Below are 288358 nucleotides of genomic sequence, written 5' to 3'. Positions count from 1 at the left end.
CCTAGCGATAGGTGGCTCTAACTGTAGTGCTAATCACTCACCAGCAGAAAGCCCTCATCGCACTGCTAATCAATAACTACCATCTTAGGCACTTAACATCACTAATCGCCAGTTAACAGCTATCATGCTAAATGTCAACTATCTTAAATGCAGACATGAAAACAAGACACATTGATGTCTTTCCCCATTACAAACATCATAACACAATCTAAACTTATATAAACACATTACTGTCTGAGCATATAAGATATTCAATTGTGTTACATCACAATTTATTATATTGAAATTAGCCATGTGATTAAGATGGGCACGGTCTGACCAATCACAAGTCAGTAGGAGCTGCTTTGTTCTCGTGTTTGGAGAAAGCGGAAGAGCGATTGTCAGCCTGACATTGATGTGTCTCTGAGAACTGAACACATTTTTATAACTTATAACAAAATGTGTTTATACAGTAACCTGCTCACATGAGTCACATTACAGCAGGGGTGTCAAACTCATTTTAGCTCAGGGGCCGCATGGAGGAAAATCTATTTCCACGTGGGCGGGACTGTCAGGTTTGTCACTGACAGTTTAGTTATGTTTTGAGTTTTTCCTCTTTGTCTTTATTTCCTGTCGGCGCTCTTATTTTGGTTATTTCCTACTTGTCTCCCTGAGTGCTGTGTCCCCTCAGCTGTGGCTGATTGGCACCTGGCCACACCTGGTGTCAATCAGCCAGCTGCTATTTAAACCTGCCTTCTCCTCCAGTCACTGCTGGATTATAGTCGTTCCTACCTGTCGTGTCGATGTCAGTGTAGCTGTATGCAGTAGCGGTAAGCTATATTCTGTAGCTGTTTGTAGCTTACTGTCTTTTTGTTCCTAGTCCCTGTTTGCTGGATCCCTGTTCCCTGTTTCCAGTTTGTCCTCCTAGTTCCTGGTTTGTGTTTTTTGTCTTTATTTCATGGACATTAAATTATGTTTTCCCGCTCAATGCCTGCCGCCATCTCTGCATCTTGGGGTTCGTCACCTACAACTCCTGACAGAATAATCCAGCCTAAAACAAAACCCGCAGAGATTTCTTTGGCAGAGAGACTTAACAAAGCTTTATCGCTGATGGCCGAATCAAAAAAAAGCTTTGCCTCTTTTTGTGATCCCTCCCACCCATCCCTGTCCTGTGTTGGCTTCTCGTGGGACGTCTTGGATCCGTCCCTTGAGGGGGGGGACTATGAGTAGCTGTGCAGCTGGGGAGGCACAGCTACTCCTCACCCCAGTGGGTATGCAACAGACGGCGCCATCCTCTCCGGTGGACCAGCAGACGCCACCATGCAGTCCGGTGGACCGGCAGACGCCACCATCATCTCCGGTGGGTCTGCAACCAATGGCGCCATCATCTCCGGTGGGTCTGCAACAGACGGCGCCATCCTCTCCGGTGGGCCAGCAGACACCACCATGCAGTCCGGTGGGCCAGCAGACGCCACTATCATCTCCGGTGGGTCTGCAACCAACGGCGCCATCATCTCCGGTGGGTCTGCAACCAACGGCGCCATCATCTCCGGTGGGTCTGCAACCAACGGCGCCATCATCTTCGGTGGGTCTGCAACAGAGGGCGCCACCACCCTCCTCCCCGGTGGGCCAGCAGAGGGCGCCACCACCCTCCTCCCCGGTGGGCCAGCAGAGGGCGCCACCACCCTCCTCCCCGGTGGGCCAGCAGAGGGCGCCACCACCCTCCTCCCCGGTGGGCCAGCAGAGGGCGCCACCACCCTTTCGTCGACCACGGATGTGGTCGTTCCATGGGCGACCGCCTCGCCAATTGCGGTGGCGTTCAACTCGCCGTCGCCACCTGACTCTTCCCCGCTGGTTGCGGGAACACTTGGCCTGGCGGCCCACCGCCTTGTCCTCCCTCCGCCCTCCCGTGACTTTGGACTGTTTTTTTGGGGGGGGGGGGTTCCCTAGAACGTCTGGTATCCGTTGTGGGAAGGGGGGGGCTACTGTTAAGTTTGTCACTGACAGTTTAGTTATGTTTTGAGTTTTTCCTCTTTGTCTTTATTTCCTGTCGGCGCTCTTATTTTGGTTATTTCCTACTTGTCTCCCTGAGTGCTGTGTCCCCTCAGCTGTGGCTGATTGGCACCTGGCCACACCTGGTGTCAATCAGCCAGCTGCTATTTAAACCTGCCTTCTCCTCCAGTCACTGCTGGATTATTGTCATTTCTACTTGTCGTTGTCAGTGTAGCTGGATGCGGTAGCGGTAAGCTATATTCTGTAGCTGTTTGTAGTCTGCTGTCTTTTTGTTCCTCGTCTTCCAGTTCTTGTTTCCCTGGCATCCGGTTTCCTGTTCCTAGTTCCTGGTTTGTGTTTTTTCCTTTATTTTATAAACATTAAATCTTGTTTTTCCACACAATGCCTTCCGCCTTCTCTGCATCTTGGGGTTCGGCACCTACAAACTCTGACAGGGACGGGTATAATCATGGCATGATAACTTAAAAATACGACTACGACAACTTCAGATTGTTTTCTTTATTTTACTTTGGCCAAAAATAGAACAAACACATTCTGAAAATGTAAATATCACAAATAATCATCTTGACAAAACACTTCAAGTTAGTTAAACATTTAGAGGAAAAAAATTGGCATTTTCAAAAACACCTTAAAAAACACAATGAATTTAGACTTAATCTCAGTGTTTCTATTAAACTTTAAGTCACAACCAATCTAGGATTGAACAAAAAACTAAATAAAGCATGAATAAAAACTATTCTATGTATCAACTACCTCATTTGTCATTTCCACATATTAATCCTGTGCTAACTCAACAAACCATACAAACTGAGGTAGAAACTATTCAAAAGTGTTGAGTTACTTCCTGTCTTCTAGACATAATGTGTATTGATAGAAAAATAAAAGCTGTGCAATGTGTGAACAATTTCAACAAAGCACAAATAAAAAGTTCAAAGACTGACAGTATTGCAGTAAATCACACACTGTTCACTTTCTTTACATTTGCACAGAAGACAATCATTTTCACAGAACTATATCAGTGTGCAGTGTCTCATGCTGCATTTTAATTATGTCAGCTTTGATACATGTCAACTTTGCAGTGAAAAAGGGTGTAGTGCAGGTTTCTGAGCGTGCACAAACTTGACACATGAGGCCCCAGATCCCTGGACTGAAGAAGGAGTAACCAAGCATTTGAAGCATCATCTATCTTACTGTTCAGGAAGGTTTCAGATACAGAGAAGACATGGGGTCATGAGTGGATAAGCTTATGCTCCAAATCATCCAAGTTTGTATGAATACCTCAGATATTTGTGAAAGAAGCAGTGAGGAGGTCCTGGGTAGGGTGGATGTCACCACATATGAGCAACATACCACAAACTAAACAACTAACTGGTTATTTTCCCTTGTGTGTTCTTGTGTGTTTTACTGCGTCTGTATTATGTGTGAACCTTTTACAGCACACTGAACAACTAAATGGTTTTTCACCTGTGTGTGTTCTCATGTGTTCAGTCAAACGTTTCTTAATAGAAAAGTTTTCACCACAAATTGAACAGTTAAATGGTTTTTCACCTGTGTGTGTTCTCATGTGTTTAGTCACATGTTGATTTTGAGAAAAGCTTTTGTCACAAACTGAACAATTAAATGGTTTTTCACCTGTGTGTGTTCTCATGTGTTGAGTCAAATGGCAATTTTTATAAAAGCTTTTGCCACAAACTGAACACTTCAATCTTGTTTCTCCTGTGTGTGTTCTCATGTGTTGAGTCAAGTGGACATTTTTAGAAAAGCCTTTGCCACAAACTGAACAATTAAATGGTTTTTCACCTGTGTGTGTTTTCATGTGTTGATTTAATTGCCTCTTTAAAATAAAACTTTCAGCACAAATTGAACAGCTCAAACATGTTTTACCTCTCTTCTTTGTAGAGCATTCAGAGTGTTTGTTGTCAGTGTGAGTCCTCATATCACCTTCACAGTCTTTATCTCTGCTCAAAGGTTCTTCAACCTCGTCTTCAGCCTCACTATCTGATAGTGGAGCTAAGAGGTTGTCTACTTGTGGTTTCTCTTCATCATCTTCAGTCTTCACAGAGAGAATACTCAGTGGAAACTTGGTGTCATCAGCTTCCTCTCGTCCTAGAAGACACTCTCCCTCCTGAGTGATGCAGAGTTCCTCCTCTTCCTTTTTAATGCAGGGTGGTTGTGGAGTCTCCTGCTTCAAAGTGGAGCTCCCCCCTAACTGAGGGGAAACTTCTTCTGGATTACCGATCAGCTGCTGGACGTCTGCAAGACACAAACAACAAAAACACAATTTCTTCTATGTACTGTATGTGTGTGTAGTAGGGTTGTACAGTATACTGCTACTAATAAAGCATCCTGGTACTAATCAATTGAAATCGGTACTATACCACCTTTGAAAAGTACCGGTACCGTTCTTTCATCTGAATGAAATGATGGTGACTACAGAGCCGAGGCGCATGATGTTGAGTGTGTCAAAACGCACACACAAAGTGCATACAAGCAATAACATGGTGGAGAGGAGGAAAGGCAACAAAGGACAATTCTACTGGTTAATAAAGAGGGTGCGTGAAGTGCAATATGGAGGTATTTGGGCTTCTAAACTAACAATAAAGGTGACACTTTAAACAGGGAGCCGCCGCTCTGCAAGGGTTGCTTTACACCTTTCCTGTTCGTGGGCTCCCAGACCGTGGTCGAGGAGCGCAGGGGAGACGTTCCCTCCAGGGCCCATGTTGTGTCGGGGGTAACACTGGGTCCATAAAGCTCCGCTCTTTGGTCGGAAGGACGAGGCCGTCGATTAGTTACAACTTGTTCACTTTATTTATTATTTCCACAGGGCACAACCGGACATCCACCATGCTATTAACACTCCTGCACATGCTACCACTACCTCTCCTTACTCGCCCACTCACTGACTCAGCCCACATACTGCCACTCTTAAAGGTGCACACACACACACATACACTACTCTCACAACAGCTGCTTTAAAACACGCCTCACCAGATGTGGTGATTAGTATTACCACCTTTGCTTCAGACTTAGGTCAACATTTAAATAATAAGCATTCAGATCTGCACAAGGAGTTTAAATAGTGACAGGTATAATGTAGTTGTTACACCTGTCCTGCTGCTCTCTCTTTACTCGCCCGCTCACTCACTGACGTCCCTCAGACAACACGTTGACATTCTCACAAACACACATACTACTCTCATAAGTTAACCAGCTCCCCTGCTGTGCACATGTACAAAAGCCAAAACCAGTGAAGTTGGCACGTTGTGTAAATGGTAAATAAAAAGAGAATACAATGATTTACAAATCCTTTTCAACTTATATTCTATTGAATAGACTGCAAAGACAAGATATTTCATGTCCGAACTGAGAAACTATTTTTTCTGTGCAAATAATCATAAAATCAGAATTTAATGGCAGCAACACATTGCAAAAAAGTTGTCACAGGGGCATTTTTACCAGTGTGTTGCATGGCCTTTCCTTTTAACAACACTGAGTAAAGGTTTGGGAACTGAAGAGACACATTTTTGAAGCTTTTCAGGTGGAATTCTATCCCGTTCTTGCTTGATATACAGCTTAAGTTGTTCAACAGTCCGGGGGTCTACGTTGTGGTATTTTAGGCTTCATAATGCGCCACACATTTTCAATGGGAGACAGGTCTGGACCACAGGCAGGCCAGTCTAGTAACCACACTCTTTTACTACAAAGCCACACTGTTACAACACATGGCTTGGCATTGTCTTGCTGAAATAAGCAGGGGCGTCCATGATAACGTTGCTTGGAAGGCAAAAAATGTTGCTCCAAAACCTCTATGTACCTTTCAGCATTAATGGTGCCTTCACAGATGTGTAAGTTACCCATGCCTTGGGCACTAATACACCCCCATACCATCACACATGCTGGCTATTCAACTTTGCGCCAAGAACAATCCGGATGGTTCTTTTCCTCTTTGTTCGACGTCCACAGTTTCCAAAACCAATTTGAAATGTGGACTCGTCAGACCACAGAACACTTTTACACTTTGCATCAGTCCATCCTAGATGAGCTCGGGCCCAGCGAAGCTGGCGGCGTTTCTGGGTGTTGTTGACAAATGGCTTTTGCTGTGCATAGTAGAGTTTTAACTTACACTTACACACTGTGCTTACAACTGTAGTGACTGACAGTGGTTTTCTGAAGTGTTCCTGAGCCCATGTGGTGATATCTTGTACACACTAATGTCAGTTTTTGATGCAGTACCGCCTGAAGGATCCAAGGTCACGGGCATTCAATGTCACGTGCAGTGATTTCTCCAGATTCTCTGAAACTTTTGATGATATTATAGACCTTAGATGGTGACATCCCTAAATTCTCTGCAATAGCTGGTTGAGCAATGTTGTTCTTAAACTGTTCAACAATTTGCTCACATATTTGTTCTCAAAGTGGTGACCCTCCCCCCATCCTTGTTTGTGAACAACTGAGCATTTCATGGAAGCTGCTTTTACACCCAATCATGGCACCCACCTGTTCCCAATTAGCCTGTTCAACTGTGGGATTTTTTTGCCACTTGTGCCAACTTTTTTGAAACATGTTGCAGGCATCAAATTCTAAATGAGCTAATATTTGCAAAAAATAACAAAGTTTTCCAGTTTGAAGGTTAAATATATTGTCTTTGCAGTCTATTCAATTGAATATAGATTGAAAGGGATTTGCAAATCATTGTATTCTGTTTTTATTTACCATTTACACAACGTGCCAACTTCACTGCTTTTGGGGTTTGTAGATACGTAGACGCGCACACAGCTGCTTGGCTTGATGCCAAATATTAGCACAGTTAAAACTGCCCAATTAGCAGTCAACTAATGCAAGTGAAATGACTACATTTTGTAACAAATTCCTACCATTTGTGTTTTGTCTTTAATAAATGTGTTTTACCTGCTACATGGCTTATCTGTGTACATGTATTCATAGTTTTGTTTTTAGTACTTAATTAATAATTGTATTTTTATTAAAGCACAGACCAGGAGTGGCAAACATAAATTAAGAATAACTTTATATAATGTCAGTAAAACTTTGTTCTATTCTAATCTATAATTGATTATAGCAGACTATATGTAATATGGAAAATTGTAAATTGTTCTTTGAGTGCAACAGGAGAAGCCCAATGTGTTTAATGCCTTTTAATTTATATTTTAACCTTGTAAAATTGTTCTTTGACTGTGAGTGTTTAATGTAGTGTAAGATGTTCTGTTAAAATAAAGCCAATATTGACATTTTTCGTAGTTCCTTTTATTTGTAAAAGTATCTATACATTTAGTAGCGGTACTAAATGATTGGTATGGGGACAACCCTAGTGTGTAGTGTTTCATGGCCATTCATTTAGTGCCTTGCCAGAATGATGGATCAATGTTTACATGACTTGTCATAGACTCAGAAAAGTTCAGCTAGAATCACAGAAAGTAGAAAACATCTGCTTCCATGGACATTTGGATTATTACAAACTAACAGTGGGGAAAAAAGTCAATATTGAAATACATCGTAAAACTAAAAAAGATAATATCTATCTCAAATAAGTCTGTAGTTAAGAAGTAGAGAACTTTTTTAGATATTAAATGCAAGAAATGTGATCCACTTTCTGAACAACTGCAATGATCATTTTATTTACTTTGTTTTTGACACAGTTTGTCCAATAAATATTAACTGTCATCAAGTATACATTTATACATACTTGCCAACCTTGAGACCTCCAAATTCGGGAGGTGGGGGGTGGGTGCGGGGGGCGTGGCTGGGGCGGGGGCCTGGTTAAGAGGGGAGGAGTATATTTACAGCTAGAATTCACCAAGTATTTCATATATATATATATATATATATATATATATATATATATATATATATATATATATATATATATATATATATATATATAAGAAATAATTGACTTTCAGTGAATTCTAGCTATATATATATATATATATATATATATATATATATATATATATATATATATATATATATATAAATATAAAGGAAATACTTGAATTTCAGTGTTCATTTATTTACACATAACACTCATCTACTCATTGTTGAGTTACGGGTTGAATTGTCCATCCTTGTTCTACTCTCTGTCACTATCTTTCTAACCATGCTGAACACCCTCTCTGATGATGCATTGCTGTGTGGCACGCACAAAAGTGCTTTCATCAAATGCACTAGATGGCAGTATTTTCCTGTTTAAGAGTGTCACAACATTGCTGTTTACAGCAGGCGGACTGCTTTACTGTAGACGTTCTTTATATTGTGGGAAAGCGGACTCAGGTCCGCATGGAGCTGGAGGGGGCGTGGCCTCCAGCTACGCCTGAATTTCGGGAGATTTTCGGGAGAAAATTTGTCCCGGGAGGTTTTCGGGAGAGGCGCTGAATTTCGGGAGTCTCCCGGAAAATCCGGGAGGGTTGGCAAGTATGCATTTATACAACATTAATTTTAAGTATTTTTTTTAATTTTTCAGTGACTTTGTAAAAATGGAAGTAAAACTCCATGTCACAATCAGTGTTGGGTTAGTTACTGAAAATCAGTAACTAGTTACAGTTACTAGTCACTTTACTTCAAAAGTAACTCAGTTACAAATTGACAACACTATTTTAAATAGCTGCAACATAACATACATAAGTAACAAACAGCATATTAACAACATAGCTGTAAACCAAGGAAGTACTTTAACTTTAACTTTACATAAACAAAGCCTTCCTTTTCTCTCAAGGAATTCTGAAATAAAATCATGTCCGAAGCCCAGAACACTTTACGCATTTCCCCAGTTTTAGTTTAGAGATAAAGAAAGACTGACCTGGCCCACTAGCATCCCTGTTTTTGTTTGTGAACTTTATAGTCTATACATTTAGAGTGATGTGATAATCAAACACTCTAGATGTCTAGAATAGAATAGAATAGAAAGTACTTTATTGATCCCTATGGGAAATTCAGCATGAAGCAGAATGAAAGAGTATATAAGAAAATTGACAGAGTGTGTGTACTATAATTCATAATAACATTGATTTTGATTCAATATTATGTTTTGAGCAATGAAAGTTTGAACGAAAAAGAACAGCTTTGTTCCATTAGTCAACATTGCAACTTTTTCTAAATTACATTTCACCTTTAAGCTTTTTTATTTCACTTTTGTTATGTTTTTGTTTATTTTAATAGCATTTTTAGAATGTGCCGTGGGCCTTTAAAACATTAGCTGTGGGCCGCAAATGGCCTCCAGGGCACACTTTTGACACCCCTGCTATAGATAATAAAAAATTAAATCTGATAAATCTATGGATAAAAAGCAGAGCCTGGCGACGCATGCGCGTTTATCATAACTCACTCTCTCTCTCTGTCTCTGCCCCCTCCCACACCAATGCTGCTGCGCGCACCCCCTCCCCCCACACCCAGACACACTCACAGCGCGCCTTCTCTTTGTGACGCAAGAGATTCAGAAGGACGACACTGCAGCGCTCCAATAAAACACACTCAGATCTTCTGTTTCTAGCAGATACTACATAAAAAATAACGTAAAATATTGCAGTAACGCATCATGTTGTAACGGCAACTGAGTTACTGAATATAAAAAATAACGCGTTAAGACTACTAGTTACCGCTGAAACTAACGGCATTACTATGTAACGCGTTAGTCCCAACACTGGTCAAAACATTACAATAGACTATTGTATCGTGACTCAAGTACCGTGATACATAGTTTATCATGAAGTCCTTTCCAATACCTCGTCTAGGGCTGGACAATTATGGCAAAACATAATAATCACAATTATTTTGAGGGATTTTGGAATCACTATAAATAACCAAATTATTTATTAATTTGAAAACGTAAAAACAGTATCACCAAAATAAAATTTTAAATGTAATCCAAAAGAACAACCAGATATACATTAGTAACAAATAAATAACACGTAAAATAAAAATCATAGTAACAATAAATGAAGCGATATATAGCAATATAAAAAACTAATCTAATTCAGGTTTTCTGTTTAAATTTTTCTTAATTCCGTTTCTTGAATATTCGTGTCACACCCTGGTGAAAGTTATATTTTCGAATTTGGGGCTTTGATTAATTTCAGGCACATTTTTAACATAAACTATCTGTTATTAAAACATATCATACCATACCACCACCAAAGGAGTTCAATACAACTTTTTTTAGAAAAACAAGAAAAGAACTAGAAATAAATAAACATATTTAAAGAAGCTTAGATGTTTGTAACTTAGACTTAAGACTTATTTTTATTGTCATTCAAATTTGAACTTTACAGTATAACAAAAACGCTACCAGCTATCTTATTTTACCATTAGTGTTTGAACAAAGCATACATTTTTTATTTTCTTGTTCTTTATTACCTCCAATCCTCTGTGTCGAGTTACTGAATTACATACGTGAGTCCAGCTGTACTTTATAATGTGGATCCTTTTATTAGCTCCTTCACAACCGGTATCTCGCTCTCTAGGTCACTCCCACACTGTCTCCCGCTCCGTCGCACCCCGTGACGTCATAGCCTGTCGACTCTGTAGTTCTCCCATAATACAATCACACCACATCTCCCCTTTCTAGAATCAATGGGTAGACTGCCATTGATTCAACAGACCTTGAGGATTATTCTGCCTCGTGGTTGGAAGGTCTGCTCCTATATGAGCCTGTACCAGACAATCAAACACACACACATATTTTACCCTTAGAACAATCCACTTCAACATCAATACTCAAACATCCATCCTATACTAATCCTGTACTGTCCTCACCCTAAGCCCTGCAACTGACTTGAACATTTACAGTACAATAAAACATATCCAAAACGCTCCAATTACACTTTTCTGTCTTTTCCCACATACAGTAACATTCTTTTTTTTCATTAGAGTCTCTGTAATGTCTCTAGGAAACAAAATTATAGGTCCAACCTAGTTGGTCTCACCACAGCCCTCCCAGACCTGGTTCTAGGAGTAGGAGTAGATGGAGGTTCTGGAACACACTGCTGCGATGGTTCTGCTGAAGGTTGCTCCGGAACGCCCCCCAGGAATGGCTCTGCTGCACCATGGCCACTCTGCTCCGGCAAGGATCCCATAGGGATGAGATGACGACGGTTCCGTCTGATGGTCCCATGGGGCCCTTCCACCAGATACGATCGTGGAGTGGTGTGACGTCCGATGATAGCTCCGGCTTTCTTTTGGTCCTTGATCCACACGTCCTGTCCCGGATTCAGTCTGTCAAGGTTCATTGCACGATGCCGCAGGTTGTAGCGTTGTGCATCTTTTGTCCTCTTCTCCCCTTCTCTCCGCATAACAGCTTCACTATCAGGAAGAGCAGGATTTAGCAAAGCAGGAAGGATAGGCACTGTTGTGCGGAGCCTCCTCCCCATGAGAAGCTGCGCTGGACTATACCCATTGTCGAGAGGGGTAGCCCTGTAAGCGAGCAAAGCAAGATAGGGGTCATCTGCTTTCTTTAGGAGACCTTTCACCGTCTGTACTGCACGTTCGGCTTCGGCGTTACCTTGAGGATATCTTGGGCTACTGGTAACGTGCCGGAATCCGTAAGAATGTGCAAACTCGGCGAAGCCTGCTCCAGAGAACTGGGGCCCTCCATCCGAAACGAGAAGATCCGGGATTCCGTGACGTGCATATATCGATTTTAGGTGGTGGATTACATCATTTGACCTTGTGGAGGTCAGCAAAGCAATCTCCACGTACCTTGACATGTAGTCCACTACCAGCAGGTAGGTCTTGGTACCGAGCATGAATAAATCAGCTCCTAACTTCTCCCATGGTCGGCCTGGGTATGGTGACGGCATCAGCGGCTCCCTGTGGTTCTGTCTCTCCTTACAGCATGTTCGGCAGTTGAGAACCAATTCATTCAGCTGCTGGCTCAGCCCGGGCCACCATACTGACTGCCGTGCCCGCTGTCTACACTTCACCACGCCTTGGTGTCCTTCATGCAATTTGGCGAGAACATCATTTCTCATTGTAGAAGGGATGACGAGCCTGTGTCCCTTCAGCAAGACACCATCTTGAACTGTAAGGAACGCCTGCTCTGCCCTGTACAGCCTGAGTGCTGGTTCTTTGGAACCGTGTGCTGGCCAGCCTTCAGCACACAGCTGCATCACCTGTGCACACACACTGTCTCTCTGCAGCTGCTCTCTCAGCTCCTCCAGGTAGTCAGCGCTTGCAGGTAGGTTCTCCAGTACCATGTCCACATAGATGTTGGTTTCTTCAAACAGCTCTTTGTCCGCTGCTGTCTCCTCTCTCTTAACAGGAGCTCGTGACAGCGTATCAGCTGTCCACAGGAACTTCCCTGGCACATGAGAAATAGAATAAGAATAACGCATCAGACGCATTCTGAAGCGTTGGATCCGTGGAGGTAGAGCATCCAGTGCTTGAGACCCCAGAAGACTCAGGAGAGGCTTGTGATCCGTCTCCATCTGGAAATGTTTCCCGATGAGGAAGTTGCGGAACCTCTCACAGGCCCAGGTCAGCCCCAAAGCTTCCTTCTCTACTTGGGCGTATCTCTGCTCTGTTGGCGTGAGAGACCGCGACATGTAGGCTACTGGCCTCCACTCTTCGTCCCACTTTTGTAGCAGTACGCCTCCCAACCCGTACGATGACGCGTCTGCTGAGACTTTGCACTCTCTGTTGGGATCGTACATGGCTAGCACTGGTGTAGACGTGAGTGCATCCTTTAGATCCTGGAAGGCCCTTGCCTGGTCGACGCCCCACACCCAGCAGTTCTTTTTCGACAGGAGATCTCGCAGAGGCTTGTCTCTCTCGGCCAGCTGCGGCACAAACTTCCCAAGTTGATTTATCATTCCAAGAAAACTTCTCAACTCAGTCACAGTTGTTGGCTCCTGCATCTTCCTCACAGCTTCTGTTTTGCTTGGGTCTGGGCTGATGCCACTGGTGGAGAGCACGTGGCCTAGAAAGGTCACCTCTGACTTTGACAGATCGCACTTATCGACATTCAGAGTGATGCCTGCCTTTTGGATCTTTTCTAGCGTGGCATGCAGGCGAGCATCATGCTCCTTTTGTGTTCGGCCCCACACCAGCACGTCGTCCATGTGGCAAACAACGCCCTCAAGCCCTTCTGTGACCTCCGTCACCATCCGGTTCTGAAAATGTTCGGGGGCGGATGCTATGCCAAACGGTAGCCGTCTGAAGTAATAGCGCCCGAAGGGTGTAATGAAAGTTGTCAGTTTTGATGAATCTGCAGTTAGAGGAATTTGCCAAAACCCCATGTTTGCATCCAGCTTACTAAAAATTTTGGCTCCAGCCAGCATTCCCAGTGTTTCCTCCACTGATGGCAGGATGAACTTTTCCCTACACACTGACTCGTTGAGTTTGGTGAGATCGACACATATACGTACAGCACCTGTCTTTTTGGGCACCACCACTATGCCAGCGCACCAGTCTGTTGGCTCCTCAATTCTACTTATCACCCCGAGTTGTTCCATGCGGGACAGTTCCTGCTTGACTTTGTCCATTAAAGGCAATGGAATCCTCCTTGGTGTCTTAAGTGAGAATGGTTCCGCCCCTGGACTCAGCTTGATGGCATATGGCTGCCGTACTTGTCCGAGCCCGGTGCATAATTTTGGGTAGTGCTCCTTTAATGTCTCCATAGTAACGCTGTCTAGGCGTGCTACAAGCCCCAGCCTACAGCTCACAGATCTTCCCAGCAGGGCAGTATGCACATGACGAGCGATGTACACATCCTCCCTCTCTGACTTTTCCCCTCTCCTCAGCAGCAAACTGGCGACGCCCACCACGTCGAGGGGATTTCTTCCTGGTCCCAGGAGTGGCTTTGTTGCCTTTCTGAGACTAGGTGGATCATTTCTGCATGTGTTTAGGAACACTGAGTGAGGCAAGACTGTCACATCAGCACCTGTGTCTATTTTGAATGTCACACTGCTCTCATGGATGCCAATTTTGACCATCCAAGGATCCTCATCCTCCGTGACACTGCCGAGGAAGATTTCCTCCTCATCCTCTTCAACTTCATGCACTGATTTGGACTTGCACACACGCTTGTAATGTCCCCTCCTCCCACATGCATGGCATCTCACTTCATTAGCAGGACAGTCACTTTTTGGATGGGATGGAGAGCTGCCACAATTTTGACACGATGACTGTGCGCCCTTGTCCTTGCTGTACTGAGTACTGTGTGGCTTGTACTTTGGGCTATCAGCATATTGAGGTTTATTTTTAGCAGACTTGAAGTTGCTCTTGAACACTCTATCAACAGACTTTGCATCACTTGCCTCTGATCTGGTGGTGTCCCCTCGGAGAGTAGACTGCTGCCTTTTCACCTCCTCGCTCTGTCGTGCCATTCTTATGGCTTTATCCAAGGTTAGATCCGCGTCCAACTGCATGCGTTCAGACAGCCCCTTGTCTTGCAATCCGACGACAAGTCTGTCTCTGATCAGTTCATTGTGTAGCATCCCGTAGCTACAATGCTCCGCCAGCGCATATAGTGCAGTGACAAACGAATCCACACTCTCCCCTTCTTTCTGCTTGCGCATGTTAAACTTAGCACGCTCGTAGATAACATTTTTCTTCACAACAAAGAAGCCTTGTAATCCCTCGCGCACTCCCTGGTATGTACGTCTTTGAGCGGCCGTCAGATTTAACCCACGGAGAATATCATCCGCCTCGTCCCCCATGCAATAAATCAATGTGTTCACTTGATTGTCCTCGGAGCTTGCATTTAGGTTACTTGCCAGGCGAAATCTTTCGAATCTCCTGATCCATTTGTCCCACTCTTGTGGATTGGAAAAGTCAAAGGACTCCGGTGGCTGGATGTTGAACGTAGCGCACGGTCCCACGGCAACCACCGGCGCGTTGGGTGGCCGTGCAGGCGCTGCAGCGGCTCCGTCCTCCTCGCTCATGTTGTCCTTACTTCTTTATCCCTTGACGCGTACAAACTATATTTCCACTTGGCTCACACTCCACATTAACTACAGGACTTCTGACACCATGTCGAGTTACTGAATTACATACGTGAGTCCAGCTGTACTTTATAATGTGGATCCTTTTATTAGCTCCTTCACAACCGGTATCTCGCTCTCTAGGTCACTCCCACACTGTCTCCCGCTCCGTCGCACCCCGTGACGTCATAGCCTGTCGACTCTGTAGTTCTCCCATAATACAATCACACCACACTCTGCACGTTGATGTAGACATGTGGTCCAGTCTTCTCTTCACATCTCTTACTCTTCCCCAACATCTCTTCTTTCACATCATTCTTTTCTTTACACAAGCGCTTGTTTTGCTCTTCCACTTTCTTCATTTGACTTTTGCATTCTTTCATCTCCTCTGATGTGAACTCCACTGCCTTCTTCAAGCTAACAATCATGGCGGTCCTTTGTTTACATTCTTCAACAAGGTCGGCTCATTTACACTTTAAGGGCTTGAAATAGCTTTCAAATGACAAAACTTCAAGTCACTCACCTTCATCTTTCGTCTTTATCTCCGTTGGTGATTTGCTGGAAGTTGATTCTCTTTCATGTTCTCTTTTAGCGGACGTCGCCATCTTAGCATAGCAGTAGTCGTCCATCTTCTATCACGTCTTCAATCTTCACTTCACATATCGCTCCAAACTCAATGCACGTTTCGTGGCTTTGGAAAATACCAATTGAGATATTTGTTGCTATATTTGCTGTGAATCATATGACTTTAAGATCGTGAATTCGAAGAATCTCCGAACAACCATAGCATGCGGTCTTCCTTTTTTTTTTTTTTTTTTTGCTTGGCTTCAAGTACATTTGCGCATGCGCTAGAATTCAGCAACTTCCGTTTCCTACTCCATAGCAGTTTTTCAAAATAAAGGCATTTTTATCTTGTTTTAAAACAACGGTTAGCAAAAGTATCTAACATCAAATAATGGACAACTACTGTTTGAAAATAAATAAATATATATATACAAGCACATGCACAGACTTTTTCCATACTTGTTCAAACCAGAAAAAGGGCAAACATCAAGGAAAAAATCATACATTTTAAATGCTACAAGAAACACAGAAATATGTTTCAACATACTTAGTTGTTTTAGTTAAAAAGCTTTAGAAAGTCAAATGATTACTCTGAATAAAGAAGAAAAGCACTAAGAGTGTAGATCTCCACCAGGACCAATCCTATTGTTCACGTGCTACTAAATTGTGTGCCATCTCATGTGTATCGTGTGCTGGTATGACAATAAACTTCCATGAATCCTGTCAAACACCAGACAGTTAGTAATATGGTTTCACATAAAAATGTTGGTGAAACTGCTCATTTCTACCTAGCGATAGGTGGCTCTAACTGTAGTGCTAATCACTCACCAGCAGAAAGCCCTCATCACACTGCTAATCAATAACTACCATCTTAGGCACTTAACATCACTAATCGCCAGTTAACAGCTATCATGCTAAATGTCAACTATCTTAAATGCAAACATGAAAACAAGACACATTAACGTCTTTCCCCATTACAAACATCATAACACAATCTAAACTTATATAAACACATTACTGTCTGAGCATATAAGATATTCAATTGTGTTACATCACAATTTATTATATTGAAATTAGCCATGTGATTAAGATGGGCACGGTCTGACCAATCACAAGTCAGTAGGAGCTGCTTTGTTCTCGTGTTTGGAGAAAGAGGAAGAGTGATTGTCAGCCTGACATTGATGTGTCTCTGAGAACTGAACACATTTTTATAACTTATAACAAAATGTGTTTATACAGTAACCTGCTCACATGAGTCACATTACAGCAGGGGTGTCACACTCATTTTAGCTCAGGGGCCGCATGGAGGAAAATCTATTTCCACGTGGGCGGGACGGATAAAATCATGGCATGATAACTTAAAAATACGACTACGACAACTTCAGATTGTTTTCTTTATTTTACTTTGGCCAAAAACAGAACAAACACATTCTGAAAATGTACATATCACAAATAATCATCTTGACAAAACACTTCAAGTTAGTTAAGCATTTAGAGGGAAAAAAATGGCGCATTTTTAAAAACACCTTAAAAAACACAATGAATTTAGACTTAATCTCAGTGTTTCTATTAAACTTTAAGTCACAACCCATCTAGGATTGAACAAAAAACTAAATAAAGCATGAATAAAAACTATTCTATGTATCAACTACCTCATTTTTCATTTCCACATATTAATCCTGTGCTAACTCAACAAACCATACAAACTGAGGTAGAAACTATTCAAGAGTGTTGAGTTACTTCCTGTCTTCTAGACATAATGTGTATTGATAGAAAAATAAAAGCTGTGCAATGTGTGAACAATTTCAACAAAGCACAAATAAAAAGTTCAAAGACTGACAGTATTGCAGTAAATCACACACTGTTCACTTTCTTTACATTTGCACAGAAGACAATCATTTTCACAGAACTATATCAGTGTGCAGTGTCTCATGCTGCATTTTAATTATGTCAGTTTTGATACATGTCAACTTTGCAGTGAAAAAGGGTGTAGTGCAGGTTTTTGAGCGTGCACAAACTTGACACATGAGGCCCCAGGTCCCTGGACTGAAGAAGGAGTAACCAAGCACTTGAAGCATCATCTATCTTACTGTTCAGGAAGGTTTCAGATACAGAGAAGACATGGGTTCATTAGTGGATAAGATTATGCTCCAAATCATCCAAGTTTGTATGAATACCTCAGATATTTGTGAAAGAAGCAGTGAGGAGGTCCTGGGTAGGGTGGATGTCACCACATATGAGCAACATACCACAAACTAAACAGCTATTTGGTTATTTTCCCTTGTGTGTTCTTGTGTGTTTTACTGCGTCTGCTTTATGTGTGAACCTTTTACAGCACACTGAACAACTAAATGGTTTTTCACCTGTGTGTGTTCTCATGTGTTCAGTCAAACGGTTCTTGATAGAAAAGTTTTCACCACAAATTGAACAGTTAAATGGTTTTTCACCTGTGTGTGTTCTTGTGTGTTCTACTGCGTCTGCATTATGTGTGAACCTTTTACAGCACACTGAACAACTAAATGGTTTTTCACCTGTGTGTGTTCTCATGTGTTCAGTCAAACGGTTCTTGATAGAAAAGTTTTCACCACAAATTGAACAGTTAAATGGTTTTTCACCTGTGTGTGTTCTCATGTGTTTAGTCAATATGCTCTTACTAGAAAAGCTTTTGTCACAAACTGAACAAATAAATGTTTTTTCACCTGTGTGTGTTCTCATGTGTTGAGTCAAAGAGCCACTTTGAGAAAAGCTTTTGTCACAAACTGAACAATTAAATGGTTTTTCACCAGTGTGTGTTCTCAAGTGTTGAGTCAAATGGTTATTTTTATAAAAGCTTTTGCCACAAGCTGAACATTTCCATTTTTTTTCTCCTGTGTGTGTTCTCATGTGTTGAGTCAAGCGGATCTTTGTAGAAAAGCTTTTGCCACAAACTGAACAATTAAATGGTTTTTCACCTGTGTGTGTTTTCATGTGTTGATTTAATTGGCCCTTTAAAATAAAACGTTCAGCACAAATTGAGCAGCTCAAACATATTTTACTTATTTTCTTTGTAGAGCATTCAGAGTGTTTGTTGTCAGTGTGAGTCCTCATATCACCTTCACAGTCTTTATCTCTGCTCAAAGGTTCTTCAACCTCGTCTTCAGCCTCACTATCTGATAGTGGAACTAAGAGGTTGTCTACTTGTGGTTTCTCTTCATCATCTTCAGTCTTCACAGAGAGAATACTCAGTGGAAACTTGGTGCAATCAGCTTCCTCTCGTCCTAGAAGACACTCTCCCTCCTGAGTGATGCAGAGTTCCTCCTCTTCCTTTTTAATGCAGGGTGGTTGTGGAGTCTCCTGCTTCAAAGTGGAGCTCCCCCCTAACTGAGGGGAAACTTCTTCTGGATTACCGATCAGCTGCTGGACGTCTGCAAGACACAAACAACAAAATCACACTTTCTTCTATGTACTGTATGTGTGTGTAGTAGGGTTGTACAGTATACTGCTACTAATAAAGTATCCTGGTACTAATCAATTGAAATCAGTACTATACCACCTTTGAAAAGTACCGGTACCGTTCTTTCATCTGAATGAAATGATGGTGACTACAGAGCCGAGGCGCATGATGTTGAGTGTGTCAAAACGCACACACAAAGTGCATACAAGCAATAACATGGTGGAGAGGAAGAAAGGCAACAAAGGACAATTCTACTGGTTAATAAAGAGGGTGCGTGAAGTGCAATATGGAGGTATTTGGGCTTCTAAACTAACAATAAAGGTGACACTTTAAACAGGGAGTCGCCGCTCTGCAAGGGTTGCTTTACACCTTTCCTGTTTGTGGGCTCCCAGACCGTGGTCGAGGAGCGCAGGGGAGACGTTCCCTCCAGGGCCCATGTTTTGTCGGGGGTAACACTGGGTCCATAAAGCTCCGCTCTTTGGTCGGAAGGACGAGGCCGTCGATTAGTTACAACTTGGTCACCAGGGCTGCAACAACTAATCGATTAAAATCGATTACAATAATAGTTGGCAATTAATTTAGTCATGGATTCGTTGGATCTATGCTATGCGCATGCGCTGCGGCTACGTCTCATGAGGTGGCAGTAAGTCAGCCAATGATGTGTCATGTGACGCTCACGTGACCACGCAGTCTCCTTTAAAGTTAAAGTACCAATGATTCTCACACACACACACACACACTAGGTGTGGCAAAATTATTCTCTGCATTTGACCCATCACCCTTGATAACCCCCCTTTGGAGGTGAGGGGAGCAGTGAGCAGCAGCGGCCGCGCACGGGAATTATTTTTGGTGATTTTAACCCCCAATTCCAACCCTTGACATACCTGCCAACTTTTGAAATCAGAAAAACCTAGTAGCCAGGGTCCAGGGACGCAAAATGATTATTAGCATTCAGACAGGTTAAAATGTTGCTAAAACCATCACTGTTTGGGCGACGAAAAACGTTGAAAGTTTTCCACTTGTATCGCTAGCAACGGCATTAGACTTGTGTTTTTTTGTCCCAACGTGGTCTTTTACATCGCTAATTCCTCCGTGTCCGATCGAAAAATCTTGTCTGCACAAAGTGCAATTCGCGTAGTTTTCACCCTTTTTGGAACGGATCATTATTCCCGGATAGGCTTTTGAATATTCTTCACGGAATGACTGCAGTTTTCTTTTCGGTTTAAGACTCGTTTGCGATTTTTCTCCGGCTGATTCCATGATCGTTCGCTCGTTTGGAAACAATGGCAACTGTATGGCGTCACATTAGTGCTAAAAATCTGAGCGCATAAAAACTGTTATCGCGCGCTGATTCTCCACTTCGTGCGCGACACCATTTTGCGCGCGCGTGGGGCCTTTCTGCGCGCGCAGTGCCTTTTAGCGCGCGCGCGATGCCTTTCTGCGCGCGCGCGACGCCTTTCTGCGCGCGCGCGACGCCTTTCTGCGCGCGCGCGACGCCTTTCTGCGCGCGCGCGACGCCTTTCTGCGCGCGCGCGACGCCTTTCTGCGCGCTCTCTGTGTACTCCTGGCATCTCTCCTCGCGCTGTCATGTTTCTTTTTGGCACTTTGGGGGCGGGTATGCTTAGACAGCCCCTTCTTTCTGATTGGCTGTGAGCATTTTTCATATGACCAATCATTCTCCAGCGTAGCAACGTTGTAGCCATCTTACTTCGGACATCTAGCCTCAATCATTACATTGATGTCAATGGTACATGTACTAATTACATTACCATAACTTATTATTTCCACAGGGCACAACCGGACATCCACCATGCTATTAACACTCCTGCACATGCTACCACTACCTCTCTTTACTCGCCCACTCAGCCCACATACTGCCACTCTTAAAGGTGCACACACACATACACTACTCTCACAACAGCTGCTTTAAAACACGCCTCGCCAAATGTGCTGATTAGTATTACCACCTTTGCTTCAGACTTAGGTCAACGTTTAAATAATAAGCATTCAGATCTGCACAAGGAGTTTAAATAGTGACAGGTATAATGTAGTTGTTACACCTGTCCTGCTCGCTCACTCACTGACGTCACTCAGACAACACGTTGACATTCTCACAAACACACATACTACCTTCATAAGTTAACCAGCTCCCCTGCTGTGCACATGTAGATACGTAGAACTTGATGCCAAATATTAGCGCAGTTAAAACTGCCCAATTAGCAGTCAACTAATGCAAGTGAAATGACTACATTTTGTAACAAATTCCTACCATTTGTGTTTTGTCTTTAATAAATGTGTTTTACCTGCTACATGGCTTATCTGTGTACATTTATCCTTTGTTTGGTTTTTAGTACTTAATTAATAATTGTATTTTTCTTAAAGCACAGACCAGGAGTCAATCAATCAATGTTTACTTATATAGCCCTAAATCACGAGTGTCTCAAAGGGCTGCACAAGCCACACTGACATCCTGTGGCAACCATAAATCATGAATAATTTAATATAATGTCAGTAAAACTTTATGTTCTAATCTAATCCTTGACTATAGCAGTCTATATGTAATATGGAAAATTGCAACAAGAGAAGTTTAATGCGTTTTAATTTATATTTCAACCTTGTAAAATTGTTCTTTGACTTTCAGTGTTTAATGTAGTGTTGTTGCGTTTGTAACGCGAAAGCAAGACAACTTGAAGTATCTTTTGACACACAAAAAACGTGTTTGCGGTTTACTTGATCAAAGACAAGAATGAGTGACTCCTGTAAATCTCCTGACCGTCACTTAAAGGGGCCGCTCCGAATTACTAACTCTTAACTGCATATATGAATGCTAAACAAGAACAACATTGTTATGTGCACAATCGAACAATGACAGTGAATAATGATGACAAAGTCATGTAAACACTTGTGGTGAATTATGTCCTTAAAGGGGAACATTATCACAATTTCAGAATGGTTAAAACCATTAAAAATCAGTTCCCAGTGGCTTATTATATTTTTCGAAGTTTTTTTCAAAATTTTACCCATCACACAATATCCCTAAAAAAAGCTTCAAAGTGCCTGATTTTAACCATCGTTATATACACCCGTCCATTTTCCTGTGACGTCACATAGTGATGCCAACACAAACAAACATGGCGGAAAGAACAGCAAGCTATAGCGACATTAGCTCGGATTCAGACTCGGATTTCAGCGGCTTAAGCGATTCAACAGATTATTCATGTATTGAAATGGATGGTTGTAGTGTGGAGGCAGGTAGCGAAAACGTAATTGAAGAAGAAACTGAAGCTATGGAGCCATATCGGTTTGAACCGTATGCAAGCGAAAACGACGAAAACGACACGAGAGCCAGCGACACGGGAGAAAGCGAGGACGAATTCGGCGATCGCCTTCTAACCAACGATTGGTATGTGTTTGTTTGGCATTAAAGGAAACTAACAACTATGAACTAGGTTTACAGCATATGAAATACATTTGGCAACAACATGCACTTTGAGAGTGCAGACAGCCCAATTTTCATCAATTAATATAGTCTGTAGACATACCCTCATCCGCGCTCTTTTCCTGAAAGCTGATCTGTCCAGTTTTGGAGTTGATGTCAGCAGGCCAGGGAAGCTAGGGTCGATATTCTTCTCTTGATCATCTTCGGTGGCATAAGGGACGGTGTGAGCCAAGACATCCAGGGGGTTTAGCTCGCTCGTCTGCGGGAACAAACTGCCGCCATTGCTTGCCGCGCTACCGAGGTCCTTTGTCCCTGAATTGCTCACACACTCCGGCAGATTCAATGGGGGTCTTGCGGCAGATTTCTTTGACTTTATGGTTGGAAATGCATCTGCTTTGAGTGTCGCAGGATATCCACACATTCTTGCCATCTCTGTCGTAGCATAGCTTTCGTCGGTAAAGTGTGCGGAACAAAGGTCCAATTTCTTGCCACTTTCGCATCTTTGGGCCACTGGTGCAACTTGAATCCGTCCCTGTTCGTGTTGTTACACCCTCCGACAACACACCGACGAGGCATGATGTCTCCAAGGTACGGAAAACAGTCAAAAAAAACCGGAAAATAACAGAGCTGATTTGACTCGGTGTTTGAGAAAATGGCGGATTGCTTCCCGATGTGACGTCATCGCTCCGAGAGCGAATATTAGAAAGGCGTTTAATTCGCCAAAATTCACCCATTTAGAGTTCGGAAATCGGTTAAAAAAAATATATGGTCTTTTTTCTGCAACATCAAGGTATATATTGACGCTTACATAGGTCTGGTGATAATGTTCCACTTTAAAGCAACCGCTACAGTGTAAGATTTTCTGTTTAAAATAAAGCCAATATTGACATTTTTCGTAGTTCCTTTTATTTGTAAAAGTATCTATACATTTAGTACCGGTACTAAATTATTGGTATGGGGACAACCCTAGTGTGTAGTGTTTCATGGCCATTCATTTAGTGCCTTGCCAGAATGATGGATCAATGTTTACATGACTTGTCATAGACTCAGAAAAGGTCAGCTAGAATCACAGGAAGTAGAAAACATCTGCTTCCATGGACATTAGGATACTAAAAGATAATATCTATTTCAAAGAAGTCTGTAGATAAGAAGTAGAGGACGTTTTTTTTATATTAAATGCAAGAAATTTGATCCACTTTCTGTACAATTGCAATGATCATTTTATTTACTTTGTTTTCCACACAATTTGTGCAATAAATTATAACTGGCATCTAGTGTACAACATTTATTTTAAGCCGTTTTGTTTTTACATTTTTCAGTGACTTTGTAAAAATGTCAGTAAAACTCCATGTCACAATATTACAATAGACTATTGTATCGTGACTCAAGTACCGTGATACATAGTTTATCATGAAGTCCTTTCCAATACCTCGTCTAGGGCTGGACAATTATGGCAAAACATAATAATCACAATTATTTTGGGTGATTTTGGAATCACGATAAATAACACAATTATTTATTAATTTGAAAACGTAAAATCAGTACTACCAAAACTATATTTTAAATACAACTGTTTTTTCCCAGCCCTTGATTAGCAGTCTATTTTCTCTCTTTGTAGCGTTTGATGGACGCTACATGGGTTGAAAAATAACTAAGTTAACGCCACGCTACTGGGAACTGTAGTTAAGCTACATAGCGTCGCTACTTGTTGTGCACTACTGCCCATCACTCATTCTAACTCCTAAATAAACGCTAGCAAAAGTCAGCTAACAATGCAGGTAATGGGGATGCACTCTATTTCACCTATTAAAAAACTAAGCAACTTTTTATATACACACTGTAAGTATATATGTACTGTAATAACAGGCACATTCATAATAACATGTAATATTTACGTCTTTTCATCATTTGTTATCATTTTGAGCAAACGGTGGCGCATTATTTACACAGACGCATCACAACGTTCGCTATTTCCTTCAACACCACCACCAACTGTTACTAATAAAGGCAGACTTCATGAGTGCCATCAAAGAAGACTTTGGGACAAATTATGATCCAGAACCTTGTATTTTTGAGCCTGAATATAAGGAGGATGAGCTACAAGTTTTAGAAGCTGTGTGATAAGCCATACTTGCCAACCCTCCCGGATTTTCCGGGAGACTCCCGAAATTCAGCGCCTCTCCCGAAAACCTCCCGCCCGGGACAAATTTCCCCCCGAAAATCTCATGAAATTCAGGCGGACTCAGGTCCATGAAGACCTGAGTCGGCTAACCCACAATATAAACAGCATACCTGCCTAATCACGTTATAACTGTAGAATGATGGAGGGCGAGTTCTTGGTTTCTTATGTGGATTTAGTGTTAGGCAGTTTCATTAACGTCCTCCCAGTGCGGCAACAACACACAACAAAAGCAGTCACGTTTTTCTATACCGTAAAGCAGTTCATCTGCCGTAAACAGCAATGTTGTGACACTCTTAAACAGGACAATACTGCCATCTAGTGCATTTGATAAAAGCACTTTTGTGCGTGCCACACAGCAATGCATCATCAGAGAGGGTGTTCAGCATGGTTCAAAAAATAGTGACAGAGAATAGAACAAGGATGGACAATTCAACCCTTAACTCAACAATGAGTAGATGAGTGTTATGTGTGTGTATATGTGTAAATAAATGAACACTGAAATTCAAGTATTTGTTTTATATATATATATATATATATATATATATATATATATATATATATATATATATATAATAAAAAATAAAATTATATATATATATATATATATATATATATATATATGAAATACTTGACTTGGTGAATTCTAGCTGTAAATATACTCCTCCCCTTTTAGCCACGCCCCAACCACGCCCCGTCCCACCCCGTAATATAAAAATCAAGATAAATAATAGACCATGTATATGTACATACATTAGTTATTACACTTTACCCCGCGCCCCTCCCCCTCGCGTCGCTGCTGCTCAGCCTTGCCCTGCACTGACTTTCTTTCTGTCTCCTCTACTCTCATAACTTGATGTGTTGAGATAATGTGTGTGTTTGTTTTCATGTGGCTTGAGTCAACATTAGCCGTTAGCTTGGAGAATGAATGGAGAGCGGATGCCAATGGCATGAAACATATCCCCGCGACGGGAGGAGAATCACCCGCGGCATTGGGGCAAGCAGAGCAGAGAGCGAGAGCGTTGTCGTTCACTGAGTGATTCATGTCGTTAATCCGAGGTGAACGAATCGTTCGCTCAGTCCCTCCCCCCGCCCCCATGATGAGTAGCTGGCCGCGTCGTTCGCCAACGTCGAGGGTTCAGTGAGTCACAGAATGCGCCAGTTCCACTCATACCGGCATGGTCGCGGCGGATCTCAACTGAACTGAGAAAGGAACGAATCACTTCATGAAGTGATTCGGTTCAGTACGTTCACTCAAAAGATTCGTTCGTTCGAACGAATCGTTCGCGAACGACACAACATTAACCCCCCTCCCCCCACCTCCCGAAATCGGAGGTCTCAAGGTTGGCAAGTATGGTGATAAGCAGATCAAGCAATTAGCACTATTGCTAGGTGCTAAACAAAAAGTACAAAGTATATACCATCCAATCTCTTTTAATATGACTTTTTATTTAAATGAAGGCCGTTTTTCCGGTGCAGGATACTACTGCGGTAACTTCTGACAAACATTTCCGCCATTTTTGATCGAGGTAAAAATGCTAACAGGTTCTTTGTTTACATTGTTCAACAAAGTCGGCTAATTTCTATTTTTAGGGCTTGGAATTCAAATAGCTTTCAAATGAGGGAACGCAACACACTCACCTTCATCTTCGCTTTTCAGATTGTTCTCCGTTGGTGGCGCTGATTCTCTTTCATCTTCTCTTTTAGCGGACGTCGCCATCTTAGCATAGCAGTAGTCGTCCATCTTCTATCACGTCTTCAATCTTCACTTCAGACAACACGCCGTCGCTCCACACTCAAAGTCCGTTTGGTGGGCTTAAGAAAAGGTGAATAGTTGAGGTATTTGATGCTATTTTTGAATCTATAAGATCGTAAATGTGAAACTTCTCCGGAAAGCCACGCCGCTTAGTCCGCCATCTTGGACTTCCCGCTTTACCACTGTTCCATGTGTTTGCGCATGCGCCAGAAGTGTGCAACTTCCGATCCACAACTGCACTTTAAAAAATAAAATACCTTTTAAATAACTAGCGGCCCTTTTCATCTTTTCTTACATTTCTGGCTCATAATTGAAGTGCTCCTTATCGCGAAAACATTTTTGATATCAAAATATTTTGGAGATAGAAATTAAACAAAAATCGACAATGTTGTATTCTGTCTTTTAGTGGGTTCAAGCAAACGGCAAGTTGTTTGACAAAGTAAGTCTTGTGAAAGTGTGAAACTCACACTACCCCAGTATACATTTTCAACATTATAGCATTTCAGCCTTTTGACGTTTTTTCCTCTTGACTTTTATCAGTAATATCCTCATTGAAGGATGACTTGTACTCGACCTCGGACCAACTGCACTCAGTGAGGAAACAAACACGCTCACATAAATATTGCTCTTATTGCAAGCATAGACAGCAGAACACTTCTATTTTCACTTTTGTACACTGACTTTAGTTATCTGCTGCACTGACAAGATGCCTGCTCGGTGCGTGTTGGCGACTGGAGCCAAACTGCTGTGTCAAAACTGGCGTGTGACGTCACCATTGACCTCTTTGTCTTACACACACCCGGGAACATGAAAACAAAATAATGGGCTCTGTTGGCCACTTACTTAATAAACATACAGGACAAAGTGCGTCCTGATTCTTTGATTCTATTTTAAACTTGATGTGTGCCGATGATAAGAAAGTTTGTCGCTGCATTACTGACTAATAACCTCAGTTTGATCTGAAGTTCCATCGAGGTTTGTTTTGAAGCGAAAGTGGGCGCAGAGCACATCCCTCTACCACTGATGTGTGACGTCATCGCTGCCTGTGCAATGCGCACTGCCTTCCTGCGCCGATCAAAACCAACACTGTGATTAATCATCATTCATTTACGGTAACACATTAACATTGACAGCCTTGGTTGAAACCCATACTTTATTTTTTTTAACTCAGCAAATCATTGACCTGTAAATTATGGCCCATTATTATGGAAATTGAATTGTCTCACATCACCTTTTATAAATCAATATGATATTTATACATATGCATTGTATATATTAATAAATATACAAATGTGATATATAAATAAATAATTTGTATAAATAAACACGTATTTGTAAATATATTTTTGAGATTTGAAAATATATACAAATAAAATAAATATAAAAAAGTGACATACAAATAAATCGAGAATTTATATAAATACACGTGTATTTGTAAATATATTTTTGAGATGTGAATATAAATATGCTTGATTTCGTATTTGTATTTGTATTGAATTTGCATATGTGGATCACTTTTTTGCTTTTGTGTAGATGAGACATTTCTACCACAAACCAGATGCACAAATACATGTGACCTACACACTCCCCTACACAACCAGCAGAGGGCACTGCAGCCAGAGCCACACATTGCACTGATAAGAGATGGCATTCATTTTGCATTTCATTTATTTATTCATTTCAGGCAATGACACAAAAAAGCACAAAGTTGACAACACATAATAATATAAATTAATATAGTGCAAAAGGTAATGTATAGTATGTAATGCATGATTGTCCAGTTTTTCCTGAAAGGGAGCGGGAAGAAGATAATGTATTTAATCCCACTCCCAGTTCTCCATTTAGTGATTATTCACAATAAAATAAGCAGCTAGCACGGTCTTTGAGATTAACTGGATGAATGAACATTAGATAATACAATGCTAACGTTAGCGAGCTCAGGCCCGTTGTGCATTTTCTCTTTAAGATGTGGATTGTTTTTGGGCAGAAATCTCTGGGCATTTTGCATATAATGCATATAATGAATGCTCTGTGACCCAGACCGCTCTGGCTGCAGTGCCCTCTGCTGGTTGTTCAGGGGAGTATGTAGGTCACATGGTTTGTGGTAGAAATGTCTCACCTACACAAAAGGAAAAAGGTGATCCACGTATGCAAATTCAATACAAATACAAATACAAAATCAAGCATATATATATTCAAATCTCAAAAATATATTTACAAATACACGTTTATTTATACAAATTCTTGATTTATTTGTATGTCACATTTTTACATTTATACATTTTATTTGTATATATTTTAAAATCTCAAAAATATATTTACAAATACATGTTTATTTATACAAATTATTTATTTATACATCACATTTGTATTTGTATATTTATTAATATATGCATGTGTATTAATATCATATTGATATATGACTTACACTCATACTTGCCAACCTTGAGACCTTTTTCATATGCATCCATGTTTATGGATGTATGTCATACTTGCCAACCCTCCCGGATTTTCCGGGAGACTCCCGAAATTCAGCGCCTCTCCCGAAAACCTCCCGGGACAAATTTTCTCCCGAAAAACTCCCGAAATTCAGGCGGACCTGAGTGACGTGTTGACAACACACAACAACAGCAGTCACGTTTTTGTATAACGTAAAGCAGTTCGTCTGCCGTAAACAGCAATGTTGTGACACTTTTAAACAGGACAATACTGCCATCTACTGTACATGCATATGTGACCCACCCATAATGTGTCACATTTTTGTGTTGATTTATTTATTTTATTTTGTGGTTTGAATTCGTTTTTGGAGCTGTCATTACACATTTATCAGTATTCACATTGGTCAGTAGGGGGCAGTAGGGCGTTTCTTCCCAATTGAATGCTATCACCTGCAGACCGGAAGTGTCTTGTCATTCTGATGAGAACGACCAGTCTGTGAACAATTGAAACGTCCTGTGTGCTTTTTCCTCCTGTATAACAGGTTAGTTTTGGTGAATCAACTCATATAATATCCATGTGATCTTTATAAGTTTAAGTACACATTCTGATGGTGGAGCCTAACTCTAAAGTGTTTGTGAGTTGTAGTTTGTAAATGAACACTGAAATTCAAGTATTTATTTTATTTATAAATATATATATATATATATATATATATATATATATATATATATATATATATATATATATATATATATAGCTAGAATTCACTGAAAGTCAAGTATTTCTTATATATATATATCTTAACCACGCCCCCAACCACGCCCCCCGCCCCACCCCCGACCACGCCCCCGCCCCCACCTCCCGAAATCGGAGGTCTCAAGGTTGGCAAGTATGTTATATTGTCTTTATATTCCAGCCAGTTAATCCATTTTGGAGGGAATTGAGCGGATAGTTATGATGTGTTCAAGAGTCTTACGGCCTGAGGGAAGAAGCTGCTACAGAACCTGGAGGTTCTGCTTCGTAGGCTGCGTAACCTCTTTCTATAGTCCAGCAGTGAAAACAGTCCTTGGTGGGGGTGGGAGGAGTCTTTTCAGATTTTCTGAGCCCTGGTCAGGCAGAGGCTTTTTGCGATCTCCTGGATAGGAGGAAGAGGAGTCCTGATGATCTTTTCCGCCGTCCTCACCACTCTCTGGAGAGACTTCCAGTCTGAGGCATTGCAGGCTCCAGTCCAGACAGAGATGCTGTTGGTCAGCAGGCTCTCTATAGTGCCTCTGTAGAATGTGCTCTTTTCATCCGACGCAAAAAGTGCATGCGCTGCTGAGCTCTTTTTACAAGAGCTCCGGTGTGTAGGGACCAGGTCATATTGTCAGTTATCTGCACCCCCTGGAACTTGGTGCTGCTTACCATTTCCACCGCTGTGCCGTTGATGAAGAGTGGAGCGTGGCTGGACTGGTGCTTCCTGAAGTCAACGATGATCTCCTTGGTCTTGTCGACGTTCAGGACCAGGTTGTTGGTTCTGCACCAGTCAACCAGATGTTTCACCTCCTCCCTGTAGTCCATGTCGTTGTTGTCACGGATGAGGCCCACTACTGTCGTGTACTTCACAATGTGGTTAGTAGTGGACCTGGCGCAGCAGTCATGAGTCATCAAGGTGAACAGCAGTGGACTCAGGACGCAGCCCTGGGGGGAGCCGGTGCTCAGGGAGATGGCACTGGAGGTGTTGTTGCCCACTCTCACAGATTGGGGTCTGTCTGTGAGGAAGTCAAACAGCCAGTTGCATAGGGGGATACTGAATCCAAGGAGGGCCAGTTTGCTCACCAAGTGCTGCGGGATGATGGTGTTGACTGCTGAGCTGAAGTCCAGAAACAACATCCGCACGTGTGTGTCCTTTCCTTCCAGATGTTCTAAGCTCAGGTGGAGTGCAGAGGAGATGGCGTCCTCTGTGGAGTGGTTAGGGCGATAAGCAAACTGGTATGGGTCAAATGTGGGGGGAAGTCTGGAGACAATATATTCCTTTACCAGCCTCTCGAAGCACTTCATTATGATGGGGGTAAGCGCCACGGGGGGATAATCATTGAGGGAGGAGATTGTGGGGTTTTTAGGCACCGGAATGATTGTGGCCGTCTTAAAACGTGATGGTACCACAGCCTGGGTCAGCGAGATGTTGAAGATGTCTGTGAGAACCCCAGCCAGCTGGTCTGCACATCCCTTAAGCACCTTGCCCGGAATGTCATCAGGTCCCGGTGCTTTCCGGGGATTCACTCTCCTCAGGGTTTTCCGGACATCCGCTGTGTCCAGGTTGAGCGGCTGCTCATCAAACAATTCGTCCATTTTGTTCGCCAAAGACCGCACGTTCCCCATGAGGAATAGATTGCAGGCTTAAATTTCCTTCTGCGCTCCTTCATCTTTATGCCGGCACGGCGTCCCCTGCGCTTTTTCCGTAGTTCCACGGGAAGGTCCGGCCGCGTTCCCCATAGCGCAAACAGCTCCTCGCGTGTGTAAACAAAAGGTCTGCTGCTCCGTTGATCAAAGCCAAACACAAAACGGCCCGAAAAGAAAAAGAAAAGTAACGAAAACACACAAAAGCGCCCAAGAACCATAATTAGTGGTTTATGGAAGGTAAGAGATTAAAAAAAAGGCAAGAAAAGTTAAGAATAATACCAAAAATAAAGTAAAATGAAAGGAATTCAAAGGAGCTACTGTGATGTGCTGCCACTCTTCCAGGCGCACTCAAAGAATTACAGATTACAAAGATGATGCTGTTGTCACAGGGATGGGGGGCACCTTTATAGTCTGTGATGACCTGTATGTCCTGCCACATTCGTCTAGTGCAGGGGTGCTCACACTTTTTCTGCAGGCGAGCTACTTTTCAATTGATCAAGTCGTGGGGATCTACCTCATTCATATATATAATTTAGATTTACTTATTTATGAAATATATGTTTTTGTTAACAAGTTAAAGGTGTTTAATGATAATGCAAGCATGTTTAACACATATAGTTACCGGTAATATTGTTAAAAAATTAAAGGTGTTTAATGATAATACAAGTATGTTTGATAAATATAGTTAATATTGTTAACAAGTTAAAGGTGTTTAATGATAATACAAGCATGTTTAACACATAGTTAATATTGTTAAAAAATTAAAGGTGTTTAATGATAATACAAGAATGTTTAATACATATAGTTAATATTGTTAACAACTTAAAGGTGTTTAAAGATAATACAAGCATGTTTAACACATATAGTTAATATTGTTAACAAGTTAAAGGTGTTTAAAGATAGTACAAGCATGTTTAACACATATAGTTAATATTGTTACAAGTTAAAGGTGTTTAAAGATAATACAAGCATGTTTAACACATATAGATTCCTTTCTTTCATGAAGACAAGAATATAAGTTGGTGTATTACCTGATTCTGATGACTTGCATTGATTGGAATCAGACTGTAGGTGCTGATAATGTCCGCATTTTCGAATGGAGGAGAAAAAAAGTCCTCCTTTCTGTCCAATACCACATGAAAGTGGTTGGTTTTTGGCATCTTATTTGTCCAGCTTCCGTACTCCTTTGTATACACTTTACAAGAAATACATTGTCGGCAAACTCCGTAGCTTGCTAGCTTGTGCACGCCAGCTTTCAGAGACTCTTATTTTGGTAGCGCAGGCAGGATGAAGCAGAGCTTTTATTGTGCAACTGTGCAGTCGGTCTTTGGAGTTTTGACGACAGGTACGGCGCCAGAGTCTGTTGAAATAAAGTGTTTCTCGCCTTCCAGTCGGTAATTTTAATGAGCTGGCAGCAGTCAGCGTCATCTCAGAAGACCCTCGGGTGCCGTGAATGTCAATCAAGTGACGAAAGTGATGTCATAGTGAAGATTTATGATCGCTCAATGACTATTTTTTTAATGCCTGGCTGGTGATCGACTGACACACCCTCCGAGATCGACCGGTAGCTCGCGATCGACGTAATGAGCACCCCTGGTCTAGTGTTTGTGGGGTTCTCGAAGAAGTCCTGCACTTTCTGACTGTGAGCACGCTTTGCAACCTTAATGGCACGGTTCAGGTTAGCTCTGGCTGTTTTTAATGCTACCATGTCGCCAGACTTAAACGCCTTGTTCCGAGCCTTCAGCATTGCACGTACCTCACTGTTCATCCAGGGTTTCTCGTTGGCCCGTGTGGGGATGTTCTTGATCACACTAACATCCTCCATGCACTTCTGAATGTATGCGGACACAGACTCTGCATACTTCTCCACACATGTGTTATGATTATCGGTGGCGGCTGCCATGAATATGTCCCAGTCTGTGGTTTTGAAGCAGTCTTGTAATGCTTCCATTGCTCCCTCTGGCCAGGTCCTCACCTGCTTCACTGTAGCTTGCTTCCTGATCAGCAGGGGCTTGTATGCAGGAATTAGCATCACAGATAGATAGGAGCCGAGGTGGGGGCGTGGTGCAGCTTTATATGCCTGTTTAATATTGCTGGGCACCATGTCCAACGTGCTTCCACCCCTGGTTGCAAAATTCACATATTGATGGAAATGAGGGAACACAGTTTTCATGTTAGTCCCCTGCCACGATGAAAACTCCCTCTGGATGTGTAGATTGCAGTTCATTACAAAGCATTCAAAGCTTCTTTGGTGTTAGCACTGGGGGGAATGTACACTGCTGTGAAGATCATAGCACTGAATTTCCGGGGTAAATAAAATGGCCTGCATTTTATAGTTAATATTTTTACATCGGGAGAGCAGTGACATGAGACTATCTTCCCATTGTTGCACCAGTTGTTATTGATGTATATACAAACACCACCGCCTCGAGATTAACCAGTGAGAGTTCTGCTCCTGTCCAACCGAAACAGTTAGCCCCTCGATGCTAACTTCCTCGTCTGAACGGATGGTTTCAGCCACGTTTCTGTGAGAAACATGGCGCAGCAGTCTCTCATCTCGCATATAAATCCAGCTTCAGGTAGTCCAGTTTATTCTCCAGGGAGCGGACATTTGAAAGCAGGATGGAAGGAAGTGGCGTTCTGTGAGGATTAGCCTTTAGCTTTGTTGTTAGCCCCGCTCGACTATATATATATATATATATATATATATATAAGATATATGTATAAGATATATATAAGTTGATGTGAGACAATTCGACTTCCATACATTATCAGTGTTACTCCCTCTGAGGTCTTAATCAAGGCTCAAGTCGTTCGTTTTTCTCACAGACATTTATTTCAGCCACGTCTTCTTTACGTTACCAACGATGCCAAATATAATGCCGTCAGAAGTAATAAAATAAGCAAACAGAACTTACAATTAGTCTGACATCCAAAAAAGAAAACACATAGATGTCACAAACATATCAGAAGTAATCATACCTCGTTGGCCTCATAAACTCCAAGGGAATAAAGTTGATTTTCAATCCGAGACTCCATTAACGTCTTCCACATCAAACACTTGTCGTCTCATGCTGCTTCCTTAATTCCCTCACATATTAATTGTCCCCCCAACAACGTGACCAAATTATATTCCCCACTCAATTGACATGGGTTTGTAACAAAAATAAAGTTAACATAAACTTGCATGAATTAACCCAAGGAAATACCTTTTTAATCACATTATGTGTACAATATGAACTTATCTTTATGCATTGTATTTATTTATTCTCACCAACTATGACATTATATATCAAATATACATGTTGCTTCTGTCAGCAGCTACACTGACATTGATGTGTCTCTGACAACTGAACACATGTTTATAACTTATAACAAAATGTGTTTATACAGTAACCTGCTCACATGAGTCAGATCACAGCAGGGGTGTCAAACTCATTTTTAGCTCAGGGGCCGCATGGAGGAAAATCTATTTCCACGTGGGCGGGACGGGTAAAATCATGGCATGATAACTTAAAGGCCCACTGAAAGCCACTACTACCGACCACGCAGTCTGATAGTTTATATATCAATGGTGAAATCTTAACATTGCAACACATGCCAATACGGCCGGGTTAACTTATAAAGTGCAATTTTAAATTTCCTGCGAAACTTCCGGTTGAAAACGTCTAGGTATGATGACGTATGCGCGTGACGTCGATGGTTGAAACGGAAGTATTGGGACGTCATTGTATCCAATACAAAAAGCTCAGTTTTCATCGCAAAATTCCACAGTATTCTGGACATCTGTGTTGGTGAATCTTTTGCAATTTGTTTAATGAACAATGGAGACTGCAAAGAAGAAAGCTGTAGATGCGATCGGTGTATTAGCGTCTGGCTACAGCAACACAACCAGGAAGACTTTAGCAGACGCGCTATTCGACGCTAGCCGCCGACCGCATCGATGATCGGGTGAAGTCCTTCGTCGCTCCGTCGATACGCAGGTGAGCTTCGGTGTTGATGAGCAGATGAGGGTTGGCGTAGGTGGAGAGCTAATGTTTTTATCATAGCTCTGTCGAGGCCCGTAGCTAAGTTCGATTCAATGGCGTCGTTAGCAACAGCATTGTTAAGCTTCGCCAGGCTGGAAAGCATTAACTGTGAAGTTACAGATCCATGGTTTAATAGTATTGTTGATTTTCTGTCTATCCTTCCAGTCAGGGGTTTATTTATTTTGTTTCTATCCGCAGTTAAGCACGATGCTATCACGTTAGCTCCGTAGCTAAAGTGCTTCACCGGTGTATTGTTGTGGGGATAAAAGTCACTGTGAATGTCCATTTCGCGTTCTCGACTCTCATTTTCAAGAGGATATAGTATCCGAGCTGGTTTAAAATACAAATCCGTGATCCACAATAGAAAAAGAAGAGAGTGTGGAATCCAATGAGCCCTTGTACCTGTCAGGAGTTGTAGGACGCGAACCCCAAGATGCAGAGAAGGCGGAAGGCGTTATACGGGAAAACATGATTTAATGTTCGAAATAAAGTAAAAACACAAACTAGGAACAGGCAAAATGGAAACAGGAACCAGAAAACAGAAAAACTGGAAATAGCAAACGGCTAACAGGATCTGGCTAACAGGAAAACAAGAAGCTAGGAGAAACCAACCGTAAATAGCTATAAGGAACAGCTTACCGCTATGACGACAGCGACAAGGACAGGTAGACACTACAATGACAATCAGGTAGTGATGACAATGATCCAGCAATGACTGGAGGAGAAGGCAGGTTTAAATAGTAGCTGGCTGATTGACACCAGGAGTGGCCAGGTGCCAATCAGCCACAGCTGAGGGGAAGCAGCATTCAGGGAGACACTCAGGAAATGAAGACAAAATAAAAGCGCTGACAGGAAACTAAGACAAACACAGAGAAAAAACTAAAACACAGTCAAACTGTCAGGGACAAGCCTGACAGTACCTAAGTTACGGTCAGAGCGAAAAAAGATCCGTCCTTCACTGCACTCTAATCCTTCACTCTCACGTTCCCCATTGACGAATCTTTCATCCTGGCTCAAATTAATGGGGTAATCGTCGCTTTCTCGGTCCCAATCGCTCTCGCTGCTGGTGTAAACAATGGGGAAATGTGGGGAGACTTTCAACTTGTGACATCACGCTACTTCCGCTACAGGCAAGGCTTTTTTTATCAGCGACCAAAAGTTGTGAACTTTATCGTCGTTGTTCTCTCCTAAATCCTTTCAGCAAAAATATGGCAATATCGCGAAATGATCAAGTATGACACATAGAATGGATCTGCTATCCCCGTTTAAATTAAAAAACATTCATTTCAGTAGGCCTTTAAAAATACAACTATGACGAAGTCAAAGAGTAAAAGTTGGCAGTTTGTTATGCAAACAGTTTCCCGGCATCACTTATGCGTCAACGTCAGTTTTGATACATGTCAACTTTGCAGTGAAAAAGGGTGTAGTGCAGGTTTTTGAGCATGCACAAACTTGACACATGAGGCCCCAGGTCCCTGGACTGAAGAAGGAGTAACCAAGCACTTGAAGCATCATCTATCTTACTGTTCAGGAAGGTTTCAGATACAGAGAAGACATGGGGTCATGAGTGGATAAGATTATGCTCCAAATAATCCAAGTTTGTATGAATACCTCAGATATTTGTGAAAGAAGCAGTGAGGAGGTCCTGGGTAGGGTGGATGTCGCCACATATGAGCAACATACCACAAACTAAACAACTAATTGGTTATTTTCCCTTGTGTGTTCTTATGTGGTTTACTGCGTCTGTATTACGTGTGAACCTTTTACAGCACACTGAACAACTAAATGGTTTTTCACCTCTGTGTGTTCTCATGTGTAGACACAATGAGCTATTATTAGGAAAGCTTTTCCCACAAACTGAACAATTAAATGGTCTTAGTCCAGTGTGTGTTCTCATGTGTTGAGTCAAATTCCTCTTAACAGAAAAGCCTTTGCCACAAATTGAACAATTAAATGGTTTTTCACCTGTGTGCGTTCTCATGTGTTCGGTCAACCTCTTCTTAACAGAAAATGTTGTGCCACAAACTGAACACCTAAATGGTTTTTCACCAGTGTGCGTTCTCATGTGTTCAGCCAACCTCTTCTTAACAGAAAATGTTGTGCCACAAACTGAACACTTACATGGTTTTTCACCTGTGTGTGTTCTCATGTGTTCAGTCAAACCACAATTTTGAGAAAAGCTTTTGCCACAAACTGAACAAATGAATGGTTTTTCACCTGTGTGTGTTCTCATGTGTTGAGTCAAACCACAATTTCGAGAAAAGCTTCTGCCACAAATTGAACAACTGAATGGTTTTTCACCTGTGTGTGTTCTCATGTGTCGAGTCAAACGGCTCTTAAAATAATAGTTTTTACCACAAATTGAACAGTTAAAGTTTTTTTCTCCTGTGTGTATTCTATTGTGTTGAGTCAAATGGCTATTTTGAGAAAAGCTTTTGCCACAAACTGAACAATTAAATGGTTTTTCACCTGTGTGTGTTCTCATGTGTCGAGTCAAACGGCTCTCTTTAGTAAAACTTTCAGCACAAACTGAGCAGCTCAAATATGTTTTACCTCTTTTCTTTGAAGAGCATTCAGAGTGTTTGTTGTCAGTGTGAGTCCTCATATCACCTTCACAGTCTGTGTCGCTGCTCAAAGGTTGTTCAACCTCGTCTCCATCCTCACTATCTGATAGTGGAGCTAAGAGGTTGTCTACTTGTGGTTTCTCTTCATCATCTTCAGTCTTCACAAAGAGAATATTCAGTGGAAACTTGGTGTAATCAGCTTCCTCTCGTCCTAGAAGACACTCTCCCTCCTGAGTGATGCAGAGTTCCTCCTCTTCCTTTTTAATGCAGGGTGGTTGTGGAGTCTCCTGCTTCAAAGTGGAGCTCCCCCCTGACTGAGAGGAAACTTCTTCTGGATTACCGATCAGCTGCTGGACGTCTGCAAGACACAAACAACAAAAACACACTTTCTTCTATGTACTGTATGTGTGTGTAGTAGGGTTGTACAGTATACTGCTACTAATAAAGTATTGTGGTACTAATCAATTGAAATCGGTACTATAGCACCTTTGAAAAGTACCGGTATTGTTCTTTCATCTGAAGCGGTCGGAATGAGTTTCCTCCGCCGGGTGGCGGGTCTCTCCCTTAGAGATGGGGTGAGAAGCTCTGTCATTCGTGAGGAGCTCAAAGTAAAGCCACATGGAGAGGAACCAGATGAGGTGGTTCGGGCATCTGGTCAGGATGCCACCCAAACGCCTCCCTGGGGAGGTGTTTAGGGCACGTCCGACCGGTAGGAGGCCACGGGGAAGACCCAGGACACGTTGGGAAGACTACGTCTCCCGGCTGACCCTGGGAACGCCTCGGGATCCCCCGGGAGGAGCTGGACGAAGTGGCTGGGGAGAGGGAAGTCTGGGCTTCCCTGCTTAGGCTGCTGTCCCCGCGACCTGACCACGGATAAGCAGAAGAAGATGGATGGATGGGACGGCGTGGCTCGGTTGGTAGAGCGGCTGTGCCAGCAACTTGAGGGTTACCGGTTGGGTCCCCAGCTTCCGCCATCCGAGTCACTGCCGTTGTGTCCTTGGGCAAGACACTTTACCCACCTGCTCCCAGTGCCACCCACACTGGTTTAAATGTAACTTAGTTATTGGGTTTCACGATGTAAAGCGCTTTGAGTCACTAGAGAAAAACGCTATATAAATATAATTCACTTCACTTCCGCCATCTGAGTCCCGTCCGTTGTGTCCCTGAGCAAGACCTTGCTCCTGATGGGTCATGGTTGGGGCCTAGCATGGCAGCTCCAGCCATCAGAGTGTGAATGTGGAAATAGTGTCAAAGCGCTTTGAGTACCGTATTTTCCGCACTATAAGGCGCACCTAAAAACCACAAATTTTCTCAAAAGCTGACAGTGCGCCTTATAACCCGGTGCGCTTTATATATGGATAAATATTAAGATTCATTTTCATAAAGTTTCGGTCTCGCAACTTCGGTAAACAGCCGCCATCTTTTTTCCCCGTAGAAGAAGCGCGCGGTGCATGCTGGGATATGTGACGTTTCATTTCCATTTGTGTGTTTATGTAAAGACCCCAAAATGGCTCCTATTAAGTGTGTTGTCTGTCTAATTATAAATAATGCAGACGAGGCGTGTTAACTGAGTTCTCAACGTTTACTCACAGCGTGCTCATAACCACATTCTAACTGCCAGCATACAACAACGCTTCTCAGGGCTACCGCGCATGCTCGTCACTATCGTTGCATGCTGGGTAGTGTAGTTGTTATATTTGCTAGCTCATAACAGCACATTAAGAGACACGCTTACGCGCTTAATTCAATACTCGCCGTCATTCCGGGTGGATTGACAAAAGACCTCCAGCCGCTAGATATTGGTGTCAACAGGGCATTCGAAGCTAGACTGCTAACTGCGTGGGAACAGTGGATGACAGAAGGCGAACACACGTGACGTTCACCAAGACAGGGAGACAGCGCCAGACGACATTTTGGATCCCACATTCGCCCAACTTTTCAATTCGGACAACGAAGGAGAATAATTCGAGGGATTTATGAATGAAGAATAACTTCAGAAAGTGAGCGTTATGTTTATTTTGTGTGTTGTGACATTAACGTTCGAGCAACATTATGTTGCTATTGCTCTGCACTATTTTGAATTTTACTATGTTTGTGATTGCACATTTGCGTACATTTTGGGAGTGAACAGAGTTGTTAGAACGCTGGTTTTTAATATATTATTAAAGTTTGACTGACCTATCTGACTGTTTTTTTGACATTCCTTTAGCGCAGTTAGATGCGGCTTACAACACGGGGCGGCTTATTGGTGGACAAAGTTTTGAAATATGCCGTTCATTGAAGGCGCGGCTTTTAACCCAGGGCGCCTTATGGTGCGGAAAATACGGTACCTTGAAGTATAACCCATTTACCATTTAATATATATACACATATTATATTTATATATACTGGCCGGCGACAGCCTGACGCCAGATGAAGTCAACAAAAATAATACTTCATCAATTAGTTGAAGTTTAAAACTACAGGGTGTATTAAATGTTTACTTTCTACAATATTCTAACAAGGCGCATAACAAGAATGCAAATGATTTAAATTTTCTTTGGTAACTTTGGACTTCCCATTCTAAAGTTGACAGTAATTAAATGATTCTTGTTCTTTATTACCTCCAATCCTCTGCACGTTGATGTAGACATGTGGTCCAGTCTTCTCTTCACATCTCTTACTCTTCCCCAACATCTCTTCTTTCACATCATTCTTTTCTTTACACAAGCGCTTGTTTTGCTCTTCCACTTTCTTCATTTGACTTTTGCATTCTTTCATCTCCTCTGATGTGAACTCCACTGCCTTCTTCAAGCTAACAATCATGGCGGCTCTTTCTTTACATTCTTCAACAAGGTCGGCTCATTTACACTTTAAGGGCTTGAAATAGTTTTCAAACGACAAAACTTCAAGTCACTCACCTTCATCTTTCGTCTTTATCTCCGTTGGTGATTTGCTGGAAGTTGATTCTCTTTCATGTTCTCTTTTAGCGGACGTCGCCATCTTAGCATAGCAGTAGTCGTCCATCTTCTATCACGTCTTCAATCTTCACTTCACATATCGCTCCAAACTCAATGCACGTTTCGTGGCTTTGGAAAATGCGAATTGAGATATTTGTTGCTATATTTGCTGTGAATCATATGACTTTAAGATCGGGAATTCGAAGAAACTCCGAACAACCATAGCATGCGGTCTTCCTCTTTCTGCTTGGCTTCAAGTACATTTGCGCGTGCGCTAGAAGTCAGCAACTTCCGTTTCCTACTCCACAAAAGTTGATTTTCAAAATAAAGGCAATTTAATCTTGTTTTAAAACAATGGTTGGCAAAAGCATCCAACATCAAATAATGGACAACTACTGTTTGAAAATAAAAAATATATATATACAAGCACGTGCACAGACTTTTTCCATGGCTGTTGTTCAAACCAGAAAAAGGGCAAACATCGAGGAAAAAAATCATACATTTTAAATACTACAAGAAACAGAAATATTTTTTCAACATACTTAATTGTTTTAGTTAAAAACCTTTAGAAAGTCAAGTGATTACTCTGAATAAAGAAGAAAAGCACTAAGAGTGTAGATCTCCACCAGGACCAATCCTATTGTTCACGTGCTACTAAATTGTGTGCCATCTCATGTGTATCGTGTGCTGGTATGACAATAAACTTCCATGAATCCTGTCAAACACCAGACAGTTAGTAATATGGTTTCACATAAAAATGTTGGTGAAACTGCTCATTTCTACCTAGCGATAGGTGGCTCTAACTGTAGTGCTAATCACTCACCAGCAGAAAGCCCTCATCACACTGCTAATCAATAACTACCATCTTAGGCACTTAACATCACTAATCGCCAGTTAACAGCTATCATGCTAAATGTCAACTATCTTAAATGCAGACATGAAAACAAGACACATTGACGTCTTTCCCCATTACAAACATCATAACACAATCTAAACTTATATAAACACATTACTGTCTGAGCATATAAGATATTCAATTATGTTACATCACAATTTATTATATTGAAATTAGCCATGTGATTAAGATGGGCACGGTCTGACCAATCACAAGTCAGTAGGAGCTGCTTTGTTCTCGTGTTTGGAGAAAGCGGAAGAGCGATTGTCAGCCTGACATTGATGTGTCTCTGAGAACTGAACACATTTTTATAACTTATAACAAAATGTGTTTATACAGTAACCTGCTCACATGAGTCAGATTACAGCAGGGGTGTCAACATATTTGCCAACCTTGAGACCTCCGATTTCGGGAGGTGGGGGCGTGGTCGGGGGTGGGGGCATGGTTAAGATACATATAAGAAATATTTGACTTTCAGTGAGTTCTAGCAATATATATATATTTTATTACATATATTTATATATATATATATATATATATATATATATATATATATATATGTATATATATATATATATATATATATATATATATATATATATATATATAAATAAAAGAAATACTTGAATTTCAGTGTTCATTTATTTACACATACACACACACATAACACTCATCTACTCATTGTTGAGTTAAGGGTTGAATTGTCCATCCTTGTTCTATTCTCTGTCACTATTTCAGAACACACACATTATACAAATATACATTATAAAATCAATAAGAAAACGGGAGCTCTAATTTGGGAGTCTGAATTAGGATCAGAAGTTCCTATATAAACATTGCGCACTCACGTCGCCTTTTTGTATTGATTACTGCAGCTGTGCACTGGATTCATTCACAAATACAAACTACAACTCACAAACACTTTAGAGTTAGGCTCCACCATCAGAATGTGTACTTAAACTTATAAAGATCACATGGATATTATATGAGTTGATTCACCAAAACTAACCTGTTATACAGGAGGAAAAAGCACACAGGACGTTTCAATTGTTCACAGACTGGTCGTTCTCATCAGAATGACAAGACACTTCCGGTCTGCAGGTGATAGCATTCAATTGGGAAGAAACGCCCTACTGCCCCCTACTGACCAATGTGAATACTGATAAATGTGTAATGACAGCTCCAAAAACGAATTCAAACCACAAAATAAAATAAATAAATCAACACAAAAATGTGACACATTATGGGTGGATCACATATGCATGTACAGTAGATGGCAGTATTGTCCTGTTTAAAAGTGTCACAACATTGCTGTTTACTGCAGACAAACTGCTTTACGGTAGGTAGACGAAAACTGCTGTTGTTGTGTGTTGTTACCGCGCTGGGAGGACGTTAATGAAACTGCCTAACAATAAACCCACATAAGAAACCAAGAACTCGCCCTCCATCATTAGCTGATTATATTATGGGAAAGCGGACGTGTGAACAGGCTGTCAACGCGTCACTCAGGTCCGCATGGAGCTGGAGGGGGCGTGGCCTCCAGCTCCGCCTGAATTTCGGGAGATTTTCGGGAGAAAATTTGTCCCGGGAGGTTTTCGGGAGAGGCGCTGAATTTCGGGAGTCTCCCGGAAAATCTGGGAGGGTTGGCAAGTATGCTTTAAGGCACGCCCCCAATATTGTTTGTCCGGCTGGAAATTTTGGATATTACAACGTGCCGTAGTTTTGAAGCAATGCATGATGGGAATCCGGATGTTGTGTGTCAGTGTATTGTAATAATCCCAGGAATGTAGGTTCATACGACTTCTTTGTTTGTCTTGTCTTTATTGCACAAGATGTAATTCAACCACACAACAGCTCCAATGTGTGTCTATCCCTTTTTCCCGGCAAAACTCGAACACCCACTTCCTATTAACAACGTCACTTCCCTATCTCTCCCGGAAGTCCCGCCCCCCAGCCACAGTCATTGGCTAATACCCTGTAGCCAGCCGCTACAGTACTAACGTGCAGGCTGGAATAAACACATGCTGAGAAATAGCTCCGTGCCTGCCTACTTTATGGGTTATAGATAAACCTAGACATATATAATAGTCTCCTTTTCAGGTGAGAGATGATGCTAAAAGCAGTGCCTTAAAGGCACGCCTCCAATATAGTTTTCGGACAGGAAATCGGGAGATTTTCGGGAGAAAGGTTGTCCTGGGAGATTTTCGGGAGAGGCACTGAAATTCGGGAGTCTCCCGGAAAATTCGGGAGGGTTGGAAAGTATGGGTGTCAAAACTCATTTTAGCTCAGGGGCCGCATGGAGGAAAATCTATTTCCACGTGGGCGGGACGGGTAAAATCATGGCATGATAACTTAAAAATATGACTATAAGAACATCAGATTGTTTCCTTTATTTTACTTTGGCCAAAAATAGAACAAGCACATTCTGAAAATGTACATATCACAAATAATCCTCTTGACAAAACACTTCAAGTTAAAAATTCTGAGGAAAAAAAATGGTGCATTTTCAAAAGCACCTTGAAGAACAAAATGAACTTAGACTTAATCTCAGTATTTCTACAAAGCAATTAAAACTTTAAGTCACAGCCCATCTAGGATTGAACAAAAAACAAAATAAAGCATGAATAAAAACTATTCTATGCATCAACTACCTCATTTGTCATTTCCACATATTAACTCAACAAACCATACAAACTGAGGTAGAAACTATTCAAGAGTGTTGAGTTACTTCCTGTCTTCTAGACATAATGTGTATTGATAGAAAAATAAAAGCTGTGCAATGTGTGAACAATTTCAACAAAGCACAAATAAAAAGTTAAAGGGGAACATTATCACAATTTCAGAAGGGTTAAAACCATTAAAAATCAGTTCCCAGTGGCTTATTTTATTTTTCCAAGTTTTTTTCAAAATTTTACCCATCACGCAATATCCCTAAAAAAAGCTTCAAAGTGCCTGATTTTAACCATCGTTATATACACCCGTCCATTTTCCTGTGACGTCACATAGTGATGCCAACACAAACAAACATGGCGGATAGAACAGCAAGCTATAGCGACATTAGCTCGGATTGAGACTGGGATTTCAGCGGCTTAAGCGAAATTGAAGAAGAAACTGAAGCTATTGAGCCATATCGGTTTGAACCGTATGCAAGCGAAACCGACGAAAACGACACGACAGCCAGCGACACGGGAGAAAGCGAGGACGAATTCGGCGATCGCCTTCTAACCAACGATTGGTATGTGTTTGTTTTTAAGTGGTGTAATGTTTTTAAGCTAAATTATTGGTAAACACAGTTTATGTATAATAATTTACGTAAAACCGCGAGTAATGAATATAGTTTTCATCAATTAATATATTCTGTAGACATACCCTCATCCGCTCTCTTTTCCTGAAAGCTGACCCGTCCAGTTTTGGAGTTGATGTCAGCAGGCCAGGGAAGCTAGGGTCGATATTCTTCTCTTGATCATCTTCGGTGGCATAAGGGACGGTGTGAGCCAAGACATCCAGGGGGTTTAGCTCGCTCGTCTGCGGGAACAAACTGCCGCCATTTCTTGCCATGCTACCGAGGTCCTTTGTCCCTGAATTACTCACACACTCCGGCAGATTCAATGGGGGTCTGGCGGCAGATTTCTTTGACTTTATCGTTGGAAATGCATCTGCTTTGAGTGTCGCAGGATATCCACACATTCTTGCCATCTCTGTCGTAGCATAGCTTTCGTCGGTAAAGTGTGCGGAACAAACGTCCAATTTCTTGCCACTTTGGCATCTTTGGGCCACTGGTGCAACTTGAATCCGTCCCTGTTGGTGTTGTTACACCCTCCGACAACACACCGACGAGGCATGATGTCTCCAAGGCATACTTGCCAACCTTGAGACCTCCGATTTCGGGAGGTGGGGGTGGGGGTTGGGGGCGTGGTCGGGGCGTGGTTGGGGGCGTGGTTAAGAGGGGAGGAGTATATTGACAGCTAGAATTCACCAAGTCAAGTATTTCATACATATATATATATATATATATATATATATATATATATATATATATATACAGGTAAAATCCAGTAAATTAGAATATTTTGAAAAACTTGATTTATTTCAGTAATTGCATTCAAAAGGTGTAACTTGTACATTATATTTATTCATTGCACACAGACTGATGCATTCAAATGTTTATTTCATTTAATTTTGATGATTTGAAGTGGCAACAAATGAAAATCCAAAATTCCGTGTGTCACAAAATTAGAATATTACTTAAGGCTAATACAAAAAAGGGATTTTTAAAAATGTTGGCCAACTGAAAAGTATGAAAATGAAAAATATGAGCATGTACAATACTCAATACTTGGTTGGAGCTCCTTTTGCCTCAATTACTGCGTTAATGCGGCGTGGCATGGAGTCGATGAGTTTCTGGCACTGCTCAGGTGTTATGATAGTGGCCTTCAACTCTTCTGCGTTTTTGGGTCTGGCATTCTGCATCTTCCTTTTCACAATACCCCACAGATTTTCTATGGGGCTAAGGTCAGGGGAGTTGGCGGGCCAATTTAGAACAGAAATACCATAGTCCGTAAACCAGGCACGGGTAGATTTTGCGCTGTGTGCAGGCGCCAAGTCCTGTTGGAACTTGAAATCTCCATCTCCATAGAGCAGGTCAGCAGCAGGAAGCATGAAGTGCTCTAAAACTTGCTGGTAGACGGCTGCGTTGACCCTGGATCTCAGGAAACAGAGTGGACCGACACCAGCAGATGACATGGCACCCCAAACCATCACTGATGGTGGAAACTTTACACTAGACTTCAGGCAACGTGGATCCTGTGCCTCTCCTGTCTTCCTCCAGACTCTGGGACCTCGATTTCCAAAGGAAATGCAAAATTTGCATGGTTGGGTGATGGTTTGGGGTGCCATGTCATCTGCTGGTGTCGGTCCACTCTGTTTCCTGAGATCCAGGGTCAACGCAGCCGTCTACCAGCAAGTTTTAGAGCACTTCATGCTTCCTGCTGCTGACCTGCTCTATGGAGATGGAGATTTCAAGTTCCAACAGGACTTGGCGCCTGCACACAGCGCAAAATCTACCCGTGCCTGGTTTACGGACCATGGTATTTCTGTTCTAAATTGGCCCGCCAACTCCCCTGACCTTAGCCCCATAGAAAATCTGTGGGGTATTGTGAAAAGGAAGATGCAGAATGCCAGACCCCAAAACGCAGAAGAGTTGAAGGCCACTATCAGAGCAACCTGGGCTCTCATAACACCTGAGCAGTGCCAGAAACTCATCGACTCCATGCCACGCCGCATTAACGCAGTAATTGAGGCAAAAGGAGCTCCAACCAAGTATTGAGTATTGTACATGCTCATATTTTTCATTTTCATACTTTTCAGTTGGCCAACATTTCTAAAAATCCCTTTTTTGTATTAGCCTTACACAATATTCTAATTTTGTGACACTAGGAATTTTAGATTTTCATTTGTTGCCACTTCAAATCATCAAATCTAAATGAAATAAACATTTGAATGCATCAGTCTGTGTGCAATGAATAAATATAATGTACAAGTTACACCTTTTGAATGCAATTACTGAAATAAATCAAGTTTTTCAAAATATTCTAATTTACTGGCTTTTACCTGTATATATATATATATATATATATATATATATATATATATATATATATATATATATATATATATATATATATATATATATATATATATATATCTACATCCTGAAAATTTGCAACCAAAACTGTGTTTAGATCATTGATACTTCAAACTTGCATAAATATAACATGAATATAACATAACTTGGCTTCTGAGAGCTTCAAAATGTAATACATAAAATGCTAAAGTTTTTGATAAACAAACAATTATTTTAATAATTAAATATGGTCATTTTAAATGAATTCTTATGATAATTTAAAATTAATTATTTCAAATATGTTTATTTTAATGTACCGGTATAATTCTATGGCTTGATGTAATAAGGAGTCAGAAAAAATAAAAATAAAAATACAATTAATGTTGATGTTTTTAGCAAAATATAGTAAACATTTATTTAGTTGTTTTTTTTAAATTAATAAATATATTTATTTTTAGGTAAGATAAACACAATACAATGTATCTTTAATCTGGATGATTTAGTTCTTGTCACCCTGTTGTCCTCCCGTCGTGAAAAAAGGCTGTCCTCACTCAGGTCCGCATGGAGCTGGAGGGGGCGTGGCCTCCAGCTCCGGCTGAAAATCGGGAGATTTTCGGGAGAATATTTGTCCCGGGAGGTTTTCGGGTGAGGCGCTGAATTTCGGGAGTCTCCCGGAAAAATCGGGAGGGTTGGCAAGTATGCTCCAAGGTACGGAAAACAGTCGAAAAAACGGAAAATAACAGAGCTGATTTGACTCGGTGTTTGTAATGTGTTTGAGAAAATGGTGGATTGCTTCCCGATGTGACGTCACCGAGAGCGAATAATAGAAAGGCGTTTAATTCGCCAAAATTCACCCATTTAGAGTTCGGAAATCGGTTAAAAAAATGTATGGTCTTTTTTCTGCAACATCAAGGTATATATTGACGCTTACATAGGTCTGGTGATAATGTTCCCCTTTAAAGACTGACAGTATTGCAGTACCGTATTTTCCGCACCATAAGGCGCCCTGGGTTATAAGCCGCGCCTTCAATGAACGGCATATTTCAAAACTTTGTCCACCTATAAGCCGCCCCGTGTTGTAAGCCGCATCTAACTGCGCTAAAGGAATGTCAAAAAAACAGTCAGATAGGTCAGTCAAACTTTAATAATATATTAAAAACCAGCGTGATGTGGGCGCGCATGGAGTCGTATATCAACATGGACGGAGCTGCGTGAAAAAAGCCACCCGGCCTCTTCGCGTAAACTTAAACTTACCTTAACCACTCGCTCATCTTTTCTTCATCCATCCCTTCGAGTTAGCTTTTATGATGACGCCGGCTGGAAAGGTCTCTTTTGGCAAGGTCTTCCTTTTGAATATCACCATGGGTGGAAGTTTCTGGCCATTAGCATGGCAAGCTAGAACCACAGTGAAGGATGACTTCTCATTCCCTGTGGTGCGAATATTCACCGTACGTGCTCCTGTTGTATCCACAGTGCGGTTCACAGGAATATCAAAAGTCAGTGGAACCTCGTCCGTCCATGTTGATAATGTTCTCTGGCCGGATCTTTTTTTCAGCTATCTTGTTTTTACAATATGCACGGAAAGTAGCCAGCTTTTCTTGAAAGTCTTTAGGCAGTTGCTGTGAAATAGTAATCCGTGTGCGGATGGAGAGATTGCGTCTTTTCATGAACCGGATCCCTGTCGTTTAGTAGGAGCCATTTTGTGGTCTTTACAGATGTAAACACACAAAGGAAATGAAACGTACGGTGATATCCGCGCGCTTTTTCTTCTTCTATGCGGGCGGGTGGTTGCTTACAGTAGAAGAAGAAGCGCTTCCTGTTCTATGGGGGCGGGTGCTTACCTTGGCGGTTGCTTGCGTAGAAGAAGAAGCGCTTCCTGTTCTACCGGGAAAAAAGATGGCGGCTGTTTACCGAAGTTGCGAGACCGAAACTTTATGAAAATGAATCTTAATATTTATCCATATATAAAGCGCACCGGGTTAAAAGCCGCACTGTCAGCTTTTGAGTAAATTTGTGGTTTTTAGGTGCGGCTAATAGTGCGGAAAATACGGTACAGCCGAAACGATTTGTTGGAGATTGGATTGCGGTCTGAGCAGGCTATTTCGGTGGATTTTGCGAGCCGACACAACATCCTGGAAGAGCTAGCAAGTTCTCGGTAAGGCGGAGGCGAAGACGCCGAAGGGGCGGCTTGTTAGCCAGACTAAAGCGGAACCCAAACAGACCAGCGATACCAAGTCTATTCCTGGCTAATGCGAGATCGCTCGCTCCTCATGGTGAAGAGGATAAGATGGACGAGGTGAGGCTGCGTGTAGCACAAAACCCTGTGATGGATAGCTGCGCTCTATTGTTTACGGAAACCTGGCTAACGTCCTCAATCCCAGACGTTAGCATGGAGCTAACCGGTCACACAACACACAGGCATGACAGAAACACAGAGGCTAACAGCAAGCGGCGTGGGGGTGGATTGTTAACCTACCTAAACAACAACTGGACTTCAGATTCCAAGGTAGTAAACAGTCACTGTTCCCAAGATCTGGAATATATTACAGTTAAATGCCGACCCTTCCATCTAGCCAGGGAGCACTCTGCTGTCTTGATCACTAACGTGTATATAGCTCCCGATGCTAATGCTATCATGGTGCTAGCTCTACTGCACAATACAATCAGTGCACAACAGAACCAATATCCCGACGCAGTCCACATCAAAGTGGGGGATTTCAATCATGCTGACCTGAAAAAGGTGCTCCCTAAACTTTACTAGCACGTGAATTGTGCTACAAGGGGAGCTAACACACTGGACAAAGTCTATTCCAACATAAAAAAATGATATAGAGCCAAACAACTACCTCAACTAGGCAAGTCTGACCACATGTCACTGCTCCTGTTACCAGGTTACACACTGTCGGAGGCAGATATTTACATATATCCGAATTTAAGTGTTACTTCTTTTCATTTCATTTTCATATTACAAAACAGCTAGTGTTTTTCTTCCAATTGTGGTCTTTTGGTTGTCTGCAAAACTGTGTGCTTAACCTTGAATGAGGAATGTTAGAAAGAGAGATAATGGACATTTGTTTTGGCTAGAGAGACATGACTGCCAGGGACTTAAGAGGGGGGAGGGTTTTTCGGGGGGCAGACCATCTTGGCGGCGCGATAGAGTGTTCTATGCTGGACTGGTCTCAATGTATATATATATGCAAAGCTTTGCAAATATATTACAAAATACCTATTCTGTCTCTGGTGGTTTTTCTACTCAGCTTTAAGTGTCGTAAAGAGCTTGGGAGCGACTTGTGACTTGAATTCCCTGGGAGGAACAACTGGTCCAAAACGCAACAACACCAATAAGGAGAAGTGCTCATACCACAACCCTAACTGTCAAAACCTGGCCGGAGGGAGCCATGGAACAGCTGCAGGACTGCTTTGAAACAACAGACTGGTCAGTTTTTGAAAACTCAGACTTGGAGCAGTACACAGCAGCGGTCCCGGGGTACATCAAACACTGCATAGACACTGTCACAGTGGACAAGTGCATCCGGGTCTACCCCAACAGGAAGCTCCGGATGACAAAAGAAGTACAGGGCCTACTCAAAGAGAGAGACAGTGCCTTCAAAGCGCAGGACAAGGCACTCTACAGTGCTGCCAGAGCCAATCTGAAGAGAGGTATCGGAGAGGCAAAAGCCGAGCACAGGAGGAGAATGGAAGACCACCTTCAGAGCAACAACACCAAGGAGGTATGGAAAAGAATACAACACATGACCAACGTCAGACCCAGTAACCCCTCGGCTGACGGCGACGCCTCTCGAACAGGGGAACTTAACAGCTTCTTTGCCCGATTCGAGAGAAAGACACCTTCGGCCGTCACAACACCCCCACCTAACACCCACAGCAGCCGTACCCTTATACTGGAGGAGCATGAGGTGAGGCGCACGCTGAGGGCGGTGAACCCGAGCAAGGCTACAGGCCCAGATGGGGTCCCGGGGCAGGTACTGTGCAGACAAGCTGGCTGGGGTATTTACGAAGATCTTCACTCAGTCCCTCTCTCAGGCCATCATCCCATCATGCCTAAAGACCTCCACAATAATCCCGATGCCGAAGAAGAACTCCATCAGCTGCCTGAATGACTACCGTCCAGTTGCACTTACACCTATAGCCATGAAGTGATTGGAGAAGCTGGTACGGACGCATATCATCCCAGCCCCCCCTCCCGAGCTCGACCCATACTAGTTTGCCTCTCTGGGTCACTTGGAGACGGGGGGAGCTACGTGCGACTGCTTTTTGTGGATTACAGTTCGGCATTTAACATTATAATACCTGACAGACTGGTATCCAAACTGTCAGACCTGGATCTATCAAACTCCATCTGCATGTGGATTAAAGACTTCTTATCCAACCGCCCCCAGAGGGTGCAATGCCGCCACATGTCATCGAGCCTATAGCTTAGCACCGGCTCTCCACAAGGCTGCGTATTGAGCCCCCTACTCTACTCCCTCTACACGTATAACTGCACACCTGCCCACTCCAGCAACTCCGTCATCAAATTTGCGGATGACACCATCGTAGTGGGGCTCATCTCGGGGGGAGACGAGGCTGCATATCGGGACGAGGTGGAGAAGCTGTCGCAGTGGTGCACAGTAAACAACCTGGCCCCGAACCCCTCCAAGACCAAGGAGCTGGTCATAGACTCCAGGAGGAAAAAAACAGACATCCTGCAGCTGGTCATCAGCGGTGACTGCGTGAGGAGGGCCTCAGACTTCCGCTTCCTGGGAGTCCACCTGGACGACCACCTAACCTGGAGCACCAACACCACGGCTACCATCAAGAAGGCACACCAGAGACTGCACTTCCTGAGAATACTCAGGAACAACCACCTCTCACTGGCAAGGCATTAGTGAGGTTATAAAGCTTTTGCCTGTTAAAGAAAGGAGACTGATCCAATGCAGCAGAGACATTCAATGCGTGCCACGCTGTCACGGCCCAGACGCACACCAGTGCGCAATCATCTGCACCTCCAAGCGCGCTCGCGCGTGCGTCACTCAGACTGCTGCAGGCAGCTGCGTTCCATCTTCAATCAACACACCCGGCACTGATGAGAGGGACGACTACTTAAACAACCGCCGCCAGAGATCCTCCTCCTGCCTCCCGACCACGCTTCCGCCCCTGGACAAACCCTGCCTGCCTCGCCCTTGTCTTGACAGCACCGCTCCTCTCAACACGCACCTCCAACACTTACGGTTAAACCCTCCAGTTAAATTCCACACATAGTCTGACACCCATTTCCTGTTTGGTTACATACACATCTAATATATATATATATATATATATACATATACTATATATATATATATATATATATATATATATATATATTGATATATATAATATAATATAGTATAATATATAGTATAATATCATATAATATATTGGATAATATATTGTATGAATTATACATATATTTATATATATATATTATTATTATTATATATATATATTTATATAGAGATATATATATAATTCCCTTTTGAATAAATACGCCCCAGGCTAAACGCTCTCCCTGTCTCAGTGCCGTCTCCTTCTACCCGGTATCATCACACACAAATTAATATCTCTTGGCCACGTATTAGTGGCTAAGAGATATCAATGCTTGATAATATTATTTATCATTATTATAATATTATTGTCATTTCCATTAAGAAAGTGTTGACTATTGTTGCCAATGCCCTCAGATCAGGAGTGCGTTCCTCACACTTTGTGTGCGCAGTTGCAGCAAGCAGAACGAGGCTTTTAAGAAGTTAAAAAAATGTTTTAGAAAGACTAGGCCTATATTTTCGTTAGGTAAAAAAAATGTTCTGAATTTATTTCAATGAATATTAACTTGTTAACGTTATAATGCTCAACCTTTATTGATTGATCTGCAGCCATGACAAAATATCAGACAATCTCCATTGTCAACGACAGGCAGGAAAATAAAGATAAACACATAGCCTATGTTGTAGGCATAGGCTCATACGTTTTTAAGTTGAAATAAAAAAATAAATAAAAAATGTGCCTCATAAGCCTTAGGCTGTCAATCACGCGCACAAACTTAAATTATACAATAACATATGTATGTCATCTCTATTTAAACAAAAATAAATTAAATAAATAATACCTGCAACTTATTGGCCAAGGCAAATAGCTGAAGGGGGGAAATCAAACCCATCAGACTGCACTTTATCATCAATCTTGAATTATAATGAAAATAGACGGTCGCGACAAACAAAGCAGGCTAAATATCCTTACATTGTCGCCAATCGGAGATGCGCTTCACTTGAAAGCGAGGCCAAATAATTATTCACACATAGTAGTATATCTCCAATAGAAAAAAACCGTTGCCATCTTTTTTCTTCTTCTTCTGTTGTGTTGTGTGGTGGTGTGCTGCAGGTGCCTGCTGATAAATAATTGCCTGTTTCAAAGAGTGCTGCTCGTTTTTCGTATGTGGGTAACAACATTTAACTATGTATATATATTTCCGAATTGGTTCAACCGCAACCCGCCCGCATCTATTTAAAATCTAATTTTTTTAAATTTCACCCGCCCGACCCGCGGATTATCGGCAAATCTTCTTTCTTATCTTTTTTACTATTTATATTACTAAATTATTGTGTATGCACTTTGGGGGATCTGCTCCAATTGTGTTGTTCTTTGAACCGGTTCACTGTAATAATGACAATAAAACTCTATTCTACTCTATTCTATTTTAAGTGGGGTTATTGATTGGGTCAAGGGGGAGGAGTCACAGCCCCGCTTTACCGTGTACCTCTTGCTTGGTATACTTGCTCGCCCCCGTATAAACTATTTGCTTGTCTAACAGAATTGCTACTGCGACATCCATTGGACACAATTAGAACAGCAGTTTATTTCATTTAAAAATGCAGCTGAATTTTACACTTCGCAAACTCATCTCAATCCATCCCGGGGGTTAATTGTTCATATGTCTCTGATTTGCACATCAATCAGCCTGAGGAGTAAAAGTTGGCAGTTTGTTATGCAAACAGTTACCCAGCATCACTTATGCGTCAACGTCAGTTTTGATACATGTCAACTTTGCAGTGAAAACGGGTGTAGTGCAGGTTTCTGAGCGTGCACAAACTTGACACATGAGGCCCCAGGTCCCTGGACTGAAGAAGGAGTAACCAAGCACTTGAAGCATCATCTATCTTACTGTTCAGGAAGGTTTCAGATACAGAGAAGACATGGGGTCATGAGTAGATAAGATTATGCTCCAAATAATCCAAGTTTGGATGAATACCTCAGATATTTGTGAAAGAAGCAGTGAGGAGGTCCTGGGTAGGGTGGATGTCACCACATATGAGCAACATACCACAAACTAAACAGCTAATTGGTTATTTTCCCTTGTGTGTTCTTATGTGTTTTACTGCGTCTATATTATGTGTGAACCTTTTACAGCACACTGAACAACTAAATGTTTTTTCTCCAGCGTGTGTTCTCATGTGTCGCCACAAAGAGTTGTTATGAGAAAAGCTTGTACCACAAACTGAGCAGTTAAATGGTTTTAGTCCAGTGTGTGTTCTCATGTGTTGAGTCAATATTCTCTTAACAGAAAAGCTTTTGCAACAAACTGAACAATTAAATGTTTTTTCTCCTGTGTGTGATCTCATGTGTTCAGTCAAATGGCTATTTCGAGAAAAGTTTTTGCCACAAACTGAACAAATACATGGTTTTTCTCCTGTGTGTGTTCTCACGTGTCGAGTCAAACAGCTATTTTGAGAAAAGCTTGTGCCACAAACTGAACATTTAAATGTTTTTTCTCCTGTGTGTGTTCTCATGTGCCGAGTCAAATGGCTATTATGAGAAAATCTTTTGCCACAAATTGAACAATTAAATGGTTTTTCACCTGTGTGTGTTCTCATGTGTTGAGTCAATTGGCTATTTTTAGTAAAATTTTTAGCACAAATTGAGCAGCTCAAACATGTTTTACCTCTCTTCTTTGTAGAGCATTCAGAGTGTTTGTTGTCAGTGTGAGTCCTCATATCACCTTCACAGTCTTTATCGCTGCTCAAAGGTTCTTCAACCTCGTCTTCAGCCTCACTATCTGATAGTGGAGCTAAGAGGTTGTCTACTTGTGGTTTCTCTTCATCATCTTCAGTCTTCACAAAGAGAATATTCAGTGGAAACTTGGTGTAATCAGCTTCCTCTCGTCCTAGAAGATACTCTCCCTCCTGAGTGATGCAGAGTTCCTCCTCTTCCTTTTTAATGCAGGGTGGTTGTGGAGTCTCCTGCTTCAAAGTGGAGCTCCCCCCTAACTGAGGGGAAACTTCTTCTGCATTACCGATCAGCTGCTGGACGTCTGCAAGAGACAAACAACAAAAACACACTTTCTTTTATGTACTGTATGTGTGTGTAGTAGGGTTGTACAGTATACTGCTACTAATAAAGTATAGTGGTACTAATCAATTGAAATCGGTACTATAGCACCTTTGAAAAGTACCGTTATCGTTCTTTCATCTGAATGCTGCTGTGAGGCGGTGACTACCTCCAGGGCCCATGTTTTGTCGGGAGTAACACTGGGTCCATAAAGCTCCGCTCTTTGGTCGGAAGGACGAGGCCGTCGATTAGTTACAACTTGCTCACTTTATTTATTATTTCCACAGGGCACAACCGGACATCCACCATGCTATTAACACTCCTGCACATGCTACCACTACCTCTCCTTACTCGCCCACTCACTTACTCAGCCCACATACTGCCACTCTTAAAAGGTGCACACACACATACACTACTCTCACAACAGCTGCTTTAAAACACGCCTCACCAAATGTGGTGATTAGTATTACCACCTTTGCTTCAGACTTAGGTCAACATTTAAATAATAAGCATTCAGATCTGCACAAGGAGTTTAAATAGTGACAGGTATAATGTAGTTGTTACACCTGTCCTGCTGCTCTCTCTTTACTCGCCCGCTCACTCACTGACGTCACTCAGACAACACGTTGACATTCTCACAAACACACATACTACTCTCATAAGTTAACCAGCTCCCCTGCTGTGCACATGTACAAAACCCAAAACCAGTGAAGTTGTCACGTTGTGTAAATGGTAAATAAAAAGAGAATACAATGATTTGCAAATCCTTTTCAACTTATATTCAATTGAATAGACTGCAAAGACAAAATATTTCATGTCCGAACTGAGAAACTATTTTGTTTTGCAAATAATCATTAAATCAGAATTTAATGGCAGCAACGCATTGCAAACAAGTTGGTACGGGGGCATTTTTACCACTGTGTTACATGGCCTTTCCTTTTAACAACACTCAGTGTTTCATGGCCATTCATTTAGTGCCTTGCCAGAATGATGGATCAATGTTTACATGACTTGTCATAGACTCAGAAAAGTTCAGCTGGAATCACAGAAAGTAGAAAACATCTGCTTCCATGGACATTAGGATACTACAAACTAACAGTGAGGAAAAAGTCAATATTGAAATACATCGCAAAACTAAAAAAGATAATATCTATCTGAAAGAAGTCTGTAGTTAAGAAGTAGAGAACTTTTTTAGATATTAAATGCAAGAAATTGGATCCACTTTCTAAACTGCAATGATCATTTTATTTACTTTGTTTTTGACACAATTTGTCCAATAAATAGTAACTATCAACAAGTATACATTTATACAACATTCATTTTAAGCAGTTTTTTGAATTTTTCAGTGACTTTGTAAAAATGTCAGTAAAACTCCATGTCACAATATTACAATAGACTATTGTATCGTGACTCAAGTACCGTGATACATAGTTTATCATGAAGTCCTTTCCAATACCTCGTCTAGGGCTGGACAATTATGGCAAAACATAATTTAATATTTCGAGGGATTTTGGAATCACGATAAATAACTACTGGTAAATTATTTATTACTTTGAAAATGTAAAAATAGTATCACCAAAACTCAATTTTAAACATACTCTAAAAGAACAACCAGATATACATTAGTAACAAATAAATAACACATAAATTAAGAATCATAGTAACAATAAATGAAAATGACTATAGCAATATGATAAACTAATCTAATTCAGGTTTTCTGTTTACATTTTTCTGAATTCCTTTTCTTGAATATTCGTGTCACACCCTGGTGAAAGTTGTCTTTTCGAATAAAGCTTTGATCAATTTCAGGCACATTTTTAACATAAACTATCTGTTATTAAAACATATCATACCATACCACCACCAAAGGAATTCAATACAACTTTTTTAGAAAACAAGAAGAACTAGAAATAAATACAAATATTTAAAGGGGCTCAGATGTTTGTAACTTGCTCTCAGTTACATTTTTCAAACCAAAAATATGACAAAAACACTACCAGCTATCTTATTTTACCATTAGTGTTTGAACAAAGCATACATTTTTTTATTTTCTTGTTCTTTATTACCTCCAATCCTCTGCACGTTGATGTAGACATGTGGTCCAGTCTTCTCTTCACATCTCTTACTCTTCCCCAACATCTCTTCTTTCACATCATTCTTTTCTTTACACAAGCGCTTGTTTTGCTCTTCCACTTTCTTCATTTGACTTTTGCATTCTTTCATCTCCTCTGATGTGAACTCCACTGCCTTCTTCAAGCTAACAATCATGGCGGCTCTTTCTTTACATTCTTCAACAAGGTCGGCACTTTTAGACTTTAAGGGCTTGAAATTCAAATAGTTTTCAAATGACAAAACTTAAAGTCACTCACCTTCATCTTTCGTCTTTATCTCCGTTGGTGATTTGCTGGAAGTTGATTCTCTTTCATGTTCTCTTTTAGCGGACGTCGCCATCTTAGCATAGCAGTAGTCGTCCATCTTCTATCACGTCTTCAATCTTCACTTCACATATCGCTCCAAACTCAATGCACGTTTCGTGGCTTTGGAAAATACCAATTGAGATATTTGTTGCTATATTTGCTGTGAATCATATGACTTTAAGATCGTGAATTCGAAGAATCTCCGAACAACCATAGCATGCGGTCTTCCTCTTTTTTGCTTCCCTTCAAGTACATTTGCGCATGCGCTAGAAGCCCGCCACTTCCGTTTCCTACTCCACAGCAGTGGTTTTTCAAAATAAAGGCACTTTAATCTTGTTTTAAAACAATTGTTAGCAAAAGTATCTAACATCAAATAATGGACAACTACTGTTTGAAAATAAAATATATATATATATATACAAGCACGTGCACAGACTTTTTCCATACTTGTTGTTCAAACCAGGAAAAGGACAAACATCAATCCTACATTTTAAAAACTACAAGAAACAAATTAATATGTTTCAACATACTTAGTTGTTTTAGTTAAAAACCTTTAGAAAGTCAAATGATTACTCTGAATAAAGAAGAAAAGCACTAAGAGTGTAGATCTCCACCAGGACCAATCCTATTGTTCACGTGCTACTAAATTGTGTGCCATCTCATGTGTATCGTGTGCTGGTATGACAATAAACTTCCATGAATCCTGTCAAACACCAGACAGTTAGTAATATGGTTTCACATAAAAATGTTGGTGAAACTGCTCATTTCTACCTAGCGATAGGTGGCTCTAACTGTAGTGCTAATCACTCACCAGCAGAAAGCCCTCATCGCACTGCTAATCAATAACTACCATCTTAGGCACTTAACATCACTAATCGCCAGTTAACAGCTATCATGCTAAATGTCAACTATCTTAAATGCAGACATGAAAACAAGACACATTAACGGCTTTCCCCATTACAAACATCATAACCCAATCTAAACTTATATAAACACATTACTGTCTGAGCATATAAGATATTCAATTGTGTTACATCACAATTTATTATATTGAAATTAGCCATGTGATTAAGATGGGCACGGTCTGACCAATCACAAGTCAGTAGGAGCTGCTTTGTTCTCGTGTTTGGAGAAAGCGGAAGAGCGATTGTCAGCCTGACATTGATGTGTCTCTGAGAACTGAACACATTTTTATAACTTATAACAAAATGTGTTTATACAGTAACCTGCTCACATGAGTCACATTACAGCAGGGGTGTCAAACTCATTTTAGCTCAGGGGCCGCATGGAGGAAAATCTATTTCCACGTGGGCGGGACGGGTAAAATCATGGCATGATAACTTAAAAATATGACTATGACAACTTCAGAGTACTGTCTTTATTTTACTTTGGCCAAAAATAGAACGAGCACATTCTGAAAATTTACATATCATAAATAATCCTCTTGACAAAATACTTCAAGTTAGTTAAACATTTAGAGGGGAAAAAATGGCGCATTTTCAAAAACACCTTAAAAAACACAATGAATTTAGACTTAATCTCAGTGTTTCTATTTAACTTTAAGTTCCAACCCATCTAGGATTGAACAAAAAACAAAATAAAGCATGAATACCGCAATTTCCGGACTATAAGGCGCACCTGACTATAAGCCGCACCAGCTAAATTTAGGGGAAAATTCAGATTGCTCCATATATAAGCCGCACCCGACTATAAGCCGCAGGCGTTTTGATGTGTAATTACCGTAGTATATAGGGGTTCCTGCTACCACGGAGGGGATTGTTGGGACAGAGATGACTGTTTGGGAATGCAAAGCGTCTCATTTATTAACAATAAATCTTTCAATCATTCAATCAAACTTTCACATCTTTGACATGGCGAACAGCATTCGTGCAGAGTACAAATAATACAACGGTGCAAAGTAATACAAAGTGCTCGCCTGTAACACGGCAGTAAAAGTGCAGTCCCGCAGCCGTTTACGTTATCAAAATAACCAGCCTACTACCGGTATATGAAAAGTCAGTCTTTAATCATTGTGTCATCGTCTTCCTCCTACGTACTAAAACCACCGAAATCCTCTTCGTCTGTGTCGGAGAAGAACAGGTCCAAAATGGCGTCGTCAGCCACTCCCTCTCCTTTGTTCTCGCTCTCAAAACCTTCCTCTTCGTCAGTGGAATCAACGGCTCCGGCTTCGTCAGCCGTTACGCCGTCCTCTTCATCATTACGACGCAGCAGTCCAGCTTTTCGAAAGCCGTTGATGATCGTGGATGTTTTCACACTTTTCCATGCCGTCAGGATCCACTGGCAGACTTGAGCAAAAGTTGCTTTTCGCATGCGACCAGTTTTGGTGAATGATTTCCAGAGGTGTGGACTCGAGTCACATGACTTGGACTCGAGTCAGACTCGAGTCATGAATTTGATGACTTTAGACTCGACTTGACAAAATGTAAAGAGACTTGCAACTCGACTTAGACTTTAACATCAATGACTTGTGACTTCACTTGGACTTGAGCCTTTTGACTTGACATGACTTGCTACTTTCCCCAAAATCCAAATCTTAAAAAGTTATTTGGGAGCGCTCCGTATTTTTCATTTTCTTCGTCTGTGTCTCTCAGCGTGTTGTTCCTGTCAGCTGGTGTGCTGTCAGTACAACAGCCAATCAAATTAGATATACGTTATTTTCATCACGCAGCATTCATCCAATCAAATTGCAGTACAACCACTGAACAAGAGTTGTCAAACAACGTGCCAGTGAGAAACAATTATGTTAAAGTTGGTTTCGTTCGGGTATAAAAACTACGACTTGGTCAACAAAAAACGAATTGCCGTATGCAAATCACGCAGTTCGAATATTACAGACGGAGACGCAACAACTTCCAACTTCGTTCGACATTTGAAGTTGCACAAAGAAGGGTAAGTTTTGAATGTAAGATAACGTTTATTGGCTATGTAACGTGACTTTTATTTGCTGTGTAGTTAAATCAGTGAGGCTGCAAACTCACTGCTAACGTTATAGCCATAGACATCTTATAAGTAGACGCAGCATGGAGCGCTACTGCCTACTGGCGCAGACGAGGCGCGGGGCCGCCATCTTGGAGTGGTGATCCGCTCCACTCAGTGCAATTCATTTGGCAGGAGCAATGAACTGTCAGCGCATTTAATTCATCTTACCTCACTGAATACCACTGATTTTCACCCCCCTTTTTTGTCATACGTGTAGCTATGATAAAGGACACATGTTTTATTATTCATAGTTTGCTTAACAGTCATAGAATATTCTTATATGCTATAAGTGACCAGACGTCCCAGATCAAAACTGGGAATATAATCCCAGAGAAGGGGGAAAAAAACGGTAAACTATTTTTAAGTTGAAGAAACAATATGATTAGGTTATATATACATGCGTATATCCTACATAAACAATGTATGAATACATGAGATATCTATATATCTTAGGGACCTATAGACTGTATCTCTGTTGCTTCAGTAGCAGAGAGTTTATTCTGTCTTGACACTTTGTATTGATATTTTCTATTACATTCTTCCCTTAAATGATAATGTTTGCAGTGATTGTTTTATATGTATTATTTTATGTAAGTCGCTTTGGATAAAAGCGTCTGCCAAATACTTAAACATATATAAACACCTGAAAGTCCTCATATCAGCTAAAACCACCAATCTGTTTCACTGGATTCAGAATAAAAGCAAATTGTGTCTTACCCAACAATGTTAGTATTTGAATATTGTTACTTGAAGACTTATTCCTGGTTACAATTATACTGTTAAGAAAGTATTGTCTTATACTTTGCCTAAAATGAGAATACATCATAATCAGTGGCAGCTGGTGAATTTTGTTTTAGGTGGGGCTGAAAGTTTGTAAAGCAAACCCCTGTAGGGGCGTCATCCTCCCCCAGAAGATTTCTTTGTGATTTTCACATACAAATATTGAAGATCTTTGATCCTTCTCAACTCTGTGGTAATATTATTTTCATAAGATACAACCAATAGTACGTTAATGTTAAATCTTACTTGTGAAAAGTAATCCCCCGATTCCTATTTTCAACAGTCCGCTCATTTGAGCAGGAAAACGCTGAACACCATCTTTGTTTTCTACCTGTCAACTGTCAGTTTAGGCTGCTCGCCGGCTCCTCATCACCACTTCAAGATGGCGGCCAAATTGCTCACGTCACAGCAACCAATGCTGCGTCTACTTATAAGATGTCTATGGTTATAACGTCATTGCAAACACGGCAATCTGTTGCGTCCACTGCAGTTTGCTACCTTATTCATACTTTTTGTCAAGTGATTTTTTTTTTAAGCAGGGTTGCATGAGGTACCTACACATAACGTTACGTTAGACAATGTATCACACACAGTAACGTAACGTTAGTCAATGCATCACACACAGTAACGTAACGTTAGTCAATGTATCACACACAGTAACGTAACGTTAGTCAATGTATCACACACAGTAACGCAACGTTAGTCAATGCATCACACACAGTAACGTAACGTTAGTCAATGTATCACACACAGTAACGTAACGTTAGTCAATGTATCACACACAGTAAGGTAACGTTAGTCAATGTATCACACACAGTAACATTACGTTAGTCAATGTATCACACACAGTAACGTAACGTTAGACGGTGGTCAGCAGCACCGCGTATTTTAGCCACCTACAAAAAGACAAACATAGTCAAATAAAGGTCAGTTAAAATGTATACTATATTAAGAATATGTGTACATATTGCATAGGGTCCTGACATCTAAAAAGTACAACTCTGTTCATTGTTATGTTCATATATTTGTTATGTTTTTCATGTGTACGCACACATAAACACACATACAGTATGAGATGAGATCAATGAGACAAGGTAAGAACAGGATAGAAACTGCTGTGGAACTAGTTACAATGCAATATGCCATGGAAATACAATGTTAACACTTTTGTGCAAATAACTTGTTTTTTTCAAATGTGTTTATTCTGTAAAGGAATGAGTTACATGTTTAAAATGACTGGTTAATAGTGCTATTTTGAAGTGCAATGTCAGCACTATCTTTTTCCCTGCAATTTCAAATGCACTTGTTTTAATAAATAAATACAGCGTTTTAAAAGCATACACAATCTGTGTAAATATATTAGTCTGTGGTTAAACGACTTGAAAGGACTCGAAACTCAAAATGCAGGACTTGGGACTTGACTTGAGACTTTCCAGTCTTGACTTTGGACTTGACTCCGACTTGCCCTGTCTTGACTCGGGACTTGATTCGGACTTGAGGGCAAAGACTTGAGACTTACTTGTGACTTGCAAAGCAATGATGATTTCTCACCGTTAGTCATCCATGCCTCCCACTGAACTCGTAGTGCCACTTTAAAAGCACGATTCACACTGATGTCCAGTGGCTGCAAATGCTTTGTTGTGCCCCCAGGAATCACAGCTGGAATAGCGTTTGTGCTCTTGATGGCTGCTTTCACAGAATCTGTTATATGGGCCCTCATGCTGTCCAAAACGAGCAGTGCTTTTTTTTTTGCGAAAAAATCCCCCAGGTCGCTTGCCATAGCACTCATTCAGCCATTCCTTCATAACGCTTTCCATCATCCACCCTTTCTGGTTGACTTTTACGGAGATGTCTTTCGGGAATTTTTCATTTGGCATAGTAATCCGTTTAAAAATCACCATCGGTGGAAGCTTTAGTCCGGATGCTGTGCAGCCCAGAACACAAGTGAAATGTGTTCTCTCATGGCCAGTTGTTCTCAGTGTGATGGACGATTCACCTTTTTTGTTAACAGTCCTTGTGAGAGGCAAGTCAAAGGACAGAGGCACTTCATCCATGTTTATTATCTCGTCCGGTCCGATGGAATATTCGTCTATCTTTCTTTGTGTGAATTCGCGGAAGTTTGTTATTTTCTCCTTGTGGTCGGGAGGGAGTTGCTGACTCAGAGTCGTCCGTGCCCTAATGGACAGTCCTTTTCGTCTCATAAATCTGAGACACCATGATGGTCCACCTCTAAAATCTTCAATATTCATTTCTTTGGCGGTTGTTTGGGCTTTCAGTCGGATCTGCACGGTGGAAACACCCCGGCCGTCTGCTCTCTGTGTTCACCCAGTCCCCAAGAAAGTTTTCAAGTTCCGGCCATCTGCTTTTATTACCTCTGAAGGATTGTTTTGTCTTTTTACATTGAATCAGTTCTTCATGCTGCCGTCTCCAACGTCTCACCATTGATTCATTGATGTCAAGGGTACGTGCAGCAGCTCTATTTCCTTCTTTGACAGCCAGATCGATTGCCTTTAACTTAAAAGCAGCATCATATGCACTTCTCCGTATGTTTTCCATATTGAGGGTGTTTGCATGAACACTTCATTCGCGCAACTGACGCTCTCCTACTCTTTGTTTTGCTCTCGTTACCTGGCGCCAGATGTCTGCCTCGGTCTCGCGCATCCTCGGTAGTGCGCGCCCCTGGTTACCGTAAGCCGCACCGTTGTATAAGCCGCAGGGACCAGAACGAGGGAAAAAAGTAGCGGCTTATAGTCCGGAAATTACGGTAAAAACTATTCTATGTATCAACTACCTCATTTGTCATTTCCACATATTAATCCTGTGCTAACTCAACAAACCATACAAACTGAGGTAGAAACTATTCAAGAGTGTTGAGTTACTTCCTGTCTTCTAGACATAATGTGTATTGATAGAAAAATAAAAGCTGTGCAATGTGTGAACAATTTCAACAAAGCACAAATAAAAAGTTCAAAGACTGACAGTATTGCAGTAAATCACACACTGTTCGCTTTCTTTACATTTGCACAGAAGACAATCATTTTCACAGAACTATATCAGTGTGCAGTGTCTCATGCTGCATTTTAAGTGGGGTTACTGATTGCTTATTTTACTCCTGTTTTACGTTGGGTGGAGGGGGAGGAGTCACAGCCCCGCTTTACTGTGTACCTCTTGCTTGGTATACTTGCTATGCAATTTGCTTGCCTAACAGAATTGGTTTTGCGACATCCAGCGGACACATTTAGAACTCATCTCACGGGCCGGATTGAACCTGTTAGGGAGGTGGGGGTTGGGTTGTGGGTGTTGGGGGTTAATTGTTCATATGTCTCTGATTTGCACATCAATCAGTCTGAGGAGTAAAAGTTGGCTCTTAGTTATGTAAACAGTTACCAAGCATCCCAAAGTCAGTTTTGATACATGTCAACTTTGCAGTGAAAAAGGGTGTAGTGCAGGTTTTTGAGCGTGCACAAACTTGACACATGAGGCCCCAGGTCCCTGGACTGAAGAAGGAGTAACCAAGCACTTGAAGCATCATCTATCTTACTGTTCAGGAAGGTTTCAGATACAGAGAAGACATGGGGTCATGAGTAGATAAGATTATGCTTCAACTAATCCAAGTTTGTAAGAATACCTCAGATATTTGTGAAAGAAGCAGTGAGGAGGTCCTGGGTAGGGTGGATGTCACCACATATGAGCAACATACCACAAACTAAACAGCTAATTGGTTATTTTCCCTTGTGTGTTCTTATGTGTTTTACTGTGTCTGCATTATGTGGGAACCATTTACAGCACACTGAACAACTAAATGGTTTTTCTCCAGTGTGTGTTCTCGTGTCGACACAAAAAACTGTTTTGATGAAAGTTTTTACCACAAACTGAACAATTAAATTGTCTTAGTCCAGTGTGTGTTCTCATGTGTCGAGTCAATATTCTCTTAACAGAAAAGCTTTTGCCACAAACGGAACACTTACATGGTTTTTCATCTCTATGTTTTCATGTGTTTAATAAAACTGCACTTAACAGAAAAGCTTTTGCTACAAACTGAACCACTAAATGGTTTTTCACCAGTGTGTGTTCTCATGTGTTGAGTCAAATGTCTCTTAACAGAACAGCTTTTACCACAAACTGAACAATTAAATGGTTTTTCACCTGTGTGTGTTCTCATGTGTTGAGTCAAATTGCTATTTTTAGAAAAGCTGTTGGCACAGACTGAACAATTAAATGGTTTTTCACCTGTGTGTGTTCTCATGTGTTGAGTCAAAGAGCTATTTTGAGAAAAGCTGTTGCCACAAACTGAACACTTAAATGGTTTTTCACCTGTGTGTGTTCTCCTGTGTTCAGTCAAACCATAATTTCGAGTAAAGCTTTTGCCACAAACTGAACAACTGAATGGTTTTTCACCTGTGTGTGTTCTCATGTGTTGAGTCAAACGGCTCTTTTTAGTAAAACTTTCAGCACAAACTGAGCAGCTCAAACATGTTTTACCTCTCTTCTTTGTAGAGCATTCAGAGTGTTTGTTGTCAGTGTGAGTCCTCATATCACCTTCACAGTCTGTGTCGCTGCTCAAAGTTACTTCAACCTCGTCTTCAGCCTCACTATCTGATAGTGGAGCTAAGAGGTCGTCTACTTGTGGTTTCTCTTCATCATCTTCAGTCTTCACAGAGAGAATACTCAGTGGAAACTTGGTGTAATCAGCTTCCTCTCGTCCTAGAAGACACTCTCCCTCCTGAGTGATGCAGAGTTCCTCCTCTTCCTTTTTAATGCAGGGTGGTTGTGGAGTCTCCTGCTTCAAAGTGGAGCTCCCCCCTAATTGAGGGGAAACTTCTTCTGATTCACCGATCAGCTGCTGGACGTCTGCAAGACACAAACAACAAAAACACACTTTCTTCTATGTACTGTATGTGTGTGTAGTAGGGTTGTACAGTATACTGCTACTAATAAAGTATTGTGGTACTAATCAATTGAAATCGGTACTACTCGGCCGTCGATTAGTTACAACTTGGTCACTTTAATTATTATTTCCACAGGGCACAACCAGACATCCACCATGCTATTAACACTCCTGATCATTCTAGCTCTCTCTCTCCTAACTTGCCCACTCACGTCACTCAGCCCACATACTGCCACTCTTAAAGGTGCACACACACATACACTACTCTCACAACAGCTGCTTTAAAACACGCCTCACAAATGTGGTGATTGGTATTACCACCTTTGCTTCAGACTTAGGTCAACATTTAAATAATAAGCATTCAGATCTGCACAAGGAGTTTAAATAGTGACAGGTATAATGTAGTTGTTACACCTGTCCTGCTGCTCTCTCTTTACTCGCCCGCTCACTCACTGACGTCACTCAGACAACACGTTGACATTCTCACAAACACACATACTACTCTCATAAGTTAACCAGCTCCCCTGCTGTGCACATGTACAAAACCCAAAACCTATGAAGTTGTCACGTTGTGTAAATGGTAAATAAAAAGAGAATACAATGATTTGCAAATCCTTTTCAACTTATATTCAATTGAATAGACTGCAAAGACAAAATATTTCATGTCCGAACTGAGAAACTATTTTGTTTTGCAAATAATCATTACCGTATTTTCCGCACTATAAGGCGCACCGGATTATTAGCCGCACCTTCTATGAATTACATATTTCATAATTTTGTCCACCAATAAGCCGCCCCGGACTATAAGCCGCGCCTACGCTGCGCTAAAGTGAATGTCAAAAAAACAGTCAGATAGTTCAGTCAAACTTTAATAATATATTGAAAACCAGCGTTCTAACAACTCTGTCCCAAAATGTACGCAAATGTGCAATCACAAACATAGTAAAATTCAAAATGGTGTAGAGCAATAGCAACATACCGGTAATGTTGCTCGAACGTTAATGTCACAACACACAACACACAAAATAAACATAGCGCTCACTTTCTGAAGTTATTCTTCATTCGTACCGGTAAATCCTTCGAATTCTTCGTCTTCGGTGTCCGAATTGAAAAGTTGCGCAAGTGTGGGTTCCAAAATGGCCGGCTCCGTCTCTTCGAAGTCATCGGAGTCAGTGTCGCTGTTGTTGTGCAGCAGTTCTGTGAATCCTGCCTTCCGGAAAGCTCGGACCACAGTTGTGACAGAAATATCTGCCCAGGCATTTACAATCCACTGGCAAATGTTGGCGTATGTCGTCCGGCGTTGTCTGCCCGTCTTAGTGAAGGTGTGTTCGCCTTCGGTCATCCATTTTTCCCACGCAGTTCGCAGTCGTGATTTGAATGCCCTGTTGACACCAATATCCAGCGGTTGGAGTTCTTTGGTTAATCCACCCGGAATGACGGCGAGTGTTGTATTTGTGTGCTTCACTTGTTTTTTGACACCATCTGTGATGTGGGCGCGCATAGAGTCGTATATCAACATGGACGGAGCAGCGTGAAAAAAGCCACCCGGCCTCTTCGCGTAAACTTCCCTTAACCACTCGCTCATCTTTTCTTCATCCATCCATCCCTTCGAGTTAGCTTTTATGATGACGCCGGCTGGAAAGGTCTCTTTTGGCAAGGTCTTCCTTTTGAATATCACCATGGGAGGAAGTTTCTGGCCATTAGCATGGCAAGCTAGAACCACAGTGAAGGACGACTTCTCATTCCCAGTGGTGCGAATATTCACCGTACGTGCTCCCGTTGTATCAACAGTGCGGTTCACAGGAATATCAAAAGTCAGTGGAACCTCGTCCATGTTGATAATGTTCTCTGGCCGGATCTTTTTTTCCGCTATCTTCTTTTTACAATATGCACGGAAAGTAGCCAGCTTTTCTTTAAAGTCGTTAGGCAGTTGCTGTGAAACAGTGGTCCGTGTGCGGATGGAGAGATTGCGTCTTTTCATAAACCGAAAACACCAAGAAGCACCACCTTTAAAATCATCCAGGTGAAGTTCGCTTGCTAGCGCTGTTGCCTTCATTCGAATAGTGATGGTGCTGACACTTCTGCTTGCTGCTCTCTGCTCAACAACCCACTGTTCGAGTTCGTCCTCCAACTGTTGCCATCGTGCTTTGTTCCCTCGGAAGCTCTGTTTTGTCTTCTTTACCTGGCGCAGGTCATCTTCTTGCTTCCTCCACCTACGCACCATTGATTCATTTATGTTATATTCTCTTGCTGCTGCTCTATTTCCGTGTTCTTCGGCATGACTTATTGCCTTAAGTTTAAATTCTGCGTTATAAGCGTGTCGTTTAGTAGGAGCCATTTTGTAGTCTGGTCTTTACAGATGTAGACAAACAAAGGAAATGAAACGAAATATCCGCGCGCTTCTTTTTCTTCCGGGGGCGGGCGGTAGCGCTTCCTGTTCTATGGGGCCGGGTGCTTACCTTGGCGGTTGCTTGCGTAGAAGAAGAAGCACTTCCTGTTCTACCGGGAAAAAAGATGGCGGCTGTTTACCGAAGTTGCGAGATCGAAACTTTATGAAAATGAATCGTAATAAAGCGCACCGGGTTATAAGGCGCACTGTTAGCTTTTGAGAAAATTTGTGGTTTTTAGGTGCGCCTTATAGTGCGGAAAATACGGTAACTCAGAATTTAATGGCAGCAACGCATTGCAAACAAGTTGGTACGGGGGCATCTTTACCACTGTGTTACATGGCCTTTCCTTTTAACAACACTCAGTGTTTCATGGCCATTCATTTAGTGCCTTGCCAGAATGATGGATCAATGTTTACATGACTTGTCATAGACTCAGAAAAGTTCAGCTAGAATCACAGAAAGTAGAAAACATCTGCTTCCATGGACATTAGGATACTACAAACTAACAGTGAGGAAAAAGTCAATATTGAAATACATCGCAAAACTAAAAAAGATAATATATAACTCAAATAAGTCTGTAGTTAAGAAGTAGAGAACTTTTTTAGATATTAAATGCAAGAAATGTGATCCACTTTCTGTACAATTGCAATGATCATTTTATTTACTTTGTTTTTGACACAATTTGTCCAATAAATAATAACTATCAACAAGTATACATTTATACAACATTCATTTTAAGCAGTTTTTTGAATATTTCAGTGACTTTGTAAAAATGTCAGTAAAACTCCATGTCACAATATTACAATAGACTATTGTATCGTGACTCAAGTACCGTGATACATAGTTTATCATGAAGTCCTTTCCAATACCTCGTCTAGGGCTGGACAATTATGGCAAAACATAATTTAATATTTCGAGGGATTTTGGAATCACAATAAATAACTACTGGTAAATTATTTATTACTTTGAAAATGTAAAAATAGTATCACCAAAACTCAATTTTAAACATACTCTAAAAGAACAACCAGATATACATTAGTAACAAATTAATAACACATAAATTAAAAATCATAGTAACAATAAATGAAAATGACTATAGCAATATGATAAACTAATCTAATTCGGGTTTTCTGTTTAAATTTTTCTGAATTCCTTTTCTTGAATATTCGTGTCACACCTTGGTGAAAATTGTCTTTTTGAATTTGGGGCTTTGTTTAATTTCAGGCACATTTTTAACATAAACTATCTGTTATTAAAACATATCATACCATACCACCACCAAAGGAATTCAGTACCGTATTTTCCGCACTATTAGCCGCACCTAAAAACCACAAATTTACTCAAAAGCTGACAGTGCGGCTTATAACCCGGTGCGCTTTATATATGGATTAATATTAAGATTCATTTTCATAAAGTTTCGGTCTCGCAACTACGGTAAACAGCCGCCATCTTTTTTCCCCGTAGAAGAGGAAGTGCTTCTTCTTCTACGCAAGCAACCGCCAAGGTAAGCACCCGCCCCCAGAGAAGAGGAAGCGCTTCTTCTTCTACTGTAAGCAACCACCCGCCCGCGTAGAAGAAGAAGAAGCGCGCGGATATTACGTTTAATTTCCTTTGTGTGTTTACATCTGTAAAGACCACAAAATGGCTCCTACTAAGCGACAGGTTTCCGGTTCATGAAAAGACGCAATCTCTCCATCCGCACACGGACTACTATTTCACAGCAACTGCCTAAAGACTTTCAAGAAAAGCTGGCTACTTTCCGTGCATATTGTAAAAACAAGATAGCTGAAAAAAAGATCCGACCAGAGAACATTATCAACATGGACGAGGTTCCACTGACTTTTGATATTCCTGTGAACCGCACTGTGGATACAACGGGAGCACGTACGGTGAATATTCACACCACAGGGGATGAGAAGTCATCCTTCACTGTGGTTCTAGCTTGCCATGCTAATGGCCAGAAACTTCCACCCATGGTGATATTCAAAAGGAAGACCTTGCCAAAAGAGACCTTTCCAGCCGGCGTCATCATAAAAGCTAACTCGAAGGGATGGATGGATGAAGAAAAGATGAGCGAGTGGTTAAGGTAAGTTTACGCGAAGAGGCCGGGTGGCTTTTTTCACGCAGCTCCGTCCATGTTGATATATGACTCCATGCGCGCCCACATCACGCTGGTTTTTAATATATTATTAAAGTTTGACTGACCTATCTGACTGTTTTTTTGACATTCCTTTAGCGCAGTTAGATGCGGCTTACAACACGGGGCGGCTTATAGGTGGACAAAGTTTTGAAATATGCCGTTCATTGAAGGCGCGGCTTATAACCCAGGGCGCCTTATGGTGCGGAAAATACGGTACAACTTTTTTTTAGAAAAACACGAATACAAAAATTTGAAATAAATACAAATATTTAAAGAGGCTCAGATGTTTGTAACTTAGACTTAGACTTATTTTTATTGTCATTCAAATGTGAACTTTACAGTATAACAAAAACACTACCGGCTATCTTATTTTACCATTAGTGTTTGAACAAAGCATACATTTTTTATTTTCTTGTTCTTTATTACCTCCATTCCTCTGCACGTTGATGTAGACATGTGGTCCAGTCTTCTCTTCACATCTCTTACTCTTCCCCAACATCTCTTCTTTCACATCATTCTTTTTATCGTTTTTGGTTGACTTTTGCATTCTTTCATCTCCTCTGATGTGAACTCCACTGCCTTCTTCAAGCTAACAATCATGGCGGCTCTTTCTTTACATTCTTCAACAAGGTCGGCTCATTTACACTTTAAGGGCTTGAAATAGCTTTCAAATGACAAAACTTCAAGTCACTCACCTTCATCTTTCGTCTTTATCTCCGTTGGTGATTTGCTGGAAGTTGATTCTCTTTCATGTTCTCTTTTAGCGGACGTCGCCATCTTAGCATAGCAGTAGTCGTCCATCTTCTATCACGTCTTCAATCTTCACTTCACATATCGCTCCAAACTCAATGCACGTTTCGTGGCTTTGGAAAATACCAATTGAGATATTTGTTGCTATATTTGCTGTGAATCATATGACTTTAAGATCGTGAATTCGAAGAATCTCCGAACAACCATAGCATGCGGTCTTCCTCTTTTTGCTTGGCTTCAAGTACATTTGCGCATGCGCTAGAAGCCCGCCACTTCCGTTTCCTACTCCACAGCAGTGGTTTTTTTCAAAATAAACGCATTTTAATCTTGTTTTAAAACTGGTTGGCAAAAGTATCTAACATCAAATAATGGACAACTACTGTTTGAAAATAAAATATATATATACAAGCACGTGCACAGACTTTTTCCATGGCTGTTGTTCAAACCAGAAAAAGGGCAAACATTGAAGAAAAAAAAATCATACATTTTAAACACTACAAGAAATACAGAAATATTTTTTCAATCCACTCAGTTGTTTTAGTTAAAAACCTTTAGAAAGTCAAATGATGACTCTGAATAAAGAAGAAAAGCACTAAGAGTGTAGATCTCCACCAGGACCAATCCTATTGTTCACGTGCTACTAAATTGTGTGCCATCTCATGTGTATCGTGTGCTGGTATGACAATAAACTTCCATGAATCCTGTCAAACACCAGACAGTTAGTAATATGGTTTCACATAAAAATGTTGGTGAAACTGCTCATTTCTACCTAGCGATAGGTGGCTCTAACTGTAGTGCTAATCACTCACCAGCAGAAAGCCCTCATCACACTGCTAATCAATAACTACCATCTTAGGCACTTAACATCACTAATCGCCAGTTAACAGCTATCATGCTAAATGTCAACTATCTTAAATGCAAACATGAAAACAAGACACATTAACGTCTTTCCCCATTACAAACATTATAACCCAATCTAAACTTTTATAAACACATTACTGTCTGAGCATATAAGATATTCAATTGTGTTACATCACAATTTATTATATTGAAATTAGCCATGTGATTAAGATGGGCACGGTCTGACCAATCACAAGTCAGTAGGAGCTGCTTTGTTCTCGTGTTTGGAGAAAGCGGAAGAGCGATTGTCAGCCTGACATTGATGTGTCTCTGAGAACTGAATACATTTTTATAACTTATAACAAAATGTGTTTATACAGTAACCTGCTCACATGAGTCACATTACAGCAGGGGTGTCAAACTCATTTTAGCTCAGGGGCCACATGGAGGAAAATCTATTTCCACGTGGACGGGACGGGTAAAATCATGGCATGATAACTTAAAAATATGACTATGACAACTTCAGAGTACTTTCTTTATTTTACTTTGGCCAAAAATAGAACGAGCACATTCTGAAAATTTACATATCACAAATAATCCTCTTGACAAAACACTTTTATTATAGTTATGGTAGTTAAAAATGTAGAGGGGAAAAATGGCGCATTTTCAAAAACACCTTAAAAAACACAATGAATTTAGACTTAATCTCAGTGTTTCTATTAAACTTTAAGTTCCAACCCATCTAGGATTGAACAAAAAACAAAATAAAGCATGAATACCGTAATTTCCGGACTATAAGGCGCACCTGACTATAAGCCGCACCAGCTAAATTTAGGGGAAAATACAGATTGCTCCATATATAAGCTGCAGGCGTTTTGATGTGTAATTACCGTAGTATATAGGGGTTCCTGCTACCACGGAGGGGATTGTCGGGACAGAGATGACTGTTTGGGAACGCAAAGCGTCTCATTTATTAACAATAAATCTTTCAATCATTCAATCAAACTTTCACATCTTTGACATGGCGAACAGCATTCGTGCAGAGTACAAATAATACAACGGTGCAAAGTAATACAAAGTGCTCGCCTGTAACACGGCAGTAAAAGTGCAGTCCCGCGGCCGTTTACGTTATCAAAATAACCAGCCTACTACCGGTATATGAAAAGTCAGTCTTTAAACATTGTGTCATCGTCTTCCTCCTGCGTACTAAAACCACCGAAATCCTCTTCGTCTGTGTCGGAGAAGAACAGGTCCAAAATGTCGTCGTCAGCCACTCTCTCTCCTTTGTTCTCGCTCTCAAAACCTTCCTCTTCGTCAGTGGAATCAACGGCTCCGGCTTCGTCAGCCGTTACGCCGTCCTCTTCATCATCACGACGCAGCAGTCCAGCTTTTTGAAAGCCGTTGATGATCGTGGATGTTTTCACACTTTTCCATGCCGTCAGGATCCACTGGCAGACTTGAGCAAAAGTTGCTTTTCGCATGCGACCAGTTTTGGTGAATGATTTCTCACCGTTAGTCGTCCATGCCTCCCACTGAACTCGTAGTGCCACTTTAAAAGCACGATTCACAGTGATGTCCAGTGGCTGCAAATGCTTCGTTGTGCCCCCAGGAATCACAGCTGGAATAGAGTTTGTGCTCTTGATGGCTGCTCTCACAGAATCTGTTATATGGGCCCTCATGCTGTCCAAAATGAGCAGTGCTTTTTTTTTGCGAAAAAATCCCCCAGGTCGCTTGCCATAGCACTCATTCAGCCATTCCTTCATAACGCTTTCCATCATCCACCCTTTCTGGTTGACTTTTACGGAGATGTCTTTCGGGAATTTTTCATTTGGCATAGTAATCCGTTTAAAAATCACCATCGGTGGAAGCTTTAGTCCGGATGCTGTGCAGCCCAGAACACAAGTGAAATGTGTTCTCTCATGGCCAGTTGTTCTCAGTGTGATGGACGATTCACCTTTTTTGTTAACAGTCCTTGTGAGAGGCAAGTCAAAGGACAGAGGCACTTCATCCATGTTCATTATCTCGTCCGGTCCGATGGAATATTCGTCTATCTTTCTTTGTGTGAATTCGCGGAAGTTTGTTATTTTCTCCTTGTGGTCGGGAGGGAGTTGCTGACTCAGAGTCGTCCGTGCCCTAATGGACAGTCCTTTTCGTCTCATAAATCTGAGACACCATGATGGTCCACCTCTAAAATCTTCAATATTCATTTCTTTGGCGGTTGTTTGGGCTTTCAGTCGGATCTGCACGGTGGAAACACCCCGGCCGTCTGCTCTCTGTGTGTTCACCCAGTCCTCAAGAAAGTTTTCAAGTTCCAGCCATCTGCTTTTATTACCTCTGAAGAATTTTTCTGTCTTTTTGCATTGAATCAGTTCTTCATGCTGCCGTCTCCAACGTCTCACCATTGATTCATTGATGTCAAGGGTACGTGCAGCAGCTCTATTTCCTTCTTTGACAGCCAGACCGATTACCTTTAACTTAAAAGCAGCATCATATGCACTTCTCCGTTTGTTTTCCATATTGAGGGTGTTTGCATGAACACTTCCTTCGCGCAAACTGTCGCTGACGCTCTCCTACTCTTTGTTTTGCTCTCGTTACCTGGCGCCAGATGTCTGCCTCGGTCTCGCGCATCCTCGGTAGTGCGCGCCCCTGGTTACCGTAAGCCGCACCGTTGTATAAGCCGCAGGGACCAGAACGAGGGAAAAAAGTAGCGGCTTATAGTCCGAAAATTACGGTAAAAACTATTCTATGTATCAACTACCTCATTTGTCATTTCCACATATTAATCCTGTGCTAACTCAACAAACCATACAAACTGAGGTAGAAACTATTCAAGAGTGTTGAGTTACTTCCTGTCTTCTAGACATAATGTGTATTGATAGAAAAATAAAAGCTGTGCAATGTGTGAACAATTTCAACAAAGCACAAATAAAAAGTTCAAAGACTGACAGTATTGCAGTAAATCACACACTGTTCACTTTCTTTACATTTGCACAGAAGACAATCATTTTCACAGAACTATATCAGTGTGCAGTGTCTCATGCTGCATTTTAAGTGGGGTTACTGATTGCTTATTTTACTCCTGTTTTACGTTGGGTGGAGGGGGAGGAGTCACAGCCCCGCTTTACTGTGTACCTCTTGCTTGGTATACTTGCTATGCAATTTGCTTGCCTAACAGAATTGGTTTTGCGACATCCAGCGGACACATTTAGAACTCATCTCACGGGCCGGATTGAACCTGTTAGGGAGGTGGGGGTTGGGTTGTGGGTGTTGGGGGTTAATTGTTCATATGTCTCTGATTTGCACATCAATCAGTCTGAGGAGTAAAAGTTGGCTCTTAGTTATGTAAACAGTTACCAAGCATCCCAAAGTCAGTTTTGATACATGTCAACTTTGCAGTGAAAAAGGGTGTAGTGCAGGTTTTTGAGCGTGCACAAACTTGACACATGAGGCCCCAGGTCCCTGGACTGAAGAAGGAGTAACCAAGCACTTGAAGCATCATCTATCTTACTGTTCAGGAAGGTTTCAGATACAGAGAAGACATGGGGTCATGAGTAGATAAGATTATTAATTATTATTTTATTATTGATTATTAACCTACTCAGTGGCCTAGTGGTTAGAGTGTCCGTCCTGAGATCGGTAGGTTGGGAGTTCAAATCCCGGCCGAGTCATACCAAAGACTATAAAAATGGGACCCATTACCTCCCTGCTTGGCACTCAGCATCAAGGGTTGGAATTGGGGGTTAAATCACCAAAATGATTCCCGGGCGCAGCCACCGCTGCTGCCCACTGCTCCCCTCACCTCCCAGGGGGTGATCAAGGGTGATGGGTCAAATGCAGAGAATAATTTCGCCACACCTAGTGTGTGTGTGTGACAATCATTGGTACTTTAACTTTTTAACTTTATGCTTCAAATAATCCAAGTTTGTATGAATACCTCAGATATTTGTGAAAGAAGCAGTGAGGAGGTCCTGGGTAGGGTGGATGTCACCACATATGAGCAACATACCACAAACTAAACAGCTAATTGGTTATTTTCCCTTGTGTGTTCTTATGTGTTTTACTGTGTCTGCATTATGTGGGAACCTTTTACAGCACACTGAACAACTAAATGGTTTTTCTCCAGTGTGTGTTCTCGTGTCGACACAAAAAACTGTTTTGATGAAAGTTTTTACCACAAACTGAACAATTAAATTGTCTTAGTCCAGTGTGTGTTCTCATGTGTCAAGTCAATATTCTCTTAACAGAAAAGCTTTTGCCACAAACTGAACACTTACATGGTTTTTAATCTCGGTGTGTACTCATGTGTTTAATCAAACTGCACTTAACAGAAAAGCCTTTGCTACAAACTGAACAACTAAATGGTTTTTCACCAGTGTGTGTTCTCATGTGTTGAGTCAAATGTCTCTTAACAGAACAGCTTTTACCACAAACTGAACAATTAAATGGTTTTTCACCTGTGTGTGTTCTCATGTGTTGAGTCAAATTGCTATTTAGAGAAAAGCTGTTGCCACAAACTGAACACTTAAATGTTTTTTCACCTGTGTGTGTTCTCATGTGTTGAGTCAAATTGCTATTTTGAGAAAAGCTGTTGCCACAAACTGAACAATTAAATGTTTTTTCACCTGTGTGTGTTCTCATGTGTTGAGTCAAATTGCTATTTTTAGAAAAGCTGTTGCCACAGACTGAACAATTAAATGGTTTTTCACCTGTGTGTGTTCTCATGTGTTGAGTCAAAGAGCTATTTTGAGAAAAGCTGTTGCCACAAACTGAACACTTAAATGGTTTTTCACCTGTGTGTGTTCTTATGTGTTCAGTCAAATGGCTCTTTTTAGTAAAACGTTGACCACAAACTGAGCAGCTCAAACATGTTTTACCTCTCTTCTTTGTAGAGCATTCAGAGTGTTTGTTGTCAGTGTGAGTCCTCATATCACCTTCACAGTCTGTGTCGCTGCTCAAAGGTTCTTCAACCTCGTCTTCAGCCTCACTATCTGATAGTGGAGCTAAGAGGTTGTCTACTTGTGGTTTCTCTTCATCATCTTCAGTCTTCACAAAGAGAATATTCAGTGGAAACTTGGTGTAATCAGCTTCCTCTCGTCCTAGAAGACACTCTCCCTCCTGAGTGATGCAGAGTTCCTCCTCTTCCTTTTTAATGCAGGGTGGTTGTGGAGTCTCCTGCTTCAAAGTGGAGCTCCCCCCTAACTGAGGGGAAACTTCTTCTGGATTACCGATCAGCTGCTGGACGTCTGCAAGACACAAACAACAAAAACACACTTTCTTCTATGTACTGTATGTGTGTGTAGTAGGGTTGTACAGTATACTGCTACTAATAAAGTATTGTGGTACTAATCAATTGAAATCGGTACTACTCGGCCGTCGATTAGTTACAACTTGGTCACTTTAATTATTATTTCCACAGGGCACAACCAGACATCCACCAGTGTTTCCCCAAAATTAATTTATTTGTGGCGGCCCGCCACGAAAGAATTACGTCCGCCACAAATGGATTTTTCGGCTTTTGACTCGCTCGACCGCTCATAAAAGCAATGGGACTGTCTGTGAATGTTGCTTGTAGTTACAACTCCGGTGCAGTAGGTGGCAGTAGCCTACTATGCATTGTAACTCCGCCAATAGCACTTAATTCACCTGGTGGGCCAGAAGAAGAAGAAGAAGAAGAAGAAGAAGAAGAAGACGAAGAAGACGAAGACGGACGGACGGGATCAAAATACGAGGGTAATATAGGTTATAGGTAGATAGGTTATAGCTGCATCGCTCGTGGCTCGTCATATATTTAACGTTAATCCGCGATTTCACCGAGCGTTTCACTGACGGTGAGCAGCCTGACGCTGCTTCATTAACACCGCCGCTGTTTGACTCGGGTCGGGGGCAGACGCACGTAATAACAATCACCTGTTTTCATACCGACGAGCTAACGTGTCCAGGTTATAACCCTGTTGTCAATAAACACACGTGGAGACGGTGCTTCAGATACTACATTAATACTCAAGCTAAAATGTCCACTGTCCACTGCAGCATGTGAATGCAATGAAAAGAATACAATCTGAGCCAACCAGCTGTTAAAATGTTGTCCAGGTTAATGTTTTGGCCATTAAAAGCCCTTCATTTCAAGATTTCAACTGTGATCGGGCTTTAAACAGGTGGCTGACCTGTTCAGATGGGAATAACTGCTACTGGTCAAATAATGTGAAATAGCATTTAATTTTACATGTATGCAATGCCATTTAAATGTAATTATAGATAATAATAATAATAATAATAAATACTGTGTAGTGTTGTAAATAGTCAACGGGAAGGATTTTAGTAAGATATAAGCCATGAGCACTACACAGCCAGAAAAAAACCTAGGCAGGACAAGTAAAAATATTGGGGCAAGTAGATTTGAGAAGTCGGGCAAGTAGAAAAAAACCTTAACGTTGAACCCTGCATGTGTTGAGCTGCTGCCGCTTAAGGTAAGACGGCACTGTACATAGAGCGCTTCTGCTCGTTAGTAATAAATCCTAATGTTGGATGTTCACGACCTGTTCAGCAGCAGCAGGAGGAGGAGGACGTTGACTGACTGTGGCAGGACACCTCTGCCTCTGTTTCACTTCATGTTGCTGGTAAATAATATGGTTGTAGTAGTAGGCTAAAGTTAAATTATTTAGTATTCACTAATTAAAGGGGCAGAGCTTTAAAAGACATTTTAGCTTTTATACTTTATAAGATATATTTTTTGTAAGAACCACAATTAATAAATATTTCGCCCCCCCCCCCCCCCACCACCACAAATAGATGCCTGTCCTGTGGGAAACACTGATTATCATTAAACACCTTTAACTTGTTAACAAAAACATATATTTCATAAATAAGTAAATATAAATGATATATATGAATGAGGTAGATCCCCACGACTTGATCAATTGAAAAGTAGCTCGCCTGCAGAAAAACTGTGAGCACCCCTGGTATACAGGTTTTGACCGAGGACAGCAGCATGGACATATCATATGCTATGAGTGCATTAATGTCACTCTATATTGTTTTTGCTGTCCAGTACCCAAAGGAACTGAGAAAAACTCTTATTTTCATTGAAAGATTTGTGTTGGGGATCAAGGACCACAGTGTTGTACCCATTACAGTGAAGAGACTATACAACTGTGTCGGAAGTGGGGAGTAGTGAGTAGATGTGTTGCAGCATGGGATTTCATGCTCTATGTTCTTGTTAATGGTCAAATTCCTGCTGCTGCCCTTTGTTTGTACATATTGATAAAAAAAATAATCCCTTATTTAATACATATTTTGGACCAATACATTTTGTTTGATTTTGGCATAGTGACGTCTCTAGATTTCCATTATTGTTACAATACGTAACATTTTGGGTACTTATTACATAACACTGAAAAGTATTTCAACATTATTTTAATCAATGTGAAAACTTTGTGGGATTCCCTCACTTTCTCATGATTCTGTTCCACTGTCACAATTAGTACATACAGTATGTACACTGATTCTTTTCATTGGACCATGCATTATTTTATTGTTTGTACAATAAGGCGCAGTAAATGCAGTAAGTTCACCTTGGATTGATTGAACTAAAACTATTTTGTGTCTCTTTCTGCCATGTCACCATTGCTGGAGATTTATTTACACAAATTCACCTACTGAGGACAGCCTGATGTGTCTGGCCTGTCATGTTGCTGATTCCACTGGACCTATGCTGACTTTTGACCTGTTCTCCCCTGGGACCTACACAGCCTCTCCTGTTTTGTTGGACTATCTTTAAATAAATGTTTTTCTCATTAAAATGTTTTGAATGTTTGTTCAATGTCAACATGATAAATGACCACAATATAATATGAACTAAACTGATCTGTAGAATACAATATGGTTCTTTATAGAACCCTCAGAAGACAAGACGGTTATCGGTGAAAACCTTTGAAAAGGGATGTTTTTAGAACCCCCTGTGTCAGGTCTAGATGAAACCCTTGAAACATGAAAGAGTTCTTAGTGGAACTCCCTGTGTGGGTTCTAGATGAAACCCTTGAAATACGAAAGGGTTCTTAGTGGAACTCCCTGCGTGGGTTCTAGATGAAACCCTTGAAATACAAAAGGGTTCTTAGTGGAACTCCCTGTGTGGGTTCTAGATGAAACCCTTGAAACATGAAAGGGTTCTTAGTGGAACTCCCTGCATGGGTTCTAGATGAAACCCTTGACAAACAAAAGGGTTCTTAGTGGAACTCCCTGTGTGGGTTCTAGATGAAACCCTTGAAATATGAAAGGGTTCTTAGTGGAACTCCCTGCGTGGGTTCTAGATGAAACCCTTGAAATACGAAAGGGTTATTAGTGGAACTCCCTGTGTGGGTTCTAGATGAAACCATTGAAACATGAAAGGGTTCTTAGTGGAACTCCCTGTGTGGGTTCTAGATGAAGCCCCTTGAAACATGAAATGGTTCTTAGTGGAACTCTCTGCATGGGTTCTAGATGAAACCCTTGACAAACAAAAGGGTTCTTAGTGGAACTCCCTGCGTGGGTTCTAGATGAAACCCTTGACAAACAAAAGGGTTCTTAGTGGAACTACCTGTGTGGGTTCTAGAAGAAACCCTTGAAACATGAAAGGGTTCTTAGTGGAACTCCCTGCATGGGTTCTAGATGAAACCCTTGACAAACGAAAGGGTTCTTAGTGGAACTCCCTGTGTGGGTTCTAGATGAAACCCTTGAAACATGAAAGGGTTCTTAGTGGAACTCCTTGCATGGGTTTTGGATGAAACCCTTGACAAACGAAAGGGTTCTTAGAGGAACTCCCAGCATGGGTTCTAGATGAAACCCTTGACAAACGAAAGGGTTCTTAGTGGAACTCCCTGTGTGGGTTCTAGATGAAACCCTTGAAACATGAAAGGGTTCTTCGTGGAACTCCCTGTGTGGGTTCTAGATGAAACCCTTGAAACATGAAAGGGTTCTTAGTGGAACTCCCAGCATGGGTTCTAGATGAAACCCTTGACAAACGAAAGGGTTCTTAGTGGAACTCCCTGTGTGGGTTCTAGATGAAACCCTTGACAAACGAAAGGGTTCTTAGTGGAACTCCCTGTGTGGGTTCTAGATGAAACCCTTGAAACATGAACGGGTTCTTAGTGGAACTCCCTGCATGGGTTCTAGATGAAACCCTTGACAAACGAAAGGGTTCTTAGTGGAACTCCCTGTGTGGGTTCTAGATGAAACCCTTGAAATACGAAAGGGTTCTTAGTGGAACTCCCTGCGTGGGTTCTAGATGAAACCCTTGAAATACAAAAGGGTTCTTTGTGGAACTCCCTGGGTGGGTTCTAGATGAAACCCTTGAAACATGAAAGGGTTCTTAGTGAAACTCCCTGCATGGGTTCTAGATGAAACCCTTGACAAACAAAAGGGTTCTTAGTGGAACTCCCTGCGTGGGTTCTAGATGAAACCCTTGAAATACGAAAGGGTTCTTAGTGGAACTCCCTGTGTGGGTTCTAGATGAAACCCTTGAAATACGAAAGGGTTCTTAGTGGAACTCCCTGTGTGGGTTCTAGATGAAACCCTTGAAATACAAAAGGGTTATTAGTGGAACTCCCTGTGTGGGTTCTAGATTAAACCATTGAAACATGAAAGGGTTCTTAGTGGAACTCCCTGTGTGGGTTCTAGATGAAACCCTTGAAACATGAAATGGTTCTTAGTGGAACTCTCTGCATGGGTTCTAGATGAAACCCTTGAAAAACGAAAGGGTTCTTAGTGGAACTCCCTGCGTGGGTTCTAGATGAAACCCTTGAAATACAAAAGGGTTCTTAGTGGAACTCCCTGTGTGGGTTCTAGATGAAACACTTGAAACATGAAAGGGTTCTTAGTGGAACTCCCTGTGTGGGTTCTAGATGAAACCCTTGAAACATGAAAGGGTTCTTAGTGGAACTCCCTGTGTGGGTTCTAGATGAAACCCTTGAAACATGAAAGGGTTCTTAGTGGAACTCCCTGCATGGGTTCTAGATTAAACCCTTGACAAACAAAAGGGTTCTTAGTGGAACTCCCTGCATGGGTTCTAGATGAAACCCTTGACAAACGAAAGGGTTCTTAGTGGAACTCCCTGTGTGGGTTCTAGATGAAACCCTTGAAATACGAAAGGGTTCTTAGTGGAACTCCCTGCGTGGGTTCTAGATGACACCCTTGAAATACAAAAGGGTTCTTAGTGGAACTCCCTGTGTGGGTTCTAGATGAAACTCTTGAAATACGAAAGGGTTCTTAGTGGAACTCCCTGTGTGGGTTCTAGATGAAACCCTTGAAATACAAAAGGGTTATTAGTGGAACTCCCTGTGTGGGTTCTAGATGAAACCATTGAAACATGAAAGGGTTCTTAGTGGAACTCCCTGTGTGGGTTCTAGATGAAACCCTTGAAACATGAAATGGTTCTTAGTGGAACTCTCTGCATGGGTTCTAGATGAAACCCTTGACAAACGAAAGGGTTCTTAGTGGAACTCCCTGCGTGGGTTCTAGATGAAACCCTTGACAAACAAAAGGGTTCTTAGTGGAACTACCTGTGTGGGTTCTAGAAGAAACCCTTGAAACATGAAAGGGTTCTTAGTGGAACTCCCTGTGTGGGTTCTAGATGAAACCCTTGAAACATGAAAGGGTTCTTAGTGGAACTCCCTGCATGGGTTCTAGATGAAACCCTTGACAAACAAAAGGGTTCTTAGTGGAACTCCCTGTGTGGGTTCTAGATGAAACCCTTGAAACATGAAAGGGTTCTTAGTGGAACTCCTTGCATGGGTTTCAGATGAAACCCTTGACAAACGAAAGGGTTCTTAGTGGAGCTCCCTGTGTTGGTTCTAGATGAAACCCTTGAAATACGAAAGGGTTCTTAGTGAAACTCCCTGCGTGGGTTCTAGATGAAACCCTTGAAATACAAAAGGGTTCTTAGTGGAACTCCCTGTGTGGGTTCTAGATGAAACCCTTGAAACATGAAAGGGTTCTTAGTGGAACTCCCTGCATGGGTTCTAGATGAAACCCTTGACAAACAAAAGGGTTCTTAGTGGAACTCCCTGCGTGGGTTCTAGATGAAACCCTTGAAATACGAAAGGGTTCTTAGTGGAACTCCCTGTGTGGGTTCTAGATGAAACCCTTGAAATACGAAAGGGTTCTTAGTGGAACTCCCTGTGTGGGTTCTAGATGAAACCCTTGAAATACAAAAGGGTTATTAGTGGAACTCCCTGTGTGGGTTCTAGATTAAACCTTTGAAACATGAAAGGGTTCTTAGTGGAACTCCCTGTGTGGGTTCTAGATGAAACCCTTGAAACATGAAATGGTTCTTAGTGGAACTCTCTGCATGGGTTCTAGATGAAACCCTTGAAAAACGAAAGGGTTCTTAGTGGAACTCCCTGCGTGGGTTCTAGATGAAACCCTTGAAATACAAAAGGGTTCTTAGTGGAACTCCCTGTGTGGGTTCTAGATGAAACACTTGAAACATGAAAGGGTTCTTAGTGGAACTCCCTGTGTGGGTTCTAGATGAAACCCTTGAAACATGAAAGGGTTCTTAGTGGAACTCCCTGTGTGGGTTCTAGATGAAACCCTTGAAACATGAAAGGGTTCTTAGTGGAACTCCCTGCATGGGTTTTAGATGAAACCCTTGACAAACGAAAGGGTTCTTAGTGGAACTGCCTGTGTGGGTTCTAGATGAAACCCTTGAAATACGAAAGGGTTCTTAGTGGAACTCCCTGTGTGGGTTCTAGATTAAACCCTTGAAATACGAAAGGGTTCTTAGTGGAACTCCCTGCGTGGGTTCTAGATGAAACCCTTGAAATACAAAAGGGTTCTTAGTGGAACTCCCTGTGTGGGTTCTAGATGAAACCCTTGAAACATGAAAGGGTTATTAGTGGAACTCCCTGCATGGGTTCTAGATGAAACCCTTGACAAACGAAAGGGTTCTTAGTGGAACTCCCTGTGTGGGTTCTAGATGAAACCCTTGAAATACGAAAGGGTTCTTAGTGGAACTCCCTGCGTGGGTTCTAGATGAAACCCTTGAAATACAAAAGGGTTCTTAGTGGAACTCCCTGTGTGGGTTCTAGATGAAACCCTTGAAATACGAAAGGGTTCTTAGTGGAACTCCCTGTGTGGGTTCTAGATGAAACCCTTGACAAACGAAAGGGTTCTTAGTGGAACTCCCTGTGTGGGTTCTAGATGAAACCCTTGAAACATGAAAGGGTTCTTAGTGGAACTCCCTGCATGGGTTTTAGATGAAACCCTTGACAAACGAAAGGGTTCTTAGTGGAACTCCCTGTGTGGGTTCTAGATGAAACCCTTGAAATACGAAAGGGTTCTTAGTGGAACTCCCTGCGTGGGTTCTAGATGAAACCCTTGAAATACAAAAGGGTTCTTAGTGGAACTCCCTGTGTGGGTTCTAGATGAAACCCTTGAAACATGAAAGGGTTCTTAGTGGAACTCCTTGCATGGGTTCTAGATGAAACCCTTGACAAACGAAAGGGTTATTAGTGGAACTCCCTGTGTGGGTTCTAGATGAAACCATTGAAACATGAAAGGGTTCTTAGTGGAACTCCCTGTGTGGGTTCTAGATGAAACCCTTGAAACATGAAATGGTTCTTAGTGGAACTCTCTGCATGGGTTCTAGATGAAACCCTTGACAAACGAAAGGGTTCTTAGTGGAACTCCCTGCGTGGGTTCTAGATGAAACCCTTGACAAACAAAAGGGTTCTTAGTGGAACTACCTGTGTGGGTTCTAGAAGAAACCCTTGAAACATGAAAGGGTTCTTAGTGGAACTCCCTGTGTGGGTTCTAGATGAAACCCTTGAAACATGAAAGGGTTCTTAGTGGAACTCCCTGCATGGGTTCTAGATGAAACCCTTGACAAACAAAAGGGTTCTTAGTGGAACTCCCTGTGTGGGTTCTAGATGAAACCCTTGAAACATGAAAGGGTTCTTAGTGGAACTCCTTGCATGGGTTTCAGATGAAACCCTTGACAAACGAAAGGGTTCTTAGTGGAGCTCCCTGTGTTGGTTCTAGATGAAACCCTTGAAATACGAAAGGGTTCTTAGTGAAACTCCCTGCGTGGGTTCTAGATGAAACCCTTGAAATACAAAAGGGTTCTTAGTGGAACTCCCTGTGTGGGTTCTAGATGAAACCCTTGAAACATGAAAGGGTTCTTAGTGGAACTCCCTGCATGGGTTCTAGATGAAACCCTTGACAAACAAAAGGGTTCTTAGTGGAACTCCCTGCGTGGGTTCTAGATGAAACCCTTGAAATACGAAAGGGTTCTTAGTGGAACTCCCTGTGTGGGTTCTAGATGAAACCCTTGAAATACGAAAGGGTTCTTAGTGGAACTCCCTGTGTGGGTTCTAGATGAAACCCTTGAAATACAAAAGGGTTATTAGTGGAACTCCCTGTGTGGGTTCTAGATTAAACCTTTGAAACATGAAAGGGTTCTTAGTGGAACTCCCTGTGTGGGTTCTAGATGAAACCCTTGAAACATGAAATGGTTCTTAGTGGAACTCTCTGCATGGGTTCTAGATGAAACCCTTGAAAAACGAAAGGGTTCTTAGTGGAACTCCCTGCGTGGGTTCTAGATGAAACCCTTGAAATACAAAAGGGTTCTTAGTGGAACTCCCTGTGTGGGTTCTAGATGAAACACTTGAAACATGAAAGGGTTCTTAGTGGAACTCCCTGTGTGGGTTCTAGATGAAACCCTTGAAACATGAAAGGGTTCTTAGTGGAACTCCCTGTGTGGGTTCTAGATGAAACCCTTGAAACATGAAAGGGTTCTTAGTGGAACTCCCTGCATGGGTTTTAGATGAAACCCTTGACAAACGAAAGGGTTCTTAGTGGAACTGCCTGTGTGGGTTCTAGATGAAACCCTTGAAATACGAAAGGGTTCTTAGTGGAACTCCCTGTGTGGGTTCTAGATTAAACCCTTGAAATACGAAAGGGTTCTTAGTGGAACTCCCTGCGTGGGTTCTAGATGAAACCCTTGAAATACAAAAGGGTTCTTAGTGGAACTCCCTGTGTGGGTTCTAGATGAAACCCTTGAAACATGAAAGGGTTATTAGTGGAACTCCCTGCATGGGTTCTAGATGAAACCCTTGACAAACGAAAGGGTTCTTAGTGGAACTCCCTGTGTGGGTTCTAGATGAAACCCTTGAAATACGAAAGGGTTCTTAGTGGAACTCCCTGCGTGGGTTCTAGATGAAACCCTTGAAATACAAAAGGGTTCTTAGTGGAACTCCCTGTGTGGGTTCTAGATGAAACCCTTGAAATACGAAAGGGTTCTTAGTGGAACTCCCTGTGTGGGTTCTAGATGAAACCCTTGACAAACGAAAGGGTTCTTAGTGGAACTCCCTGTGTGGGTTCTAGATGAAACCCTTGAAACATGAAAGGGTTCTTAGTGGAACTCCCTGCATGGGTTTTAGATGAAACCCTTGACAAACGAAAGGGTTCTTAGTGGAACTCCCTGTGTGGGTTCTAGATGAAACCCTTGAAATACGAAAGGGTTCTTAGTGGAACTCCCTGTGTGGGTTCTAGATGAAACCCTTGACAAACGAAAGGGTTCTTAGTGGAACTCCCTGTGTGGGTTCTAGATGAAACCCTTGAAACATGAAAGGGTTCTTAGTGGAACTCCTTGCATGGGTTCTAGATGAAACCCTTGACAAACGAAAGGGTTCTTAGTGGAACTCCCTGTGTGGGTTCTAGATGAAACCCTTGAAATACAAAAGGGTTCTTAGTGGAACTCCCTGTGTGGGTTCTAGAAGAAACCATTGAAACATGAAAGGGTTCTTAGTGGAACTCCCTGTGTGGGTTCTAGATGAAACCCTTGAAACATGAAATGGTTCTTAGTGGAACTCTCTGCATGGGTTCTAGATGAAACCCTTGATAAACGAAAGGGTTCTTAGTGGAACTCGCTGAGTGGGTTCTAGATGAAACCCTTGAAATAGAAAAGGGTTCTTAGTGGAACTCCCTGTGTGGGTTCTAGATGAAACCCTTGAAACATGAAAGGGTTCTTAGTGGAACTCCCTGCATGGGTTCTAGATGAAACCCTTGACAAACGAAAGGGTTCTTAGTGGAACTCCCTGTGTGGGTTCTAGATGAAACCCTTGAAATACGAAAGGGTTCTTAGTGGAACTCCCTGCGTGGGTTCTAGATGAAACCCTTGAAATACAAAAGGGTTCTTAGTGGAACTCCCTGTGTGGGTTCTAGATGAAACCCTTGAAATACGAAAGGGTTCTTAGTGGAACTCCCTGTGTGGGTTCTAGATGAAACCCTTGAAACATGAATGGGTTCTTAGTGGAACTCCCTGCATGGGTTTTAGATGAAACCCTTGACAAACGAAAGGGTTCTTAGTGGAACTCCCTGTGTGGGTTCTAGATGAAACCCTTGAAATACAAAAGGGTTCTTAGTGGAACTCCCTGCGTGGGTTCTAGATGAAACCCTTGAAATACAAAAGGGTTCTTAGTGGAACTCCCTGGGTGGGTTCTAGATGAAACCCTTGAAACATGAAAGGGTTCTTAGTGGAACCTTACACACACAGTTCTAGGTATAACCCTTCATGTTGGGTTCTAGGTAGAACCCTCCAAAAGGGTTCCAGGTGGAACCTTTATAAAAAGGTTCTACCTGGAGCCAAAAAGGCTTCTCCTATGAGGACGAGCAAAAGAACCTTATATGGTTCTACTTAGCACTTGTATTTCTAAGAGTGTGAGTGATAAGCAGATCAAGCAATTAGCACTATTGCTAAGTGCTAAACAAAAAATACAAAGTATATTCCATCCAATCTCGATTAATATGACTTTTTATTTAGGTTAAGGCAGTTTTCCGGTGCAGGATACTACTGCGGTAACTTCTGACAAACATTTCCGCCATTTTTAATCGAGGTAAAAATGCTAACAGGTTCTTTGTTTACATTGTTCAACAAAGTCGGCTAATTTCTATTTTTAGGGCTTGGAATTCAAACAGCTTTCAAATGAGGGAACGCAACACACTCACCTTCATCTTCGCTTTTCAGATTGTTCTCCGTTGGTGGCGCTGATTCTCTTTCATCTTCTCTTTTAGCGGACGTCGCCATCTTAGCATAGCAGTAGTCGTCCATCTTCTATCACGTCTTCAATCTTCACTTCACATAACACGCCGTCGCTCCACACTCAAAGTCCGTTTGGTGGGCTTAAGAAAAGGCGAATAGTTGAGGTATTTGATGCTATTTTTGAATCTATAAGATCGTAAATGTGAAACTTCTCCGCTTAGTCCGCCATCTTGGACTTCCCGCTTTACCACTGTTCCATGTGTTTGCGCATGCGCCAGAAGTGTGCAACTTCCGATCCACAACTGCACTTTAAAAAATAAAATACCTTTTAAATAACTAGCGGCCCTTTTCATCTTTTCTTGCATTTCTGGCTCATAATTGAAGTGCTCCTTATCGCAAAAACATTTTTGGTATCAAAATACTTTGGAGATAGAAATTAAACAAAAATCGACAATGTTGTATTCTGTCTTTTAGTGGGTTCAAGCAAACGGCAAGTTGTTTGACAAAGTAAGTCTTGTGAAAGTGTGAAACTAATACAATAATCAACCAGAGCTTACAATTAGTCTGACATGCAAAAAAGAAAACACATAGATTTCACAAACATATCAGAAGTAATCATACCTCGTTGGCCTCATAAACTCCAAGGGAATAAAGTTTATTTTCAATCCGAGACTCCATTAACGTCTTCCACATCAAACACTTGTCGTCTCATGCTGCTTCCTTAATTCCCTCACATATTAATTGTCCCCCCAACAACGTGACCAAACCGGAAACAAAACATATATTCCCCACTCAATTGACATGGGTTTGTAACAAAAATAAAGTCAACATAAACTTGCATGAATTAACCCAAGGAATCACATTTTTAATCACATTATGTGTACAATATGAACTTATCTTTATGCATTGTATTTATTTATTCTCACCAACTATGACATTATATATCAAATATACATGTTGCTTCTGTCAGCAGCTACACTGACATTGATGTGTCTCTGACAACTGAACACATTTTTATAACTTATAACAAAATGTGTTTATACAGTAACCTGCTCACATGAGTCACATTACAGCAGGGGTGTCAAACTCATTTTAGCTCAGGGGCCGCATGGAGGAAAATCTATTTCCACGTGGGCGGGACGGGTAAAATCATGGCATGATAACTTAAAAATACGACTATGACAACTTCAGATTGTTTTCTTTATTTTACTTCGGCCCAAAATAGAACAAGCACATTCTGAAAAAGTACATATCACAAATAATCCTATGGACAAAACACTTCAAGTTAGTTGAACAATTAGAGGTAAAACATGGTGCATTTTCAAAAACACCTTGAAGAACAAAATGAATTTAGACTTAATCTCAGTGTTTCTATTAAACTTTAAGTCACAACTCATCTAGGATTGAACAAAAAAACTTAATAAAGCATGAATAAAAACTATTCTATGTATCAACTACCTCCTTTGTCATTTCCACATTTTAAGTGGGGTTGCTGATTGGTTATTTTACTCCTGTTTTACATTGGGTGGAGGGGGAGGAGTCACAGCCCCGTTTTACCGTGTACCTCTTGCTTGGTATACTTGCTCGCCCCCATATAAACTATTTGCTTGCCTAACAGAATTGCTATTGCGACATCCAGTGGACACAATTAGAACAGCAGTTTCTTTCATTAAAAATGCAGCTGAATTTTACTCTTCGCACACTCATCTCGCGGGCCGGATTGAACCTGTTATGCCCGAATGTCGAGGGAGGCGGGGGTTGGGTTGTGGGTGTTGGGGGTTAATTGTTCATATGTCTCTGATTTGCACATCAATCAGTCTGAGGAGTAAAAGTTGGCACTTTGTTATGCAAACAGTTACCCAGCATCACTTATACATCAACGTCAGTTTTGATACATCTCAACTTTGCAGTGAAAAAGGGTGTAGTGCAGGTTTTTGAGCGTGCACAAACTTGACACATGAGGCCCCAGGTCCCTGGACTGAAGAAGGAGTAACCAAGCACTTGAAGCATCATCTATCTTACTGTTCAGGAAGGTTTCAGATACAGAGAAGACATGGGGTCATGAGTAGATAAGATTATGCTTCAACTAATCCAAGTTTGTATGAATACCTCAGATATTTGTGAAAGAAGCAGTGAGGAGGTCCTGGGTAGGGTGGATGTCGCCACATATGAGCAACATACCACAAACTAAACAGCTAATTGGTTATTTTCCCTTGTGTGTTTTACTGCGGCTGCTTTATGTCTGAACTTTTTACAGCACACTGAACAACTAAATGGTTTTTCTCCTGTGTGTGTTCTCATGTGTTTAGTCAAATCGCTCTTATCAGAAAAGCTTTTGCCACAAACTGAACAACTAAATGTTTTTTCTCTTGTGTGTGTTCTCATGTGCTTAGTCAAAGAGGAACTGTGAGAAAAGCGTTTGCCACAAACTGAACAATTAAATGGTTTTTCACCTGTGTGTGTTCTCATGTGTTCAGTCAAACCACGATTTCGAAAAAAGCTTTTGCCACAAACTGAGCAACTGAATGTTTTTTCTCCTGTGTGTGTTCTCATGTGTTTAGTCAAATTGCTCTTAATAGAAAAGCTTTTGCCACAAAATGAACACTTCAATGTTTTTTCACCTGTGTGTGTTCTCATGTGGTAAGTCAAATCGATATTTCGAGAAAAGCTTTTGCCACATACTGAACAACTAAATGGTTTTTCACCTGTGTGTGTTCTCATGTGTTGAGTCAAATTGCTCTTACCAGAAAAGCTTCTGCCACAAACTGAACACTTAAATGGTTTTTCACCTGTGTGTGTTCTCATGTGTTGAGTCAACTTGCTCTTACCAGAAAAGCTTTTGCCACAAACTGAACAATTAAAAGGTTTTTCTCCTGTGTGTGTTCTCATGTGATAAAATAATTGGCTGTTTTTAGTAAAACTTTCAGCACAAACCGAGCAGCTCAAACATGTTTTACCTCTCTTCTTTGTAGAGCATTCAGAGTGTTTGTTGTCAGTGTGAGTCCTCATATCACCTTCACAGTCTTTATCGGTGCTCAAAGGTTCTTCAACCTCGTCTTCAGCCTTACTATCTGATAGTGGAGCTAAGAGGTTGTCTACTTGTGGTTTCTCTTCATCATCTTCAGTCTTCACAGAGAGAATACTCAGTGGAAACTTGGTGTCATCAGCTTCGTCTCGTCCTAGAAGACACTCTCCCTCCTGAGTGATGCAGAGTTCCTCCTCTTCCTTTTTAATGCAGGGTGGTTGTGGAGTCTCCTGCTTCAAAGTGGAGCTCCCCCCTAACTGAGGGGAAACTTCTTCTGGATTATCGATCATCTGATGGACGTCTGCAAGACACAAACAACAAAAACACACTTTCTTTTATGTACTGTATGTGTGTGTAGTAGGGTTGTACAGTATACTGCTACTAATAAAGTATAGTGGTACTAATCAATTGAAATCGGTACTATAGCACCTTTGAAAAGTACCGTAATCGTTCTTTCATCTGAATGCTGCTGTGAGGCGGTGACTACCTCCAGGGCCCATGTTTTGTCGGGGGTAACACTGGGTCCATAAAGCTCCGCTCTTTGGTCGGAAGGACGAGGCCGTCGATTAGTTACAACTTGCTCACTTTATTTATTATTTCCACAGGGCACAACCGGACATCCACCATGCTATTAACACTCCTGCACATGCTACCACTACCTCTCCTTACTCGCCCACTCACTCACTCAGCCCACATACTGCCACTCTTAAAGGTGCACACACACATACACTACTCTCACAACAGCTGCTTTAAAACACGCCTCGCCAAATGTGGTGATTAGTATTACCACCTTTGCTTCAGACTTAGGTCAACATTTAAATAATAAGCATTCAGATCTGCACAAGGAGTTTAAATAGTGACAGGTATAATGTAGTTGTTACACCTGTCCTGCTGCTCTCTCTTTACTCGCCCGCTCACTCACTGACGTCACTCAGACAACACGTTGACATTCTCACAAACACACATACTACTCTCATAAGTTAACCAGCTCCCCTGCTGTGCACATGTACAAAACCCAAAAGCAGTGAAGTTGTCACGTTGTGTAAATGGTAAATAAAAAGAGAATACAATGATTTGCAAATCCTTTTCAACTTATATTCAATTGAATAGACTGCAAAGACAAAATATTTAATGCCCGAACTGAGAAACTATTTTGTCTTGCAAATAATCAATAACTCAGAATTTAATGGCAGCAACGCATTGCAAACAAGTTGGTACGGGGGCATTTTTACCACTGTGTTACATGGCCTTTCCTTTTAACAACACTCAGTGTTTCATGGCCATTCATTTAGTGCCTTGCCAGAATGATGGATCAATGTTTACATGACTTGTCATAGACTCAGAAAAGTTCAGCTAGAATCACAGAAAGTAGAAAACATCTGCTTCCATGGACATTAGGATACTACAAACTAACAGTGAGGAAAAAGTCAATATTGAAATACATCGCAAAACTAAAAAAGATAATATCTATCTGAAAGAAGTCTGTAGTTAAGAAGTAGAGAACTTTTTTAGATATTAAATGCAAGAAATTGGATCCACTTTCTGTACAATTGCAATGATCATTTTATTTACTTTGTTTTTGACACAATTTGTCCAATAAATAATAACTATCAACAAGTATACATTTATACAACATTCATTTTAAGCAGTTTTTTGAATTTTTCAGTGACTTTGTAAAAATGTCAGTAAAACTCCATGTCACAATATTACAATAGACTATTGTATCGTGACTCAAGTACCGTGATACATAGTTTATCATGAAGTCCTTTCCAATACCTCGTCTAGGGCTGGACAATTATGGCAAAACATAATTTAATATTTCGAGGGATTTTGGAATCACGATAAATAACTACTGGTAAATTATTTATTACTTTGAAAATGTAAAAATAGTATCACCAAAACTCAATTTTAAACATACTCTAAAAGAACAACCAGATATACATTAGTAACAAATTAATAACACATAAATTAAAAATCATAGTAACAATAAATGAAAATGACTATAGCAATATGATAAACTAATCTAATTCGGGTTTTCTGTTTAAATTTTTCTGAATTCCTTTTCTTGAATATTCGTGTCACACCCTGGTGAAAGTTGTCTTTTCGAATTTGGGGCTTTGTTTAATTTCAGGCACATTTTTAACATAAACTATCTGTTATTAAAACATATCATACCATACCACCACCAAAGGAATTCAGTACCGTATTTTCCGCACTATTAGCCGCACCTAAAAACCACAAATTTACTCAAAAGCTGACAGTGCGGCTTATAACCCGGTGCGCTTTATATATGGATTAATATTAAGATTCATTTTCATAAAGTTTCGGTCTCGCAACTACGGTAAACAGCCGCCATCTTTTTTCCCCGTAGAAGAGGAAGTGCTTCTTCTTCTACGCAAGCAACCGCCAAGGTAAGCACCCGCCCCCAGAGAAGAGGAAGCGCTTCTTCTTCTACTGTAAGCAACCACCCGCCCGCGTAGAAGAAGAAGAAGCGCGCGGATATTACGTTTAATTTCCTTTGTGTGTTTACATCTGTAAAGACCACAAAATGGCTCCTACTAAGCGACAGGTTTCCGGTTCATGAAAAGACGCAATCTCTCCATCCGCACACGGACTACTATTTCACAGCAACTGCCTAAAGACTTTCAAGAAAAGCTGGCTACTTTCCGTGCATATTGTAAAAACAAGATAGCTGAAAAAAAAGATCCGGCCAGAGAACATTATCAACATGGACGAGGTTCCACTGACTTTTGATATTCCTGTGAACCGCACTGTGGATACAACGGGAGCACGTACGGTGAATATTCGCACCACAGGGAATGAGAAGTCATCCTTCACTGTGGTTCTAGCTTGCCATGCTAATGGCCAGAAACTTCCACCCATGGTGATATTCAAAAGGAAGACCTTGCCAAAAGAGACCTTTCCAGCCGGCGTCATCATAAAAGCTAACTCGAAGGGATGGATGGATGAAGAAAAGATGAGCGAGTGGTTAAGGGAAGTTTACGCGAAGAGGCCGGGTGGCTTTTTTCACGCAGCTCTGTCCATGTTGATATACGACTCCATGCGCGCCCACATCACGCTGGTTTTTAATATATTATTAAAGTTTGACTGACCTATCTGACTGTTTTTTTGACATTCCTTTAGCGCAGTTAGATGCGGCTTACAACACGGGGCCGGCTTATAGGTGGACAAAGTTTTGAAATATGCCGTTCATTGAAGGCGCGGCTTATAACCCAGGGCGCCTTATGGTGCGGAAAATACGGTACAACTTTTTTTTAGAAAAACACGAATACAAAAATTTGAAATAAATACAAATATTTAAAGAGGCTCAGATGTTTGTAACTTAGACTTAGACTTATTTTTATTGTCATTCAAATGTGAACTTTACAGTACAACAAAAACACTACCAGCTATCTTATTTTACCATTAGTGTTTGAACAAAGCATACATTTATTATTTTCTTGTTCTTTATTACCTCCAATCCTCTGCACGTTGATGTAGACATGTGGTCCAGTCTTCTCTTCACATCTCTTACTCTTCCCCAACATCTCTTCTTTCACATCATTCTTTTCTTTACACAAGCGCTTGTTTTGCTCTTCCACTTTCTTCATTTGACTTTTGCATTCTTTCATCTCCTCTGATGTGAACTCCACTGCCTTCTTCAAGCTAACAATCATGGCGGCTCTTTCTTTACATTCTTCAACAAGGTCGGCTCATTTACACTTTAAGGGCTTGAAATAGTTTTCAAATGACAAAACTTCAAGTCACTCACCTTCATCTTTCGTCTTTATCTCCGTTGGTGATTTGCTGGAAGTTGATTCTCTTTCATGTTCTCTTTTAGCGGACGTCGCCATCTTAGCATAGCAGTAGTCGTCCATCTTCTATCACGTCTTCAATCTTCACTTCACATATCGCTCCAAACTCAATGCACGTTTCGTGGCTTTGGAAAATACCAATTGAGATATTTGTTGCTATATTTGCTGTGAATCATATGACTTTAAGATCGTGAATTCGAAGAATCTCCGAACAACCATAGCATGCGGTCTTCCTCTTTTTGCTTGGCTTCAAGTACATTTGCGCATGCGCTAGAAGCCCGCCACTTCCGTTTCCTACTCCACAGCAGTGGTTTTTTTCAAAATAAACGCATTTTAATCTTGTTTTAAAACTGGTTGGCAAAAGTATCTAACATTAAATAATGGACAACTACTGTTTGAAAATAAAATATATATATATACAAGCATGGCTGTTGTTCAAACCAGAAAAAGGGCAAACATTGAAGAAAAAAAAATCATACATTTTAAACACTACAAGAAATACAGAAATATTTTTTCAATCCACTTAGTTGTTTTAGTTAAAAACCTTTAGAAAGTCAAATGATGACTCTGAATAAAGAAGAAAAGCACTAAGAGTGTAGATCTCCACCAGGACCAATCCTATTGTTCACGTGCTACTAAATTGTGTGCCATCTCATGTGTATCGTGTGCTGGTATGACAATAAACTTCCATGAATCCTGTCAAACACCAGACAGTTAGTAATATGGTTTCACATAAAAATGTTGGTGAAACTGCTCATTTCTACCTAGCGATAGGTGGCTCTAACTGTAGTGCTAATCACTCACCAGCAGAAAGCCCTCATCACACTGCTAATCAATAACTACCATCTTAGGCACTTAACATCACTAATCGCCAGTTAACAGCTATCATACTAAATGTCAACTATCTTAAATGCTGACATGAAAACAAGACACATTAACGTCTTTCCCCATTACAAACATCATAACACAATCTAAACTTATATAAACACATTACTGTCTGAGCATATAAGATATTCAATTGTGTTACATCACAATTTATTATATTGAAATTAGCCATGTGATTAAGATGGGCACGGTCTGACCAATCACAAGTCAGTAGGAGCTGCTTTGTTCTCGTGTTTGGAGAAAGCGGAAGAGCGATTGTCAGCCTGACATTGATGTGTCTCTGAGAACTGAACACATTTTTATAACTTATAACAAAATGTGTTTATACAGTAACCTGCTCACATGAGTCACATTACAGCAGGGGTGTCAAACTCATTTTAGCTCAGGGGCCGCATGGAGGAAAATCTATTTCCACGTGGGCGGGACGGGTAAAATCATGGCATGATAACTTAAAAATATGACTATGACAACTTCAGAGTACTTTCTTTATTTTACTTTGGCCAAAAATAGAACGAGCACATTCTGAAAATTTACATATCACAAATAATCCTCTTGACAAAACACTTTTATTATAGTTATGGTAGTTAAAAATGTAGAGGGAAAAAATGGCGCATTTTCAAAAACACCTTAAAAAACACAATGAATTTAGACTTAATCTCAGTGTTTCTATTAAACTTTAAGTTCCAACCCATCTAGGATTGAACAAAAAACAAAATAAAGCATGAATACCGTAATTTCCGGACTATAAGCCGCACCTGACTATAAGCCGCACCAGCTAAATTTAGGGGAAAATACAGATTGCTCCATATATAAGCTGCAGGCGTTTTGATGTGTAATTACCGTAGTATATAGGGGTTCCTGCTACCACGGAGGGGATTGTCGGGACAGAGATGACTGTTTGGGAACGCAAAGCGTCTCATTTATTAACAATAAATCTTTCAATCATTCAATCAAACTTTCACATCTTTGACATGGCGAACAGCATTCGTGCAGAGTACAAATAATACAACGGTGCAAAGTAATACAAAGTGCTCGCCTGTAACACGGCAGTAAAAGTGCAGTCCCGCAGCCGTTTACGTTATCAAAATAACCAGCCTACTACCGGTATATGAAAAGTCAGTCTTTAATCATTGTGTCATCGTCTTCCTCCTGCGTACTAAAACCACCGAAATCCTCTTCGTCTGTGTCGGAGAAGAACAGGTCCAAAATGGCGTCGTCAGCCACTCCCTCTCCTTTGTTCTCGCTCTCAAAACCTTCCTCTTCGTCAGTGGAATCAACGGCTCCGGCTTCGTCAGCCGTTACGCCGTCCTCTTCATCATCACGACGCAGCAGTCCAGCTTTTCGAAAGCCGTTGATGATCGTGGATGTTTTCACACTTTTCCATGCCGTCAGGATCCACTGGCAGACTTGAGCAAAAGTTGCTTTTCGCATGCGACCAGTTTTGGTGAATGATTTCCAGAGGTGTGGACTCGAGTCACATGACTTGGACTCGAGTCAGACTCGAGTCATGAATTTGATGACTTTAGACTCGACTTGACAAAATGTAAAGAGACTTGCAACTCGACTTAGACTTTAACATCAATGACTTGTGACTTCACTTGGACTTGAGCCTTTTGACTTGACATGACTTGCCACTTTCCCCAAAATCCAAATCTTAAAAAGTTATTTGGGAGCGCTCCGTATTTTTCATTTTCTTCGTCTGTGTCTCTCAGCGTGTTGTTCCTGTCAGCTGGTGTGCTGTCAGTACAACAGCCAATCAAATTAGATATACGTTATTTTCATCACGCAGCATTCATCCAATCAAATTGCAGGACAACCACTGAACAAGAGTTGTCAAACAACGTGCCAGTGATAAACAATTATGCCAAAAGTTGGTTTCGTTCGGGTATAAAAACTACGACTTGGTCAACAAAAAACGAATTGCCGTATGCAAATCACGCAGTTCGAATATTACAGACGGAGACGCAACAACTTCCAACTTCGTTCGACATTAGAAGTTGCACAAAGAAGGGTAAGTTTTGAATGTAAGATAACGTTTATTGGCTAAGTAACGTGACTTTTATTTGCTGTGTAGTTAAATCAGTGAGGCTGCAAACTCACTGCTAACGTTATAACCATAGACATCTTATAAGTAGACGCAGCATGGAGCGCTACTGCCTACTGGCGCAGACGAGGCGCGGGGCCGCCATCTTGGAGTGGTGATCCGCTCCACTCAGTGCAATTCATTTGGCAGGAGCAATGAACTGTCAGCGCATTTAATTCATCTTACCTCACTGAATACCACTGATTTTCACCCCCCTTTTTTGTCATACGTGTAGCTATGATAAAGGACACATGTTTTATTATTCATAGTTTGCTTAACAGTCATAGAATATTCTTATATGCTATAAGTGACCAGACGTCCCAGATCAAAACTGGGAATATAATCCCAGAGAAGGGGGAAAAAAACGGTAAACTATTTTTAAGTTGAAGAAACAATATGATTAGGTTATATATACATGCGTATATCCTACATAAACAATGTATGAATACATGAGATATCTATATATCTTAGGGACCTATAGACTATCTCTGTTGCTTCAGTAGCAGAGAGTTTATTCTGTCTTGACACTTTGTATTGATATTTTCTATTACATTCTTCCCTTAAATGATAATGTTTGCAGTGATTGTTTTATATGTATTATTTTATGTAAGTCGCTTTGGATAAAAGCGTCTGCCAAATACTTAAACATATATAAACACCTGAAAGTCCTCATATCAGCTAAAACCACCAATCTGTTTCACTGGATTCAGAATAAAAGCAAATTGTGTCTTACCCAACAATGTTAGTATTTGAATATTGTTACTTGAAGACTTATTCCTGGTTACAATTATACTGTTAAGAAAGTATTGTCTTATACTTTGCCTAAAATGAGAATACATCATAATCAGTGGCAGCTGGTGAATTTTGTTTTAGGTGGGGCTGAAAGTTTGTAAAGCAAACCCCTGTAGGGGCGTCATCCTCCCCCAGAAGATTTCTTTGTGATTTTCACATACAAATATTGAAGATCTTTGATCCTTCTCAACTCTGTGGTAATATTATTTTCATAAGATACAACCAATAGTACGTTAATGTTAAATCTTACTTGTGAAAAGTAATCCCCCGATTCCTATTTTCAACAGTCCGCTCATTTGAGCAGGAAAACGCTGAACACCATCTTTGTTTTCTACCTGTCAACTGTCAGTTTAGGCTGCTCGCCGGCTCCTCATCACCACTTCAAGATGGCGGCCAAATTGCTCACGTCACAGCAACCAATGCTGCGTCTACTTATAAGATGTCTATGGTTATAACGTCATTGCAAACACGGCAATCTGTTGCGTCCACTGCAGTTTGCTACCTTATTCATACTTTTTGTCAAGTGATTTTTTTTTTAAGCAGGGTTGCATGAGGTACCTACACATAACGTTACGTTAGACAATGTATCACACACAGTAACGTAACGTTAGTCAATGCATCACACACAGTAACGTAACGTTAGTCAATGTATCACACACAGTAACGTAACGTTAGTCAATGTATCACACACAGTAACATTACGTTAGTCAATGTATCACACACAGTAACGTAACGTTAGACGGTGGTCAGCAGCACCGCGTATTTTAGCCACCTACAAAAAGACAAACATAGTCAAATAAAGGTCAGTTAAAATCTATACTATATTAAGAATATGTGTACATATTGCATAGGGTCCTGACATCTAAAAAGTACAACTCTGTTCATTGTTATGTTCATATATTTGTTATGTTTTTCATGTGTACGCACACATAAACACACATACAGTATGAGATGAGATCAATGAGACAAGGTAAGAACAGGATAGAAACTGCTGTGGAACTAGTTACAATGCAATATGCCTTGGAAATACAATGTTAACACTTTTGTGCAAATAACTTGTTTTTTTCAAATGTGTTTATTCTGTAAAGGAATGAGTTACATGTTTAAAATGACTGGTTAATAGTGCTATTTTGAAGTGCAATGTCAGCACTATCTTTTTCCCTGCAATTTCAAATGCACTTGTTTTAATAAATAAATACAGCGTTTTAAAAGCATACACAATCTGTGTAAATATATTAGTCTGTGGTTAAACGACTTGAAAGGACTCGAAACTCAAAATGCAGGACTTGGGACTTGACTTGAGACTTTCCAGTCTTGACTTTGGACTTGACTCCGACTTGCCCTGTCTTGACTCGGGACTTGATTCGGACTTGAGGGCAAAGACTTGAGACTTACTTGTGACTTGCAAAGCAATGACTTGGTCCCACCTCTGATGATTTCTCACCGTTAGTCATCCATGCCTCCCACTGAACTCGTAGTGCCACTTTAAAAGCACGATTCACACTGATGTCCAGTGGCTGCAAATGCTTCGTTGTGCCCCCAGGAATCACAGCTGGAATAGAGTTTGTGCTCTTGATGGCTGCTTTCACAGAATCTGTTATATGGGCCCTCATGCTGTCCAAAACGAGCAGTGCTTTTTTTTTGCGAAAAAATCCCCCAGGTCGCTTGCCATAGCACTCATTCAGCCATTCCTTCATAACGCTTTCCATCATCCACCCTTTCTGGTTGACTTTTACGCAGATGTCTTTCGGGAATTTTTCATTTGGCATAGTAATCCGTATATAAATCACCAACGGTGGAAGCTTTAGTCCGGATGCTGTGCAGCCCAGAACCCAAGTGAAATGTGTTCTCTCATGGCCAGTTGTTCTCAGTGTGATGGACGATTCACCTTTTTTGTTAACAGTCCTTGTGAGAGGCAAGTCAAAGGACAGAGGCACTTCATCCATGTTTATTATCTCGTCCGGTCCGATGGAATATTCGTCTATCTTTCTTTGTGTGAATTCGCGGAAGTTTGTTATTTTCTCCTTGTGGTCGGGAGGGAGTTGCTGACTCAGAGTCGTCCGTGCCCTAATGGACAGTCCTTTTCGTCTCATAAATCTGAGACACCATGATGGTCCACCTCTAAAATCTTCAATATTCATTTCTTTGGCGGTTGTTTGGGCTTTCAGTCGGATCTGCACGGTGGAAACACCCCGGCCGTCTGCTCTCTGTGTGTTCACCCAGTCCCCAAGAAAGTTTTCAAGTTCCGGCCATCTGCTTTTATTACCTCTGAAGGATTGTTTTGTCTTTTTACATTGAATCAGTTCTTCATGCTGCCGTCTCCAACGTCTCACCATTGATTCATTGATGTCAAGGGTACGTGCAGCAGCTCTATTTCCTTCTTTGACAGCCAGATTGATTGCCTTTAACTTAAAAGCAGCATCATATGCACTTCTCCGTATGTTTTCCATATTGAGGGTGTTTGCATGAACACTTCATTCGCGCAACTGACGCTCTCCTACTCTTTGTTTTGCTCTCGTTACCTGGCGCCAGATGTCTGCCTCGGTCTCGCGCATCCTCGGTAGTGCGCGCCCCTGGTTACCGTAAGCCGCACCGTTGTATAAGCCGCAGGGACCAGAACGAGGGGAAAAAGTAGCGGCTTATAGTCCGGAAATTACGGTAAAAACTATTCTATGTATCAACTACCTCATTTGTCATTTCCACATATTAATCCTGTGCTAACTCAACAAACCATACAAACTGAGGTAGAAACTATTCAAGAGTGTTGAGTTACTTCCTGTCTTCTAGACATAATGTGTATTGATAGAAAAATAAAAGCTGTGCAATGTGTGAACAATTTCAACAAAGCACAAATAAAAAGTTCAAAGACTGACAGTATTGCAGTAAATCACACACTGTTCACTTTCTTTACATTTGCACAGAAGACAATCATTTTCACAGAACTATATCAGTGTGCAGTGTCTCATGCTGCATTTTAAGTGGGGTTACTGATTGCTTATTTTACTCCTGTTTTACGTTGGGTGGAGGGGGAGGAGTCACAGCCCCGCTTTACCGTGTATCTCTTGCTTGGTATACTTGCTATGCAATTTGATTGCCTAACAGAATTGGTTTTGCGACATCCAGCGGACACATTTAGAACTCATCTCACGGGCCGGATTGAACCTGTTAGGGAGGTGGGGGTTGGGTTGTGGGTGTTGGGGGTTAATTGTTCATATGTCTCTGATTTGCACATCAATCAGTCTGAGGAGTAAAAGTTGGCTCTTAGTTATGTAAACAGTTACCAAGCATCCCAAAGTCAGTTTTGATACATCTCAACTTTGCAGTGAAAAAGGGTGTAGTGCAGGTTTTTGAGCGTGCACAAACTTGACACATGAGGCCCCAGGTCCCTGGACTGAAGAAGGACTAACCAAGCACTTGAAGCATCGTCTATCTTACTGTTCAGGAAAGTTTCAGATACAGAGAAGACATGGGGTCATGAGTGGATAAGATTATGCTCCAAATAATCCAAGTTTGTAAGAATACCTCAGATATTTGTGAAAGAAGCAGTGAGGAGGTCCTGGGTAGGGTGGATGTCACCACATATGAGCAACATACCACAAACTAAACAGCTAATTGGTTATTTTCCCTTGTGTGTTCTTATGTGTTTTACTGTGTCTGCATTATGTGGGAACCATTTACAGCACACTGAACAACTAAATGGTTTTTCTCCAGTGTGTGTTCTCGTGTCGACACAAAAAACTGTTTTGATGAAAGTTTTTACCACAAACTGAACAATTAAATTGTCATAGTCCAGTGTGTGTTCTCATGTGTCAAGTCAATATTCTCTTAACAGAAAAGCTTTTGCCACAAACTGAACACTTACATGGTTTTTAATCTCGGTGTGTACTCATGTGTTTAATCAAACTGCACTTAACAGAAAAGCCTTTGCTACAAACTGAACAACTAAATGGTTTTTCACCAGTGTGTGTTCTCATGTGTTGAGTCAAATGTCTCTTAACAGAACAGCTTTTACCACAAACTGAACAATTAAATGGTTTTTCACCTGTGTGTGTTCTCATGTGTTGAGTCAAATTGCTATTTAGAGAAAAGCTGTTGCCACAAACTGAACACTTAAATGTTTTTTCACCTGTGTGTGTTCTCATGTGTTGAGTCAAATTGCTGTTTTGAGAAAAGCTGTTGCCACAAACTGAACAATTAAATGTTTTTTCACCTGTGTGTGTTCTCATGTGTTGAGTCAAATTGCTATTTTTAGAAAAGCTGTTGCCACAGACTGAACAATTAAATGGTTTTTCACCTGTGTGTGTTCTCATGTGTTGAGTCAAAGAGCTATTTTGAGAAAAGCTGTTGCCACAAACTGAACACTTAAATGGTTTTTCACCTGTGTGTGTTCTTATGTGTTCAGTCAAATGGCTCTTTTTAGTAAAACGTTGACCACAAACTGAGCAGCTCAAACATGTTTTACCTCTCTTCTTTGTAGAGCATTCAGAGTGTTTGTTGTCAGTGTGAGTCCTCATATCACCTTCACAGTCTGTGTCGCTGCTCAAAGGTTCTTCAACCTCGTCTTCAGCCTCACTATCTGATAGTGGAGCTAAGAGGTTGTCTACTTGTGGTTTCTCTTCATCATCTTCAGTCTTCACAGAGAGAATACTCAGTGGAAACTTGATGTAATCAGCTTCCTCTCGTCCTAGAAGACACTCTCCCTCCTGAGTGATGCAGAGTTCCTCCTCTTCCTTTTTAATGCAGGGTGGTTGTGGAGTCTCCTGCTTCAAAGTGGAGCTCCCCCCTAACTGAGGGGAAACTTCTTCTGGATTACCGATCAGCTGCTGGACGTCTGCAAGACACAAACAACAAAAACACACTTTCTTCTATGTACTGTATGTGTGTGTAGTAGGGTTGTACAGTATACTGCTACTAATAAAGTATCCTGGTACTAATCAATTGAAATCGGTACTACTCGGCCGTCGATTAGTTACAACTTGGTCACTTTAATTATTATTTCCACAGGGCACAACCAGACATCCACCAGTGTTTCCCACACATTAATTTATTTGTGGCGGCCCGCCACGAAAGAATTACGTCCGCCACAAATGGATTTTTCGGCTTTTGACTCGCTCGACCGCTCATAAAAGCAATGGGACTCTGTCTGTGAATGTTGCTTGTAGTTACAACTCCGGTGCAGTAGGTGGCGGTAGCCTACTATGCATTGTAACTCCGCCAATAGCACTTAATTCACCTGGTGGGCCAGAAGAAGAAGAAGAAGAAGAAGAAGAAGACGAAGACGAAGACGAAGAAGACGGACGGTCGGGATCAAAATACGAGGGTAATATAGGTTATAGGTAGATAGGTTATAGCTGCATCGCTCGTGGCTCGTCATATATTTAACGTTAATCCGCGATTTCACCGAGCGTTTCACTGACGGTGAGCAGCCTGACGCTGCTTCATTAACACCGCCGCTGTTTGACTCGGGCCGGGGGCAGACGCACGTAATAACAATCACCTGTTTTCATACCGACGAGCTAACGTGTCCAGGTTATAACCCTGTTGTCAATAAACACACGTGGAGACGGTGCTTCAGATACTACATTAATACTGAAGCTAAATTGTCCACTGTCCACTGCAGCATGTGAATGCAATGAAAAGAATAAAATCTGAGCCAACCAGCTGTTAAAATGTTGTCCAGGTTAATGTTTTGGCCATTAAAGGCCCTTCATTTCAAGATTTCAACTGTGATCGGGCTTTAAACATATGGCTGACCTGTTCAGATGGCTGTAGCTGCTACTGGTCAAATAATGTGAAATAGCATTTAATTTTACATGTATGCAATGCCATTTAAATGTAATTATAGATAATAATAATAATAATAATAAATACTGTGTAGTGTTGTAAATAGTCAACGGGAAGGATTTTAGTAAGATATTATCCATGAGCACTACACAGCCCAAAAAAAACCTAGGCAGGACAAGTAAAAATATTGGGGCAAGTAGATTTGAGTAGTCAGGCAAGTAGAAAAAAACCTTAACGTTGAACCCTGCATGTGTTGAGCTGCCGCCGCTTAAGGTTAGACGGCACTGTACATAGAGCGCTTCTGCTCGTTAGTAATAAATTCTAATGTTGGATGTTCACGACCTGTTCAGCAGCAGCAGGAGGAGGAGGAGGAGGACGTTGACTGACTGTGGCAGGACACCTCTGCCTCTGTTTCACTTCATGTTGCTGGTAAATAATATGGTTGTTGTAGTAGGCTAAAGTTAAATTAATTAGTATTCACTAATTAAAGGGGCAGAGCTTTAAGAGACATTTTAGCTTTTATATTTTATAAGATATATTTTTTGTAAGAACCACAATTAATAAATATTTCGCCACCCCCCCCCCACCACCACAAATAGATGCCTGTCCTGTGGGAAACACTGATTATCATTAAACACCTTTAACTTGTTAACAAAAACATATATTTCATAAATAAGTAAATATAAATTATATATATGAATGAGGTAGATCCCCACGACTTGATCAATTGAAAAGTAGCTCGCCTGCAGAAAAACTGTGAGCACCCCTGGTATACAGGTTTTGACCGAGGACAGCAGCATGGACATATCATATGCTATGAGTGCATTAATGTCACTGTATATTGTTTTTGCTGTCCAGTACCCAAAGGAACTGAGAAAAACTCTTATTTTCATTGAAAGATTTGTGTTGGGGATCAAGGACCACAGTGTTGTACCCATTTCAGTGAAGAGACTATACAACTGTGTCGGAAGTGGGGAGTAGTGAGTAGATGTGTTGCAGCATGGGATTTCATGCTCTATGTTCTTGTTAATGGTCAAATTCCTGCTGCTGCCCTTTGTTTGTACATATTGATAAAAAAAAAAATCCCTTAGTTAATACATATTTTGGACCAATGCATTTTGTTTGATTTTGGCATAGTGACGTCTCTAGATTTCCATTATTGTTACAATACGTAACATTTTGAGTACTTATTACATAACACTGAAAAGTATTTCAACATTATTTAAATCAATGTGAAAACTTTGTGGGATTCCCTCACTTTCTCATGATTCTGTTCCACTGTCACAATTAGTACATACAGTATGTACACTAAGGCTGCAGCTAACGATTATTTTTCTATCGATTAATCTATAGATTATTTTTTCGATTAATCGGTTAATCTATAGATTATTTTTTTCGATTAATCTATAGATTATTTTTCCTTTTACCGATTATTTTTTTATTTAAAATGAAGATGAAAAAATAAATGTAGGCCAGTTTTTTCAAAAGGCATGGCTTTTATCTACAAAAAAAAAAAGTATGGCCACTCAGTCAACATTGACAACAACATGACAAAATATTCTGTAACAATGTAAACATTTAAAACTTTTAACATTTAACCAAATTAAAAGTAGCTTATTTGCTTTTTAATGTGCAAATATAAAAGTAAACATCCAGTGCAAATCTTAATATTCTGCAATAGTATAAGCATTTCAAAAGTAAAAGTATTGCTTATTTTGCCTTAAAATGTGCAAAAATAAAGATAAACATCCAATTCAAAAAAGTGCAAAACGGAAATATTCTGTAACAACAGTGTAAACATTTCAACAAAAGTAAAACTTTTGCTTATTTTGCTTAATAACACAACAATGATAGTATGATTAAAGTGAAAGTTAATTGTTGGTTTGTACATAGTATATGTAACTGTTAATGTTGTAAAAGGTATTTGCACAACTAATTAACGTTAGCGTTAAAGAGGAGCGCGTCTTTGTAAACACTGAACAGGCACGCCAAACGCTCCTCTCAGAGCGAAACGGTGCTTTAGTTTATGAATTTACAACGCAGATACAAAAGACACATTCATGTTTTTGTGTAATGATGACAACGTATACTCACGCGGACGATTGACTAGTTGATGGTGATGGCAAGAACGCTGTCGCGTGTTTTCTTTTCAAATGTTCGTTCATAGCCGTTGTGCTGCTATGATAGGCCATTTCCGCTCGACACAGTGTGCATACAACAACATTATTAGCAGAGGTGGGTAGAGTAGCCAGAAATTGTACTCAAGTAAGAGTACTGTTACTTTAGAGATTTATTACTCAAGTAAAAGTAAGGAGTAGTCACCCAAATATTTACTTGAGTAAAAGTAAAAAGTATGTTGTGAAAAAACTACTCAAGTACTGAGTAACTGATGAGTAACATACACACACATATCATATATATATATATATATATATATATATATATATATATATATATATATATATATATATACGATGAGGTGGCGACTTGTCCAGGGTGTACCCCGCCTTCCGCCCGATTGTAGCTGAGATAGGCTCCAGCGCCCCCCGCGACCCCAAAAGGGAATAAGCTGTAGAAAATGGATGGATGGATATATATATATACACACACACATATATATATACACACACACACACACACACACACACACACACACACACATATATATATATATATATATATACACACACATATACACACACATATATATATATACACACATATACATATATATATATATACATACATTGATATACACAGTATAATTTATATTTATTTATTTTGCCGTTTTTGTTTACATGTTAAAGGTGTTTTAATAATTATACATGCATGTTTAACATATAGATTCCTTTCTTTCATGAAGACAAGAATATAAGTTGGTGTATTACCTGATTCTGATGACTTGCATTGATTGTAATCAGACAGTAGTGATGATAACGTCCACGTTTTCAAATGGAGGAGAAAAAAAGTTCCTCCTTTCTGTCTAATACCACATGAAAGTGGTTGCTTTTTGGCATCTTATTTGTCCACCTTCCATATTCGTTTTTATACACTTTACAAGAAATACATTGGCGGCAAACTCCGTAGCTTGCTAGCTTGTTTGCGCTGGCTTTCGGAGACTCTTATTTTGAAAGCGCAGGCGCGATGGAGCGGGACTTTTATTGTGAAGACAGGAACTGTGCAGTCAGTCTTTAGGCTTTTGACGGGTGTACGGTTGAAATAAAAAAGGGTCTTTTTACCTTCTCACTTTTGATTGATTGATTGATTGATTGGAACTTTTATTAGTAGATTTTACAGTACAGTGCATATTCCTTACAATTGACCACTAAATGGTAACACCCGAACACTTGTTTCAACTTGTTTAAGTCCGGTCATGTGACCCCTGGCTCTGTTTGATTGGTCCAACGTCACCAGTGACTGCATCTGATTGGTGGAACGAAGTGAAACGTCACCAGTAAGGCAGGCACTTTGAAGGTCTGTCTGACAGACCAAAACAAACAAAGCGTGCATTAACAGATCGATAAAAATTAGTAGCGAGTAGCGAGCTGAATGTAGATAAAAGTAGCGGAGTAAAAGTAGCGTTTCTTCTTAGGCCGTTTATTGAAATACTCCCACACTTTTGACGACTTTTGGCGTGCTTTTTCCCCCCTCGCTCGCACCGCTCGCATCGTCTGCTTTGCGCTCCGCCATGACGGTAGTGTGACGTAAATATGCGACGCGTCGACGCACAAAAACGCCGTCGACGTATTTACGTAACTGATTACGTCGACGCGTCGTTTCAGCCCTAATGTACACTGATTCTTCTCATTGGACCATGCATTATTTTATTGTTTGTAGATAGCTTACAATAAGGCGCAGTAAATGCAGTAAGTGCACCTTGGATTGATTGAACTAAAACTATTTTGTGTCTCTTTCTGCCATGTCACCATTGCTGGAGATTTATTTACACTAATTCACCTACTGAGGACAGCCTGATGTGTCTGGCCTGTCATGTTGCTGATTCCACTGGACCTATGCTGACTTTTGACCTGTTCTCCCCTGGGACCTACACAGCCTCTCCTGTTTTGTTGGACTATCTTTAAATAAATGTTTTTCTCATTAAAATGTTTTGAATGTTTGTTCAATGTCAACATGATAAATGACCACAATATAATATGAACTAAACTGATCTGTAGAATACAATATGGTTCTTTATAGAACCCTCAGAAGACAAGACGGTTATCGGTGAAAACCTTTGAAATGGGATGTTTTTAGAACCCCCTGTGTCAGGTCTGGATGAAACCCTTGAAACATGAAAGAGTTCTTAGTGGAACTCCCTGTGTGGGTTCTAGATGAAACCCTTGAAATACGAAAGGGTTCTTAGTGGATCTCCCTGCGTGGGTTCTAGATGAAACCCTTGAAATACAAAAGGGTTCTTAGTGGAACTCCCTGTGTGGGTTCTAGATGAAACCCTTGAAACATGAAAGGGTTCTTAGTGGAACTCCCAGCATGGGTTCTAGATGAAACCCTTGACAAACGAAAGGGTTCTTAGTGGAACTCCCTGTGTGGGTTCTAGATGAAACCCTTGAAACATGAAAGGGTTCTTCGTGGAACTCCCTGTGTGGGTTCTAGATGAAACCCTTGAAACATGAAAGGGTTCTTAGTGGAACTCCCAGCATGGGTTCTAGATGAAACCCTTGACAAACGAAAGGGTTCTTAGAGGAACTCCCTGTGTGGGTTCTAGATGAAACCCTTGAAACATGAAAGGGTTCTTAGTGGAACTCCCAGCATGGGTTTTAGATGAAACCCTTGACAAACGAAAGGGTTCTTAGTGGAACTCCCTGTGTGGGTTCTAGATTAAACCCTTGAAATACGAAAGGGTTCTTAGTGGAACTCCCTGCGTGGGTTCTAGATGAAACCCTTGAAATACAAAAGGGTTCTTAGTGGAACTCCCTGTGTGGGTTCTAGATGAAACCCTTGAAACATGAAAGGGTTCTTAGTGGAACTCCCTGCATGGGTTCTAGATGAAACCCTTGACAAACAAAAGGGTTCTTAGTGGAACTCCCTGTGTGGGTTCTAGATGAAACCCTTGAAACATGAAAGGGTTCTTAGTGGAACTCCCTGCATGGGTTCTAGATGAAACCCTTGACAAACGAAAGGGTTCTTAGTGGAACTCCCTGCGTGGGTTCTAGATGAAACCCTTGAAATACAAAAGGGTTCTTAGTGGAACTCCCTGTGTGGGTTCTAGATGAAACCCTTGAAACATGAAAGGGTTCTTAGTGGAACTCCCTGCATGGGTTTTAGATGAAACCCTTGACAAACGAAAGGGTTCTTAGTGGAACTCCCTGTGTGAGTTCTAGATGAAACCCTTGAAACATGAAAGGGTTCTTAGTGGAACTCCCTGCATGGGTTCTAGATGAAACCCTTGACAAACAAAAGGGTTCTTAGTGGAACTCCCTGCATGGGTTCTAGATGAAACCCTTGACAAACGAAAGGGTTCTTAGTGGAACTCCCTGTGTGGGTTCTAGATGAAACCCTTGAAATACGAAAGGGTTCTTAGTGGAACTCCCTGTGTGGGTTCTAGATGACACCCTTGAAATACAAAAGGGTTCTTAGTGGAACTCCCTGTGTGGGTTCTAGATGAAACTCTTGAAATACGAAAGGGTTCTTAGTGGAACTCCCTGTGTGGGTTCTAGATGAAACCCTTGAAATACAAAAGGGTTATTAGTGGAACTCCCTGTGTGGGTTCTAGATGAAACCATTGAAACATGAAAGGGTTCTTAGTGGAACTCCCTGTGTGGGTTCTAGATGAAACCCTTGAAACATGAAATGGTTCTTAGTGGAACTCTCTGCATGGGTTCTAGATGAAACCCTTGACAAACGAAAGGGTTCTTAGTGGAACTCCCTGCGTGGGTTCTAGATGAAACCCTTGACAAACAAAAGGGTTCTTAGTGGAACTACCTGTGTGGGTTCTAGAAGAAACCCTTGAAACATGAAAGGGTTCATAGTGGAACTCCCTGTGTGGGTTCTAGATGAAACCCTTGAAACATGAAAGGGTTCTTAGTGAAACTCCCTGCATGGGTTCTAGATGAAACCCTTGACAAACAAAAGGGTTCTTAGTAGAACTCCCTGTGTGGGTTCTAGATGAAACCCTTGAAACATGAAAGGGTTCGTAGTGGAACTCCCTGCATGGGTTCTAGATGAAACCCTTGACAAACGAAAGGGTTCTTAGTGGAACTCCCTGTGTGGGTTCTAGATGAAACCCTTGAAATACGAAAGGGTTCTTAGTGTAACTCCCTGCGTGGGTTCTAGATGAAACCATTGAAACATGAAAGGGTTCTTAGTGGAACTCCCTGTGTGGGTTCTAGATGAAACCATTGAAACATGAAAGGGTTCTTAGTGGAACTCCCTGTGTGGGTTCTAGATGAAACCCTTGAAATACAAAAGGGTTATTAGTGGAACTCCCTGTGTGGGTTCTAGATGAAACCATTGAAACATGAAAGGGTTCTTAGTGGAACTCCCTGTGTGGGTTCTAGATGAAACCCTTGAAACATGAAATGGTTCTTAGTGGAACTCTCTGCATGGGTTCTAGATATAACCCTTGACAAACGAAAGGGTTCTTAGTGGAACTCGCTGCGTGGGTTCTAGATGAAACCCTTGAAATAGAAAAGGGTTCTTAGTGGAACTCCCTGTGTGGGTTCTAGATGAAACCCTTGAAACATGAAAGGGTTCTTAGTGGAACTCCCTGCATGGGTTTTAGATGAAACCCTTGACAAACGAAAGGGTTCTTAGTGGAACTGCCTGTGTGGGTTCTAGATGAAACCCTTGAAATACGAAAGGGTTCTTAGTGGAACTCCCTGCGTGGGTTCTAGATGAAACCCTTGAAATACAAAAGGGTTCTTAGTGGAACTCCCTGTGTGGGTTCTAGATGAAACCCTTGAAACATGAAAGGGTTCTTAGTGGAACTCCCTGCATGGGTTCTAGATGAAACCCTTGACAAACGAAAGGGTTCTTAGTGGAACTCCCTGTGTGGGTTCTAGATGAAACCCTTGAAATACGAAAGGGTTCTTAGTGGAACTCCCTGCGTGGGTTCTAGATGAAACCCTTGAAATACAAAAGGGTTCTTAGTGGAACTCCCTGTGTGGGTTCTAGATGAAACCCTTGAAATACGAAAGGGTTCTTAGTGGAACTCCCTGCGTGGGTTCTAGATGAAACCCTTGAAACATGAAAGGGTTCTTAGTGGAACTCCCTGCATGGGTTCTAGATGAAACCCTTGACAAACGAAAGGGTTCTTAGTGGAACTCCCTGTGTGGGTTCTAGATGAAACCATTGAAATACGAAAGGGTTCTTAGTGGAACTCCCTGCGTGGGTTCTAGATGAAACCCTTGAAATACAAAAGGGTTCTTAGTGGAACTCCCTCTGTGGGTTCTAGATGAAACCCTTGAAACATGAAAGGGTTCTTAGTGGAACTCCCTGCGTGGGTTCTTTGTAGAACCTCTCATGGGGGGTTCTGGGTGGAACCTTACACACACAGTTCTAGGTATAACCCTTCATGTTGGGTTCTAGGTAGAACCCTCCAAAAGGGTTCCAGGTGGAACCTTTATAAAAAGGTTCTACCTGGAGCCAAAAAGGGTTCTCCTATGAGGACGAGCAAAAGAACCTTATATGGTTCTACTTAGCACTTGTATTTCTAAGAGTGTGAGTGATAAGCAGATCAAGCAATTAGCACTATTGCTAAGTGCTAAACAAAAAATACAAAGTATATTCCATCCAATCTCGATTAATATCACTTTTTATTTAAGTTAAGGCAGTTTTCCGGTGCAGGATACTACTGCGGTAACTTCTGACAAACATTTCCGCCATTTTTGATCGAGGTAAAAATGCTAACAGGTTCTTTGTTTACATTGTTCAACAAAGTCGGCTAATTTCTATTTGTAGGGCTTGGAATTCAAATAGCTTTTAAATGAGGGAACGCAACACACTCACCTTCATCTTCGCTTGTCAGATTGTTCTCCGTTGGTGGCGCTGATTCTCTTTCATCTTCTCTTTTAGCGGACGTCGCCATCTTAGCATAGCAGTAGTCGTCCATCTTCTATCACGTCTTCAATCTTCACTTCACATAACACGCCGTCGCTCCACACTCAAAGTCCGTTTGGTGGGCTTAAGAAAAGGCGAATAGTTGAGGTATTTGATGCTATTTTTGAATCTATAAGATCGTAAATGTGAAACTTCTCCGCTTAGTCCGCCATCTTGGACTTCCCGCTTTACCACTGTTCCATGTGTTTGCGCATGCGCCAGAAGTGTGCAACTTCCGATCGACAACTGCACTTTAAAAAATAAAATACCTTTTAAATAACTAGCGGCCCTTTTCATCTTTTCTTGCATTTCTGGCTCATAATTGAAGTGCTCCTTGTCGCGAAAACATTTTTGGTATCAAAATGCTTTGGAGATAGAAATTAAACAAAAATCGACAATGTTGTATTCTGTCTTTTAGTGGGTTCAAGCACACGGCAAGTTGTTCGACAAAGTAAGTCTTGTGAAAGTGTGAAACTAATACAATAATCAACCAGAGCTTACAATTAGTCTGACATGCAAAAAAGAAAAAACACATAGATTTCACAAACATATCAGAAGTAATCATACCTCGTTGGCCTCATAAACTCCAAGGGAATAAAGTTTATTTTCAATCCGAGACTCCATTAACGTCTTCCACATCAAACACTTGTCGTCTCATGCTGCTTCCTTAATTCCCTCACATATTAATTGTCCCCCCAACAAGGTGACCAAACCGGAAACAAAACATATATTCCCCACTCAATTGACATGGGTTTGTAACACAAATAAAGTCAACATAAACTTGCATGAATTAACCCAAGGAAATACCTTTTTAACCACATTATGTGTACAATATGAACTTATCTTTATGCATTGTATTTATTTATTCTCACCAACTATGACATTATATATCAAATATACATGTTGCTTCTGTCAGCAGCTACACTGACATTGATGTGTCTCTGACAACTGAACACATTTTTATAACTTATAACAAAATGTGTTTATACAGTAACCTGCTCACATGAGTCACATTACAGCAGGGGTGTCAAACTCATTTTAGCTCAGGGGCCGCATGGAGGAAAATCTATTTCCACATGTACCGGATGGGTAAAATCATGGAATGATAACTTAAAAATACGACTACGACAACTTCAGATTGTTTTCTTTATTTTACTTCGGCCCAAAATAGAACAAGCACATTCTGAAAAAGTACATATCACAAATAATCCTCTGGACAAAACACTTCAAGTTAGTTAAACATTTAGAGGTAAAACATGGTGCATTTTCAAAAACACCTTGAAGAACAAAATGAATTTAGACTTAATCTCAGTGTTTCTATTAAACTTTAAGTCACAACTCATCTAGGATTGAACAAAAAAACTTAATAAAGCATGAATAAAAACTATTCTATGTATCAACTACCTCCTTTGTCATTTCCACATTTTAAGTGGGGTTGCTGATTGGTTATTTTACTCCTGTTTTACATTGGGTGGAGGGGGAGGAGTCACAGCCCCGTTTTACCGTGTACCTCTTGCTTGGTATACTTGCTCGCCCTCATATAAACTATTTGCTTGCCTAACAGAATTGCTATTGCGACATCCAGTGGACACAATTAGAACAGCAGTTTCTTTCATTAAAAATGCAGCTGAATTTTACTCTTCGCACACTCATCTCGCGGGCCGGATTGAACCTGTTATGCCCGAATGTCGAGGGAGGTGGGGGTTGGGTTGTGGGTGTCGGGGGTTAATTGTTCATATGTCTCTGATTTGCACATCAATCAGTCTGAGGAGTAAAAGTTGGCACTTTGTTATGCAAACAGTTACCCAGCATCACTTATGCATCAACGTCAGTTTTGATACATGTCAACTTTGCAGTGAAAAAGGGTGTAGTGCAGGTTTTTGAGCGTGCACAAACTTGACACATGAGGCCCCAGGTCCCTGGACTGAAGAAGGAGTAACCAAGCACTTGAAGCATCATCTATCTTACTGTTCAGGAAGGTTTCAGTTACAGAGAAGACATGGGGTCATGAGTAGATAAGATTATGCTTCAACTAATCCAAGTTTGTATGAATACCTCAGATATTTGTGAAAGAAGCAGTGAGGAGGTCCTGGGTAGGGTGGATGTCACCACATATGAGCAACATACCACAAACTAAACAGCTAATTGGTTATTTTCCCTTGTGTGTTTTACTGCGGCTGCTTTATGTCTGAACTTTTTACAGCACACTGAACAACTAAATGTTTTTTCTCCTGTGTGTGTTCTCATGTGTTTAGTCAAATCGCTCTTATCAGAAAAGCTTTTGCCACAAACTGAACAACTAAATGTTTTTTCTCCTGTGTGTGTTCTCATGTGTTGAGTCAAAGAGGTACTGTGAGAAAAGCGTTTGCCACAAACTGAACAATTAAATGGTTTTTCACCTGTGTGTTCTCATGTGTTTAGTCAAACCAGGATTTCGAAAAAAGCTTTTGCCACAAACTGAGCAACTGAATGTTTTTTCTCCTGTGTGTGTTCTCATGTGTTTAGTCAAATTGCTCGTAACAGAAAAGCTTTTGCCACAAAATGAACACTCCAATGTTTTTTCACCTGTGTGTGTTCTCATGTGGTAAGTCAAATCGATATTTCGAGAAAAGCTTTTGCCACATACTGAACAACTAAATGGTTTTTCACCTGTGTGTGTTCTCATGTGTTGAGTCAAATTGCTCTTACAAGAAAAGCTTCTGCCACAAACTGAACACTTAAATGGTTTTTCACCTGTGTGTGATCTCATGTGTTGAGTCAAGTTGCTCTTACCAGAAAAGCTTTTGCCACAAACTGAACAATTAAATGGTTTTTCACCTGTGTGTGTTCTCATGTGTTGAGTCAAGTTGCTCTTACCAGAAAAGCTGTTGCCACAAACTGAACAAATAAATGGTTTTTCACCTGTGTGTGTTCTCATGTGTCGAGTCAAATTGCCCTTTATAGTAAAACTTTCAGCACAAATTGAACAGCTCAAGCATGTTTTACCTCTCTTCTTTGTAGAGCATTCAGAGTGTTTGTTGTCAGTGTGAGTCCTCATATCACCTTCACAGTCTGTATCGCTGCTCAAAGGTTCTTCAACCTCGTCTTCAGCCTCACTATCTGATAGTGGAGCTAAGAGGTTGTCTACTTGTGGTTTCTCTTCATCATCTTCAGTCTTCACAAAGATAACATTCAGTGGAAACTTGGTGTAATCAGCTTCCTCTCGTCCTAGAAGACACTCTCCCTCCTGAGTGATGCAGAGTTCCTCCTCTTCCTTTTTAATGCAGGGTGGTTGTGGAGTCTCCTGCTTCAAAGTGGAGCTCCCCCCTAACTGAGGGGGAACTTCTTCTGGATTACCGATCAGCTGCTGGACGTCTGCAAGACACAAACAACACAAACACTCTTTTTTTCTATGTACTGTATGTGTGTGTAGTAGGGTTGTACAGTATACTGCTACTAATAAAGTATTGTGGTACTAATCAATTGAAATCTGTACTATAGCACTTTTGAAAAGTACTGGTACCGTTCTTTCATCTGAATTCCGTTGTGCGGCGGTGACATGTTTTGCTGGGAGTAACACTGGGTCCATAAAGCTCCGCTCTTTGGTCGGAAGGACGAGGCTGTCGATTAGTTACAACTTGCTCACTTTATTAATTATTTCCACAGGGCACAACCGGACATCCACCATGCTATTAACACTCCTGCACATGCTACCACTACCTCTCCTTACTCGCCCACTCACTTACTCAGCCCACATACTGCCACTCTTAAAGGTGCACACACACATACACTACTCTCACAACAGCTGCTTTAAAACACGCCTCACCAAATGTGGTGATTAGTATTACCACCTTTGCCTCAGACTTAGGTCAACATTTAAATAATAAGCATTCAGATTTGCACAAGGAGTGTTAAAGGGGAACATTATCACCAGACCTATGTAAGCGTCAATATATACCTTGATGTTGCAGAAAAAAGACCATATATTTTTTTAACCGATTTCCGAACTCTAAATGGGTGAATTTTGGCGAATTAAACACCTTTCTAATATTCGCTCTCGGAGCGATGACGTCACAATGTGGCGTTACATCAGGAAGCAATCCACCATTTTCTCAAACACTGAGTCACTGAGTTTTTAATGTAGTGTAAGATGTTCCGTTGAAATAAAGCCAATAGTGAAATTTTTTTGTACCGTATTTTCCGCACCATTAGCCGCACCTAAAAACCACAAATTTACTCAAAAGCTGACAGTGCGGCTTTTAACCCGGTGCGCTTTATATATGGATAAATATTAAGATTCATTTTCATAAAGTTTCGATCTCGCAACTTAGGTAAACAGCCGCCATCTTTTTTCCCGGTAGAACAGGAAGCGCTTCTTCTTCTACGCAAGCAACCGCCCGCCCCCGGAAGAAGAAGAAGCGCGCGGATTTTCGTTTCATTTCCTTTGTGTGTTTACATCTGTAAAGACCAGACTACAAAATGGCTCCTACTAAGCGACACGCGTATAACGCAGAATTTAAACTTAAGGCAATAAGTCATGCCGAAGAACACGGAAATAGAGCAGCAGCAAGAGAATATAACATAAATGAATCAATGGTGCGTAGGTGGAGGAAGCAAGAAGATGACCTGCGCCAGGTAAAGAAGACAAAACAGAGTTTCCGAGGGAACAAAGCAAGATGGCAACTGTTGGAGGACAAACTCGAACAGTGGGTTGTTGAGCAGAGAGCAGCAAGCAGAAGTGTCAGCACCATCACTATTCGAATGAGGGCAACAACGCTAGCAAGCGAACTTCACCTGGATGATTTTAAAGGTGGTGCTTCTTGGTGTTTCCGGTTCATGAAAAGACGCAATCTCTCCATCCGCACACGGACCACTATTTCACAGCAACTGCCTAAAGACTTTCAAGAAAAGCTGGCTACTTTCCGTGCATATTGTAAAAACAAGATAGCTGAAAAAAAGATCCGGCCAGAGAACATTATCAACATGGACGAGGTTCCACTGACTTTTGATATTCCTGTGAACCGCACTGTTGATATAACGGGAGCACGTACGGTGAATATTCGCACCACAGGGAAAGAGAAGTCGTCCTTCACTGTGGTTCTAGCTTGCCATGCTAATGGCCAGAAACTTCCTCCCATGGTGATATTCAAAAGGAAGACCTTGCCAAAAGAGACCTTTCCAGCCGGCGTCATCATAAAAGCTAACTCGAAGGGATGGATGGATGAAGAAAAGATGAGCGAGTGGTTAAGGGAAGTTTACGCGAAGAGGCCGGGTGGCTTTTTTCACGCAGCTCCGTCCATGTTGATATACGACTCTATGCGCGCCCACATCACAGATGGTGTCAAAAAACAAGTGAAGCACACAAATAGAACACTCGCCGTCATTCCGGGTGGATTAACCAAAGAACTCCAACCGCTGGATATTGGTGTCAACAGGGCATTCAAATCACGACTGCGAACGGCGTGGGAACAATGGATGACAGAAGGCGAACACACCTTCACTAAGACAGGCAGACAGCGCCGGACGACATACGCCAACATTTGCCAGTGGATCGTAAATGCCTGGGCAGATATTTCGGTCACAACTGTGGTCCGAGCTTTCCGGAAGGCAGGATTCACAGAACTACTGGACAACAACAGCGACACTGACTCCGATGACTTCGACGAGACGGAACCGGCCATTTTGGATCCCACATTTGCCCAACTTTTCAATTCGGACACCGAAGACGAAGAATTCGAAGGATTTACGAATGAAGAATAACTTCAGAAAGTGAGCGCTATGTTTATTTTGTGTGTTGTGACATTAACGTTCGAGCAACATTATGTTGCTATTGCTCTACACTATTTTGAATTTTACTATGTTTGTGATTGCACATTTGCGTACATTTTGGGACAGAGTTGTTAGAACGCTGGTTTTCAATATATTATTAAAGTTTGACTGACCTATCTGACTGTTTTTTTGACATTCCCTTTAGCGCAGCGTAGGCGCGGCTTATAGTCCGGGGCGGCTTATTGGTGGACAAAGTTATGAAATATGCCATTCATTGAAGGTGCGGCTAATAATCCGGTGCGCCTTATAGTGCGGAAAATACGGTAGTTCCTTTTATTTGGAAAAGTATCTATACATTTAGTACCGGTACTAAATTATTGGTATGGGGACAACCCTAGTGTGTAGTGTTTCATGGCCATTCATTTAGTGCCTTGCCAGAATGATGGATCAATGTTTACATGACTTGTCATAGACTCAGAAAAGTTCAGCTAGAATCACAGAAAGTAGAAAACATCTGCTTCCATGGACATTAGGATACTACAAACTAACAGTGGGGAAAAAGTCAATATTGAAATACATCGCAAAACTAAAAAAGATAATATCTATCTGAAAGAAGTCTGTAGTTAAGAAGTAAAGAACTTTTTTAGATACTAAATGCAATGATCATTTTATTTACTTAGTTTTTTTACCCAATTTGTCCAATAAATAATAACTGTCATTAAGCATACATTTAAAAAGAAAAAATGTTTGTAAGTTTTCGGTGACTTTGTAAAAATGTCAGTAAAACTCCATGTCACAATATTACAATAGACTATTGTATCGTTGAGTTGAGTTGAGGTGAGTTTGAGTTTATTTCGAACATGCAAGTATACAACATGATACATCACAATCTCCAGTTTCTCTTTTCAACATGTTCGAAAAGGAGTAGGAAGAAGCAGAGCTTATTTAATCCTACCCCTTTTCTTTTACATAACAGTTGCTAAAACTTTTGTTCACTTCCTGTTCTCAATTTATTCACAATATACTCCATAAGTAATCACAATAAAATAAGTAAATAAATAATAATTGGTGAAGTAAGTTACATTTCATATGTTGAGATAAGTAAGATTATTTTGTGAGTGAAAGTATGAAAGAATGGATGAGTTAAATAAATTCAGAATGTTTATCATGGTTCTTCTTCTTTGTACTTTGTAAACACTTTAAGTTTGAAGAGTTTCTTGAAGTGGATCATATTAGTACATTGTTTGATTGCTTTGCTTAATCCATTCCATAATTTAATTCCACATACTGATACACTGAAGGTCTTAAGTGTTGTACGTCCATACAAATGTTTTAAATTACATTTCTCCCTAATGACTCAAGTACCGTGATACATAGTTTATCATGAAGTCCTTTCTAATACCTCGTCTAGGGCTGGACAATTATGGCAAAACATAATAATCACAATTATTTTGGAATCACGATAAATAACACCACTTTTTATTATTTTGAAAACGTAAAAACAGTATCACCAAAACTCAATTTTAAATATAATCTAAAAGAACAACCAGATATACATTAGTAACAAATAAATAAGACGTAAAATAACAAACATAGTAACAATAAATGAAAATTATTATAGCAAAATGAAAAACTAATCTAATTCAGGTTTTCTGTTTACATTTTTATGAATTCCTTTTCTTGAATATTCCTGTCACACCCTGGTGAAAGTTGTCTTTTTGAATTTGGGGCTTTGTTTAATTTCAGGCACATTTTTAACATAAACTATCTGTTATTAAAACATATCATACCATACCACCACCAAAGGAATTCAATACAGCTTTTTTAGAAAAACAAGAAGATAAGAACTGTAAATAAATACAAATATTTAAAGAGGCTCACATGTTTGTAACTTAGACTTAGACTTATTGTCATTCAAATTTGAACTTTACAGTATGACAAAAACACTACCAGCTATCTTATTTTACCATTAGTGTTTGAACAAAGCATACATTTTTTATTGTCTTGTTCTTTATTACCTCCAATCCTCTGCACGTTGATGTAGACATGTGGTCCAGTCTTCTCTTCACATCTCTTACTCTTCCCCAACATCTCTTCTTTCACATCATTCTTTTTATCGTTTTTGGTTGACTTTTGCATTCTTTCATCTCCTCTGATGTGAACTCCACTGCCTTCTTCAAGCTAACAATCATGGCGGCTCTTTCTTTACATTCTTCAACAAGGTCGGCTCATTTAGACTTTGAGGGCTTGAAATGGTTTTCAAATGACAAAACTTCAAGTCACTCACCTTCATCTTTCGTCTTTATCTCCGTTGGTGATTTGCTGGAAGTTGATTCTCTTTCATGTTCTCTTTTAGCGGACGTCGCCATCTTAGCATAGCAGTAGTCGTCCATCTTCTATCACGTCTTCAATCTTCACTTCACATATCGCTCCAAACTCAATGCACGTTTCGTGGCTTTGGAAAATGCGAATTGAGATATTTGTTGCTATATTTGCTGTGAATCATATGACTTTAAGATCGTGAATTCGAAGAATCTCCGAACAACCATAGCATGCGGTCTTCCTCTTTTTGCTTGGCTTCAAGTACATGTGCGCATGCGCTAGAAGTCAGCAACTTCCGTTTCCTATTCCATAGCAGTTATTTTTCAAAATAAAGGCTTTTTTTAAATCTTGTTTTAAAACAACGGTTAGCAAAAGTATCCAACATAAAATAATGGACAACTACTGTTTGAAAATAAAAAATATATATATACAAGCATGTGCACAGACTTTTTCCATGGCTGTTGTTCAAACCAGAAAAAGGGCAAACATCGAGGAAAAAAACCCTACATTTTAAATACTACAAGAAACCCAGAAATATTTTTTAACCCACTTAGTTGTTTTAGTTAAAAACCTTTAGAAAGTCAAATGATTACTCTGAATAAAGAAGAAAAGCACTAAGAGTGTAGATCTCCACCAGGACCAATCCTATTGTTCACGTGCTACTAAATTGTGTGCCATCTCATGTGTATCGTGTGCTGGTATGACAATAAACTTCCATGAATCCTGTCAAACACCAGACAGTTAGTAATATGGTTTCACATAAAAATGTTGGTGAAACTGCTCATTTCTACCTAGCGATAGGTGGCTCTAACTGTAGTGCTAATCACTCACCAGCAGAAAGCCCTCATCACACTGCTAATCAATAACTACCATCTTAGGCACTTAACATCACTAATCGCCAGTTAACAGCTATCATGCTAAATGTCAACTATCTTAAATGCAGACATGAAGACTGTACAGATGTTAAGTACAATATCAGATAGCGTCCAGAGGGGGCGCCATTGAGTGTGTTGTGGGGATTAACGGTGTGGATGAAGAAGCACGAGCATACTTGCCAACCTTGAGACCTCTGATTTCGGGAGGTGGGGGGCGTGGTTGGGGGCGTGGTTAAAAGGGGATGCGTATATTGACAGCTAGAATTCACCAAGTCAAGCATTCCATACATACATACATACATACATACATACATACATACATACATACATACATACATACATATATATATATATATATATATACATATACATATACATGTGTGTGTGTATATATATATATATATATACATATATATATATATATACATATATATATATATATATACATATATATATATACATATATATATATATATATATATATATATATATATATATATATATATATATATATATATATATATATACATATATATATACGTATATATATATATATATATATATATATATATATATATATATATATATATATACCGTATTTTCCGCACTATTAGCCGCACCTAAAAACCACAAATTTACTCAAAAGCTGACAGTGCGGCTTATAACCCGGTGCGCTTTATATATGGATTAATATTACGATTCATTTTCATAAAGTTTCGATCTCGCAACTTCGGTAAACAGCCGCCATCTTTTTTCCCGGTAGAACAGGAAGTGCTTCTTCTTCTACGCAAGCAACCGCCAAGGTAAGCACCCGCCCCCATAGAACAGGAAGCGCTTCTTCTTCTACTGTAAGCAACCACCCGCCCGCGTAGAAGAAGAAGGAGCGCGCGGATATTACGTTTCATTTCCTTTGTGTGTTTACATCTGTAAAGACCACAAAATGGCTCCTACTAAGCGTCAGGGATCCGGTTCATGAAAAGACGCAATCTCTCCATCCGCACACGGATTACTATTTCACAGCAACTGATATTCCTGTGAACCGCACTGTGGATACAACGGGAGCACGTACGGTGAATATTCGCACCACAGGGAATGAGAAGTCATCCTTCACTGTGGTTCTAGCTTGCCATGCTAATGGCCAGAAACTTCCACCCATGGTGATATTCAAAAGGAAGACCTTGCCAAAAGAGACCTTTCCAGCCGGCGTCATCATAAAAGCTAACTCGAAGGGATGGATGAAGAAAAGATGAGCGAGTGGTTAAGGTAAGTTTAAGTTTACGCGAAGAGGCCGGGTGGCTTTTTTCACGCAGCTCTGTCCATGTTGATATACGTATGTTTGTGATTGCACATTTGCGTACATTTTGGGAGTGAACAGAGTTGTTAGAACGCTGGTTTTTAATATATTATTAAAGTTTGACTGACCTATCTGACTGTTTTTTTGACATTCCTTTAGCGCAGTTAGATGCGGCTTACAACACCGGGCGGCTTATAGGTGGACAAAGTTTTGAAATATGCCGTTCATTGAAGGCGCGGCTTTTAACCCAGGGCGCCTTATGGTGCGGAAAATACGGTATATATATACACACATCCTGAAAATATGCAAACAAAACTGTGTTTAGATAATTGATACTTCAAACTTGCATAAATAAATATTAAGGAATATAACATAACTTGGCTTCTGAGAGCTTCAAAATGTCCATCCATCCATCTTCTTCCGCTTATCCGAGGTTGGGTCGCGGGGGAAGCAGCTTAAGCAGGGAAGCCCAGACTTCCCTCTCCCCAGCCACTTCGTCCAGCTCCTCCCGGGGGATCCCGAGGCGTTCCCAGGCCAGCCGGGAGAGATAGTCTTCCCAGCGTGTCCTGGGTCTTCCCCGTGGCCTCCTACCGGTCGGACGTGCCCGAAACACCTTCCTAGGGAGGCGTTCAGGTGGCATTCTGACCAGATGCCCGAACCACCTGATCTGGCTCCTCTCGATGTGGAGGAGCAGCGGCTTTACTTTGAGCTCCCCCCGGATGACAGAGCTTCTCACCCTATCTCTAAGGGAGAGCCCCGCCACTCGGCGGAGGAAACTCATTTCGGCCGCTTGTACCCGTGATCTTGTCCTTTCGGTCATGACCCAAAGCTCATGACCATAGGTGAGGATGGGAACGTAGATCGACCGGTAAATCGAGAGCTTTGCCTTCCGGCTCAGCTCCTTCTTCACCACAACGGATCGATACAGCGTCCGCATTACTGAAGACGCCGCACCGATCCGCCTGTCGATCTCACGATCCACTCTTCCCCCACTCGTGAACAAGACTCCGAGGTACTTGAACTCCTCCACTTGGGGCAAGATCTCCTCCCCAACCCGGAAATGGCACTCCACCCTTTTCCGGGAGAGAACCATGGACTCGGACTTGGAGGTGCTGATTCTCATCCCAGTCGCTTCACACTCGGCTGCGAACCGATCCAGCGAGAGCTGAAGATCCTGGCCAGATGAAGCCATCAGGACCACATCATCTGCAAAAAGCAGAGACCTAATCCTGCAGCCACCAAACCAGATCCCCTCAACGCCCTGACTGCGCCTAGCAATTCTGTCCATAAAGGTTATGAACAGAATCGGTGACAAAGGGCAGCCTTGGCGGAGTCCAACCCTCACTGGAAACGTGTCCGACTTACTGCCGGCAATGCGGACCAAGCTCTGGCACTGATTATATAGGGAGCGAACTGCCACAATAAGACAGTCCGATACCCCATACTCTCTGAGCACTCCCCACAGGACTTCCCGGGGTACACGGTCGAATGCCTTCTCCAAGTCCACAAAGCACATGTAGACTGGTTGGGCAAACTCCCATGCACCCTCAAGGACCCTGCCGAGAGTATAGAGCTGGTCCACAGTTCCACGACCAGGACGAAAACCACACTGTTCCTCCTGAATCCGAGGTTCGACTATCCGGCGTAGCCTCGTCTCCAGTACACCTGAATAGACCTTACCGGGAAGGCTGAGGAGTGTGATCCCACGATAGTTGGAACACACCCTCCGGTTCCCCTTCTTAAAGAGAGGAACCACCACCCCGGTCTGCCAATCCAGAGGTACCGCCCCCGATGTCCACGCGATGTTGCAGAGTCTTGTCAACCAAGACAGCCCCACAACATCCAGAGCCTTAAGGAACTCCGGGCGGATCTCATCCACCCCCGGGGCCTTGCCACCGAGGAGCTTTTTAACTACCTCGGCAACCTCAGCCCCAGAAATAGGAGAGCCCACCACAGATTCCCCAGGCCCTGCTTCCTCATAGGAAGACGTGCTGGTAGGATTGAGGAGGTCTTCGAAGTATTCCCTCCACCGATCCACAACATCCGCAGTCGAGGTCAGCAGAGCACCATCCCCACCATACACGGTGTTGACACTGCACTGCTTCCCCTTCCTGAGGCGGCGGATGGTGGTCCAGAATTGCTTCGAAGCCTGCCGGAAGTCTTTTTCCATGGCCTCCCCGAACTCCTCCCATGTCCGAGTTTTTGCCTCCGCGACCGCTGAAGCCGCACACCGCTTGGCCTGTCGGTACCTGTCTGCTGCCTCAGGAGCTTCAAAATGTAATGAATAAAATGCTAAAGTTGTTGATAAACAAGCAATTATTTTAATAATTAGATATGGTCATTCTAAATGAATTACTATGATCATTTAAAATTAATTATTTCAAACATGTTTATTTTAATGTATAATTCTATGGCTGGATGTAATAAGGAGTCAGAAAAAATACAAATAAAAATACAATTAATTTTGATGTTTTTAGCAAAATATAGTAAAATTGTTTTTGTTTTTTTGTTTTTTTTAATTAATAAATATATTTAATTGTAGGTAAGATAAACATAATAATACAATTTATCTCTAGTCTGGATGATTTAGTTCTTGTCACCCTGTTGTCCTCCCGTCGAGGCTGTCCTCACTCAGGTCAGCATGGAGCTGGAGGGGGCGTGGCCTCAGGCTCCGGCTGAAAATCGGGAGATTTTCGGGAGAATACTTGTCGCGGGAGGTTTTCGGGAGAGGCGCTGAATTTCGGGAGTTTCCCGGAAAATTCGGGAGGGTTGGCAAGTATGAGCACGAGTAAAGTAAGCTGTGTGAAGTTTACATGAAGTCTCTGGAGTCTGCTTTCACGCATATAAACACTACACAACATGGTGTCAGAAGTAAGCGAACCTACAGTGGGTAAAAAGTAGGTGTAGTTGAGAGAAGTGAGGCCGAAATAGTCCAGCCGAGGTCGTCAGTGTTTACCTGGCCGGCGACAGGCTAAACTACGCTAGGCTACGGCATACTTGCCAACCTTGAGACCTCCGATTTCGGGAGGTGGGGTGTGGGGGCGTGGTCGGGGGTGGGGCGGGGCGTAGTTAAGAGGGGAGGAGTGTATTGACAGCTAGAATTCACCAAGTCAAGTATTTCATATATATATATATATATATATATATATATATATATACATATATATATATATATATATATCAGGACTTGAGCCTTTTGAATTGACATGACTTGACATGACTTTGGGTTTCCCCAAAACCCAAAGATGAAAAAGTTATTCGGGAGCGCTCCGTATTTTTCATTGTGTACTTGTCTATCAGCGTTGCGTGTGTCAGCTGGTGTGGTCTCAGTACAACAGCCAATCAAATTAGATCTACTTTGTTTTCATCACACAACATTCATCCAATCAAATTGCAGGACAACCAACGAAGAAGACATGTCCAAACCACACGCCAGTGAACAAAAAAATGATACCTAAAATAATTTTGTTTGGGTATAAAAATTACGAGGTGGTCAACACAAAACGGTTTGCAGTATGCAACACATGCGGTTCGAAAATTACTGATGGAGAGGCAACAACTTCCAACTTCGTCCGGCATTTGAAGTTGCACAAAGAACGGTAAGTTTTGAATGTAAGATAACGTTTATTGGCTAAGTAACGTGACTTTTATTTGCTGTGTAGTTAAATCAGTGAGGCTGTAAACTCACTGCTAACGTTATAACGTTATTGCAAACACGGGAATCTGTTGCAGTTCACTACCTTATTCATACTTTTTGATTTTTTTTTAAGCAGGGTTACGTTAGTCAATATATCACACGTAACGTTAGACGGCGGTCAGCAGCACCGCATATTTTAGCCACCTAAAAAAAGACAAAAATAGTCAAATAAAGGTCAGTTAAAATGTATACTATATTATGAATATGTGTACCGTTTTAGCTAGCTTTCTGACATACTGTTGGTTGTTTACCTCAGTGGTCCCCAACCACCGGGCCGCGGCCGGGTACTGGTCCGTGGATCGATTGGTATCGGGCCGCACAAGAAATAATTGTTTTCTTTTTTTAATTAAATCAACATAAAAAACACAAGATACACTTACAAGTAGTGCACCAACCCAAAACAACTCTCTCCCCCCTTTTGTTCTGGGCATTGAACATGAAGACTCTTCCTTCACTGTTCCGAGTGGCCATGAGAGTCTTGGCAGTGCCTGCCTCCAGTGCTCCAGTGGAGCGAGTTTTCAGCCATGGTGGCATCATACTACGCCCCCATCGTGCACAAATGACTGACAGACTCTTGGCTAATTTGGTCTTTTGCAGATGCAATGCAGCATAGGGCCCTGACATATAAAAAGTACAACTTTTTTGTTATGTTCACGTATATGTCATGTTTTTTCAATGTTAACACTTTTGTACAAATAAGTACATTTGCACTTTATTTTTCAATGTGTTTGTTCTGTAAAGGAATGAGTTAATGTTTAAAATGACTGGTTAATAGTGCTATTATAAAGTGCAATGTCAGCACAATTTTCTTTCCTGCAATTTAAAATGCACTTGTTTTAATAAATAAATACAGCGTTTGAAAAGCATACACAATCTGTGTTAATATATTAGTCTGTGGTTAAAAGGACTTGAAAGGACTCGAAACTCAAAATGCAGGACTTAGGACTTGACTTGAGACTTTCCAGTCTTGACTTTGGACTTGACTCGGGGCTTGCCTGTCTTGACTCGGGACTTGACTCGGACTTGAGGGCAAAGACTTGAGACTTACTTGTGACTTGCAAAACAATGACTTGGTCCCACCTCTGATATATATATATATATATATATATATATATATCCTGAAAATATGGAAACAAAACTGTGTTTAGATAATTGATACTTCAAACTTGCATAAATAAATATTAAGGAATATAACATAACTTGGCTTCTGAGAGTTTCAAAATGTAATGAATAAAATGCTAAAGTTGTTGATAAACAAGCAATTATTTAAATATTTAAATATGGTCATTTTAAATGAATTATTATGATAATTTAAAATCAATTATTTCAAATATGTTTATTTTAATGTACAATTCTATGGCTGGATGTAATAAGGAGTCACAAAAAAATACAAATAAAAATACAATTAATTTGGATGTTTTTAGCAAAATATAGTAAAAATGTATTTAGTTTTGTTTGTTTTTTTAAGTTAATAAATATATTTATTTTTAGGTAAAATAAACATAATACAATGTATCTCTAGTCTGGATGATTTAGTTCTTGTCACCCTGTTGTCCTCCCTTCATGAAAAAAGGCTGTCCTCACTCAGGTCCGCATGGAGCTGGAGGGGGCGTGGCCTCCAGCTCCGGCCGAAAATCGGGAGATTTTTGGGAGAATATTTGTCCCGGGAGTCTCCCGGAAAATTCGGGAGGGTTGGCAAGTATGGGCTACGGTGAGCACGGAGAGCAGCGGATCAGCATCGGAGCCCCCGGATAAGGACGGGAGATGACAGATCAAATATTCTCCATCGCGCCTCCTGGCAGCTTCAACTTCGAGGAGCCCAGCTCGTGGCCGCAATGATTGAGACGGTTCGAGAGGTTCAGGATGGCGTCAGGGTTGAGCGGAAAAGAGGACGGCTATCAGGTCGACTCCCTACTGTATGTGATGGCTGAAAAGAGTGACGACATTCTCACTACGTTACCACTAAGCGACCCACAGAAGACAGTCTATGCAGAGGTGACAAAAGCCTTTGATGAACATCTTGTGGGTAAGCACAATGTCATTTATGAACGTGCGAAGGTTAAAGGGGAACATTATCAGCAGACCTATGTAAGCGTCAATATATACCTTGATGTTGCAGAAAAAAGACCATATATTTTTTTAACCGATTTCCGAACTCTAAATGGGTGAATTTTGGCGAATTAAACACCTTTCTAGTATTCGCTCTCGGAGTGATGACGTCACATCGGGAAGCAATCCGCCATTTTCTCAAACACATTACAAACACCGAATCAAATCAGCTCTGTTATTTTCCTTTTTTTCGACTGTTTTCCGTACCTTGGAGACATCATGCCTCGTCGGTGTGTTGTCGGAGGGTGTAACAACACGAACAGGGACGGATTCAAGTTGCACCAGTGGCCCAAAGATGCCAAAGTGGCAAGAAATTGGACGTTTGTCCCGCACACTTTACCGACGAAAGCTATGCTACGACAGAGATGGCAAGAATGTGTGGATATCCTGCGACACTCAAAGCAGATGCATTTCCAACCATAAAGTCAAAGAAATCTGCCGCCAGACCCCCATTGAATCTGCCGGAGTGTGTGAACAATTCAGGGACAAAGGAACCTCGGTAGCATGGCAAGCAATGGCAGCAGTTTGTTCCCGCAGAGGAGTGAGCTAAACCCCCTGGATGTCTTGGCTCACACCGTCCCTTATACCACCAAAGGTGATCAAGAGAAGAATATCGACTTAGCTTCCCTGGCCTGCTGACATCAACTCCAAAACTGGAGAGATCAGCTTTCAGGAAAAGAGCACGGATGAGGGTATGTCTACAGAATATATTAATTGATGAAAATTGGGCTGTCTGCACTCTCAAAGTGCATGTTGTTGCCAAATGTATTTCATATGCTGTAAACCTAGTTCATAGTTGTTAGTTTCCTTTAATGCCAAACAAACACATACCAATCGTTGGTTAGAAGGCGATCGCCGAATTCGTCCTCGCTTTCTCCCGTGTCGCTGGCTGTCGTGTCGTTTTCGTCGGTTTCGCTTGCATACGGTTCAAACCGATATGGCTCAATAGCTTCAGTTTCTTCTTCAATTTCGTTTTCGCTACCTGCCTCCACACTACAACCATCCGTTTCAATACATGCGTAATCTGTTGAATCGCTTAAGCCGCTGAAATCCGAGTCTGAATCCGAGCTAATGTCGCTATAGCTTGCTGTTCTTTCCGCCATGTTTGTTTGTGTTGGCATCACTATGTGACGTCACAGGAAAATGGACGGGTGTATATAACGATGGTTAAAATCAGGCACTTTGAAGCTTTTTTTAGGGATATTGCGTGGTGGGTAAAATTTTGAAAAAAACTTCGAAAAATATAATAAGCCACTGGGAACTGATTTTTAATGGTTTTAACAATTCTGAAATTGTGATAATGTTCCCCTTTAATGACCACGCCCCTACCAGCACGACCATGGGAAAAAGTGTCGGCTGATATCTTTCAGTGGAAGAATGGACATTATATCGTGGTGGTGGACTACTACTCTCGATACATTGAAGTAGCAAACCTCCCGACCCTGACAACATCTACAACTGTGGAGCGACTCGAGGTCATCTTTGCAAGTTTTGGAGTGCCTGAAATCTTGGTGACTGACAACGGGCCACAGTTTGCTTCCAGACTTTGCCACTTTTGCCCAGGACTATGGTTTCAACCACACGACCAGCGGCCCTCGCTATCCCCAGAGCAATGGGGAAGCAGAGAGAGCTGTCTGCATGGTCAAACAGCTGCTCAACTAAAGTCCAGACCCTCATAAAGCTCTTTTGGCTTACAGAGCTACACCACTGGCTCACGGGTTGAGTCCAGCGCAGCTGCTGATGGGGAGGAGGATAAGATCAACAGTTTCTACCGCTCCACAAGCATTGAAACCAGCCTGGCCAAACCTCAGGCCTTTCAGGGAAAAAGACAAATAACTAAAAGTGAAGCAGAGAGACTCATTCAACCTGTGACACAAGACAAAAGTCTTACCAGATCTGGTTCCAGGACAGAGAGTGTGGATTAAAACAGCGCAGACCCCAGCTACTGTCCGGGGACCGGCTTAAACACCAAGGTCGTACAATGTGGAAACAGACCAAGGGAGCTTAAGACGAAACAGGGCTCACCTGACAGTGCTCCCTGAGAGAGGTCTGTCCTGCCCTGATGAGACAGAGACTGTCCAAAGGCAGACAGATTCAGGTGAAACAGTGACCAGGTCGGGAAGAGTTTCCCGCCCTCCAGATAGACTGGATTTATGAACATTCTAATTGACCAGAGAGTTTTCCCCGGTCTTTGGAAAGAATGGTGTAGACCAGGAATCGGCAACCTTTACCAGTCAAAGAGCCATTTTGACCAGTTTCACAAATTAAAGAAAACAATGGGAGCCACAAAAATCTTTTGAAATTTAAAATGAAATAACACTGCATACAAAGTTTTTATTTTGCTTTGTGCTGTGCATAAACCAAGGGACTAAGACACGCGGCCCACACCCTATTATAAAAATTGAATGTTAGTGCGGCACGCGGATTTTATATGAATGGCGCTCGACAGTGTCATACTTATCAACCCACCCGATTTTCCTGGCAGTCTGCAAATTTCAGGGCAACTGTTCTCTCGAGCGTGCCGTGATGGTACGGCATTTGGCGCCTACTACAACCAGCGTGCCGGCCCAGCCACACGTTGTATGAGGCTTCTACTTGCCCACGTAAGTGACAGCAATGCATACCGTATTTTCCGCACTATTAGCCGCACCTAAAAACCACAAATTTACTCAAAAGCTGACAGTGCGGCTTATAACCCGGTGCGCTTTATATATGGATTAATATTAAGATTCATTTTCATAAAGTTTCGGTCTCGCAACTACGGTAAACAGCCGCCATCTTTTTTCCCCGTAGAAGAGGAAGTGCTTCTTCTTCTACGCAAACAACCGCCAAGGTAAGCACCCGCCCCCATAGAACAGGAAGCGCTTCTTCTTCTACTGTAAGCAACCACCCGCCCCGGTAGAAGAAGAAGAAGCGCGCGGATATTACGTTTCATTTCCTTTGTGTGTTTACATCTGTAAAGACCACAAAATGGCTCCTACTAAGCGACAGTTTTCCGGTTCATGAAAAGACGCAATCTCTCCATCTGCACACGGACTACTATTTCACAGCAACTGCCTAAAGACTTTCAAGAAAAGCTGGCTACTTTCCGTGCATATTGTAAAAACAAGATAGCTGAAAAAAAGATCCGGCCAGAGAACATTATCAACATGGACGAGGTTCCACTGACTTTTGATATTCCTGTGAACCGCACTGTGGATACAACGGGAGCACGTACGGTGAATATTCGCACCACAGGGAATGAGAAGTCATCCTTCACTGTGGTTCTAGCTTGCCATGCTAATGGCCAGAAACTTCCACCCATGGTGATATTCAAAAGGAAGACCTTGCCAAAAGAGACCTTTCCAGCCGGCGTCATCATAAAAGCTAACTCGAAGGGATGGATGAAGAAAAGATGAGCGAGTGGTTAAGGGAAGTTTACGCGAAGAGGCCGGGTGGCTTTTTTCACGCAGCTCCGTCCATGTTGATATACGACTCCATGCGCGCCCACATCACGCTGGTTTTTAATATATTATTAAAGTTTGACTGACCTATCCGACTGTTTTTTTGACATTCCTTTAGCGCAGTTAGATGCGGCTTATAACACGGGGCGGCTTATAGGTAGACAAAGTTTTGAAATATGCCGTTCATTGAAGGCGCGGCTTTTAACCCAGGGCGGCTTATGGTGCGGAAAATACGGTACTTGGTCAACAACCACACAGGTTACACTGACGGTGGCGGTATAAAAAACTTTAACACTCTTACTAATAATGCGCCACACTGTGAACCCACTCCAAACAAGAATGACAAACACATTTCGGGAGAACATCTGCACCGTAACACAACATAAACACAACAGAACAAATACCCAGAATCCCATGCAGCCCTAACTCTTCCGGGCTACATTATACACCCCCGCTACCAAACCCCGCCCACCTCAAACACGCACAGGGGGTGGGTGGGGGGGTCGATGTGTGAGGGAGCAGGGTTGGGGTGGGGCCGGCGTTTGGTGGTAGCAGGGGTATATAATGTAGCCCGGAAGAGTCAGGGCTGCATGGGATTATGGGTATTTGTTCTGTTGTGTTTATGTTGTGTTAAGGTGCAGATGTTCTCCCGAAATGTGTTTGTCATTCTTGTTTGGTTCAAAGTGTGGCGCATTATTAGTAAGAGTGTTAAAGTTGTTTTATATGGCCACCGTCAGTGTAACATGTGTGGCTGTTGACCAAGTATGCCTTGCTGTTACTTATGTGTGCAAGCAGAAGACGTATATAACAAGAGGCTGAAAAGGCACGATGTTAATACAGATTGTAGGGGACGTTAAATTCTGTACCATCATGACATGCCCTTATTATTATTATTGTAAGGGTGAAAATTGGAAAATTTTAATCCCGGGAGTTTTCTGCGAGAGGCACTGAAATCCGGAAGTCTCCCGGGAAAATCGGGGGTGTCGGTAAGTATGCAGCTGAGCCGCATCAGAGTGATCAAAGAGCCGCATGCGGCTCCGGAGCCGCGGGTTGCCGACCCCTGGTGTAGACCTAACAGTTTGTTGTTCCTAAAAACATGTGTGTTATGTTGGGTACTAATGTTATTGAATGTGAGTTGAACATGCTCAGTTATTAATACCTGGTGATTAAGATAGAAGTAACTATCATTTTGGAATTATTTTATTTTTAAACAGTTCAATCTTTAAAATAAAGAAAAGAGGTATACCGTATTTTCCGCACTATAAGGCGCACCTAAAAACCACAAATTTTCTCAAAAGCTGACAGTGCGCCTTATAACCCGGTGCGCTTTATATATGGATTAATATTACGATTCATTTTCATAAAGTTTCGATCTCGCAACTACGGTAAACAGCCGCCATCTTTTTTCCCGGTAGAACAGGAAGCGCTTCTTCTTCTACGCAAGCAACCGCCAAGGTAAGCACCCGCCCCCATAGAACAGGAAGCGCTTCTTCTTCTACTGTAAGCAACCACCCGCCCGCGTAGAAGAAGAAAAAGCGCGCGGCTATTTCCGTACCGGTACGTTTCATTTCCTTTGTGTGTTTACATCTGTAAAGACCACAAAATGGCTCCTACTAAGCGTCAGGGATCCAGTTCATGAAAAGACGCAATCTCTCCATCCGCACACGGATTACTATTTCACAGCAACTGATATTCCTGTGAACCGCACTGTGGATACAACGGGAGCACGTACGGTGAATATTCGCACCACAGGGAATGAGAAGTCATCCTTCACTGTGGTTCTAGCTTGCCATGCTAATGGCCAGAAACTTCCACCCATGGTGATATTCAAAAGGAAGACCTTGCCAAAAGAGACCTTTCCAGCCGGCGTCATCATAATTTATTTGTTTTACTTTGGCCCAAAATAGAACAAGCACATTCTGAAAATGTACAAATCACAATTAATCATCTTGACAAAACACTTCAAGTTAGTTAAAAATTCAGAGGGAAAAAAATGGTGCATTTTCAAAAACACCTTGAAGAACAAAATGAATTTAGACTTAATCTCAGTGTTTCTATTAAACTTTAAGTCACAACCCATCTAGGATTGAACAAAAAACAAGATAAAGCATGAATTGTCAGGACTTGGACTATGGCGTGGTTTGTTCTCCCGTGGTGCAAATGAACATTTGGACCAGACATGGCGTGAAGGTGAAGACATATTTAATTTTAACACTCAAAAAAAGAAACAAACAGAAGGCGCTCACAGTGGAGGTACAAAACTTGGCTATAAACACAAAACTTGCACAAAGGCAGAAACTATGAACAATGAAACAAAAACACTAACTGTGGCATTAATAAACAAAAACTTACTTGGACAGGGCATGAAGTGCGCAGAGGTAAACAAAGTGTGAAGCAGAGAGTCAGGGGTATGATGTCGCCAGGGAGACTTCCTGGCAACAATGGGTTTAAATAATAGTGACATGATTAAAGACAGGTGCGTGAGTCGTGAGGGCAGGTGAAAACTAATGGGTTGCTATGGTGACAAACAAGAGTGCACAATGAGTCCGAATGCGGAACAGGTGAAACTAATGGGTAACCATGGAAACAAGACAAGGGAGTGAAAAGCCAGAAAATAAAGAGCCCAATAACTAAACAAAACAAAACATGATTACACAGACATGACATGAATAAAAACTATTCTATGTATCAACTACCTCATTTGTCATTTCCACATATTAATCCTGTGCTAACTCAACAAACCATACAAACTGAGGTAGAAACTATTCAAGAGTGTTGAGTTTAAGGCTGAAACGACGCGTCGACATAGTCGACGTCATCGGTTATGTAAATACGTCGACGCCGTTTTTGTGCGTCGGCGCGTCGCATATTTACGTCACACTACTTTACTGTCATGGCGGAGCGCAAAGCAGACGATGCGAGCGAGGGGAAAAAAGCACGCCAAAAGTCGTCAAAAGTGTGGGAGTATTTCAATAAACGGCCTAATAATGTTGTTGTATGCACACTGTGTCGAGCGGAAATGGCCTATCATAGCAGCACAACGGCTATGAAGGAACATTTGAAAAGAAAACCCCCGACAGCGTTCTTGCCATCACCATCAACAAGTCAATCGTCCGCGTGCGTATACGTTGTCATCATTACACAAAAACATGAATGTGTCATTTGTATCTGCGTTGTAAATTCATAAACTAAAGCACCGTTTCGCTCTGAGAGGCGCGTTTGGCGTGCCTGTTCAGTGTTTACAAAGACGCGCTCCTCTTTAACGCTGTGGAGAGGCGGCGGCGAGCGAGCGGCGAGGCGGGGCGGGGCGTGCCGGGAGCGACGCCGCAATCGTGCCCAGGTGCGCGATCCGCGCAGTTGGAAGAGAAAAGACTTTGTGTAAAATTAAAAGATTGTAAACCTGGCAAAGCCGTCTGGCGTTCAGTCTGTCGGTCCTGAAAGAACCCCACGGCACAAGACGTGTCACAAACGCTAACGTTAATTAGTTGTGCAAATACCTTTTACAACATTAACAGTTACATATACTATGTACAAACCAACAATTAACTTTCACTTTAATCATACTATCATTGTTGTGTTATTAAGCAAAATAAGCAATACTTTTACTTTTGTTGAAATGTTTACACTGTACACTTTTTTGTATTGGATGTTTAGCTTTATTTTTGCACATTTTAGCAAATAAGCAATACTTTTACTTTTGTTGAAATGTTTACACTGTTACAGAATATTTCCGTTTTGCACTTTTTTGTATTGGATGTTTATCTTTATTTTTGCACATTTTAAAGCAAAATAAGCAATACTTTTACTTTTGAAATGCTTATACTATTCCAGAATATTAAGATTTGCACTGGATGTTTACTTTTATATTTGCACATTAAAAAGCAAATAAGCTACTTTTAATTTTGTTAAATGTTAAAAGTTTTAAATGTTTACATTGTTACAGAATATTTTGTCATGTTGTTGTCAATGTTGACTGAGTGGCCATACTTTTTTTTTTTGTAAATAAAAGCCATGCCTTTTGAAAAAACTGGCCTACATTTATTTTTTCCTCTTCATTAAAAAAAAAAAAAAAAAATCGGTAAAAGGAAAAATAATCTATAGATTAATCGAAAAAATAATCTATAGATTAACCGATTAATCGAAAAAAATAATCTATAGATTAATCGATAGAAAAATAATCGTTAGCTGCAGCCCTAGTTGAGTTACTTCCTGTCATCTAGACATAATGTGTATTGATAGAAAAATAAAAGCTGTGCAATGTGTGAACAATTTCAACAAAGCACAAATAAAAAGTTCAAAGACTGACAGTATTGCAGTAAATCACACACTGTTCACTTTCTTTACATTTGCACAGAAGACAATCATTTTCACAGAACTATATCTGTGCAGTGTCTCATGCTGCATTTTAAGTGGGGTTACTGATTGCTTATTTTACTCCTGTTTTATGTTGGGTGGAGGGGGAGGAGTCACAGCCCCGCTTTACCGTGTACCTCTTGCTTGGTATACTTGCTATGCTATTTGCTTGCCTAACAGAATTGCTATTGCGACATCCAGTGGACACATTTAGAACCGCAGTTTCTTTAATTAGAAATGCAGCTGAATTTTATACTTCACAAACTCATCTCATTTCTAACAGGATTGAACCTGTTATGCCTGAATGTCGAGGGAGGTGGGGGTTGGGTTGTGGGTGTTGTGGGTTAATTATTCATATGTCTCTGATTTGCACATCAATCAGTCATCACTTGTGCGTCAACATCAGTTTTGATACATGTCAACTTTGCAGTGAAAAAGGGTGTAGTGCAGGTTTTTGAGCGTGCACAAACTTGACACATGAGGCCCCAGGTCCCTGGACTGAAGAAGGAGTAACCAAGCACTTGAAGCATCATCTATCTTACTGTTCAGGAAGGTTTCACATACAGAGAAGACATGGGGTCATGAGTGGATAAGATTATGCTCCAAATAATCCAAGTTAGTATGAATACCTCAGATATTTGTGAAAGAAGCAGTGAGGAGGTCCTGGGTAGGGTGGATGTCACCACATATGAGCAACATACCACAAACTAAACAACTAATTGGTTATTTTCCCGTGTGTGTTCTTGTGTGTTTAACTGCGTCTTCATTGAGTGTGAACCTTTTACAGCACACTGAACAACTAAATGGTTTTTCACCTGTGTGTGTTCTCATGTGTTCAGTAAAATTTCTCTTAACAGAAAATTTTGTGCCACAAACTGAACACACCACATGTGTTCTCATGTGGGGAGTCAAAGAGTTATTGCAAAAAAAGCTTTCCCCACAAACTGAACAATTAAATGGTTTTTCACCTGTGTGTGTTCTCATGTGTTTAGTCAACAAACTATTTTGAGAAAAGCTTTGGCAGCAAACTGAACAACTTAATGATTTTTTTAACCTGTGTGTGTTCTCATGTGTTTAGTCAAATATCTCTTAAAAGAAAAGCTTTTGCCACAAACTGAACAATTAAATGGTTTTTCACCTGTGTGTGTTCTGATGTGGTGACTCAAAGAGTATTTGTGAGAAAAGCTTTCGCCACAAACTGAACAATTGAATGGTTTTTCACCTGTGTGTGTTCTCATGTGTTGAGTCAAAGTGCTCTGTAAAGAATAATTTTTACCACAAATCGAACAGTTAAATGGTTTTTCACCTGTGTGTGTTCTCATGTGCTGAGTCAAAGCGGTATTTTGAGAAAAGCTATCGCCACAAACTGAACAACTAAATGGTTTTTCACCTGTGTGTGTTCTCATGTGTCGAGTCAAATGGCTATTTTGAGGAAAGTTTTTGCCACAAACTGAACAATTAAATGGTTTTTCACCCGTGTGTGTTCTCGTGTGTTGAGTCAACAAGCCATTTCGAGAAAAGCTTTTGCCACAAACTGAACAACTAAATGTTTTTTCTCCTATGTGTCTTCTCATGTGTTTAATCAAATTATTCTTAACAGAAAATATTTTGCCACAAACTGAACAGTTAAATGTTTTTTCTCCTGTGTGTGTTCTCATGTGTCCAGTCAAACGGCTATTTTGAGAAAAGCTTTTGCCACAAACTGAACATTTAAATGGTTTTTCGCCTGTGTGTGTTGTCATGTGTTTAGTCAAATTGCTATTTTGAGAAAAAATGTTGCCACAAACTGAACACTTAAATGGTTTTTCACCTGTGTGTGTTCTCATGTGTCGAGTCAAAATGCTATTTTGAGAAAAACCTTTGCTACAAACTGAACACTTAAATGGTTTTTCTCCTGTGTGTGTTCTCATGTGCCGAGTCAATTGGCTCTTTTTAGTAAAACTTTCAGGACAAACTGAGCAGCTCAAACATGTTTTACCTCTCTTCTTTGTAGAGCATTCAGAGTGTTTGTTGTCAGTGTGAGTCCTCATATCACCTTCACAGTCTTTATCGCTGCTCAAAGGTTCTTCAACCTCGTCTTCAGCCTCACTATCTGATAGTGGAGCTAAGAGGTTGTCTGCTTGTGGTTTCTCTTCATCATCTTCAGTCTTCACAGAGAGAATACTCAGTGGAAACTTGGTGTAATCAGCTTCCTCTCGTCCTAGAAGACACTCTCCCTCCTGAGTGATGCAGAGTTCCTCCTCTTCCTTTTTAATGCAGGGTGGTTGTGGAGTCTCCTGCTTCAAAGTGGAGCTCCCCCCTAACTGAGGGGAAACTTCTTCTGGATTACCGATCAGCTGCTGGACGTCTGCAAGACACAAACAACAAAAACACACTTTCTTCTATGTACTGTATGTGTGTGTAGTAGGGTTGTACAGTATACTGCTACTAATAAAGTATCGTGGTACTAATCCATTGAAATCGGTACTATAGCACCTTTGAAAAGTACCGGTACCGTTCTTTCATCTGAATGCCGCTGTGCGGCGGTGACTACAGAGCCGAGGCGCATGATGTTGAGTGTGTCAAAACGCACACACAAAGTGCATACAAGCAATAACATGGTGGAGAGGAAGAAAGGCAACAATGTTTTGTCGGGGGTAACACTGGGTCCATAAAGCTCCGCTCTTTGGTCGGAAGGACGAGGCCGTCGATTAGTTACAACTTGGTCACTTTATTTATTATTTCCACAGGGCACAACCGGACATCCACCATGCTATTAACACTCCTGCACATGATACCACTACCTCTCCTTACTCGCCCACTCACTTCACTCAGCCCACATACTGCCACTCTTAAAGGGGAACATTATCACAATTTCAGAAGGGTTAAAACCATTAAAAATCAGTTCCCAGTGGCTTATTTTATTTTTCGAAGTTTTTTTCAAAATTTTACCCATCACGCAATATCCCTAAAAAAAGCTTCAAAGTGCCTGATTTTAACCATCGTTATATACACCCGTCCATTTTCCTGTGACGTCACATAGTGATGCCGACACAAACAAACATGGCGGAAAGAACAGCAAGCTATAGCGACATTAGCTCGGATTCAGACTCGGATTTCAGCGGCTTAAGCGATTCAACAGATTACGCATGTATTGAAACGGATGGTTGTAGTGTGGAGGCAGGTAGCGAAAACCAAATTGAAGAAGAAACTGAAGCTATTGAGCCATATCGGTTTGAACCGTATGCAAGCGAAACCGACAAAAACGACACGACAGCCAGCGACACGGGAGAAAGCGAGGACAAATTCGGCGATCGCCTTCTAACCAACGATTGGTATGTGTTTGTTTGGCATTAAAGGAAACTAACAACTATGAACTAGGTTTACAGCATATGGAATACATTTGGCAACAACATGCACTTTGAGAGTGCAGACAGCCCAATTTTCATCAATTAATATATTCTGTAGACATACCCTCATGTCAGCAGGCCAGGGAAGCTAGGGTCGATATTCTTCTCTTGATCATCTTCGGGACGGTGTGAGCCAAGACATCCAGGGGGTTTAGCTCGCTCGTCTGCGGGAACAAACTGCCGCCATTGCTTGCCGTGCTACCGAGGTCCTTTGTCCCTGAATTGCTCACACACTCCGGCAGATTCAATGGGGGTCTGGCAACAGATTTCTTTGACTTTATGGTTGGAAATGCATCTGCTTTGAGTGTCGCAGGATATCCACACATTCTTGCCATCTCTGTCGTAGCATAGCTTTCGTCGGTAAAGTGTGCGGAACAAACGTCCAATTTCTTGCCACTTTGGCATCTTTGGGCCACTGGTGCAACTTGAATCCGTCCCTGTTGGTGTTGTTACACCCTCCGACAACACACCGACGAGGCATGATGTCTCCAAGGTACGGAAAACAGTCGAAAAAACGGAAAATAACAGAGCTGATTTGACTCGGTGTTTGAGAAAATGGCGGATTGCTTCCCGATGTGACGTCACGTTGTGACGTCATCGCTCCGAGAGCGAATATTAGAAAGGCGTTTATTCGCCAAAATTCACCCATTTAGAGTTCGGAAATCGGTTAAAAAAATATATGGTCTTTTTTCTGCAACATCAAGGTATATATTGACACTTACATAGGTCTGGTGATAATGTTCCCCTTTAACACAGATACAAATGTATGTACGACGGATTTTGCCCTCCAAAATTGTCTCTTTCTTTATGATGAAATAACATTAGAGGAACTACTGCGGCGTGTAAATGGGATAAAACAAACAACATGTTTACTTGACCCACTTCCTGAGAAACTTATCAAGGAGCTGTTTGTAATATTAGGGCCATCAGTGCTAAATATTACAAACCCCACTTCCATAGGAGTTGGGAAATTGTGTTAGATGTAAATTTAAACGGAATACAATGATTTGTAAATCCTTTTCAACCCATATTCAGTTGAATATGCTACAAAGACAACATATTTGATGTTATAAATAAATGATAAATGGGTTGTACTTGTATAGCGCTTTTCTACCTTCAAGGTACTCAAAGCGCTTTGACAGTATTTCCACATTTACCCATTCACACACACATTCACACACTGATGGAGGGAGCTGCCATGCAAGGCGCTAACCAGCAGCCATCAGGAGCAAGGGTGAAGTGTCTTCCCCAAGGACACAACGGGCGTGACTAGGATGGTAGAAGGTGGGGATTGAACCCCAGTAACCAGCAACCCTCCGATTGCTGGCACGGCCACTCTACCAACTTCGCCACGCCGTACCCTTCAAACTCATAAACTTTATTTTGTTTTGCAAATAATAATTAACATAGAATTTCATGGCTGCAACACGTGCCAAAGTAGTTGGGAAAGGGCATGTTCACCACTGTGTTACATGGCCTTTCCTTTTAACAACACTCAGTAAACGTTTGGGAACTGAGGAGACACATTTTTGAAGCTTCTCAGGTGGAATTCTTTCCCATTCTTGCTTGATGTACAGCTTAAGTTGTTCAACAGTCCGGGGGTCTACATTGTGGTATTTTAGGCTTCATAATGCGCCACACATTTTCAATGGGAGACCGGTCTGGACTACAGGCAGGCCAGTCTAGTACCCGCACTCTTTTTCTATGAAGCCACGTTGATGTAACACGTGGCTTGGCATTGTCTTGCTGAAATAAGCAGGGGCGTCCATGGTAACGTTGCTTGGAAGGCAACATATGTTGCTCCAAAACCTGTATGTACCTTTCAGCATTAATGGCGCCTTCACAGATGTGTAAGTTACCCATGTCTTGGGCACTAATACACCCCCATACCATCACACATGCTGGCTTTTCAACTTTGCGCCTATAACAATCCGGATGGTTCTTTTCCTCTTTGGTCCGGAGGACACGACGTCCACAGTTTCCAAAAACAATTTGAAATGTGGACTCGTCAGACCACAGAACACTTTTCCACTTTGTATCAGTCCATCTTAGATGAGCTCGGGCCCAGCGAAGCCGACCGCGTTTCTGGGTGTTGTTGATAAACGGTTTTCGCCTTGCATAGGAGAGTTTTAACTTGCACTTACAGATGTAGCGACCAACTGTAGTTACTGACAGTGGGTTTCTGAAGTGTTCCTGAGCCCATGTGGTGATATCCTTTACACACTGATGTCGCTTGTTGATGCAGTACAGCCTGAGGGATCGAAGGTCACGGGCTTAGCTGCTTACGTGCAGTGATTTCTCCAGATTCTCTGAACTCTTTGATGATATTACGGACCGTAGATGGTGAAATTCCTAAATTCCTTGCAATAGCTGGTTGAGAAAGGTTTTTCTTAAACTGTTCAACAATTTGCTCACGCACTTGTTGACAAAGTGGTGACCCTCGCCCCATCCTTGTTTGTGAATGACTGAGCATTTCATGGAATCTACTTTTATACCCAATCATGGCACCCACCTGTTCCCAATTTGCCTGTTCACCTGTGGGATGTTCCAAATAAGTGTTTGATGAGCATTCCTCAACTTTATCAGTATTTATTGCCACCTTTCCCAACTTCTTTGTCACGTGTTGCTGGCATCAAATTCTAAAGTTAATGATTATTTGCAACAACAAAAAAAAGTTTATGAGTTTGAACATCAAATATGTTGTCTTTGTAGTGCATTCAACTGAATATGGGTTGGAAATGATTTGCAAATCATTGTATTCCGTTTATATTTACATCTAACACAATTTCCTAACTCATATGGAAACGGGGTTTATATAAACTTATCACTTTCCTCTGGCACTGTTCCCCTCGCATTCAAAAAAGAGGTTATTCCTCCTCTGCTCAAAAGACCTAACCTCGATCCTGACCTCATGGTAAACTACTGGCCGGTGTCCCACCTTCCCTTTATCTCGAAAATCATTTAGAAAATATTTGCACTAGGGATGTCCGATAATATTGGCCTGCCGATATTATCGGCCGATAAATGTTTTAAAATGTAGTATCAGAAATTATCCGTATCGGTTTCAAAATGATCGGTATCGGTTTCAAAAAGTAACATTTATGACTTTTTAAAACGCCGCTGTGTACATGTACGTAGGGAGAAGTACAGAGCGCCAATAAACCTTAAAGGCACTGCCTCTACGTGCCGGCCCAGACACATAATATCTACGGCTTTTCACACACACAAGTGAATGCAACGCATACTTCATCAAGAGCCATACAGGTCACATTGAGGGTGGCCATATAAACAACTTTAACACTGTTACAAATATGCGTCACACTGTGAACCCACACCAAACAAGAATGACAAACACATTTCGGGAGAACATCCGCACCGTAACACAACATAAACACAACAGAACAAATACCCAGAAACCCTTGCATCACTAACTCTTCCAGGACGCTACAATATGTCATACAAGTTACTAAAGCAGCCTTCTTTCATGTCCGTAATATCGCTAAATGTGTTCCATTTTGTCCACTAGCGACGCTGAGATCATTATTCATGCGTTCGTTACGTCTCGTCTCTATTACTATAATGTGTTATTTTCGGGTCTCCCTATGTCTAGCATTAAAAGATTACAGTTGGTACAAAATGTGGCTGCTAATATATATCCATCCATATATATATATATATATATATATATATATATATATATATATATATATATATATATATATATATATATATATATATATATATATATATATATATATATATATATACCTATACTGGCTCACCTGCACTGGCTTCCTGTGCACTTAAGATGCGACTTTAAGGTTTTACTACTTACGTATAAAATACTACACGGTCTAGCTCCATCCTATCTTGCTGATTGTATTGTACCATATGTCCTGGCAAGAAATCTGCGTTCAAAGAACTCCGGCTTATTAGTGATTCCCAGAGCCCAAAAACAGTCTGCGGGCTTTAGAGCATTTTCTATTGGGGCTCCAGTACTATGGAATGCCCTCCCGGTAACAGTTAGAGATGCTACCTCAGTAGAAACATTTAAGTCCCATCTTAAAACTCATTTGTATACTCTAGCCTTTAAATAGACCCCCTTTTAGACCAGTTGATCTGCCCTCTCTTTTCTGCTCTGCCCCCCTCTCCTGCGTGGAGAGGTTATTGGGTGACCCCAGATGAGGCACTAGCTGTTCCAAGTCGGGACCCGGGGTGGACCACTCATCTGTGCATCAGTTGGGGACGTCTCTGCGCTGCTGACTTGTCTCCGTTCAAGATGATCTCCTGCTGGCCCCACTATGGACTGGACTCTCACACTATTAACTAGATCCACTATGGACTGGACTCTCACACTATTAACTAGATCCACTATGGACTGGACTCTCACACTATTAACTAGATCCACTATGGACTGGACTCTCACACTATTAACTAGATCCACTATGGACTGGACTCTCACACTATTAACTAGATCCACTATGGACTGGACTCTCGCAATATTAACTAGATCCACTATGGACTGGACTCTCACACTATTACCGTATTTTCCGCACTATAAGCCGCCCCGGGTTATTAGCCGCACCTTCAATGAATGGCATATTTCAAAACTTTGTCCACCTATAAGCCGCCCCGTGTTGTAAGCCGCATCTAACTGCGCTAAAGGAATGTCAAAAAAACAGTCAGATAGGTCAGTCAAACTTTAATAATATATTAAAAACCAGCGTTCTAACAACTCTGTCCCAAAATGTACGCAAATGTGCAATCACAAACATAGTAAAATTCAAAATAGTGCAGAGCAATAGCAACATAATGTTGCTCGAACGTTAATGTCACAACACACAAAATAAACATAACGCTCACTTTCTGAAGTTATTCTTCATTCGTAAATCCTTCGAATTCTTCGTCTTCGGTGTCCGAATTGAAAAGTTGGGCAAATGTGGGATCCAAAATGGCCGGTTCCGTCTCGTCGAAGTCATCGGAGTCAATGTCACTGTTATGAGCTAGCAAATATAACAACTACACTACCCAGCATGCAACGATAGTGACGAGCATGCGCGGTAGCCCTGAGAAGCGTTGTTGTATGCTGGCAGTTAGAATGTGGTTATGAGCACGCTGTGAGTAAACGTTGAGAACTCAGTTAACACGCCTCGTCTGCATTATTTATAATTAGACAGACAACACACTTAATAGGAGCCATTTTGGGGTCTTTACATAAACACACAAATGGAAATGAAACGTCACATATCCCAGCATGCACCGCGCGCTTCTTCTTCTTCCGGGGGCGGGTGGTTGCTTACAGTAGAAGAAGAAGCGCTTCCTGTTCTATGGGGGCGGGTGCTTACCTTGGCGGTTGCTTGCGTAGAAGAAGAAGCGCTTCCTGTTCTACCGGGAAAAAAGATGGCGGCTGTTTACCGAAGTTGCGAGACCGAAACTTTATGAAAATGAATCTTAATATTAATCCATATATAAAGCGCACCGGGTTAAAAGCCGCACTGTCAGCTTTTGAGTAAATTTGTGGTTTTTAGGTGCGGCTAATGGTGCGGAAAATACGGTAACTAGATCCACTATGGACTGGACTCTCACGCTATTATGTTAGATCCACTATGGACTGGACTCTCACACTATTAACCTAGATCCACTATGGACTGGACTCTCACACTATTAACTAGATCCACTATGGACTGGACTCTCACACTATTAACTAGATCCACTTTACGTCCATTGCACGGGTCAAAAAGTTTTCTCATTGTTCCCATTCATTGGGTTGAGTTTTTCCTTGCCCCGATGTGGGATCTGAGCCTAGGATGTCGTTGTGGCTTGTGCAGCCCTTTGAGAAATTTGTAATTAAGGAAAATATAAATAAACTTTGTATGATTGAACACTTATATGGTTTTTGATCTTTGTGTGTTCTCATGTGTTGAGTCAAAGAGCTATTTTGAGAAAAGCTTGAGCCACAAACTGAGCAGCTCGAACATTTTTACCTTCACAGTCTTTATCGCAGCTCAAAGGTTCTTCAACCTCGTCTTCGTCTTGTGGTTTCTCTTCATCATCTTCAGTCTTCACAGAGAGAATACTCAGTGGAAACTTGGTGTAATCAGCTTCCTCTCGTCCTAGAAGACACTCTCCCTCCTGAGTGATGCAGAGTTCCTCCTCTTCCTTTTTAATGCAGGGTGGTTGTGGAGTCTCCTGCTTCAAAGTGGAGCTCCCCCCTAACTGAGGGGAAACTTCTTCTGGATTACCGATCAGCTGCTGGACGTCTGCAAGACACAAACAACAAAAACACACTTTCTTCTATGTACTGTATGTGTGTGTAGTAGGGTTGTTCGGTATCACTACGGGTTCAAAAAAGAGCGAGGCTAACGCCACGCTACTGGGAACTGTAGTTAAGCTACATAGCGTCGCTACTTGTTGTGCACTACTGCCCATCAATGATTCTAACCCATAAATAAACGCTAGCAAAAGTCAGCTAACAATGCAGGTAATGGGGATGCGCTCTATTTCACCTATAAAAAACTCTAACAAAATATCCAGCAACTTTTTATATACACACTGTAAGTATATATGTACTGTAATAACAGGCACATTCATAATAACATGTAATATTTACGTATTTTCATAATTTTTTATCAATTTACGCAAATGGCGGCACATTATTTACACAGACGCATCACAACGTTCGCTATTTCCTTCAACACCACCACCAACTATTACTAATATAGGCAGACTTCACGAGTGCCATCAAAGAATACTTTTGGGACAAATTATGATCCAGAACCTTATATTTTTGAGCCCGAATATAAGGAGGATGAGCTACATCACGGGTGCTCATTACGTCGATCGCGAGCTGCCGGTCGATCTCGAAGGGTGTGTCAGTCGATCACCAGCCAGGCATTAAAAAAATAGTCCTAAAAATGAGCGATCATAAATCTTCACTTTGTCACTTGATTGACATTGACGGCACCCGAGGGTCTTCTGAGATGACGCTGGCTGCTGCCAGCTCATTAAAATGACCGACAGGAAGGCGAGAAACACTTTATTTCAACAGACTCTGGCACCGTACCTGTTGTCAAAACTCCAAAGACCGACTGCACAGTTGCGCTAACAAAATAAGAGTCTCAGAAAGCTGGCGTGCACAAGCCAGCAAGCTACGGAGTTTGCCGACAACGTATTTCTTGTAAAGTGTATACAAAGGAGTACGGAAGCTGGACAAATAAGATGCCAAAAACCAACCACTTTCATGTGGTATTGGACAGAAAGGAGGACTTTTTTTCTCCTCCATTCGAAAAGGCGGACGTTTTTAGCACCACTGTCTGATTCCAATCAATGCAAGTCATCAGAATCAGGTAATACACCAACTTATATTCTTGTCTTCATGAAAGAAAGGAATCTATATGTGTTAAACATGCTTGTATTATCTTTAAACACCTTAACTTGTTAACAATATTAACTATATGTGTTAAACATGCTTGTATTATCATTAAACACCTTTAACTTGTTAACAATATTAACTATATGTGTTAAACATGCTTGTATTATCTTTAAACACCTTTAACTTGTTAAGAATATTAACTATATGTATTAAACATGCTTGCATTATCTTTAAACACCTTTAACTTGTTAACAATATTAACTATATGTATTAAACATACTTGTATTATCATTAAACACCTTTAATTTATTAACAATATTAACTATATGTATTAAACATTCTTGTATTATCATTAAACACCTTTAATTTACTAACAATATTAACTATATGTGTTAAACATGCTTGTATTATCTTTAAACACCTTTAACTTGTTAAGAATATTAACTATATGTGTTAAACATGCTTGTATTATCTTTAAACACCTTTAAGTTGTTAAGAATATTAACTATATGTATTAAACATGCTTGCATTATCTTTAAACACCTTTAACTTGTTAACAATATTAACTATATGTATTAAACATACTTGTATTATCATTAAACACATTTAATTTATTAACAATATTAACTATATGTATTAAACATTCTTGTATTATCATTAAACACCTTTAATTTATTAACAATATTAACTATATGTGTTAAACATGCTTGTATTATCTTTAAACACCTTTAACTTGTTAAGAATATTAACTATATGTGTTAAACATGCTTGTATTATCTTTAAACACCTTTAACTTGTTAAGAATATTAACTATGTGTATTAAACATGCTTGCATTATCTTTAAACACCTTTAACTTGTTAACAATATTAACTATATGTATTAAACATACTTGTATTATCATTAAACACCTTTAATTTATTAACAATATTAACTATATGTATTAAACATTCTTGTATTATCATTAAACACCTTTAATTTATTAACAATATTAACTATGTGTTAAACATGCATGTATTATTATTAAACACCTTTAACTTGTTAACAATATTAACTATATGTGTTAAACATGCTTGTATTATCTTTAAACACCTTTAAGTTGTTAAGAATATTAACTATATGTATTAAACATGCTTGCATTATCTTTAAGCACCTTTAACTTGTTAACAATATTAACTATATGTATTAAACATACTTGTATTATCATTAAACACCTTTAATTTATTAACAATATTAACTATATGTGTTAAACATTCTTGTATTATCATTAAACACCTTTAATTTTTTAACAATATTAACTATATGTGTTAAACATGCTTGCATTATCATTAAACACCTTTAACTTGTTAACAAAAACATATATTTCATAAATAAGTAAATATAAATGATATATATGAATGAGGTAGATCCCCACGACTTGATCAATTGAAAAGTAGCTCGCCTGCAGAAAAAGTGTGAGCACCCCTGAGCTACAAGTTTTAGAAGCTGAGTGATAAGCAGATCAAGCAATTAGCACAATAGGCGAGGGCGGACCTACGTCACTTCCGCCTGCCAATCCCCTAGCACCCGGGTTGCCATATTGAATTCGTTGAAAACAAACCAGCTCACAGCGAACACAGCATTGACAGAAAAGGCATTTAATGAGGTTTCACTGCATTTTAAACTGTTCTAAATGGCGTATGATTATGTAAATAGTCTTTCCAGTGAGGCTAGGTTAAGATACGAGTTAAAATGTTCTGTAGTCGGATTAAACGACTGCCCTTATACCGCCTTCCAGCAGATGCGTGGACTGATAATCCTACACAATGGCCGGACATGGAATTTGGAAATCTTTATGTCTACCTCACAAGCGCACCAGGTCGGATGTTAGCTTCGGTTGTTATATAACGAATAAATCACATAAAAATGGTTAAATCACCCAAGGTATGTTGATAAATGATAATAAGGATGACACGGTGGCTACCAGTATCTGTATATTTATTATATCTGTAGAGAGCTCATTCAAATTCAGTTCAGTATTATGATTTATTATTTGCTGAATTACTGGAAATAGCCTTTATACCGTATGTTATTGTTGTGCAACAACAACAACTTCAGCTGTCGAACGTTATTCAGTAAAAATTCAACGGGTTCAACATTAGCATGGACGGTATAGCCAAGTTGTGGTTAAGAAGGTGGATTTTTGTTCCTTATATTTACCAGAAACGAAGTGATCCGAACACACGACCCGGGATTTTGGGGGACTCCAGTGAGAACCGTCCTCGTTTTCCCGGTGTAAAGCTGCGAGCCATTTGTCTCGTCTCTGTGGGCTTTTAGCACGCTTTGGCAGAACAAAATACGACCTTTGTTTTCCCTGTTTCCAGTTGTGGTTTACACAACCAAAAACAACACCGTTTTTTTGGCATTTTGGAGGCAGAATGACGGGTTTAATCAGCGCAGGTCGACAGGTTAAAGAGTAATGGCGACGGTTTGTTTTCAACGCCAGTCAGGTTGCTATGGCTCGAAGAACCCGTATGTAGCTCAGTTGCCCGGATGTCGGCCCTGCCCTATTGCTAAGTGCTAAACAAAAATACAAAGTATATACCATCCAATCTCGATTAATATGACTTTTTATTTAAATGAAGGCAGTTTTTCCGGTGCAGGATACTACTGCGGTAACTTCTGACAAACATTTCCGCCATTTTTGATCGAGGTAAAAATGCTAACAGGTTCTTTGTTTACATTGTTCAACAAAGTCGGCTAATTTCTATTTTTAGGGCTTGGAATTCAAACAGCTTTCAAATGAGGGAACGCAACACACTCACCTTCATCTTCGCTTTTCAGATTGTTCTCCGTTGGTGGCGCTGATTCTCTTTCATCTTCTCTTTTAGCGGACGTCGCCATCTTAGCATAGCAGTAGTCGTCCATCTTCTATCACGTCTTCAATCTTCACTTCACATAACACGCCGTCGCTCCACACTCAAAGTCCGTTTGGTGGGCTTAAGAAAAGGCGAATAGTTGAGGTATTTGATGCTATTTTTGAATCTATAAGATCGTAAATGTGAAACTTCTCCGGAAAGCCACGCCGCTTAGTCCGCCATCTTGGACTTCCCGCTTTACCACTGTTCCATGTGTTTGCGCATGCGCCAGAAGTGTGCAACTTCCGATCCACAACTGCACTTTAAAAAATAAAATACCTTTTAAATAACTAGCGGACCTTTTCATCTTTTCTTACATTTCTGGCTCATAATTGAAGTGTTTCTTATCGCGAAAACATTTTTGATATCAAAATACTTTAGAGATAGAAATGAAACAAAAGTCGACAATGTTGTATTCTGTCTTTTAGTGGGTTCAACCAATCTGGCGCCCTAGGCAAGATTTTAGGTGGCGCCCCCCCACATCGGCAGTGAAGTGTATATACTCACAAGAAACCGAATAGCTTTGTCTTTGACCTTTTTTTTTTTTTAACTTACAACTAACCCTAATATATAAAGGGGTGGAAAAAAGTGACTATTACCTGCAGGTCAAACATTAGCTAACCAGAAGGCAATAACAATGTAAACAAAAAAACACCTGCTTAAAAGATCTAATACAAATGTCCCTGAGGAATGTAAGGTGGGAGTACTGTAATTAGCTAACATTACATTATTATTTTCCATAACAATTTAGCCCCTCCACAATATTAACCCGACGTTAAAACAGTACTAGCTATTTATTGATTAGCAATTGCCGAATCATGTAGCATTAGCTTAATGCTAAAAAGCCAGGTTACTATCACATTCTGGAACATACAAATAATTTCATGTAGGCTAACGTTACCTACCTGCTACCTCTGTCTTTTCTCGTTTCTCCTCCTCTTCTTTTCTCTTTTTTCTTCCCTGGGCACCTGACAGTTTTAGCCGTTTTGACATCTTGTGTTGATTTTTTGATGTGGTGACGTCCAAAAAGAGTCATGATACGGGAAGGGAGGGGGCGCACCGTGCGGGGGAGGGGGGGCGTAATGTTGTAACAAATAATATTTCTATTAAATAGGCTTTACTTTGCATTTTAATTAACGTGGGATTATTTTTTGTATTTAGAAATAATAGCACCAACTTTTTTTTTTTTCTTTTTTTTTTTCTCCAACATTTGTGGCACTGGCGTGGCGCCCCCTGATGGACGGCGCCCTTAGCATTTGCCTATACGGCCTATGCCACGGGCCGGCCCTGGGTTCAAGCAAACGGCAAGTTGTTTGACAAAGTAAGTCTTGTGAAAGTGTGAAACTCACACTACCCCAGTATACATTTTCAACATTATAGCATTTCACCCTTTTGACGTTTTTTCCTCTTGACTTTTATCAGTAATATCCTCATTGAAGGATGACTTGTACTCGACCTCGGACCAACTGCACTCAGTGAGGAAACAAACACGCTCACATAAATATTGCTCTTATTGCAAGCATAGACAGCAGAACACTTCTATTTTCACTTTTGTACACTGACTTTAGTTATCTGCTGCACTGACAAGATGCCTGCTCGGTGCGTGTTGGCGACTGGAGCCAAACTGCTGTGTCAAAACTGACGTGTGACGTCACCATATATAATGGGCTCTGTTGGCCACTTACTTAATAAACATACAGGACAAAGTGCGTCCTGATTCTTTGATTCTATTTTAAACTTGATGTGTGATAAGAAAGTTTGTCGCTGCATTACTGACTAATAACCTCAGTTTGATCTGAAGTTCCATCGAGGTTTGTTTTGAAGCGAAAGTGGGCGCAGAGCACATCCCTCTACCACTGGTGTGTGACGTCATCGCTGCCTGTGCAATGCGCACTGCCTTCCTGCGCCGGTCAAAACCAACACTGTGATTAATCATCATTCATTTATGGTAACACATTAACATTGACAGCCTTAGTTGTTAGTTGTTAGTTTTTACCCTTCATGACATTTAAAAATGTCAACATCTGACTTAAAATCAATGTTGACATGTTTTACTATTAACACTGCCTCACTTCTTTTTACACTTGTATGACAACTAAAAATTTGAAAGTCTGACTTAAAATCAATTTTAACATGTTTGACTACTAACACGGCCTCACTTCTTTTTACACTTGTATGACATTTAAAAATGTTAAATTCTGACTTAAAATCAATTTGAACATGTTTTACTATTAACACTGCCTCACTTCTTTTTACACTTGTATGACAACTAAAACATGAAAAATCTGACTTAAAATCAATTTTAACATGTTTTATTACTTAATAACAAATACTTTAGTTTTTCATCATTGACCTGTAAATTATGGCCCATTATTATGGAAATTTAATTTTCTCACCCATCCATCCATCCATCTTCTTCCGCTTATCCGAGGTTGGGTCGCGGGGGCAGCAGCCTAAGCAGCATTTTTGAGATTTGAAAATATATACAAATAAAATGTATAAATATAAAAATGTGACATATAAATAAATCAAGAATTTGTATAAATAAACATCTATTTGTAAATGTATTTTTGAGATGTGAGTATAAATATGATTGATTTGTATTTGTATTGAATTTGCATATGTGGATCGCTTTTTTTGCTTTTGTGTAGATCATACTTGCCAACCCTCCCGGATTTTCCGGGAGACTCCCGAAATTCAGCGCCTCTCCCGAAAACCTCCCGGAAGAAATTTTCTCCCGAAAATCTCCCGGAATTCAGCCGGAGTTGGAGGCCACGCCCCCTCCAGCTCCATGCGGACCTGAGTCCAGTGTGCGCACACAAGGAGACGAAGCAGAAGAATGAGACCGTAGTCGAAGAGCGCAGGGGAGACACTTCTCCAGGGCCGATGTATGCTCGGGGCAACACCCTTGGGTCTCCACAGCGGACGACTTTAGGGTGAATGATGAGTCCAGCGATTAGTTGCAAATCTTGCTTTATTGATTGCTTGCACACAGCCAATCCAACACAAAACTAACTAGTCCCTCCCCGCACTCACGCTACCGCTCCCTCTCTTCTCTCGCCCACACACTCACTGACGTCACTCACCTCACATGCTGTCACCTATTAAAGGGCCACACACACACACATACTCTACTCTCATAACACACAGTACAGTTAGTAGAACAACTGTGTTTTCATTAGTGTGTATTTGATAGGTGCCATTGCCCCGGAATTGTATTGCATTGTACTTTCAAGTACAACAATGAGTAGATGAGTGTTATGTGTGTGTATATGTGTAAATAAATGAACACTGAAAATCAAGTATTTATTTTATTTATATATATATAATAAAATAAATAAATATATATATAGCTAGAATTTACTGAAAGTCAAGTATTTCATACATATACATATGTATATATATATATATATATATATATATATATATATATATATATATATATATATATATATATATATATATATATGAAATACTCGAGTTGGTGAATTCTAGCTGTAAATATACTCCTCCCCTCTTAACCACGCCCCGCCCCAGCCCCACCCCCGACCACGCCCCCCACCCCCCGAAATCGGAGGTCTCAAGGTTGGCAAGTATAGTGTAGATGAGACATTTCTACCACAAACCAGATGCACAAACACATGTGATCTACACACTCCCCTACACAACCAGCAGAGGGCACTGCAGCCAGAGCCACACATTGCACTGATAAGAGATCAGTATCTTCATCGGGACAAAGTCATTAAACGGCATTGATAGAATAAAATAAGCAGCTAGCTCGGTCTTTCAGATTAACTGGATACATTAGCATTCGATTTGATTGTCGTTGTTGGTGATGCGGTGTTTTCTGATCACAGTCCTGCAGTGACGTGCGGTGAGGTTGATGGCTGGTGAGGCACTGACTTCATCACAGTCAGATTTACAAACATATGAACCCTAAAGAGTATCTTATTCACCATTTGATTGGCAGCAGTTAACGGGTTTTGTTTAAAAGCTCATACCAGCATTCTTCCCTGCTTGGCACTCAGCATCAAGGCTTGGAATTGGGGGTTAAATCACCAAAAATGATTCCCGGGCACGGCGCCGCTGCTGCCCACTGCTCCCCTCACCTCCCAGGGGGTGAACAAGGGGATGGGTCAAATGCAGAGGACAAATTTCACCACACCTAGTGTGTGTGTGACAATCATTGGTACTTTAACTTAACTTTAACTTTACACATACAAACTGTAGCACACAAAAAAGCACACTTAATAAAAAAAGCGTTATTATGGTCTTAGCTTTACTTTTAAATGAAGTCCACAACTAAAGCCCTCACTTCAACTTTCCACGTGCAAGATTGAATCTATTTAAAAAAGTGTAACCGAGGGTTTATAAATGTCGCCTATACTGTATGAAACTACAAAATAACAAACACGGAGGCTCCAGTTTACACGAGGACCACTTTATTTACCTTCTTTCAAAAACCTCCGCAACGTGTCGTCACTTCCGCTCTTAGCGCCTTCAAAATAAGAGCTCAAGGCATATACTGTATAACAGCGCATAACAGGAACTTAACATCACAAAGAGGAAAGCCCATGAAAATAGGTTACAAAAGTTATTTAATAAGAAGCCAAAAAGTGCAAAAACAATAATGTTCATGTTGGAGGAGTTGTGAATTAGGTACACCTGCAGTGTGCAGGTGTACCTAATGTTGTGGCCCTGCAGTCATTCACAACTCCTCCAACACCAACATTATTGTTTTTGCACTTTTTGGCTTCTTATGAAATAATTTTTTAAAATAGATTCAATCTTGCACGTGGAAAGTTTAAGTGTGGGCTTTAGTTGATATAACAATTCTACGGCCGGGGTGCAGGAGGCGGGATTACTGGAGCCTCAGCCAGTGCGTCTTTTGCAGCCGTTTTATGATCGCTCAGCACAAGAAATACGTTACACACATACAGTTGTTGACAAAATACACTGTACATTATATACCTCAGCTAACTAAACTATGGAAATGTATAATATAATTCATACAGCAATACGGTCTCACTGCACAGCAGGCCAGCAGTTAGCCGAGTCATTGCGCAATCCATGTTGCGGCACTGAGTGACGTGCCTCAACTGGCTACTGTTCACCGCACCGTCTCTTCTCAGTATTTGAACGGCAAATGTGAAAATTCAGCGATTTTGAATAAAAATAATCTAAAACTGGTGAAGTTAAATGGAAAATAACTTTATAGTATAATCACTGGATACATATAATAATTTAATTTATTTTTTTCTTTTTACATTTTTTTTCTTTCCATGATGGCAGGTGAGGCCCTGCCTCACCTGCCTCCCCTACTGCACGTCACTGCAGTCCTGTTATGTTTAATTTAAGTTTTGAATCTGATGTAAAACCATACTTGCGTCATGGGCGTGTTATTAGGTCTGACACTGCAGACGCCTTCTCCCCTTTGTTCACTGTGTCCATGCAGAGTAAACCACACTCTGCAGACACTGAACAATTCATGTGCCCTTTTCTTTCCACATGTTCTGAGATTCTGGACAGTATAGCGCCCCTCAGAGCTGTACGTCCAAAGCCAATACAGGAGCCTTGGCTCAATGAAACCACACGTACAGCTCGGCGTGAGTGGCGAAGGGCGGAGCGCAAGTGGAAAGGGGATCACTTGGAAGTCTCTTATCAAATTTTAAAAGAAAACTGTCGGAATTATCAAAGTGTGGTTAAAGCTGAGAAAACAAAATATCTGTCAGACTTCATTTTAAATCGTATCAGCAAGCCACGGGTTCTTTTTAATACTATTAGTTATGTTCTTAATCCGTCACCCATTCTGTTCATAGCTTTTATGGACAGAATTGCTAGGCGCAGTCAAGGCGTTGAGGGGATCTGGTTTGGTGGCTGCAGGATTAGGTCTCTGCTTTTTGCAGATGATGTGGTCCTGATGGCTTCATCTGGCCAGGATCTTCAGCTCTCACCGGATCGGTTCGCAGCCGAGTGTGAAGCGACTGGGATGAGAATCAGCACCTCCAAGTCCGAGTCCATGGTTCTCGCCCGGAAAAGGGTGGAGTGCCATCTCCGGGTTGGGGAGGAGATCTTGCCCCAAGTGGAGGAGTTCAAGTACCTCGGAGTCTTGTTCACGAGTGAGGGAAGAGTGGATGGTGAGATGGACAGGCGGATCGGTGCGGCGTCTTCAGTAATGCGGACGCTGTATCGATCCGTTGTGGTGAAGAAGGAGCTGAGCCGGAAGGCAAAGCTCTCAATTTACCGGTCGATCTACGTTCCCATCCTCACCTATGGTCATGAGCTTCGGGTTATGACCGAAAGGACAAGATCACAGGTACAAGCGGCCCAAATGAGTTTCCTCCGCCGGGTGGCGGGTCTCTCCCTTAGAGATAGGGTGAGAAGCTCTTGTCATCCGGGGGGAGCTCAAAGTAAAGCCGCTGCTCCTCCACATGGAGAGGAGCCAGATGAGGTGGTTCGGGCATCTGGTCAGGATGCCACCCGAACACCTCCGTAGGTGTTCGGGGCACGTCCGACCGGTAGGAGGCCACGGGGAAGACCCAGGACACGTTGGGAAGACTATGTCTCCCGGCTGGCCTGGGAACGCCTCGGGGTCCCACGGGAGGAGCTGGACGAAGTGGCTGGGGAGAGGGAAGTCTGGGCTTCCCTGCTTAGGCTGCTGCCCCCGCGACCCGACCTCGGATAAGCGGAAGAAGATGGATGGATGGATGTTCTTAATCCGAATCCAACCACTTTACTGGAGATGACAAGTGAAACTTGTGAAAATTTTCTCTCCTTTTTTAACGACAAGGTTGCTTCTATTCGGGTAAATCTTTCTCCTTCTCCATTGAGTTTCAAAGTGGCCACTCGGTGCTCGGCTGTGTTTGGTCAGTTTGAGCCTGTGTCCATGCCTGAGCTTACAGGAATAGTTGACAAACTAAAACCCTCGTCCTGTCCCACAGACCCAGCCCCCCCCCCACACTTTTTAAAGAAGTCTGGGACACTATTGACTTGTCTGTTAGGAACATCATCAACAGCAGCTTGATTTCTGGCTGTGTGCCCTCTTTTTGTATCGGAGCTGTTGTTGAGCCTTTGATTCAAAAAACAGGTCTTGATCCTACAAGTTTGTCAAATTATCGGCCAATTTCCAAATGACCTTTTGTGTCAAAAATTTTGGAGAAATGTGTTTTAGCGCAACTGCAGCCTTTTTTTAGATGAAAATAATCAATCAATCAATCAATCAATCAATGTTTATTTATATAGCCCTAAATCACAAGTGTCTCAAAGGGCTGCACAAGCTACAACGACATCCTTGGTACAAAGCCCACATAAGGGCAAGGAAAAACTCACCCAAGTGGGACGTCGATGCGAATGACTATGAGAAACCTTGGAGAGGACCGCATATGTGGGTAACCCCCCCCCCCTCTAGGGGAGACCGAATGCAATGGATGTCGAGTGGGTCTGACATAATATTGCGAGAGTCCAGTCCATAGTGGATCCAGCATAATAGTAAGAGTCCAGTCCATAGTGGGGCCAGCAGGACACCATCCCGAGCGGAGACGGGTCAGCAGCGGAGAGCTGTTCCCAGCCGATGCACAGGCGAGTGGTCCACCCCGGGTCCCGACTCTGTGCCCCCCCCCCCCTCCACAAGGGAGAGGGGAGCAGAGGAGAAAAGAAAAGAAACGGCAGATCAACTGGTCTAAAAGGGGGGCTATTTAAAGGCTAGAGTATACAAATGAGTTTTAAGATGGGACTTAAATGCTTCTACTGAGGTAGCATCTCTAATTGTTACCGGGAGGGCATTCCATAGTACTGGAGCCCCAATAGAAAACACTCTATAGCCCGCAGACTTTTTTTGGGCTCTGGGAATCACTAATAAGCCGGAGTTCTTTGAACGCAGATTTCTTGCCGGGACATATGGTACAATACAATCGACAAGATAGGACGGAGCTAGACCGTGTAGTATTTTATACGTAAGTAGTAAAACCTTAAAGTCACATCTTAAGTGCACAGGAAGCCAGTGCAGGTGAGCCAGTATCGGCGTAATATGATCAAACTTTCTTGTTCTTGTCAAAAGTCTAGCAGCCGCATTTTGTACCAACTGTAATCTTTTAATGCTAGACATAGGGAGGTGGGTAGAGTAGCCAGAAATTGTACTCAAGTAAGAGTACTGTTACTTTAGAGATTTATTACTCAAGTAAAAGTAAGGAGTAGTCACCCAAATATTTACTTGAGTAAAAGTAAAAAGTATGTTGTGAAAAAACTACTCAAGTACTGAGTAACTGATGAGTAACATACACACTCATATCATATATATATATATACATATATATATATATACATATATATATATATATATATATATATATATATATATATATATATATATATATACATACATACATACATACATATACATTGATATATACAGTATATAATTTATAAGTATTTATTTTGCTGTTTTTGTTTACATGTTAAAGGTGTTTTAATGAATATACATGCATGTTTAACACATATAGATTCCTTTCTTTCATGAAGACAAGAATATAAGTTGGTGTATTACCTGATTCTGATGACTTGCATTGATTGTAATCAGACAGTCGTGATGATAACGTCCACGTTTTCAAATGGAGGAGAAGAAAAGTTCCTCCTTTCTGTCTAATACCACATGAAAGTGGTGGGTTTTTGGCATCCTATTTGTCCAGCTTCCATATTCGTTTTTATACACTTTGCAAGAAATATATTGGCGTCAAACTCCGTAGCTTGCTAGCTTGTTTACGCTGGCTTTCGGAGACTCTTGTTTTGAAAGCGCAGGCGCGATGGAGCGGCACTTTTATTGTGAAGACAGGAACGTCCTCATGTGCGGTCAGTCTTGAGGCTTTTGACGGTACGGTTGAAATAAAACAAGTATCTTTTTTCCTTCACACTTTTGATTGATTGATTGGAACTTTTATTAGTAGATTGCACAGTACAGTACATATTCCGTACAATTGACCACTAAATGGTAACACCCCAATACGTTTTTCAACTTGTTTAAGTCAGGTCATGTGACCACCTGGCTCTGTTTGATTGGTCCAAAGTCACCAGTGACTGCATCTGATTGGTGGAACGAAGTGAAACGTCACCAGTAAGGCAGGCACTTTGAAGGTCTGTCTGACAGACCAAAACAAACAAAGCGTGCATTAACAGATCGATAAAAATTAGTAGCGAGTAGCGAGCTGAATGTAGATAAAAGTAGCGGAGTAAAAGTAGCGTTCCTTCTCTATAAATATACTCAAGTAAAAGTAAAAGTATGTTGCATTAAAACTACTCTTAGAAGTACAATTTATCCCAAAAGTTACTCAAGTAGATGTAACGGAGTAAATGTAGCGCGTTACTACCCACCTCTGGTTGTAAGTAAAAAAAAAAAAGGTCAAAGACAAAGCTATTCGGTTTCTTGTGAGTATATACACTTCACTGCCGATGTGGGGGGGCGCCACCTAAAATCTTGCCTAGGGCGCCAGATTGGTTAGGGCCGGGCCTGGGGAGGAGGATAAGATCAACAGTTCCTACCGCTCCACAAGCATTGAAACCAGCCTGGCCAAACCTCAGACCTTTCAGGGAAAAAGACAAATAACTAAAAGTGAAGCAGAGAGACTCATTCAACTTAAGTAAAAGTAAAAGTATGTTGCATTAAAACTACTCTTAGAAGTACAATTTATCCCAAAAGTTACTCAAGTAGATGTAACGGAGTAAATGTAGCGCGTTACTACCCACCTCTGAAAATAATACGTTACAGTAGTCGAGACGACACGTAACGAACCCATGAATAATGATCTCAGCATCGCTAGTGGATAAAATAAAACGAATTTTAGCGATATTACGGAGATGAAAGAAGGCCGTTTTAATAACACTTTAGATCCATTTCAGTCTGGATACAAAGCTTTGCACAGTACTGAATCTGCACTTTTAAAGATTTTTAAAGGGGAACATTATCACCAGACCAATGTAAGCGTCAATATATACCTTGATGTTGCAGAAAAAAGACCATATATTTTTTTAACCGATTTCCGAACTCTAAATGGGTGAATTTTGGCGAATTAAACGCTTTTCTAATATTCGCTCTCAGAGCGATGACGTCACAACGTGACGTCACATCAGGAAGCAATCCGCCATTTTCTCAAACACCGAGTCGAATCAGCTCTGTTATTTTTCGTTTTTTCGACTGTTTTCCGTACCTTGGAGACATCATGCCTCGTCGGTGTGTTGTCGGAGGGTGTAACAACACCAACAGGGACGGATTCAAGTTGCACCAGTGGCCCAAAGATGCCAAAGTGGCAAGAAATTGGACGTTTGTTCCGCACACTTTACCGACGAAAGCTATGCTACGACAGAGATGGCAAGAATGTGTGGATATCCCGCGACACTCAAAGCAGATGCATTTCCAACGATAAAGTCAAAGAAATCTGCCGCCAGACCCCCATTGAATCTGCCGGAGTGTGTGAGCAATTCAGGGACAAAGGACCTCGGTAGCACGGCAAGCAATGGCGGCTGGATGTCTTGGCTCACACCGTCCCTTATGCCAACAAAGATGATCAAGAGAAGAATATCGACCCTAGCTTCCCTGGCCTGCTGACATCAACTCCAAAACTGGACAGATCAGCTTTCAGGAAAAGAGCGCGGATGAGGGTATGTCTACAGAATATATTAATTGATGAAAATTGGGCTGTCTGCACTCTCAAAGTGCATGTTGTTGCCAAATGTATTTCATATGCTGTAAACCTAGTTCATAGTTGTGAGTTTCCTTTAATGCCAAACAAACACATACCAATCGTTGGTTAGAAGGCGATCGCCGAATTCGTCCTCGCTTTCTCCCGTGTCGCTGGCTGTCGTGTCGTTTTCGTCGGTTTCGCTTGCATACGGTTCAAACCGATATGGCTCAATAGCTTCAGTTTCTTCTTCAATTTCGCTTAAGCCGCTGAAATCAGTCGGAATCCGAGCTAATGTCGCTACCTTGCTGTTCTTTCCGCCATGTTTGTTTGTGTTGGCTTCACTATGTGACGTCACAGGAAAGACATGAACTTATCTTTATGCATTGTATTTATTTATTCTCACCAACTACGACATTATATATCAAATATACATGTTGCTTCTGTCAGCAGCTACACTGACATTGATGTGTCTCTGACAACTGAACACATTTTTATAACTTATAACAAAATGTGTTTATACAGTAACCTGCTCACATGAGTCACATTACAGCAGGGGTGTCAAACTCATTTTAGCTCAGGGGCCGCATGGAGGAAAATCTATTTCCACATAGGCGGGACGGGTAAAATCATGGCATGATAACTTAAAAATATGACTTTGACAACTCCAGATTGTTTTCTTTATTTTACTTCAGTCCAAAATAAAATAATAACATTCGGAAAATGTACATATCACAAATAATCCTCTTGACAAAACACTTCAAGTTAGTTAAACATTTAGAGGGGAAAAAATGGTGCATTTTCAAAAACACCTTGAAAAACGCAATGAACTTAGACTTAATCTCAGTGTTTCTACAAAGCAATTAAACTTTAAGTCAAAATAAAGCATGAATAAAAACTATTCTATGTATCAACTACCTCATTTGTCATTTCCACATATTAATCCTGTGCTAACTCAACAAACCATACAAACTGAGGTAGAAACTATTCAAGAGTGTTGAGTTACTTCCTGTCTTCTAGACATAATGTGTATTGATAGAAAAATAAAAGCTGTGCAATGTGTGAACAATTTCAACAAAAGACAAATAAAAACAGTATTGCAGTAAATCACACACTGTTCACTTTCTTTACATTTGCACAGAAGACAATCATTTTCACAGAACTATATCAGTGTGCAGTGTCTCATGCTGCATTTTAATTATGTCAGTTTTGATACATGTCAACTTTGCAGTGAAAAAGGGTGTAGTGCAGGTTTTTGAGCGTGCACAAACTTGACACATGAGGCCCCAAGTCCCTGGACTGAAGAAGGAGTAACCAAGCACTTGAAGCATCATCTATCTTACTGTTCAGGAAGGTTTCAGATACAGAGAAGACATGGGGTCATGAGTGGATAAGATTATGCTTCCAATAATTCAAGTTTGTATGAATACCTCAGATATTTGTGAAAGAAGCAGTGAGGAGGTCCTGGGTAGGGTGGATGTCACCACATATGAGCAACATACCACAAACTAAACAGCTAATTGGTTATTTTCCCTTGTGTGTTCTTGTGTGTTTTACTGCGTCTGCATTATGTGGGAACCTTTTACAGCACACTGAACAACTAAATGGTTTTTCACCTGTGTGTGTTCTCATGTGTTGAGTCAAAATGCTATTTTGAGAAAAGCTTTTGCCAAAAACTGAACAATTAAATGTTTTTTCACCTATGAGTGTTCTCATGTGTTGAGTCAAATAAGTATTTCAATAAAAGATTTTGCCACAAACTGAACATTTATATGGTTTTTCACCTGAGTGTGTTCTAATGCGTCGAGTCAAACCACAATTTTGAGAAAAGCTTTTGCCACAAACTGAACAATTAAATGTTTTTTCTCCCGTGTGTGTCCTCATGTGTCGACTCAAATAGCTATTTTGAGAAAAGCTTTTGACACGAATTGAACAATTAAATGGTTTTTCACCTGTGTGTTCTTATGTGTTGAGTCAAATTTACATTTTGAGAAAAGCTTTTGCCCCAAACTGAACATTTAAATATTTTTAACCTGTGTGTGATCTCATGTGTTGAGTCAAATGGCAATTCTGATAAAAGCTTTTGCCAAAAACTGAACATTTATATGGTTTTTCAACTGTGTGTGTTCTCATGTGTCAGGTCAAATGGCAATTTTGAGAAAAACTTTCGCCACAAACTGAACAATTAAATGGTTTTTCACCTGTGTGTTTTCTCATGTGTTCAGTTAAACTGCAATTTCGAGAAAAGCTTTTACCACAAACTGAACAATTAAATGGTTTTTCACCAGTGTGTTCTCATGTGTCGACTCAAATAGCTATTTTGAGAAAAGCTTTTGACACAAACTGAACATTTAAATGGTTTTTCACTTGTGTGTTCTCATGTGTTGAGTCAAATTGACATTTTGAGAAAAGCTTTTGCCACAAATTAAACAATTAAATGGTTTTTCACCTGTGTGTGTTTTCATGTGTTGAGTCACATGGCTATTTTGAGAAAAACTTTTGCCACAAACTGAACAATTAAATGGTTTTTCCCTTGTGTGTGTTCTCGTGTGTTGAGTCAAATTGACATTTTGATTAAAGCTTTTGCCACAAACTGAACAATTAAATGGTTTTTCACCTGTGTGTGTTCTCATGTGTTTAATCAAACTGCAATTTTGAGAAAAGCTTTTGCTACAAACTGAACAATTAAATGGTTTTTCACCTGTGTGTGTTCTCATGTGTTCAGTCAAACTGCAATTTTGAGAAAAGCTTTTGCTACAAACTGAACAATTAAATGCTTTTTCTCCTGTGTGTGTTCTAATGTGTTTAATCAAACTGCACTTAACAGAAAAGCTTTTTTCACAAACTGAACAATTAAAAGGTTTTTCACCTGTGTGTGTTCTCATGTGTTTAATCAAACTGCACTTAATTGAAAAGCTTTTTCCACAAACTGAACAATTAAATGGTTTTTCACCAGTGTGTGTTCTCATGTGTTGAGTCAACCAGCTATTTTGAGAAAAGCTTTTGTCACAAACTGAACAATTAAATGTTTTTTCTCCTGTGTGTGTTCTCATGTGTTGAGTCAAATTGCTATTTTGAGAAAAGCTTTTTCCACAAACTGAACAATTAAATGGTTTTTCACCCATGTGTGTTCTCATGTGTCCAGTCAAATTGCACTTAACAGAAAAGCCTTTGCCACAAACTGAACAATTAAATGGTTTTTCACCTGTGTGTGTTCTCATGTGTCGAGTCAAATTGCCCTTTGTAGTAAAACTTTCAGCACAAACCGAGCAGCTCAAACATGTTTTACCTCTCTTCTTTGTAGAGCATTCAGAGTGTTTGTTGTCAGTGTGAGTCCTCATATCACCTTCACAGTCTTTATCGCTGCTCAAAGGTTCTTCAACCTCGTCTTCAGCCACACTATCTGATAGTGGAGCTAAGAGGTTGTCTACTTGTGGTTTCTCTTCATCATCTTCAGTCTTCACAGAGAGAATACTCAGTGGAAACTTGGTGTAATCAGCTTCCTCTCGTCCTAGAAGACACTCTCCCTCCTGAGTGATGCAGAGTTCCTCCTCTTCCTTTTTAATGCAGGGTGGTTGTGGAGTCTCCTGCTTCAAAGTGGAGCTCCCCCCTAACTGAGGGGAAACTTCTTCTGGATTACCGATCAGCTGCTGGACGTCTGCAAGACACAAACAACAAAAACACACTTTCTTCTATGTACTGTATGTGTGTGTAGTAGGGTTGTACAGTATACTGCTACTAATAAAGTATTGTGGTACTAATCAATTGAAATCGGTACTATAGCACCTTTGAAAAGTACAGATTTAGCCATTTAGCTAGTCCTACACCCCAGGCTACCAGGCACCCTTCGTCATAGGGGTCTCCATCACCCGAAACAAACAGCTTATCAAACCAGCCATAATTACCGTATTTTCCGCACTATTAGCCGCACCTAAAAACCACAAATTTACTCAAAAGCTGACAGTGCGGCTTATAACCCGGTGCGCTTTATATATGGATTAATATTAAGATTCATTTTCATAAAGTTTCGATCTCGCAACTTTGGTAAACAGCCGCCATCTTTTTTCCCGGTAGAACAGGAAGCGCTTCTTCTTCTACGCAAGCAACCGCCAAGGTAAGCACCCGCCCCCATAGAACAGGAAGCGCTTCTTCTTCTACTGTAAGCAACCACCCGCCCGCGTAGAAGAAGAAAAAGCGCACGGATATACCGTACGTTTCATTTCCTTTGTGTGTTTACATCTGTAAAGACCACAAAATGGCTCCTAGTAAGCGTCAGGGATCCGGTTCATGAAAAGACGCAATCTCTCCATCCGCACACGGATTACTATTTCACAGCAACTGATATTCCTGTGAACCGCACTGTGGATACAACGGGAGCACGTACGGTGAATATTCGCACCACAGGGAATGAGAAGTCATCCTTCACTGTGGTTCTAGCTTGCCATGCTAATGGCCAGAAACTTCCACCCATGGTGATATTCAAAAGGAAGACCTTGCCAAAAGAGACCTTTCCAGCCGGCGTCATCATAAAAGCTAACTCGAAGGGATGGATGAAGAAAAGATGAGCGAGTGGTTAAGGTAAGTTTAAGTTTACGCGAAGAGGCCGGGTGGCTTTTTTCACGCAGCTCTGTCCATGTTGATATACGTATGTTTGTGATTGCACATTTGCGTACATTTTGGGAGTGAACAGAGTTGTTAGAACGCTGGTTTTTAATATATTATTAAAGTTTGACTGACCTATCTGACTGTTTTTTTGACATTCCTTTAGCGCAGTTAGATGCGGCTTACAACACCGGGCGGCTTATAGGTGGACAAAGTTTTGAAATATACCGTTCATTGAAGGCGCGGCTTTTAACCCAGGGCGCCTTATGGTGCGGAAAATACGGTAAGTGTATTCCCAGAGTCAGAGCACCTGACATTGAAGCTAATCTTAGGGAGCTAACTCGCAGCAGGCCTAGTAAACTTGTACAACAGGCCAATTGCACCACTATAGCTACGCAAACATAGTTGTACACGTTGGCTCCAATGACACTAGGATGAGCCAGTCAGAGATTACAAAGAGGAACATAGCTAGGACTTGTAATCTCGATAGAAAGATGTCAAGGCATCAAGTACTTGCCTGCGAGAGGCAATGATGAGAGGTATAGCAGATTAGTCTCGCTTAACAAGTGGCTGGCTAGTTTTTGTAGAGAACGTTCATTGATAATTGGCCGTCTTTCTGGGGGAAACCGGGCTTGCTGATGAGGGACGGCCTTCACCCTAACCGGGAAGGCGCCATCACTCTATCTAGAAACATAGATTACTGGTTAAGTCACACTTGACTAACTACACTAGAGCAAGCTCGGACACAGGCAATTACAGTGTCTGTTACACCGGGTAAGGAGTCAGTTAAGCTTGAACTAACCAGCGCCAGGCTGGAAAATTCCGGCACACATAGCATTTCTCGTAGATTTATACACAAGTTTAAATGGTTTTTCTGTAGTGACTGTACCAGATGTGAACATGCATTCTACTGAGGTGGCAAATATCGACGCGTTCAATCTATCGCAGCACCAAGCAAACAATCTGAAAATCCCCATCATATCAATAATATACTATTCAAATTATTTAAGGCGCACTACACAAAACAAACATAACATTATTAATATCATTACTATGGATAACATTAAGAAAAAAATCCTCAAAACAGCCCACTACCTATAATATGGGCTTTTAAACATCAGATCATTGTTCCCCAAAACGTTACTACCTTTTTTCCCCTCAAAAGTCGACAGTGCACCTTATAACCCGGTTATATGAATTTTTCCCTCTTAACGAGGCATCTCCTCCTAACTATACAAATGCTTATATTGCCCGTCCCCTTAAAAGGGGTGGAGGCGTTGCACTAATATACAAACCCCGTTTCTTTATGAGTTGGGAAATTGTGTTAGATGTAAATATAAACGGAATACAATGATTTGCAAATCATTTTCAACACATATTCAGTTGAATATGCTACAAAGACAACATATTTGATGTTCAAACTGATACTTTTTTGTTGTTGCAAATAATCATTAACTTTAGAATTTGATGCCAGCAACACGTGACAAAGAAGTTGGGAAAGGTGGCAATAAATACTGATAAAGTTGAGGAATGCTCATCAAACACTTATTTGGAACATCCCACAGGTGAACAGGCAAATTGGGCACAGGTGGGTGCCATGATTGGGTATAAAAGTAGATTCCATGAAATGCTCAGTCATTCACAAACAAGGATGGGGCGAGGGTCACCACTTTGTCAACAAATGCGTGAGCAAATTGTTGAACAGTTTAAGAAAAACCTTTCTCAACCAATCAAGGAATTTAGGGATTTCACCATCTACGGTCCGTAATATCATCAAAGGGTTCAGAGAATCTGGAGAAATCACTGCACGTAAGCAGCTAAGCCCGTGACCTTCCATCCCTCAGGCTGTACTGCATCAACAAGCGACATCAGTGTGTAAAGGATACCACCACATGGGCTCAGGAACACTTCAGAAACCCACTGTCAGTAACTACAGTTGGTCGCTACATCTGTAAGTGCAAGTTAAAACTCTCCTATGCAAGGCGAAAACCGTTTATCAACAACACCCAGAAACGCCGTCGGCTTCGCTGGGCCTGAGCTCATCTAAGATGGACTGATACAAAGTGGAAAAGTGTTCTGTGGTCTGACGAGTCCACATTTCAAATTGTTTATGGAAACTGTGGACGTTGTGTCCTCCAGACCAAAGAGGAAAAGAACCATCCGGATTGTTATAGGCGCAAAGTGTAAAAGGCAGCATGTGTGATGGTATGGGGGTGTATTAGTGGCCAAGACATGGGTAACTTACACATCTGTGAAGGCGCCATTAATGCTGAAAGGTACATACAGGTTTTGGAGCAACATATGTTGACGTCAAAGCAACGTTACCATGGACGCCCCTGCTTATTTCAGCAAGACAATGCCAAGCCACGTGTTACATAAACGTGGCTTCATAGTAAAAGAGTGCGGGTACTAGACTGGCCTGCCTGTAGTCCAGACCTGTCTCCCATTGAAAATGTGTGGCGCATTATGAAGCCTAAAATAGCACAAGGGAGACCCCCGGACTGTTGAACAACTTAAGCTGTACATCAAGCAAGAATGGGAAAGAATTCCACCTGAGAAGCTTAAAAATGTGTCTCCTCAGTTCCCAAACGTTTACTGAGTGTTGTTAAAAGGAAAGGCCATGTAACACAGTGGTGAACATGCCCTTTCCCAACTACTTTGGCACGTGTTGCAGCCATGAAATTCCAAGTTAATTATTATTTGCAAAAAAAAATAAAGTTTATGAGTTTGAACATCAAATATGTTGTCTTTGTAGCATATTCAACTGAATATGGGTTGAAAAGGATTTGCAAATCATTGTATTCCGTTTATATTTACATCTAACACAATTTCCCAACTCATATGGAAACGGGGTTTGTACAATGAAAACCTGAACCTTACCCCTAACATAATTTGAGGTGCTTACAACGGGGCTTGTCACACCGCTACCTCTCTACCTCGCTCAGAGGTCGGGAACCCTTTTGGCTGAGAGAGCCATGAAAGCAAAGTATTTTAAAATGTCTAGCATTAAAAGACTACAATTGGTACAAAATGCGGCTGCTAGACTTTTGACAAGAACAAGAAAGTTTGATCATATTACACCTATGCTGTATATACCTTTATATGCGCATATATATATATATATATATATATATATCTTTAAAGGTTTTACTACTTACGTATAAAATACTACACGGTCTAGCTCCATCCTATCTTGCTGATTGTATTGTACCATATGTCCTGGCAAGAAATCTGCGTTGTAAGAACTCCGGCTTATTAGTGATTCCCAGAGCCCAAAAACAGTCTGCGGGCTTTAGAGCATTTTCTATTGGGGCTCCAGTACTATGGAATGCCCTCCCGGTAACAGTTAGAGATGCTACCTCAGTAGGAACATTTAAGTCCCATCTTAAAACTCATTTGTAAACGCTCGCTTTTAAATAGACCCCCTTTTTTAGACCAGTTGATCTGCCCTCTCTTTTCTGCTCCGCCCCCCTCTCCTGCGTGGAGAGGTTATTAGGTGACCCCAGATGAGGCACTAGCTGTTCCAAGTCGGGACCCGGGGTGGACCACTCTTCTGTGCATCAGTTGGGGACGTCTCTGCGCTGCTGACTTGTCTCCATTCAAGATGATCTCCTGCTGGCCCCACTATGGACTGGACTCTCACACTATTAACTAGATCCACTATGGACTGGACTCTCACACTATTAACTAGATCCACTATGGACTGGACTCTCACAATATTAACTAGATCCACTATGGACTGGACTCTCCCACTATTATGTTAGATCCACTATGGACTGGACTCTCCCACTATTATGTTAGATCCACTATGGACTGGACTCTCACACTATTAACTAGATCCACTATGGACTGGACTCTCACACTATTAACTAGATCCACTATGGAATGGACTCTCACACTATTAACTAGATCCACTATGGACTGGACTCTCACACTATTAACTAGATCCACTATGGACTGGACTCTCACACTATTAACTAGATCCACTATGGACTGGACTCTCACACTATTAACTAGATCCACTATGGACTGGACTCTCACACTATTAACTAGATCCACTATGGACTGGACTCTCACACTATTAACTAGATCCACTATGGACTGGACTCTCACAATATTAACTAGATCCACTATGGACTGGACTCTCCCACTATTATGTTAGATCCACTATGGACTGGACTCTCCCACTATTATGTTAGATCCACTATGGACTGGACTCTCACTATTATGTTAGATCCACTATGGACTAGACTCTCACTATTATGTTAGATCCACTATGGACTGGACTCTCACACTATTATGTTAGATCCACTATGGACTGGACTCTCACAATATTAACTAGATCCACTATGGACTGGACTCTCACACTATTAACTAGATCCACTATGGACTGGACTCTCCCACTATTATGTTAGATCCACTATGGACTGGACTCTCCCACTATTATGTTAGATCCACTATGGACTGGACTCTCACTATTATGTTAGATCCACTATGGACTAGACTCTCACTATTATGTTAGATCCACTATGGACTGGACTCTCACACTATTATGTTAGATCCACTATGGACTGGACTCTCACACTATTATGTTAGATCCACTATGGACTGGACTCTCACTATTATGTTAGATCCACTATGGACTGGACTCTCGCTATTATGTTAGATCCACTATGGACTAGACTCTCACCATTATGTTAGATCCACTATGGACTGGACTCTCACACTATTATGCTACATCCACTATGGACTAGACTCTCACTATTATGTTAGATCCACTATGGACTGGACTCTCACACTATTATGTTAGATCCACTATGGACTAGACTCTCACTATTATGTTAGATCCACTATGGACTGGACTCTCACACTATTAACTAGATCCACTATGGACTGGACTCTCACACTATTAACTAGATCCACTATGGACTGGACTCTCACACTATTAACTAGATCCACTATGGAATGGACTCTCACACTATTAACTAGATCCACTATGGACTGGACTCTCACACTATTAACTAGATCCACTATGGACTGGACTCTCACACTATTAACTAGATCCACTATGGACTGGACTCTCACACTATTAACTAGATCCACTATGGACTGGACTCTCACACTATTAACTAGATCCACTATGGACTGGACTCTCACACTATTAACTAGATCCACTATGGACTGGACTCTCACAATATTAACTAGATCCACTATGGACTGGACTCTCCCACTATTATGTTAGATCCACTATGGACTGGACTCTCCCACTATTATGTTAGATCCACTATGGACTGGACTCTCACTATTATGTTAGATCCACTATGGACTAGACTCTCACTATTATGTTAGATCCACTATGGACTGGACTCTCACACTATTATGTTAGATCCACTATGGACTGGACTCTCACAATATTAACTAGATCCACTATGGACTGGACTCTCACACTATTAACTAGATCCACTATGGACTGGACTCTCCCACTATTATGTTAGATCCACTATGGACTGGACTCTCCCACTATTATGTTAGATCCACTATGGACTGGACTCTCACTATTATGTTAGATCCACTATGGACTAGACTCTCACTATTATGTTAGATCCACTATGGATTGGACTCTCACACTATTATGTTAGATCCACTATGGACTGGACTCTCACACTATTATGTTAGATCCACTATGGACTGGACTCTCACTATTATGTTAGATCCACTATGGACTGGACTCTCGCTATTATGTTAGATCCACTATGGACTAGACTCTCACCATTATGTTAGATCCACTATGGACTGGACTCTCACACTATTATGCTACATCCACTATGGACTAGACTCTCACTATTATGTTAGATCCACTATGGACTGGACTCTCACACTATTATGTTAGATCCACTATGGACTAGACTCTCACTATTATGTTAGATCCACTATGGACTGGACTCTCACACTATTAACTAGATCCACTATGGACTGGACTCTCACACTATTAACTAGATCCACTATGGACTGGACTCTCACACTATTAACTAGATCCACTATGGACTGGACTCTCACACTATTAACTAGATCCACTATGGACTGGACTCTCACACTATTAACTAGATCCACTATGGACTGGACTCTCACACTATTAACTAGATCCACTATGGACTGGACTCTCACACTATTAACTAGATCCACTATGGACTGGACTCTCACACTATTAACTAGATCCACTATGGACTGGACTCTCACACTATTAACTAGATCCACTATGGACTGGACTCTCACACTATTAACTAGATCCACTATGGACTGGACTCTCACACTATTAACTAGATCCACTATGGACTGGACTCTCACACTATTAACTAGATCCACTATGGACTGGACTCTCACACTATTAACTAGATCCACTATGGACTGGACTCTCACACTATTAACTAGATCCACTATGGACTGGACTCTCACACTATTAACTAGATCCACTATGGACTGGACTCTCACACTATTAACTAGATCCACTATGGACTGGACTCTCACACTATTAACTAGATCCACTATGGACTGGACTCTCACACTATTAACTAGATCCACTATGGACTGGACTCTCACACTATTAACAAGATCCACTATGGACTGGACTCTCACACTATTAACTAGATCCACTATGGACTGGACTCTCACACTATTAACTAGATCCACTATGGACTGGACTCTCACACTATTAACTAGATCCACTATGGACTGGACTCTCCCACTATTATGTTAGATCCACTATGGACTGGACTCTCACTATTATGTTAGATCCACTATGGACTAGACTCTCACTATTATGTTAGATCCACTATGGACTGGACTCTCACACTATTATGTTAGATCCACTATGGACTGGACTCTCACACTATTATGTTAGATCCACTATGGACTGGACTCTCACTATTATGCTAGATCCACTATGGACTGGACTCTCGCTATTATGTTAGATCCACTATGGACTAGACTCTCACTATTATGTTAGATCCACTATGGACTGGACTCTCACACTATTATGCTACATCCACTATGGACTAGACTCTCACTATTATGTTGGATCCACTATGGACTGGACTCTCACACTATTAACTAGATCCACTATGGACTGGACTCTCACACTATTAACTAGATCCACTATGGACTGGACTCTCACACTATTAACTAGATCCACTATGGACTGGACTCTCACACTATTAACTAGATCCACTATGGACTGGACTCTCACACTATTAACTAGATCCACTATGGACTGGACTCTCACACTATTAACTAGATCCACTGTGGACTGGACTCTCACACTATTAACTAGATCCACTATGGACTGGACTCTCACAATATTAACTAGATCCACTATGGACTGGACTCTCTCACTATTATGTTAGATCCACTATGGACTGGACTTTCACACTATTAACTAGATCCACTATGGACTGGACTCTCACAAAATTAACTAGATCCACTATGGACTGGACTCTCACACTATTAACTAGATCTACTTTACGTCTATCGCACCGGTCGCAAAGGTTTCTCATTGTTCCCATTCATTGGATTGAGTTTTTCCTTGCCCTGATGTGGGATCTGAGCCTAGCATGTCGTTGTGGTTTGTGCAGCCCTTTGAGAAACTTGTGATTAAGGAAAATATGAATAAACTTTGATTGATTGAACACTTATATGGTTTTTCATCTGTGTGTGTTCTCATGTGTTGAGTCAAAGAGCTATTTTGAGAAAAGCTTTCCCCACAGACTGAACATTTTTTTCCCCTCTTGTGTGTTCTCATGTGTCGCGTCAAATAGGTATTTCAAGAAAAGCTTAACCACAAACTGAACAATTAAATGGTTTTTCACCTGCGTGTGTTCTCATGTGTCGAGTCAAAGAGCTTTTCAGAGAAAAGCTTTTGCTACAAACCGAGCAGCTCGAACATTTTTACCTTCAAAGTCTTTATCGCTGCTCAAAGGTTCTTCAACCTCGTCTTCAGCCTCACTATCTGATAGTGGAGCTAAGAGGTTGTCTACTTGTGGTTTCTCTTCATCATCTTCAGTCTTCACAGAGAGAATATTCAGTGGAAACTTGGTGTAATCAGCTTCCTCTCGTCCTAGAAGACACTCTCCCTCCTGAGTGATGCAGAGTTCCTCCTCTTCCTTTTTAATGCAGGGTGGTTGTGGAGTCTCCTGCTTCAAAGTGGAGCTCCCCCCTAACTGAGGGGAAACTTCTTCTGGATTACCGATCAGCTGCTGGACGTCTGCAAGACACAAACAACAAAAACACACTTTCTTCTATGTACTGTATGTGTGTGTAGTAAAATGGTAAATGGGTTGCACTTGTATAGCGCTTTTCTACCTTTTTAAGGAACTCAAAGCGCTTTGACACTATTTCCACATTCACCCATTCACACACACACACATTCACACACTGATGGCGGGGTTGCTTGGTATCACTACGGGATCAAAAAGGAGCGAGGCTAACGCCACGCTACTGGGAACTGTAGTTAAGCTACATAGCGTCACTACCGTATTTTCCGCACCATAAGGCGCCCTGGGTTAAAAGCCGCGCCTTCAATGAACGGCATATTTCAAAACTTTGTCCACCTATAAGCCGCCCCGTGTTGTAAGCCGCATCTAACTGCGCTAAAGGAATGTCAAAAAAAACAGTCAGATAGGTCAGTCAAACTTTAATAATATATTAAAAACCAGCGTTCTAACAACTCTGTTCACTCCCAAAATGTACGCAAATGTGCAATCACAAACATAGTAAAATTCAAAATAGTGCAGAGCAATAGCAACATAATGTTGCTCGAACGTTAATGTCACAACACACAAAATAAACATAGCGCTCACTTTCTGAAGTTATTCTTCATTCATAAATCCCTCGAATTATTCTCCTTCGTTGTCCGAATTGAAAAGTTGGGCAAATGTGGGATCCAAAATGTCGTCTGGCGCTGTCTCCCTGTCTCCCTGTCTTGGTGAACATCACGTGTGTTCGCCTTCTGTCATCCACTGTTCCCACACAGTTAGCAGTCTAGCTTCGAATGCCCTGTTGACACCAATATCTAGCGGCTGGAGGTCTTTTGTCAATCCACCCGGAATGACGGCGAGTATTGAATTAAGCGCGTAAGCGTGTCTCTTAATGTGATGTTATGAGCTAGCAAATATAACAACTACACTACCCAGCATGCAACGATAGTGACGAGCATGCGCGGTAGCCCTGAGAAGCGTTGTTGTATGCTGGCAGTTAGAATGTGGTTATGAGCACGCTGTGAGTAAACGTTGAGAACTCAGTTAACACGCCTCGTCTGCATTATTTATAATTAGACAGACAACACACTTAATAGGAGCCATTTTGGGGTCTTTACATAAACACACAAATGGAAATGAAACGTCACATATCCCAGCATGCACCGCGCGCTTCTTCTACGGGGAAAAAAGATGGCGGCTGTTTACCGAAGTTGCGAGACCGAAACTTTATGAAAATGAATCTTAATATTTATCCATATATAAAGCGCACCGGGTTATAAGGCGCACTGTCAGCTTTTGAGAAAATTTGTGGTTTTTAGGTGCGCCTTATAGTGCGGAAAATACGGTACTTGTTGTTCACTACTGCCATCACTGATTCTAACTCGTAAATAAACGCTAGCAAAAGTCAGCTAACAATGCAGGTAATGGGGATGCACTCTATATCTTTTATGTGGCGCAGTGGAAGAGTGGCCGTGCGCGACCCGAGGGTCCCTGGTTCAATCCCCACCTAGTACCAACCTCGTCATGTCCGTTGTGTCCTGAGCAAGACACTTCACCCTTGCTCCTGATGGGTGCTGGTTAGCGCCTTGCATGGCAGCTCCCTCCATCAGTGTGTGAATGTGTGTGTGAATGGGTAAATGTGGAAGTAGTGTCAAAGCGCTTTGAGTACCTTGAAGGTAGAAAAGCGCTATACAAGTACAACCCATTTATCATTTATTTATTTATTAAAAAAATATCCAGCAACTTTTTATATACACGCTGTAAGTATATATGTACTGTAATAACAGGCACATTCATAATAACATGTAATATTTACGTATTTTCAACATTTGTTATCATTTTAAAGGGGAACATTATCACCAGACCTATGTAAGCGTCAATATATACCTTGATGTTGCAGAAAAAAGACCATATATTTTTTTAACCGATTTCCGAACTCTAAATGGGTGAATTTTGGCGAATTAAACGCCTTTCTATTATTCGCTCTCGGAGCGGGGATGAGGGTATGTCACATCGGGAAGCAATCCGCCATTTTCTCACTTTCGTCGGTGTGTTGTCGGAGGGTGTAACAACACGAACAGGGACGGATTCAAGTTGCACCAGTGGCCCAAAGATGCCAAAGTGGCAAGAAATTGGACGAAATTTTTGTTCAAAATACTAGGGTGTGGGGAAAGCCGACGAAATGGTCAGTCGTTTGTTCCGCACACTTTACCGACAAAAGCTATGCTACGACAGAGATGGCAAGAATGTGTGGATATCCTGCGACACTCAAAGCAGATGTTGACATCAACTCCAAAACTGGACAGATCAGCTTTCAGGAAAAGAGAGCAGATGAGGGTATGTCTACAGAATATATTAATTGATGAAAACTTTATTAATTACTCGCGGTTTTACGTAAATTATTATACATAAACTGTGTTTACCAATAATTTAGCTTAAAAACATTTATTTTTTTCAATCATTCGAGTACATTCGGGTAGTCTTGTGTAATGCAGTATTTTGTGTCTATTTAGGTATGGTTAACCTGAGTGCTGAAATCGTGGAAAAATATATGTTCTTAGCGCGCCTGAAATGGGCTGTCTGCACTCTCAAAGTGCATGTAGTTGCCAAATGTATTTCATATGCTGTAAACCTAGTTCATAGTTGTTAGTTTCCTTTAATGCCAAACAAACACATACCAATCGTTGGTTAGAAGGCGATCGCCGAATTCGTCCTCGCTTTCTCCCGTGTCGCTGGCTGTCGTGTCGTTTTCGTGGGTTTCGCTTGCATACGGTTCAAACCGATATGGCTCAATAGCTTCAGTTTCTTCTTCAATTTGGTTTTCGCTACCTGCCTCCACACTACAACCATCCGTTTCAATACATGCGTAATCTGTTGAATCGCTTAAGCCGCTGAAATCCGAGTCTGAATCCGAGCTAATGTCGCTATAGCTTGCTGTTCTTTCCGCCATGTTTGTTTGTGTTGGCATCACTATGTGACGTCACAGGAAAATGGACGGGTGTTTATAACGATGGTTAAAATCAGGCACTTTGAAGCTTTTTTTAGGGATATTGCGTGATGGGTAAAATTTTGAAAAAAACTTCGAAAAATATAATAAGCCACTGGGAACTGATTTTTAATGGTTTTAACCCTTCTGAAATTGTGATAATGTTCCCCTTTAAGCAAATGGCGGCACATTATTTACACAGACGCATCACAACGTTCGCTATTTCCTTCAACAACACCACCAACTATTACTAATAAAGGCAGACTTCATGAGTGCCATCAAAGAATACTTTGGGACAAATTATGATCCAGAACCTTTTATTTTTGAGCCTGAATATAAGGAGGATGAGCTACAAGAGTGACCAGGACTTCTCGGACCAGGACTTCTCGGAAGACAGCAGGAACTTCACTCGGTTACAGAAAACACCGTGAGTATGGCTTCCTGCGCGTCTTGCACCTTACTCACGGAGAGGCTGGCTCTGCTAGAGGGCCGTGTCCGCCAGTTAGAGCAGAGTAATCTCGTAACTTTAGATGTTGCGGACACATCTGCTAGCGTTAGCTGTAGCGAGCTAACTAGCCCAGCATGTAGCAGTCCTAAGCGGCCTACAAGCTACGGTGTACCGGTTGAGACGCATAATAGATTTAGCTCTTTAGCTAGTCCTACACCCCAGTCTACCGGGCACCACACCTTAGTCATAGGGGACTCCATCACCCGAAACATAAAGCTTAGCAAACCAGCCACAATTAAGTGCATCCCGGGGGCCCGAGCACCTGACATAGAGGCTAATCTTAGGGAGCTAACTCGCAACAGGCCTAGTAAACACGTACGACAGGCTAATCGCACCACTAGTTATGCGAATATAGTTGTACACGTTGGCTCCAATGACACTAGAATGAGACAGTCAGAGATTACAAAGAGAAACATAGCCAGGACTTGTGATCTCGCTAGAAAGATGTCCAGGCATCGAGTAATTGTCTCTGGCCCCCTGCCTGCGAGAGGCAATGATGAGAGATATAGCAGATTAGTCTCGCTTAACAAGTGGCTGGCTAGCTTCTGTAGACAACAGGGACTAACGTTTATTGATAATTGGCCCTCTTTCTGGGGCAAACCAGGCTTGCTGATGAGGGACGGCCTTCACCCTAACCAGGAAGGCGCCATCATCCTGTCTAAGAATATAGACTACTGTTTAAGTCACATTTGACTAACTACACTAGAGCAAGCCCGGTCACAGGCAATTACAGAGCCTGCTAGTCCGGGTGAGGAGTCAGTTAAGCTAGAACTAGCCAGCGCCAGGCTGGATAATTCCTGTACGCATAGCAATTTTCTTAGAATAACACACAACTCACATAATGTGTTTTCTGTTGTGAATGTGTCCGGGGTAGATATGCATTCTACTGAGGTGGCAAATCATGATGCGTTCAGTCGATCGCAGCATCAAGCAAACAATCTGAAAATTCCCGTCGTATCAATTCCTAGATATGGTCGAAACTATTTAAAGTGCACTACGTTTAATAAACGTAACATTATTAATATTTCTACTACGGATAATTTAAACAAAAACTCGTCAAAACAGCCCAATACTTATAATATGGGCTTTTTAAACATAAGATCATTGTCTCCCAAAACGTTATTAGTTAATGAGGTCATTAGAGACAACAATCTTAACGTCATTGGTCTTAGCGAAACCTGGCTCAAACCAGACGAATTTTTTGCGCTAAATGAGGCATCTCCTCCTAATTATACGAATGCGCATATTGCCCGTCCCCTTAAAAGGGGTGGGGGGGTCGCATTAATATACAATGAAAACTTTAACCTTACCCCTAACCTAAATAATAAATACAAATCGTTTGAGGTGCTTACTATGAGGTCTGTCGCACCGCTGCCTCTCGATATGGCTGTTATCTACCGCCCCCCAGGGCCCTACTCGGACTTTATTAATGAATTCTCAGAGTTCGTTGCTGATCTAGTGACGCACGCAGACAATATAATCATAATGGGGGACTTTAATATCCATATGAATACCCCATCGGACCCTCAGTGCGTGGCGCTCCAGACTATAATTGATAGCTGTGGTCTTACACAAATAATAAATGAACCTACGCATCGCAACGGCAATATAATAGATCTAGTGCTGGTCAGGGGTGTCACCACCTCCAAAGTTATGGTACTCCCGTATACTAAAGTAATGTCCGATCATTACCTTATAAAATTCGAAGTTCTGACTCATTGTCAACAAACTAATAATAATAATAACTGCTATAGCAGCCGCAACATTAATGCCGCCACAACAATGACTCTTGCTGACCTACTGCCTTCGGTAATGGCACCATTCCCAAATTATGTCGGCTCTATTGATAACCTCACTAACAACTTTGACAATGCCCTGCGCAAAACCATTGATAGCATAGCACCGCTAAAACAAAAAAGGGCCCCTAAAAGGCGCACCCCATGGTTTACAGAGGAAACCAGAGCTCATAAATTATCATGTAGAAAGTTGGAACGCAAATGGCGCGCGACCAAGCTTGAGGTTTTCCATCAAGCATGGAGTGATAGTTTAATATCGTATAAACGCATGCTTACCTTAGCTAAAGCTAAATATTACTCAAATCTCATCCGCCTCAACAAAAACGACCCAAAATTTTTGTTTAGTACAGTAGCATCGCTAACCCAACAAGGGACTCCTCCCAATAGCTCCACCCACTCGGCAGATGACTTTATGAATTTCTTTAATAAGAAAATTGAACTCATTAGAAAGGAGATTAAAGACAACGCATCCCAGCTACAACTGGGTTCTATGAACACAGATACAACTGTATCTACGACGGATACTGCAATACAAAATAGTCTCTCTCTTTTTGATGAAATAACATTAGAGGAACTATTACAGCGTGTAAGTGGGATAAAACAAACAACATGTTTACTTGACCCACTTCCTGGGAAACTTATCAAGGAGCTTTTTGCATTATTAGGTCCATCAGTGCTAAATATTATAAACTTATCACTTTCCTCTGGCACTGTTCCCCTAGCATTCAAGAAAGCGGTTATTCATCCTCTGCTCAAAAGACCTAACCTTGATCCTGACCTCATGGTAAACTACCGACCGGTGTCCCACCTTCCCTTTATTTCGAAAATCCTCGAAAAAATTGTCGCACAGCAGCTAAATGAACACTTAGTGTCTAACAATCTCTGTGAACCTTTTCAATCCGGTTTCAGGGCAAATCACTCTACGGAGACAGCCCTCGCAAAAATGACTAATGATCTACTGCTGACGATGGATTCTGATGCGTCATCTATGTTGCTGCTTCTTGATCTTAGCGCTGCTTTCGATACCGTCGATCATAATATTTTATTAGAGCGTATCAAAACACGTATTGGTATGTCAGACTTAGCCTTGTCGTGGTTTAACTCTTATCTTACTGACAGGATGCAATGCGTCTCCCATAATAATGTGACCTCTGACTATGTTAAGGTAACGTGCGGAGTTCCTCAGGGTTCGGTTCTTGGCCCTGCACTCTTTAGTATTTACATGCTGCCGCTAGGCGACATCATACGCAAATACGGTGTTAGCTTTCATTGTTATGCTGATGACACCCAACTCTACATGCCCCTAAGGCTGACCAACACGCCGGATTGTAGTCAGCTGGAGGCGTGTCTTAATGAAATTAAACATTGGATGTCCGCTAACTTCTTGCAACTCAACGCCAAGAAAACGGAAATGCTGATTATCGGTCCTGCTAAACACCGACATTTATTTAATAATACCACCTTAACATTTGACAACCAAACAATTACACAAGGCGAATCAGTAAAGAATCTGGGTATTATCTTCGACCCAACTCTCTCGTTTGAATCACACATTAAGAGTGTTACTAAAACGGCCTTCTTTCATCTCCGTAATATCGCTAAAATTCGTTCTATTTTATCCACTAGCGACGCTGAGATCATTATTCATGCGTTCGTTACGTCTCGTCTCGACTACTGTAACGTATTATTTTCGGGTCTCCCTATGTCTAGCATTAAAAAATTACAGTTGGTACAAAATGCGGCTGCTAGACTTTTGACAAGAACAAGAAAGTTTGATCATATTACGCCTATACTGGCTCACCTGCACTGGCTTCCTGTGCACTTAAGAAGTGACTTTAAGGTTTTACTACTTACGTATAAAATACTACACGGTCTAGCTCCGTCCTATCTTGTCGATTGTATTGTACCATATGTCCCGGCAAGAAATCTGCGTTCAAAGAACTCCGGCTTATTAGTGATTCCCAGAGCCCAAAAAAAGTCTGCGGGCTATAGAGCGTTTTCTATTCGGGCTCCAGTACTATGGAATGCCCTCCCGGTAACAATTAGAGATGCTACCTCAGTAGAAGCATTTAAGTCCCATCTTAAAACTCATTTGTATACTCTAGCCTTTAAATAGCCCCCCTGTTGGACCAGTTGATCTGCCGTTTCTTTTCTTTTCTCCTCTGCTCCCCTTTTCCTTGAGGGGGTGGGGGGCACAGGTCCGGTGGCCATGGATGAAGTGCTGGCTGTCCAGAGTCGGGACCCGGGGTGGACCGCTCGCCTGTGCATCGGCTGGGAACATCTCTACGCTGCTGACCCGTCTCCGCTCGGGATGGTGTCCTGCTGGCCCCACTATGGACTGGACTCTTACTATTATGTTGGATCCACTATGGACTGGACTCTCACAATATTATGTCAGACCCACTCGACATCCATTGCTTTCGGTCTCCCCTAGAGGGGGGGGGTTACCCACATATGCGGTCCTCTCCAAGGTTTCTCATAGTCATTCACATCGACGTCCCACTGGGGTGAGTTTTTCCTTGCCCGTATGTGGGCTTTGTACCGAGGATGTCGTTGTGGCTTGTGCAGCCCTTTGAGACACTTGTGATTTAGGGCTATATAAATAAAGATTGATTGATTGAGATTGATTGATAAGCAGATCAAGCAATTAGCACTATTGCTAAGTGCTAAACAAAAAATACAAACTATATTCCATCCAATCTCGATTAATATCACTATTTATTTAAATGAAGGCAGTTTTTCCGGTGCAGGATACTACTGCGGTAACTTCTGACAAACATTTCCGCCATTTTTGATCGAGGTAAAAATGCTAACAGGTTCTTTGTTTACATTGTTCAACAAAGTCGGCTAATTTCTATTTTTAGGGCTTGGAATTCAAACAGCTTTCAAATGAGGGAACGCAACACACTCACCTTCATCTTCGCTTTTCAGATTGTTCTCCGTTGGTGGCGCTGATTCTCTTTCATCTTCTCTTTTAGCGGACGTCGCCATCTTAGCATAGCAGTAGTCGTCCATCTTCTATCACGTCTTCAATCTTCACTTCACATAACACGCCGTCCCTCCACACTCAAAGTCCGTTTGGTGGGCTTAAGAAAAGGTGAATAGTTGAGGTATTTGATGCTATTTTTGAATCTATAAGATCGTAAATGTGAAACTTCTCCGGAAAGCCACGCCGCTTAGTCCGCCATCTTGGACTTCCCGCTTTACCACTGTTCCATGTGTTTGCGCATGCGCCAGAAGTGTGCAACTTCCGATCCACAACTGCACTTTAAAAAATAAAATACCTTTTAAATAACTAGCGGCCCTTTTTCATCCTTTCTTACATTTCTGGCTCATAATTGAAGTGCTCCTTATCGCGAAAACATTTTTGATATCAAAATACTTTGGAGATAGAAATTAAACAAAAATCGACAATGTTGTATTCTGTCTTTTAGTGGGTTCAAGCAAACGGTAAGTTGTTCCACAAAGTAAGTCTTGTGAAAGTGTGAAACTAATACAATAATCAACCAGAGCTTACAATTAGTCTGACATCCAAAAAAGAAAACACATAGATGTCACAAACATATCAGAAGTAATCATACCTCGTTGGCCTCATAAACTCCAAGGGAATAAAGTTTATTTTCAATCCGAGACTCCATTAACGTCTTCCACATCAAACACTTGTCGTCTCATGCTGCTTCCTTAATTCCCTCACATATTAATTGTCCCTCCAACAACGTGACCAAACCGGAAACAAAACATATATTCCCCACTCAATTGACATGGGTTTGTAACAAAAATAAAGTTAACATAAACTTGCATGGATTAACCCAAGGAAATACCTTTTTAATCACATTATGTGTACAATATGAACTTATCTTTATGCATTGTATTTATTTATTCTCACCAACTATGACATTATATATCAAATATACATGTTGCTTCTGTCAGCAGCTACACTGACATTGATGTGTCTCTGAGAACTGAACACATTTTTATAACTTATAACAAAATGTGTTTATACAGTAACCTGCTCACATGAGTCACATTACAGCAGGGGTGTCAAACTCATTTTAGCTCAGGGGCCGCATGGAGGAAAATCTATTTCCACGTTGGCGGGACGGGTAAAATCATGGCATGATAACTTAAAAATACAACTATGACAACTTCAGATTGTTTTCTTTATTTTACTTCGGCCCAAAAGAGAACAAGCACATTCTGAAAATGTACATATCACAAATAATCCTCTTGACAAAACACTTCAAGTTAGTTGAACAGTTAGAGGGGGAAAAATGGTGCATTTTCAAAAACACCTTGAAGAACAAAATGAATTTAGACTTAATTTCAGTGTTTCTATTAAACTTTAAGTCACAACCCATCTAGGCTTGAACAAAAAACTAAATAAAGCATGAATTGTTATGTAACACTAAGGGGAGGTGACGGCTCAGACACTAGGGGGCAGTAATGATACAATAATTTATTATATACACCTGTATATAGTTAATATATATATATCATACTTGCCAACCCTCCCAGATTTTCCGGGAGACTCCCGAAATTCAGCGCCTCTCCCGAAAACCTCCCGGGACAAATTTTCTCCCGAAAATCTCCCAAAATTCTGGCGGAGCTGGGGGCCACACCCCCTCCAGGTTTATTGTTAGGCAGTTTCATTAACGTCCTCCCATCGCGGCAACAACACACAACAACAGCAGTCACGTTTTCGTCTACCGTAAAGCAGTTTGTCTGCCGTAAACAGCAACGTTGTGACACTCTTAAACAGGACAATACTGCCATCTACTGTACATGCATATGTGACAATAACATCTCGGGCTTTTAGAGAGTGCAGTGCACAACTGCGCACACAACAAGGAGACGAAGCAGAATGCATCATCAGAGAGGGTGTTCAGCATGGTTAGAAAAATAGTGACAGAGAATAGAACAAGGATGGACAATTCAACCCTTAACTCAACAATGAGTAGATGAGTGTTATGTGTGTGTATATGTGTAAATAAATGAACACTGAAATTCAAGTATTTCTTTTATTTATGTATATATATATATATATATATATATCGTGGGATCACACTCCTCAGCCTTCCCGGTAAGGTCTATTCAGGTGTACTGGAGAGGAGGCTACGCCGGATAGTCGAACCTCGGATTCAGGAGGGAACAGTGTGGTTTTCGTCCTGGTCGTGGAACTGTGGACCAGCTCTATACTCTCGGCAGGGTCCTTGAGGGTGCATGGGAGTTTGCCCAACCAGTCTACATGTGCTTTGTGGACTTGGAGAAGGCATTCGACCGTGTCCCTCGGGAAGTCCTGTGGGGAGTGCTCAGAGAGTATGTGGTATCGGACTGTCTGATTTTGGCGGTCCGCTCCCTGTATGATCAGTGTCAGAGCTTGGTCCGCATTGCCGGCAGTAAGTCGGACACGTTTCCAGTGAGGGTTGGACTCCGCCAAGGCTGCTCTTTGTCACCCATTCTGTTCTGAACTTTTATGGACATAATTTCTAGGCGCAGTCAAGGCGTTGAGGGGATCCGGTTTGGTGGCTGCAGGATTAGGTCTCTGCTTTTTGCAGATGATGTGGTCCTGATGGCTTCATCTGGCCAGGATCTTCAGCTTTCGCTGGATCGGTTCGCAGCCGAGTGTGAACCTCCTGGGATGTGATACAGCACCTCCAAGTCCGAGTCCATGGTTCTCGCCCGGAAAAGGGTGGAGTGCCATCTCCGGGTTGGGGAGGCGATCTTGCCCCAAGTGGAGGAGTTCAAGTACCTCGGAGTCTTGTTCACGAGTGAGGGAAGAGTGGATGGTGAGATCGACAGGCGGATCGGTGCGGCGTCTTCAGTAATGCAGACGCTGTATCGATCCGTTGTGGTGAAGAAGGAGCTGAGCCGGAAGGCAAAGCTCTCAATTTACCGGTCGATCTACGTTCCCATCCTCACCTATGGTCATGAGCTTTGGGTCATGACCGAAAGGACAAGATCACGGGTACAAGCGGCCCAAATGAGTTTCCTCCGCCGGGTGGCGGGTCTCTCCCTTAGAGATAGGGTGAGAAGCTCTGTCATCCGGGAGGAGCTCAAAGTAAAGCCGCTGCTCCTCCACATCGAGAGGAGCCAGATGAGGTGGTTTGGGCATCTGGTCAGGATGCCACCCGATCACCTCCCTCGGGAGGTGTTTAGGGCACGTCCGACCGGTAGGAGGCCACGGGGAAGACCCAGGACACGTTGGGAAGACTATGTCTCCCGGCTGGCCTGGGAACGCCTCGGGATCCCCCGGGAGGAGCTGGACGAAGTGGCTGGGGATAGGGAAGTCTGGGCTTCTCTGCTTAGGCTGCTGCCTCCGCGACCCGACCTCGGATAAGCGGAAGAAGATGGATAAATGGATATAGCCAGAATTCACTGAACGTCAAGTATTTCTTATATATATATATATATATATATATATATATATATATATAATAAAATAAATATATATATATATATATATATATATATATATATATAGCTAGAATACCCTGAAAGTCAAGTATATATATATATATATATATATATATATATATATATATATATATATATATATATATATATATATGTATATATATATATATATATACTGTATATATATATATATATATATATATATATATATATATATATATATATATATATATATGAAATACTTGACTTGGTGAATTCTAGCTGTAAATATACTCCTCCCCTCTTAACCACGACCCCAACCACCCCCACCCCCCCTGGTTCAATCCCCACCTAGTACCAACCTCGTCACGTCCGTTGTGTCCTTGGGCAAGACACTTCACCCTTGCTCCTGATGGGTGCTGGTTAGCGCCTTGCATGGCAGCTCCCTCCATCAGTGTGTGAACGTGTGTGTGAATGGGTAAATGTGGAAGTAGTGTCAAAAGCGCTTTGAGTACCTTGAAGGTAGAAAAGCGCTATACAAGTACAACCCATTTATTTATTTATTTATTTATATATATATATATATATATATATATATATATATATATATATATATATATATATATATATATATTTATAATAATAAACAACAATAATATACACTCAATGGAGTGTGTGACCAAAATACAAAAGTGTGTGGTGTAAGACTATGTGTGCAGTTAGCTGAAGTGTGTTACCAAGTGTTGACGAGAGCGAACGAGGCAGTCCATGGGGCAGGCAGGTGATCCGGGGCGAGCGAGGAGTCGAGAAACGAGGAAGGCAGTCCAAAACACAGGGGGAACAACGGGAGATCTCCAAGAGGGAAGACTCGGGAAGGCACTGCGGGAGAGCAACACGGACGTCAGAATCACAGAAGGAAAACAACAACAGAGAGCGAGCATAAGTCTTACGGTACACAAAGAAGTAACTAAGTTCCCACCTCGATCCTTGGTTCACTGGTCCTTTATACAGCTCGCCCTCATCAGTCCCAGGTGTGCAGGCTTGTCGCTGCGTGGGCCTGCTGCGCTCAGCGCGAGCAGGGGCGTGTCCGAGCGCGCTGTCAGCGGCTACTCCAAGTGCTCCCGCAGAGGAAGGAGAAGCAGACTGCACGTGCGCCGTAACATGAATAAAAACTATTCTACGTATCAACTACCTCATTTGTCATTTCCACATATTAAGTGGGGTTACTGATTGCTTATTTTACTCCTGTTTTACATTGGGTGGAGGGGGAGGAGTCACAGCCCCGCTTTACCGTGTACCTCTTGCTTGGTATACTTGCTATGCTATTTGCTTGCCTAACAGAATTGCTTATGCGACATCCAGTGGACACATTTAGAACAGCAGTTTATTTAATTAAAACATGCAGCTGACTTATACTCTTTGCAAATTCATCTCGCGGGCCGGATTGAACCTGTTATGTCCGAATGTCGAGAGAGGTGGGGGTTGGGTTGTGGGTGTTGGGGGTTAATTGTTCATATGTCTCTGATTTGCACATCAATCAGTCTGAGGAGTAAAAGTTGGCAGTTTGTTATGCAAACAGTTACCCAGCATCACTTATGGGTCAACGTCAGTTTTGATACATGTCAACTTTGCCGTGAAAAAGGGTGTAGTGCAGGTTTTTGAGCGTGCACAAACTTGACACATGAGGCCCCAGGTCCCTGGACTGAAGAAGGAGTAACCAAGCACTTGAAGCATCATCTATCTTACTGTTCAGGAAGGTTTCAGATACAGAGAAGACATGGGGTCATGAGTGGATAAGATTATGCTTCAACTAATCCAAGTTTGTATGAATACCTCAGATATTTGTGAAAGAAGCAGTGAGGAGGTCCTGGGTAGGGTGGATGTCACCACATATGAGCAACATACCACAAACTAAATAGCTAATTGGTTATTTTCCCTTGTGTGTTCTTGTGTGTTTCACTGCGTCTGCAATATGTGGGAATCTTTTACAGCACACTGAACAACTAAATGGTTTTCTCCAGCGTGTGTTCTCATGTGTCGACACAAAGAGCTGCTATAAGGAAAGCTTTTGCCACAAACTGAACAACGAAATGGTTTTTCACCTGTGTGTGTTCTCATGTGTTCTGTCAAATATCTCTTAACAGAACAGCTTTTGCCACAAACTGAACATTTAAATGTTTTTTCACCTGTGTGTATTCTCATGTGTTGAGTCAAAGAGTAATTTTGAGAAAAGCTTTTGCCACAAACTGAACAATTTAATGTTTTTTGTCCTGTGTGTATTTTCATGTGTTGAATCAAAGAGCTATTTTGAGAAAAGCTGTTGCCACAAACTGAACAACTAAATGGTTTTTCACCTGTGTGTGTTCTCATGTGTTCAGTCAAATATCTCTTAACAGAAAAGCTTTTTCCACAAACTGAACAATTAAATGGTTTTTCACCTGTGTGTGTTCTCATGTGTAGAGTCAAAGAGCTATTTTGAGAAAAGCTGTTGCCACAAACTGAACAATTAAATGGTTTTTCACCTGTGTGTGTTCTCATGTGTCGAGTCAAATGGCTCTTTTTAGTAAAACGTTGACCACAAATTGAACAGCTCAAACATGTTTTACCTCTCTTCTTTGTAGAGCATTCAGAGTGTTTGTTGTCAGTGTGAGTCCTCATATCACCTTCACAGTCTGTGTCGCTGCTCAAAGTTACTTCAACCTCGTCTTCAGCCTCACTATCTGATAGTGGAGCTAAGAGGTTGTCTACTTGTGGTTTCTCTTCATCATCTTCAGTCTTCACAAAGAGAATATTCAGTGGAAACTTGGTGTAATCAGCTTCCTCTCCTCCTAGAAGACACTCTCCCTCCTGAGTGATGCAGAGTTCCTCCTCTTCCTTTTTAATGCAGGGTGGTTGTGGAGTCTCCTGCTTCAAAGTGGAGCTCCCCCCTAACTGAGGGGAAACTTCTTCTGGATTACCGATCAGCTGCTGGACGTCTGCAAGACACAAACAACAAAAACACACTTTCTTCTATGTACTGTATGTGTGTGTAGTAGGGTTGTACAGTATACTGCTACTAATAAAGTATCCTGGTACTAATCAATTGAAATCGGTACTATAGCACCTTTGAAAAGGACCGGTACCGTTCTTTCATCTGAATGAAATGATGGTGACTACAGAGCCGAGGCGCATGATGTTGAGTGTGTCAAAACGCACACACAAAGTGCATACAAGCAATAACATGGTGGAGAGGAAGAAAGGCAACAAAGGACAATTCTACTGGTTAATAAAGAGGGTGAGTGAAGTGTAAATAGTGACAGGTTGTAGAACATGTTTAAATGCAGTAATGGTTTGATTACTAAAGAGCTGAAAAGCTCAAGAAAGGCCAGTGCAGGGGTCTCTAAACTAAAACTAAAAGAAAGAATATAATATATATAATATATCAATATATACACATATATTGATATATTATACATAATATTAATGGGACAGCGTGGTGTTTCCAGTGAGGGTTGGACTCCGCCAAGGCTGCCCTTTGTCACCCATTCTGTTCATAACTTTTATGGACAGAATTTCTAGGCGCAGTCAAGGCGTTGAGGGGATCCGGTTTGGTGGCTGCAGGATTAGGTCTCTGCTTTTTGAAGATGATGTGGTCCTGATGGCTTCATCTGGCCAGGATCTTCAGCTCTCACTGGATCGGTTCGTGTGAAGCGACTGGGATGAGAATCAGCACCTCCAAGTCCGAGTCCATGGTTCTTGCCCGGAAAAGGGTGGAGTGCCATCTCCGGGCTGGGGAGGAGATCTTGCCCCAAGTGGAGGAGTTCAAGTACCTCGGAGTCTTGTTCACGAGTGAGGGAAGAGTGGATCGTGAGGTCGACAGGCTGTGTGACGTCTTCAGTAATGCAGACGTGTTGAAGAAGGAGCTGAGCCGGAAGGCAAAGCTCTCAATTTACCGGTCGATCTACGTTCCCATCCTCACCTATGGTCATGAGCTTTGGGTTATGACCGAAAGGACCGAAAGGACAAGATCACGGGTACAAGCGGCCCAAATGAGTTTCCTTCGCCGGATGGCGGGTCTCTCCCTTAGAGATAGGGTGAGAAGCTCAGTCATCCGTGAGGAGCTCAAAGTAAAGCCACATGGAGAGGAACCAGATGAGGTGGTTCAGGCATCTGGTCAGGATGCCACCCAAACGCCTCCCTAGGGAGGTGTTTCTGGCATGTCCGACTGGTAGGAGGCCACGGGGAAGACCCAGGACACGTCGGGAAGACTATGTCTCCTGGCTGGCCTGGGAACACCTCGGGATCCCCCTGGGAGGAGCTGGACGAAGTGGCTGGGGAGAGGGAAGTCTGGGCTTCCCTGCTTAGGCTGCTGCCCCCGCAATCCGACCTCGGATAAGCAGAAGAAGATGGATGGATGGGACGGCGTGGCTCGGTTGGTAGAGCGGCTGTGCCAGCAACTTGAGGGTTTCCGGTTTGATCCCCAGCTTCCGCCATCCTAGTCCCGTCCGTTGTGTCTCTGAGCAAGACCTTGCTCCTGATGGGTCATGGTTAGGGCCTAGCATGGCAGCTCCAGCCATCAGTGTGTGAATGTGGAAATAGTGTCAAAGCGCTTTGAGTAAGTATAACCCATTTACCATTTAATATATATACACATATTATATTTATATATACCGGCCGGCGACAGCCTGACGCCAGATGAAGTCAACAAAAATAGTACTTCATCAATTAGTTGAAGTTTAAAACTACAGGGTGTATTAAAAGTTTACTTTTTACAATATTCTAACAAGGCACATAACAAGAATGCAAATGATTAGAATATTATTTGGTGACTTTGGACTTCCCAATCCAAAGTTGAGAGTAATGAAATGATTCTTGTTCTTTATACCTCCAATCCTCTGCACGTTGATGTAGACATGTGGTCCAGTCTTCTCTTCACATCTCTTACTCTTCCCCAACATCTCTTCTTTCACATCATTCTTTTCTTTACACAAGCGCTTGTTTTGCTCTTCCACTTTCTTCATTTGACTTTTGCATTCTTTCATCTCCTCTGATGTGAACTCTGTTGTACCGAAATCTGTTACCCATCGGAATTTGTAACTCCAGGGGGCGATGTTCCCATGGCGTTTGTTTGACGGTTAAACGGCAAGCCCAAAGAGGAGGAGAAGAAGAACGCTTGCGTAAATGGCGTAAACTATCCTTCATGCTGAAACGTCAGTTGTCAGAATTTCAGCATTAATAAATTACACATATTCTGGAAATCAATGACTTGCTTTCATTATAGTATGAGTCCATTGTATCAGCTGCTGATTCTCTCACACACACATACATTTTCCAACAAGGCTATACATGCACATGCGGTTGTTCTGTTTATTATGGCTGTATGTTCCCAATGGGGCAGGGCCGACATCCGGGCAACTGAGCTACATACGGGTTCTTCGAGCCATAGCAACCTGACTGGCGTTGAAAACAAACCGTCGCCATTACTCTTTAACCTGTCGACCTGCGCTGATTAAACCCGTCATTCTGCCTCCAAAATGCCAAAAAACTGTGTTGTTTTTGGTTGTGCAAACCACAACTGGAAACAGGGAAAACAAAGGTCGTATTTTGTTCTGCCAAAGCGTGCTAAAAGCCCACAGAGACGAGACAAATGGCTCGCAGCTTTACACCGGGAAAACGAGGACGGTTCTCACTGGAGTCCCCCAAAATCCCGGGTCGTGTGTTCGGATCACTTCGTTTCTGGTAAATATAAGGAACAAAAATCCACCTTCTTAACCACAACTTGGCTATACCGTCCATGCTAATGTTGAACCCGTTGAATTTTTACTGAATAACGTTCGACAGCTGAAGTTGTTGTTGTTGCACAACAATAACATACGGTATAAAGGCTATTTCCAGTAATTCAGCAAATAATAAATCATAATACTGAACTGAATTTGAATGAGCTCTCTACAGATATAATAAATATACAGATACTGGTAGCCACCGTGTCATCCTTATTATCATTTATCAACATACCTTGGGTGATTTAACCATTTTTATGTGATTTATTCGTTATATAACAACCAAAGCTAACAACCGACCTGGTGCGCTTGTGAGGTAGACATAAAGATTTCCAAATTCCATGTCCGGCCATTGTGTAGGATTATCGGTCCACGCATCTGCTGGAAGGCGGTAAGGGCAGTCGTTTAATCCAACTACAGAACATTTTAACTCGTATCTTAACCTAGCCTCACTGGAAAGACTATTTACATAATCATACGCCATTTAGAACAGTTTAAAATGCCGTGAAACCTCGTTAAATGCCTTTTCTGTCAATGCTGTGTTCGCTGTGAGCTGGTTTGTTTTCAACGAATTCAATATGGCGACCGCGTTGCTAGGGGATTGGAGGGCGGACGTGACGTAGGTCCGCCCTCGCCCATTCTTAAACCAGGCACCTAAATGACCATTTCCTGCCCTTTTTACACCCCACCCCCCCCCTTCATCTCCATTCACTTTTTATCATTTGGACCCCCAGAATCAGGACGCACTAGGCCAGGGGTCGGCAACCTTTACCAGTCAAAGAGCCATTTTGACCAGTTTCACAAATTATAGAAAACAATGGGAGCCGCAAACATTTTTTGAAATTTTAAATGAAATAACACTGCATACGAAGTTTTTTTTTTTGCTTTGTGCTATGTATAAAACAGGGGTCTCAGACACGCTGCCCACACTTTTATATGGAATTTGAAAGCTGGTGCGGCACGCGGGTTTTAAATGAATGGCTCAGTGTCGTGCGTGCGGTGATGGTACAGCATATGGCACCCACTACAGCCAGCGTGCCTGATCAGCCACACGTTGTATGGGGCTTCCGCTTGCTCACATAGGTGACAGCAAGGCATACTTGCTCAACAACGACACAGGTCACACTGACGGTGGCGGTATAAAAAAAACTATAACACTCTTACTAATAATGCGCCACACTGTGAACCCACACCAAACAAGAATGACAAACAAATTTCGGGAGAACATCTGCACCGTAACACAACATAAACACAACAGGACAAATACCCAGAATCCCATGCAGCCCTAACTCTTAAAGTTAAAAGTTAAAGTTAAAGTACCAATGATTGTCACACACACACTAGGTGTGGCGAAATTATTCTCTGCATTTGACCCATCACCCTTGATCACCCCCTGGGAGGTGAGGGGAGCAGTGGGCAGCAGCAGTGGCCGCGCCCGGGAATCATTTTTGGTGATTTAACCCCCAATTCCAACCCTTGATGCTGAGTGCCAAGCAGGGAGGCAATGGGTTCCATTTTTATAGTCTTTGGTATGACTCGGCCGGGGTTTGAACTCACAACCTACCGATCTCAGGGCGGACACTCTAACCACTAGGCCACGGGATACATTATACACCCCCACCCCCCCCCCCCGCTACCAAACCCCGCCCACCTCAACCGACGCACAGAGAGAGAGGGGGGGGGGGGGGTGATGTGTGAGGGAGCAGGGCTGGGGTGGGGGCGGGATTTGGTGGTAGCAGGGGTGTATAATGGAGCCCGGAAGAGTCAGGGCTGCATGGGATTCTGGGTGTTTGTTCTGTTGTGTTAACGTGCAGATGTTCTACCGAAATGTGTTTGTCATTCTTGTTTGGTTTTGGTTCAAAGTGTGGCGCATTATTAGATTAGATTAGATTTAGATTTAGTGGTCCCCTTGGGGAAATTCATTGTCACTGCCGTACATTTAAACACTAGACATTACACATCACACACACAAAAAAATAACAAAAAGACATCAAACAAGACTAACACCCATTTACAGGCTTGTCAGACGGGTCGGCCGGGCCTGCTGTTTAGGGCGGCTATAGCTGCAGGGATAAGGCTTTTCCTGAGACGGGCCCTCCGGAATTTGATAGTTCTGTACCTGCGCCCTGATGGTAGTGGGATGATGTATTGGTGTAGTGGGTGAGTGATATCCTGGACTATTGTTTTTGCCAGTCGGGTGATGGACCTGTGGTTTAAGTCTGAAATGTTGGGTGTGGGTAGGCCGATGATTTTAGCTGCTATGTTTGTAATGCGTGTGAGTTTGGTCCGGTTGGTTACAGAAAGCATGGTGAAAAAACATGTGGAACAGTACAGAAGGATGGCTTGAACAATGCTTTGGTAAAGTAATAACAGGAGATGAGGTGCAACGTATAGTCCTTTAAGTTTACGGATGGCTGACAGTCTTTGTTGACTTCTTTTTTGAATGTCTGTGGTGTGCTGATCAAAGGTGAGTTTATTGTCCAAGGTCACGCCCAGGTATTTGAAAGTGTCAACTGTTTTAACTGTTTGTGTGTTTATGATGATGGGGTTCTGAGGTGAGGGGGGGTTGAACCATATTTATTTTGTTTTATTGACATTGATTTCCAGATAACTGGCTGTGCATGATTCTGTGAAATGTTTGACTGTGTTATGATAGTCCAGGATGGATTGACTGTTGGAGAGGAGTGCGAGAATGGCTGTGTCATCTGAGTATTTTAAGTATGTTGTGGTGTGTGAGATGCTACGGCAGTCATTGGTGTAGAGTGTGTACAGGAAAGGGCTCAACACACATCCCTGTGGGACCCCGGTGTTGATGGTAAGAGTGTTAAAGTTGTTTTATATGACCACCGTCAGTGTAACCTGTGTGGCTGTTGATCAAGTATGCCTTGCTGTCACGTACGTGTGCAAGCAGAATATGTACAGGTAAAAGCCAGTAAATTAGAATATTTTGAAAAACTTGATTTATTTCAGTAATTGCATTCAAAAGGTGTAACTTGTACATTATATTTATTCATTGCACACAGACTGATGCATTCAAATGTTTATTTCATTTAATTTTGATGATTTGAAGTGGCAACAAATGAAAATCCAAAATTCCGTGTGTCACAAAATTAGAATATGACTTAAGGCTAATACAAAAAAGGGATTTTTAGAAATGTTGGCCAACTGAAAAGTATGAAAATGAAAAATATGAGCATGTACAATACTCAATACTTGGTTGGAGCTCCTTTTGCCTCAATTACTGCGTTAATGCGGCGTGGCATGGAGTCGATGAGTTTCTGGCACTGCTCAGGTGTTATGAGAGCCCAGGTTGCTCTGATAGTGGCCTTCAACTCTTCTGCGTTTTTGGGTCTGGCATTCTGCATCTTCCTTTTCACAATACCCCACAGATTTTCTATGGGGCTAAGGTCAGGGGAGTTGGCGGGCCAATTTAGAACAGAAATACCATGGTCCGTAAACCAGGCACGGGAAGATTTTGCGCTGTGTGCAGGCGCCAAGTCCTGTTGGAACTTGAAATCTCCATCTCCATAGAGCAGGTCAGCAGCAGGAAGCATGAAGTGCTCTAAAACTTGCTGGTAGACGGCTGCGTTGACCCTGGATCTCAGGAAACAGAGTGGACCGACACCAGCAGATGACATGGCACCCCAAACCATCACTGATGGTGGAAACTTTACACAAGACTTCAGGCAACGTGGATCCTGTGCCTCTCCTGTCTTCCTCCAGACTCTGGGACCTCGATTTCCAAAGGAAATGCAAAATTTGCATGGTTGGGTGATGGTTTGGGGTGCCATGTCATCTGCTGGTGTCGGTCCACTCTGTTTCCTGAGATCCAGGGTCAACGCAGCCGTCTACCAGCAAGTTTTAGAGCACTTCATGCTTCCTGCTGCTGACCTGCTCTATGGAGATGGAGATTTCAAGTTCCAACAGGACTTGGCGCCTGCACACAGCGCAAAATCTACCCGTGCCTGGTTTACGGACCATGGTATTTCTGTTCTAAATTGGCCCGCCAACTCCCCTGACCTTAGCCCCATAGAAAATCTGTGGGGTATTGTGAAAAGGAAGATGCAGAATGCCAGACCCAAAAACGCAGAAGAGTTGAAGGCCACTATCAGAGCAACCTGGGCTCTCATAACACCTGAGCAGTGCCAAAAACTCATCGACTCCATGCCACGCCGCATTAACGCAGTAATTGAGGCAAAAGGAGCTCCAACCAAGTATTGAGTATTGTACATGCTCATATTTTTCATTTTCATACTTTTCAGTTGGCCAACATTTCTAAAAATCCCTTTTTTGTATTAGCCTTAAGTAATATTCTAATTTTGTGACACACGGAATTTTGGATTTTCATTTGTTGCCACTTCAAATCATCAAAATTAAATGAAATAAACATTTGAATGCATCAGTCTGTGTGCAATGAATAAATATAATGTACAAGTTACACCTTTTGAATGCAATTACTGAAATAAATCAAGTTTTTCAAAATATTCTAATTTACTGGCTTTTACCTGTATGTTGTATAACAAGTGTTGGGCTGGCACGCTGTTAATACAGATTGTAGAGGGCGCCAAATGTTGTACCATCATGGCACGCCCTATACCCTAATTATAGCCGTAAGGGTGAAAATCGGTGAATATTAATCCCGGGAGTTTTCTGCGAGAGGCACTGAAATCCGGAAGTCTCACAGGAAAATTGGGGGGGTTCAGCAAGTAAGCTGCTGAGCCGCATCAGAGTGATCAAAGAGCCGCGGGTTGCCGACCCCTGCACTAGGGTTACATTTTCCGATAAACTGTGACTTGGCCGTCAGATTTCGAGACCTTACTGTATGTTCCCTATATATAAGTCACTGATTTCCAGAATATGTGTAATGTATTAATGCTGAAAATCTGACAACTGACGTTTCAGCATGAAGGATAGTTTACGCCATTTACGCAAGCGTTCTTCTTCTCCTCCTCTTTTGGTTTGCCGTTTAACCATCAAACAAACGCCATGGGAACATCGCCCCCTGGAGTTACAAATTCCGATGGGTAACAGATTTCGGTACAACAACTCCACTGCCTTCTTCAAGCTAATGTAACAAACAGTTCAGGGTGTCCCAAGTTACCGGAGTGTTAGGTAAGGAGAAGGAGTTTTATCCCTCCAGAGTTGCCGTAGGGCTGTGACGTAAGAGGTCTATAAGTGTGGGGATGACATTAAAAGAAGTGGTGGAGACCGGACCTGCTCTCATGACTCCCATTTATTATTTTATTATTATATTGTATCAGTACATGGAATATGCGAACCCAGAACGCTCGGTTACATTGGTGGCAGCGGTGGGATTTTAACGGCTGTGTTAAAAAAAAAAAGATGAAAGTGTTACACGGGACTCGTGAGTTTCCAGTTAGCTGCTAAGCTTCCTGGCTATTTTTCGGACACGTGGTGTGGTGACGAGGACCCTTTTAAGCCCGGCGGGGCGCTGTTTGACGGACACTCACACGGCGTGAGTGTCGGGAATGGACTTGGCCGCTCCCTTCACCGGCGACAGGAGCCGGAGTTTCTCAGCTGGACAGAGACAATTGGTGGACCGCTTTGGGGCCAGCCTATCGGCGCGTGTGCGTTCTCCGGGGGAGAACTTGGGGATGTTTGCTATGGACGTTGGCCGGCTGGTTACCGAGGCGTTCTTGGCAATCTTACTACTGGCCCTTCATGCTGAAGGACATCCGATTGTAATGTGAGCAGTGCGGAGCGTGTCGGGCCCGCCGGTCCCTTGGGGTCCCCGTGGGTGGGTCCCAGATTTGTTGCCCCCTCCAGAGGGTGGCCATGGACATTCTGGAGTTGCCCATAAGTCCCCGTGGGTGGGTCCCAGAATTGTTGCCGTCCTTCCAGAGGGTAACCATGGACATTTTGGAGTGGCCCAGAAGTTCCCATGGGGTGGTCCCAGGTTTGTCGGCCCCTCAGGAGGGTGGTCATGGACATTCTGGAGTGGCCCGTAAGTCCCATGGGGGGGTCCCAGGGTGGTTGCCCCCTTCCAGAGACTCTGCCAGCACCACTAGATTGTACTTTATTGATTCCTTCACTGCCTATAACCCCAAGTCTGAGGGCATGATGGCGCGTCACAATCGGACTATCTCACAGGGGTTGACTGGGGCGACCTCCTGCGCACAATTGAACTATCTCGCAGGGGGGGCGATTGGAGCGACCTCCTTCGCATCTGCAAGTTTTTGCATGTTTTGAGGGGCCAGTGTGCTAGCCTATGTAATACTGTGTGGATCAGTTAAAATATTGTTGATTTGTTGTGTGCATTAAGATTGTGAAGTTTTTTTTCTTCTCTGCTCTATTTCCCCTTGTTTGTTACCTATTTTGTTTGTGACGAAACGGGGACGTTTCTAATTGAGGGGGGGGACGTATGTAACAAACAGTTCAGGGTGTCCCAAGTTACCGGAGTGTTAGGTAAGGAGAAGGAGTTTTATCCCTCCAGAATTGCCGTAGGGCTGTGACGTAAGAGGTCTATAAGTGTGGGGATGACATTAAAAGAAGTGGTGGAGACCGGACCTGCTCTCATGACTCCCATTTATTATTGTATTATTATATTGTATCAGTACATGGAATATGCGAACCCAGAACGCTCGGTTACACTAACAATCATGGCGGCTCTTTCTTTACATTCTTCAACAAGGTCGGCTCATTTACACTTTAAGGGCTTGAAATAGCTTTTAAATGACAAAACTTCAAGTCACTCACCTTCATCTTTCGTCTTTATCTCCGTTGGTGATTTGCTGGAAGTTGATTCTCTTTCATGTTCTCTTTTAGCGGACGTCGCCATCTTAGCATAGCAGTAGTCGTCCATCTTCTATCACGTCTTCAATCTTCACTTCACATATCGCTCCAAACTCAATGCACGTTTCGTGGCTTTGGAAAATGCGAATTGAGATATTTGTTGCTATATTTGCTGTGAATCATATGACTTTAAGATCGGGAATTCGAAGAATCTCCGAACAACCATAGCATGCGGTCCTCGTCTTTTTGCTTGGCTTCACGTACATTTGCGCATGCGCTAGAAGCCCGACACTTCCGTTTCCTACTCCACAGCAGTGATTTTTCAAAATAAACGCATTTTAATCTTGTTTTAAAACTGGTTGGTAAAAGTATCTAACATCAAATAATGGACAACTACTGTTTGAAAATAAAAAAATATATATATACAAGCACGTGCACAGACTTTTTCCATGGCTGTTGTTCAAACCAGAAAAAGGGCAAACATCGAAGAAAAAAAATCATACATTTTAAAAACTACAAGAAACAGAAATATTTGTCAACTTACTTAGTTGTTTTAGTTAAAAACCTTTAGAAAGTCAAATGATGACTCTGAATAAAGAAGAAAAGCACTAAGAGTGTAGATCTCCACCAGGACCAATCCTATTGTTCACGTGCTACTAAATTGTGTGCCATCTCATGTGTATCGTGTGCTGGTATGACAATAAACTTCCATGAATCCTGTCAAACACCAGACAGTTAGTAATATGGTTTCACATAAAAATGTTGGTGAAACTGCTCATTTCTACCTAGCGATAGGTGGCTCTAACTGTAGTGCTAATCACTCACCAGCAGAAAGCCCTCATCGCACTGCTAATCAATAACTACCATCTTAGGCACTTAACATCACTAATCGCCAGTTAACAGCTATCATGCTAAATGTCAACTATCTTAAATGCAAACATGAAAACAAGACACATTAACGTCTTTCCCCAGTACAAACATCATAACACAATCTAAACTTATATAAACACATTACTGTCTGAGCATATAAGATATTCAATTGTGTTACATCACAATTTATTATATTGAAATTAGCCATGTGATTAAGATGGGCACGGTCTGACCAATCACAAGTCAGTAGGAGCTGCTTTGTTCTCGTGTTTGGAGAAAGCGGAAGAGCGATTGTCAGCCTGACATTGATGTGTCTCTGAGAACTGAACACATTTTTATAACTTATAACAAAATGTGTTTATACAGTAACCTGCTCACATGAGTCACATTACAGCAGGGGTGTCAAACTCATTTTAGCTCAGGGGCCGCATGGAGGAAAATCTATTTCCACGTGGGCGGGACGGGTAAAATCATGGCATGATTACTTAAAAATACAACTACGAAAACTTCAGATTGTTTTCTTTATTTTACTTTGGCCAAAAATAGAACAAACACATTCTGAAAATGTACATATCACAAATAATCATCTTGACAAAACACTTCAAGTTAGTTAAACATTTAGAGGGAAAAAATGGTGCATTTTCAAAAACACCTTGAAGAACACAATGAATTTAGACTTAATCTCAGTGTTTCTATTAAACTTTAAGTCACAACCCATCTAGGATTGAACAAAAAAACTAAATAAATCATGAATAAAACTATTCTATGTATCAACTACCTCATTTGTCATTTCCACATATTAATCCTGTGCTAACTCAACAAACCATACAAACTGAGGTAGAAACTATTCAAGAGTGTTGAGTTACTTCCTGTCTTCTAGACATAATGTGTATTGATAGAAAAACAAAAGCTGTGCAATGTGTGAACAATTTCAACAAAGCACAAATAAAAAGTTCAAAGACTGACAGTATTGCAGTAAATCACACACTGTTCACTTTCTTTACATTTGCACAGAAGACAATCATTTTCACAGAACTATATCAGTGTGCAGTGTCTCATGCTGCATTTTAAGTGGGGTTACTGATTGCTTATTTTACTCCTGTTTTACGTTGGGTGGAGGGGGAGGAGTCACAGCCCCGCTTTACCATGTACCTCTTGCTTGGTATACTTGCTATGCTATTTGCTTGCCTAACAGAATTGCTTTTGCGACATCCAGTGGACACATTTAGAACAGCAGTTTCTTTCATTAAAAATACAGCTGAATTTTACACTTCGCAAACTCATCTCTCGACATTCGAGGGAGGTGGGGGTTGGGTTGTGGGTGTTGGGGGTTAATTGTTCATATGTCTCTGATTTCCACATCAATCAGTCTGAGGAGTAAAAGCTGGCAGTTTGTTATGCAAACAGTTACCCAGCATCACAACGTCAGTTTTGATACATGTCAACTTTGCAGTGAAAAAGGGTGTAGTGCAGGTTTTTGAGCGTGCACAAACTTGACACATGAGGCCCCAGGTCCCTGGACTGAAGAAGGAGTAACCAAGCACTTGAAGCTTCATCTATCTTACTGTTCAGGAAGGTTTCAGATACAGAGAAGACATGGGGTTATGAGTAGATACGATAATGCTTCATCTAATCCAAGTTTGTATGAATACCTCAGATATTTGTGAAAAAAGCAGTGAGGAGGTCCTGGGTAGGGTGGATGTCACCACATATGAGCAACATACCACAAACTAAATAGCTAATTGGTTATTTTCCCTTGTGTGTTCTTGTGTGTTTTACTACGTCTGCATTATGTGGGTACCTTTTACCGCACACTGAACAACTAAATGGTTTTTCACCTGTGTGTGTTCTCATGTGTTTAGTCAAAATGCTACTTCGAGAAAAGCTTTTGTCACAAACGGAACACTTAAATGTTTTTTCTCCTGTGTGTGTTCTCATGTGTGCAGTCAAGGAGCTATTTTGAGAAAAGCTGTTGCTGCAAACTGAACAATTAAATGGTTTTTCACCTGTGTGTGTTCTCATGTGTTTAGTCAAATTGCTACTTCGAGAAAAGCTTTTGTCACAAACGGAACACTTAAATGTTTTTTCTCCTGTGTGTGTTCTCATGTGTTCAGTCAAAGAGCTATTTTGAGAAAAGTTGTTGCCACAAACTGAACAACTAAATGGTTTTTCACCTGTGTGTGTTCTCATGTGTTTAGTCAAACTGCCATTTCGAGAAAAGCTTTTGCCACAAACTGAACACTTAAATGGTTTTTCTCCTGTGTGTGTTCTCATGTGTTGAGTCAAATCGCTATTTCGAGAAAAACTTATGCTACAAACTGAACACTTAAATGTTTTTTCTCCTGTGTGTGTTTTCATGTGTTCAGTCAAAATGCTATTTCGAGAAAAGCTTTTGCCACAAACTGAACACTTAAATGTTTTTTCTCCTGTGTGTGTTCTCGTGTGTTCAGTCAAAACGCTATTTCGAGAAAAGCTTTTGAAACAAACTGAACACTTAAATGTTTTTTCTCCTGTGTGTGTTCTCATGTGTTCAGTCAAACGGCTCTTTTTAGTAAAACTTTTAGCACAAACTGAGCAGCTCAAACATGTTTTACCTCTCTTCTTTGTAGAGTGTTTGTTGTCAGTGTGAGTCTTCATATCACCCTCATAGTCTTTGTTGCTCAAAGGTTCTTCAACCTCGTCTTCAGCCTCACTATCTGATAGTGGAGCTAAGAGGTTGTTCACTTGTGGTTTCTCTTCATCATCTTCAGTCTTCACAAAGAGAATATGCAGTGGAAACTTGGTGTAATCAGCTTCCTCTCGTCCTAGAAGACACTCTCCCTCCTGAGTGATGCAGAGTTCCTCCTCTTCCTTTTTAATGCAGGGTGGTTGTGGAGTCTCCTGCTTCAAAGTGGAGCTCCCCCCTAACTGAGGGGAAACTTCTTCTGGATTACCGATCAGCTGCTCGACGTCTGCAAGACACAAACAACACAAACACTCTTTTTTTCTATGTACTGTATGTGTGTGTAGTAGGGTTGTACAGTATACTGCTACTAATAAAGTATTGTGGTACTAATCAATTGAAATCGGTACTATAGCACCTTTGAAAGGTACCGGTACCGTTCTTTCATCTGAATGAAATGATGGTGACTACAGAGCCGAGGCGCATGATGTTGAGTGTGTCAAAACGCACACACAAAGTGCATACAAGCAATAACATGGTGGAGAGGAAGAAAGGCAACAAAGGACAATTCTACTGGTTAATAAAGAGGGTGTGTGAAGTGCAATACGGAGGTATTTGGGCTTCTAAACTAACAATAAAGGTGACACTTTAAACAGGGAGCCGCCGCTCTGCAAGGGTTGCTTTACACCTTTCCTGTTTGTGGGCTCCCAGACCGTGGTCGAGGAGCGCAGGGGAGACGTTCCCTCCAGGGCCCATGTTTTGTCGGGGGTAACACTGGGTCCATAAAGCTCCGCTCTTTGGTCAGAAGGACGAGGCCGTCGATTAGTTACAACTTGCTCACTTTATTTATTATTTCCACAGGGCACAACCGGACATCCACCATGCTATTAACACTCCTCAAGACTACAACAAACAGCGAATGCATTTAGACTGGCAAAGCAGACTATCAGTTATTGTCTGCGATGTATGTCGAGCGATTACTCAACGTCTAGTTTTGTAATCCATTACTATTGTGAAGCCATGAAGTGGTTGTGGCCGTCAAGTACGACCGCCAAGTTGAGCCTACAAGCACAGTGTCCTGACCAGATATCTAGATCCCTAGATGGATTGTTGTAAAATGTTCTTTATCACATTGTTTACTTTCACACGTCCATTAAAGATATGATTCATGTATGATGGCTCAGGTGTGATTCACTACAATAGTCTAACAGCTGCTGATGGTGAGGCAAGCAAGGTTTACTGTTCAAAGAAATGTGGCAATAGTCGACATTGAAACACAGGGTAAGGATACACTTCCAGGTCAGAGGTGACTATGACGGGCACATTTTTTTCCGCGCTTGCGTACTCGGTCAAATTGTGGACGAGGACGGAGGGGGGAGGGAGTCTTAAACGGTGGCATTGTGTGTGTGTGGACAAGGATAAGGTTAGGTGGGATATACCCTGGATAACCTTAGCCTGCTTAGTATAGAAGGGGTCTTAGAGATAGTGGCTGTTATGTCCACTCAAAAATCCATCCAATAACTTGATGGACTCCATGAATAACTTAGCTTCGTAATGCTCGCTTTCTTTTTTATTAGTGGCATTTGCCGAAAATAGGAAAAAGGAACTCTTCTGTTTGGATTAAAAAATTCAGACAGCGACCAAACAACTGTAGGCTAGTCTTCAAAACACGCTGCTAACGAGTCGTTGCTCGCGACTTGAACACGTCCATTCTTTTCTGTTACTTGACGACACGACAAACTGTACAGAGACTTTGTTAAATGTGACTAAATACTCGCCTCACCTCAAAACCACGGAAAAAAATAAGTCCATCTACCTTCCCCCCGAGAAGAGCTACATTTTCTCCAGCTGTGGTTCATTACCTAAAAACACTTTTCAGACGACAATTTCATGGCCTGCAACATTTGCACTACTCTCAACAAAACAGGCACATCGATTGTGTTTTAAATAATATATTCTTTGTCTTAAAATCAGCACTTTTAGTGATATTGTTCGGTATTTGTTTATTTTACTCATTTATTTAGGTGTTATTTTTAAGGCTGAAACGACGCGTCGACGTAGTCGACGTCATCGGTTACGTAAATACGTCGACGCCGTTTTTGTGCGTCGGCGCGTCGCATATTTACGTCACACTACTTTACTGTCATGGCGGAGCGCAAAGCAGACGATGCGAGCGAGGGGAAAAAAGCACGCCAAAAGTCGTCAAAAGTGTGGGAGTATTTCAATAAACGGCCTAATAATGTTGTTGTATGCACACTGTGTCGAGCGGAAATGGCCTATCATAGCAGCACAACGGCTATGAACGAACATTTGAAAAGAAAACCCCCGACAGCGTTCTTGCCATCACCATCAACAAGTCAATCGTCCGCGTGCGTATACGTTGTCATTATTACACAAAAACATGAATGTGTCATTTGTATCTGCGTTGTAAATTCATAAACTAAAGCACCGTTTCGCTCTGAGAGGCGCGCTTGGCGTGCCTGTTCAGTGTTTACAAAGACGCGCTCCTCTTTAACGCTGTGGAGAGGCGGCGGCGGCGGCGAGCGAGCGGCGAGGCGGGGCGCGCCGGGAGCGACGCTGCAATCGTGCCCAGGTGCGCGATCCGCGCAGTTGGAAGAGAAAAGACTTTGTGTAAAATTAAAAGATTGTAAACCTGGCAAAGCCGTCTGGCGTTCAGTCTGTCGGTCCTGAAAGAACCCCACGGCACAAGACGTGTCACAAACGCTAACGTTAATTAGTTGTGCAAATACCTTTTACAACATTAACAGTTACATATACTATGTACAAACCAACAATTAACTTTCACTTTAATCATACTATCATTGTTGTGTTATTAAGCAAAATAAGCAATACTTTTACTTTTGTTGAAATGTTTACACTGTACACTTTTTTGTATTGGATGTTTAGCTTTATTTTTGCACATTTTAGCAAATAAGCAATACTTTTACTTTTGTTGAAATGTTTACACTTGTTACAGAATATTTCCGTTTTGCACTTTTTTGTATTGGATGTTTATCTTTATTTTTGCACATTTTAAAGCAAAATAAGCAATACTTTTACTTTTGAAATGCTTATACTATTCCAGAATATTAAGATTTGCACTGGATGTTTACTTTTATATTTGCACATTAAAAAGCAAATAAGCTACTTTTAATTTTGTTAAATGTTAAAAGTTTTAAATGTTTACATTGTTACAGAATATTTTGTCATGTTGTTGTCAATGTTGACTGACTAGTGGCCATACTTTTTTTTTTGTAAATAAAAGCCATGCCTTTTGAAAAAACTGGCCTACATTTATTTTTTCCTCTTCATTTTAAATTAAAAAAAAAATCGGTAAAAGGAAAAATAATCTATAGATTAATCGAAAAAAATAATCTATAGATTAACCGATTAATCGAAAAAAATAATCTATAGATTAATCGATAGAAAAATAATCGTTAGCTGCAGCCCTAGTTATTTTACAAAATGCTATTTCATTTGAATATTCGTGTCATACCTTCGTGAAAGTTGTCTTTTCAAATTTGGGTCTTTGTTTATGAAATAACATTAGAGGAACTATTATGGCATGTAAGTGGGATAAAACAAACAACATGTTTACTTGACCCACTTCCTGGGAAACTTATCAAGGAGCTTTTTGTATCATTAGGTCCATCAGTGCTAAATATTATAAACTTATCACTTTCCTCTGGCACTGTTCCCCTAGCATTCAAGAAAGCGGTTATTCATCCTCTGCTCAAAAGACCTAACCTCGATCCTGACCTCATGGTAAACTACCGACCGGTGTCCCACCTTCCCTTTATTTCGAAAATCCTCGAAAAAATTGTCGCACAGCAGCTAAATGAACACTTAGTGTCTAACAATCTCTGTGAACCTTTTCAATCCGGTTTCAGGGCAAATCACTCTACGGAGACAGCCCTCGCAAAAATGACTAATGATCTACTGCTAACGATGGATTCTGATGCGTCATCTATGTTGCTGCTTCTTCATCTTAGCGCTGCTTTCCATACCGTCCATCATAATATTTTATTAGAGCGTATCAAAACACGTATTGGTATGTCAGACTTAGCTTTGTCGTGGTTTAACTCTTATCTTACTGACAGTATGCAATGCGTCTCCCATAATAATGTGACCTCGGACTATGTTAAGGTAACGTGCGGAGTTCCTCAGGGTTCGGTTCTTGGCCCTGCACTCTGTAGTATTTACATGCTGCCGCTAGGCGACATCATACGCAAATACGGTGTTAGCTTTCATTGTTATGCTGATGACAGCCAACTCTACATGCCCCTAAAGCTGACCAACACGCCGGATTGTAGTCAGCTGGAGGCGTGTCTTAATGAAATTAAACAATGGATGTCCGCTAACTTCTTGCAACTCAACGCCAAGAAAACGGAAATGCTGATTATCGGTCCTGCTAAACACCGACATTTATTTAATAATACCACCTTAACATTTGACAACCAAACAATTACACAAGGTGAATCAGTAAAGAATCTGGGTATTATCTTCCACCCAACTCTCTCCTTTGAGTCACACATTAAGAGTGTTACTAAAACGGCCTTCTTTCATCTCCGTAATATCGCTAAAATTCGTTCTATTTTATCCACTAGCGACGCTGAGATCATTATTCATGCGTTCGTTACGTCTCGTCTCGACTACTGTAACGTATTATTTTCGGGTCTCCCTATGTCTAGCATTAAAAGACTACAATTGGTACAAAATGCGGCTGCTAGACTTTTGACAAGAACAAGAAAGTTTGATGATATTACGCCTATACTGGCTCACCTGCACTGGCTTCCTGTGCACTTAAGATGCGACTTTAAGGTTTTACTACTTACGTATAAAATACTACACGGTCTAGCTCCGTCCTATCTTGTCGATTGTATTGTACCATATGTCCCGGCAAGAAATCTGCGTTCAAAGAACTCCGGCTTATTAGTGATTCCCAGAGCCCAAAAAAAGTCTGCGGGCTATAGAGCGTTTTCTATTGGGGCTCCAGCACTATGGAATGCCCTCCCGGTAACAATTAGAGATGCTACCTCAGTAGAAGCATTTAAGTCCCATCTTAAAACTCATTTGTATACTCTAGCCTTTAAATAGACCCCCTTTTTAGACCAGTTGATCTGCCGTTTCTTTTCTTTTCTCCTCTGCTCCCCTCTTCCTTGTGGGGGGAGGGGGGGGGGGGTACAGGTCCGGTGGCCATGGATGAAGTGCTGGCTGTCCAGAGTCGGGACCCGGGGTGGACCGCTCGTCTGTGCATCGGCTGGGAACATCTCTGCGCTGCTGACCCGTCTCCGCTCGGGATGGTGTCCTGCTGGCCCCACTATGGACTGGACTCTCACTATTATGTTAGATCCACTATGGACTGGACTCTCACACTATTACCGTATTTTCCGCACTATAAGGCGCACCGGATTATTAGCCGCACCTTCTATGAATTACATATTTCATAATTTTGTCCACCAATAAGCCGCCCCGGACTAAAAGCCGCGCCTACGCTGCGCTAAAGTGAATGTCAAAAAAACGCTGCGCTAAAGTGAATGTCAAAAAAACAGTCAGATAGTTCAGTCAAACTTTAATAATATATTGAAAACCAGCGTTCTAACAACTCTGTCCCAAAATGTACGCAAATGTGCAATCACAAACATAGTAAAATTCAAAATGGTGTAGAGCAATAAATAGCAACATAATGTTGCTCGAACGTTAATGTCACAACACACAAAATAAACATAGCGCTCACCTTCTGAAGTTATTCTTCATTCGTAAATCCTTCGAATTCTTCGTCTTCGGTGTCCGAATTGAAAAGTTGCGGAAGCGTGGGATCCAAAAATGGCCGGCTCCGTCTCGTAGAAGTCATCGGATTCAGTGTCGCTGTTGTTGTGCAGCAGTTCTGTGAATCCTGCCTTCCGGAAAGCTCGGACCACAGTTGTGACCGAAACTATCTGCCCAGGCATTTACGATCCACTGGCAGATGTTGGCGTATGTCGACCGGCGCTATCTGCCCGTCTTAGTGAAGGTGTGTTCGCCTTCGGAGCTGTGTGAAAAAAGCCACCCGGCCTCTTCGCGTAAACTTCCCTTAACCACTCGCTCATCTTTTCTTCATCCATCCATCCCTTCGAGTTAGCTTTTATGATGACGCCGGCTGGAAAGGTCTCTTTTGGATGGGTGGAAGTTAGCATGGCAAGCTAGAACCACAGTGAAGGATGACTCCTCATTCTCTGTGGTGCGAATATTCACCGTACGTGCTCCCGTTCCACAGTGCAGTTCACAGGAATATCAGTTGCTGTGAAATACGGTAGTAATCCGTGTGCGGATGGAGAGATTGCGTCTTTTTATGAACCGGATCCTTGTCCTTTGTAGGAGCCATTTTGTGGTCTTTACAGATGTAAACAGGAAATGAAACGTACGGTGATATCCGCGCGTTTTTTCTTCTTCTTCCGGGGGCGGGTGAAGCGCTTCCTGTTCTATGGGGGCGGGTGCTTTCCTTGGCGGTTGCTTGCGTAGAAGAAGAAGCGCTTCCTGTTCTACCGGGAAAAAAGATGGCGGCTGTTTACCGAAGTTGCGAGACCGAAACTTTATGAAAATGAATCGTAATAAAGCGCACCGGGTTATTAGGCGCACTGTCAGCTTTTGAGAAAAATTGTGGTTTTTAGGTGCGCCTTATAGTGCGGAAAATACGGTATGTTAGATCCACTATGGACTGGACTCTCTCACTATTATGTTAGATCCACTATGGACTGGACTCTCACTATTATGTTAGATCCACTATGGACTGGACTCTTACTATTATGTTAGATCCACTATGGACTGGACTCTTACTATTATGTTAGATACACTATGGACTGGACTCTCACTATTATGTTAGATCCACTATGGACTGGACTCTCTCACTATTATGTTAGATCCACTATGGACTGGACTCTCACACTATTATGTTAGATCCACTATGGACTGGACTCTCACTATTATGTTAGATCCACTATGGACTGGACTCTCACTATTATGTTTGATCCACTATGGACTGGACTCTCACTATTATGTTAGATCCACTATGGACTGGACTCTTACTATTATGTTGGATCCACTATGGACTAGACTCTCACACTATTATGTCAGATCCACTATGGACTAGACTATCACTATTATGTTAGATCCACTATGGACTGGACTCTCACTATTATGTTAGATCCACTATGGACTGGACTCTCACTATTATGTTAGATCCACTATGGACTGGACTCTCACTATTATGTTAGATCCACTATGGACTGGACTCTCACTATTATGTTAGATCCACTATGGACTGGACTCTTACTATTATGTTAGATCCACTATGGACTGGACTCTTACTATTATGTTAGATCCACTATGGACTGGACTCTCACTATTATGTTAGATCCACTATGGACTGGACTCTCACACTATTATGTTAGATCCACTATGGACTGGACTCTCTCACTATTATGTTAGATCCACTATGGACTGGACTCTCACACTATTATGTTAGATCCACTATGGACTGGACTCTCACTATTATGTTAGATCCACTATGGACTGGACCCTCACTATTATGTTTGATCCACTATGGACTGGACTCTCACTATTATGTTAGATCCACTATGGACTGGAGTCTTACTATTATGTTAGATCCACTATGGACTAGACTCTCACACTATTATGTTAGATCCACTATGGACTAGACTATCACTATTATGTTAGATCCACTATGGACTAGACTCTCACACTATTATGTTAGATCCACTATGGACTAGACTATCACTATTATGTTAGATCCACTATGGACTGGACTCTCACTATTATGTTAGATCCACTATGGACTGGACTCTCACTATTATGTTAGATCCACTATGGACTGGACTCTCACTATTATGTTAGATCCACTATGGACTGGACTCTCACTATTATGTTAGATCCACTATGGACTGGACTCTCACTATTATGTTAGATCCACTATGGACTGGACTCTCACACTATTATGTTAGATCCACTATTATGTTAGATCCACTATGGACTGGACTCTCACACTATTATGTTAGATCCACTATGGACTGGACTCTCACTATTATGTTAGATCCACTATGGACTGGACTCTCACTATTATGTTTGATCCACTATGGACTGGACTCTCACTATTATGTTAGATCCACTATGGACTGGACTCTTACTATTATGTTAGATCCACTATGGACTAGACTCTCACACTATTATGTTAGATCCACTATGGACTGGACTCTCACTATTATGTTAGATCCACTATGGACTGGACTCTCACACTATTATGTTAGATCCACTATGGACTGGACTCTCACTATTATGTTAGATCCACTATGGACTGGACTCTCACTATTATGTTAGATCCACTATGGACTGGACTCTCACTATTATGTTAGATCCACTATGGACTGGACTCTCACTATTATGTTAGATCCACTATGGACTGGACTCTCACTATTATGTTAGATCCACTATGGACTGGACTCTCACTATTATGTTAGATCCACTATGGACTGGACTCTCACAATATTATGTTAGATCCACTATGGACTGGACTCTCACTATTACCGTATTTTCCGCACTATAAGGCGCACCTAAAAACCACAAATTTTCTCAAAAGCTGACAGTGCGCCTTATAACCCGGTGCGCTTTATATATGGATAAATATTAAGATTCATTTTCATAAAGTTTAGGTCTCGCAACTACGGTAAACAGCCGCCATCTTTTTTCCCCGTAGAAGAAGCGCGCGGTGCATGCTGGGATATGTGACGTTTCATTTCCATTTGTGTGTTTATGTAAAGACCCCAAAATGGCTCCTATTAAGTGTGTTGTCTGTCTAATTATAAATAATGCAGACGAGGCGTGTTAACTGAGTTCTCAACGTTTACTTACAGCGTGCTCATAACCACATTCTAACTGCCAGCATACAACAACGCTTCTCAGGGCTACCGCGCATGCTCGTCACTATCGTTGCATGCTGGGTAGTGTAGTTGTTATATTTGCTAGCTCATAACAGCACATTGAGAGACACGCTTACGCGCTTAATTCAATACTCGCCGTCATTCCGGGTGGATTGACAAAAGACCTCCAGCCGCTAGATATTGGTGTCAACAGGGCATTCGAAGCTAGACTGCTAACTGCGTGGGAACAATGGATGACAGAAGGCGAACACACCTTCACTAAGACGAGGAGGCAGCGCCAGACGACGCCAACATCTGCCAGTGGATCGTAAATTTGCCCAACTTTTCACTTCGGACACCGAAGACGAAGGATTTACGAATGAAGAATAACTTCAGAAAGTGAGCGCTATGTTTATTTTGTGTGTTGTGACATTAACGTTCGAGCAACATTATGTTGCTATTGCTCTGCACTATTTTGAATTTTACTACGTTTGTGATTGCACATTTGCGTACATTTTGGGAGTGAACAGAGTTGTTAGAACGCTGGTTTTTAATATATTATTAAAGTTTGACTGACCTATCTGACTGTTTTTTTGACATTCCCTTTAGCGCAGCGTAGGCGCGGCTTATAGTCCGGGGCGGCTTATTGGTGGACAAAGTTATGAAATATGTAATTCATTGAAGGTACGGCTAATAATCCGGTGCGCCTTATAGTGCGGAAAATACGGTATGTTATGGACTATGGACTGGACTCTTACTATTATGTTAGATCCACTATGGACTGGACTCTCACTATTATGTTAGATCCACTATGGACTGGACTCTCACTATTATGTTAGATCCACTATGGACTGGACTCTCACTATTATGTTAGATCCACTATGGACTGGACTCTTACTATTATGTTAGATCCACTATGGACTGGACTCTCACACTATTATGTTAGATCCACTATGGCCTGGACTCTTACTATTATGTTAGATCCACTATGGACTGGACTCGTACTATTATGTTGGATCCACTATGGACTGGACTCTCACAATATTATGTCAGACCCACTCGACATCCATTGCATTCGGTCTCCCCTAGAGGGGGGTGGGGGGGGGGGGGGGTTACCCACATATGCAGTCCTCTCCAAGGTTTCTCATAGTCATTCACATCGACGTCCCACTGGGGTGAGTTTTTCCTTGCCCTTATGTGGGCTTTGTACCGAGGATGTCGTTGTGGCTTGTGCAGCCCTTTGAGACACTTGTGATTTAGGGCTATATAAATAAACATTGATTGATTGATTGATTGATTGACATCATTCTTTTCTTTACACAAGCGCTTGTTTTGCTCTTCCACTTTCTTCATTTGACTTTTGCATTCTTTCATCTCCTCTGATGTGAACTCCACTGCCTTCTTCAAGCTAACAATCATGGCGGCTCTTTCTTTACATTCTTCAACAAGGTCGGCTCATTTACACTTTAAGGGCTTGAAAGAGCTTTCAAATGACAAAACTTCAAGTCACTCACCTTCATCTTTCGTCTTTATCTCCGTTGGTGATTTGCTGGAAGTTGATTCTCTTTCATGTTCTCTTTTAGCGGACGTCGCCATCTTAGCATAGCAGTAGTCGTCCATCTTCTATCACGTCTTCAATCTTCACTTCACATATCGCTCCAAACTCAATGCACGTTTCGTGGCTTTGGAAAATACCAATTGAGATATTTGTTGCTATATTTGCTGTGAATCATATGACTTTAAGATCGGGAATTCGAAGAATCTCCGAACAACCATAGCATGCGGTCCTCGTCTTTTTGCTTGGCTTCAAGTACGTTTGCGCATGCGCTTGAAGCCAGCAACTTCCGTTTCTTACTCCGCAGCAGTGGTTTTTCAAAATAAAGGCACTTTAATCTTGTTTTAAAACAATGGTTAGCAAAAGTATCTATCATTAAATAATGGACAACTACTCTTTGAAAATGAAAAAAATATATATATACAAGCACGTGCACAGACTTTTTCCATGGCTGTTGTTCGAACCAGAAAAAGGGCAAACATCGAAGAAAAACAATCCTACATTTTAAATACTACAAGAAACAGCAAAAATATTTTTCAACTTAGTTGTTTTAGTTAAAATCCTTTAGAAAGTCAAATGATGACTCTGAATAAAGAAGAAAAGCACTAAGAGTGTAGATCTCCACCAGGACCAATCCTATTGTTCACGTGCTACTAAATTGTGTGCCATCTCATGTGTATCGTGTGCTGGTATGACAATAAACTTCCATGAATCCTGTCAAACACCAGACAGTTAGTATTATTATTATTATTATTATTATTAGCCTTTATTTAACCAGGTAAAATCCCATTGAGATCAAAGATCTCTTTTCCAAGGGAGACCTGGCCAAGAGGGGCAGCAGCAAGGTTACATTAAAAACAATAAACAAATACATAAAACATCACATTTACAACATTAAAACTTGCTGACATGACACATGTGCATACAGACAAGGTAGACTGCAGTCCTTTCACAGAAGCTTTAAACTCATTCAGCGTAACTAGGGTTTGAAGTTTAATGTTCGATTGTAGGTTATTCCAAGCCTTCGGTGCTGAAAACCTAAATGCTTTCCTGCCCAGTTCAGTTCTTACTTTGGGGACGACAAATTGCAGAACATTCATTGAACGAAGATTGCGACTTCCTTGTTTCTTTGTTAAAAGACAAGACAGATAAGATGGAGTGATACCCAGAATGGTTTTGTAGAAGAAAACATACCAATGATTGAGGCGTCGAGCACATAAAGTTAAGTTAACCATTGAGTATAACACACAATGGTGAGTAAGTTGGTGATGAATGTCAGTGCCCCGTGGTACACACTATCCAGCTTGTGGAGACAACCAGCAGTAGCATTCATGTACAACACATCTCCATAGTCAATAACAGGTAAAAAGGTTGTTTCCACCAATTTCTGTTTCACAGTAAAAGAAAAGCAAGACTTGTTTCTAGAATAAAATCCCAGTAAAAGTTTCAGTTTTTTTTTTACAACATACTGAATGTGCTCCTTAAAACTCAAGTGGTCATCAATTAAAAATCCTGAATATTTAAAAGCAGATACTAACATAATTTGTTGCCCATTTCTTGTTAAAATGTTCTCACACAGTGATGATCTTACAGTTTTTGATGTGGTAAAGAGCATAGTAAAATGGTTTCACATAAAAATGTTGGTGAAACTGCTCATTTCTACCTAGCGATAGGTGGCTCTAACTGTAGTGCTAATCACTCACCAGCAGAAAGCCCTCATCGCACTGCTAATCAATAACTACCATCTTAGGCACTTAACATCACTAATCGCCAGTTAACAGCTATCATGCTAAATGTCAACTATCTTAAATGCAGACATGAAAACAAGACACATCAACGTCTTTCCCCAGTACAAACATCATAACACAATCTAAACTTATATAAACACATTACTGTCTGAGCATATAAGATATTTGTAGGAGCCATTTAAGGCATCCTTATTTTTGTGTTGGCATTACTTTCTTTTGTCACTAGGTGGCGGGCTTTTTGGTGGAGCAGTGCAGGGGGGAAGGCATATGTAGGAATTGTTGCGTTTTGGACCAGTTGTTCCTCCCAGGAAATTCAAGTCGCAGGTCGCTCCTGTCAGGCTTGTCCCTGACAGTTTGACTGTGTTTTAGTTTTTTCTCTGCATTTGTCTTAGTTTTCTGTCCAGCACTTTTATTTTGTCTTTATTTCCTACTTGTCTCCCTGAGTGCTGTGTCCCCTCAGCTGTGGCTGATTGGCACCTGGCCACACCTGGTGTCAATCAGCCAGCTGCTATTTAAACCTGCCTTCTCCTCCAGTCAGGGCTGGATCATTGTCATCACTACCTGATTGTCATTGCCAATGTCATTGTAGTGTCTACCTGTCCTTGTCGCTGTCGTCATAGCGGTAAGCTGTTCCTTATAGCTATTTACGGTTGGTTTCTCCTAGCTTCTTGTTTTCCTGTTAGCCAGATCCTGTTAGCCGTTTGCTATTTCCAGTTTTTCTGTTTTCTGGTTCCTGTTTCCATTTTGCCTGTTCCTAGTTTGTGTTTTTACTTTATTTTGAACATTAAATCATGTTTTCCCGTATAACGCCTTCCGCCTTCTCTGCATCTTGGGGTTCGCGTCCTACAAACTCTGACAGCTCCCAAGCTCTTTACGACACTTAAAGCTGAGTAGAAGAACCACCAGAGACAGAATAGGTATCTTGTAATATATTTGCAAAGCTTTGTAAACATACTGAGACCAGTCCCGCATAGAACATTCAATCGCGCCGCTAAGATGGTCTGCCCCCCTCCCATGAAAAACCCTCTCCCCTATCAAGTCTCTCTCTCTCCCCTATCAGTCATGTCCCTCCAGCCCAAAACACATGCCCATTGTCCTCCGCACCTGGACATAAGGCTAGATAAGAGAAAGGAGTATCTCTCTTTCTTACATTCCTCACTCAAGGTTAAGCACACAGTATTTGCAGACAACCAAAAGACCACAATTGGAAGAAAAACACTAGCTGTTTTGTAATATGATTATGAAATAAAAAGAAGTAACACTTAAATACGGATATATGTAAATATCTGCCTCCGACAGAGCACAGGTGAGCCAAACGAGGAAGGACTCAGGTGTGGGAGCACAAACCGTTCTTACCAACAGCAGACAGCAACAGGCAGGAGAACATATAACACAATATCACTGCAATAATCCCTGGTATGTTTCATTCACCCTGCAAGTTTTGTTAATAAATATGCATAAACTGGATTCCCGACTGGACCTCACTTCATATGCAATGTTTGCTACTGCGTAGGATCACTCCCTCAAACCTGTTGAGTAATGACAATAAATTGGAACATTTGAAGGTGAAGATTGCCATTACATTCAAGTAAGAACGCTGCTCTTCGAGTGAAAAGGACAACAAGAAGAACACCGAATGACATCAAAAAGCCGCAAGAGGACGGACTGTGCCACGGCCACGCTGCTGCTCATCAGCCAGGGTGATTGGAAACACCTGCCAGCTCTGTAGGGTGAGTTGTGTGGAGCTGAAAGCAGCACAAGGGAGAGACTTGGCCAATTATGTCTGGTGGCAAAGATGATGTACAGCAACAAGGTGGCGAAAACGTGGATCCTGAAAAGGAAAATGTACAATATTTTGAAAAGGAAAAGAGAGCCATAACGTATACTGCCAAAGGCTTGGAAATGAAAGTTGACAATTATCATAAAGCAATAGGAGCATGTGTTAAAAAAGCTGCTAAAATAAGGGACACAAAGAAACAATCAATCAATCAATCAATCAATGTTTATTTATACAGCCCTAAATCACAAGTGTCTCAAAGGGCTGCACAAGCCACAACGACATCCTCGGTACAATGCCCACATAAGGGCAAGGAAAAACTCACCCCAGTGGGACGTCGATGTGAATGACTATGAGAAACCTTGGAGAGGACCGCATATCACTGATGGTGGAAACTTTACACTAGACTTCAGGCAACGTGGATCCTGTGCCTCTCTTGTCTTCCTCCAGACTCTGGGACCTCGATTTCCAAAGGAAATGCAAAATTTGCATGGTTGGGTGATGGTTTGGGGTGCCATGTCATCTGCTGGTGTCGGTCCACTCTGTTTCCTGAGATCCAGGGTCAACGCAGCCGTCTACCAGCAAGTTTTAGAGCACTTCATGCTTCCTGCTGCTGACCTGCTCTATGGAGATGGAGATTTCAAGTTCCAACAGGACTTGGCGCCTGCACACAGCGCAAAATCTACCCGTGCCTGGTTTACGGACCATGGTATTTCTGTTCTAAATTGGCCCGCCAACTCCCCTGACCTTAGCCCCATAGAAAATCTGTGGGGTATTGTGAAAAGGAAGATGCAGAATGCCAGACCCAAAAACGCAGAAGAGTTGAAGGCCACTATCAGAGCAACCTGGGCTCTCATAACACCTGAGCAGTGCCAGAAACTCATCGACTCCATGCCACGCCGCACTATAAATAAAGTTGATTTGATTTGATTTGATTAACGCAGTAATTGAGGCAAAAGGAGCTCCAACCAAGTATTGAGTATTGTACATGCTCATATTTTTCATTTTCATACTTTTCAGTTGGCCAACATTTCTAAAAATCCCTTTTTTGTATTAGCCTTAAGTAATATTCTAATTTTGTGACACACGGAATTTTGGATTTTCATTTGTTGCCACTTCAAATCATCAAAATTAAATGAAATAAACATTTGAATGCATCAGTCTGTGTGCAATGAATAAATATAATGTACAAGTTACACCTTTTGAATGCAATTACTGAAATACATCAAGTTTTTCAAAATATTCTAATTTACTGGCTTTTACCTGTATATATATCCTGAAAATATGCAAACAAAACTGTGTTTAGATAATTGATACTTCAAACTTGCATAAATAAATCTTAACCATAACTTGGCTTCTGAGAGCTTCAAAATGTCATGAATAAAATGCTAAAGTTGTTGATAAACAAGCAATTATTTTAATAATTAAATATGGTCATTTTAAATGAATTATGATCATTTAAAATTAATTATTTCCAATACGTTTATTTTAATGTATAATTCTATGGCTGGATGTAATAAGGAGTCAGAAAAAATACAAATAAAAATACAATTAATTTTGATGTTTTTAGCAAAACATAGTAAAAATATATTTAGTTGTTTTTTTTTAAATTAATAAATATATTTATTTTTAGGTAAGATAAACATAATAGAATTTATCTCTAGTCTGGATGATTTAGTTCTTGTCACCCTGTTGTCCTCCTGTCATAAAAAAAAGGCTGTCCTCACTCAGGTCGCATGGAGCTGGAGGGGGCGTGGCCTCCAGCTCCGGCTGAAAATCGGGAGATTTTCGGGAGAATATTTGTCCCGGGAGGTTTTCGGGAGAGGCGCTGAATTTCGGGAGTCTCCCGGAAAATTCGGGAGGGTTGGCAAGTATGCCGAAAGAGGCGATTTCAGCCACTTGAATGACGGCGAAATCATTAAAGGCTCACAATTTTTAATCCATCCACAAGTAAAGAAAACTTGGATTATTTCACTTTATGTACTTTTTTATGCCGAAAGAGGCGATTTAAAAGAGGCGATTTCAGCCAACAGCCGAGTTTAGATATACTTTTCGAGACGAGTGACGTAACCGAGTGACGTAAGCGCGCTCCCGCGTCAGGGGGTGTATTTTATGGCAGGGGTGCGTTTTCCGGCACAACACCGTCTCTATGGAAGAATGGCAGCGTTTAGCGCCTATGCTAAAACAAATGCTAACATAATATTGGCGACATGGCACATGATTGTGAGTGTGGAATTCCGTTGATTATGCCATGGCAAAAGACTCACCTAATTATGAAGTTTACAAAGTGTGAGAATTAGGAGATTTTGCGAGTTTCTTCTCAACCGCGTCTCACAGCACCGCAGCCACAGCAGACGGGAGGGGGTGGTAAAGTGAGCAGAGCGGCAGGAAGTAACCCTCCACAATAAAAGTCTTTGCACTGTATGCGCGTTTTCAATGGGTATTTTAAATATGGGTTACACTAACCACTAGAGATGCGCGGATAGGCAATTATTTCATCCGCAACCGCATCAGAAAGTCGTCAACCATCCGCAATCCACCCGATCTAACATTTGATCAGAACCGCATCCGCCCGCCATCCGCCCGCACCCGCCCGTTGGTATATATCTAATATAGACGATGCAAGGCATTAGTGAGGTTATAAAACTTTTGCCTGTTAAAGAAAGGAGACTGATCCAACGCAGCACAGACATTCGCGTGCCATGCTGTCACGACCCAGACGCACACCAGTGCGCAATCATATGGGAGCCGCGCTGAGCGCACCTCCAAGCGCGTCTCGCTGCCGGCGACGGCCGGGTATATGGGCCCGACGCTCCAGCGCCATCCATTTTCAGGGCTAGTTGATTCGGCAGGTGGGTTGTTACACACTCCTTAGCGGGTTCCAACTTCCATGGCCACCGTCCTGCTGTCTATATCAACCAGGGTGAGCCCCACCCCTTTCGTGAGCGCACTGCGCGCGGAGTGACCCCTGTTACGCGCCCCCGGCCACGGGGGTGGCGGGCAGGTAAGCTGCTTACCTGCTGCGCGTGACGCCGGCCGCGGCGAAGGCGGACGAGGCGGGGTGTCGGTGCGGTGGGCGCGGTGGTGACCCTGGACGTGCGTCGGGCCCTTCTCGCGGATCGCCTCAGCTACGGCTCCCGGTGGGGCCCTCTCGGGGGAAGGGGCCTCGGTCCCGGACCCCGGCGAGGCGTCAGGGGCCTTCTCCGCTCCGTAAAAGTGTCCATCTCTTTTTTTTTTTTCTTCTGTTGTGGCATATGCAGCAGGTGCCTGCTCGTTTTTCGTATGTGGGTAACAACATTTAACTATGTATATATTGTAATGTTCCCAGGAACGTAGGCTCATAGACTTATTCGTTTGTCTCGTATTTATTGTAATAAGATGCAATGTAACCACACAACAGCTCCAATGTGCGTCTCCCCTCTTTCCCGGCAAAACTCGAACTAACACTTCCTGTCAACAACGTCACTTCCCTAACTTGCCCGGAAGTCCCGCCCCCCAGCCAAAGCCATTGGCTAACACCCCGTAGCTAGCCGCTACATCATATTTCCGAATTGGTTTAACTGCCACCCGCCTGAATCTATTTAAAATCTAATTTTTTTTTATTTCAATCGCCCGACCCGACCCGACCCGACCCGCTGATAAAATCTAATTTTTAAAAATTTCATCCACCCGATTCGCGGATAATCCGCGGACTCCGCGGTTGTGCCCGCAAACCGCGCATCTCTACTAACCACACATGACACTGCCCCCGTGGGAGAGGAGTCACAACTGCATGTCTCTGAAACACATGGCTCAGTTGAAACGCAAGTCCAAGATGAAATGCATGTCCCACTTGCCCATGATGAACATTTATGTGTTACACTTTCTGATATTGGAGCCCAGGACAGTGCATCGAATGTCTCAATCCCACGCAGTTCCATAACATCAAGAACCTCTTCTACCTCATCTGCTCGCATTCGAGCCCAGGCCGAAAAGGCTGCTCTCATGGCAGAGGCTGCTGCATTGGAGAAAAAACATCAGATTGAATCACAACAAAGAATTCAACAGGAACAACTCAGAATGGAAAAGGAAAAGTTGGAAATGGGAACCAAGCTGGCAGCAGCAAATGCAAGGGAACACGTTTTTGCAACCATGGGATCTAGGGAAGGATCAAGAGTGTCAAGAATGAGCTCTGAATCACACAAGGGAGCTGCTGCTCCAAAGAAAACAATGCCCCTCTCCAGGCCCGGCCCTAACCAATCTGGCACCCTAGGCAAGATTTTAGGTGGCGCCCCCCCCACATCGGCAGTGAAGTGTATATACTCACAAGAAACCGAATAGCTTTGTCTTTGACCTTTTTTTTACTTAAAGAAAGCAAATTAACAATCAGAATAGTTAACAAGATTAAAAAAAATATGAATAAATAAATGAATGCAAAAAATAAAAAATTAATATATGAAATACAATATTTTTTACATACATATTGCTTAATTAACATTAATGATGTGCACTTTAACAACTAGGCTTACAACTATACCTAATATATAAAGGGGTGGAAAAGTGACTATTACCTGCAGGGCAAACATTAGCTAACCAGAAGGCAATAACAATGTAAACAAAAAACACCTGCTTAAAAGATCTAATACAAATGTCCCTGAGGAATGTAAGGTGGGAGTACTGTAATTACCTAACGTTACATTATTATTTTCCATAACAATTTAGCCCCCTCCACAATTAACCCGACGTTAAAACAGAACTAGCTATTTATTGATTAGCAATTGCCGAATCATGTAACATTAGCTTAATGCTATAAAGCTAGGTTACTATCACATTCTGTAACAGACAAATAATTTCATGTAGGCTAACGTTACCTACCTGCTACCTCTGTCTTTTTCTCGTTTCTCCTCCTCTTCTTTTCTCTTTTTTCTTCCCTGGGCACCTGACAGTTTTGGCCGTTTTGACATCTTGTGTTGATTTTTTGATGTGGTGACGTCCAAAAAGAGTCATATCGGGAAGGGAGGGGGTGCACCGTGAGGGGGGGGCGTAATGTTGTAACAAATAATATTTCTATTATATAGGCTTTACTTTGCATTTTAATTAACGAGGGATTATTTTTTGTATTTAGAAATAATAGTACCAACTTTTTTTTTTTCTCCAACATATGTGGCACTGGCGTGGCGCCCCCTGATGGACGGCGCCCTTAGCATTTGCCTATACGGCCTATGCCACGGGCCGGCCCTCTCTGACACACAGCTTGGGAAGCCAAAACAAAAAAAAATCAAATCAAATCAACTTTATTTATAAAGCACATTTGAAATTTACCACAGGGGTAGCCAAAGTGCTGTACAATGGGCAGGTTAAAAGATAATACGAGTACTGAGCAAACACAACACAACACAAACAGAACACGACAATAAATAAATAAATTAAATAGAATAAATAAAAACATAAAAACAGGTTCACAGCAGGTGTATTATGGGGCGCCATTGCAGGATGGATATCACTCAGTGTTAAAAGCCATGGAATAAAAGTATGTTTTTAAGAGAGATTTAAAAACAGGAAGAGAGGAGGCGTGTCTAATACTCAGAGGTAGGTCGTTCCAGAGCTTGGGAGCAGCAGCGGCGAAAGCTCTGTCACCTCTAAGCTTCAGCCTTGTGTCAGGGACCGTCAATAGTAGCTGATCGGCTGATCTTAGGGATCGTGGCGCAGTAAGGCTGAAGGAGGTCGGAGAGATAGGTTGGCGCGAGGTTGTTTAGACATTTAAAAACAAATAAAAGGAGTTTAAAATTGATTCGATAACGCACAGGGAGCCAGTGAAGGGACGCTAAAATAGGGGTGATGTGCTCACGTCTGCGGGTCTGTGTTAGCAGACGAGCAGCAGAGTTCTGCACGAGCTGCAGGCGGGCGAGGGAGGCCTGGCTAATGCCTACGTACAGGACATTGCAGTAGTCAAGACGAGTCGAGATAAAGGCGTGGATTAATTTCTCGAGATCATGTCCTGATAGAAGTGGTTTCACTTTCGCTATTTGGCGTAATTGATAAAAGCTTTTTTGAACAACGCTGCTGATTTGTTTTTCGAATTTAAAATCTGAGTCGAACTTTACCCCCAGGTTTGTGACACAGTCGCTGAGATACGGGGTCAGAGTGCCGAGGTCAACGTTGGGGGAGGGAGAGCGACTTGGACCGAACAACATAACTTCTGTTTTGTCTTCATTTAGGCTCGGGAAGTTAGCTGAAAGCCAGACTTTGATGTCGTGCAGGCAGTCAATAAGACGTTGATCCGTGTTATTTTGTGCCATGGGAAAGTAGATCTGGCAATCATCGGCATAAAAATGAAATGCAATACTGTACTTCTTAAAAATAGAACCAAGGGGGAGAAGGTAAAGTGCAAAAAAAATTGGGCCAAGGATTGAGCCCTGGGGGACCCCATGTGGTAAAGGAGCTGTGGAAGACATAAAACTGTCTACTTTTACACAAAAACTCCTGTCGGTTAGGTACGACCGGAACCAGTTGAGGGCGGTGCCCTTAATGCCCACACAGTTCTCAAGACGAGTGATTAAGGTGGCGTGGTCGACGGTGTCGAACGCAGCAGACAGATCTAAAAGCACCAGGACAACATATTTACCAGAATCTGTTGACAGGAGGATATCGTTAAAAACTTTTAGAAGCGCTGACTCTGTGCTGTGGAGGGCTTTAAAACCGGACTGGAACAGCTCAGTGATACCATTATCCTCTAAGAAGGGCAACAACTGACTGTAGACAACCTTCTCTAATATTTTGGAAATGTATGGAAGATTAGAGATAGGTCTGAGGTTAGAGAGGAGAGAGGGGTCGAGGCTTGGTTTTTTAAGTAGAGGTCGTACCACTGCATGTTTAAACTCTAAAACAATTCATATATGAAAAGTATACCAAAGCTCATTACATGACTCCAAGACAGGCTGCTCTCTCTTTAATGCAAACTGACAATCTGTCAAAATCAACTATGCAAATGAAAAATGTGTCGAATACAACTGGGCAAACTGATCATACTCCTGTGAAAAAAGATGATGTTAAAAGGTCATACAGTTCACACTACATCCCCTGTCACAAATGCCATCAAACAAGATCACATTCTTGATTTACTAAAAGGACAACATGATTTCAATGCCTTATTGGTTAAGCAGAATGTCCATTCCTCTTTACCATCAAGAGACGTGCCTGTGTTTGATGGAGATCCGTTTCAGTATGAAACCTTTATAAGGGCATTTGAATATGGGGTGGAGAAAAAGTGTGACACCTATGACTGTTTGCATTATTTGGAACAATATACTAGAGCGCATCCAAAAGAGCTGGTTCAAAGTTGCCAACATTTGCCTCCGTCCCAGGGCTACCAGAGGGCAAGACAGCTACTCAAGGAACATTTTGGTAATGAATATCATATTGCAACAGCCAGTAACGTGCAGTCACTAGAGGCAGGTGAGGCCCTGCCTCACCTGCCATCATGGAAAGAAAAAAAATGTAAAAAGAAAAAAAAAAAAAAATGTGTTATATGTATCCAGTGATTATACTATAAAGTTATTTTCCATTTAACTTCACCAGTTTTAGATTATTTTTATTCAAAATCGCTGAATTTTCACATTTGCCGTTCAAATACTGAGAAGAGACGGTGCAGTGAACAGCAGCCAGTTGAGGCACGTCACTCAGTGCCGCAACATGGATTGCGCAATGACTCGGCTAACTGCTGGCCTGCTGTGCAATGAGACCGTATTGCTATATGAATTATATTATACATTTCCATAGTTTAGTTAGCTGAGGTATATAATGTACAGTGTATTTTGTCAACAACTGTATGTGTGTAAGGTATTTCTTGTGCTGAGCGATCATAAAACGGCTGCAAAAGACGCACTGGCTGAGGCTCGCCTCCTGCACCCCCGCCGTAGAATTGTTATATCCACTAAAGCCCACACTTAAACTTTCCACGTGCAAGATTGAATCTATTTAAAAAAATTATTTCATAAGAAGCCAAAAAGTGCAAAAACAATAATGTTGGTGTTGGAGGAGTTGTGAATAACTGCAGGGACACAACATTAGATACACCTGCAGACTGCGGGTGTACCTAATTCACAACTCCTCCAACACGAACATTATTGTTTTTGCACTTTTTGGCTTCTTATTAAATAACTTTTGTAACCAATTTTCATGGGCTTTCCTCTTTGTGATGTTAAGTTCCTGTTATGCGCTGTTATACAGTATATGCCTTGAGCCCTTATTTTGAAGGCGCTAAGAGCGGAAGTGATGTCACGTTGCGGAGGTTTTTGAAAGAAGGTAAATAAAGTGGTCCTCGTGTAAACTGGAGCCTCCGTGTTTGTTATTTTGTAGTTTCATACTGTATAGGCGACATTTATAAACCCTCGGTTACACTTTTTTAAATAGATTCAATCTTGCACGTGGAAAGTTTAAGTGAGGGCTTTAGTTGCGGCGCATGGACTTAATTTCTAAGTAAAGGTAAGACCATAATAACGTTTTTTTTATTAAATGTGCTTTTTTGTGTGCTACAGTTTGTATGTGTAAAGTTAAAGTTAAGTTAAAGTACCAATGATTGTCTCACACACACTAGGTGTAATGAAATTTGTCCTCTGCATTTGACCCATCCCCTTGATCACCCCCTGGGAGGTGAGGGGAGCAGTGGGCAGCAGCGGCGCCGCGCCTGGGAATCATTTTTGGTGATTTAACCCCCAATTCCAAGCCTTGATGCTGAGTGCCAAGCAGGGAAGAATGCTGGTATGAGCTTTTAAACAAAACCCGTTAACTGCTGCCAATCAAATGGTGAATAAGATACTCTTTAGGGTTTATATGTTTGTAAATCTGACTGTGATGAAGTCAGTGCCTCACCAGCCATCAACCTCACCGCACATCACTGGCAACAGCATATATGGAAAAGGCTTTTTCCTGGGGAATGTAAAAGGATTGAGAGCATTCTCTCTATTCCTCAGAAGTCGTTCCAATGCAATGGGAAATCTGGCCTATATGGAAGAAATGAATGTTGTTTCTAATATGAGGACCATCATCCTAAAGCTTCCATACAAGCTCAGAGAGCAGTGGAGGAACACGGCCTGTGACCTACAGGAGAAGCAAGGCCATCGTGCCATTTTCCCAGAGCTTGTGAACTTTATTGAAAAACAAGTCAAAACACTCTCTGATCCACTGTTTGGTAACATTCAGGACACTAAGCAATCAACTGTCAAACCCTCATCCGTCCCTAAGCCAAGAGTAAAGTCAAGTCCAAGAAGCAGCTTTGCAACAACATTAATACCCATAGAAACTGTGGAGTCAAATGAAGGAAAAAGGAATGTGATTGTCAAATCTCACAGTTGTCTGTTCTGTAAGAAGAGTGGTCACACACTGGAGTGCTGTCCACAATTCAAGAGGAAGAAGCACAAAGAAAAAATAGACTACTTAAAGGAAAAAGGGGTCTGTTTTGGCTGTCTGAAAATAGGACATTTAAGTCGAGACTGCAGAAATCGTCTATTATGTGAAACCTGTACTATACTCCACATTGAACAGACAGAACAAACACAAAGCAAATCAATTGGAACCAATACTGTTGTCCCACCTCCCAAACATACTTGTGGTCATATTGGGGCCGGGGGATGACCCCCTCCATCTACTCCATTGTACCTGTACAAGTTAAAAGCAACAAGGGAGATACAGCGTTACAAACATATGCATTTTTGAATCATGGAAGCACCTCCACATTCTGCACAGAAAAACTGATGCAAAGACTGAACAGAACAGGACAAAGAACAACCATCCTTCTCAAAACCATGAATCAAGTGAAACCCGAAACCAGCTACCACATCACTGGACTGGAAATAGCCAGGATAAATACGAATGACTTTATTCAATTGCCTGATGTATTTACACACAAAACCATGCCAGTTTCACCACACAATATTCCAAAACAGCAGGATTTGAAACACTGGCCATATCGAAACCATATCACATTACCTGAAATTGACTCTGACATCGACCTCCTCATTGGCACGAATGCCTCTAAGGTACTGGAACCCTGGGAGGTGGTCAATAGCCAGGAGGACGGGCCATACGCAGTGAGGACCCTATTGGGATGGGTCATTTATGGTCCTTTAAAAGGAGATGACACCAGCAGGCATAATGGCTGCCCTGTTGCTGATGTCAATAGAATATCTATTCTAAACCTGGAGGAGTTATTAGTCAAACAGTACAACCAAGATTTCAGTGAAAGATCCAGTAAGGAAACAGAGGAAATGTCAAGAGAAGAGGAGACGTTTCTTGATATTGTGAGACACTCTGCAAAAATTAAAGATGAACATTACTGTTTAAAGGGGAACATTATCACCAGACCTATGTAAGCGTCAATATATACCTTGATGTTGCAGAAAAAAGACCATATATTTTTTTAACCGATTTCCGAACTCTAAATGGGTGAATTTTGGCGAATTAAACGCCTTTCTATTATTCGCTCTCGGAGCGATGACGTCACAACGTGGCGTCACATCGGGAAGCAATCCGCCATTTTCTCAAACACCGAGTCAAATCAGCTCTGTCATTTTCCATTTTTTCGACTGTTTTCCGTACCTTGGAGACATCATGCCTCGTCGGTGTGTTGTCGGAGGGTGTAACAACACGAACAGGGACGGATTCAAGTTGCACCAGTGGCCCAAAGATGCCAAAGAAATTGGACGTTTGTTCCGCACACTTTACCGACGAAAGCTATGCTACGACAGAGATGGCAAGAATGTGTGGATATCCCGCGACACTCAAAGCAGATGCATTTCCAATGATAAAGTCAAAGAAATCTGCCGCCAGACCCCCATTGAATCTGCTGGAGTGTGTGAGCAATTCAGGGACAAAGGACCTCGGTAGCACGGCAAGCAATGGCAGCAGTTTGTTCCCGCAGACAAGCGAGCTAAACCCCCTATCGACCCTAGCCTGCTGACATCAACTCCAAAACTGGACAAGAGGGCGGATGAGGGTATGTCTACAGAATATATTAATTGATGAAAATTGGGCTGTCTGCACTCTCAAAGTGCATGTTGTTGCCAAATGTATTTTATATGCTGTAAACCTAGTTCATAGTTGTTAGATTCCTTTAATGCCAAACAAACACATACCAATCGTTGGTTAGAAGGCGATCGCCGAATTCGTCCTCGCTTTCTCCCGTGTCGCTGGCTGTCGTGTCGTTTTTCCTCGGTTTCGCTTGCATACGGTTCAAACCGATATGGCTCAATAGCTTCAGTTTCTTCTTCAATTACGTTTTCGCTACCTGCCTCCACACTACAACCATCCGTTTCAATACATGCGTAATCTGTTGAATCGCTTAAGCCGCTGAAATCCGAGTCTGAATCCGAGCTAATGTCGCTATAGCTTGCTGTTCTTTCCGCCATGTTTGTTTGTGTTGGCTTCACTATGTGACGTCACAGGAAAATGGACGGGTGTTTATAACGATGGTTGAAATCAGGCACTTTGAAGCTTTTTTTAGGGATATTGCGTGATGGGTAAAATTAAAAAAAAAACTTCGAAAAATATAACTGATTTTTAATGGTTTTAACAATTCTGAAATTGTGATAATGTTCCCCTTTAAACTTACCTTTTAAAGAAGAAGATCCCATCATGCCGAACAACCGTTGTATTGCAGAGCAACGCATCCAGAGCCTGAAACGCAAGTTCAACAAAAATGAAAAGTTCCATAAAGAATATACATCTTTCCTCACAGTTATGATTGACAGTGGCTATGCTGAATTGGTACCAGCAGACCAGCTGAATAGAAAAGATGGAAGACTCTGGTATATTCCACATCATGGTGTGCACCACTCAAAAAAAGGAACATTAAGAGTTGTTTTTGGCTGTTAAAGGAACATCACTGAACTGTGAACTACTTCAGGGTCCTGATCTTACCAACTCACTTATCGGAGTCCTCGTCAGATTCAGACAAGAACCGGTTGCCTTGATGGCAGACATTAAAGGGGAACATTATCACAATTTCAGAAGGGTTAAAACCATTAAAAATCAGTTTCCAGTGGCTTATTTTTTAAAGTTTTGTTCAAAATTTTACCCATCACGCAATATCCCTAAAAAAAGCTTCAAAGTGCCTGATTTTAACCATCGTTATATACACCCGTCCATTTACCTGTGACGTCACACAGTGATGCCAACACAAACAAACATGGCGGAAAGAACAGCAAGCTATAGCGACATTAGCTCGGATTCAGACTCAGATTTCAGCGGCTTAAGCGATTCAACAGATTACGCATGTATTGAAACGGATGGTTGTAGTGTGGAGGCAGGTAGCGAAAACAAAATTGAAGAAGAAACTGAGGCTATTGAGCCATATCGGTTTGAACCGTATGCAAGCGAAACCGACGAAAACGACACGACAGCCAGCGACACGGGAGAAAGCGAGGACGAATTCGGCGATCGCCTTCTAACCAACGATTGGTATGTGTTTGTTTGGCATTAAAGGAAACTAACAACTATGAACTAGGTTTAAAGCATATGAAATACATTTGGCAACAACATGCACTTTGAGAGTGCAGACAGCCCAATTTCCATCAATTAATATATTCTGTAGACATACCCTCATCCGCTCTCTTTTCCTGAAAGCTGATCTGTCCAGTTTTGGAGTTGATGTCAGCAGGCCAGGGAAGCTAGGGTCGATATTCTTCTCTTGATCATCTTTGGTGGCATAAGGGACGGTGTGAGCCAAGACTTCCAGGGGGTTTAGCTCGCTCGTTTGCGGGAACAAACTGCCGCCATTGCTTGCCGTGCTACCGAGGTCCTTTGTCCCTGAATTGCTCACACACTCCAGCAGATTCAATGGGGGTATGGCGGCAGATTTCTTTGACTTTATGGTTGGAAATGCATCTGCTTTGAGTGTCGCAGGATATCCACACATTCTTGCCATCTCTGTCGTAGCATAGCTTTCGTCGGTAAAGTGTGCGAAACAAACGTCCAATTTCTTGCCACTTTGGCATCTTTGGGCCACTGGTGCAACTTGAATCCGTCCCTGTTGGTGTTGTTACACCCTCCGACAACACACCGACGAGGCATGATGTCTCCAAGGTACGGAAAACAGTCGAAAAAACGGAAAATAACAGAGCTGATTTGACTCGGTGTTTGAGAAAATGGCGGATTGCTTCCCGATGTGACGTCATGTTGTGACGTCATCGCTCCGAGAGCGAATATTAGAAAGGCGTTTAATTCGCCAAAATACACCCAATTAGAGTTCGGAAATCAGTTAAAAAAAAATATGGTCTTTTTTCTGCAACATCAAGGTATATATTGACGCTTACATAGGTCTGGTGATAATGTTCCCCTTTAAAGCCATGTTCCATCAGGTTAAGGTGTCTGATAAGCATGTCGACTACCTGATATTCTTATGGTGGCCTGACGGTGATATGCAGCAAGACCTGACTGAATATAGGATGAAGGTACATCTATTTGGAGCTGTGTCATCACCAAGTTGTGCAAATTTCGCTTTGAGGAAAACTGCTGAAGACAACCAAGCTCATTTTCCACCTGAGGTGACAGACACAGTACGCCATAACTTTTATGTAGATGACTGTTTACGTTCGATTCCCACAGAACAAGAAGCAGTACAATTAGTAAAATATCTGACTGCTCTCTGCCAAATGGGTGGGTTTACTCTGTCCAAGTGGATCAGCAACAGCTGTGCTGTATTAGCATCTATTCCACAAGAGCACGGGGCTAAAGAAATCAAGGAGTTGGATTTGGACAAGGACAATCTACCAATGGAAAGAGCCCTAGGACTACACTGGTGTGTGGAAACTGATGTGTTCAAGTTCACAGTTGTTGTACCAGAAAGACCACACACTAGATGTGGCATTTTGTCTGTGGTCAGCTCTGTATACGACCCTTTAGGATTTCTAGGACCATTTACTCTGCCAGCCAAAATGATTATGCATGAGCTCTGCAAGGAAAAGCTTGAATGGGATGAAACCATACCACACGTTTTCTCTCAACAGTGGACAGGATGGCTAGCAGATCTCAGCAAAATGAAGGAGTTTAAAGTGAAGCCTACACACTTTGGTCAAATCACACAGTCACAGCTGCATCACTTTTCCGATGCCAGTGAGAGTGGCTACGGAACCGTCTCATATCTAAGACTGGAAAACAAAAACAAAGAAGTGCATGTTGCATTCATCATAGGAAAATCAAGAGTGGCACCATTAAAACAAATGACAATTCCCAGAATGGAGCTGGCTGCAGCTGTCCTCGCTGTCAAAGTTGACACAATGCTGCGAAAGGATTGTCGGAGGCACCTAAAGTGCCACTCCACCTCGGTGACGTTACAAAGGCTCTCACATCTGTGTATACTAATGACATCACCACCGAAGACCTGGTAGCTTTGACCTTAGGAGCAGGTGCAGGCAACCTGTTATTTAGGTGGCGAGCAGAAAGGAAGATGTCACTGAAGGGGGTCAAGCAAGTGGTGACTTTCGAGAAATGCTAGTTTCCTTCCCTGACAGTGACGACATTGACATAGATTCCATCCGTTTATCTCCCATGTAACTATGCTTTTAATTTTTTACTAGCTTGCTCAGAGAGGGGCGTATTTTAGAAGTGTTGTACTAGTGATAAAGATCTTTTTAGAAGATCTGAAGGGGGAATTGTCGGAGGCAGATATTTACATATATCCGAATTTAAGTGTTACTTCTTTTTATTTCATTGTCATATTACAAAACAGCTAGTGTTTTTCTTCCAAATGTGGTCTTTTGGTTGTCTGCAAAACTGTGTGCTTAACCTTGAAGTGAGGAATGTTAGAGAGAGCGATAATAAGCATTTGTTTTGGCTTGAGAGACATGACTGCCAGGGGGGGAGAGGAAGAGAGACTTAAGGGGAGAGGGTGTTTCGGGGGACAGACCATCTTGGCGGCGCGATAGAATGTTCTATGCTGGATTGATCTGAAATGTATATATATGTGCAAAGCTTTGCAAATATATTACAAAATACCTATTCTGTCTCTGGGGGTTTTTCCAACTCAGCTTTAAGTGTCGTAAAGAGCTTGGGAGCGACTTGTGACTTGAATTCCCTGAGAGGAACAACTGGTCCAAAACGCAACAGGATCTACAGTTAAAACTGGAGAAATCATTTTTATGGACGGATAGCACAACCGTGCTTAAATACATAAGCAACGAAACCAAACGCTTTAAAACATTTGTAGCAAACAGAGTCTCTTTTGTAAAGGATGCTACCGACATATCACAATGGAGATACGTGAGCACAAAGGAAAACCCTGCAGATGCAGCATCGAGAGGGCTGACAGCAGATCGCTTCCTAGGCTACAAAAATTGGATAAGAGGACCAGATTTTCTCTGGAAAGCAAGCCAAGAATGGCCAATCTTGCAAGTTGAATCCAAAATCTCTGTTGATGATCCAGAGATCAAACCTGGCATCACAGTAAATGCCATTGTCAAAAGTCAGTTGAACCCAACTACCGTATTTTCCGCACCATAAGGCGCCCTGGGTTATAAGCCGCGCCTTCAATGAACGGCATATTTCAAAACTTTGTCCACCTATAAGCCGCCCCGTGTTGTAAGCCGCATCTAACTGCGCTAAAGGAATGTCAAAAAAACAGTCAGATAGGTCAGTCAAACTTTAATAATATATTAAAAACCAGCGTGATGTGGGCGCGCATGGAGTCGTATATCAACATGGACGGAGCTGCGTGAAAAAAGCCACCCGGCCTCTTCGCGTAAACTTACCTTAACCACTCGCTCATCTTTTCTTCATCCAGCCATCCCTTCGAGTTAGCTTTTATGATGACGCCGGCTGGAAAGGTCTCTTTTGGCAAGGTCTTCCTTTTGAATATCACCATGGGTGGAAGTTTCTGGCCATTAGCATGGCAAGCTAGAACCACAGTGAAGGATGACTTCTCATTCCCTGTGGTGCGAATATTCACCGTACGTGCTCCCGTTGTATCCACAGTGCGGTTCACAGGAATATCAAAAGTCAGTGGAACCTCGTCCATGTTGATAATGTTCTCTGGCCGGATCTTTTTTTCAGCTATCTTGTTTTTACAATATGCACGGAAAGTAGCCAGCTTTTCTTGAAAGTCTTTAGGCAGTTGCTGTGAAATAGTAGTCCGTGTGCGGATGGAGAGATTGCGTCTTTTCATGAACCGGAAACACCAAGAAGCACCACCTTTAAAATCATCCAGGTGAAGTTCGCTTGCTAGCGCTGTTGCGTTATACGCGTGTCGCTTAGTAGGAGCCATTTTGTGGTCTTTACAGATGTAAACACACAAAGGAAATGAAACGTAATATCCGCGCGCTTTTTCTTCTTCTACGCGGGCGGGTGGTTGCTTACAGTAGAAGAAGAAGCGCTTCCTGTTCTATGGGGGCGGGTGCTTACCTTGGCGGTTGCTTGCGTAGAAGAAGAAGCACTTCCTCTTCTACGGGGAAAAAAGATGGCGGCTGTTTACCGTAGTTGCGAGACCGAAACTTTATGAAAATGAATCTTAATATTAATCCATATATAAAGCGCACCGGGTTGTAAGCCGCACTGTCAGCTTTTGAGTAAATTTGTGGTTTTTAGGTGCGGCTAATAGTGCGGAAAATACGGTAACTATTTCATCCACTACTTCTCATCCTGGATGAGACTGAAGATTGCAATAGCCTGGCTTTTAAAAGTAAAGACCGCACTCTTGCAACCGACTAGGAAAAGAAAAGAAGTTCAAACTGCTGTGAGTAGTGTTGAAAATGATTCTGTCAAATTAAAGAAGAAGATTGAAGAGGAGATGCAAGTATTTAAAGCCACCCTTCATGGACAGTGCTTATCTCCCCAAAATCTAATCCAAGCAGAGAATGCAGTCATCTCATTCAGTCAAAGTGAAAGATTTCAAGGGGAAATGTCTGTTCTACAGACTGAGAAAAAGGTCAAAAGAAACAGTCATTTGTACAAATTGGATCCAGTGCTGGAGGATGGACTTCTCAGAGTAGGTGGTCGCCTGAATAGGCTAGCAATGCCTGAAGAAATCAAACATCCTCTCTAAGGACCTCCACATATCCACACTACTATTATGCCACATCCATAAGCAACTCGGACATGCAGGAAGAAATGACATGCTGCCTTGTCTCCGCAAAAAATATTGGATCATCAAAGCCAATTCTGCTGCAAGAAAAGTCATAAATGACTGTATTTTGTGCAAACGACAGAGGAGTAAAGTCAGAGAGCAAAAAAATGGCAGATCTCGATGGACAAAAGAATACTTACCTTTAATCCAAGAACGTCAGCGATGGACCAGAGCCAAGAGAAGTTTTGCCACTGGTGACATTGTGGTGGTGGTCGATTCCACTGCCCCACGAGGATCCTGGTTACTGGGGAGAAACTATTCCTGATGCAAAAGGTCTTGTACGCCATACTTGCCAACCCTCCCGGATTTTCCGGGAGACTCCCGAAATTCAGCGCCTCTCCCGAAAACCTCCCGGGACAGATTTTCTCCCGAAAATCTCCCGAAATTCAGGTGGACCTGGAGGCCACGCCCCCTCCAGCGCTATGCGGACCTGGAGGGTCTGCATGGAGCAATGTTGTTGTAATATATTGAGTTGGAGGCAATAAACAGGCGAGGGGATGAAGTACGTCTCTTTACTGTAGACTTCAGAACAGACACTTGACGTCAGGTGCGCAACACCACGTAAATCGTTGGCCAACCAAAAAGTAACCCCAGTACGCTATAGCCAACATTCACCAGGAGATGGCAACAGACAAACATCCATCCATCCATCCATCCATATATATATATATATATATATATATATATAGTAAAATAAATATATATATATATATATATATATTTATTTTATCATGTATATATATATATATATATATATATATTTATTTTACTATATATATATATATATATATATATATACACACACAGTATATATATATATATATATATATACATACACACAGTATATATATATATATATATATATATTTTATCATGTATATATATATATATATATATATATATATATATTTATTTTACTATATATATATATATACCGGTATATATATATACACACACACAGTATATATATATATATACATACACACAGTATATATATATATATATATATATATATATATATATATATATGAAATACTTGACTTGGTGAATTCTAGCTGTAAATATACTCCTCCCCTCTTAGCCACGCCCCCAACCACGCCTACCACCCCGACCACGCCCCCACCTCCCGAAATCGGAGGTCTCAAGGTTGGCAAGTATGTTGTACGCACAATTCGACTAAAGAGCAAAAACAACATACTGGAAAGACCAATAGCCAAGATATGTCTCCTCCAAAAAACCGAGAAGAAGAATCGTGTAAAAGTGAATTTGAATGGCTCCCTTTCAAGTAATTGTTACAGTGTAAACAATTAGGGGCCGGGGTGTAGGAGCCATTTAAGGCATCCTTATTTTTGTGTTGGCATTACTTTCTTTTGTCACTAGGTGGCGGGCTTTTTGGTGGAGCAGTGCAGGGGGGAAAGCATATGTAGGAGCACAGGTGAGCCAAACGAGGAAGGACTCAGGTGTGGGAGCACAAACCGTTCTTACCAACAGCAGACAGCAACAGGCAGGAGAACATATAACACAATATCACTGCAATAATCCCTGGTATGTTTCATTCACCCTGCAAGTTTGTTAATAAATATGCATAAACTGGATTCCCGACTGGACCTCACTTCATATGCAATGTTTGCTACTGCCTAGGCTCACTCCCTCAAACCTGTTGGGTAATGACAATAAATTGGAACATTTGAAGGTGAAGATTGCCATTACAATATTCAATTGTGTTACATCGCAATTAATTATATTGAAATTAGCCATGTGATTAAGATGGGCACGGTCTGACCAATCACAAGTCAGTAGGAGCTGCTTTGTTCTCGTGTTTGGAGAAAGCGGAAGAGCGATTGTCAGCCTGACATTGATGTGTCTCTGAGAACTGAACACATTTTTATAACTTATAACAAAATGTGTTTATACAGTAACCTGCTCACATGAGTCACATTACAGCAGGGGTGTCAAACTCATTTTAGCTCAGGGGCCGCATGGAGGAAAATCTATTTCCACGTGGGCGGGACAGGTAAAATCATGGCATGATAACTTAAAATTACGACTACGACAACTTCAGATTGTTTTCTTTATTTTACTTTGGCCCAAAATAGAACAAGCACATTCTGAAAATGTACATATCACAAATAATCCTCTTGACAAAACACTTCAAGTTAGTTAAACATTTGGAAAGGAAAAAATGGTGCATTTTCAAAAACACCTTGAAGAACACAATGAACTTAGACTTAATCTCAGTGTTTCTACAAAGCAATTAAACTTTAAGTCACAACCCATCTAGGATTGAACAAAAAACAAAATAAAGCATGAATAAAAGCTATTCTATGTATCAACTACCTCATTTGTCATTTCCACATATTAATCCTGTGCTAACTCAACAAACCATACAAACTGAGGTAGAAACTATTCAAGAGTGTTGAGTTACTTCCTGTCTTCTAGACATAATGTGTATTGATAGAAAAATAAAAGCTGTGCAATGTGTGAACAATTTCAACAAAGCACAAATAAAAAGTTCAAAGACTGACAGTATTGCAGTAAATCACACACTGTTCACTTTCTTTACATTTGCACAGAAGACAATCATTTTCACAGAACTATATCAGTGTGCAGTGTCTCATGCTGCATATTAAGTGGGGTTACTGATTGCTTATTTTACTCCTGTTTTACGTTGGGTGGAGGGGGAGGAGTCACAGCCCCGCTTTACCGTGTACCTCTTGCTTGGTAAACTTGCTATGCTATTTGCTTGCCTAACAGAATTGCTTTTGCGACATCCAGTGGACACATTTAGAACCGCAGGTTCTTTCATTAAAAATGCAGCTGAATTTTACTCTTTGCAAACTCATCTCACGGGACAGATTGAACCTGTTATGCCCGAATGTCGAGGGAGGTGGGGGTTGGGTTGTGGGTGTTGGGGGTTAATTGTTCATATGTCTCTGATTTGCACATCAATCAGTCTGAGGAGTAAAAGGTGGCACTTTGTTATGCAAACAGTTACCCAGCATCCCTTATGCATCAACGTCAGTTTTAATACATCTCAACTTTGCAGTGAAAAAGGGTGTAGTGCAGGTTTTTGAGCGTGCACAAACTTGACACATGAGGCCCCAGGTCCCTGGACTGAAGAAGGAGTAACCAAGCACTTGAAGCATCATCTATCTTACTGTTCAGGAAGGTTTCAGATACAGAGAAGACATGGGGTCATGAGCGGATAAGATTATGCTTCAACTAATCCAAGTTTGTATGAATACCTCAGATATTTGTGAAAGAAGCAGTGAGGAGGTCCTGGGTAGGGTGGATGTCACCACATATGAGCAACATACCACAAACTAAACAACTAATTGGTTATTTTCCCTTGTGTGTTCTTATTTGTTTTACTGTGTCTGCATTATGTGTGAACCTTTTACAGCACACTGAACAACTAAATAGTTTTTCTCCAGTGTGTGTTCTTGTGTCGAGTCAATATTCTCTTAACAGGAAAACTTTTGCCACGAACTGAACACTTATATGGTTTTTCATCTCGGTGTGTTCTCATGTGTTTAATCAAACTGCACTTAACAGAAAAGCTTTTGCTACAAACTGAACAACTAAATGGTTTTTCACCAGTGTGTGTTCTCATGTGTTGAGTCAAATAGCTATTTTGAGAAAAGCCGTTACCACAAACTGAACAATTAATGGGTTTTTCACCTGCGTGTGTTCTCATGTGTTTAGCCAAATTTCTCTTAACAGAACAGCTTTTACCACAAACTGAACACTTAAATGGTTTTTTACCTGTGTGTGTTCTCATGTGTTGAGTCAAATAGCTATTTTCAGAAAAGCCGTTACCACAAACTGAACAATTAAATGGTTTTTCACCAGTGTGTGTTCTCATGTGTTGAGTCAAATTGCTATTTCGAGAAAAGCTTTTGTCACAAACTGAACAATTAAATGGTTTTTCACCTGTGTGTGTTCTCATGTGTTGAGTCAAATTGCTATTTTGAGAAAAGCTGATGCCACAAACTGAACACTTAAATGGATTTTCACCTGTGTGTGTTCTCATGTGTTGAGTCAAATTGCTATTTTGAGAAAAACTGTTGCCACAAACTGAACAACTGAATGGTTTTTCTCCTGTGTGTGTTCTCATGTGTTTAGTGATACCATAATTTCGCGAAAAGCTTTTGCCACAAACTGAACAACTGAATGTTTTTTCACCTGTGTGTGTTCTCATGTGTCGAGTTAAACTGCTCTTTTTAGTAAAACTTTCAGTACAAACTGAGCAGCTCAAACATCTTTTACCTCTCTTCTTTGTAGAGCATTCAGAGTGTTTGTTGTCAGTGTGAGTCCTCATATCACCTTCACAGTCTTTATCGCTGCTCAAAGGTTCTTCAACCTCGTCTTCAGCCTCACTATCTGATAGTGGAGCTAAGAGGTTGTCTACTTGTGGTTTCTCTTCATCATCTTCAGTCTTCACAGAGAGAATACTCAGTGGAAACTTGGTGTCATCAGCTTCCTCTCGTCCTAGAAGACACTCTCCCTCCTGAGTGATGCAGAGTTCCTCCTCTTCCTTTTTAATGCAGGGTGGTTGTGGAGTCTCCTGCTTCAAAGTGGAGCTCCCCCCTAACTGAGGGGAAACTTCTTCTGGATTACCGATCAGCTGCTGGACGTCTGCAAGACACAAACAACAACAAAAACACACTTTCTTTTACGTACTGTATGTGTGTGTAGTAGGGTTGTACAGTATACTGCTACTAATAAAGTACTGTGGTACTAATCCATTGAAATTGGTACTATAGCACCTTTGAAAAGTACCGGTACCGTTCTTTCATCTGAATGAAATGATGGTGACTACAGAGCCGAGGCGCATGATGTTGAGTGTGTCAAAACGCACACACAAAGTGCATACAAGCAATAACATGGTGGAGAGGAAGAAAGGCAACAAAGGACAATTCTACTGGTTAATAAAGAGGGTGTGTGAAGTGCAATATGGAGGTATTTGGGCTTCTAAACTAACAATAAAGGTGACACTTTAAACAGGGAGCCGCCGCTCTGCAAGGGTTGCTTTACACCTTTCCTGTTTGTGGGCTCCCAGACCGTGGTCGAGGAGCGCAGGGGAGACTTTCCCTCCAGGGCCCATGTTTTGTCGGGGGTAACACTGGGTCCATAAAGCTCCGCTCTTTGGTCAGAAGGACGAGGCCGTCGATTAGTCACAACTTGGTCACTTTATTTATTATTACCACAGGGCACAACCGGACATCCACCATGCTATTAAAAGGGAACATTATCACAATTTCAGAAGGGTTAAAACCATTAAAAATCAGTTCCCAGTGGCTTATTTTATTTTTCGAAGTTTTTTTCAAAATTTTACCCATCACGCAATATCCCTAAAAAAAGCTTCAAAGTGCCTGATTTTAACCATCGTTATAAACACCCGTCCATTTTCCTGTGACGTCACATAGTGAAGCCAACACAAACAAACATGGCGGAAAGAACAGCAAGCTATAGCGACATTAGCTCGGATTCAGACTCGGATTTCAGCGGCTTAAGCGATTCAACAGATTACGCATGTATTGAAACGGATGGTTGTAGTGTGGAGGCAGGTAGCGAAAACCAAATTGAAGAAGAAACTGAAGCTATTGAGCCATATCAATTTGAACCGTACGCAAGCGAAACCGAGGAAAACGACACGACAGCCAGCGACACGGGAGAAAGCGAGGACGAATTCGGCGATCGCCTTCTAACCAACGATTGGTATGTGTTTGTTTGGCATTAAAGGAAACTAACAACTATGAACTAGGTTTACAGCATATGAAATACATTTGGCAACAACATGCACTTTGAGAGTGCAGACAGCCCAGTTTTCATCAATTAATATATTCTGTAGACATACCCTCATCCGCTCGCAGATTTCTTTGACTTTATCGTTGGAATTGCATCTGCTTTGAGTGTCGCAGGATATCCACACATTCTTGCCATCTCTGTCGTAGCATAGCTTTCGTCGGTAAAGTGTGCGGAACAAACGTCTAATTTCTTGCCACTTTGGCATCTTTGGGCCACTGGTGCAACTTGAATCCGTCCCTGTTGGTGTTGTTACACCCTCCGACAACACACCGACGAGGCATGATGTCTCCAAGGTACGGAAAACAGTCGAAAAAAACGGAAAATAACAGAGCTGATTTGACTCGGTGTTTGAGAAAATGGCGGATTGCTTCCCGATGTGACGTCACAGGAGAGCGAATAATAGAAAAGCGTTTAATTCACCAAAATTCACCCATTTAGAGTTCGGAAATCGGTTAAAAAAAATATGGTCTTTTTTCTGCAACATCAAGGTATATATTGACGCTTACATAATTTTTCACCCTGGTGAAAGTTGTCTTTTGGAATTTGGGGCTTTGTTTAATTTCAGGCACATTTTTAACATAAACTATCTGTTATTAAAACATATCATACCATACCACCACCAAAGGAATTCAATACAACTTTTTTAGAAAAACAAGAAGATAAGAACTAGAAAGAAATACAAATATTTAAAGGGGCTCAGATGTTTGTAACTTGCTGTCAGTTACATTTTTCAAACCAAAAATATGACAAAAACACTACCACCTATCTTATTTTACCATTAGTGTTTGAACAAAGCATACATTTTTTATTTTCTTGTTCTTTATGACCTCCAATCCTCTGCACGTTGATGTAGACATGTGGTCCAGTCTTCTCTTCACATCTCTTACTCTTCCCCAACATCTCTTCTTTCACATCATTCTTTTCTTTACACAAGCGCTTGTTTTGCTCTTCCACTTTCTTCATTTGACTTTTGCATTCTTTCATCTCCTCTGATGTGAACTCCACTGCCTTCTTCAAGCTAACAATCATGGCGGCTCTTTCTTTACATTCTTCAACAAGGTCGGCTCATTTACACTTTAAGGGCTTGAAATAGTTTTCAAAGGACAAAACTTCAAGTCACTCACCTTCATCTTTCGTCTTTATCTCCGTTGGTGATTTGCTGGAAGTTGATTCTCTTTCATGTTCTCTTTTAGCGGACGTCGCCATCTTAGCATAGCAGTAGTCGTCCATCTTCTATCACGTCTTCAATCTTCACTTCACATATCGCTCCAAACTCAATGCACGTTTCGTGGCTTTGGAAAATACCAATTGAGATATTTGTTGCTATATTTGCTGTGAATCATATGACTTTAAGATCGTGAATTCGAAGAATCTCCGAACAACCATAGCATGCGGTCTTCCTCTTTTTGCTTGGCTTCAAGTACATTTGCGCATGCGCTCGAAGCCCGACACTTCCGTTTCCTACTCCACAGCAGTGGTTTTTCAAAACAAAGGCATTTTAATCTTGTTTTAAAACAATGGTTGGCAAAAGTATCTAGCATCAAATAATGGACAACTACTCTTTGAAAATAAAAAAATATATATATATACAAGCACGTGCACAGACTTTTTCCATACTTGTTGTTCAAACCAGGAAAAGGACAAACATCAATCCTACATTTTAAAAACTACAAGAAACAGATTAATATGTTTCAATATACTTAGTTGTTTTAGTTAAAACCCTTTAGAAAGTCAAATGATGACTCTGAATAAAGAAGAAAAGCACTAAGAGTGTAGATCTCCACCAGGACCAATCCTATTGTTCACGTGCTACTAAATTGTGTGCCATCTCATGTGTATCGTGTGCTGGTATGACAATAAACTTCCATGAATCCTGTCAAACACCAGACAGTTAGTGTAGCTCCTTTCGATACACGGCAACACAGGAAAGTTCTTTTTTGCAAAACGGGCGTTTATTGACTCCTTCTTGCTGTACACACCATCCACGCCAACACCCCCTGAGAACTTACAAAATACAGTACAATACAGTACCGTATTTTCCGCACTATTAGCCGCACCTAAAAACCACAAATTTACTCAAAAGCTGACAGTGCGGCTTATAACCCGGTGCGCTTTATATATGGATTAATATTAAGATTCATTTTCATAAAGTTTAGGTCTCGAAACTACGGTAAACAGCCGCCATCTTTTTTCCCTGTAGAAGAGGAAGTGCTTCTTCTTCTACGCAAGCAACCGCCAAGGTAAGCACCCGCCCCCATAGAACAGGAAGCGCTTCTTCTTCTACTGTAAGCAACCACCCGCCCCCGTAGAAGAAGAAAAAGCGCGCGGATATTACGTTTCATTTCCTTTGTGTGTTTACATCTGTAAAGACCACAAAATGGCTCCTACTAAGCGACAGGTTTCCGGTTCATGAAAAGACGCAATCTCTCCATCCGCACACGGACTACTATTTCACAGCAACTGCCTAAAGACTTTCAAGAAAAGCTGGCTACTTTCCATGCATATTGTAAAAACAAGATAGCTGAAAAAAAGATCCGGCCAGAGAACATTATCAACATGGACGAGGTTCCACTGACTTTTGATATTCCTGTGAACCGCACTGTGGATACAACGGGAGCACGTACGGTGAATATTCGCACCACAGGGAATGAGAAGTCATCCTTCATTGTGGTTCTAGCTTGCCATGCTAATGGCCAGAAACTTCCACCCATGGTGATATTCAAAAGGAAGACCTTGCCAAAAGAGACCTTTCCAGCCGGCATCATCATAAAAGCTAACTCGAAGGGATGGATGGATGAAGAAAAGATGAGCGAGTGGTTAAGGGAAGTTTACGCGAAGAGGCCGGGTGGCTTTTTTCACGCAGCTCCGTCCATGTTGATATACGACTCCATGCGCGCCCACATCACGCTGGTTTTTAATATATTATTAAAGTTTGACTGACCTATCTGACTGTTTTTTTGACATTCCCTTTAGCGCAGTTAGATGCGGCTTACAACACGGGGCGGCTTATAGGTGGACAAAGTTTTGAAATATGCCGTTCATTGAAGGCGCGGCTTATAAACCAGGGTGGCTTATGGTGCGGAAAATACGGTACATCAGACTTTGATTTCACATCAATAAACACTCAGAAAGAAATGAAATGACAAAAATACAATACCTCGTTGGCTGCTTTTAACAAAAAGAGGTTCTAATAATCACTTGCTTGAAGTGTTGCACAAATCATGGAATACACTTCAATGTTTGGAGGAGCTGAAGACAACGTGCTCAAGCACCCTCCCCTCTTGCATGTTCTGCCTTGTTTACAGTCCGTGGGGTCGCTGACACTCCTTCTCAACTGTCTATGCCACGTCAAGGCTTGGTTAGTCCAGAATTTTTTAATAATGAATGAGGGAAAAACGGAAATTTCAGTTTTTGGTCCGGCCTTCACTGACTTGGGACCATTGCAAAATGATGTGTGTCCCAAAGTCACCAGCCTTGGCGTCACTATAGACAGACATTTTAAACTTGACAAACAAGTCAATGGCGTTTTAAAATCGGGGTTTTATCATCTTCGTCTTTTAGCAAAGGAAAAAACATTTTTTTCTTTTAAAGGGGAACATTATCACAATTTCAGAATGGTCAAAACCATTAAAAATCAGTTCCCAGTGGCTTATTATATTTTTCGAAGTTTTTTTTCAAAATTTTACCCATCACGCAATATCCCTAAAAAAAGCTTCAAAGTGCCTGATTTTAACCATCGTTATATACACCCGTCCATTTTCCTGTGACGTCACATAGTGATGCCAACACAAACAAACATGGCGGAAAGAACAGCAAGCTATAGCGACATTAGCTCAGATTCAGACTCGGATTTCAGCGGCTTAAGCGAAATTGAAGAAGAAACTGAAGCTATTGAGCCATATCGGTTTGAACCGTATGCAAGCGAAACCGACGAAAACGACACGACAGCCAGCGACACGGGAGAAAGCGAGGACGAATTCGGCGATCGCCTTCTAACCAACGATTGGTATGTGTTTGTTTTTAAGTGTTGTAATGTTTTTAAGCTAAATTATTGGTGAACACAGTTTATGTATAATAATTTACACAAAACCGCGAGTAATGAATAAAGTTTTCATCAATTAATATATTCTGTAGACATACCCTCATCCGCACTCTTTTCCTGAAAGCTGATCTGTCCAGTTTTGGAGTTGATGTCAGCAGGCCAGGGAAGCTAGGGTCGATATTCTTCTCTTGATCATCTTCGGGACGGTGTGAGCCAAGACATCCAGGGGGTTGAGCTCGCTCGTCTGCGGGAACAAACTGCCGCCATTGCTTGCCGTGCTACCGAGGTCCTTTGTCCCTGAATTGCTCACACACTCCGGCAGATTCAATGGGGGTCTGGCGGCAGATTTCTTTGACTTTATGGTTGGAAATGCATCTGCTTTGAGTGTCGCAGGATATCCACACATTCTTGCCATCTCTGTCGTAGCATAGCTTTCGTCGGTAAAGTGTGCGGAACAAACGTCCAATTTCTTGCCACTTTGGCATCTTTGGGCCACTGGTGCAACTTGAATCCGTCCCTGTTCGTGTTGTTACACCCTCCGACAACACACCGACGAGGCATGATGTCTCCAAGGTACGGAAAACAGTCGAAAAAACGGAAAATAACAGAGCTGATTTGACTCGGTGTTTGTAATGTGTTTGAGAAAATGGCGGATTGCTTCCCGATGTGACGTCACAAGAGAGCGAATAATAGAAAGGCGTTTAATTCGCCAAAATTCACCCATTTAGAGTTCGGAAATCGGTTAAAAAAATATATGGTCTTTTTTCTGCAACATCAAGGTATATATTGACGCTTACATAGGTCTGGTGATAATGTTCCCCTTTAACCTTTTTGAACAAGTCGTGCATGCTTTTATTTCAAGTGGCCTGGACTACTGCAATGCACTTTATGCTGGCATTAGCCAAAAAGCTCTCTCTCGGTTGCAGTTAGTCCAGAACGTGGCAGCACGACTTTTAACAGGGGCCAGGAAACGCGAGCATATAACCCCAATTCTTCAGAGTTTGCACTGGCTCCCTGTTCATTTTAAAATTGATTTTAAATCCTTGCTGTTTGTTTTTAAAGCTTTACATGGACTGGCACCTCAGTATATCTCGGACCTCATCCAAATTTACAATCCTACGCGCGCTCTGAGGTCCGAGAGCCAGCTCCAGCTCGTGGTGCCCAAGACCAGACTTAAATCCAGGGGAGACAGGGCCTTCTCTGTGGTCGGCCCTAAGCTCTGGAACACTCTGCCCCTCCATGTTCAAAATGCTCCCACAGTGGAGTGTTTTAAGTCTCGTCTTAATACCCACTTTTATTCTTTGGCTTTTAACACTGTGAGTTGTGTGGTCCTCTGTTGTCTTCTGTGTTTTTTTGTTTTTTTTATACATTTTGATTTCTATTTACTGTTTTAATTGGTTTTTCCCTTTAAAATTGTTTTGAATCATATTTATTTTTATATTGGTTCTATATTTATTTATTTTTTGGTTTTTATTCAGTCATTGGTGGAGCTAAGGATAATATTTGATTATTGTTTTTAATATGGTTGTGCAGCACTTTGGAAACATTTTTGTTATTTTAAATGCGTTATATAAATAAAGTGGATTGGATTGGATTGTAGGTCCCATTTATTTGTGCATCTGGTTTGTGGTAGAAATGTCTCATCTACACAAAAGGAAAAAGGCGATCCACATATGCAAATTCAATACAAATACAAATACAAAATCAAGCATATTTATATTCAAATCTCAAAAATATATTTACAAAGTACATGTTTATTTATACAAATTCTTGATTTATTTGTATGTCACATTTTTATATTTATACATTTTATTTGTATATATTTTCAAATCTCAAAAATATATTTACAAATATGCGTTTATTTGTACAAATTATTTATTAATAAATCACATTTGTATATTTATTAATATATGCATATGTATTAATATCATATTGATATATATAAGTTGATGTGAGACAATTCTACTTCCATACATTATCAGTGTTCAGGGGCGCCGAAAAGGGGGGGTAAAGGAGACGGATTCTAGGGGCCCATGATGGAGGGGGGCCCAGAGAGGCCCCTAATGATGATGAAATTATAATACAAATAATGACACTGTGTTGGGGGCCCTGTAAAGATTCTTTTCATGGGGCCCAAAATCCCTAGCGGCGCCCCTGTCAGTGTTACTCCCTCCGAGGTCTTAATCAAGGCTTAAGTCGTTTGTTTTTCTCACAGACATTTATTTCAGCCACGTCTTCTTCACGTTACCAACGATGCCAAAAAATAATGCCGAATGAAGTAATAAAATAAGCAAACAGAACTTACAATTATTCTGACATCCAAAAAAGAATGTGCACAATATGAACTTATCTTTATGCATTGTACCGTATTTTCCGCACTATTAGCCGCACCTAAAAACCACAAATTTACTCAAAAGCTGACAGTGCGGCTTATAACCCGGTGCGCTTTATATATGGATTAATATTAAGATTCATTTTCATAAAGTTTCGGTCTCGCAACTACGGTAAACAGCCGCCATCTTTTTTCCCCGTAGAAGAGGAAGTGCTTCTTCTTCTACGCAAGCAACCGCCAAGGTAAGCACCCGCCCCCATAGAACAGGAAGCGCTTCTTCTTCTACTGTAAGCAACCACCCGCCCGCGTAGAAGAAGAAGAAGCGCGCGGATATTACGTTTCATTTCCTTTGTGTGTTTACATCTGTAAAGACCACAAAATGGCGACAGGTTTCCGGTTCATGAAAAGACGCAATCTCTCCATCCGCACACGGACTACTATTTCACAGCAACTGCCTAAAGACTTTCAAGAAAAGCTGGCTACTTTCCGTGCATATTGTAAAAACAAGATAGCTGAAAAAAAGATCCGGCCAGAGAACATTATCAACATGGACGAGGTTCCACTGACTTTTGATATTCCTGTGAACCGCACTGTGGATACAACGGGAGCACTTACGGTGAATATTCGCACCACAGGGAATGAGAAGTCATCCTTCACTGTGGTTCTAGCTTGCCATGCTACTGGCCAGAAACTTCCACCCATGGTGATATTCAAAAGGAAGACCTTGCCAAAAGAGACCTTTCCAGCCGGCGTCATCATAAAAGCTAACTCGAAGGGATGGATGGATGAAGAAAAGATGAGCGAGTGGTTAAGGTAAGTTTATGCGAAGAGGCCGGGTGGCTTTTTTCACGCAGCTCCGTCCATGTTGATATACGACTCCATGCGCGCCCACATCACGCTGGTTTTTAATATATTATTAAAGTTTGACTGACCTATCTGACTGTTTTTTTGACATTCCTTTAGCGCAGTTAGATGCGGCTTACAACACGGGGCGGCTTATAGGTGGACAAAGTTTTGAAATATGCCGTTCATTGAAGGCGCGGCTTATAACCCAGGGCGCCTTATGGTGCGGAAAATACGGTATTTATTTATTCTCACCAACTATGACATTATATATCAAATATACATGTTGCTTCTGTCAGCAGCTACACTGACATTGATGTGTCTCTGACAACTGAACACATTTTTATAACTTATAACAAAATGTGTTTATACAGTAACCTGCTCACATGAGTCAGATTACAGCAGGGGTGTCAAACTCATTTTAGCTCAGGGGCCGCATGGAGGAAAATCTATTTCCACGTGGGCGGGACGGGTAAAATCATGGCATGATAACTTAAAAATACAACATGACAAAGTCAAAGAGTAAAAGTTGGCAGTTTGTTATGCAAACAGTTACCCAGCATCACTTATGCGTCGACGTCAGTTTTGATACATGTCAACTTTGCAGTGAAAAAGGGTGTAGTGCAGGTTTTTGAGCGTGCACAAACTTGACACATTATTAATTGTTCATATGTCTCTGATTTGCACATCAATCAGTCTGAGGAGTAAAAGTTGGCACTTCTTGGGATTCATTAATTGAGAAGATTATTGACATCTTAAATAATTGAATCCATGTAATAATTTAAAAAGGCAAATGAATGGCACAAAAAGCCAAAAGGCTTGTTTCCATTGTGGTCCATTGTGGGAACTGTTACCCAGCATCACTTTTGCGTCAACGTCAGTTTTGATACATCATAACTTTGCCGTGAAAAAGGGTGTAGTGCAGGTTTTGGAGCGTGCGCAAACTTGACACATGAGGCCCCAGGTCCCTGGACTGAAGAAGGAGTAACCAAGCACTTGAAGCATCATCTATCTTACTGTTCAGGAAGGTTTCAGATACAGAGAAGACATGGGGTCATGAGTAGATAAGATTATGCTCCAAATAATCCAAGTTTGTATGAATACCTCAGATATTTGTGAAAGAAGCAGTGAGGAGGTCCTGGGTAGGGTGGATGTCACCACATATGAGCAACATACCACAAACTAAACAGCTAATTGGTTATTTCCCCTTGTGTGTTTTTACGTGTTTTACTGTGTCTGCATTATGTGTGAACCTTTTACAGCACACTGAACAACTAAATAGTTTTTCTCCAGTGTGTGTTCTCGTGTCGACACAGAAAACTGGTTTGATGAAAGTTTTTACCACAAACTGAACAATTAAATTGTCTTAGTCCAGTGTGTTCTCATGTGTCGAGTCAATATTCTCTTAACAGAAAAGCTTTTGCCACAAACTGAACACTTATATGGTTTTTCATCTTGGTGTGTTCTCATGTGTTTAATCAAACTGCACTTAACGGAAAAGCTTTTGCTACAAACTGAACAACTAAATGGTTTTTCACCAGTGTGTGTTTTCATGTGTTGAGTCAAATAGCTATTTTGAGAAAAGCCATTGCCACAAACTGAACAATTAATGGGTTTTTCACCTGTGTGTGTTCTCATGTGTTCAGCCAAATTTCTCTTAACAGAACAGCTTTTACCACAAACTGAACAATTAAATGGTTTTTCACCTGTGTGTGTTCTCATGTGTTGAGTCAAATTGCTATTTAGAGAAAAGCTGTTGCCACAAACTGAACACTTAAATGGTTTTTCACCTGTGTGTGTTCTCATGTGTTGAGTCAAATTGCTATTTAGAGAAAAGCTGTTGCCACAAACTGAACACTTAAATGGATTTTCACCTGTGTGTGTTCTCATGTGTTGAGTCAAATTGCTATTTTGAGAAAAACTGTTGCCACAAACTGAACAACTGAATGGTTTTTCTCCTGTGTGTGTTCTCATGTGTTCAGTCAAACCAAAATTTCGAGAAAACCTTTTGCCACAAACTGAACAACTGAATGGTTTTTCACCTGTGTGTGTTCTCATGTGTCGAGTCAAACTGCTCTTTTTAGTAAAACTTTCAGCACAAACCGAGCAGCTCAAACATGTTTCACCTCTCTTCTTTGTAGAGCATTCAGAGTGTTTGTTGTCAGTGTGAGTCCTCATATCACCTTCACAGTCTTTATCGCTGCTCAAAGGTTCTTCAACCTCGTCTTCAGCCTCACTATCTGATAGTGGAGCTAAGAGGTTGTCTACTTGTGGTTTCTCTTCATCATCTTCAGTCTTCACAGAGAGAATACTCAGTGGAAACTTGGTGTAATCAGCTTCCTCTCGTCCTAGAAGACACTCTCCCTCCTGAGTGATGCAGAGTTCCTCCTCTTCCTTTTTAATGCAGGGTGGTTGTGGAGTCTCCTGCTTCAAAGTGGAGCTCCCCCCTAACTGAGGGGAAACTTCTTCTGGATTACCGATCAGCTGCTGGACGTCTGCAAGACACAAACAACAAAATCACACTTTCTTCTATGTACTGTATGTGTGTGTAGTAGGGTTGTACAGTATACTGCTACTAATAAAGTATTGTGGTACTAATCAAGTGAAATTGGTACTATACCACCTTTGAAAAGACGTCCACAGTTTCCAAAACCAATTTGAAATGTGGACTTGTCAGACCACAGAACACTTTTACACGTTGCATCAGTCCATCTTAGATGAGCTCGGACCCAGCAAAGCCGGCGGCGTTTCTGGGTGTTGTTGATAAATAGCTTTTGCAGTGCATAGTAGAGTTTTAACTTGCACTTACAACTGTAGTGACTGACAGTGGTTTTCTGAAGTGTTCCTGAGCCCATGTGGTGATATCCTGTACACACTGATGTGGTCCAAGGTCACGGGTATTCAATGTTACGTGCGGTGATTTCTCCAGATTCTCTGAACCTTTTGATGATATTATAGACCTTAGATGGTGAAATCCCTAAATTCTCTGCAATAGCTGGTTGAGCAATGTTGTTCCTAAACTGTTCAACAATTTGCTCACATATTTGTTCTCAAAGTGGTGACCCTCCCCCCATCCTTGTTTGTGAATGACTGAGCATTTCATGGAAGCTGCTGTTATACCCAATCATGGCACCCACCTGTTCCCAATTTGCCTGTTCAATTGTGGGATTTTTTTGCCACTTGTGCCAACTTTTTTGAAACATGTTGCAGTCATCAAATTCCAAATGAGCTAATATTTGCAAAAAATAACAAAGTTTTCCGGTTTGAAGGTTAAATATCTTGTTTTTGCAGTCTATTCAATTGAATATAGATTAAAAGGGATTTGCAAATCATTGTATTCTCTTTTTATTTACCATTTACACAACGTGCCAACTTCACTGCTTTTGGGGTTTGTAGATACGTAGACGCGCACACAGCTGCTTGGCTTGATGCCAAATATTAGCACGGTTAAAACTGCCCAATTAGCAGTCAACTAATGCAAGTGAAATGACTACATTTTCTAACAAATTCCTACCATTTGTGTTTTGTCTTTAATAAATGTGTTTTACCTGCTACATGGCTTATCTGTGTACATGTAGTCATAGTTTTGTTTTTAGTACTTCATTAATAATTGTATTTTTCTTCAAGCACAGACCAGGAGTGGCAAACATAAATTAAGAATAACTTTATATAATGTCAGTAAAACTTTCTGTTCTATTCTAATCTAATCCTTGATTATAGCAGACTATATGTAATATGGAAAATTGTAAATTGTTATTTGAGTGCAAAAAGAAAAGCCCAATGTGTTTAATGCCTTTTAATTTATATTTTAACCTTGTAAAATTGTTCTTTGACTGTGAGTGTTTAATGTAGTGTAAGATGTTCTGTTAAAATAAAGCCAATATTGACATTTTTCGTAGTCCCTTTTATTTGTAAAAGTATCTATACATTTAGTACCGGTACTAAATGATTGGTATGGGGACAACCCTAGTGTGTAGTGTTTCATGGCCATTCATTTAGTGCCTTGCCAGAATGATGGATCAATGTTTACATGACTTGTCATAGACTCAGAAAAGTTCAGCTAGAATCACAGAAAGTAGAAAACATCTGCTGCCATGGACATTAGGATACTCGAAACTAACAGGGGGAAAAAAGTCAATATTGAAATACATCGCAAAACTAAAAAAGATAATATCTATCTGAAAGAAGTCAGTAAATAAGAAGTAGAGAACTTTTTTAGATATTAAATGCAAGAAATTGGATCCACTTTCTAAACAACTGCAATGATCATTTTATTTACTTTGTTTTTGACACAATTTGTCCAATAAATAATAACTGTCAACAAGTATACATTTATACAACATTAATTTTGAGTAGTTTTTTGAATTTTTCAGTGACTTTGTAAAAATGTCAGTAAAACTCCATGTCACAATATTACAATAGACTATTGTATCGTGACTCAAGTACCGTGATACATAGTTTATCATGAAGTCCTTTCCAATACCTCGTCTAGAGCTGGACAATTATGGCAAAACATAATAATCACGATTATTTTGAGGGATTTTGGAATCACGATAAATAACTGAATTATTTATTAATTTGATATCGTAAAAACAGCATCACCAAAACTCAATTTTAAATAAAATCTAAAAGAACAGCCAGATATACATTTGTAACAAATAAATAACACGTAAAATAAAAATCATAGTAACAATAAATTAAAATGAAAAACTAATCTAATTAAGGTTTTCTGTTTTAATTTTTCTGAATTCCGTTTCTTGAATATTCGTGTCACACCCTGGTGAAAGTTGTCTTTTTGAATTTGGGGCTTTTTTTTATTTCAGGCACAATTTTAACATAAACTATCTGTTATTAAAACATATCATACCATACCACCACCAAAGGAATTCAATACAACTTTTTTAGAAAAGCAAGAAGATAAGAACTAGAAATAAATACAAATATTTAAAGGGGCTCACATGTTTGTAACTTGCTGTCAGTTACATTTTTCAAACCAAAAATATGACAAAAACACTACCAGCTATCTTATTTTACCATTAGTGTTTGAACAAAGCATACATTTTTTATTGTCTTGTTCTTTATTACCTCCAATCCTCTGCACGTTGATGTAGACATGTGGTCCAGTCTTCTCTTCACATCTCTTACTCTTCCCCAACATCTCTTCTTTCACATCATTCTTTTCTTTACACAAGCGCTTGTTTTGCTCTTCCACTTTCTTCATTTGACTTTTGCATTCTTTCATCTCCTCTGATGTGAACTCCACTGCCTTCTTCAAGCTAACAATCATGGCGGCGCTTTCTTTACATTCTTCAACAAGGTCGGCTCATTTACACTTTAAGGGCTTGAAATTCAAATAGCTTTCAAATGACAAAACTTCAAGTCACTCACCTTCATCTTTCGTCTTTATCTCCGTTGGTGATTTGCTGGAAGTTGATTCTCTTTCATGTTCTCTTTTAGCGGACGTCGCCATCTTAGCATAGCAGTAGTCGTCCATCTTCTATCACGTCTTCAATCTTCACTTCACATATCGCTCCAAACTCAATGCACGTTTCGTGGCTTTGGAAAATACCAATTGAGATATTTGTTGCTATATTTGCTGTGAATCATATGACTTTAAGATCGGGAATTCGAAGAATCTCCGAACAACCATAGCATGCGGTCTTCCTCTTTTTGCTTGGCTTCAAGTACATTTGCGCATGCGCTAGAAGCCCGCCACTTCTGTTTCCTACTCCACAGCAGTGGTTTTTCAAAATAAAGGCATTTTATTCTTGTTTTAAAACAATGGTTAGCAAACGTATCTAACATCAAATAATGGACAACTACTGTTTGAAAATAAAAAAATATATACAGGTAAAAGCCAGTAAATTAGAATATTTTGAAAAACTTGATTTATTTCAGTAATTGCATTCAAAAGGTGTTACTTGTACATTATATTTATTCATTGCACACAGACTGATGCATTCAAATGTTTATTTCATTTAATTTTGATGATTTGAAGTGGCAACAAATGAAAATCCAAAATTCCGTGTGTCACAAAATTAGAATATTACTTAAGGCTAATACAAAAAAGGGATTTTTAGAAATGTTGGCCAACTGAAAAGTATGAAAATGATAAATATGAGCATGTACAAAACTCAATACTTGGTTGGAGCTCCTTTTGCCTCAATTACTGCGTTAATGCGGCGTGGCATGGAGTCGATGAGTTTCTGGCACTGCTCAGGTGTTATGAGAGCCCAGGTTGCTCTGATAGTGGCCTTCAACTCTTCTGCGTTTTTGGGTCTGGCATTCTGCATCTTCCTTTTCACAATACCCCACAGATTTTCTATGGGGCTAAGGTCAGGGGAGTTGGCGGGCCAATTTAGAACAGAAATACCATGGTCCGTAAACCAGGCACGGGTAGATTTTGCGCTGTGTGCAGGCGCCAAGTCCTGTTGGAACTTGAAATCTCCATCTCCATAGAGCAGGTCAGCAGCAGGAAGCATGAAGTGCTCTAAAACTTGCTGGTAGACGGCTGCGTTGACCCTGGATCTCAGGAAACAGCAGTATGGCAAAAGCTACGGTGGAGTTTGGTGTGGCTGGTCTGCCCTGCATGGCGCACACTTTGCAGCTTGCAGTGAACAGAGGTGCCCTGTCTCAACGCAGCATATCAGAAGCTCTGACTGACTGCTAGGCCACTTCAAGCACTCACCACTAGCTTGCAGCACATTTGTTACACTCATACAAATACGTTAGAGCAGGGCAGATTGAGCCCAGTTTATAATTCCCTGTTATACAGTATACCAGGCAGTCTACTAAAGGAGGACTATGTTATTGTTTACATTATGACTCTAGTATACTCTGGACTAGGGATGTCCCGATCCAGGTTTTCGCACTTCCGATCCGATACCGATATTGTTTTTGCATTTCCGATCTGATACCGATACTGACCGATACCGATACTGACCGATACTGGCCTATCCGAGCATGTATTAAAGTTTAAAGTTATTTAGCCTACTTAGTTGCCAGAATAATGTTGAAAAGGGTTTTAGTACTCTTGATAACAACTAGCCAGCTGAATTAGGGGAGTTTGAATAATACACAATGGTTGGTAACAAGAAACTGACCTGTTTATTCAAGGATAAACACAAAATAGACAAATTTATACATGACAAACAGAAATGGCATCATTGAACTAGGGCTGGGCGATATGGCCTTTTTTTAATATTGCCATATTTTAAGGCCATATTGCGATACACAATATATATCTCGATATTTTGCCTTAGCCTTGAATGAACACTTGATGCATATAATCACAGCAGTATGATGATTCTATGTGTTTTGATTGATTGATTGAGACTTTTATTAGTAGGTTGCACAGTGAAGTACATATTCCGTACAATTGACCACTAAATGGTAACACCCCAATAAGTTTTTCAACTTGTTTAAGTCGGGGTCCACTTAAATTGATTCATGATACAGATATATACTATCAGATATATACTATCATCATAATACAGTCATCACATAAGATAATCACATTGAATTATTTACATTATTTATAATCCAGGGTGTGGAGGGGGGCGCCGGATGTAAGTGTCAAAAAGACAGCCGAAAGAGTTTGATATGAGAATAAATCTAAAGTTAAAATATAGGGTAGAAATGCACCCATTTGCAGGAAATGTAGTCTTGATTTTCAAAATTTTCTTCCAAGGCTTGCATGTCTACATTAAAACATTCTTCTTCATACTGCATTAATATATGCTACTTTTAAACTTTCATGCAGAGAAGGAAATCACAACTAAAAAAATCACTAATTTTTTCATACGGTGTTGATGTGGAAATGTTTGCCTCGGCATTTTGATGGTGTGGACGTGTGGCACCGAATGGAGATAAGCGTCTCGACAGACGTCACAATATTTGAACAATGATGACGAAAACTGTTTTCTCTGTCGTGTCCGTGTGTCGAAAATTGTTATGCGCTTATTTTTTTATTTGATTTTGTGCGTGGCATAGATTTGCTATGCGCAGAGGACGCTTAAACAGTGCGCAATTGCACAGGCGAGCACCTTAGAGGGAGCGTTGCTCGCACGGCTGCGCTAGCATCACAGCTAACGTTAGCCATGCTGCTACCTCTCTGCTCGGGGAGGACGTATACGTATGTGACGTATGTCGTGACAGTATGTGACGTATGACGTGACAGTATGTGACGTATGACGTGACAGTATGTGACGTATGACGTGACAGTATGTGACGTATGACGTGACAGTATGTGACGTATGACGTGACAGTATGTGACATATGACGTGACAGTATGTGACGTATGACGAGACAGTATGTGACGTGTGTAAGAAGGTGCACTTGCTGTCTGTGAGAGGGAGACACAGTAAAGAGTGAGAAGAGCCTGTCGTGTAATTTCAGCAGCTAAAAGCAACTGCGTGAGAATGCACAGACCTGTGGATGTGTTGAAGGTGTGCTGGAAAATGCGGAACGGAAATTACGGAGCAGCAGAAAAGTGGAATGTATTATTTAAATCGGTGCGTTGGAAAACACGGACCGGAGTTTTTTTTAAACTGGATCTGGATCGGCATTTTCCCATGCTTTGCCGATACGCAATTTTTGGCAAATATCGGCAGCCGATCCGATATTTGGATCGGATCGGCTGCCGATATTTGCCAAAAATTGCGTCCCTAATATGTATATATATATATATATTTCCTTTAATAAAAACTGTGTACCTCTTGCTTGGTATACTTACTCGCCCGTGAACAAACTATTTGCTTGCCTAACAGAATTGAAATTGCGACATCCAGTGGACACATTTAGTACAGCAGTTTCTGTCATATAAAAATGCAGCTGACTTTTACTCTTAACAAACTAATCTCACGGGCTGGATTGAACCGGTTATGCCCGAATGTCGAGGGAGGTGGGGGTTGGGTTGTGGGTGTTGGGGATTAATTGTTCATATGTCTCTGATTTGCACATCAATCAGTTTGAGTAGTAAAAGTTGGCACTTTTTGGGATTGATTAATTAAGAAGTTTATTGACATCTTAAAGAATTGAATCCATGTCATAATTTAAAAAGGCAAATGGATGGCGCAAAAAGTCAAAAGGCTTGTTTCCATTGTGGTCCATTGTTACCCAGCATCACTTATGCGTCAACGTCAGTTTTGATACATGTCAACTTTGCCGTGAAAAAGGGTGTAGTGCAGGTTTTTGAGCGTGCACAAACTTGACACATGAGGCCCCAGGTCCCTGGACTGAAGAAGGAATACCCAGGCACTTGAAGCATCATCTATCTTACTGTTCAGGAAGGTTTCAGATACGGAGAAGACATGGGGTCATGAGTGGATAAGATTTTGCTTCAACTAATCCAAGTTTGTATGAAAACCTCAGATATTTGTGAAAGAAGCAGTGAGGAGGTCCTGGGTAGGGTGGATGTCGCCACATATGAGCAACATACCACAAACTAAACAGCTAATTGGTTATTTTCCCTTGTGTGTTCTTATGTGTTTTACTGCATCTGCATTATGTGTGAACCTTTTACAGCACACTGAACAACTAAATGGTTTTCCTCCAGCGTGTGTTCTCATGTGTCGACACAAAGAGTTGTTATGAGGAAAGCTTTTGCCACAAACTGAACAGTAAAAATGTTTTTCTCCTGTGTGTGTTCTCATGTGTTGAGTCAAAGAGCCATTTTGAGAAAAGCTGTTGCCACAAACTGAACAATTAAATGGTTTTTCACCTGTGTGTGTTCTCATGTGTTGAGTCAAAGAGCTATTTTGTGAAAAGCTTTTGTCACAAACTGAACAATTAAATGGTTTTTCACCTGTGTGTGTTGTCATGTGTTTAGTCAAATCGCTATTTTGAGAAAAGCTTTTACCACAAACTGAACAATAAAATGGTTTTTCACCTGAGTGTGTTCTCATGTGTTGAGTCAAAGAGCTATTTTGAGAAAAGCTTTTGCTGCAAACTGAACAATTAAATGTCTTTTCTCCTGTGTGTGTTCTCATGTGTCGAGTCATATGGCTATTTTGAGAAAAGCTTTTGCCACAAACTGAACATTTAAATGTTTTTTCACCTGTGTGTGTTTTCATGTGTCGAGTCAAGAGAAAATTCCGAGAAAATACTTTGCCACAAACTGAACAATTAAATGTTTTTTCACCTGTATGTGTTCTCGTGTGTTGAGTCAAATAGCACTTAACATAAAAGCTTTTAGCACAAACTGAACAATAAAATGGTTTATCTCCTGTGTGTGTTCTCATGTGTTGAGTCACATGGCTATTTTGAGAAAAGCTGTTGCAACAAACTGAACACTTAATTGGTTTCTCACCTGTGTGTGTTCTCATGTGTTCAGTCAAACTGCTCTTTTTAGTAAAACTTTCAGCACAAACTGAGCAGATCAAACATGTTTTACCTCTCTTCTTTGTAGAGCATTCAGAGTGTTTGTTGTCAGTGTGAGTCCTCATATCACCTTCACAGTCTGTATCGCTGCTCAAAGGTTTTTCAACCTCGTCTTCAGCCTCACTATCTGATAGTGGAGCTAAGAGGTTGTCTGCTTGTGGTTTCTCTTCATCATCTTCAGTCTTCACAGAGAGAATATTCAGTGGAAACTTGGTGTAATCAGCTTCCTCTCGTCCTAGAAGACACTCTCCCTCCTGAGTGATGCAGAGTTCCTCCTCTTCCTTTTTAATGCAGGGTGGTTGTGGAGTCTCCTGCTTCAAAGTGGAGCTCCCCCCTAACTGAGGGGAAACTTCTTCTGGATTACCGATCAGCTGCTGGACGTCTGCAAGACACAAACAACAAAAACACACTTTCTTCTATGTACTGTATGTGTGTGTAGTAGGGTTGTACAGTATACTGCTACTAATAAAGTATTGTGGTACTAATCAATTGAAATCGGTACTATAGCACCTTTGAAAAGTACCGGTACCGTTCTTTCATCTGAATGAAATGATGGTGACTACAGAGCGGAGGCGCATGATGTTGAGTGTGTCAAAACGCACACACAAAGTGCATACAAGCAATAACATGGTGGAGAGGAAGAAAGGCAACAAAGGACAATTCTACTGGTTAATAAAGAGGGTGTGTGAAGTGCAATATGGGATCACAGACTGTGGCGATTTCTGAACTAAATGGCAAGATGGATCACATCATAGAGAGGCTTGCTGGATTGGAAAAAAATGGATTGAGAGCTGGCATGGATAATTAGAGAAGACAGGCCATGAAAATCTCTGCTCGCTTGGAAAACAACATTCCTAACCTACAATCTGACTCCCTCGCATGGCCTTGACGCTGCTCAAAAACAGAAGAAAGGCTGTTGGGAAACATCCCCGAAGGACACCTCAGCGAGGGACGCTCTGACTACCCTCCCTCCCTCCTCAACAACACCTGGGAGTTGAACTTTGCTTGCACTGCCTGCAGAGCGACTCCGGCCGGGCCTATAGACACAACAACAGCTCACCTTGAACGATGGGGACACACACACAAACACACACATACACACACACACACACACACACAGCTTATTTCCCTTGGGGCAATGGACAGAGCAGCGACTGGCCTTTGTGGCCCCTCACCCTCCCCTCTGTCGCAAGTTTTATTGATTAACGTCTTTATGTGTGCTATGGCTATGAGATTTTTTTCCTTGGCCTCAGTCTGGACCCCCGCCCTGCGTCCATTTTCCTGTGACGTCACATAGTGAAGCCAACACAAACAAACATGGCAGAAAGAACAGCAAGCTATAGCGACATTAGCTCGGATTCAGACTCTGATTTCAGCGGCTTAAGCGATTCAACAGATTACGCATGTATTGAAACGGATGGTTGTAGTGTGGAGGCAGGTAGCGAAAACCAAATTGAAGAAGAAACTGAAGCTATTGAGCCATATCGGTTTGAACCGTATGCAAGCGAAACCGACAAAAACGACACGACAGCCAGCGACACGGGAGAAAGCGAGGACGAATTCGGCGATCGCCTTCTAACCAACGATTGGTATGTGTTTGTTTGGCATTAAAGGAAACTAACAACTATGAACTAGGTTTACAGCATATGAAATACATTTGGCAACAACATGCACTTTGAGAGTGCAGACAGCCCAATTTTCATCAATTAATATATTCTGTAGACATACCCTCATCCGCGCTCTTTTCCTGAAAGCTGATCTGTCCAGTTTTGGAGTTGATGTCAGCAGGCCAGGGAAGCTAGGGTCGATATTCTTCTCTTGATCATCTTAGGTGGCATAAGGGACGGTGTGAGCCAAGACATCCAGGGGGTTTAGCTCGCTCGTCTGTGGGAACAAACTGCCGCCATTGCTTGCCGTGCTACCGAGGACCTTTGTCCCTGAATTGCTCACACACTCCGGCAGATTCAATGGGGGTCTGGCGGCAGATTTCTTTGACTTTATGGTTGGAAATGCATCTGCTTTGAGTGTCGCAGGATATCCACACATTCTTGCCATCTGTCGTAGCATAGCTTTCGTCGGTAAAGTGTGCGGAACAAACGTCCAATTTCTTGCCACTTTGGCATCTTTGGGCCACTGGTGCAACTTGAACTCGTCCCTGTTGGTGTTGTTACACCCTCCGACAACACACCGACGAGGCATGATGTCTCCAAGGTACGGAAAACAGTCGAAAAAAACGGAAAATAACAGAGCTGATTTGACTCGGTGTTTGAGAAAATGGCGGATTGCTTCCCGATGTGATGTCACAACGCTCTGAGAGCGAATATTAGAAAGGCGTTTAATTCGCCAAAATTCACCCATTTAGAGTTCGGAAATCGGTTAAAAAAATATATGGTCTTTTTTCTGCAACATCAAGGTATATATTGACGCTTACATAGGTCTGGTGATAATGTTCCCCTTTAAACTTTGCGCCTTTAACAATCCGGATGGTTCTTTTCCTCTTTGGTCCAGAGGACACGACGTCCACAGTTTCCAAAAACAATGTGAAATGTGGACTCGTCAGACCACAGAACACTTTTCCACTTTGTATCAGTCCATCTTAGATGAGCTCAGGCCCAGCGAAGCCGACGGCGTTTCTGGGTGTTGTTGATAAACGGTTTTCGCCTTGCATAGGAGAGTTTTAACTTGCACTTACAGAAGTAGCGACCAACTGTAGTTACTGACAGTGGGTTTCTGAAGTGTTCCTGAGCCCATGTGGTGATATCCTTTACACACTGATGTCGCTTGTTGATGCAGTACAGCCTGAGGGATTGAAGGTCACGGGCTTAGCTGCTTACGTGCAGTGATTTCTCCAGATTCTCTGAACCCTTTGATGATATTACGGACCGTAGATGGTGAAATCCCTAAATTCCTTGCTATAGCTGGTTGAGAAAGGTTTTTCTTAAACTGTTCAACAATTTGCTCATGCATTTGTTGACAAAGTGGTGACCCTCGCCCCATCCTTGTTTGTGAATGACTGAGCATTTCATGGAATCTACTTTTATACCCAATCATGGCACCCACCTGTTCCCAATTTGCCTGTTCACCTGTGGGATGTTCCAAATAAGTGTTTGATGAGCATTCCTCAACTTTATCAGTATTTATTGCCACCTTTCCCAACTTCTTTGTCACGTGTTGCTGGCATCAAATTCTAAAGTTAATGATTATTTGCAAAAAAAAAAAAATGTTTATGAGTTTGAACATCAAATATGTTGTCTTTGTAGCATATTCAACTGAATATGGGTTGAAAATGATTTGCAAATCATTGTATTCCGTTTATATTTACATCTAACACAATTTCCCAACTCATATGGAAACGGGGTTTGTAGTTTTGAAAGGGATTTGCAAATAATTGTATTCTATTTTTATTTAGCATTTACACATCGTGCCAACTTCACTGCTTTTGGGGTTTGTAGATACGTAGACGCGCACACAGCTGCTTAGTTTGATGCCAAATATTAGCAGAGTTAAAACTGCCCAATTAGCAGTCAACTAATGCAAGTGAAATGACTACATTTAGTAACAAATTTCTCAGAAAGTGTTTTAGTCTTATCTTATTCTGACGCAGTTTTGAGATGTTAGATTTCCTGTGCTCTTAATTTGGCGATCTCGTCTGAGACGTCATTTCCTGTTTGTAGCGTTTCTGCGTAATATGGGCTCTTGGGTGATTGTGTAAACAGCATTGTGTGCGTTCCTGACTGAAATGTAAGCATACGTCGAATATAGCACGGTTATTAATGCTAAAATGCCTGTAATGTGTTAGATGTAGCCTTAAACGAGTGTTTGTTTGCAACAATGTTTCTGCTTGACGATATAATTCGCCAGCTCAACTTTCGCCCTGTTAATACATCTTGTTACACAGTAGTTACCCTATCCTACCACTAGAGGGCGACATAGACCAAGTTTAAATCACTGTCTAAATCAACAGTGCTTATTCTCCATTCATCTCTAATGGACTGATTTAATAGTCCATGTACATTTGTTTGTATATTTGTTTTATAACAAAGTATATTATATTATATATAATATTATACATATCCTGTTGTATTATTGCATATTATATTGCCTAAATGTATCCTAATCATTATTTGTATGTGTTCCCTTTAGACCCCACACACACCTATACTACAATTGTTTAACTTCATCATTAAAGAGTGCCTGAAAGCCTCTCTGTGCCCTACTCTCTGACCGGAGTCCTTGTCCTAAGAAGATATCAGGCCAGCATTCCGCATCCAGAGTAACCTACTTATCACAAAATTCCTACCATTTGTGTTTTGTCTTTAATAAATGTGTTTTACCTGCTGCATGGCTTATCTGTGTACATGTAGTCATAATTTTGTTTTTAGTACTTACGGTAATTAATAATTGTATTTTTATTAAAGCACAGACCAGGAGTGGCCATCATAAATTAAGAAAGGGGAACATTATCACAATTTCAGAAGGGTTAAAACCATTAAAAATCAGTTCCCAGTGGCTTATTATATTTTTCGAAGTTTTTTTCAAAATTTTACCCATCACGCAATATCCCTAAAAAAAGCTTCAAAGTGCCTGATTTTAACCATCGTTATATACACCCGTCCATTTTCCTGTGACGTCACATAGTGAAGCCAACACAAACAAACATGGCGGAAAGAACAACAAGCTATAGCGACATTAGCTCGGATTCAGACTCGGATTTCAGCGGCTTAAGCGATTCAACAGATTACGCATGTATTGAAACGGATGGTTGTAGTGTGGAGGCAGGTAGCGAAAACCAAATTGAAGAAGAAACTGAAGCTATTGAGCCATATCGGTTTGAACCGTATGCAAGCGAAACCCACGAAAACGACACGACAGCCAGCGACACGGGAGAAAGCGAGGACAAATTTGGCGATCGCCTTCTAACCAACGATTGGTATGTGTTTGTTTGGCATTAAAGGAAACTAACAACTATGAACTAGGTTTACAGCATATGAAATACATTTGGCAACAACATGCACTTTGAGAGTGCAGACAGCCCGATTTTCATCAATTAATATATTCTGTAGACATACCCTCATGTCAGCAGGCCAGGGAAGCTAGGGTTGATATTCTTCTCTTGATCATCTTCGGGACGGTGTGAGCCAAGACATCCAGGAGGTTTAGCTCGCTCGTCTGCGGGAACAAACTGCCGCCATTGCTTGCCGTGCTACCGAGGTCCTTTGTCCCTGAATTGCTCACACACTCCGGCAGATTCAATGGGGGTCTGGCGGCAGATTTCTTTGACTTTATGGTTGGAAATGCATCTGCTTTGAGTGTCGCAGGATATCCACACATTCTTGCCATCTCTGTCGTAGCATAGCTTTCGTCGGTAAAGTGTGCGGAACAAACGTCCAATTTCTTGCCACTTTGGCATCTTTGGGCCACTGGTGCAACTTGAATCCGTCCCTGTTGGTGTTGTTACACCCTCCGACAACACACCGACGAGGCATGATGTCTCCAAGGTACGGAAAACAGTCCAAAAAATGGAAAATAACAGAGCTGATTTGACTCGGTGTTTGAGAAAATGGCGGATTGCTTCCCGATGTGACGCCACGTTGGGACTTCATCGCTCCGAGAGCGAATATTACAAAGGCGTTTAATTCGCCAAAATTCACCCATTTAGAGTTCGTAAATCGGTTAAAAAAATATATGGTCTTTTTTCTGCAACATCAAGGTATATATTGACGCTTACATAGGTCTGGTGATAATGTTCTCCTTTAAATTTTTATGAATTCCTTTTCTTTTTATGAATTCCTTTTCTTGAATATTCGTGTCACACAAAGTTGTCTTTTCGAATTTGGGGCTTTGTTTAATTTCAGGCACATTTTTAACATAAACTATCTGTTATTAAAACATATCATACCATACCACCACCAAAGGAATTCAATACAACTTTTTTAGAAAAACAAGAAGATAAGAACTAGAAATGAATACAAATATTTAAAGAGGCTCAGATGTTTGTAACTTGCTGTCAGTTACATTTTTCAAACCAAAAATATAACAAAAACACTACCAGCTATCTTATTTTACCATTAGTGTTTGAACACAGCATACATTTCTTATTTTCTTGTTCTTTATTACCAGTGTTGGGTTAGTTACTGAAAACCAGTAACTAGTTACTTTATTTCAAAAGTAACTCAGTTACTTACACCAAAAAGAAATGCGTTACTGTGAAAAGTAACTATTTAGTTATTTCTTTTTTTCTTTTTTTAAGGCTCCCATTAATGCCCTTTTAGCCTTCATTTCAGTACTGTTATTGCACTGGAGAATAATACAATGTGTTGATCAACTTGACATGCATTTGCATCACTGAACTCTGCTAAGCAATGTGCTCTACATACAACACACAAAGACAAAGATATGTTTCAAAGGGCCAATTTGTTTCAGGCCAGAACAAATTGACAAAACTATTTGAAATAGCTGCAACATAACATACATAAGTAACAAACAGCATAATAACAACATAGCTGTAAACCTGCCTTCACCCAAGGAAGGCACACATGACATACACAAAGTCACTGCTGCTGCTCACTGCTCCCCTCACTTCCCAGGGGGTGATCAAGGGTGATGGGTCAAATGCAGAGAATACTTTCGCCACACCTAGTGTGTGTGTGACAATCATTGGCACTTTAACTTTAAGTAGATGGGATCTTTGGTCCAAGACACAACTTATCCATCCATCCATTTTCTACCGCTTATTCCCTTCGGGGGCGCTGGAGCCTATCTCAGCTACAATCGGGCGAAAGGCGGGGTACACCCTGGACAAGTCGCCACCTCATCACAGGGCCAACACAGATAGACAGACAACATTCACACACTAGGGCCCATTTAGTGTTGCCAATCAACCAATCCCCAGGTGCATGTCTTTGGAGGTGGGAGGGGCCTATCCCCAGGTGCATGTCTTTGGAGGTGGGAGGGGCCTATCCCCAGGTGCATGTCTTTGGAGGTGGGAGGAAGCCGGAGTACCCGGAGGGAACCCACGCAGTCACGGGGAGAACATGCAAATTCCACAGAGAAAGATCCCGAGGCCGGGATTGAACTCACGACTACTCAGGACCTTCGTATTGTGAGGCAGACGCACAAACCCCTCTTCCACCGCGCTGCCAGACACAACTTACAATTAACTCAAATGTTCTTTTCTTTGTGCTCGACAAAAGAAAAGTAGTGAGAATGTCTCCATGTTAGGAAACTCAACTCCTGGCTTCGTTAGTTGTTATGAGAGTAGCGTGTGTGTGTGTGTGTGTGTGGACCTTTAAGATATGACAGCATGTGAGGTGAGTGACGTCAGTGAGTGAGTGGGCGAGAGAAGTGAGGGAGCGGCGTGCAAGACACCAATAAAGTCACAAAGTTGCAACAAACCGCCGGCCTCGTCATTCACCCTCAGCTGTAAAGTGAAGGTTGTTAGCCCCAAAGTACATAGGCCCTGGAGGAACGTCTCCCCTGCGCTCCTCTACTACGGTCTGGGAGGGCCCTGTCCCCCCCCCGCCCCCACCCACACAAAGCACGCCTTTTCTTTCCCTTGTGACAGAAGGACGACACCGCAGCGCTCCAATAAAACACACTCAGATCTTCTGTTTCTAGCCGATACTACATAAAAAAATAACGTAAAATTACGCAGTAACGCATCATGTAGTAACGGTAACTGAGTTACTGAGTATAAAAAAATAACGCGTTAGATTACAATCCATCCATCCATCCATTTTCTACCGCTTATTCCCTTTGGGGTCGCGGGGGGCGCTGGAGCCTATCTCAGCTACAATCGGGCGGAAGGCGGGGTACACCCTGGACAAGTCGTCACCTCCACAGAGAAAGATCCCGCGGCCGGGATTGAACTCACGACTACCCAGGACCTTCATATTGTGAGGCAGACGCACAAACCCCTCTTCCACCGTGCTGCCAGACACAACTCAAATGTTCTTTTCTTTGTGCTCGACAAAAGAAAAGTAGTGAGAATGTCTCCATGTTAGGAAACTCGACTTCTGGCTTCGTTAGTTGTTATGAGAGTAGCGTATGTGTGTGGGGACCTTTAAGATATGACAGCATGTGAGGTGAGTGACGTCAGTGAGTGAGTGGGCGAGAGAAGTGAGGGAGCGGCGTGCAAGACACCAATAAAGTCACAAAGTTGCAACAAACCGCCGGCCTCGTCATTCACCCTCAGCTGTAAAGTGAAGGTTGTTAGCCCCAAAGTACATAGGCCCTGGAGGAACGTCTCCCCTGCGCTCCTCTACTACGGTCTGGGAGGGCCCTGTCCCCCCCCCGCCCCCACCCACACAAAGCACGCCTTTTCTTTCCCTTGTGACACAGAAGGACGACACCGCAGCACTCCAATAAAACACACTCAGATCTTCTGTTTCTAGCCGATACTACCGTATTTTCCGCACTATAAGGCGCACCTAAAAACCACAAATTTTCTCAAAAGCTGACAGTGCGCCTTATAACCCGGTGCGCTTTATATATGGATAAATATTAAGATTCATTTTCATAAAGTTTCGGTCTCGCATCTTCGGTAAACAGCCGCCATCTTTTTTCCCCGTAGAAGAAGCGCGCGGTGCATGCTGGGATATGTGACGTTTCATTTCCATTTGTGTGTTTATGTAAAGACCCCAAAATGGCTCCTATTAAGTGTGTTGTCTGTCTAATTATAAATAATGCAGACGAGGCGTGTTAACTGAGTTCTCAACGTTTACTCACAGCGTGCTCATAACCACATTCTAACTGCCAGCATACAACAACGCTTCTCAGGGCTACCGCGCATGCTCGTCACTATCGTTGCATGCTGGGTAGTGTAGTTGTTATATTTGCTAGCTCATAACATCACATTAAGAGACACGCTTACGCGCTTAATTCAATACTCGCCGTCATTCCGGGTGGATTGACAAAAGACCTCCAGCCGCTAGATATTGGTGTCAACAGGGCATTCGAAGCTAGACTGCTAACTGCGTGGGAACAGTGGATGACAGAAGGCGAACACACGTCGTTCACCAAGACAGGGAGACAGGGAGACAGCGCCAGACGACATTTTGGATCCCACATTCGCCCAACTTTTCAATTCGGACAACGAAGGAGAATAATTCGAGGGATTTATGAATGAAGAATAACTTCAGAAAGTGAGCGTTATGTTTATTTTGTGTGTTGTGACATTAACGTTCGAGCAACATTATGTTGCTATTGCTCTGCACTATTTTGAATTTTACTATGTTTGTGATTGCACATTTGCGTACATTTTGGGAGTGAACAGAGTTGTTAGAACGCTGGTTTTTAATACATTATTAACGTTTGACTGACCTATCTGACTGTTTTTTTTGACATTCCTTTAGCGCAGTTAGATGCGGCTTACAACACGGGGCGGCTTATAGGTGGACAAAGTTTTGAAATATGCCGTTCATTGAAGGCGCGGCTTTTAACCCAGGGCGCCTTATGGTGCGGAAAATACGGTACATAAAAAATAACGTAAAATAACGCAGTAACGTATCATGTAGTAACGGTAACTGAGTTACTGAGTATAAAAAAATAACGGGTTAGATTACTAATTACCGCCAAAACTAACAGCGTTAGTCCCAACACTCTTTATGACCTCCAATCCTCTGCACGTTGATGTAGACATGTGGTCCAGTCTTCTCTTCACATCTCTTACTCTTCCCCAACATCTCTTCTTTCACATCATTCTTTTCTTTACACAAGCGCTTGTTTTGCTCTTCCACTTTCTTCATTTGACTTTTGCATTCTTTCATCTCCTCTGATGTGAACTCCACTGCCTTCTTCAAGCTAACAATCATGGCGGCTCTTTCTTTACATTCTTCAACAAGGTCGGCTCATTTACACTTTGAGGGCCTGAAATTCAAATAGCTTTCAATCCATCCATTTTCTACCGCTTATTCCCTTCGGGGTCGCTGGAGCCTATCTCAGCTACAATCGGGCGGAAGGCGGGGTACACCCTGGACAAGTCGCCATCTCATCGCAGGGCCAACACAGATAGACAGACAACATTCACACACTGACAAAACTTCAAGTCACTCACCTTCATCTTTCGTCTTTATCTCCGTTGGTGATTTGCTGGAAGTTGATTCTCTTTCATGTTCTCTTTTAGCGGACGTCGCCATCTTAGCATAGCAGTAGTCGTCCATCTTCTATCACGTCTTCAATCTTCACTTCACATATCGCTCCAAACTCAATGCACGTTTCGTGGCTTTGGAAAATACCAATTGAGATATTTGTTGCTATATTTGCTGTGAATCATATGACTTTAAGATCGTGAATTCGAAGAATCTCCGAACAACCATAGCATGCGGTCTTCCTCTTTTTGCTTGGCTTCAAGTACATTTGCGCATGCGCTAGAAGCCCGCCACTTCCGTTTCCTACTCCACAGCAGTGGAGTAGGAAACGGAAGGTTTTTCTGTTTGTGTTTCTGATGTTAAGTGCCTAAGATGGTAGTTATTGATTAGCAGTGTGATGAGGGCTTTCTGCTGGTGAGTGATTAGCACTACAGTTAGAGCCACCTATCGCTAGGTAGAAATGAGCAGTTTCACCAACATTTTTATGTGAAACCATATTACTAACTGTCTGGTGTTTGACAGGATTCATGGAAGTTTATTGTCATACCAGCACACGATACACATGAGATGGCACACAATTTAGTAGCACGTGAACAATAGGATTGGTCCTGGTGGAGATCTACACTCTTAGTGCTTCTCTTCTTTATTCAGAGTCATCATTTGACTTTCTAAAGCTTTTTAACTAAAACAACTAAGTAGGTTGAAAGATATTTCTGTGTTTCTTGTAGTATCTAAAATGTATGATTTTTTTCTTCAATGTTTGCCCTTTTTCTGGTTTAAACAACAGTCATGGAAAAAGTCTGTGCACGTGCTTGTATATATATATATATTTTATTTTCAAACAGTAGTTGTCCATTATTTGATGATAGATACTTTTGCTAACCATTGTTTTAAAACCAGATTAAAATGCCTTTATTTTGAAAAACCACTGCTGCGTCGTAAGAAACGGAAGTGGCGGGCTTCTAGCGCATGCGCAAATGTACTTGAAGCCAAGCAAAAAGAGGAAGACCGCATGCTATGGTTGTTCGGAGATTCTTCGAATTCCCGATCTTAAAGTCATATGATTCACAGCAAATATAGCAACAAATATCTCAATTCGCATTTTCCAAAGCCACGAAACGTGCATTGAGTTTGGAGCGATATGTGAAGTGAAGATTGAAGACGTGATAGAAGATGGACGACTACTGCTATGCTAAGATGGCGACGTCCGCTAAAAGAGAACATGAAAGAGAATCAACTTCCAGCAAATCACCAACGGAGATAAAGACGAAAGATGAAGGTGAGTGACTTGAAGTTTTGTCAGTGTGTGAATGTTGTCTGTCTATCTGTATTGGCCCTGCGATGAGATGGCGACTTGTCCAGGGTGTACCCCGCCTTCCGCCCGATTGTAGCTGAGATAGGCTCCAGCGACCCCGAAGGGAATAAGCGGTAGAAAATGGATGGATTGAAAGCTATTTGAATTTCAGGCCCTCAAAGTGTAAATGAGCCGACCTTGTTGAAGAATGTAAAGAAAGAGCCGCCATGATTGTTAGCTTGAAGAAGGCAGTGGAGTTCACATCAGAGGAGATGAAAGAATGCAAAAGTCAAATGAAGAAAGTGGAAGAGCAAAACAAGCGCTTGTGTAAAGAAAAGAATGATGTGAAAGAAGAGATGTTGGGGAAGAGTAAGAGATGTGAAGAGAAGACTGGACCACATGTCTACATCAACGTGCAGAGGATTGAAGGTAATAAAGAACAAGAAAATTAAAAAATGTATGCTTTGTTCGAACACTAATGGTAAAATAAGATAGCTGGTAGAGTTTTTGTTATATTTTTGGTTTAAAAATGTAACTAAGAGCAAGTTCCAAACATCTGAGCCTTTTTAAATATTTGTATTTATTTCTAGTTCTTCTTGTTTTTCTTAAAAAGTTGTATTGAATTCCTTTGGTGGTGGTATGGTATGATATGTTTTAATAACAGATAGTTTATGTTAAAAATGTGCCTGAAATTAAACAAAGCCCCAAATTCAAAAAGACAACTTTCACCAGGGTGTGACACGAATATTCAAGAAAAGGAATTCAGAAAAATGTAAACAGAAAACCTGAATTAGATTACTTTTTCCTATTGCTATAGTCATTTTCATTTATTGTTACTATGATTTTTATTGTACGTGTTATTTATTTGTTACTAATGTATATCTGGTTGTTCTTTTAGATTATATTTCAAATTTAGTTTTGGTGATTCTGCTTTTACGTTTTCAAATTCCATCCATCCATCCATCTTCTTCCGCTTATCCGAGGTCGGGTCGCGGGGGCAGCAGCCTAAGCAGGGAAGCCCAGACTTCCCTCTCCCCAGCCACTTCGTCCAGCTCCTCCCGGGGGATCCCGGGGCGTTCCTATAGTCTTCCCAACGTGTCCTGGGTCTTCCCCGTGGCCTCCTACCTGTTGGACATGCCCTAAACACCTCCCTAGTGAGGCATTCGGGTGGTATCCTGACCAGATGCCCGAACCACCTCACCTGGCTCCTCTCGATGTGGAGGAGCAGCGGCTTTACTTTGAGCTCTTCCCGGATGACAGAGCTTCTCACCCTATCTCTAAGGGAGAGCCCCGCCACCCGGCGGAGGAAACTCATTTGGGCCGCTTGTACCCGTGATCTTGTCCTTTCGGTCATGACCCAAAGCTCATGACCATAGGTGAGGATGGGAACGTAGATCGACCGGTAAATCGAGAGCTTTGCCTTCTGGCTCAGCTCCTTCTTCACCACAACGGATCGATACAGCGTCCGCATTACTGCCGATCTCACCATCCACTCTTCCCTCACTCGTGAACAAGACTCCGAGGTACTTCAACTCCTCCACTTGGGGCAAGATCTCCTCCCCAACCCGGAGATGGCACTCCACCCTTTTCCGGGCGAGAACCATGGACTCGGACTTGGAGGTGCTGCTTCACACTCGGCTGCGAACCGATCCAGTGAGAGCTGAAGATCCTGGCCAGGTGAAGCCATCAGGACCACATCATCTGCAAAAAGCAGAGACCTAATCCTGCAGCCACCAAACCAGATCCCCTCAACGCCTTGACTGCGCCTAGAAATTCTGTCCATAAAAGTTATGAACAGAATGGGTGACAAAGGGCAGCCTTGGCGGAGTCCAACCCTCACTGGAAACGTGTCCGACTTACTGCCGGCAATGCGGACCAAGCTCTGACACTGATCATACAGGGAGCGGACCGCCACAATAAGACGTTTTCAAATTAATAAATAAATTAGTTATTTATCGTGATTCCAAAATCCCTCAAAATAATCGTTATTATTATGTTTTGCCATAATTGTCCAGCCCTAGACGAGGTATTGGAAAGGACTTCATGATAAACTATGTATCACGGTACTTGAGTCACGATACAATAGTCTATTGTAATATTGTGACATGGAGTTTTACTGACATTTTTACAAAGTCACTGAAAAATTTAAAAAAACTACTTAAAATTAATGTTGTATAAATGTGTACTTGTTGATAGTTATTATTTATTGGACAAACTGTGTCACAAACAAAGTAAATAAAATGATCATTGCAATTGTTCAGAAAGTGGATCACATTTCTTGCATTTAATATCTAAAAAAGTCCTCAACTTCTTAACTACAGACTTCTTTCAGATAGATATTATCTTTTTTAGTTTTGCGAAGAATTTCAATATTGACTTTTTCCCCACTGTTAGTTTGTAGTATCCTAATGTCCATGGAAGCAGATGTTTTCTACTTTCTGTGATTCTAGCTGAACTTTTCTGAGTCTATGACAAGTCATGTAAACATTGATCCATCATTCTGGCAAGGCACTAAATGAATGGCCATGAAACACTACACACTAGGGTTGTCCCCATACCAATCATTTAGTACCGGTACTAAATGTATAGATACTTTTCCAAATAAAAGGAACTACAAAAAATGCCAATATTGGCTTTATTTTAACAGAACATCATTTCATTTCATTTTTTTCCCCATTTATTTATTTATTTATTTATTTCAGGCAATGACATAAAAAAGTTCAAAATTGACAACACATAATAATATAAATTAATATAGTGCAAAAGGTAATGCATAGTATGTAATGCATGATTGTCCAGTTTTGCCTGAAAGGGAGTGGGAAGAAGATCATTTATTTAATCCCACCCCCAGTTCTCCATTCAGTGATTATTCACATGAGTTTCACTCTTACTTTGTTCAAGGATTGTAATACACATGTTGTATCATAGTGACATTACCACAGGTAACAATAATTATTACACTGTAACAATCATTTGTATCAACAATGTAGGAATAATGAATATACCAACAATGGTAATAGACAACATAGCAATAATGGTAATAGACAACATAGCAATAATGGTAATAGACAACATAGCAATAATGGTAATAGACAACATAGCAATAATGGTAATAGACAACATAGCAATAATGGTAATAGACAAAAATACCAACAATGGTAATAGACAACATAGCAATAATGGTAATAGACAACATAGCAATAATGGTAATAGACAACATAGCAATAATGGTAATAGACAACATAGCAATCAATAATGGTAATAGACAACATAGCAATAATGGTAATAGACAACATAACAATAATGGTAATAGACAACATAGCAATAATTGTAATAGACAACATAGCAATAATGGTAATAGACAACATAGCAATAATGGTAATAGACAACATAGCAATAATGGTAATAGACAACATAGCAATAATGGTAATAGACAACATAGCAATAATGGTAATAGACAACATAACAATAATGGTAATAGACAACATAGCAATAATGGTAATAGAAACCATAGCAATAATGGTAATAGACAACATAGCAATAATGGTAATAGACAACATAGCAATAATGGTAATAGACAACATAGCAATCAATAATGGTAATAGACAACATAGAAATCAATAATGGTAATAGACAACATAGCAATCAATAATGGTAATAGACAACATAGCAATCAATAATGGTAATAGACAACATAGCAATAATGGTAATAGACAACATAGCAATAATGGTAATAGACAACATAGCAATAATGGTAATAGACAACATAGCAATCAATAATGGTAATAGACAACATAGCAATAATGGTAATAGACAACATAACAATCAATAATGGTAATAGACAACATAGCAATAATGGTAATAGACAACATAGCAATAATGGTAATAGACAACATAGCAATAATGGTAATAGACAACATAACAATAATGGTAATAGACAACATAGCAATAATGGTAATAGAAACCATAGCAATAATGGTAATAGACAACATAGCAATAATGGTAATAGACAACATAGCAATCAATAATGGTAATAGACAACATAGCAATAATGGTAATAGACAACATAGCAATCAATAATGGTAATAGACAACATAGCAATAATGGTAATAGACAACATAGCAATCAATAATGGTAATAGACAACATAGCAATAATGGTAATAGACAACATAGCAATAAGGAAACATTGAGCACATGTTAACACTTTGAGACAGAGTACAGCAGCAGGTCAAATTAAAGACCCTCATCTCTATATTTGAACCAGACCCCATGTTTGTATAATAGTTTAAATCCATTAATAGTTTGGCATTGCTTGTGTTGTAAGTCCAGTTTGTTCCATAGTTTTACTCCGCATACAGACACACAAAAAGGTTTACGAGTGGTTTGAGCTCTCGGCAATAAGAAATATCCAAAGCCTCTCAAGTTATGAGCCTGCACTCGTCTTATAAAAAAACGTTGTAGATTAGGCGGCAATAATTTGCAAAAAGCTTTATATAAGATTATTAATGTATTATATTTAACAAGGTCATCAAATTTGAGCAACTTTGATTGCATAAACAGATTATGAGCATGTTCTAAATAACCAACGTTGTGAATGATCCGCACTGCTCTCTTCTGTAATATGATCAGAGGATGCAGTGTTTCCCACAGGACAGGCATCTATTTGTGGTGGTGTGGTCGGCGGGGGGGCAGCGGCGATGACCAAGAAGAACGCGGAGTTGCAATATAATTACAACATTTTATGTTTCTTATAAAATATAAAAGCTAAAATGTCTCTTAAAGCTCTGCCCCTTTAATTAGTGAATACTAAATAATTTAACTTTAGCCTACTACTACAACCATATTATTTACTAGCAACATGAAGTGAAACAGAGGCAGAGGTGTCCTGCCACAGTCAGTCAACCTCCTCCTCCTCCTCCTGCTGAACAGGTCGCACCTGTGGTCCGGACTGTAGGCCTACCTCCTCTCCAAGTCCAGCCCTTTTCGGCCGTTGAAAATATTTTTCTATACTCATCTGTGTGAAGGAGTGAACATCCAACATTAGAATTTATTACTAACGAGCAGAAGCGCTCTATGTACAGTGCTGTCTAACCAGCAGCTCAACACATGCAGGGTTCAACGTTAAGGTTTTTTTCTACTTGCCCGACTTCTCAAATCTACTTGCCCCAATATTTTTACTTGTCCTGCCTAGGTTTTTTTCTGGCTGTGTAGTGCTCGTGGCTTATATCTTACTAGAATCCTTCCCGTTGACTATTTACAACACTACACAGTATTTATTATTATTATTATTATTATCTATAATTACATTTAAATGGCATTGCATACATGTAAAATTAAATGCTATTTCACATTATTTGACCAGTAGCAGTTACACCCATCTGAACAGGTCAGCCACCTGTTTAAAGCCCAATCACAGTTGAAATCTTGAAATGAACGGCCTTTAATGGCCAAAACATTAACCTGGACAACATTTTAACAGCTGGTTGGCTCAGATTTTATTCTTTTCATTGCATTCACATGCTACAGTGGACAATTTAGCTTCAGTCCATGTGTGTTTATTGACAACAGGGTTATAACCTGGACACGTTAGCTCGTCGGTATGAAAACAGGTGACTGAGTCAAACAGCGGCGGTGTTAATGAAGCAGCGTCAGGCGAAACCGTCGGTGAAACGCTCGGTAAAATCGCGGATTAACATTAAATATATGACGAGCCGCGAGCGATGCAGCTATAACCTATCTACCTATAATATAACACTTGTAAAAATGAAGCAATGCTACCACGCTAGCAAGCATTAGCTAGCCGGCTATGAGCCACCAAGCTGCTAACTATCACCAAAAGGCACCATTTAAGTTTTTTTCCCCATGGCATCCTGGATCAAGGCTTTCAGCAGCTTTTGGACGTTTGAGGTAGAAACGTAGGAAGCGCCATCATTATGAAAAGTAGTCGGCGAGTATTTTGGTCCCGTCCGTCCGTTCCTCTTCTTCTTCTTCTTCTGGCCCACCAGGTGAATTAAGTGCTATTGGCGGAGTTACAATGCATACCGCCACCTACTGCACCGGAGGTGTAACTACAAGCAACATTCACAGACAGTCCCATTGCTTTTATGAGCGGTCGAGCGAGTCAAAAGCCGAAAAATCCATTTGTGGCGGACATAATTCTTTCGTGGCGGGCCGCCACAAATAAATGAATGTGTGGGAAACACTGGGATGAATTGTGTTGTGGTAAGTATTCCCCCATACTTCAACACAGTATGTAAGGTATGGCAGTACCAAGGTGCAGTATAGAGTACGGAGTGCATTTTCATTGAGGTATAGTTTTGCTTTGTTTATAATTGAGAGACTTTTGGAGATTTTTGTTTTAATGTGTCTGACATGAGGTTTCCATGATAGTTTACTATCAATTATTACTCCCAAAAATGTATTCTCATTTACGATTAAAATTTGGGTACCATCAATTAGGGATGTCCCGATCCGATATTTGGATCGGATCGGCTGCCGATATTTGCCAAAAATTGCGTATCGGCAAGGCATGGGAAAATGCCGATCCAGATCCAGTTTTTAAAGAAAACTCCGGTCCGTGTTTTCCAACGCACCGATTTAAATAATACATTCCACTTTTCTGCTGCTCCCTAATTTCCGTTCCGCATTTTCCAGCACACCTTCAACACATCCACAGGTCTGTGGATTCTCACGCATTTGCTTTTAGCTGCTGGCATTACACGACAGGCTCTTCTCACTTTTTCCTGTGTCTCCCTCTCACAGACAGCAAGTGCACCTTCTTACACACGTCACATACTGTCACGTCATACGTCACATACTGTCACGTCATACGTCACATACGTATACGTCCTCCCCGAGCAGAGAGGTAGCAGCATGGCTAACGTTAGCTGTGATGGTAGCGCAGCCGTGCGAGCAACCTTCCCTCTAAGGTGCGCGCCTGTGCAATTGCGACTGCTCAAGCGTCCTCTGCGCATAGCAATTATATGCCACGCACAAAATCAAATAAAAAAATAAGCGCATAACAATTTTCGACACACGGACACGACAGAGAAAACAGTTTTCGTCATCATTGTTCTAATATTGTGACGTCTGTCGAGACGCTTACCTCCATTCGGTGCCACACGTCCACACCAATAAAATGCCGAGGCAAAAATTTCCACATCAACACCGTATGAAAAAATTAGTGAATTTTTTTAGTTGTGATTTCCTTCTCTGCATGAACGTTTAAAAGTAGCATATATTAATGCAGTATGAAGAAGAATGTTTTAATGTAGACATGCAAGCCTTGAAAGAAAATGTTGAAAATCAAGACTACATTTCCTGCAAATGGGTGCATTTCTACCCTATATTTTAACTTTAGATTTATTCTCATATCAAACTCTTTTGGCTGTCTTTTTGACACTTACATCCGGCGCCCCCCTCCACACCCTGGATTATAAATAATGTAAATAATTCAATGTGATTATCTTGTGTGATGACTGTATTATGATGATAGTATATATCTGATAGTATATATCTGTATCATGAATCAATTTAAGTGGACCCCGACTTAAACAAGTGTAAAAACTTATTGGGGTGTTACCATTTAGTGGTCAATTGTACGGAATATGTACTTCACTGTGCAACCTACTAATAAAAGTCTCAATCAATCAATCAAAACACATAGAATCATCATACTGATGTGATTATATGCATCAAGGCTGAGGCAAAATATCGAGATATATATCGTGTATCGCAATATGGCCTTAAAATATCGCAATATTAAAAAAAGGCCATATCGCCCAGCCCTAGTTCAATGATGCCATTTCTGTTTGTCATGTATAATTTTGTCTATTTTGTGTTTATCCTTGAATAAACAGGTCAGTTTCTTCTTACCAACCATTGTGTATTATTCAAACTCCCCTAATTCAGCTGGCTAGTTGTTATCAAGAGTACTAAAACCCTTTTCAACATGATTCTGACAACTAAGTAGGCTAAATAACTTTAAACTTTAATACATACCGAGTTCAGACGTTATGTTGCGATTTCCAAACATCACTATCTAAGTTTTCTTTATATACAAAGATAAATTATTTGTGTCCATCCATTTTTTTACTTGTTTACTGTATTTATGAGCTCATTATAGTCATCACTACTGTAGAATATATTTGTGTCGTCTGCAAATAGTATAAATTTCAGTACTTTGGATGTATTAAACATATCATTAATATATTAATTAAACAGTTTCGGCCCCAACACGGACCCTTGGGGGACACCACAAGCAATGCCAAGACTATCAGATAAAAAATGTACCCATTTTTACAAACTGTACCCTCCCTGTTAAATACCTTTTTAACCAGTCACCAGCCAGCCCCCTATTTCCATATCTTCCCATTTTATCGAGTAGAATTGAATGATTAATGGTATCAAAGGCTTTCTTTACATCAATAAAAATACCAACTGCATATCTTTTATGCTCCAGTGCATTAGTCATTTTTTCAATGGCTTCAGTTATCGCCATTGAGGTTGTTTGTTTGGACCTAAAGCCATACTGACCGTCATTGATTATATGATGCTTCTCAAGAAAAGATTCAAGTCGAGAGTTAAATAGTTTCTCTAAGATTTTTGAGAACTGAAGCAAAAGAGAGATTGGTCTGTAATTGGTGAAAGCGTGTTTGCTGTCACTTTTGAAGAGCAGAGTTACCTTAGCCATTTTCATTTGACTTGGAAAGCAGCCAGTCTGGAATGATAGGTTACATATATAAGTCAAGGGTGTTACAATATTCAGTATAACTTTTTGAACCAATATCATGTTGATATCATGGCAGGTCATGGCAGTCAGTGGAGCACTTACTTTTACACTTCCGCACAATGTTTGTCACTTCCTGCTCATTTGTAGTTTTGAGGAAGAATGACGAAGAATTCTGTTCAATAGTTGACTTTGTAACTCTGTCTGTCTGTCTGGGATATCAACAGCCAATTTAGGACCAACATTTACAAAAAAACTATTGAACTTATTCACTACATTACTCATATTATAATCTTCACCGTTTTCATCAATAAAGTAGTCAGGATATGTCAACTTTGAATATCCTTGTTTGATTAGACCAGGGGTTGGCAATCCAAAATGTTGAAAGAGCCATATTGGACCAAAAATACAAAAATAAATCTGTCTGGAGCCGCAAAAAATTAAAAGCCATATTACATACAGATAGTGTGTCATGAGATATGAATTGAATTAAGAGGACTTAAAGGAAACTAAATGACCTCAAATATAGCTACAAATGAGGCATAATGATGCAATATGTACATATCGCTAGCCTAAATAGCATGTTAGCATCAATTAGCTTGCAGTCATGCAGTGACCAAATATGTCTGATTAGCACTCCACACAAGTCAATAACATCAACAGAACTCACCTTTGTGCATTCATGCACAACCTTAAAAGTTTGGTGGACAAAATGAGACAGAAAAGGAAGTGGCATAAAACACGTCCTAGAAAGTCGGAGAAAGTTATACACGTAAACAAACTACGGTGAGTTCAAGGACCGCCATAATTAGTAGGACAAAACGGCGCTCGCCAAATACTCCAATCAGTGAAGCATGTTTAATATAAACAGTGTGCTTTATAACAATTAGGGAGGTTTGTGTCATGTTTGTTCTCCTACAGAAACCATATTAAAACAAAAAATATATTTTTTCCCCTCATCTTTTTCCATTTTTCATACATTTTTGAAAAAGCTCCAGAGAGCCACTAGGGCGGCGCTAAAGAGCCGCGGGTTGCCGACCGCTGGATTAGACTATTCAAAACATTCAAAGTTCCTTTTATATTGTTTTTGTTTTCATATAGTTTTTTTTGATAATATAACTGTTTGCTTGTTCTTATAATATCAGTTAATTTATTTTTGTACTCGTTGTTCGACTTCTTTTGTTTTTATTTCGATGAAAAGTTTGTAGAGATTGTTTTTCTTTTTACGGGCATTAATTATCCCTTTTGTTATCCAAGGGCTATTTTTTTTTTTTCCTTTCATAAAATATTCTTTCACGGGGCAATGTCTATTATGCAGGGAAGTAAGGATGTCTAAAAAAATACAATAAGCACTGTCCATATTTGGTTCTCTGTATACTGAAGTCCAATCCTGAACTGCTAAACTATTGTTTAGGGCACAGTTGTTATTCGTTTAGAGATTTTTGCCATAGTGTCTTTGGTTTTCTTGAGATGACAGTCAGATAAAGTAGAAACAGGTAAATGGTCAGTGATATCACATATAAATAGGCCACTGGTGACTTGATTACCCATAATGTTAGTAAAAATGTTGTGGATGATTGTGGCACTATGTGTTGTTATTCTGCTTGGTTTGGTTATGGGTGAATATTAGGGATGTCCCGATCCAGGTTTTTGCACTTCCGATCCGATACCGATATTGTTTTTGCACTTCCGATCCGATACCGATACTGACCGATACTGGCCTATCCGAGCATGTATTAAAGTTTAAAGTTATTTAGCCTACTTAGTTGTCAGAATCATGTTGAAAAGGGTTTTAGTACTCTTGATAACAACTAGCCAGCTGAATTAGGGGAGTTTGAATAATACACAATGGTTGGTAACAAGAAACTGACCTGTTTATTCAAGGATAAACACAAAATAGACAAAATTATACATGACAAACAGAAATGGCATCATTGAACTAGGGCTGGGCGATATGGCCTTTTTTTAATATTGCGATACACGATATATATCTCGATATTTTGCCTTAGCCTTGAATGAACACTTGATGCATATAATCACAGCAGTATGATGATTCTATGTGTTTTGATTGATTGATTGAGACTTTTATTAGTAGGTTGCACAGTGAAGTACATATTCCGTACAGTTGACCACTAAATGGTAACACCCCAATAAGTTTTTCAACTTGTTTAAGTCGGGGTCCACTTAAATTGATTCATGATACAGATATATACTATCAGATATATACTATCATCATAATACAGTCATCACACAAGATAATCACATTGAATTATTTACATTATTTATAATCCGGGGTGTGGAGGGGTGCGCCGGATGTAAGTGTCAAAAAGACAGCCGAAAGAGTTTGATATGAGAATAAATCTAAAGTTAAAATATAGGGTAGAAATGCACCCATTTGCAGGAAATGTAGTCTTGATTTTCTAAATTTTCTTCCAAGGCTTGCATGTCTACATTAAAACATTCTTCTTCATACTGCATTAATATATGCTACTTTTAATCTTTAATGCAGAGAAGGAAATCACAACTAAAAAAATCACTATTTTTTTCATACGGTGTTGATGTGGAAAGTTTTGCCTTGGCATTTTGATGGTGTGGACGTGTGGCACCGAACGGAGATAAGCGTCTCGACAGACGTTACAATATTTGAACAATGATGACGAAAACTGTTTTCTCTGTCGTGTCCGTGTGTCGAAAATTGTTATGCGCTTATTTTTTTATTTGATTTTGTGCGTGGCATATAATTGCTATGCGCAGAGGACGCTTGAGCAGTGCGCAATTGCACAGGCGCGCACCTTAGAGGGAGCGTTGGTCACACGGCTGCGCTAGCATCACAGCTAACGTTAGCCATGCTGCTACCTCTCTGCTGGGAGAGGGCGTATACGTGTGTGACGTATGACGTGACAGTATGTGACGTATGACGTGACAGTATGTGACGTATGACGTGACAGTATGTGACGTATGACGTGACAGTATGTGACGTATGACGTGACAGTATGTGACGTATGACGTGACAGTATGTGACGTGTGTAAGAAGGTGCGCTTGCTGTCTGTGAGAGGGAGACACAGAAATGAGTGAGAAGAGCCTGTCATGTAATGCCAGCAGCTAAAAGCAACTGCGTGAGAATCCACAGACGTGTGGATGTGTTGAAGGTGTGCTGGAAAATGCGGAACGGAAATTAGGGCGCAGCAGAAAAGTGGAATGTACTATTTAAATAGGTGCGTTGGAAAACACGGACCGGAATTTTTTTTAAAACTGGATCTGGATCGGCATTTTCCCATGCCTTGCCGATACGCATTTTTTGGCAAATATCGGCGGCCGATCCGATCCAAATATCGGATTGGGACATCCCTAGTGGATGTAGAGACAAGAAGTACATTGTGTCAATGAAGTCATCAACATGTTTTTGCTTGGTTGAGTTTAACAAATCAATGTTAAAATCACCACAGATAAATATGGTTTTATGGTTCACAGAGGAAAATAGTTTACCCATCCACTCATTGAAAGTTTCTATGCTTGAACCAGGTGCCCGATATACACAACTCATGAAGATATTTGTCTTTTTGTCATTTAGGATTTTCACTGCTAAACATTCAAATAATCCATCGACTGCTATGGTCATGTTGGTTAAAACTTTAAATCAGGGGTGGGCAATTAATTTTTACCGGGGGCCGCATGAGCAACCCGAGCACTGCTGGAGGGCCACACCGACAATATTTCAATTACATTTTGCTCAAATTATTTTTGATATACCGTAAGATACTGTAAATAATGATAATAATAATATTATCATTTAACCTAACTTATCTTTATACAAAAGCAGATGGCTTTTGATGGTTTTATTTTTAACACTTTCTTACACAACACTTCCTGATGTATAATACAATGCAAACATTTCAATTTCTGTCACTTTATCCTGCATCCTCTTTGTTGTGAACGTAGCACGCCTGTAAGGTGATTGGCGAAGAAGGAGGAAGCGTTGCTGTTGCGGAAATGAGGAGTGAGGATAGACGTGCGTGTGGAAAGAACGAGATAAGTTGAGCTGTGTTAGTATAGGTTGCTCAATAAAAGTTTAAAAAGAGCGTCAGACTTGGTGTGCACTTCTTCTGGACGCTACAATTGGTGTCAGAAGTGGGATGAGCTGCCTCCCAGTTCGCCTTGTCATCAAACCTGGGAGTCTTCATTGAGGGCGGAATTCCCCCATGCCACCTGTCGACGCTGCTTCTCTCCTTCCTCCCTCTCTCTCTCTTGGCGGCGAGCTCCTCACGTCCGGGATTCACACAGACATCTGCAGTCGCTGCCGGCACCTTAAAGGGGAACATTATCACCAGACCTATGTAAGCGTCAATATATACCTTGATGTTGCAGAAAAAAGACCATATATTTTTTTAACCGATTTCCGAACTCTAAATGGGTGAATTTTGGCGAATTAAATGCCTTTCTAATATTCGCTCTCGGAGCGATGACGACACATCAGGAAGCAATCCGACATTTTCTCAAGCACCGATTCAAATCGGCTCTGTTATTTTCCATTTTTTCGACTGTTTTCCGTACCTTGGAGACATCATGCCTCGTCGGTGTGTTGTCGGAGGGTGTAACAACACGAACAGGGACGGATTCAAGTTGCACCAGTGGCCCAAAGATGCAAGAAATTGGACGTTTGTTCCGCACACTTTACCGACGAAAGCTATGCTACGACAGAGATGGCAAGAATGTGTGGATATCCTGCGACACTCAAAGCAGATGCATTTCCAACCATAAAGTCAAAGAAATCTGCCGCCAGACCCCCATTGAATCTGCCGGAGTGTGTGAGCAATTCAGGGACAAAGGACCTCGGTAGCACGGCAAGCAATGGCGGCAGTTTGTTCCCGCAGACGAGCGAGCTAAACCCCCTGGATGTCTTGGCTCACACCGTCCCGAAGATGATCAAGAGAAGAATATCGACCCTAGCTTCTCTGGCCTGCTGACATCAACTCCAAAACTGGACAGATCAGCTTTCAGGAAAAGAGCGTGGATGAGGGTATGTCTACAGAATATATTAATTGATGAAAATTGGGCTGTCTGCACTCTCAAAGTGCTTGTTGTTGCCAAATGTATTTCATATGCTGTAAACCTAGTTCATAGTTGTTAGTTTCCTTTAATGCCAAACAAACACATACCAATCGTTGGTTAGAAGGCGATCGCCAAATTCGTCCTCGCTTTCTCCCGTGTCGTTTTCGTCGGTTTCGCTTGCATACGGTTCAAACCGATATGGCTCAATAGCTTCAGTTTCTTCTTCAATTTGGTTTTCGCTACCTGCCTCCACACTACAACCATCCGTTTCAATACATGCGTAATCTGTTGAATCGCTTAAGCCGCTGAAATCCAAGTCTGAATCCGAGCTAATGTCGCTATAGCTTGCTGTTCTTTCAGCCATGTTTGTTTGTGTTGGCTTCACTATGTGACGTCACAGGAAAATGGACGGGTGTTTATAACGATGGTTAAAATCAGGCACTTTGAAGCTTTTTTTAGGGATATTGCGTGATGGGTAAAATTTTGAAAAAAACTTCGAAAAATATAATAAGCCACTGGGAACTGATTTTTAATGGTTTTAACCATTATGAAATTGTGATAATGTTCCCCTTTAAGTCCCCACTCAATGTCTTCTCCTCCCGTTTCATCTTGACAAAGTCGCCAGTAAACACCGTGGCACGTACCTTCCGATGACGTAGCAGGCTGAGCACACAAGCAGCGGCAGTATGCGCAAAATTTTACTTCTGACACCAATTGTAGCGTCCAGAAGAAGTGCACACCAAGTCTGACGCTCTTTTTAAACTTTTATTGAGCAACCTATACTAACACAGCTCAACTTATCTCGTTCCTTCCACATGCACGTCTATCCTCACTCCTCATTTCCGCAACTCAAGAACACAACATCTACTTCATCAGGTCGTTACACTATATTCTTTAAACACAGCAACATGTGTACCGTATTTTCCGCACCATAAGGCGCCCTGGGTTATAAGCCGCGCCTTCAATGAACGGCATATTTCAAAACTTTGTCCACCTATAAGCCGCATCTAACTGCGCTAAAGGAATGTCAAAAAAACAGTCAGATAGGTCAGTCAAACTTTAATAATATATTAAAAACCAGCGTGATGTGGGCGCGCATGGAGTCGTATATCAACATGGACGGAGCTGCGTGAAAAAAGCCACCCGGCCTCTTCGCGTAAACTTACCTTAACCACTCGCTCATCTTTTCTTCATCCATCCATCCCTTCGATGGATGGATGGATGAATGACGCCGGCTGGAAAGGTCTCTTTTGGCAAGGTCTTCCTTTTGAATATCACCATGGGTGGAAGTTTCTGGCCATTAGCATGGCAAGCTAGAACCACAGTGAAGGATGACTTCTCATTCCCTGTGGTGCGAATATTCACCGTACGTGCTCCCGTTGTATCCACAGTGCGGTTCACAGGAATATCAAAAGTCAGTGGAACCTCGTCCATGTTGATAATGTTCTCTGGCCGGATCTTTTTTTCAGCTATCTTGTTTTTACAATATGCACGGAAAGTAGCCAGCTTTTCTCGAAAGTCTTTAGGCAGTTGCTGTGAAATAGTAGTCCGTGTGCGGATGGAGAGATTGCGTCTTTTCATGAACCGGATCCCTGTCGCTTAGTAGGAACCATTTTGTGGTCTTTACAGATGTAAACACACAAAGGAAATGAAACGTAATATCCGCGCTTCTTCTTCTTCTTCTACGCGGGCGGGTGGTTGCTTACAGTAGAAGAAGAAGCGCTTCCTGTTCTATGGGGGCGGGAGCTTACCTTGGCGGTTGCTTGCGTAGAAGAAGAAGCACTTCCTCTTCTGCGGGGAAAAAAGATGGCGGCTGTTTACCGTAGTTGCGAGACCGAAACTTTATGAAAATGAATCTTAATATTAATCCATATATAAAGCGCACCGGGTTAAAAGCCGCACTGTCAGCTTTTGAGTAAATTTGTGGTTTTTAGGTGCGGCTAATAGTGCGGAAAATACGGTACCTCACATTAAGCACACGGCTTTACCTTTCATTTCTGTAAAGAAATACTTTGCAGTCCATGTCTTGTTGAAAACACGCCGTTCGTCATCAACTTTTCTTTTTTTAGCGTCTCGGGGATAATCGGGCATCACTTGTCGCTGTGCACCTTCACTCACAGGTTACACACGGACATACGCCCATAGATAGCACTTTTCAAAATAAAAGCAGCAGTGGAAGTGTAAAAGTAAGTGCTCTACTGACTGCCATGATATCAACATGATATTGGTTCAAAAACTTATACTGATTATTGTAAAACCCTTGACTTATATATGTAACCTATCATTCCAGACTGGCCGCTTTCCAAGTCAAATGAAAATGGCTAAGGTAACTCCGCTCTTCAAAAGTGACAGCAAACACGCTTTCACCAATTACAGACCAATCTCTCTTTTGCCTCATTTCTCAAAAATCTTAGAGAAACTATTTAACTCTCGACTTGATTCTTTTCTTGAGAAGCATCATATAATCAATGACGGTCAGTATGGCTTTAGGTCCAAACTAGGGCTGCAACAACTAATCGATTAAAACGATTAAAATCGATTATAAAAATAGTTGCCGATTAATTTAGTCATTGATTCGTTGGATCTATGCTATGCGCATGCGCAGAGGCTTTTTATTTTTATTTATTTATTTTTTATTTATACGTTTTTTTTATTTAAATTTATTTTTATTTTTATATATAAACCTTTATTTATAAACTGAAACATTTACAAACAGCTGATAAACAATAATCAAAATAAGTATGGTGCCAGTATGCTGTTTTTTCCCCCCAATAAAATATTGGAAAGAATAGAAATGTAGTTTGTCTCTTTTATCCGATTATTAATTGATTAATCGATGTAGTAATTGACAGATTAATCGATTATCAAATTAATCGTTAGTTGCAGCTCTAGTCCAAACGAACAACCCCAATGGCGATAACTGAAGCCATTGAAGAAATGACTAATGCACTGGAGCATAAAAGATATGCAGTTGCTATTTTTATTGATGTAAAGAAAGCCTTTGATACCATTAATCATTCAATTCTACTAGGTAAAATGGGAAGATATGGAATTAGGGGGCTGGCTGGTGACTGGTTAAAACGTTATTTAACAGGGAGGGTACAGTTTGTTAAAATGGGTAAATTTTTATCTGATACTCTTGGCATTGCTTGTGGTGTCCCCCAAGGGTCTGTGTTGGGGCCAAAACTGTTTAATGTATATATTAATGATATGTTTAATACATCCAAAGTACTGAAATTTATACTATTTACAGACGACACAAATATATTCTACAGTAGTGATGACTATAATGAGCTCATAAATACAGTAAACAAGTAAAAAAATGGATGGACACAAATAAATTATCGTTGTATATAAATTAAACTTAGATAGTGATGTTTGGAAATCGCAACATAACGTCTGAACAGAAAATAAGTATTGATGGTACCCAAATTGAAATCGTAGATGAGTGTTGCGGGGCGTAGCCTGCGGGGCGTAGCCTGCGGGGCGTAGCCTGCGGGGCGTAGCCTGTGGGGCGTAGCCTGCGGGGCGTAGCCGGCGGGCCTGCGGAGAAGCGGGGCGTGTCAGGACCGGCTTCGAGATTATTGAAAAATAAATCATTGTACGCAAAGATAGACACGGCTGTAATGTCCATCTTGGGTGGTCCAGAGAACCCGGTAGAGCAAGACCTCTACAATTTGGCGCCCAGTCTGGCTGGACCATCGGAGGCGGGGGAAGTCGACCCCCTGACGGCTCTCGCAGGCGTGCTCGCAGAGGTGACAGCTAGCAGCTGCCAACAGTGCCAGGTCCTGCAGGCGTTCAATTCAATACAATATAAGTTGAAAAGGATTTGCAAATCATTGTATTCTCTTTTTATTTACCATTTACACAACGTGACAACTTCACTGGTTTTGGGTTTTGTACGTGTGCACAGCAGGGGAGCTGGTTAACTTATGAGAGTAGTATGTGTGTTTGTGAGAATGTCAACGTGTTGTCTGAGTGACGTCAGTGAGTGAGCGAGCGAGTAAAGAGAGAGCAGCAGGACAGGTGTAACAACTACATTATACCTGTCACTATTTAAACTCCTTGTGCAGATCTGAATGCTTATTATTTAAATGTTGACCTAAGTCTGAAGCAAAGGTGGTAATACTAATCACCACATTTGGCGAGGCGTGTTTTAAAGCAGCTGTTGTGAGAGTAGTGTACGTGTGTGTGCACCTTTAAGAGTGGCAGTATGTGGGCTGAGTAAGTGAGTGGGCGAGTAAAGAGAGGTAGTGGTAGCATGTGTAGGAGTGTTAATAGCATGGTGGATGTCCGGTTGTGCCCTGTGGAAATAATAAATAAAGTGAGCAAGTTGTAACTAATCGACGGCCTCGTCCTTCCGACCAAAGAGCGGAGCTTTATGGACCCAGTGTTACCCCCGACATGGGCCCTGGAGGGAACGTCTCCCCTGCGCTCCTCGACCACGGTCTGGGAGCCCACAAACAGGAAAGGTGTAAAGCAACCCTTGCAGAGCGGCAGCTTTCTGTTTAAAGTGTCACCTTTATTGTTAGTTTAGAAGCCCAAATACCTCCATATTGCACTTCACACACCCTCTTTATTAACCAGTAGAATTGTCCTTTGTTGCCTTTCTTCCTCTCCACCATGTTATTGCTTGTATGCACTTTGTGTGTGCGTTTTGACACACTCAACATCATGCGCCTCGGTTCTGTAGTCACCGCTGCACAGCGGCATTCAGATGAAAGAACGGTACCGGTACTTTTCAAAGGTGGTATAGTACCGATTTCAATTGATTAGTACCACAATACTTTATTAGTAGCAGTATACTGTACAACCCTACTACACACACATACAGTACATAGAAGAAAGTGTGATTTTGTTGTTTGTGTCTTGCAGACGTCCAGCAGCTGATCGGTAATCCAGAAGAAGTTTCCCCTCAGTTAGGGGGGAGCTCCACTTTGAAGCAGGAGACTCCACAACCACCCTGCATTAAAAAGGAAGAGGAGGAACTCTGCATCACTCAGGAGGGAGAGTGTCTTCTAGGACGAGAGGAAGCTGATTACACCAAGTTTCCACTGAGTATTCTCTCTGTGAAGACTGAAGATGATGAAGAGAAACCACAAGTAGACAACCTCTTAGCTCCACTATCAGATAGTGAGGCTGAAGACGAGGCTGAAGAACCTTTGAGCAGCGATAAAGACTGTGAAGGTGATATGAGGACTCACACTGACAACAAACACTCTGAATGCTCTACAAAGAAGAGAGGTAAAATATGTTTGAGCTGTTCAATTTGTGGTCAAAGTTTTACTAAAAAGAGCAGTTTGACTCTACACATGAGAACACACACAGGTGAAAAACCATTCTGTTGTTCAGTTTGTGGCAAAAGCTTTCCTCAAAATAGCTCTTTGACTCAACACATGAGAACACACACAGGTGAAAAACCATTTAATTGTTCAGTTTGTGACAAAAGCTTTTCTCAAAGTGGATCTTTGACTCAACACATGAGAACACACACAGGTGAAAAACCATTTAATTGTTCAGTTTGTGGCAACAGCTTTTCTCGAAATAGCTTTTTGACTGAACACATGATAACACACACAGGTGAAAAACCATTTAATTGTTCAGTTTGTGGCAAAAGCTTTTCTCAAAATTGGCGTTTGACTAAACACATGACAACACACACAGGTGAAAAACCATTTAATTGTTCAGTTTGTGACAAACGCTTTTGTCGAAATAGCTATTTGACTCAACACATGAGAACACACACAGGTGAAAAACCATTTATATGTTCAGTTTGTGGTAAAAGCCTTTCTCTAAATTGCTATTTGACTCAACACATGAGAACACACACAGGTGAAAAACCATTTAATTGTTCAGTTTGTGGCAAAAGCTTTTCTCAAAATAGGGATTTGACTAAACACATGAGAACACACACAGGTGAAAAACCATTTAGTTGTTCAGTTTGTGGCAAAAGCTTTTCTCGAAATAGCCATTTGACTCAACACATGATTACACACACAGGTGAAAAACCATTTAATTGTTCAGTTTGTGGCAACAGCTTTTCTCTAAATGGCTCTTTGACTCAACACATGAGAACACACACAGGTGAAAAACCATTTAACTGTTCAGTTTGTGGCAAAGGCTTTTCTCATAACAACTCTTTGTGGCGACACATGAGAACACATGCTGGAGTTAAACCATTTAGTTGTTCAGTGTGCTGTAAAAGGTTCACACACAATGAAGACGCAGTTAAACACATAAAAACTCACAAAAACACACAAGGGAAAAAAACCAAATAGCTGTTTAGTTTGTGGTATGTTGCTCATATGTGGTGACATCCACCCTACCCAGGACCTCCTCACTGCTTCTTTCACAAATATCTGAGGTATTCATACAAACTTGGATTATTTGAAGCATAATCTTATCTACTCATGACCCCATGTCTTCTCTGTATCTGAAACCTTCCTGAACAGTAAGATAGATGATGCTTCAAGTGCTTGGTTACTCCTTCTTCAGTCCAGGGACCTGGGGCCTCATGTGTCAAGTTGGTGCACGCTCAAAAACCTGCACTACACTCTTTTTCACTGCAAAGTTGTGATGTATCAAAACTGACGTTGACGCAAAAGTGATGCTGGGTAACAGTTCCCACAATGGACCACAATGGAAACAAGCCTTTTGGCTTTTTGTGCCATTCATTTGCCTTTTTAAATTATTACTTGGATTCAATTATTTAAGATGTCAATAATCTTCTCAATTAATGAATCCCAAGAAGTGCCAACTTTTACTCCTCAGACTGATT

General features: G+C 41.3%; 14 protein-coding genes and 2 pseudogenes across 14 annotated transcripts; 1 reads left to right on the top strand and 15 right to left on the bottom strand.

The window, feature by feature from the left end:
- Positions 1-3168: 3168 nt before the first annotated feature.
- On the bottom strand, positions 3169-15710 carry LOC133619237 (uncharacterized). Its single transcript, XM_072915456.1, has 2 exons — positions 15448-15710; positions 3169-4245 (listed from the first exon to the last, which is right to left on the bottom strand). Exons 1-2 carry the CDS (start codon positions 15551-15553, stop codon positions 3365-3367), a joined length of 987 nt encoding a protein of 328 aa, XP_072771557.1. The 5' UTR covers positions 15554-15710; the 3' UTR covers positions 3169-3364.
- A 1712-nt stretch (positions 15711-17422) lies between these two features.
- Positions 17423-26259, bottom strand: LOC140679659 (uncharacterized). Its single transcript, XM_072915507.1, has 2 exons — positions 26181-26259; positions 17423-18892 (listed from the first exon to the last, which is right to left on the bottom strand). The coding sequence occupies exons 1-2, from the start codon at positions 26257-26259 to the stop codon at positions 17760-17762; spliced, it is 1212 nt and encodes a 403-aa protein (XP_072771608.1). The 3' UTR covers positions 17423-17759.
- Positions 26260-36523: 10264 nt separating this feature from the next.
- On the bottom strand, positions 36524-38901 carry LOC133619224 (uncharacterized). Its single transcript, XM_072915506.1, has 2 exons — positions 38841-38901; positions 36524-38066 (listed from the first exon to the last, which is right to left on the bottom strand). Exons 1-2 carry the CDS (start codon positions 38899-38901, stop codon positions 36850-36852), a joined length of 1278 nt encoding a protein of 425 aa, XP_072771607.1. The 3' UTR covers positions 36524-36849.
- Positions 38902-59995: 21094 nt separating this feature from the next.
- LOC140679658 (uncharacterized) lies at positions 59996-88891 on the bottom strand. The gene is made up of 3 exons (XM_072915505.1): positions 88713-88891; positions 66041-66577; positions 59996-60267 (listed from the first exon to the last, which is right to left on the bottom strand). Exons 1-3 carry the CDS (start codon positions 88813-88815, stop codon positions 59996-59998), a joined length of 912 nt encoding a protein of 303 aa, XP_072771606.1. The 5' UTR covers positions 88816-88891.
- On the bottom strand, positions 77016-88589 carry LOC133619253 (uncharacterized). Its single transcript, XM_072915485.1, has 2 exons — positions 88556-88589; positions 77016-77977 (listed from the first exon to the last, which is right to left on the bottom strand). The coding sequence occupies exons 1-2, from the start codon at positions 88587-88589 to the stop codon at positions 77016-77018; spliced, it is 996 nt and encodes a 331-aa protein (XP_072771586.1).
- Positions 88892-89961: 1070 nt separating the features above from the next.
- LOC140679657 (uncharacterized) lies at positions 89962-150873 on the bottom strand. The gene is made up of 3 exons (XM_072915504.1): positions 150590-150873; positions 91798-92072; positions 89962-91707 (listed from the first exon to the last, which is right to left on the bottom strand). Exons 1-3 carry the CDS (start codon positions 150690-150692, stop codon positions 90934-90936), a joined length of 1152 nt encoding a protein of 383 aa, XP_072771605.1. The 5' UTR covers positions 150693-150873; the 3' UTR covers positions 89962-90933.
- On the bottom strand, positions 97588-113174 carry LOC140679643 (uncharacterized; annotated as a pseudogene).
- LOC133619238 (uncharacterized) lies at positions 115319-121024 on the bottom strand (annotated as a pseudogene).
- LOC133619245 (uncharacterized) lies at positions 137763-150466 on the bottom strand. Its single transcript, XM_072915484.1, has 3 exons — positions 150433-150466; positions 146400-146675; positions 137763-139373 (listed from the first exon to the last, which is right to left on the bottom strand). Exons 1-3 carry the CDS (start codon positions 150464-150466, stop codon positions 138076-138078), a joined length of 1608 nt encoding a protein of 535 aa, XP_072771585.1. The 3' UTR covers positions 137763-138075.
- Positions 150874-163359: 12486 nt separating the features above from the next.
- Positions 163360-182481, bottom strand: LOC140679656 (uncharacterized). Its single transcript, XM_072915503.1, has 2 exons — positions 182403-182481; positions 163360-165007 (listed from the first exon to the last, which is right to left on the bottom strand). The coding sequence occupies exons 1-2, from the start codon at positions 182479-182481 to the stop codon at positions 163713-163715; spliced, it is 1374 nt and encodes a 457-aa protein (XP_072771604.1). The 3' UTR covers positions 163360-163712.
- Positions 182482-186548: 4067 nt separating this feature from the next.
- On the bottom strand, positions 186549-198605 carry LOC133619846 (uncharacterized). Its single transcript, XM_072915444.1, has 2 exons — positions 198360-198605; positions 186549-188858 (listed from the first exon to the last, which is right to left on the bottom strand). Exons 1-2 carry the CDS (start codon positions 198463-198465, stop codon positions 187840-187842), a joined length of 1125 nt encoding a protein of 374 aa, XP_072771545.1. The 5' UTR covers positions 198466-198605; the 3' UTR covers positions 186549-187839.
- A 1741-nt stretch (positions 198606-200346) lies between these two features.
- On the bottom strand, positions 200347-212606 carry LOC140676653 (uncharacterized). The gene is made up of 2 exons (XM_072915429.1): positions 212354-212606; positions 200347-202216 (listed from the first exon to the last, which is right to left on the bottom strand). The coding sequence occupies exons 1-2, from the start codon at positions 212457-212459 to the stop codon at positions 201012-201014; spliced, it is 1311 nt and encodes a 436-aa protein (XP_072771530.1). The 5' UTR covers positions 212460-212606; the 3' UTR covers positions 200347-201011.
- Positions 212607-235588: 22982 nt separating this feature from the next.
- On the bottom strand, positions 235589-240233 carry LOC133619223 (uncharacterized). The gene is made up of 2 exons (XM_072915426.1): positions 239947-240233; positions 235589-237649 (listed from the first exon to the last, which is right to left on the bottom strand). Exons 1-2 carry the CDS (start codon positions 240050-240052, stop codon positions 236427-236429), a joined length of 1329 nt encoding a protein of 442 aa, XP_072771527.1. The 5' UTR covers positions 240053-240233; the 3' UTR covers positions 235589-236426.
- A 6256-nt stretch (positions 240234-246489) lies between these two features.
- LOC133619228 (uncharacterized) lies at positions 246490-251713 on the bottom strand. Its single transcript, XM_061980169.2, has 2 exons — positions 251428-251713; positions 246490-248534 (listed from the first exon to the last, which is right to left on the bottom strand). The coding sequence occupies exons 1-2, from the start codon at positions 251531-251533 to the stop codon at positions 247396-247398; spliced, it is 1245 nt and encodes a 414-aa protein (XP_061836153.2). The 5' UTR covers positions 251534-251713; the 3' UTR covers positions 246490-247395.
- Positions 251714-254760: 3047 nt separating this feature from the next.
- LOC133619218 (uncharacterized) lies at positions 254761-266765 on the bottom strand. The gene is made up of 2 exons (XM_061980155.2): positions 266474-266765; positions 254761-256801 (listed from the first exon to the last, which is right to left on the bottom strand). Exons 1-2 carry the CDS (start codon positions 266577-266579, stop codon positions 255501-255503), a joined length of 1407 nt encoding a protein of 468 aa, XP_061836139.2. The 5' UTR covers positions 266580-266765; the 3' UTR covers positions 254761-255500.
- A 1263-nt stretch (positions 266766-268028) lies between these two features.
- Positions 268029-287858, top strand: LOC133619213 (uncharacterized). Its single transcript, XM_072915483.1, has 2 exons — positions 268029-268230; positions 286456-287858. Exons 1-2 carry the CDS (start codon positions 268029-268031, stop codon positions 287856-287858), a joined length of 1605 nt encoding a protein of 534 aa, XP_072771584.1.
- The last annotated feature ends 500 nt before the right edge of the window (positions 287859-288358 follow it).

The sequence above is a fragment of the Nerophis lumbriciformis genome, linkage group LG20, assembly GCF_033978685.3.
Source record: "Nerophis lumbriciformis linkage group LG20, RoL_Nlum_v2.1, whole genome shotgun sequence".
Classification (NCBI taxonomy): Eukaryota; Metazoa; Chordata; class Actinopteri; order Syngnathiformes; family Syngnathidae; genus Nerophis; species Nerophis lumbriciformis.
This window is presented reverse-complemented; position numbering and strand designations above follow the sequence as displayed.

What these genes read in the sequence shown, in the direction of transcription:
- LOC133619213 (XM_072915483.1), top strand. Translation starts at nt 268,029, where the DNA reads ATGATTGTTAGCTTGAAGAAGGCAGTGGAGTTCACATCAGAGGAGATG. An exon ending in CAACGTGCAGAGGATTGAAG is followed by an intron (nt 268,231 to 286,455) that starts GTAATAAAGAAC and finishes TGTGTCTTGCAG; the next exon opens with ACGTCCAGCAGCTGATCGGT.
- LOC140679657 (XM_072915504.1), bottom strand. Translation starts at nt 150,692, where the DNA reads ATGGACGACTACTGCTATGCTAAGATGGCGACGTCCGCTAAAAGAGAA. An exon ending in TCTGAAAAGCGAAGATGAAG is followed by an intron (nt 92,073 to 150,589) that starts GTGAGTGTGTTG and finishes TGTGTCTTGCAG; the next exon opens with ACGTCCATCAGATGATCGAT. An exon ending in ATAGTAAGGCTGAAGACGAG is followed by an intron (nt 91,708 to 91,797) that starts GTTGAAGAACCT and finishes TCTACAAAGAAG; the next exon opens with AGAGGTAAAACATGTTTGAG.
- LOC133619228 (XM_061980169.2), bottom strand. Translation starts at nt 251,533, where the DNA reads ATGGACGACTACTGCTATGCTAAGATGGCGACGTCCGCTAAAAGAGAA. An exon ending in GATAAAGACGAAAGATGAAG is followed by an intron (nt 248,535 to 251,427) that starts GTGAGTGACTTG and finishes TGTGTCTTGCAG; the next exon opens with ACGTCCAGCAGCTGATCGGT.
- LOC133619224 (XM_072915506.1), bottom strand. Translation starts at nt 38,901, where the DNA reads ATGACCCATCAGGAGCAAGGTCTTGCTCAGGGACACAACGGACGGGAC. An exon ending in ACGGGACTCAGATGGCGGAA is followed by an intron (nt 38,067 to 38,840) that starts GTGAAGTGAATT and finishes TGTGTCTTGCAG; the next exon opens with ACGTCCAGCAGCTGATCGGT.
- LOC140676653 (XM_072915429.1), bottom strand. Translation starts at nt 212,459, where the DNA reads ATGGACGACTACTGCTATGCTAAGATGGCGACGTCCGCTAAAAGAGAA. An exon ending in GATAAAGACGAAAGATGAAG is followed by an intron (nt 202,217 to 212,353) that starts GTGAGTGACTTG and finishes TGTGTCTTGCAG; the next exon opens with ACGTCGAGCAGCTGATCGGT.
- LOC140679656 (XM_072915503.1), bottom strand. Translation starts at nt 182,481, where the DNA reads ATGGCGACGTCCGCTAAAAGAGAAGATGAAAGAGAATCAGCGCCACCA. An exon ending in TCTGAAAAGCGAAGATGAAG is followed by an intron (nt 165,008 to 182,402) that starts GTGAGTGTGTTG and finishes TGTGTCTTGCAG; the next exon opens with ACGTCCAGCAGCTGATCGGT.
- LOC133619237 (XM_072915456.1), bottom strand. Translation starts at nt 15,553, where the DNA reads ATGGACGACTACTGCTATGCTAAGATGGCGACGTCCGCTAAAAGAGAA. An exon ending in GATAAAGACGAAAGATGAAG is followed by an intron (nt 4,246 to 15,447) that starts GTGAGTGACTTG and finishes TGTGTCTTGCAG; the next exon opens with ACGTCCAGCAGCTGATCGGT.
- LOC140679659 (XM_072915507.1), bottom strand. Translation starts at nt 26,259, where the DNA reads ATGGCGACGTCCGCTAAAAGAGAAGATGAAAGAGAATCAGCGCCACCA. An exon ending in TCTGAAAAGCGAAGATGAAG is followed by an intron (nt 18,893 to 26,180) that starts GTGAGTGTGTTG and finishes TGTGTCTTGCAG; the next exon opens with ACGTCCAGCAGCTGATCGGT.
- LOC133619218 (XM_061980155.2), bottom strand. Translation starts at nt 266,579, where the DNA reads ATGGACGACTACTGCTATGCTAAGATGGCGACGTCCGCTAAAAGAGAA. An exon ending in GATAAAGACGAAAGATGAAG is followed by an intron (nt 256,802 to 266,473) that starts GTGAGTGACTTG and finishes TGTGTCTTGCAG; the next exon opens with ACGTCCAGCAGCTGATCGGT.
- LOC133619846 (XM_072915444.1), bottom strand. Translation starts at nt 198,465, where the DNA reads ATGGACGACTACTGCTATGCTAAGATGGCGACGTCCGCTAAAAGAGAA. An exon ending in GATAAAGACGAAAGATGAAG is followed by an intron (nt 188,859 to 198,359) that starts GTGAGTGACTTG and finishes TGTGTCTTGCAG; the next exon opens with ACGTCCAGCAGCTGATCGGT.
- LOC133619223 (XM_072915426.1), bottom strand. Translation starts at nt 240,052, where the DNA reads ATGGACGACTACTGCTATGCTAAGATGGCGACGTCCGCTAAAAGAGAA. An exon ending in GATAAAGACGAAAGATGAAG is followed by an intron (nt 237,650 to 239,946) that starts GTGAGTGACTTG and finishes TGTGTCTTGCAG; the next exon opens with ACGTCCAGCAGCTGATCGGT.
- LOC133619245 (XM_072915484.1), bottom strand. Translation starts at nt 150,466, where the DNA reads ATGGCGGAAATGTTTGTCAGAAGTTACCGCAGTA. An exon ending in TGTCAGAAGTTACCGCAGTA is followed by an intron (nt 146,676 to 150,432) that starts GTATCCTGCACC and finishes TGTGTCTTGCAG; the next exon opens with ACGTCCAGCAGCTGATCGGT. An exon ending in CTGCGATAAAGACTGTGAAG is followed by an intron (nt 139,374 to 146,399) that starts GTAAAAATGTTC and finishes TGTGTCTTGCAG; the next exon opens with ACGTCCAGCAGCTGATCGGT.
- LOC133619253 (XM_072915485.1), bottom strand. Translation starts at nt 88,589, where the DNA reads ATGGCGGAAATGTTTGTCAGAAGTTACCGCAGTA. An exon ending in TGTCAGAAGTTACCGCAGTA is followed by an intron (nt 77,978 to 88,555) that starts GTATCCTGCACC and finishes TGTGTCTTGCAG; the next exon opens with ACGTCCAGCAGCTGATCGGT.
- LOC140679658 (XM_072915505.1), bottom strand. Translation starts at nt 88,815, where the DNA reads ATGGACGACTACTGCTATGCTAAGATGGCGACGTCCGCTAAAAGAGAA. An exon ending in TCTGAAAAGCGAAGATGAAG is followed by an intron (nt 66,578 to 88,712) that starts GTGAGTGTGTTG and finishes TGTGTCTTGCAG; the next exon opens with ACGTCCAGCAGCTGATCGGT. An exon ending in ACACAGGAGAACACACACAG is followed by an intron (nt 60,268 to 66,040) that starts GTGAAAAACCAT and finishes GCATGCGAAAAG; the next exon opens with CAACTTTTGCTCAAGTCTGC.